Source organism: Pararge aegeria, chromosome 22 (assembly GCF_905163445.1).
Source record: "Pararge aegeria chromosome 22, ilParAegt1.1, whole genome shotgun sequence".
Taxonomy (NCBI): domain Eukaryota; kingdom Metazoa; phylum Arthropoda; class Insecta; order Lepidoptera; family Nymphalidae; genus Pararge; species Pararge aegeria.
The window spans coordinates 4,060,402-4,304,138 of record NC_053201.1 but is presented as its reverse complement, the minus strand read 5'-3'; the positions used below and the strand labels follow the sequence as shown (position 1 = coordinate 4,304,138).

The window sequence follows — 243,737 nt, the reverse complement described above, 5'->3', positions numbered from 1 at the left end:
AGGTAAGAGTAAACGCGAATGCGAAAGCGAAGGCCAAAAGTTTGTTCGTGACCAATCACAGCTCCTGTTTTAAATGGCACGGCTTGTGATTGGCCGCACGCAAACTAACGCGTATAATTTTGACTTTTGTTGACCTAAGTAAATAATAGTGATCATGGTTTTTTATATTTATTTGTTAGTTTATATGCATTTGTTCATATAAAAATGAATATTATTAATTCGTGTCGAAGCCTTTTTAAGGTCCTGCGTAGACGATGTGGTTATATGGGAAGTACCTCGTCTGCACAGGGCTTAACGTTTAATAGCGTTTGGTTTGACATCTAAACCACTCTGGTCATTAGCGCGACAGGAGATAATTGTGTCTACCATTTTCTCTTCTATTTCTATGAGATAAGACATAGACAAGAAAATGGATACCTAACACATAACGAATTATGTAGTTGCGATCTTAGCCCAGGTGTTTGTGTAATCGAAATTATATTATATTTACCAGTGGTAATTGCGAAACGCAATTACAATCAGCATTATTTCAAGAAAATGATCCTACCGATAGAAACTCCAGCTGACAAGATAAACATACCTACTGTATTTGAGTTGCCATGTAGAGATCACATTTTAGGCCGCATTACAAATGGATATTGAAACATATTTTTTATTTATATTATATTTTTTTCCAAGTAAGATTACCTCGCGATTATCTCTAAAGTTTTAAGCTCACTACGGCTTTTAATCCTGCGGCTAAATTAAAAGTAAAAACAATAGTGCTAATGTTGAAAATTACTGAACGCTTTGGTTTTCACGAACTCTCGAACGTATATCTATCAACACTTTTCAAAAGGCGCACTCACACAGATGCACGCACCGACTAGAGCCCAAAACAGTCGGAGTACTAGCTTTGGGATCTCGTCGGTGCGTGCATCGGTGTGAGAGAACTTTGTATTTATCAAAACAAAAACTCATTAATATGCGTCTATAGTTTTATTTAATTTCAATAATTTATTTAAACATTTATGTACAACGAAAATGTAACGAAAAGTACAAATTGTCAATACATTGACATTTCGTTTGTAGCAAAAATTTGGCGCCCTCTAGACGGAACTAACACATTAAGCTGATTGCAATTGCGTTATGCAACTAACCCCGGCTTTAAATAGCTAACAATATTATAAAAATAAAGCGTAAAAAAGGCTTCATAAACAATTTTGTTCCTACGGGTCACAATTTGAAACTTAGACATTCCAGAAAAGGAATCTTAAAAATAAACGTGTAATAAAGTCGGAATAGTTATTTAGTATTTTGTCTGGCTATGTCATTTCAAAGATGCTCTCAGTGAAATGTGACAACATATTGTATAACAACGTTTATTAAGGCCTTTAATGTTTATCGTTTTATAATGAGATTAAATTTTAAGTTTGTTGCATGACAATTAGATATAACAATACTCATGGTCATTCCAGTTTTTTTTTAAACACTTTTATTAAAAAAAATAATGTTATTTGGTAATAATTATCATAAAAACAATTAATTATATTTATGCTATTTTCATTGTGCAATACGAGAGGTAATGTTGTTCATTTTTTTTTTGTTATAAATAGGCTTCGTTATTGTATGGTAATAATATAAGATGGATAAATAAATAAATCATTGTCATTAAAATTGTATTAAAGTTGTAATTAAAAATAATAATCGGGAATAGGCTTGTATGTATGAAAATTATTTGTTACGTTTAAATTCTTATTCTTTTTCGAACTGATTTTTTTATTATTTTATTTTTTAACGATAACGTGAAAGAAATCTCTCCAATAAAATATTAAGAATTTTTAATGTGGTTGGTTTTCATTAACACCCAATGACGTTTTACCTTCACCCATTTTTTTTTATTTAAATACTAGCAGAGCCGTGCAGACAGGGTATGCACAGGGTATGCAGATGATATAAAATGAAGAAAATCACCAGTAGGAGTTATAAAAACCTGAGGGTAGGCTTTTTATAACTCTTACAATGCCTATCCTTAAGTTTTTTATAATTATTACTGGAGATTTTCTTGATTTTATGCGCCACGCCACTGGATACTAGAGAATAGCACCACGGACAATGCGACCTATAGTCAAATATGCTAACTACGAGTATAATGCTAAAAAAATAAGAACGAGTGGGAGTTATCACATTATGTTGTTCTTGAGGGATTCATATTTCTGGCAATAGGCAGGGCACATAGCTCGGAGAATTGATGGGTGTCTTAAGGTGCTGGAATGGCGACCCCGCACCGGTAAACGCAGCGTAAGTCCCCCAACGAGACACCAGGTGAGTCACTGGGAGCCGCTGGAGGCAAGCGTCCCAGGACCGTGGATTGTGGAACTCCCTACAAAATACCTATGTCCAGCAGAGGACGTCAATTTGTTGAAATGATGATGATGATGATGAGATATTAGAAACTATAGCTTTTTTATATATTGGATAGAAGCAGGCGTTACTTTGCGGAAATCCATAATATATTATGAATTAAAGCTTAATTTGCTATACTCCGCGAACAGCAGGAAAATCTGTATGGTGTAAATTATAGTTTCTTCAAACCTAACACTCCACACCAAACAGATCCTCGGCAATGTACCCTCTACGCACGTATCGCTATGAAACCGAAGCATCCTCAGGAGATGTTGTGTTGATAAGATTTTTTTTATAATTATTAATCGATAGAGCAAGCAGACAAGCCTCGGCTTGGATTTCATTTGGTCATTTGTTATAAAATAATATACAATTACCCTTGAATGAATTCGCAATTTTGTGTAGCCTAGTAAACTGTACAACGAGTTTATTTTTGCTTCTCATATTTATATTGTTACAGTCCATTTTCTTTTTAAATTTTGTTATATTTTTATGGACATAAATTAAATTTTCATGAAGAACTCTTACCTCATTTAACTTGGTTAGGTCGATAGTTAAGATGAAAACTGACTTATGAGAGTTCGTAAAAAATAATTGATATATGCAAGTATAAACAAATGAGAGAGTTGAGAATTCAAACGCCTCGTGTTAATTGGCGCAGTGGGCAGCGACTTTGTTTTCTGAGTCCAAGGCCGTGGGTTCGATTCCCACCACTGGCAAATGTTGGTGTGATGAACATGAATGTTTTTCAGTGTCTGGGTTTTTATTTATATATTATAAGTATTTATGTATATTATTCATAAAAATTATTCATCAGTTATCCTAGTACCCATAACACAAGCTACGCTTACTTTGGGGCTAGATGGCGATGTGTGTATTGTCGTAGTATATTACTTTATTTTATTTAACTTGGTTAGCTCGATAGTTAAGATGAAAACTGACTTATGAGAGTTCGTGAAAAATTATTAATATGTGCAAGTATAAACAAATGAGAGAGTTGAGAATTCAAACGCCTCGTGTTAATTGGCGCAGTGGGCAGCGACTTTGTTTTCTGAGTCCAAGGACGTGGGTTCGATTCCCACAACTGGAAAATGTTTGTGTGATGAACATGATTTTTTTTCAGTGTCTTGGTGTTCTGTATATTATAAGTATTAATGTATATTGACAATCAAAATATTCATCAGTCATCTTAGTACCAATAACACAAGTTACGATTACTTTGGGACTACTTAATTTTCTGTCATTATACACAATTTACCATAAGTTATATCACATTCAAATTTAAATTTTCATTAATTTAAAGTAGGCCTAGATTATAAGCGCTTTTGAATCGTCAAGTCAGTCTGTTTGTAGTGACTCTACCACCGGTTCCGAAGGTAGATTTTACCGAGAAGAGCCGGCAAGAAACTCAGCAGATTGCTCTTTTCCAACATCATTTATACATAGTTTAACAATCAGTGGATTATTTTTTCTTGTGAGAGATGAGAGCGGAGTGGCCTCGCAGCAGCCTTGTCGTTAAGGAATTCATTAATCGTGTTAATTAAATGTTTTTTTAATATATTGTTTAAACTTAGGTAACGGTAGATTTAATATTGCCTTCGGTATCGTTTAAAAGCATATAACCCACCAAGGATTTCTGTACTCTTCTCAGATGATATGCTGATATCACTAATTTATGTCCGTTTCTATTAAGTCGATTGTTTATATCGACTTTTTGTTTATATATATATATAAAAGCTACATTTTTTCATTTGTTGGAACTTTGGAAGTGGATAACTCTACAACTGAATATTTTTCTGTCAAAATAAGCAGTTCTCCTAGTTTTTAGACGATTCTGTTTTTCACCCATAAATGTTGGGTGAAAAAGTACAGTTTATTTCACAGTACACCTACTGTGCACCCAAAAAATATTTTTGCTATAGTCTAACCAAATCTGTCTTGACACTGTAATAAATGGAATTAAAACCTATAATGAACAATATTTAGATATTTTTCCTTAGCAATAGCGATGCTTCACTACGCCTCTTTGCACGTGAGTGTAAGAGAGAAAGAGTTTTTGAGAAGAAGAATTGAAACAACTAAGAGAAGAATTCGAAAGCACAGATGTTTTTGATAAAGTGTGAGTTTTAGAGCAATATGAAAATTAAAATCTCATAATAAATACAATAATACAAATGAGAACAAGTAAAACACAATATATGTATAAAAAATGTCATAACTTATATTTCTATGGTTCATAAAAAATAATTAAACATGATTTTATAAAACACAATATGTCATAAATATAAATACATTTTTCGGTGGCATTTTAAATTAAAGTGCTAAATTTCACCGCTCTAACGACTCAGCCAAATTCATAATCTTTAGTCTCACAGTGTTTCCGAACGCACAGGGCAAGTTCCAGAAATCTGATGTTTGTAAATACAGCTGACAGATTATCACTGGTAGAGATACAGTTCTAAGGCATTAAACATCAACTGAAAATAAAACATTCAAATATGATCTTTATATCTTCCATTCATTCTTGCCATTCAGTTAATTTTTCTTGATTTGTCTAAGTATTTTAAGGAACTGACCCGAGTACGCCGTCTTCGGCGTAGTTTTTACTGCCGCATTTATTAATATGCTATAAGTATTTAGTTGGAATGCAACGGACAACAAATTTTAATCTAAATCTAAATATTATTATAAATACAATATGGACGGATTTTCAGACAATGGGGATCCACAAGCAAAGCTAATCTCAGATGGCGCCACAGGGTACTACCCCGTCAAATTGAAAATAACACTGTTTATTTCATCTGAAATTTTTACATTGATACACTTAACGATTGTTTCGTCTAACTCTCAGAATGAGAAAACTGTGACAAGTGCGAATTGGTAGACTTCCCACGCCATTCAGAACGTTATGGAGTACTCTCAGGCATGCAGGTTTCCTCACGAAGGTTCCTTCACCGTCAAAGAAGTGATATTTAATTGCTTCAATTTAAAATGCATATAACTCTAAAAATTAGAGGTGCTTGCTAAGTATCGGACTCGGTCCAACCGAAAGGGAAGCGGAATTCTTAGCTACTAGGCTATCACTGCTTTTATGTTTATAGTCTAAGCCAATATTATTGACTTCAATATACGGTGGTTTCAAGTAATCGCTTATGCCGGCTAATTTTATTGCGGACTTCTTCTAGACCAGGGCGCAATTGAAACCTTCATAGTTTTTACAAATGTTGTAATAGCTATCATCGCACTACTATGTACATATTATGTGTAACTAAACGCATTAAAAGTGCCATCTTTATGCCTTGTTGAATAAAGAAATATTTGACTTTGACTTTCGACTCAAACGCCACCTGTGGGCATAAATTAGACAAAGTGGATCCCCGATCATTTACTTATAAACCTAATTAACTTAAATTACATGTAGATTCATATTCTCAACTGGCTCAGGCACTTTCTTAAATATAGGATACAATTTTGGTGCTCTTTTCAAATTTTAGCACCAATGAATTGGTGTTTTTTGGTTCAATGACCCATACATATAATAAGTTTATGGCAAACACGACAGTTTTTGAGTTTCACAAAATGGCGGCCGACTAGGTAAGCCAAAATATTCAAAGCCCCTTTTACAAAATACTATGTAATATGATAAATACATTTCATTATAACATATCTTTGTAAACAGTTGAACACATAAAATATATTCTACCCTACAAATCAGTGTTCATACGAATTTGTGCTCTATTCGAATAACGAAGTTCGCATTACCACCGTAATATCTACAACTTGGTTTTTATTTATCTAATTTTATTGCCTCGACATATAAAAAAAAAAGTAGAGATGTTCTAATCAAAAACTGCTTGTTTCAATGTTAGTATGTAGTCATTATTGAATCATTACGTATTACCCAATTTTATGAGACGAAAGCATAAAGTTAGCCGTCATTTTTCAAATCCCATTACATATATATTCTGAGCAGATTAAGTTCGCACTGTTTGGTAGGGACATCTTTAAAAAAAAAGGACGTAAAGGACGTTTAAAATAAAAAAATTTAAACTGCAATCTGAAGATTTTTGGGCGTAAATCAATCTTATATTTATACAAAAGATGGCTTTACGCCATTACAGATTTAGTTTAGTAGTACTATCCTTTTCCTACTCTTCCCTATAGATAAGGATAGCACTACTTCAATTAAATCTGCCATCTAAAGATTTTGGATTAACTTAAGGGCGTAAGAGCTGCAACGCTGCTATAACATTGAAAATAAACTGCTCCCTGAGGCACATGGATGGGCGACACCGTTTTCCAAACACGACTCAAAACGGAGACTTTCCAAACCGAAAGTAGAACTCAAGACCTCGTGATCCAAAGTATTCCTAAGTACAACAAGGTTACTAACGTAAAGTATTGCATCATGTATTTCCTGTTGTGGTTTTAGATTAAACTATCTCTACATAATTAAATTAAAAATTACTTATTAAATCTACTTCATATCTCAATATTCGATTAAAATCTCAATATTCGGCGACTGCATTTCGAGTATAATTTGGTATTGGGATAGCACGCAGAGCCAGCAGTAAATCTGAAATTATAAACAAGTATCCATTTAGTAAAGTAGGTAAAGTTCGGCCGATATATACGCGGACAATTCTATACAAAAAAATGAGACGACGTGAACACGTGATTACGTGAGGTAGGTTTACAGAAGACTAAAATTTAAATGTATTCTGTAACGGACTTAGTTCCCACAAGTTAAACTAGATGACGCCACTCGTTCATTGTCTCGCGCTATCGTTATGTTCATCTCAAACAATATAGTGTGGAGTAAATTTATCTACGACCTAACGCGCTCGCCCCACTCACCCGGTGACCTTAGCACGGCTAGCAAATAGCAATGGGCATCCACGGGGAAAGAATATGAATGTATCCCACGGTTATATCAAATCTCAGGGTATTGGCACATAGCTCACAAATGGAACTAATATCCAAATAATATGTGTGATAGTAATACCCCCGTTTACTATTACCCCCGTATACACATATTATTTATTTTTATTAACATTTCTTGTTCCTTTAAAGCCTAGGCATGAGCCGTATTAATAATTATAGTATTGTACATTCTGCGTCAAACTACGATCCTTAGGGCTTAATTAAACAAATATAAATGCGGGAAGGCGATGCGTTGCAGTGGGTTTGGGGTATATGATGTAGAATAGCAGATGAAAGTTTCTATAGGTCTTGACTTTCAGAAATCTTTACCAAGCGAATTTGAATCCTTTGTTGTACCTGATAACCTTAAGAACGAGTCAAGCAGAAAAATAAGTAAGCACGCTAAATAAAATCGATGAAGTATGCAACGCGGTAGGTCAGGTTCCGCAGGCGTTTTATCATTAATGCGATTTCTTTTAATCCAACGGCGGATGAAACTGTGGAACAGACACATGTACAAGATCGACTGCAGTTGTGGAAAGCTCTTACATTGGGCAACCAAGAGATCCATAGCCACACAGGTCACCAAACATATAAAAGCGGTTAGAGACAATTAAACACAGAAGTCCGCGATTGCGGAGCACATTCTACAAAGGGGCACCCAGAATTGGATAGAGCTACATGGCCCTAAAGTTCTATCCACTGACCGTCACTATATTCCAAGACTAGTTAGTGAAGCGACTGAAATTCGGAAGCACAAAAACTTCAATCGTGAGGACGGTTTTTCCACCATCATTCATTCATTCAGGAATCCAGTGGTACAATTATGCAAATCAAGAAAGCATTGTACAGCTTCTCATTTTAAAAGTGACGTTGTCAGTGTAGTGTGTCGAACAGTTCGTGAAATACCGACAAAATGAACACGAAACCGGGTAGTCAGATTCTGCCTGTGACACCCAACTTGACATTTCGTACCTACGCAGTCCCGTCATGACCACGATCCATGCAACTGGGTCGAAATATCGACAAATCCAAATATTATCGTGGTATGTACCCAAATAAAGGTTGATTAACCACAAAAATCTTAGTTTAAAATCTTTAATAATTAATTACTTACGTTATAAGACATCCACAGGAAATCTATGAAGGCAGCCATTGTAGCGTCAAGCTGAAAAGATTTGGTTTGTATTTTTAATGGATAGCAATAAAAACGGCTAAGTAAATATTCCTTGCTTTAAACTGTGAAGGAAAATTTCGTGAGGCAACCTGGTAGCGGAGAGTTCTCCATAGAGTTTTAGTAATCCACACTTGGCCAGCGTGGTAGACTAAACCCTTCTGATTCTGAGAGCAGACAGAATGAGAAGGTGCACAGTGCCCTGTAGTGGTAATGTCTTGATGATGGATATGATACATAGTTTAAAGTTTTATGGCAGTATTTTCATTAAACGACAAAACTAACTAGTGCATTCAGTAGCTCTTAGCTTTCTATAGTCTTAACGTTCAAAAGTATTAGCCCGGGAACCAAATCTGCATTTATAAATCAGCAATACTATATTTTTTTTAAACAAGTTAGCTCTGTGCCAGAATATATAATAAATAAATAAAATAAATGTACTACAATACACACATCGCCATCTAGCCCCAAAGTAAGTTTAGCTTGTGTTATGGGTACTAAGATGACTGATGAATATTTTTATGAATAATACACATAAATACTTAGAATATACATATAAACGCCCAGACACTGAAAAACATTCATGCTCATCACACAAACATTGTCCAGTAGTGGGAATCGAACCCACGGCCTTGGACTCAGAAAACAGGGTAGCTGCGAACTGCGCCAATCGGCCGTCAAATAAAGCATCTGTATTATGATTAAATACCACTTTGATTCAACAGTGAACAAAAACATTGTGAGGAAACCTGCATGCCTGAGAGTTCTCCATAATGTACTCAAAGGTGTGCAAAGTCTACCAATCCCACAAAACAAAGGCTAGACAACTCCCTTTTTCTTCACTTGGAGAGGACACCCTTGGGTTCCCAGTAATGGGTTTTTGATGATGATACTTTAATTACAGAATACTGTTTTAATTACTGTGTGCATAATATACTTACATAGATATAATATCCTCCGAGCAACCATAGACCAAATATAAACTGGAAGAGTATGATAAGTCCCATTGTTATGAGCCATGGCAAGATGAAACCTCTCATCCAAATGTTGATGCCTATTACCTGAAACGTTACGAATACTCTTTAAATATTTTGCAATAATAATCAATATAAGTTATGTTAATCTCATGTGTCTGAATTTATAACGGCACACCCTTCAGGCCAGAATAGAGCATTGCAATAATGTCCTTCCCGGGATGAGCTCTGTCATAAATAGCTCTACTACTACTACAATATTATCAAATTCAAATTCATTTATTTCAAGTAGGCCTACTTTATAAGCACTTTTGAAACGTCAAGTTATGTAGTGACTCTACCACCGGTTCGGAAAGCAGATTCTACCAAGAAGAGCTTGCAAGAAACTCAGTAGTTGCTCTTTTCCAAAATATAATTATAACATTTACAATCATTTTTCTATCGGAGATGAGCGCGAGGCTGGCTGCTTCCAATCTACCTTGTCATTGAGGAATTCATCAAATGTATAGTAACCTCGATTATCTTAATCCACTGTGTGATGTATCCATAGATGTATAGCTTACCACAAATCTTGCTATCTTGTATGTATGTAAATATTGTTCAATAAACGCCTCAGTGGTTAGCATATCTGATTGATCCTGGATACTTACTCTAGTTGGGTAAACTGTCTTGTACCAGCTCAGACTTACGATATTTGGATGGTTCAAACCCTGACTACCTACAGGATTTTAAACTATTGTTTGTTATTATGACTTGCCATTGTTGAGGGCCACAAGCAAACATTGGAGAAGTGTGGTTGGATCAACCCTCTTACCTTCTCACTACATGTATTCTTTCAGATTGTAGAAATGTTCGTTCTTACGTACATTTTGCATTATGTTTGGGGTCAAAGGGTTAATAAAGGTTGATGAAACTTAAGTGATAAACTAAATCTTGGTGTGCTCAAACTGTTTCGAAGAACAACGAAAGGTTCTTTATATAAAAAAAGCATACTAACCATTAACACGGACGAGGCAATAAGAATCACCAGAATGCAAATGAATATGATTCCAAACACTTGCAGAGCTGAAAATAGAGAAAATGAGACAATATGTTATGAGTAATATACAAATTTATATTATGTTGTATGTTGTTATGGTGTGCCAGTGTCTGCAGTGCTGCTCTTCTCCCACCCATGATGATAATAGTGACATCTGTTATCAGTGTATTTTGGGGCAGCTGGAAAGTGATGGGTATACAGGAGTTGGTTAGTCACCAGCATCTCTTATTTTAAGAAAAGGTACTAATAGATGCAAAATGTGGTGTGTGGAAAATGTAATAGGAAATGGACTACACTTTTCAGTCATAGACCTAGTTGTAGTAGAGAAGTGGACAACAAGCCTAAAAGAATGGATCCCACGATGCAAACTTAAAAGAAAAGAGGAAGGCAGCTGAAAAAGCTGCCCGACAACATTAAAAAGGTAGCAGAGGTGCAAAAGATAGGAAAGAATGCCAGGGGTTAGAGAAGGCCTGTGGCAGGCAGTAATAAAGGCTTATTATTATAATAATTATAACTAATAGATGGCCGACCTGATGATGAGTGGAAAGCCATCGCCTAAAGCAAAGTCCATCAATCTTTTTTATTTTTGGCATGGTGGAAAACCTTTCTAGCTACCTCCAACCCTTGGGCAGGATGGAGGTTATGTGGGAGTCCCCCCTTCAAAGGGGGTATACCCAAAATAAAAACCACCACGGCAAGTCCATCAACCTGATGTGTAGGTCTTCAGTAATTAATAACACGTACAACCCTACCCTACCCTACGTACCCTGGGCATAAAAGTCTGCATAGTTTTAAATTAAATTTCTCAAATATTGTTTAATTACTCTCAATGTTTTTTTTTCTTGTTTTTATGGGATAGTTTTACATATTTTATATTGGAAGTGGACAGAGTTGTGGGCAACTGGTACTTATATAATAGAAAAACATTATTGTTACTTGACGGTAGAACCTAAACTAATTAACTTAAAACTATTGTACTTTATGTAATGTAGTGATACTTACAACCCCTTACATCTGCCTCAAACAGGGGGTTCCATAACTGTGTAGAGTCACCGCCATCCATTTGATAGCATATAAATATTATCAGCACCAAGCTCATTGCTGCTGTATATACTGCCACCGCCCGGCTGCCACTCTTCACATTTGACGACCAAATACATGGTGACCAACATGATTCCAACACAGGCATTTTGCTATAGTTTCAGTAGTTACAAGATCTTCTCAAACATATGCCAAATATTACAAATACTTGCTCCTGTAAAACATAAAACACTTTGCATTCATTTAAGACACTTTAAAACTTCTGTAGCCTGGATTTAATTAAGGAGACATTCTGATGCTTCTGCATGGCTCTCATAGGTAGGAGATAAAAATTATATCCGCTGACAAGGGATAAAATTAAAGTGGCCAGTGGCTAATCTGGTGGTTAAACTGCACAGCAACAGGAAGTTTATAAAATTATTTGTCAAAGTATTAGTCAAAGTCAAAGTCAAAAATATATAGATGGCACTTATGATGTTAACAACATGACAATATGATGTGTACATGGTAGTGAGTTGATGGCAATCACCTTATTTTTAAGCTTAAAACTACGAGGGTTCCAAACACCCCTTGGTCTAAGAAAAAGCCCAACAAACTTAGCTAGATGTTTTTTTATCACCATCTCACATTGTCATTTCAAATTATTAGAAGAGCACTCTTAGTTGGAGCAAAAATTCACACAATTTTGTAAAAGAATCCACACCTTCACATTTATAATATTAGTAGGTTTATTTCCACCTGTGCACCAATGCTTTAAGAGTTGATATAGCTGTGGGAGATAAAATTTTGTCCTGTCCCCTAGGAGAAATAAATTTCCTGCCATTCCAAATAGCTGGTTAACCTAAATGGTGCAGGGGTTAAGCTCTAATTTCCAACTAATACACCAACTTAGATTTATATCAAAGTACCTGTAACTAGGCCACCAACAATAACTCACGATTGCGATAAAGCAGACATTGTAGCATCAAGCTTTAGGTTTCCAATGGTGACATAGTAGCCCGGTCTAGTAAAACCATGCTATCTTTAAATATAATAATATAAAACAAACTTTAAATCGTATTTTATCTTTTTCAGTTGTATAAATAAAAAGTATTCCTTTTCCGGCTGTTAGATAAGCTATCTTTGTGCGAACCTCATTTAGATATGTTATTGCACAAACCAATAAAGTTTCGATTATATAAAACAAGAAACATTATGTACATTTGAAATTCCAAATTTCACCCAATAAGTTTATAATTCACTTGTAAACAATAAGACAATAAGCTTTGAGAATTCGTAATGATGCTATAAGCCACACCTTTCTAACGTTCAATTCAAGCCAACTTTTGGCGGTTGTTTCTCACAAAAAACTTAAATTAAACTTTCTTGTTTACCTTTCTGTTGACAATGTCTGATAGCAGTTTTTCTAATTAAATAGGTAAGAATTAACATAAACACTAAACTCACAGGAATAAACAATTTTATCTAAGAGCGATTGTTGAATGTTGACAATCACACAATGCGAAACTTTTGACTATGACAGGAAATTGACATTTGAGATTTAAAATTCCTATAACGAAGTTGACAGCTTTGATGTCGGTTGACAGTTGACACTGACAGCTCAAAAAAAAAGGTACCACAGATTACTCGTAGAATTGAAACGCAAAAATATTAATATGAAGTTATTATAATGCAACATATTGTTATTTGTATCCTCAATGTACAATTTTACATAAGAAAGAGAGATAGACAGTCATCAGCTAAGGTCATCACCACTGATGTATTATTACGTCAGTGGTCTGTGGTCAGTGGTCATGACTCGCTGATATTATAATGTCGGTCCAATCACACAAACCACTACCAATACTGGTATTCAGTTTCCGGCACCCGCAGCCCTTTGTCCTGTATAATCCTGCCTGTGAACTGTAAGAATGATTTTAAAAATTATAAGGGTATTTACATATATAAATAAAGTCATAGCGAGTCGTAGAAGATCGTAATTATTATTATAAGATCGTAATTTTGTTGGTCAATATTTGAAATATGTACCTGATAGGGGTTTTTAAAATCTGTAATAATAATTCTATTAAAATCAATAATCTTCATAGTGCTTTTATAGCTATATTAGCGAACGAACTAATGGAATAAGTTCCATAGACAATCTTATTATCATAGATATTTTGTAGGCGGTAAGTTTAAATAAGGAAAGTTTGTTCAGTTTTAATAATCGTACTTATTTATTTTAAAAGTACAGAAAGATAAGGTATTTACTATTAATATGATTTATTATTTTAAAATGCTAAACTTACAGCATTACTATCTCAAGAATACGCCAGTAAAATTAATTATTCATGTTACATCCTAGCACTGCATCCTATCGATTTGCATTGAATAGGTAGCTTTCTTAGACCACGATTATCTTTTGATATGAAACGAAATTAGTTATGTATAAAATTAAATCAGATAATAGGAAAGGCGGGGTACATCTGCTTTCTTGTTCGAAGTCATTGACCTGCTTTCATAATATTATTATATTATCTACTGATTAGCAAACTACATTTTAGAATAAATTCGATCACTTAATAAATATGTTTGCAATAAATTGTATAGCGCTGTCGGGTAGGTACATACCACGATAATGTTTTGAAATTTGTCGATATTTCGACCCAGTTACATGTGTGACGTCACGGGCAGTCGTACTACCCACTTTCGTGATATTTTTATAGTATTTCAAGAACGGTTCGACATACATACTACACTGACAATGTCACTTATAACTTGAGAATTTAAATAAAAATACCATTGGATTCCACACTTTTAAACCGTCCTCACGATTGAAATTTTTGTGCTTTCATACCTATTTCATTCGCTTCACAAACTAGTCGTAGTAATATAGTCGCGTTAGGTGGAAAGAACTTTAGGATCATGTAGATCTATCCAGTGCTGGGTTCCCCCTTGTATAATATGCTCCGCAATCGCTGACTTTTGTGCTTCATTGTCTCTAACCGCTCTCATCGAAGTTCGATGAACAATTTGGCTGCAAATCTCTTAGTTTTCCCAATGTTCGGAAGGAGCTTCTACAGCTGCAGTCAATCTTGTACACGCCCGCAGAGTGATTGCATACTTTACGAAAGGCTAGCGACATTCGTAAATGTTGCAACCTTTGCTTTCAAACGTCACTTTATTTTTTTAATCCAAAAGTGACGTTTGGCAGTAAGAATCGCAAGATTTACGCCTTTTGTGAGATACGTAATCATCCTGCCGGACACAGGTATGATGAAGGATCCTTCGGAGTCAGTTTTTATGTCATAACGGATGCATCCGTGTCATAAAGTTAGTTGAAAGTCTGGAGAGTAAAATATATTACTATGTAAATACTTTTCATCCCAGGAAATCAAAAGGTTCCCACAGATTTATAAAACCCGTAAATAACCGCAGACGAAGAACATGAGCAACAACTAGTTAATAGTAATAATAAAGGAAAGATTGTTGGCAAAAAAAGGAAATAATAAAGTTTTTAAATAAGAATTAGTTAACGCTGAAAAATCTCCCATTGTAGCGCCTTTATTTCTTTTAATAAGTATCTTGAAAATTCTGAAGAACTTTTCCTTTTAAGTTTTGTATGGGGTAAGAGGGTAAGTAAAAACAAAAAGGGTTAGGACTTCGGAGTTCCTTCCAAGAAGACCACATTCTATCCCCGGCACACAGCTCTAACTTTTCGAGAAATGTGCGTTTTACCCATTAAATATCACTTGATATTGTTAAAGGATTAAAAAGTCTTACAATATGATATCTGGGAATGAAGTAAACAGTAAAATCAAAATTTCATGTCACCATGAAAAAGTGCACCTCAGATCAAATGAAATGAAAAAGTTTTCATTTTACACTTTTATTAAAAAAAAAAAACGTTGCGCTTGTATTCTCTTTGAGTTGAATTGAATTCCCTATTGTTGTGTAGACAAAAGATAGAGTTATATTGTTAGATGACACACAAAGAAAACGACGCCCAGCGTGCGAGCTTTTTCGAGAGCTTTTTGAAACAGAGCTCTTTCGGGAACTAATAAAATACTATACACTATATTATTTTATTACTATAATATGACAAATTTCAAATCCATGATGGCCGCCAACATAAAATGGCGAATAACATTATTTTTTTTTTCACAACGCCCTTTTTATGGGTATCAAATGAAAGGGCTTGACTAGTAGTATAATGTATTACATATTGAAAGCCGGGGGTTATTAAGTAGTTTAATTTATATAATATTACAACATACAGCTGCCTAATTGATTCCGTCTTTCGTGGTAATTGTTTACAACGCAACCTTAAACATACATGGAGTGATTATCAAGTGATGTACGCAATTCTTTTAATAATACTGTGGCAGACCCAATTACTCGTATCTATCAAACACCTTGTCTCTATTTTAAGAATTACCCGATAATGACCACGCTGGGCATGCGGGTTGGTCATCGCAGGGCAAGACTGATCGCACCAGCGTTGGTCTGTGTAATTTGTCCAGTCTAGCCAATTCGGAGAGGTTTTACCACCACTACGGTCGCCAGAGCCTCGTTGGGTTCACCACGGGCAGGGAGGCTGATTGGTACTAGCCTCTCCATTTGGGAGGCTGATTGGTATTAACCTCCCCCTTACACCCCCAATAATGATGGATCTCCCTAGAAAAAGACATATGTCCAGCAGTGGAAGTCAATCGGTTGAAGTGATGATGACGAAAAAACACCACACCAATGGAGGATAGACGCTGCGTGATGCCGACTTATTGGTCCGGAATGTATTTGGGGATACTCTTAACATTCTTCTCCAGCACCATATCTCAAGAACGTTCTATTTGCTATGCTTATCCGATTTTTGTGGCTTTGAGACGCAGTAAGAACTTTCGTCTATATTAAGAAAACAAATATATAACAAATGTTTTCTTTCTAATAAAAAAGGAACACCTGTTTTATTACAAAGCGTAAGGTAACATTTGTTATTTTTGCGAGTGTAGTTTATATATCTATTTAATTTCCTACATATACAACGTGTAACGAAATAACAAAATACTATTGCAGGATGCATAAGCGAATTTATAACCATGCAAAAATATTAAATCCAAAAAAAAGCATATTTATTTACATTCCGTACAAACTAATTCAAAACATTCTAAGTATTCACTTATTGACGATAAAAGTCCGACACGTGCATAGTATCTACGCTACGCAACACGTACCTACCTAAAAAAGTGACAGGATTCACTTAATTTTACTTTTTCATGTAATGTTAGGGCAGTACCTATCTGACATCTTTTAGTAAAAACGATGGCAATGGTTTACTCAATTATTATTAGCGTTTCGGGTTTACAGATAAGTCTCAGAGATATTAAATGATTTACCTCTAAAGCCTTTGTAGTATTCTTTCGGTTTTCATTAACTCGTATAAACCTTCCTACACACACAGAAGTTTTTTAATTTCTCCCTGGACTCAATTTTAAAAACAGTCGTGGGTTATATAGTTTATAATAATAATTGTAGCGCCGAACATTGTAATAGGAACACAGCATTGATCAAAGGTCATAACAAAGCACGTCATAAGCTACATTGTAACATAGGTACATATCTACCTATCAAACAAAATTTTAATAACAATGACCGAGCAACATTTCTTCATAGGTTTATATACGAGTACCTAAACTTTGTGTTCCGAGAACTTTAAGCTTATAAACCGTGTAGATAATGTAGTTCGTTTACACTTAAAAACAGAGGATGTTTGTTGTATGGACTTTTTTGTTCTTACGGTTTTGGTAATTAGTGGCTTATGGTGGCCACACATATAAAATATAAATATAAATAAATAAATAAATAAATATACTACAACAATACACACATCGCCATCTTAGCCCCAAAGTAAGCTTAGCTTGTGTAATGGGTACTGAGATAGCTGATGAATATTTTTTTATGAATATAATACACATAGATACTTATAATATACAGATAAACACCCAGACACTGAAAAACATGTTCATCACACAAACATTTTCCAGTTGTGGGAATCGAACCCACGACAATGGACTCAGAAAACAGGGTCGCTGCCCACTGCGCCACTCGGCCGTCAAAACTTATACTTACTACATCATGGTACTGGAGAGAAGAGGTGATAGTTTAGTGGTTAGAGGTTCGGCCTCCTTTCGGGTGGACCAAGATCGACCCTCGACACGTGCTTCAAACTGTTCGGAGATGTGTTTGAATGTAAGCAATTAAAAAAAAAGTGTGTGTCAGCTCCGACGCACGACTTGAGTTTATTCCTTAAGTACGATTGTCGAAACATACACAAAAAGAGTTTATTTCGCTGAATAAAGATTAATACCATATGAAAGGGTTAAAAATCCTGTGCAATTTATTCACACACCGGGGGAAGTGTAACTTCTTAAGAGTAGCCTACGGGAGATTGAGGTGGATGTAGAGTATCAGAACTATTAGGATGAATGTAATGTTTATTATTTAGTTTCAATGGTAACACGAATAGGAAAAAAAATGTATAATGTTTCCTATCTCACTCTGTCCCATATATTTATGTGTTTGTTTCTTTACCTAGATAATATTCGGTTTCCTTGGTATTTTAAATAGGAAAATTAAGTTATATTGTATACATTTGAGCTTACTTAAACGATAAAAAAGCTTGGGTGTGAACGGTTCTAGCTTCATAGCTAATACATTTAATAATAAATTTACTATAAGATGGTGATAACAAAAAAAAAATACCCGGCTAAGTTTGTTGTGGGCTCTTCCTAGACCAGGGCGCGTTTGGAACCCTCGTAGCTTTAGGTTTAAGTTGGCGAACGAAGTTATCACTATCCCCTTACAATTATGTAAAAATATATGTATGAACGCTTTATAAGTGCCTTTGATAGGCCTACATGAATAAAGAAATTTTCAATTTGAATTTGAATTTGATGATGAGGATAATGAAAAACTTAACTTAAATTCTCGTGCTGTAAAAACAAAGTATATCGACCAAGTACTCATGTTTTATTCGTTTCGATACAAACAAAAAAAAGTTAGAGTTTGTGGATCATACCTATATCTGGTCTAGTCCGGTCAATAGGTTCAAAGTAACTCTATGCAATTGATCATCCAGGGAAAGACACATGACAATGGAATCCCATTATCTTGTGTCTTTACCTGGACTGGTGAAGAACCTCCTGGCTGAAGCATCTGATTCACAGCTTTGTCCGAAGTTCTGGAAGCCGGAGAAAAGCAAAAAGTAAACTAACATATGTACTGGATAAAAGTGTTTACAAAGTTTTTTGAAAGCAAATGACCGATAGTATCGATTGAAATTATTATCTTTTTATTAGTCTGACTGAACGATATGTGACTTCTAAAGGGGCGTATCGCTAAATATTGCAATGTCAATACATGATAAACTATTGATAAGAATTCACTTGCGCTTCGATAATCGACTTATCTGGAGCGAAACTGTTTTTAATTTTTTTTTCGCAACGAAAAGGAACGTTATCGAAATGTAAATATACCTAAAGCTTTAGTGTACAAGGCAAATAAGGTATCAATCGATTTTGGTGGTTAAAAGATGTAGGCTCTTGACTTTAACTCCATTAGTGAATTTCTATGATGGCCTGAATTTTGTTCTTGCCTTGCCTTTATAGAAATTGTTACCGCCAGAGTCAGATTTCATTACAAGTTGAAGCAGCGTAGAAAAAACTAAAATTTGATATACCAATTAGAATGAGGATGATTTTAATGATGGTGATTTCATAGTAATGGAAACCATGTTAGGAAGTAATAGAGATTAAGATCGGTAATATATCAGGTATATTTTATAATATAGTATTTTTTATAAAATGTGACCAAATCTCGAAAAAGCCGATGAAAATAAAACTGCATTATTCTTAATAAAAAATGATGACGATACAGTTGTGTCGTCTAGAATGTATCATACAAATTCTTTTGTCGACATTTTATTATTTGTTTAGTTTAAGGAGTTGAGAATTAATTTGATTTGAACCTGAAAGTGTTCACATCAAATCAATCAATTTCAAGTTTTGATAAAATAGTTATAATGCTACAGTGATCATCATCGTAAGCTTATATCAGCCCTCTGCAGCTAGACCAAGGCTTCCAAATAGGTATTCCATCGGAGTCTGCCAATGTTTCGATTCTGTTGCTTTCAGGGTTTCATGTGTAAATTCGAAATAGGTTTAACTAAATTTCCTGAAGTAATCATCCACTTAATATACCCATTAAATTACATAAAATTTCAATCCAAGAGGCATTTGAAACGTAACTAATACAGTCGATTACTGCATTATCTAGGTTAAAAAGACTGGCGGTGTTTTTAATCCGCAATAAATTATTGACAACCAATTTAATTCGGCTTCCTTCCTCCAAATTTAGATTCAGAATCTGGGTTACGTTAGTTTTAAGGGATTTCGTTGCACATAAATTTCAATTTTATATATCGTAACAAGACGTACTTTATTGGCCCTCGCTATTTTCGTCATGATCACGTCCTTAGAATTATAAGCAGCTTTTGTTCATAAAGAAGGATTAAGATGTTCTTCAATAGAATATTAATTTTCATTCATACAATAATTATTTGTATTAACGTATTAATATTATCGTATTTAATATAGTAGTAAGTCCTTAATTAAAATATTTATAAAGATAAGTAACCGAAAACCTATGTACCAATAATATCATCATCATCAATCCATTACCGGTCCACTACAGGGCACGGTTCTCCGTTCAGAATGAGAAGAGTTTAGGTCGTAGTCCACCACGCTGGCCAAGTGCGGATTGGTAGACTTCAAACACCGTTGAGAGCATTATGGAGAACTCTCAAGCATACAGGTTTCCTCACGATGTTGTCCTCCACCGTTTAAAGCAAGTGATATTAAGATTACTTAAATTAAAAACGCACATAACTCCGAAAAGTCAGTGGCCGGGGCTCCAACTCGGTCTCCACGAAAGGAAAACCGAAGTCTTACCCTAGGCTATCACCGCTTCGACCAATATACAAATTTATATTATCTTCGAAAACACCGCAGCTAGATATAGTGCCTAAGATGCTGGCAGCATTGCCCCTTTGAATGGTCTAAATCTTAGGCCAAGGTAACTGCCAGCTATAGTATCACCGTCAACCATTTTTGAAATTTTCGACCTACTAAAACACATTTATTGCAGTGAGGTTACTATACAATAATAGATAAATTTGTCAATGACCTGCAAGAAACACAGCAGTTGTACTTGAGCAACTGCTGAGTTTCTTGCTGGCTTCTTCTTGATATAATTAGCCTTCTAAACCGGTAGTAGAGTCACCACAAATAGACAGATTTCACGGTGATTGTATTAGGCGTACTTGAAATAAATCCATTTTGATTTCATTCAAATCTCTTTTTTAAGTATTTATTTTCGCTTCGTAATTTCAATTTTATAATCTCTATAAATATTGATTAATGGTGATCATTTTGTTATATGAATCGACTATGTAGGAATCTTATAAGAAACATTTCCTTTTAAAAGTGTGATCAAAATCGTAAATAGAACCATTTCTCATTCTCACAGCTACTTTTTGCATGTAAACTGACATGTGGCGTATGTGGCGTAGTCTTTTTTTTTTGTTTTCGATGCATTTTTTAAGATTGCTCGGTCGCATGCTATATTATGCGATGTGTGGGAGATTCCGACGATGTAATCTACCTCATTTTTCACGAAAAAGTTGTACATGCGCGTGACCAGACTTCCAATGTTGATAGCAATCTGATCGACGCTATTATCAAGATCGACTATAGCTTGGCCCTTCGTTTATTTGTGTCGTCTTTCATTATATAAATATAATATAACGTCGGCGCGTCGTGAAGTGAGGAGCGTGTTTGTCTGATCGAGCTCGGCCACGCTCTCAGTGCGTTCTGTGGCTACTTCAGACCGGTTGGTTCAGTTTTAGTACGTACGGCGTTCGCGCACCCGAGGCGTTGGATTCTGTAGCCGGCGAGATCGAATTCATTCCTTTTTTTGAACAATACACTGTCCGACCACGCAAGTTTTAACTTTAAGTGAACAATCGATTAGAAAATACCCAAACGTGAATTGTGATGACAACGACCGTGTGTTTTTTTGTGATAAAGATTATCGAGTGATGGTTCTTTTTTTTTTGCATCGCAACTTTTGCATCTGAGTCCTGAGTTTGGTACGGGTGAAATTGGTACCGGTATTGGTCTCGTGGTGTCTGTCGTCTGATACCAATTGGTCCAGTCAAGTTCATTGTCGTGGTTATCTTGATTCAAAAACTGGTAAGTGTATTTTATAATTTGAGCACTTTCTTCATTGTTGCAGTTTCGATGTTGAATTTAACATTTATTGGACGGGTTTTTATTTTATTTTATTATTATTGTTTGGTTGGTGAAACTTTTTATTGCCTAATAGGTTTGTTTTACAATAATTTTTGCATTAAAACTGGGCTAACGACGTTATTAATGGGAACCACTTTAATATTATTAGTATGATAGAGAATCAAATCAGAATTTTATTTATAAAATATAAGGATACCTACTGAAGATGTTAACAAAATATATTTATGAATAGGCATATTAAAAAACATATTTTGTTACGATACCTATTTAATCTCTACATAGGTACCTAAGATAAGAATATTTCTACTAATTTACAACAATTTTATTTTGGAAATAAAGAAATACAAGATTTTTTTTTAATTACTTCAACATAGATAACCTAACTAGGAAACTAGGTAGGTATTAATAGTTAGACGGTATAAGTTGTTAATTTTTTTTAGCAAGTAAAATAAGTCTTTGATCTAATTTCATATAATTGAAATTGGATAATATTTTAGGGACATGCAAATATAACTGGCACTTATATGGCTTTTATAATAATTTATTTTAAATACAGGAACATGTTTAATAACACCCGAGTTTTGTTCGGTGTACGCCTGAATGACCATAACAAAGAAATACCTATTCCCGGAATCGTAACAGTGGGGTCAACACCGACGAATAATTCACTTATAATACATATTGAATCTGCATTTCTACCCTAACCATACATAATAGTGTACGTATGTATGGTACGTACATTTGTAGGTAAACATTATAACCATACTGTCGAATCTAAAGTGACGTAACTATAGGAACATCTAAAACAGTTATACAGGCTTTTATATTCTTACCAAGTTTAAAAGGATGAATATGGGTAAGTCACGCTTTGAGATATATGAGAATAACGGAAGTAACACGCAATATTTCTTAACAAGTTGATTTACGAAATCTTAATGTACCTACCTAACTTAATTCCTTGTTGAGGATAATACGTTCGACTTTAACAGATTACGAGATACTAAGAATTGAGATGCGATTCCCGGTTCGGGCAGAAAAGTAACGAGTTTTCTGTCCAGAAATGTAATAAGCACAAGATCAGAGTTAGAAAATCGCTCTCCAGCCAAATGGGCTATGATGATGGGACGATGAAAGCAAATATACAAATGGGTGCCCTCTTTTAAAAGGAATATAGCTTAAGCTCGCCACATTGTTCATATGCGGGTTGGCGGTCTGGAAATAAAAATGAGAACCGGCTAAGTGAGAGTTGCACTATGACACATGAAAAAAAATACACACTACAAAGTTTATTACCACTATAAACAAATAACACGTTCCTTAAATATATTATATAATAATTATATTTTTGTTACTTGTTGTTATAGCTTCTACTTAGGGTGCCGTTTCCTTACGAAGGTTGGCAATCATTTTATCAACTTTGGAGAGCACTGCTCTAAATAATAATATTTTGGCGTTCTTTCCAAACCGTATATTTTTGAGCCCTTATAGTCTTTTATGGCCAGGCTTTCTTCGCCTATTCTACCTTGTATGATAAGTTAAGGAATTATATTAATACTTTTTTCACATGCCAAACATATTCCAATGAGAATTCCTGTAGAGCCTTACCTATTCTCTGTAGCACTGTTCTATACTGTACACGGTTTTATATAGCAGCAATAAATACACTATATACAAATTATAACGATGTTTATAGCGTACCGTTGACACCTCTCGGGCACGGAACCCAGAAATATATCTTTTACTATTACTTTTCCAGTCCATTGAATAAAAAAAGAAAGGTTATCGACAAAGACACAATCGATAGTTAAGTTATCTAATCTACGTCAGGTCAATAAAGATTATCGGAAAATAATAACGTAAGGTCACACTAAAGAGATAATAGAATAAATGTAATATAATCATAGAAAAGACTTGAAGATATGAGATCTTATAAATGAACACCTTTAATCAGTGTTCTGTCTCACTTCTTCTGACTGTACCTTTCAAATGTCAGAGCGTGATAAAACACTACTTCAACCGGTTGACGTCTACTGCTGAACTTCAAACTGGGAGTTCCAAAATCCACGGTCATGGTTTGCTTGTTTCCAGCGGCTTCCAGCGACTCGCTTGATGTCGTCTGTCCACCTCGTTAGGGGCCTACCAACGCAGCGTTAACCCGTGGGGGGTAGCTATTCTAGTACCTTGGGACCACAACGTCCATTAGTTCTCGAATGGTCCTGCGCCCATTGCCGCTTCAGCTTCACGACTCGTTGAGCTATGTCAGTAACTCTCGTTCTTAGTTCTTCAACGAATCTCCTCATTTCTGTTTTGATCACGTAGAAATACTCCCAGCATAGGTATAAGAAAGCGATTAGGGGTTTGGGTTCTTTATAATCGCCATGTCTCCTAACAGGCTAGGCTAGAAAAATAGCAGTCAGTTTCGAAGCTAGTAGACTCCCAACTAGATGGCCAGACGCACCAAACTATTTAGTTGCAGTGACTTGCCGGATGTAAGCGGCACGAATGGCGAGTATGGACTCCAAAAAAAATTTAGCTGTTCTGTCATTATGGTTCTAGCAGTGAAGCCCTTTGGGTGGTAATGAATCAAATCAAACAGAATCCTTTAATTTCCTACAAGAAGAGAGAATCAATCTAAATAACCAGACTAAATTGACTGATTATTTTTTCGCTACAGATTTCAATGGAAAACTTTAATTAAATGCTGTAAATCGATCACATGTTTAAGGACTTAAAAGTTAATCAAAATGAGTAAATGAAAGGAAGAGGCCAATAAATTTTTACATTTGCAATAACTGATAAACAATTTATGTGAGGACAATCGAACGCAAATAAAAATACACTCCATTATAATTGATCTTAATAACTTAGGCTTCTCGTACATTTGTAAAAACGGTAGGTTTGTTTATGATAAAAAAGAGGTGGGGCGATGCGTTTTGAATCAATGAGTATACAAACACTGCGTTATAAATTGAGTTGTTATTTTATTTTTAATTTAAATTTTGAAGGCCTTTCTAAAATATTAAAATTTAAAATAAATCTTTGCAAAAATAAATAATTTTCTTTGAAACAGTAAATATAACAAAAAATAGTTTTAACTAACTAAAATCTTACAATTTTCTGTTATTACCTCGATAAAAAGGTTGCCAATTCGTTGTTTTTTCTAAGCAAGCCTAAGTAACTGATTTGCAGAGTGTTTAGACGTTCTTCATCTTCATTATATTATAGGGTACAATAAACTGGCAATAAGCGAATCGTCTTCAGACGATTTTGAGTACACTGTGGATAACTCTTATACCCCTTCTCTAACAATGGTCAATCCAATGGTTAAGTAAGTAACGCCTAATCAAAGAAGATTCCTAAGTACACATTTACCTTTCACGAATCGATTTTCACGAGGCCACTCAAATAACCTAACTTGTCTATGGTTCTTGCCACAAGATGTGGTATATAGTTTTTGTATTATATATATTATATTATAAATGGATATTTTTTTTTACACCTGTCAAGTATCAGTTTACGAATCCCGTACATTTTACGATCCGCCGAATCAGTGTCGTAACTTAAGACGGCTTCTAATATCGTTAGTAATCACATAAGAGTTCGTGAAACGTTCTTACTTTCTAGGAATTACCTAAATCACTGGGCATCCGATTTCTAGGTTTAGTAAAAACGGTCACTAGACATACATGCAATTTTCCTCACGATATTTTTTAGCTTAAACGCACCGAACTCGGCCCCCAAAAGAGAGGTTGAATTATAACATCTTCGTTGATACTCAGCTATTATAATTAATTTATTTATTTATTTATTAAACTCTTTATTTGTATACCACAACATTTAAAATATAACAAAAACAGAAACATCGAAAGAAGTTCGATTCGAAGATCGATTAATGTTTGTCTTAAAACAAATTGTAATGATGTGCAGGAGCCCTTAAAGTGTTTGTCCGCGGAAAATGATGTCAGAAATATCGTATTTCACTCTCGAAATTCAATACGAAACTTTACGATATTAAATCTTAATGTATGATTGAAACGGTGTTTTGGTTTCAAACATGGTTTTTTTCAAGACGCTCGGGATTTTAAAGCGAGGGCCAAACCACCGCGCCGCGTCTACTTACTAGTAAAGCTTTTTGTGACAGAGCTCAACCGGGCAAGTAATAAAACCATACTTATTTCTGCCGCAATGCAGTTTTTGCGTCCAATCATACGTCTATTTAGGCGCGTTGGTCTCGAACAATGGAGGTTGCATAGATGAAATTAAGCGACGCATGGCGATATCGAGGTAAGCTATGGATAAGTTGCAGAAAATATGGAGGAACCGTAACATAACCAAAGCCACGAAAATCCGGCTTGTTAGAGCGCTTGTGTTCCCCATATTCCTCTATGCTTCGGAGACGTGGACCCTGCGGGAGAGTGAGAAAAAGAAGATAGACGTCCTTGAGATGTGGTGCTGGTGAAGAATGTTAAGAATACCTTGGAATGCATTCCGGACCAATAAGGCTATTCTTGAATAACTCGGCATCACGCAACGTCTATCCTCCATAGTACAGGCTCGTATTCTCACATTCTTTGGTCACGTATCCAGAAGAGACAACGACTCCATTGAACGTCTGGTTGTCCAAGGAAGAATCGAGGGCACCAGATCACGCGGAAGATCGCCCATGAGATGGGCTGATCAAGTAAAGGCTGCAGTGGCTGTCCCCTTACATGAGTGTGCTAGAAAGGCAGCTGCCAGAGAGGAGTGGCGACGAATAGTTAAGCGTGCCACAACCCTTAAATGACGACCACGACCGCTCTGACAAGAGCGAACCGACTGAGAAGAGTATCAATTAAGGCAATATAACATCACGCTACGACCAATGGCTACCATTATTAAAAAGTTAACCAAATAAAAGATATTGGCGTAATTATGGATAGTAAATTAAGTTTAATACCACATATGGATAATACGAGTGTGATTAAAAAAATCTCTCAAATTGTTGGGATTCATAATTAGAAATACAAAGGACTTCAAGAAGTCTTCTACCAAGCTAGCATTATTTAATTCGATTGTACGAAGCAAACTTGAATACTGTTCTATTGCATGGAGCCAATTTTATCAAATACACATGAATAGGATAGAGAGAGTCCAGAAGAAGTTTTTACGGCACCTTGCTTACAAGGACAACATTTTAAAAAAGGTCAGTACGCTGATCTACTGAATGTATACAAAGCGTTGTCACTGTCTGATCGCAGGGACTTTAATGATCTCTCTTTCCTTTAGATAAGTACACAGAAAAATAGACGGAGGAATCGATTGCTCAAATCTGATGAGCAGCGTGCGATTGGTGGTACCAAAGCATAATGCAAGTTTGCATATTATGAATAAGCTAACGCTCAGACCTAGAATCGCTACATCAAATCTGGGCAGATCCGCTCCATTGTGTAGAATAGTTGTTACCTACAACAAATTGGTTGGATATTTTTTGACACTCCGCCACGTGTTTCAAAAATAAAGTCAAAAAACTTTTAAAAGTACTGCAAGATTGTTAGTTATTTTTTTTTCTTGGTTATGTTCTTTTGTTTAGATTTCTTTTGTTTAGCGGTAATCAAAGAGGGTCTTTTGTGTTATGCTTGCTGAGTTAGCCTTTAAGTGGGGTGAACAGTATTATAAAACAATTGTTAAATGTGTCCATATATTAAGATAGGTTGTATACACGTTGGCTTCCTAATAAATAAATAATATTTTTAATGAGAAATGTTGCAAAAACTGCAATAAATATCTTTTTTGAGAGCGTGTGAACATACGACTACTTTTTGAAGTAGACTCATTCGCGTACGAAGTCGCGGGAGTCCGCTAGTATATTTATAAAAATATAAGATATGGCACGGGCATTCGTGATATATATTATACAAATGTGGTCCAAGCCTTAACGGACAAAACTGTTTGCCTTGACCGTGATACGCATATAAGGGCGTAGATAGAATATAGTAAGAAGAATACTCTAACTGATTGGTTAGCGCGTGTGTTTGGTGACTCAGGTTCTATTCCTGGCTGAGGGAATTTGTAATTGTAAACAACCTCGTTGGTCTAACGGTTAACATGTTCGACTGATATGTACTTACGGGAAGACTTCAATACTCCAGATCTTTATTACCAATTGCCTTGTATACGTGCTCCTAAACCAAATAGCCTTTGGCAACGAAAAACAAAAAAATGTTTAAACAAAACACTGCGGTACACGGAATAGGAGAAGTTTACCTCCGTTTATAATAAAGCAAGCTCGTTGCTCGTTTGCCCGCTATTAATATAAAAAAAAATAAAAAAAAAACAAAAATATGTAATAATGTGCTCTAAGAGTTGATAAAGCTGTGGAAGTAAAAAAATGCATGTTGTGATGACCTATATATAATAAGTTAGGAAATTAGAGGAAGTCTTAAGTATCAGCTGTTGGTTGTCCTTAATAAATAAATAAATAAACTGGAAATCGAATCCAGTTCCATTTATTATTTGATGGCCGATTGGCGCAGTTTGCAGCGACTCTGCTTTCTGAGCCCAAGGCCGTGGGTTCGATTACCACTACTGGAAAATGTTTGTGTGATGAGCATGAATGTTTTTCAGTGTCTGTGTGTTTATAAGTATATTCTAAGTATTTATATACCTATATAATTCATGAAAATATTCATCAGTCATCTTAGTACCCATAACACAAGCTTCGCTTACTTTGGGGCTAGATGGCGATGTGTGTATTGCGGTAGTAAATTTAAAAAATATAAATACGTCGAAAATTTAGGGCTATTTAAATATAAGTTTTGACTTTGAAAACCTCCCAATACCGGAAATGTTTTTGACAGGATGTCATTAAACTCAAAAATAAACTCAAAATAATAATCACATTGTATCTAACTATACATAATGCATGGAATAAGTAACTACGCGTACAAAATCGTTAAGAAAAGTATGTAGGTACCAGTTAGTTGAGAATAAATAACCTCACATACCGTTTAGGAACTAAACTAGACTGCTAATCGTAAATCTTGACGGCTACCGGCTAGCTGTACGTAGCGTCACAATGGTTACATCACCATGTTATAGTCTAAGAGCGGGTGACTGATTTAGTTACAGAATCAACACGCTGATTAAAGAGGGTACAATATATGTTGGTAAGCGACCTGTGCACATACATTACATAATTCATACCCAAAACATTGAATATACACGCTGACATTATTTTACGAAAGTCCTTTCTATACAATGAACATTAAGCCTAATTTCCTACTACCGGTGCAAACCAGGCAAATCTGCACGGTGCAATTTAAAATTTAAAATTTTAATATTTATACACCTTACCACATATTTCTAACTGCAATATTCATAACTAAGCTTTTTTATGCCTTATATTATAATGGGAGGAGCAGAGGAGCCTAGTATTGTTACAAAAATCAATAACGAATTTTTAAACATGTCCTGTTATGGTGGTATGTGTAAAAACCGTAGAAATTGCAATAACAAGACATTAGAAATTACTCTTAGTACTTTAAGTATATAAACAATTTGTTCACGGCTCCCAGTGGCCGTACCATTAAAAGCTCTGGGAGTCATACATTTCTGTTCTTTCGAACAGGGCGCGCTTGGAACTTTCGTAGCTTTAGTTTTAAGTTGACGAATTTAGTTATCACTATCAACTCACTTCTATGTCATATTCTACATGTAATTTACGCATCAATTTCAAATGCCATCTATGTGCCTATTTGAATAAAGAAATATTTGACTTTGAATTGGCGTGCTCTTAGTCAGCTCGCGGGGAAAATACGCATACACATATTTCTAGCGCCTGTTTAATATTAAGATTTCTATGCTAAAAACTCGTCAAGTAAATCGATCAACAGCTCTTAAACTAGCAGGAGAGGCTGGCCATGTCAAAATAATTACCGCCAATAATCTTGTATCGGCTACCATATTTAAATACATTGACGCATACTTTCTCGTGTAGAGTTCCGTATAAGTGGACAGGAGTGTCGTTCCAATGTACGCACAATGGTGCTGCTTTATTGCGAGGCGGGTAATACATTCTTAGTTTAATTAAACGATACTTTATAATCTCTAAGGTTGATGGACTTTGAGAGAAAAATAAACTTACAATGTAAAGAATTAAGAAAAATTCAGTGCATTGTGTCCAAAAACAGTAAAAAAGCCCTGCGCACGTCACACTTCGCACTCGCGAAATGTTGCTAGCTCACAAACTTTTTCTCGTTTTCCCATTTTATGGTAAACGTTAAGAACATTAGAGGTAAAATGATTACTGTCAACTGCTAAATGGTATAAAGGAAAAACTACTAAAGTGGACTGGTATTTGATGCTTCAATATTAGTCTTGTACACGGTTTCTGTATGATATTAATTGTGTGTTACAATGGTTAATTTTTTTTTTCATGTTCTATTTTATTTAAGCGAGATGAACAAAAGCTCATTCATTTTAAGTTTAATTAAATTATACGTTAAAATTTTTATGGTGAATGGACTTTTTTGAAGATTATTTTTTTCTTTTTCATGTTTCTATTCTATTTAAACGGAATCAAGCCTTTGTAACTGAACATTGAAATTGTCTTTAAATATATATTTAAAGAAAAGATTTGTTCGTTTGTTTCGTTCAAAGAAAAACTTTAAAAATACAGAATCGATTTTGATAATTCATTAAAAAGAGTTTTTATTATAAAAAAAATTTAGGCTTTTCAGCATTTCAGACCTCCCTGGCGCAGTGTTTAGCGATGTGGTCTTATAAGTGGAGGCTCCGGGTTCGATCCACGGCACTATTTGGAAATTTATGATTTCCGAATTTTCTCTGGTCTTGTCCCGAGGAAGGCTCCAACCGTGGAAACCGGTTGAAACAAGGTTTATGATGAAAATTAAGCTTCATTATATTATACTCCATGAAAAGCGGGAGAATCTGTATGGTGAAATATAAATTACACCATACAGTTTCTCACAGCAAATTAAACTTAATTTTTATATGTCATGGATTTCCGCAAAGTAACGCAAAATAGCGCTTGCTTCTATTCAATATTTGAAACTTTAGTCTGCACTATTACTTACCACCAGGTGAGATAGCTGTCAAAGGTACTTACCACCAGGTGAGAACTGTCAAAGGCTAATTTGTAGTGGTATAAAAAAAATCTAACTGGTACAGTTAAACAAAAACATACACTCATTAGTAAAGTTACCAACACGTTCCATTTAATTTGGTATTTTGGTATTTTTTTTTGTCGACTGCATAAATTATGGACCATTACAATCGTTTAAGATACAGATCTTGCATATTGATGAGTTTGCAAAAAATGGGACACTCAAGTTTGGGTGTTATGCGGTTCACGGCATAAATAATAGGTACCTAACTGTGTTTTACTGTTTTACCGTAATAGGCTTTTATCGCACTTTGGTTTATGGATTTGACTGTTGATGGGAAAGCCAGTTTCATATCGTTAACAAAAAAGGATTATTTATGCGAGCACTCGTTTCTCAAACATGTTTTTGTGTGTGTGCTATATATATTTTAAAACGTGTAATATGTATGTTATTAGTGCTCTTAGAAGAAAAAGAAGAAGAAACACTTTATTGCATGTATAACATACAGGAAAAGAAACAGTAAGGGTTTTACAGTACACAATGTAGACATGCAAAGGCAGCCTTATTGCTGCAAGCCATTTCTTACAGGCAACCTTTGTAGACAGGACTTTCACCAAGATAACGGGATAGTGCCAACAGTGTTGATAGATATAAATACCTAAATGTATAGATACAAATGCATAGATAATTTAATAAAATATACGTATTATATATAAATATTAGCGGACCCCAGCGCCATCTGTCGGGCTGATTTGTGAATCTAAACCATCCATCCAGTGCCACCCAAACGCATACAATAAAATTCATTCAAATCGGTCCAGCCGTTTAGGAGGAGTTCAATGACGTACACACGCACACAAGAAATATATATATAAAGATATAACAAACATAATATATTTAAGTAGATTTTAATATATAATATAAGACAATAATAAAGAATCTACTTCAAATACCATCACTCAAAGAGAAGTAGTACTTCTTCAGACGACTCTGAAATATCGGACTACTTCCACTGTGATATGTATTTAATTTTGCCCAAACTTTGTGTAGATCTGATGAATGTGATTGGAGATAGAGGATAGAACTCCTCAGCGGACAGCAGCAAACCCCTCATTTAAGGCTTAGCGATACTGAATACCTTATTTTTTTTAGAACTATAAGTAAATTAAATGCCTCATCAAAAAACAAAATCAAACGCAGACGAAGTCGCGGGCAACAGCTAGTAATATTATAAATGTCAATGTAAGTTTGTTTGTTACGCTTTCACGCAAAAACTACTTAACTGATCCTCATGAAACTTTGTACACATTTTCTTGGAAATGCTAGAAGTAATATAGGATACTTATTATCCCGACATTGAGCTCGGTTCCTTTGGGAGAGGGGAGGAAAGTGTTTGACGATTTTACACCATAACTCCGACAAATTATAACCGATTTAAATAATTATTTTTGTACTATAGAGGTTATAACATGTATTTAAATTTTCCCAAACTTTGTGTAGATCTGATCAATGTCGTTGGAGATAGAGGACAGAACTCCCTAGCGAACAGCAGCAAACCCCTCATTTAAGGCTTAGCGATACTGAATACTTTAATTTTTTTAGAACTAACACTAAATTGAATGCCACATCAAAAAACAAAATCAAACGCAGACGAAGTCGCGGGCAGAATAAACGAATTCCAGTAGATTCAGTTCACGGCTTCTTAATAAATAAATAAATAAACAGCAGATCCCAGGTTCGAAAAGATCCTCAAGAAAACTATATTTTTAGGGTTCCGTAGTAAAGTTTCGGCTTAAAATAGGCTTTTATCGCACTTTGGTTTATAAATTTGACTGTCAATGGGAAAGCCAGTTTCATAGTTTTGACGGCGGATCGGCAGCGCCCCTGCCTTCTGAGTCCAAGGCCGTGGGTTCGATTCCCACAACTGAAAAAAGTTGGTGTGATGAACATGAATGTTTTTCAGTGTTTGAGTGTTTATTTGTATTTTATAAATTTTTATGTAAAACTAAATTATTCATAAAAATATAATACAAGCTACGCTTACTTTGGGGCTAGATGGCGATGTGTGTATTGGTCTTAGTTTATTTATTTATTATATCTCTAACGAGAATGGTGTTATTTAAAGGTTTATGGGGTTAGGTTAAGGCCGCCAAATTGTATACTTTTTGTTAAATCTTTATTTATATTTTTATTATATATTTATGTGGTGTACAATAAAAGTGTATTCATTCATTCATTATTTATGCGAACCCCTCGTTTCTTAAACAGCAAATCTCGATTTGGATTTACGAAAAGATCATTAATATAATGATATTTTTAGGGTTCCGTAGTACAGCACTTGATAGTTTCATCCAGTAGTACCTACTTTACTGTTTTACCGTAATAGGCTTTTATCGCACTTTCGTTTATGGATTTGACCGTTGATGGGAAAGCCAGTTTGTATATGGTTAACGAAAAAGGATTATTTTTCGACCACTCGTTTCCCAAACAGCAAATCCCGGTTTAAATTTTCGTAAAGATCATTAAGAAAACGTTATTTTTAGGGTTAAGTAGCACTAGAAAGTTTTGACTAGTGTATTTCGGACGTGAATAATAAACAGTTAGACGCTAGCTTTAATTGAGTTGCGTTTGACGTGGATTTAGCTAAGCCTCAGATCACGCTAAATAAAAAGGTAATCAGTGTGGCGCCAATATCGGTCGTCCACCTTGTTTGACCATAAAAAACCAGTGACGTCGCGTCAGATATGTTTATTAAACCGCCATAACAGGCTGTATCTCATGAACCATGATATGATAATAATATATGATGATAGTTAGACAGTAGAAATTATCACAGATGATGTATTTCTGTCGCCGCTTTAACTACAAATACTGGAAAACTGAATGAAATAAATATTGAAGGGCGCTGCCGTACAACAGTAATTTCTTTGCCGGTTTTATAGGCAATGGTACGGAACCATTCGTGCGCGAGTCCGACTTGCACATGGCTGGTTATTAAATGTGTTCTTTACGTTTTTCCTTTGGCGCCTGTTTCAAGTGAGCAGAATTTTTAAAATCCGGGTTTATTTTTTTTTACATAAAAGTGGGCGGTACGTTGCGTAGGTCATAGCTGACCTACGCAACGTACCGCGTTATTTACAATATTATATAATCTTTCCTAAATTACAAAACTAGCACACTTATTATTTCCCTTCTTTTATATTGCATTTACTTATCTGCATTTATAGTGTCTTTTTCTATTATCCCGTACGTTGTAATATTGAGTTCAAATGAAGCTGGCTACTTGGATTCCGTTAACTGGCAATACAGAGAAATACAAAGTAAGTTAATTACTACTAGAGATTACTTAAACAACCTACCTACTGTTTATAAATACAGAGCTTCTATCCTTAAGGAGTTCTTTCTTCTTTTGCTTTATTTTGTACACGAACGAGTTATTCACAAATAATTTTTATTATTGGCGAAGCCTTAAATCTCAAAAAAACGTGACAGGCTGTTTTTTATTCTACAACATGTTGACAGGAATTTCCCGTGATGCAATATTTGATAGTAGAGGGATAAAATTTTAGGGTAAATCAGTTTTATTAAAGACGGCCGATTGGCGAGTTTGTAGCGACCCTGCTTTCTGAGTCCAAGGCCGTGGGTTCGATTCCCACAACTGGAAAATGTTTGTGTGATGAGCATGAATGTTTTTCAGTGTCTCGGTGTTTATATGGATACTAGCTTTCCCCGCGAATTTCATTTCGCCTTAATATTTTTTACATCACAATGTCTTTGTAAAGTACAATACGTACTTACTCCGGATTATTGTAACTCTCCAACGGTCACATCAACCTTTCAACGTTTATAGACAACATGACGTGCGCTGGCAGTTGTGTTTTATAGTAATGAACGGCTAGATGTGTTTAGATTTTAATTTTTTTTTTTTTGATTAATATTATATTTTAATACTTGTTATCCTATTCCAGACTCACAGGAATCAAACTAATTAAAAATAATGAAAATCGGTCCATCCGTTCTCAAGTTATAAATGGTGTAACTAACACGACTTTCTTTTATAAATATAGATTCTAAGTATTTATGTATATTATTCATAAAAATATTCATCAGTCATCTTAGTATCTATAACACAGGCTGCGCTTACTTTGGGGCTGGATGGCGATGTGTGCATTGTCGCAACATATTAAAAAAATAAAATATATAATATAAGTATTATAATCCCCCCTCATCGGTTTCTACTAAAAATATGTGTACCTATATTGTTCGATTAAGTTTTTTCAATCGCACTGTTTGTACCAAATAACATACAAAGCTATGATAGTTATTGAGCACACATATTATTTCAACATACGAGGTGCGAATACTATATCTGTTTTTGCTCTTGGAGCTTCAATCATCCACTATTTGAAACCTAACTCACGTAAACATTGTCAATCGCAAATGACCGTCCCGTGGACCCACTCCCGTTTTGCCTTCTATAATTTTTATTTAATTCACTAAAATAGCAGCACTACTATCAGTCGTAAGCAGCGTTGCCCCAAGTCTTTAAATGGTTGGGTGCCCGTCTTTGGAGGTTTGAAAGATAATTTCTTATCCATCAGTTTTCGCCTATCCAATCCCTAACCAAGAATAGTATTTGTTAAAGGTAGAGTCTAATCGCATTGTTAGTTTCGTATGCTAAATTCTAACTTTTTTTTTCAGTTCTAGCACTAAAGTCCTCATAAATGCGACAGCACTTTATGTATTCAGTATCGTTAAGCATTAAGTAAGGGGTTTACTGCTATCGATTGAAGAGTTCTGTCCTCTATCTCCAATCGAATTCATCAGATTTACACTAAATTTGACCAACACTTTTTATAAATATATATATATAATAAACGTTGATAAATTTTCAAACACTTTTATCCCCCCTCCCTGACGAACTGAGCTGAATTTCGGGATAAAAAGTATCCTATGGTGTACCTCGAGGTTTGAACTCGAATCGTGCAGTTTAATTTGAATTAATTCAGACAGACACGCAAAAATGAAAAAAAATTGCAGTGCAGGCTTCAGTATTACTAATTTCCAATATATCTTCAATGTCCAGAATTGGACCCGTAACAGTTTTATTATAAGTATATATTAGACCACTAGAGGGACCTGTGACGAAAGGTTATTTTTTATCACCACGCTTAGTAGACGGGTTGGTGGTCGCAATACCTAGATGGTAATAGTAGCACGGAGGATGTTGCTTCCCATTCTTCGTTAAGGGGTGGAAATCACCTACCCCCAATGTCGTTACGACATTTTCATCATCATCATCATCAATATTCAATATTCATTTATTTCAAGTAGGTCTAATACAAGCACTTTTGAAACGTCAAGTCTGTCCGTGTGTAGTGACTCTACTACCGGTTCGGAAGGCAGATTCTACCGAGAAGAAGCCGGCAAGAAACTCAGCAGTTGCTCTTTTCCAACATCATAAATTTACTTTTTACATTTTAACATTCATTTTTCTATCTTGTGAGAGATGAAAGCGGAGCCGGATGCTTCCAAGCAACCTTGTCATTAAGAAACTCATCAATTGTATAATAACCTCGCTGTAATAAATGTGTTTTAACACATTCTTTAAACTTATGCATCATCATCATCATATCAACCCATTACCGGTCTACTGCAGGGCACGGGTCTCCCTCCACAATGAGAAGGGGTTAAGGCCATAGTTCACCACACTGGCCCGGTGTAGATTGGCGGAATCCACACGCCTTTTGACAAAATATTTGAGTACTCTCAGGCGTGCAGGTTTCCTCACGATGTTTCCTTCACCGTTGAAGCCAGTGATATTTTAATTACTTAAAACGCACACTTAAAAAGTTAGAGTTGCGCGCTCGGAGTCGAACTTGGCTCCCCGAAAGTGAAATCGAAGACCTACCCACTGGGCTATTACCGCTTTTTTATCTATAGATATTATTCTCAGAAATCACTATAGATTGGAGCGAAAAAATAGCATGTCAATAAACATAGTACCCTCGACGCTGTGCAAATAGCAGAAAAATCCTTATTAGGTACCACCATAAAAATTCCATACAAGTTAAGCCAGGCGTCAAATACGGCGCGCAAATGTTTGCCGTGCAAATAGTATGAACAACGTGGGCGGTGGATATTGGCGCCAGTCTTCGATTGCCGATACGCTAAAAACAAATTAATAATCTTTATTATAACGAGAACTTCAGCAAAGCTAACATCGCTTTCTTAGGAATTTGGCCTACTTAGTTTTTTTTTGTATCTTTACTCTCCTTTATAGAGCTGAGTCACATAAGTGATTACGCAGCTATTGTGGGTCTAAAATTACCACCTACTTTAACTAACTTATACGCCTACCAACGTTTACGTTAAATTTATCATATAAACCTGTCGCGACCTCAGAATTAAGACTTACCTAACTTTTGTGATAAATGAACAAGTACAGTGACTACTACGTAAACTCATTAAAATCACGAAAATGTAAAATTGAATTAACGCTTCTTAACCTAACTTATGATGAGACTGAAAACTTATTCAATAATACATACAATCACACCCTCACCCTCACCCACACTCACACTCACATACACATACACACACGCGCGTGCACACACTCATATTTAATTTTTTAAGTACAATTAATTATATGAAAAAAAAAGAGTTTATCAATGCTTTCAATTGAATTGAATTGAATAGGTTTTTAGGTTTCTATTTTTATTCATCTCACTAGATTTAATTTAAGTGTATGGTTCTCGCTCCAGAGATGGGCGATAATAACTGCGACTCAGTCTTGCACTATAGCAGTATTATCTAATTTGGGTTTCATGATACACATTACCTTATTGTGTACTATTTTTAATTTACTGTGTAACTGTTAACTGAAATAAACTTATTATTATTATTATTATAGTAACTTCAAAAGTTCAGTATATAATTTTAATAACAGCTTCCCTAGCATTTGTAAAACGTAACATTAGGCTTTGTAAACAAAATGTCGACTTATTTGAAACGGTTATAAACTACGATGCCGCGAATAAATCGATTGGGTTTAATTATAACTGCCAGACGCCAGTACCCGGCTAGCCGCTACCTCTTAGAAAGCATCATCATTTACCACCAGATGTGATTGCAGCCCACCAATCCACACTGGGCCAGCGTGGTGGACTCCGGCCTAAACACTTCTCCTTGGAGACCCGTGCCCTGTAGTGGGCCCGTAATGGGTTTATATGATGACGATGATAATGAGATTGCAGCCAAGGACACTCTATAGTGTAAAAGTCCTCCCTGGCGCAATGGTGAGCGCTGTGAATTTTTGTAGTAGGGCCCGGGTTTGATTCCTGGCAGGGGCAATTTCGTAAATTATAATTTCTGAATTTCGTCCGGTCTGGTTTGGTGGGAGGCTTTGGCCGTGGCTAGTTACCACCCGACCGACAAAGGCGTGCCGCTAAGCGTTATAGTGTTCCGGTGCGATGTCGCGTAGAAACCGATTAGGGTTATGACTACCATACTCCCTAACAGGTTAGCCCGCTACCATCTTAGTCTGTATCATCACTTACCACCAGGTAAGATGGGCTAACTTGTAGTGGAATAATAAAAAAAGAATAAAAAAAAGTTGGTTAGAATATCCGGTGTAAATCCGAATGCAAAATTTACGACTTTTTAATTTAATATCCCGTTATCGAGGTGCAATCATTTTGAATTATTATTCAGGAAGTACAGTTAAAGCCAAAATTACTTGGACATTGTTAATAATACACTTCGAGGAAGCCTCTTAGCCCTTTTGGGCGATGCTAAAATTACTGCTTTTAAGCTTTAACACCGAGTTATGATGTGACGAAATCAATTATTATAATTTTTAATTTTGGTTTGTTTTTTAACGAAATCTTGCTTGCGTTTGTGGTTAATATATACAAAAATAAGCTATTTATATATTATCATATCAACATATCACCGGACAACTACAGGGCATGGGTCTTCTCCCACAATGAGCAGGGTTCAGGTCGTAGTCCACCACGCTGGCCCAATGCGGATTGGTGGACTTCACACGCCTTTGAAAACATTATGTAGAACTCTCAGGTATGCAGGTTTCCTCACGATGTTTTCCTTCACCGTTGAAGCAAGTGATATTTTGATTACTTAAAACGCACATAACTTACAAATGTTGGAGGTGCGTGCTGGGATTCAAACTCAGCCCCCCGAAAGTGTAGTCGACCTCTCACAGCTTCAGTTCATAAGTTACTGACATATAATATCTGTAGCCTAAAAGTATAACATTCCATTGCTAGACTAAAAGCTTCGCCCAGCGGGAAGATTGGCATAGTCACCACGCTGGGCAGAAGGGTATGTGATCGCAGTAGATGGTAGTAGTAGCACAAAGAACGCTCACTGTGCGACCTGGGCGGCCTGCTAAGCTTCTGGAGTGAGCTCAGCTGGCTGGAGTGACCCAGCGGGGAACTGTTCGTGTGGCACTACGTACAACGGAAGGTTCCGGCCGACCAAGTACGGAGACAAGTCCAAAGAAAGAAATAAGAAGAAGACAGAGGACGCTGCTTGCTCCGCTATATTTCCTTAGTCAGAAAATGAGGAGAACCGTAGATGAGCTAGAGGTACCGACATAGCTCAACGAGTCGCGAAGCTGAAGTGACAATTGGCGGGGCACATAGTTCGGAGAACCGATGGACATTGGGGTTATAAGGTGTTAGAGTGGCAACGGTAAGCGCAGCGTTGGTCGACCCCCAACCTGGTGGACAGATGGCATCAAGCGAGTCGTAGGGAGCCGCTGGATACAAGCGGCTCAGAATCGTGGTTTGGAACGCTCTACAAAAGACCTATGTCCAGCAGTGGAAGTCAGTCGGTTGATTTGCTGATGATGCTGATGATGATCGAAGGAGAACCGCGGGATGAGAAAGAGTGTTGACAACTGTCTTCTGATCTAACTTCACCTCACAGCACGCCCAATGTTAACTGTTTGAAAGAATTGCATTAATGACAATCATTAGAAGTGGGCTTTAAATGTTGGTAGGTGGGAACGTTTGTAATATCGAAGTATATTATTACGCCATTAAGTAATACAATCTCTACACTAAGTACTTATAGTGGCATTATGTTATTGCAGGCGCCAGTGCCATGGCTGTTTGTCTCAGATCTCATCAACAATCCGCCATATTGTATGTTGCAATAAACCGAAGATAATATGTTAATGGGTTTATCTGTGAAAGGTATTAATGTTGAGCTCATTTAATAAGAATTGAAACCGGGAGGTATCGGTTCCCCGGGCGTCTAACAAAGCCACCGAGAGGGACATGCCGTGGTGGTTTTTAGTTTGGGTATACCCCTTTTAGAGGAGGGAGTCTTACATAACCTCCGTCCTGCCTCCGGACGTAGCAACAACGCTTTTCCACCGCACCAACAACAAAAAAAGGAGAAGCCTTCAGTCAAGCAGTGAAATTTCCCTTGTTTTAAAAATTAAGTGTGTTTTCAAGCAATGCTCAAAGGTGAAGGAAAACATCATTAGGGAATATGCGTTCTTCAGAAATTTCCATTCCAATGTTAAATAAATAAATATACTACGACAATACACACATCGCCATCTAGTCCCAAAGTAAGCGTAGCTTATGTTATGGGTACTAAGATAACTGATGAATAATTTTTATGAATAATATACATAAATACTTATAATGTATAGATAAACACCCAGACACTGAAAAACATTTATGTTCATCACACAAATATTATCCAGTTGTGGGAATCGAACCCACGGCCTTGGACTCAGAAAGCAGCGTCGCTGTTGACTGGGCCAATCGGCCGTAATGTTCTAAAGCCCGTGTGAAGTTTACGAATCTGGACTTGACCAGCGTCGTTGACTACCTTTAAAACCGTTTACAAACTGAAACAATAGATATTTATTTCGTAAAAAACACATAACTCCAAAAATATAGTGGTGTCGGGGCTCGAACTCCGCCCCACAAAATTGGTACTAAAGCCTTAACATCCAGGCTATCGCTGTGTTCTTTAACAGTCACTTTGATTTAGTAATTCAGATAAAAGTTAGGTTCATTCATTATCTTAATATATATAAATCTCGTCTTAATATATATAAATCTCCTGTCACGATGTTTGTCCGCGGTGGACTCCTAAACTACTTAACCGATTTTAAATTAAATTGGCACACCGTGAGCAGTCTGGTCCAACTTAAGAGATAGGATAGCATAGATCTTTAATTATAGTCGCAATTTTATTTTATTGCAAATTATTTGTCTATAATTAATTTACAGTCACATGTTTTATAAATATACTACTATACTCATTTAAGGCTTAGCGATACTGAATACTTTAAAAACAACATCAAACGAATACGAAGTCGCGGGTAAGAGCTAGTCATATATAGATATATTCATCATCATCTTAACAACCCATTGCCGGCCCACTACAGGGCATGGGTCTCCTCTCGCAATGAGAAGGAATTAGGCCGTAGTCAAGGCCTAATCCCTTCTCATGGCGGGATTGCCAAGCTTACCCAGTAATTGGTAGGATTCACACGCCTTTGAGAACATTATGGAGAACTCTCAGGGATTCAGGTATCCTCACGACATTTTCGTTGATCGTTGGAGCAAGTTATATTTAATTTCCTAAAGACGGCAATAACTCCGAACCTGTAAAAGATCTGTGAAACGATAAGGCCGGCGAATTGTATGCACTGAGTCGCGATTGTTTTTTTGTGCTTTTTTTTGGTGTATAATAAAAAAATTAATGAATCAATCATTCGTTTATTCATAACTCAAAAAAGCTAACGGGGCGTAATGGCATACAAACTAGGCTCCCAAATGGAAGCCAAATTCTTAACCACCGAGCTATTACCGTTTTTAACAGCTACGTACGTAGTAATAAAAAAGTTAGGTCATGTTAAATAACAAAAATGTTGTAGCACAATATTCATAGCCCAATTTCTCGGTAATCTAGTAAGTGTGCAATACATCGCGTCACTTCGGAATGCGATTGGTCAAGATGCCAAGAGTGTGTTGCGGCTTGTATAATATCGCTAGGTAATCTAGATATTTTACAACTAGACAAATTATATGTACCAACGAGAAATCATACTTGACAAACTATATTTTACCCGCAATTTTTTCCACGTCTACCCCACAGGAAACGTTGGTATTCTCTGGATAAAAAAATTGGTTGCCTGTAAAGTCGGTATACGGGCGAAAGTTTTACGTGACAACGACTTTGAGTGGTAAAATAATTTTAATGTGAATATTCATTCGTATAGTAGGAAGAAGGATGAAATAATAGTAACAATTTAAAACATTTATTTATACAAAGAATTATATTTAAAACATTAATTTATACAAAGAATCTCGCACTGAATTTCATATTAACAAAATTTTATTTTTACCTTTACACATACATACGTATTTATATACAAATATACATACAATAACTTGCAATACATTTGCGTACAATGAAACAGCGTTTACTACAAAGGGACGCGTGCCTTTCACTTTTTATGTCTGTCTCTCTCGCTCTTAGGCGGGCTAACCATGCCCGAGTGGAAGGGACGCGTGCCTCTCACTCGCTCTCATTGTGAGCGCATAACGTGAGCGGAGCGTAACGCAGTTTCTTGAAGTGTCACCCGGCAAACCAATTTATAAGACGTTGTCACGTCAAAATAAGCGATTTGTTCCGACGCAAGCTGTCTCTTTATTTGACAGCTGATTGGCGCAGTGTGCAGCGATCCATATGATGAACATGCATGTTTTTCAGCGTCTGAGTGTTTATATATATTACAACTATTTATGTATATTATTCATGAAAATATCAATTGGTCATGTTAGTACCCATAACAGGCTACGCTAGATGGCGATATGTGTATTGTTGTAGTATATTTATTTATTAATATTAAGAAGACGAAGAAACACTTTATTGCACGTATAACATACAGGAAAAGAAATAGTACGGAGTATACAGTACACAATATAGACATGCAAAGGCGGCCTTATTGCTGCAAGCAATCTCTTACAGGCAACCTTTGTAGAAAGGACTTACAGCAAGAGAACGGGATATACATAAAATGTTTAGATACAAATACATAGATAATTTAAATAAATATCCCTATCCCTATCCCTACTAATATTATAAATGTCAATGTAAGTTTGTTTGTTAAGCTTTCACGCGAAAACTACTGAACCGATCCTCATGAAACTTTGTACACATATTCTTGGAAGTGTTAGAAGTAATATAGAATACTTTTTATCCCGACATTAAGCTAGGTTCCTTTGGAAGAGGGGATGAAAATATTTGACGATTTTACACCATAACTCCGACAAATTATAATCGATTTAAGTAAAAGTTTTTGTACTATAGAGGTTATAATATGTGTTTAATTTTGCCCAAACTTTGTGTAGATCCGATGAATGTGGTTGGAGATAGAGGACAGAACTCCTCAGCGGACAGCAGCAAACCTCTCATGTAAGGCTTAGCAATACTGAATTCATTAATTTTTTTTAGAACTACAACTAAATTGAAGGCCACATCAAAAAACAAAGTCAAACGCAGACGAAGTCGCGGGCAATAGCTAGTACGATATATATTAATTAAAAAATAAATATAAATTAATTTGTTTATTTTATAAGTATAAAAACAGAGAAGGAATTGTAGTACGTTTGTACAGTTGGCTATGATTTAAAGTCGTAGTTAAGAGTGCTCGACAGGGACAATTTGAGAATTAACAGTCAGATTAACGTTGAACCGAGCCGAGGTCCGAGTCCTCGCAGGAGGCACCCTCGGGTCGACGTCTCCCATACTCCCCCCGATGTCGTCGAGCCCTGGGGCTCTTCTCATGGCGAGCTTTCGCGCTCGCCCCACTCCCCCGGTGACGCCGTAGCAACCCCTTAGGTGGTTATCGGCAAGTGTCCTTCCGAAAAAGCGAATTTGAGAATTGATAATTTGTGTATATTCTCTGGTCTGGTCTGTAGGTATGCTTGACCGTACCTACTTTCAACCGTACTGACAAAGACGTGCCGTTACAATTTAGTGTCTCGGTACGATGTCGCTATTTAGGGAATCGAACCCACATACTTGGACAAAGAAAGCAGGGTCACTGCCCAGTTCCCACTGCGTCACTCGGCCAAATTGAAAGCCATCTTAGATAATCTTTCGCGCCATTTAAGAAAATAATCAGCAAGATATTGTTTATAGGAATGATGCTGCTTAACGTTTTAAATACCTAGTCAAAACACAAGCAGACGTATACGCGCAGTGCGTGTAAGTTGCGTTATGAAAAAAGATAACTGACGATCAACCTATGCAGAAGATAATTAATAGTTTAATCTTAATATATATAAAACTCCTGTCACGATGTTTGTCCTCAATGGACTCCTAAACTACTTAACCGATTTTAAATTAAATTGGCACACCGTGAGCAGTCTGGTCCAACTTAAGAGATAGGATAGCTTAGATCTTTAATTATAGTCGCAATTTTATTTTATTGCAAATTATTTGTCTATAATTAAATGACAGTCACATGTTATATATATGCTACTATACTCATTTAAGGCTTAGCGATACTGAATACTTTAAAAACAATATCAAACGCAGACGAAGTCGCGGGCAACAGCTAGTATTTATATACGAATGTGTGAAGTGAGATTATATTAGTTACTAAATGTTTATTTAGCGTTATAATCATCATCAAACTTGTATTGTATTAAAATAATGGCCTATATGCATCTCTTCTGCAGTCTATATATTTTACGCACGATTACGCCTTTCTTTGGCTTGGTGAAGAAGCTTTATTGCTACCTCCGACCAATATTGGGCAGGAAACGCTCTTTTACGCCTGAAATCTTCTATTGTACTCTGTATTGTAATTGTTTACTGTTTTCCGTACTTTCTAATAATTATTCTATTCATTAATTCAATCTGTATTTATAATCCGTACTCAGTGGGATAACTTCCCTAATGCCGTGGTGACCAAGTTTTTATATATGGCAATGGTCTGGTGATGGGCTTAGGCCGAAACTGTTACCAATAATTATCGAGTTCCGGTACACTGCGCAAAAACTGTTTAGTGTTATTCGTTTAATATAACGGTCATCAGGTAGCGGTCTATCTCAAGTTCTGACCACGGGACACGCGACGCGACCGTCGAATTTACTAGTGATGGAAACATGCAAATATACCAACCATGTCAAAGACGCGGCTAACAATACATTTATTTACATCGCACGAAAATTCGCACGACTTGCTTTGTTCTGCGGCAAGCACGTTAGAGTGCATCATCACTAGAAGAGAAATGTAAAAAAAATGTCAGAGATCTATTTACGTGGCACGACCTATAACATTCATAAGATTTTAACCGTGCTGTTAGTGTTGAATGGACTTTGATGACGCTGACTCTGCATTTATTCTCAGCAATTACACGATGATTCGATATTTAATTATCACATTCAACTTCATTCATTGTTAGATATTGGGAAGTTGTTATTTACGAGTGTATATTTATTAATGAGCCCTTACGACCTATTGCATTGATAGTTTCACTATAACGTAACGTAACACATTTCTGGCTCTTCATGGCCCTTATCCCATCTTTTGCAAGAGTCGGTACAATATGCATATTCTTCAAACATAAACCTTAATAACAGTCTGTTTGTGTGTGTGTGTCTGTCTGTCTGTGGCATCGTGTTTCCTGATCGGATAGACCGATTATGATTTTGTTTTCATTGCTTGAAAGGTGAGTGTTTTTAGCTATGTTTCATGAAAGTCGGTACAAGATGGCCGTCGAAAACTGCGAATTACAGTCCTTCAATATGGGTATCAAATGTAAGGGCTTAGTTAGTACAATACTACACGGTATGACAAATTTCAATTACAAGATGGCCGCTACTACATTATGGCGAATTACTTAATATATTATTGTTCACAACTCCCTCACTATAGAATGGCTTGGCTACTAGAATTTTTAATTTATGTATTCTTACAATAATAGCCTATAAAAGTCTACTGCTGCACTAAAAGCCTATTCCAACGGTAGCGTTTGCCCAAAATCGGCACGCTGTGCAGACAGGTTTGTGATCCCAGGATCCCTGTGACTTTTTTTTACTCGTTGTTAAAGTAGAACAAAGGTATTTTCAGCTCTACTTCTTTTAAAATTGTCTATGCTCTATAACCCTTTCTCCTATGAGAGAGGCATGTGCCCAGCAGTGGGACTATAATAGACTAACGATGATCATCATCATCATCACCTATTACTGGCCCAATACAGGGCACGGGTCTCCTTCAGAATAAGAATGGTTTAGACCGTAGTCTACTACGCCTGGCCAAGTGTGTAGAGGCAAGTGATTGGTAGACTTCACACGCCCTGGAGAACGTTATGGAGAACTCTAAGGTATGCAGATACCCTCTCGATGTTTTCCTTCACAGTTTACAGCGAGTGATATATAAATTGCTTAAATTAAAAACGCACATAACCCCGAAAAGTTAGTCATGCGTGCCGTGGCCGTCTTAATCTCATTGATGATAAACCTCAGTAACTCTCAGGCAGTGTACCAGAACGCTAAATATTGTGCTGATGCTGCATAAAAAACCTATAGTTGAAGCGAAGATTAAATGGAATACTGGTATTTTATGTGCAAATAAACACGAGCTATCTCAGGAATGCGGTCAGACAAAGACGTGACGAGTCGTATGTAGATGCCTGACAATGGAAATATCTCTTTGCTGATAGTGAGAGACAATATTGATCTTGACGGGAGATCAAGGACGCAGCCTTAAGGCCTGCGCACACGGTGACAAGGTAACCGCACGCCGTCAAAGCGGAAATCTGCAACCAACATTAGTTAACATGCCACCCTTGTCCATCAATTTGAGGCTTAGTAGTTAAGCCACATGCGCCTGTAAAACCGGAAATAACCGGAACACAGCATTGCAACAATGCTGCTTGGCGGCGCAAAATAGTTCTTGTCTGAACAGGCACATGTGCTTAACACCGGATTGATGGATAAGGTCCTTATCCTATATTTTGTAAGAGTCAATACAATTTGCATCACAAAAATATTTCCAAATTTAAGTGAAAATGTGACTGCAATTGTTTGAACATTAGAAGCAAAAATAAACTTGCAGTGCAATATACTAGACTACATAAAATAAGTAATTCATTTAAAGAAAATTATATACTATTTTACAATAAATTACCAGTTGATATCTTGGAGATGTCTCTGAAAAAGTTCAAAGTTTGTATTAAACGTAAGCTTATCGAAAAGTCCTATTATAGTGTTAAGGAGTACGTTAACGATACAAATGCTTGGGTGTAAATTATTGCTCTAACCAGGTTGCTTCTTTAATAGTTTTTAAATGACATTGTGAGATGGTGATAACGAAAAAAATTACATTTATTTATCGCTATCAACTCACTCCTATTTCATATTTTACATGTAATGTACGAATCAAAAGTGCCTATCTATGTGCCTATTTGAATAAAGAAATATTTGACTTTGATATTTGATTAGTATCTTGACAGTCTGTAGAGTTAATATACTCGTAGAACTCTTACTACTGAGCCCAGGAACGGAAATTTCTTCTCCCCGTTCTTACCGCACTATCAATCTGTCTACAGTGCTTCGTCAGCACTTTTTCCCGGATCATTTAAGATACTAATTTTTTATTTCCCATTTTTTTCTCTGGATTTTCTTCGGTCTGGTGTGGCGGGAGGCTTCGGCCGTGGCTAGTCACCAGTCACCACCCTACCGACAAACAGTGTAAGATGGTATCGCCATGCCTTAAATGGCGGTAGTACTTCCCCAGACGAGTTTTATACCACTACCTACAAGTAACCATTGACTGCCCAAAGACCCTTGAAGACTTGAAGCCCGCCTGGTAAGTGATATTAAACCCATATCCGTAAATGGTTTCTACGCAACATCGTACCGGGACGCTAAATCTCTTGGCATCGCGTTTTCTTCGGTAGGGTGGTAACTAGCCATGGATCAAGCCTCCAGACCGAACATGTATTACTTCTTTACCACTTTGCAAACTCATGCTGTCAGCAGCATACTCTTTGCGTTTTTTGCGCTTTTTTAACAGTGCGTATACTCTTTACAGCTCACAAATCTCGTTTTGTATCACAATGAAACGCATGTTTCCAGCGTGGAATTTTTTCGCATCGTTTGACTTGATGTGGACACGCCCGATGTAAATTATCGTGTATCTGTATATTTTTTCTTCCTCTTAAAACCATTGTTTTGATTGCCCATTATTCCGTTTATTTACTGATCAAATTTTGCGTTTTGTATCACAATGTAACACATACTTTGAATCAGGAATTTGTCGAACCACTTGACTTAAAATTATGTAAATTATGTTTATTTGTTTTTTGCCATGTCTCGAAAAAAAATTGTTTTGATTGCTAGCTTGCTGTTGTATAAAATATTTTATATATAATTTATAAAATAATGTGGTCGTGTCGTTAACCAATAAATTAGAACCTACTATTGAAAATTAGAATATAAGTGTTTGAGTAAAATAACTTTACCTTTTAGTCGGTACATCAATATTGTAATAGAACTGTAACTGTACACAGACTGTACATTATATACTTTTACTAATTTTATTTTTGATTAGGTTTAATATCAATATAGACAATACAGTTTGGTATATTTATAGCTAATCCTCATCAGCATCATATCAACCGATAGATGTCCACTGTTGGACATCTATCGGTTGATTTTGTAGGGTTGTCTTTTGTAGGGAATTCCAAATTCTACGGTTTTGCGCCGCTTGAATTCAGCGCCTACCTTCGACGCGCTTAATATACTCTGTCCTCCTCTTTGAGGTTCGACCAACGAGATCGTACAGTATGCTTAGGTGACGATTTGGCTGTCCGTCGATAATAATGATGACCGTGTCTTCGTCTGCTTGGAATTAGACCCGTTTATTATAGAAAGAAAGTTAATTTGTTCCATACTTCTGATTGAAGTAAATATTGCAAAAAGTAGTAGCTTATACCAGTGCGTGGCTGCCATTCCAGCACGTAGGGACCCGAACGTCCATCCTTTCTCCGAGCTATGTGTCCGCCCATTGCCACTTCAGCTTCGCGACTCGTTGGGCTATGTCGGTAGCTGTGGTTCTTGTACGGATCTCATCATTTCTGATTTGATTACATGGAGATACTCCGCGTCCATCGCCCGCTGAAGTGACTCTGAGACTTCTTATGAGGCCCATAGTTAGCGACCATGTTTCAGAATCATAGGTCATCACTGGTAGAAGGCTTTGGTCTTCAGGCACTGAGGGATTTTGAACGTACGAACACTGTGAATTTTCACATTTCAAACTGACGTTATACTGCCTAAACTCTATTTTTAGTAATTACACATTTTTTTTTAAATTTAAATCTTTAAATCTTTCATCTTAATATGTTTATATATTTAGAAGCAACGGTGGAATGAAGAATATCAAAAACATACATTGATAGCTTAAAAAACATACATCTCTTTTTTCGGAAGGCGTGTACAAAGGCATGTCCACGAGAATCTAGATTTTTTCTTGTGATCTCATTATGGACGCAATAAAAACTTCACCTCTATATTTTAAGTATCGCGAAAGACATATCAGTGAAACCATAAATTACTGATGGGGAATTCGAATAGCTCGTAAAATATTTAACAAATCCGATAAAAAACTGGATATTTTTACGTCTTCATACGTGTATTTGAATATATTAATTTCACATTAACATCGTTAATACAGTAGTAGAAATATAAAATAAGAAATTTGTTTCTATTTTTTTGTATAACTTGTTAACGTTTTATTTATTTCGCAAAACTATTCGCTTTTAGAAACCGTAAGAGATGTCCTGCTTCTTCGACTTGCGAACGTACATTTTAATTGCAAAACTGCGTGTTTTTTGATTGAAGTTTTCATGTTTCATAATTACTTAGCGGTTGCGATCAGCTTCGGTGTCTCGTCTTATAACGTGAGATTTACTCGTACTTTGTAGAGTTTTGTAGACAAAAACGGGAACCCCATAGTTTTAATTTCATATCTATGAAGCTAAAGGTTTTTTAAATCCATTTATGTACTTAACAAAACACAGGTATACCTACAGGCAGCTAGTTGCCTGTTTATTTGCTTTTTGAATTATCATACGTCGTCTTCTGACTATATCATAGGAGAGAGGTATTTGGGGCTAAAGGACCATTCTCCATCACCTTTATTTTACCCATTACCGGCCCAATCAATATTTTCAGAATGAGAAGGATTTAGGCCGTACTCCACCACGCTGACCCAGTGCGCACTCCACACGCCTTTGAGAAAATTATAGAGAACTCTCAGGCATACAGGTTTCCTCACGATTTTTTCCTTCACCGTCAAAGCAGGTGGCTTAAAAAGTGCTGAGATTCGAACCCCCATTGCAATACAGGTTAACGGGCTTCAAGTATTATTATTGCATGCAAAAATTATGCAAATCCAATACCTATTATATTCAGGATTCGTATGTGTATATGCTCTCTATCTACTTTACTAACGCGACAGATAAGGTTTCCTTCTCAGTTTTTCAGACTACAACTCTAGAGAAGTCTTTAAATTATTAGATCTTTTATTTATTCATATATTAAATGGATAATCTGACTAATTGTCATAATCAATAAACGCTCACACGTTTAAGCCGTTGGTAAGGTGTCAAACAATTAAGTATAAATCAATAATTATCAATAATTATGTAGATAAACGTCTCATCCATCAAATTCTATCGAAAAGCAACCCCGTTAGGGGTATTACGTTACACACAAAGTTCCAACGTTGTTTTCTGTAATTTTACTAGACCACTGGGTCAAATACTTTGCAGGGATTATGCCATTGAATCCTTATAAAAGAATGTCGAATCAAAAACCGGAAATATAAGCGTAACGAAGCGTGGTAGGGAATGGTTATTAAAAGCTGAAATTATGTAAAATATTATGTTCTTATGTGGTATCTCGGGTGATAGAAATCCACTGACTCAGTCACTGGTTTCATATACCATTAGCGTATCAAGGTCTTATGCCACGTGTACCACTCTACTAATCTTTTTATTTCTAATTGGATCACGATGACATACTTCTAGAATTGCTCTCTCCACCTCCCAAGAGTAACTCAGAGATTAACTGAATGTATCTGATAATAGTGACAAACCAATAAACTGGTCCACCTACAATAATTAAAAAATTCAGGTTCATCATGGCGTCGACATCATCTTTAATTTGTAGATACTTGACATGACATTTTTGGTGGATAGTAGTAACATAAGTCTGTTTTGTAACTTGTATCCACCAAAAATTGATTCGTTATCCGATACAGGGCCGACCGTTCTTCGACTCCTTTCACACCCTCAATCAAGTAAAATTCTTAAACTCAAACATTCTATATATCCTCCGGATTTCGGTACGGGTCTAAGACCATTTTTATCGTCTATGCCTTCTCTTAGGCGTGATACTATATGTAAAACAGTTAAAACCCAAAAAAAATATACCGGTTTTTAAGTTAATGTTTCACATTAAAGCCTAATGTGGTATCATTATGAGATTTGCCAAGTTCAATGCCATTTTTCAAATAAAAACCAAGAGTGTAAAGTGAATCACGTTATCGGGTTCTGCATACATTTTTAATATAATTTTACGTCATCATCCATAGTGTATATACCTAACACTCCTGTGTTTGACGGCCGATTGGCGCAGTTAGCATCGACCTTGCTAGCTGAGTCCAACGCCGTGGGTTCGAATCCCACTAAAGGAAAATTTTTGTGTGATAAGCGTAAATATTTTTTTATATCTGGGTGTTTATATGTATATTCTGAATAGGTATTTATGTATATTATTCATAATAATATTCAACAGTCATCTTAGTACCCATAACACAAGCTACGCTTACTTTGAGGCTAGCGATGTGTGTATTGTCCTAGTATATTTATTTATTAATTAATTTATTTATTTACTCACTCATGCAAAAGAGAGGTTAAGAGCTTACCTCTCCAAGCTACACATATGCGGGATGGTGGGCTATACTGATCCTTATCAAGTCAAACTAGTAATTAAAAAAGGCAGCCAGTCGTTCTATATAAAGGAAATTCTTAACTGACTCACTGACGAACTCATTAACAAAAAAAATTATATATTATGTATGTGCGTGAGACCGTATCTGGATTATTGTAAACATATTATGCTATAGCAATCTGTGACACTAATTTCTCACAAAGCTGATCTTAGACTTAATGCAGGTTACGTGAACCTAAAGAAGTTTAGATTTAAACATCGCGGGAGTCGGGAGGCTTCGTGCATGGCGGACGCGGTTTTTTCAGATTTTTCTTTAAATTTATTGTGAACTCGTTTTGGGGAGGAAATATATTACACTATAATATTTTGAAGAAATTGCCTATATAGGCGGCTGGCTGCTGTGGGAATGGCGCTGGTACTGCGGTATGTGCAGTATAGACATCATCAGTCCTTTTTAGGGGCGTGTTTGCGGTAGATTTGGGGAAGTATTTAGGGGGCACGTCGATCATGTACGAAGTTTCCCGCCCGTTTCGTCAGTCAATTTTTTTCATGATAGTTTATATTATACTAGCGGACCTCAGCGCCATCTGTCGGGCTGATTTGTGAATCTAAACCATCCAGGGTGCCACCGGAACGCATACCGAAAAATTCATTCAAATCGGCCCGGCCGTTTAGGAGGAGTTCAGTGACATACACACGCACACAAGAAATATATATATGAAGATTTTAAGTTATCCTAACTTTTATTAAACATATACACCTGACATTGGCTAATCTGTGTAGAGCCAGAAGAAAAAAAATCGATTGTCTGTAAAGTCGGTTTACTGACGATCGTAGAACGTGGCAACGTCATAAGAAAATACTGATGGAATGGATGCATTTCTTAAAAGAAAATTTTAGTTTTATTTCTTTGATAGATATTTTGTATGGATATAGAGAAGGAGGTTAATGGAAATCACACTCGAATTTATCAAGTTACATTTATTTGTACGCATAGATACAATTATGTCATTTTATTTTTACAATGTACATAGTTTTTACAAGTTGAGCAATTGTTTATAAATTCACACCACATTCACTTTTGACTGCACTAAAACAATCATTACACCACAATACATTATTCACCGGATGTGTATGCATGTGTATGCATCCCATCACCTTTAGTTCCTTACTTTCTTTCGTATCTTATTCAATTTTATCCGCCGCGGAAACTTTATACAGGCATTATGCGACTTTAAAAGCACTCAATCATTTTAATGTTCGTATTCATCATCATTGTACAGCGTAATATTCATACTAACAATGCAACAGTCGCAACACGTAAAGGAGTGCGCCCACGTAGTGTTACAGCGGGTTAGAAAGCAGAACGCACTACCTACTTACTATGCTGACCCATTTTTAAGTGGCCCGTTAAACACCAAGCTCACTTGTTTGCATAAGCGATAAGTAAAAAGAAATAGTATAACAACAATAACAACTCTAATAAACGACACACGATATAAGTCCAACTTTCTAAGCACATGTCGATTCCTTATGATATCTTATTCAATTTTATCCGCCTCGGAAACTTTATACAGGCATTATGCGACTATATATAGCGATAAGTAAAATAAATAATGTAACAACAATAATTGTTGTCACATTAATTATTTTATTGATTTAATAAATAAGTCTAACTTTCTAAACGCATGTCGATTCGTAATGATAAGGAATCTTGAATAGTGAGTGGTAACGCGCACGGCATCTAGCTTATGGGTGTTTTGAAGTAACTTTCGAGGCGAGTTAAGGCCTTATTCCACTACGCTAGCCCATGCGGATTGCTGGACTCCACACACCTTGGAGGAAATTATTGAGAACTCTCAGGTATTCCATACGATGTTTTCCTTCACCGTTGAAGCAAGTGGTACGTCGTCATCATCAACAGGTCTCAAGTGTCCACTGCAGAACATAGGCATTTCCAAGAGCGAGTCACCACACGGTCAACCAGCCGCTTCCAGACACCTTTTTAAAATTATCTGTCCAGCGGGCTGGAGGTCTTTTCACACTGCGGTTATCGATTCGCGGTCTCCACTCTTGTAAAAAGCACATAACTTAGAAAAGTTAGACGTGTGTACTTGGTTTCGAGCTCGGCCCCCAAAGTCCTACCCACTGGGCTATAAGTGCTTCTTTGGGTTAGCCGCTTACTTTTCTGCAAATAAAAAAAAAAAAAACCCAATACAATAACGAAATACGCAGCTGGCTGATTGGCTGTCAAAGTTACATTAAAAGGAAACTTCCAACTTTACTTTAACTTTCAACTTACTTCTTGCGTTCAAAATGTTTTATAAATGCCGGATCTTATTTTGACTCATGTCGACATAACATCGAATGATGATACGCAAGCTTCAAAAGTAACACTGCAATAATTAAAATGGTAATTCATTCTAAGAATCACTCCGAAGCATTTTCGCGTGGAGAATCGAATCGAGGGTACAAGCAAAAAGTGATTTCACATGAATTGCTTAAGCCTTCATCAATTTCCAACTCGGAATACAAGCTACCGTTTCAATCAATACTTTTTTTAACAATGTCCTTAGCATGAAACTATTAACTTATGCCCAATATTTATGCAACGTGTAACAGTATTACGAAATAATATTGAAGGATGCATAAGTATTAAGTATATTTCATAAAGTATCACCCTTTAAAAATCCCTAACCCTATCCCTATCCCTACCCTACTAATATTATAAATGTCAATGTAAGTTTGTTTGTTACGCTTTCACGCAAAAACTACTTAACCGATCCTCATGACACTTTGTACACATATTCTTGGAAGTGATACTTTTTATCCCGACATATAATATGTGTTTTATTATGTATTGTAATTTTGCCCAATCTTTGTGTAGATCTGATGAATAAGGTTGGACAGAACTCCTCAGCGGACAGCAGCAAACCCCTCATTTAAGGCTTAGCGGTACTGAATACTTGAAATTATTTTAGAAATACAACTAAATTGAATGCCACATTAAAAAAAAATCAAACGCAGACGAAATCGCGGGCAACAGGTAGTATTAAATAAAAAGGAGCATATTTATTTTTTCATACAAACGAATTGATTATCCCAACCCTATTGAGGTAAAAGACCGTAACGCGCATAATATCTACGCTACGCGACGCTTACCTAATGATCTTTTAGTAAAAACTATGGCAGTTGTATACTCAAAAAATATAAGGGTTTAGGTTTCACAGATAAGTCTTAGAGACAGTACATAATGTACCTCTAAAGCCTGTGAAATATTATTTCGGTTTTCATTTACACGTTGTATACGCACTAATTTAGTAACATCGCGACATAACTGAATTAGATTTTAGTTTGCGACGTCGATACGCGCAATATGTTTATTTTGTAATTTTTAATTAATTCCATGAGATGAGTTGAGTATACATTTCCTTTTTATATTTTTATTTAATTGTTTTGGGGGAAATATAGAGATATTTCCCCCAAATAATTATAAATTAAAAAGTACTAAGAAAAAATTATGAGGATGCTCCGGTGTCAGAGTGAAAAGTGATTAGAGGGCGTATTAGGAATGATATGCGTTTAAATTAGTTACGTCTTAGTCTACGTCTGAGGATACAGATATAGGATACTTTTTAGAAGGATACTTAGGATTAAAAAATTCCGATATTTCGAAAACCGAACTAATGCGAAGTCGCAGATAACTAACTACACTTATACAGTTAGCGGTCTTGGCGGAGCTGTTTTTAAACAAAGAACCACTCTAGAACGAGCTACATGACTTCAATTTTACGACCTCACTTGCGCAACGGTGAGCGCTGTGAATTTAATTTGGAGGTCCCGGGTTCGATTCCCAGCAGGGCTTTTCTGAATTTTCCCCGTGTGGTCTGGTGGGAGGCTTTGGCCGTGGCTGTTTACCACCGTACAGGCAAAGATGTGCCGCTAAGCCAGTTTTCCGGTGCGATGACGCGTAGAATCCGATTTGGGGTATAACTACCACACTCCCTAACAAGTTAGCCCGCTACCATCTTAGACGGCATCATCACTTACCTCGAGCTGAGATTGCAGTCAAGGGCTAACCTGTAAAAAAATAAAAAAATCGTCTTCGCGTAGTCATTCGATATTAGAAATCGATTCCGAGATTACGAAACTAAGACTAAGAAGGAAAACTCATACTAAGACACTGAGTATTGTAGCTTATTAACCTTACGACAAAAAAGGGAATACCTGGTATTGTGAATATAGGATATTAAAACGTTACATTATCTTAATATATATAAATCTCCTGTCTCGATGTTTGTCCGCGATGGACTCCTAAACTACTTAACCGATTTAAAATTAAATTGGTACACCGTGAGCGGTTAAATTAAACTGGTCCAACTTAAGAGATAGGATAGCTTAGATCTTTAATTATAGTCGCAATTTTATTTTATTTCAAATTATTTGTCTATAATTAATTGGCAGTCACATGTTATATATATATACTACTATACTCATTTAAAGCTTAGCGATACTGAATACTTTAAAAACAAAATCAAACGCAGACGAAGTCGCGGGCAACAGCTAGTATTCTTATATATTCTTCAAAAACGATCGACGTTTTCGAGGATCGCAATGTCGTACTAATCATACAGTACAGTGATAAAGTATGTATGAACTTAAAACGTTAGCAAAGGTCAAGTGTGGGTTCGTTTAACTCTGGCCGTCCATATAGTGCGCTGTTTTGACGCTTTAACACAAAATATCATGTAGCTATACAATCAAATGCAAACGAAAACTAACACTTGTGTCTATGTAATAAGGTTGTATGAAAACAAATTGCGGAATTCCGTATGCAAATATAAAGTTGTCTAAAAAGTAACCACATTGCTAAAACCGGTAGTAGCGATAAGCAACTTTATTTATATGCAAGTAAGAGTTACAATAAATGTAGTTGTGCACGTATGTTACAGAGCGGAGATATTAATTACATTAGTTCCAGCGGTGAAAGATAATGGCCATAAATCTTTTAAAAACATTTTAGATGACACTCCGACTACCGGAAACGTTTTGCTATGATAAATATAAGCGTTATCTCGAAACAGTTAAACGTAAATTTAATGTACACCTTGATAACTACGGAGAATGTTTGTGGTAATAAAAAAGCCACTTGTTTTGGTAAAGTACATAATAACACTAGGTTGAATTGATATCAGAAAAGGTAAATTCCTTAGATTTTTTTTAAATTCATAATTTCAGAATTTTCTGTGATCTGGTCTGGTGGAAGGCTTTTGCCGTGGCTAGTTACCACCCTACCGACGAAGACGTGCCCCTAACCGTACGCTCCTAAACCGTATTTAGTGTTCCGGTGTGATATCGCGTAGAAACCAATCAGGGGTAAGACTTCCATCCTCCCTAACAGGTTTGTCCGCCATCTTAGACTGCATCATCACTTACCACCAGGTGAGATCGCATTCAAGGGCTTATTTTTAGTGGAAGCGGCTTGGTAGTACTTTCCCGGACGAGTTCCGTTACAAAAACTCTACTACTAATAGAAGATTCTACTGACCTAAATACGAGTTTAAAGGCCAAAATGTACGTGACACTGCCTATTCCGGGATTGGATGGATTAAGTAAAACATAAACATGTGGTTGAAAATAAAATTCAGTTATAAAATAATAATAAATAAATATACTACGACAATACACACATCGCCATCTAGCTCCAAAGTAAGCGTAGCTTGTGTTATGAGTACTAAGATGACTGATGAATATTTTTATGAATAGGATACATAAATACTTTAAATCTTTATATATATATTTCTTGTGTGCGTGTGTATGTCACTGAACTCCTCCTAAACGGCTGGACCGATTTGAATGATTTTTTTTGTATGCGTTTGGGTGGCACCCTGGATGGTTTAGATTCACAAATCAGATGGCGCTGGGGTCCGCTAGTATACATATAAACACCCAGACACTAAAAGACATTCATGTTCACCACACAAACATTTTCCAGTTGTGGGAATCGAACCCACGGCCTTGGACTCAGAAGGCAGGGTCGCTGCCCACTGCGCCACTCGGCCGTCAAATCAAGTTGATTGTATGCATACGAGTACTTCCTCAAAGCAATGCTTGCTCGTATTCAATGCTGTAAATTTATTTTGAAGCCTGCACTTACCTGTTTATAGAATGGGACCAGGAGGGCATAAAAATACGGGTGCTTCACTGTACAGTTTACGATATAAAATGAGCCCTAAAGCTAACAATCTAAGCACTCAAAGTGTGAGTGTCTAGCCAAGAAACGAGTTGAGAGTTGAGTGTCTGTGGTTATGAATAAATAAACATTCTATACATTGTGGTACAGTGTTCCGCAAACATACATGTCAATTGGTACTTGGCACGTGACCAAAACTCTTTACTACTTCTTTAACTAAGCTTCGTCAATGGAATATGCAAAGTAGATTTTGTATTAATGGTGTTTGGAAAAAAAAATAAGCAATGTTACGTCTCACGTTAAAAGTGTCTCATAGAAATATGGTATACCGCAATGTTTACTACAAGATGGGTTTAAGTTAACAGTCACTTTAGTATAAATAATCTTTCTAAATATATAAAAGAGAAAGTGTGTTTCTATGTTCCGTATAGGCTCCGAAACGGCTGGACCGATTTCAATGAAATATTCAGGGAATCTCCGGATTGACCTGGTGAGTAATCCTGTAAATTTTGTTGACGATCGGGGCACTCCTATTTTTGAACTGTCAAACTGTCAAATACAGCTTCTATTTTCTAAGATGATATTCTATTGTTGGATGCACATGAGTGTAGATAATGATCTTCACCTGCTCGAGAAGAGAATAGAAGAGAATGAATACGGAGATAACTAAATTATTAAATATATTATGAGACTTAAATAAAAAATTTAATGATGTAAGTTTATTCATAAAATAAAGCAAAATCTAGCCCGGCGAAGCGGGCTGGGTAAGCTAGTAATAAATAAATAAATATACTACGACAATACAAACACCGCCATCTAGTCCCAAAGTAAGCGTTGCTTGTGTTATGGGTACTAAGATAACTGATGAATATTATTATGCATAATATACATAAATACTTATAATGTACATATAAACACCCAGACCATGTGTTTAATGCATGTCCTTGCGTGCATTAAACCTTCTCCTTGATAAATTAATTTTAAAAGTAGGCCAAAACCTAAAGTTGAAAAAAAATCGTGAAAAAAAAAAATTAAAATAAAATTAAACAAAACCGCAAAAAGTTCTACGGAACGTGTCCGAGAATTTCGTGCACGTTAAAAAAAGTTATTTGTTTTTATTCCACGCTTCAAATAAAATTATTGCTACCATGTATATCAGAGATTCCTAAATGGTGGTCCTCAGAACCCTTAGGTTCCGTGCACGCACTGCACTACGGAGTTATATTGTATTGCTTTTTTAATATTTAAAAAAGCAATAGTCACAATAAAACGGCTTATCCCGTTTTCCCCATTTTACGGTTAACATTTAGAACATTAGAAGTAATATAATTACTGTCAACTGCTAAATGAAGTGAAGTAACTAAATGCCTGTTCGAGAAACACTACCTCCTAAAGTGGAATGGTTTTTGATGCTTCAATATTAGTTAGTTAGTGACAAGGTTTCTGTATGTTCTTAATTCTATGATTCTTGTGATAAATAAGAAATTTGAACTCATTATAAGAGATCTATAAAGGAATTCCTAATATCGTGGGAATGCCATGAGACGAGTATAATTTTAAAACAATTAAGATTTCCGAGAAATTTAGCATAGATATAAAACACATCTATCTGTATATCTTATTAAAAATAATATACGGAACAAAAATAAATGTGTCATTAAATTAACATTGGAAAGACACGCCGCAAGACAGACCTAACAGTAATAAATTTATATTAGTACAGATTATATCGGTATAATCGATTTTGCATAACTAATGAACCGATCGCTTAACATAATTATAGAATTTGTGTGATAGAGGGTTTATGATGATTAATTAACTAATTTAAATTATTATTATAGAAATTAACACTCGCGCCCGTGCACTAGATAAATATATACTAGCTGATCCGTGCAACTTAGTCTGCACCAAATCGGTTATTACCGAAACACGAATAAAATTACATTTTCTAAAAATGAATCCTAGCTAGATCGATTTATCGCCCCTGAAATCCCCTGTATACTAAATTTCATGAAAATTGTTGGAGCCGATTCCTAGGTTCCATTATATATTACAAGAATTGCTCGTTTAGAGATATAAGATATATAGTGAGCCAAAACAACATTAATATACTTACCTAGAAGTACAGAATAAACTTAAATATAATATCCTATGCCTAAATACCTTAAACGAAAATTACTACATCGCTACAGCAAATATAAAAAAAAATATATAAATATATATAGTATGACAATACACACATCGCCATCTAGGCTCTAGCCCCAAAGTAAGCGTAGCTTGTGTCATGGGCACTAAGATTGAATATTTTTGTGAATATAATACACATAAATACGTATAATATACAAATAAACACACAGACGCTGCAAAACATTCATGTTCATCACACAAGCATCTCCAGTTGCGGGAATCGAACCCATGGCCTTGGACGCAGAAAGCAGGGTCGCTGCCTTCTGCGCCAACTGGCTGTCAAATATATGACATCCATAGCTATCCTGTAGTACGTATCTATAATATATAAACACAAACACACACACACACACGCTTACACACACACACACACACACACACACACACACACAGCCACACACAGCCACACACACAACTATATCGAAACCGGGACCTCCAACTTAAAACGACGGCTCTAACCGTTTCGCTAGGGACGTCGACAAAAATTGTGGAAAGTATTTTAATCAGACATAATGTTAAGTACAGTTTGTTGGCTTTTGACTGAATTTTATATAGACGTAGATGTGTATTATTAATTAAATAACAATCTGAGGTCGCGGAATCAAATTTCTTATGACCTAGATATATACCTTAGGTAGGTTTATTGCTAAATTTAATCAAGTACACTTAAATTATTTTTTTAGACGTTTTACAAGTGCCTATTATACTATAGGCCGACATGAATGAATTAAATTTTTTTAAATTTTTTTTTTTACAGCGTTAGTATTTACGGTCTCTATTTTTCTTCATGCAACTGTGAATGTTTAAAATTTATTTAAAACGGCCGTCTGGCGCAGTGTTCAGCGACCCTGCTTTCGGAGTCTAAGGCTGTGGGTTCGATTCCCATAATGTTGGTGTGATCAGTGTCTGGGTGTTTATCTGTATGTTATAAGTAAGTATTTATGTATACTATTCATACAGATATCCATCAGTTATAAAACAAGCTACGCTTACTTTGCGGCTAGATGAAGTGTGTATTGTCGTAGTATATTGATTTATTATTGATTAAAAGTATAATAAATAAGAAAATAAAATTAAAAAATTGGTGGTTTTATAAAAAGCATCCTTTATCGAGTTTAAGTGGCGCGTTGCAGTGACGATATTACTAAGTACTATGTACTTAATTAAGCTTACTCTCCTTCTTTTCAGTAGTAGTGGAGCTTTTTGTGTCTGAGCTCGCTACCGCCATGAATATTTATGCCGCAAAGCAGCATTAAATATAAAATAAATAAATAAATATACTACGACAATACACACATCGCCATCTAGCCCCAAAGAAAGCGTAGCTTGTGTTATGGGTACTAAGATAACTGATGAATATTTCTATGAATAGAATACACAGAATTACTTATAATATACAGATAAACACCCAGACACTGAAAAACATTCATGTTCATCACACAAACATTTTCCAGTTGTGGGAATCGAACCCACGGCCACGACTCAGAAAGCAGGTTCGCTGCCCCTGCTGGGTGTTTATATGTATTTTATAAGTATTTATGTATATTATTCATAAAAAAATATTTATCAGTCATCTTAGCACCCATTACACATTTCTTTGGGGCTAGATGGCGATGTGTGTATTGTCTTAGTATATTTATTTATTTATTGTATTAAACTATTCATCTCCACATTTCTGAGTCTATTTTCCCCGTATACTGTAATGTAATATCAGTGAAAGTTTCCAAAGATTTCTCTTTCACTGAGTAGTCTTTCGGATATCCCATTACATGTGATTGCGGGTGTTCTTTTCGGCTCAGTAAAAAAATATTACAGCTAGAGCAGTAATAATATACGTATGCACGTTTTCATTAAACAAAGAAATCGCCTTAATCGGATGCCTAGGGATTTAGGTAATTCCTAGAGAAAAAAAATCCTGTGCAATTTGTTTACACACGGCGGAAGTGTAACTTCTGAAAAGTAGCCTACGAGAGATTGAGATGGATGTAGAGTATCAGAACTATTAGGATTAATGTAAGGTTTATTATTTAGTTTCCATTGTAACTAGAATAGGTAAAAAATGTATAATGTTTTCTATCTCACTCTGTCGTATACATTTATGTGTTTGTTTCTTTATCTAGATATTATTCGGTTTCCTTGGTAACTTAAATAGGAAAAAACAGGTAAAATTGTATGTATATTTCTGTCCCATTCTTTGCCGGCTTCATCCTAAACATTTTTGTATTTGTGTCTCTTACCTGTCGTTTTTTCCGTTGCATCCGGTTTGAAATCACAACGATTCTAAAGAAGTTTCACTTCAAAAAAAGAAGCGTTAGAAGTTATACTTATTTGGCGTAACAAGATAAATGTCTTTTTGAAAAATCTTATCTTTTGCCTTATTCTACGTTTTCAGGACAAATTACACTAACAATAGAAAAAAATGTCTTTTTGAAAAATCTTATCTTTCGCCTTATTCTACGTTTTCAGTACAAATTACACTAACAATAGAAAAAAGGTATTGCTTGAACTATTAAAAGTCAACTGACGAAACTTTTTTAGAAAAACTAATTTGTTGACTATAGCTAACTTCATGGTGTCGGTTTTTTGTGACGGTTCGCGCGCGCATCGTAAAAATTTACTCTCGCCATTTTCCCCAACGTGTATAAGTATAACTTCAAAGCTTTAGGAACTGTTATTTGATGTCTAACGACGTCAAGCGCCGTCAAAATTTACGACACCGATTCGGCGGACTGTGGAGTTTCATCATATCAACCCATTAGCGGCCCACTACAGGGTACGGATATCCTCCCACAATGGCAAGGGTTAAGGCCGTAGTCCACCACGCAGGCCCAGTGCGGTTTGGTGGACTCCACACACCTTTGAGAACTCTTAGGCATGCAGGTTTCCTCACGATGTGTTCCTTTACCGTTGAAGCAAGTGATATTTCAATTGTTTAAAACGCACATAACTTAAAAAAGTTAGAGATACGCATCTCTAACTTTTTTAAGTTATGTCGGGATTAACTTAACTAAAAGTGTTCATAAAGTTGACCTTATTGAAATTAATGAAATTTAATTTGAAAAGATATAGAATCTATACGTAATTTATAATAGTTTTAAGTTCAAAGTTTTCCTTTTAAGCCAATCTTTGACACTTTTTTGGGTAATAAATATCTTAAACCACGTTTTATCCATGCTGTATTCGTTTATCCTGTGGCAGCATTGGTATCTACCACACATGGACGCAGTTAAAATGTATAACGGTTCCCCGCAACTTCGTCCGCCTATAAGTCAAACTTAATACATAAACATGTGCTGTCGCGGACTTTTTTTTAGAACTTTAAAAAAAAAACAACTTTGTGATACATGCTTTTATCGAAACTTTAACCGTTTACGCAGCGGAAGCTCTCAAAAGGGAAAAACCCCCGATTTTGAAACATTCTTCGTAGTTGCTGTGCTCCTATTGGTCTTAATTTGATGTTATATAGCCGATAAGTAGGCTATCCAACACTGCAATAATCTTTCAGTAGTAAACAAACAAACAGACTTCAGCTTTATATATTAGTATAAGATTTCAAGGAACAAAAAACCATGGTCAAACAGAGCTTCATACTGATAGCAAAAAAAATCTTCTTTCGAACATTCGACTTAATGTATACCCGAAAATATACCCTTCCTATTTTAACCCCCGTTATTCGAACTTATGACCTTGTGATCTATTTTCGATCATATATCAATTTTCAATCAGCAGAAAGCGATCTTACTATTTTAATTAACTATAGATATATTGTATTGCTAAACTTGGCAATATCTACATGCAATACATAGCTGCATCTAGATATTGCCATAAAGCTAGCTGATAAAAAATCCCATACCCATCTACAGTTAAGTATAGATAAGAATCTAGATTTACTAGAGTCATGCGCCAAATTGGAACTGACCGTCGTCCATTACTCAACACCTCTTTATCATAAACCAACGAACCGTCAATAAACAAATCCAAAAGATTAATGACTTCTTATTAACATACCAACTCTTCAGATATATTTTTGTGTTTAAACACAACAATATACAACGTCACAAAAACCGAAGGCTTTAGAAGTGTGGTATGTACTGTCTCTTAGACTTATCTGCGAAACAGATACCCTAGTATTTTTTGAGTAAACCACTGGCCATAGCTTTTAATGAAAAAAATCAGATACAGTCTTAACATCACATGCAAAAGTAAAATCAAGTGACGTAGCGTAGGTACTATGCGCGTGTCAGTCTTTTGTCTTCAGTAGCACCTAGTAGCACGTAGTAGGTTACGTCTGATGCAAATTTCCATTAAAGGTTTTCTTTGTTTTTTTTATGAAACATTTGGGATAAATGCATTTGTGATACGCTACATTTTGTGTAAGCGGCTAGGAATTGCAAAAAAAAGTGGAAATGTAAATGACAAAAGCATAGTACGCAACGTACCAAATTGCGAATGGTCATATTGACCACCAGCCCCCACATTGTCAGAGTGGTGGGCCTATGCGCCATAATCCTCACTCCATTGATAGAGGTTGCTGTGCCCAGGAGCTACTCTGCAGCATTAATAAGCGAAGGAAAATGATCACACAGTTTAAATTAAATCATGACGCATCGTCAAGTTTTTGAGTAGATTAAAGATCATAAATCACTCCATAAGATTTATTAACATCATCGACTTATAAAAACAAGATGATTTTAGATATCATCAGAGCGGATGGATGGATTGTAATGGGTATTATGTTTTGCTCTAACTGTATAGCTAAATAGGTAAGTGGCAACTGGCACTGTGAGATGGTGCTAAAAAAATTAAAACCCGGCTACACTCGTAGCTTTAGTTTTAAATTAATAAAAAGTTATCACTTCACATTGAATGATTGAATCATATCATATTTAAAACGGTACACATAAGTTAATAGTTTTAAATGCCACTGTGAGATGGTGATTACCAAAATAATACTGGGTTAAATTTGTTTAACTGGCGGCGCGCTTCATTTTAAAGTAATTAAACAGTTATCACCGCACCTCCCACCTCGTCATCAGTTCTAAGCGGTACCATATCGGAACGCTGAATCTAAACTAGACAGAAATACTGAAATTATAAATTACCAAATATCCACTGCCGGATATCGAACCCCGGTTCTCCCACATATAAGACCAGAGCGCAGAGTGAGAAAGTTTGACAAACTAATGTAGTCCATGGCTATGGTAAAATAATAAATGAGTAGAACCTTCGAGTTCCTACCCTACTGTCAATTTGACGGCCGATTGGTGCAGTGGGCAGCGCGCTGCTTTCCGAGTCCAAGGCCGTGGGTTCGATTCCCACAACTGAAAAATCTTTGTGTGATGAACATGAATGCTTTTCAGTGTCTGGGTGTTTATATTTATTTTATAATTATATATTTAGATTATTCACAAAAATATTCTTCAGTCATCTTAGTACCTATAACACAAGCTACATGTGTGTATGGTCGTAGTATATTATTATTTATGGCATGCAACGCTGTTATCAACTGGAACCCTAGTCCAGGTGACGTCACGGAAACTATAATTATAACAGCTGCCTATCTGTCATCAAAATTAAAAACATATAAACAAACGTAACCTATACGTTTAATCATTTAGTATATACTACGTTCCGTTATAATATTAAGTTAAAATGTGTTAATAACAAAAACCGCGGGAGGGAAATACTTATAATATACTAGCTGTTGCCCGCGACTTCGTCTGCGTTTGATTTTGTTTTTTGATGTGGCATTTAATTTAGTTGTAGTTCTAAAAAAATTTAAAGTATTTAGTATCGCTAAGCCTTAAATGAGGGATTTGCTGCTGTGCGCTGAGGAGTTCTGTCCTCTATCTCAAACCACATACATTAGATCTACACAAAGTTTGGGTAAAATTAAACACATTATATAACATCTATACTACAAAAATAATTGTTTCAATCGGTTATAATTTGTCGGAGTTATGGTGTAAATCGTCAAACACTTTCATCCCCTCTCCCTAAGGGACCGAGCTTAATGTCGGGATAAAAAGTATTCTATATTACTTCTAACATATCCAACAATATGTGTACAAAGTTTCATGAGGATCGGTTTTGTAGGTTTTGCGTGAAAGCGTAACAAACAAACTTACATTGACATTTATAATATTAGTAGGGATAGGGATAGGGATAGGTATACACACACACACTGAAAAACATTCATCTCATAAAATATTAGCTTCATTTACCCCAATTTTCCAGGTGTGGTAATCGAAGCTAATATTTAATAAGCTAGCCAGCAACCAATTTTATGCTGAGACAAACTAAATATCTCGTCGTCTATATTTAACAACCATCTTTCTTGCAACCGCCTACGGATTATATCCAACCATTACAATATTGTGTGACAAAAAATCGTTTTAGTGTGTGGCGTAGTGCCAATTTTTATTTGTGTTTTATTTTTTATTAGGTTAGACACCTTTTTAACACATTAGCGTAAGGTCACAAAACTGTACCTTTAGTAGGGCTCTATACACGGTGCGATTAGTCGCATCGCTACGATCAGTCGTAATAAAATCGTAACGATTCTTAAAAGTGACTGGTTTGCGATCTATCGTTTACTAGTTAATTGGGGACGTGGCATCACAGAAAGCAATTTACTATTGTGATAAATATATATGTTTAATAATTAAACTTTAAACTTTTGACGGCCGATTGGCGCTGTGGGCAGCGACCTTGCTTTCTGAGTGCGGCTGTGGGTTCGATTTCCACAACTGGAAAATTGTGTCATGAACATGAATATATTTTTGTGTCTGGGTGTTTATATGTATATAATAAGTATTTATGTATATTACTATTCATAAAAATATTCATCAGTTATCTTAGTACCCATAACACAAGCTGCGCTTACTTTGGGGCTAGATAGTCGTAATATATTTAGCTTATTTAAACTATGTTTTTTATACTATGCCTCGTTGCAATTCAATCTAAGACTATTTATTTTGATTGTATTTTATTGCTATTTAGTAATAAACATATTTTCATCGTCCCAACGTTAATACTTACTGCCTGCCGCTGTGTAACTCGCAGTGAAAAAGATTCTAAACTTATTTTTTTAATGCAATACCGTCTACCTACAGACTTATCGCGGAGCGCAGAAAGCGAAGGCAAAATCGTACATAGGACTTCGTGATCTGTGATTGATCATGCTAGCAACGAGACCAAAGTAAATAAGGCGTATATAGTAGTATAGTTTTACATGCATTCTCAAGATTAATCAAGTAGGTCAGCAGGATGTCTCATGATAAAATCGGATAATGTGAACGCGACTTTATTTTTATTCTATTTTAAAGATCTCTACCGCCATACGGTCTCGAAGATTTTGGCAGCCATTTCTAATAGATTGAATCATACTTTATTGGTCATTACTAACTTTGAAGATATTTAGATAGGGTGATGTAATATGTTATCAATTATCACCAATAGTTCTAGTTCAGAAGTATGGGTGGTACAAAACAAATAAAATAATATTGATATCGATAATTTTTGAGGTTTTGCGATTCACACACAGGAATGGATTGTTATCCTTACTAATATTATGAATGCGAAAGTGGTTTTGTTGGTTTCGCCACTTGCTACAAATAACAAAACAGACCCATTTGATAAATTGAGAGCAATATCGCGGCATCCAACTAGCGTTCATATTGGGAAGCATGCAAAGAGCACGTGAACACTTCACAGGGCATGCAAGGAGCATTGCAACATGCCAACCTGTGCCCACTAATTTCAAGCGCAGGTGTTTAGCCTGATGTGCCTGTAATTTCTCTGGCAACTAAGCCTTTCAGACCAAAACACAACGTTGCCTTAATTTAGCTTAGCGGCAGAAATAAGCATGGCGATGGTACTTCCCTGGATGAGGTTTATTACAAAAAGCTACTCGTTTATGCTTGCGTCCTGCGAGCGACCCTGAGTTCTTTTGTGCGTTTCTTATGATTGGTCGCACGCAGCGATGTGCGTTGTGGTTTCCGAGTCCCGGGACCGATTGCCAGCAGGGGCAATTCGGGAATTAATAATTTCTGCATTTCCTCTGGCCTGCATTGGTGAGAGAATTTGGCAGTAGCTAGGTCCAGCCTGACAAACAAAAACGTGCTGCTAAGCGATTTAGCGTTACGATGTCGCGTATAAAAATTGATTAGGGGTATGTGTTCAAGACAACTGCCACAGTCTCTAACAGTTACGCCCGCTACCATCTTAAACTGCATCATCATTTACCTTACCAGATTGTAGTCAAGGGCAAGATAAAAAAAAACGCAGGATGCAAATTCGAGCGCTGCTAAAGACGCAGGTTTAGACGCCGCGTTGTGGACAACGCTTTATGAGTCAAAAAGTCAATATAAACGTGTAGTATCATAAATAAAGGTTTTCTAATCCTAATCAGTGATGCATAATGCATGACATGTACGAGTACCTGTAGGTATTTATGTTTATCATCTTCATTAAAATACTGGTACTAATTAAATGTATACGAACAGACGTACAAATTAGCACGGGCCCGGGTGTTATCTAAATTGGATGGGAAAGTGTTGATTTAATTTAATTAATTCACTCGTGACACTCGTTAGTGCTACGGGGATAACCAATGATTGTATTACATATACGAAAAAGAGATATAATTAGATACTTATTTTATCATCATCAATGTCATAATTAGTGAGCTCCGCCAACCCATGTCAAAGCAACGTGGAGGGCTGAACCTCTTTCCTTCGAGAAATCGGGCTTACGCCCAGTAATGTGACTGTAAATGAGTATTATAATATTTCCTATAATCATCATTTCAACCGATTGACGTCAACGTCCAATGCTGGACATAGGTCTTTTGTAGGGTGTTCCAAACTCCACGATTCCGGCCGTTTGTTTCCAGAGGCACCCCGCGACTCGTTTGATGTCGTCTGTCCACCTAGATGGGAGTCCAACGCTGCACTTATAGGTGCGGGGTTACCATTTATTTATTTTATTTATTTATTTAAGGGACAATCAACAGGTTACAACTACAACTCTTAAAAACTAAACAAAAAATGAAAAAACATATAAACGTAATATGAATGTATTTGGCGGCCGATTGGCGCAGTGGGCAGCGACCCTGCTTTCTGAGTCAAAGCCCGTGGGTTCGATTCCCACAACTGGAAAATGTTTGTGTGATGAACAGGAATGTTTTTCAGTGTCTGGGTGTTTATATGTATTTTATCAGTATTTATGTATATTAATTCATTGAAAAAATATTCATCAGTCATCTTAGCACCCATAACACAAGCTACGCTTACTTTGGGGCTAGATGGCGGTGTGTGTATTGTCGCAGTATATTTATTTATTTAAAAAAAAAAAATGTAGACCCACTTAAAGACTGCCACAACTTACAAATACAAAACTATATTGTCAGTTAGAAGGAGAAAAAACGATTAAGAGAGACATGAGAGTACTTATAAGCTGTAAGATCCATCAGGCTGTGACATAAACTTGACGAATCTAGCACCGCGAACAAAAACATACATTTAGAATAAATTAAAAAAACAAATACCATTACCATTCCAACAGAATCGGTTCTCCGAGCTAGGTGCCCCGCCCATTACCACTTCAGCTTCGCGACTCGTTGAGCTATGTAGTTGTGTATGTGTCTACTAGTATCTGTGTTATGTTGGTCTTACATTTTTTTTACCATTTACTTTTCCGACAAGCCATCCAGACCGGAGCACAACAATGCCGAAGAAATAAGCATCTCAGTACGGCGGTAGTGCTTCCCAGAACAAGAAACGACACGATAAGTTTTACTATTACTACACGTAGTAACTATCTATAAAATAAAAATAAAAGTCTTAAACCATTCAAAATACTGATTTATTCACTTCCAGCCCAAACACTTTTAAATTAAAGATAATCATTCACAGAAATTAGAATGTCGTCAAATCAGACAATGTCGATTTTTTAATTTTAGAGGAAACTGGCTAAGAACCTTACCCTACATATCTCATATTATTTTTCTTCTTAAAAATTGATTAAACACCATCATTCATCTGGTCAAATAGATAAAAACTCTTTTTTATGTCTATTTTATTTATCTACGGTTATTTTTTGGAGCACTTCAAATGGCGTATCTGAAATCTAATTAATCATTTCACACATTATTTTGATTAGACTGTTTGTGTGATTGGTAGCTACCTACTTATGTATCATCAAGTGCGGTTTAATGAAGAGCATTATTCACGATCACAGAAAAAACTATGAACTTAACGGATCAATGAGAATGTTATCAACATTAAAGGTCACATCGTTAAAGTCTGACGGACCGAGATGGATTTTTTTTGGTAACATCTTTTCATAGTAAATTCTTGGATAGAAGCGGGCGTTACTTTTCTGAATTCCATGATATATGATGATGATTAGCTACACTCCGCGTAAAGCAGGAGAATCTGAATGGTGCATAAAATTGTATATTTTTTTAGTTGTAATTTTTTTCATTATCTAGCCCCAAAGTAAGCTTAGCTTGTGTAATTTTATTCTACCAGACTCCGAAAAACATTCATGTCGCGGGAATCGAACCCACGTCCTTGGACTCAGGAAGCAGCGTCGCTGCCCACTGCGCCTGCTCCGGTTTCGGAGGGAAACGTGCGTAGAGGCCACATTGCCAAAGATCTGTTTGGTTAGGAGTATAAGGACTGAAATTATAAATTACACCATACAGATTTTTCTTCTCGCGGAGTATAGAAAATTAAGCTTGATTTTCAAGATCATATATCAATCATATATCACAATATAGTAAATTCTCAAGCATTGTGTACAAGACTATGTGTATAACGAGTATGGCATGGTTGCGTTTTCACCAGTAACTAACGTAAGTTGCGCATACTCTTTCGAGCTAGCAGCACGAGTTTATGTCCTAGGTTACATGCACGAGCTAATGGTGCTGGCTACACGCTCGTGCTATTTGTATAAGTAGTTAGTTAAAACATTTAGTCTATCACTTACGAAATAACATGTCCAGATAATAATCTGTGGTTTGCGGCAGATACGACCGCATTTCAAGGACGACCTACTTTAAGACCTTTGGCCCTATAATATTACAATGTGCACTCAAAAATGTTTAACTGCAGGTTTTTAAAGCTTTGTAACTCGGTATTAAATACCGAACAAGCATGTTCCTCAAGCATGTATCTGTAATAAGTAAAGGGTCCGTAAAGGGTCAAAGCGATCATTTGCCCGCAAAACGCAGCGATCGAGCGTCTGTAGCGTCTATAGCCTTGCAATCCGTTTTCGCGATAAATTGTTGTTAGGTTGTAATGGTTGGAGGTTGTAATGCTGTGTTCCGTTCCCAAGAGAACACTTACGCCTCAGTTTGATGGACACAGGGCGGCACAAACGGCAGGTTGGGCGAACGGCTAGGTCCGTCGCGGTCGCAGTCGCAGTCTCAGACGCAGTCACAATCGCAGTCGCTGTCGCTATCGCTGTCATATTTTAGATGGCGGGAAGTGGCGAGGATCCGCTGGTAATAGCTAAATTTCGACTGCTTAAAACCTTTATACTGCTCATAATCTTCTACAAAAGATTGCTTTCCCCGAGCAATGGGAGGAGTTCTCTCAAAATTTCATCATCAGCTTTTTGATTGTGACGAGTATAAATTGTTTAGCAGCCATATAACATAATCGAAGCGTAACCCGTGTAATTCTTACTGACAATATAGTTTTTATTTGCAAGTTGTGGCAGTCTTTAAGTGGGTCCACAATATTACATTTATATGTTTTTTCATTTTTTGTTTAGTTTTTAAGAGTTGTTGTTGTAACCTGTTGATTGTCCCTTAAATAAATAAATAAATAAATACTAATTTTATTATATTTCCGGTGAACATTCATGGTCTTTCATCTGCCATATGGTGCTTTTCGAAATAAGAAGCACAAGTACCTTTATAAACTCTCAATATATACTCAAGCTCTCTCATCACTATTTAAAGAAATCTCTCGATTCCTCCAAGATCTCTCCAATAAATCTGTATCAAACAAAAAAAAAGAAAGAAATTGGGTAACAAATATATCTATAAAAAAAAATACAGTTGAATTGAGAACCTCCCTCTTTTTTAAGTCGGGTAAAAAACACATAGGTATCTCTGAGAAGTTAAAGGGGGATCGGACTCAGTTCTGCCGCAAGAGAGGCCGAACCCTTATCACTTGGCTATAGACGCTAAGTTTGGTAATAGTAATTATTTAAAAACCAACTTTCCCTTTTGAGTTGAAACTTATACCATAACCGTAAAAGAAAATACCTTAATTATTACTACACATTAATGCCCATTCATTGTACATATTTTGCCCTTTTGGTTTTGCCCGCAGGTTCACTCACGTTAATTTCGATTTTGACGGCCGATTGGCGCAGTTTGCAGCGACCCTGCTTTCTGAGTCCAAGGCCGTGGGTTCGATTCCCACAACTGGAAAATGTTTGTGTTGATGAGCATGAATGTTTTTCAGTGTCTGGGTGTTTATATGAATATTGATATTTATTTAGTACCCATAACACAAGCTACGCTTACTTTGGGGCTAGGTGTCGATGTGTCTATCGTCATAGAAAAAAAAAAAAAAAATGATTTTGTAAATTTTAACTACAAAGGTTTAAAAAAAGTTTTGCAGCTAATAGAAAAACATAAACTTAAATTACTTAAAAGAAATTCATATAAATTTTCATCACCTATTTGATGCCTAAAGAGTTGGAATTTATAAAAAACCTTTCTTTGCGGATGCCTAGGTTGTAATAACTGTGTGCGAAATTTCAGCCCGAACCGTCAAGTGGTTAGTACTGTGCGTTGATAGATCAGTCAGTCAGTCAATCAGTCACCTTTGCTTTTTATATATAGATGAAAAACAAGTTAGTTAATGAATATGTAATTTCTTAAACTCATTATTTACAAAATACAAATTTCAAAAGTTCTATCACGTAAAGTTATAAAAACAGTGAGAGGACAATAAACGATGGTACTTACCAGGCAATCAGAAATGTAAGGAAGCATTTTAATATCCAAATTTAAACGGAATTAATACCTCCGTCGGCCTTGCTACATCCTTGTTTGAGGCTTAAGGAGAATTATTGTTATACCTACTTCGGATTATTTGCTTATATAGATATGATTTCCGTAATTGAAAATATTAAATTAAATATCATCATCATCTTATGAACCCATTACCGGGCACGGGTCTCCTCCCACAATGAGAAGGGGTTAAGGCCCACCACGCTGGCCCAGTGCGGATTGGTAGACTGGAAATTAAATATAAATAAATATAAATATACTACGACAATACGCCATCTAGCCCCAAAGTAAGTGTAGCTTGTGTTATGGGTACTAAGATAGCTGATGGATATTTTTACTATTATATACATAAATACTTATAATATACAGATAAACACACAGACGCTGAAAAACATATATGTTCATCACACAAACATGTTCCAGTTGTGGAAATCAAACCCACGGCCAGGGACTCAGAAAGCAGGGTCGCTGCCCACTTCGACTAGTCGACTTAGGTATATCTTAAAGTAACAACATTCACTTTCCTATTGTTCACGTCGAAGACTTCTGGCCTCTCACGAAATCGGGAGGGTTAAAAATTTAAAGGGTAAAGAAGAGCCTATATTCGGAGCTACCATAAAACTTATACTATATGTGGTGTTAACTTAAAAAGTATAATTGATTTTTATCTCTGTGTCATTTAAGATAAATTGACCCGATAAGCCGAAGTGTGAAAATGCAAATCTGTTTAATTTATAAAAGTGCTGATATACATGCATTGTTGAATTTAATTGGCGGCAGAACCTTCGACGGGTCACGAGTTCGAATCCTGGGCAGGAAGTTAAAATAAGATTCTTCAAAATGTACATTACCATAAAAAGACGCACGTTACAAATAATTATCTGGGAAGATTTTCGGTTACGTGCATTTGGAAAATTATGTTATCATCCTTGCCTTATGGGCATGAAGATGTCGTGGATGGTTCACAAAAATGCTGGATATTTGGGTACCTCACGAGCTCACTGAAAGAAACCTAATGAACCGTGTACTCATTTGTGATTCTTTATTACGACATAATGAACCGAACCATTTTTGAAGAAGCTGATAACTGGCGATGAGAAGTGGATCATGTACGACAAGAACGTGCGAAAAAGGTCGTGGTCAAATGCCGGTCAGGCTTCACAGACTGTGGCAAACCCCGGGTTAACTCGCAACAAGGTGATACTGTGTCTGTGGTGGGATTGGAAGGGCATTATTCATTACATTTTTCCCTCATATTCGGTAGCTTACTTATTTAAATTATTACAACGCACGTTTTTTTACAAGAACCCACTGTAAAATGCACTGCGACATCTATCGTCACGGTGCGCAAATAATGTGAAAACGCAAGCTTTCCCGCCCGCCCAAAGTTGGCCGCCCTAAATATTGGCTATCGTAAATCTTACCGTACACGCTAGATGGCGCTGAAAAAACATTGCAACTGAATTGAGAGGCAAAATTAAGGGAGAAATAACAAGAATGGGCTAAGTTTACGCTTTTGTATCATCATATCGATGATAATTCTGGACCTACCACTATATAAGTTTAAAATACATTTGGTTAAGTGACATTCATTACAGTGAGGTACTAAACAATTAAGGAATTTCTTAATTACAATGTTTCAACTATGAACTACGCTCTCACTCCGCAACTTCTTTTCAGTATAATCTGTCTTAATAAAATGTGGTAGATTCACTACAATAGGGCAGACTTGACTTTCCTACGTTAGTGATGTAAAAAGGTTAAACGGTGCTAGGAAAATTGGACGTTATTGATTAGGTATACATGTTTGGATAGAATTTTACAAGTGTTTAGTAAATAACACGTCTTAATAGTGATAGGAACGGTGATTCTCACTTTGGCCTTCCTCTCCTTTTATTGACCGATAAGTTTTTTTTTTAATAATGCTGAATGCCGATTGGCGCAGTGGGCAGCGCCCCAGCTTTCTGAGTCCAAGGCCGTGGGTTCGAATCCCAAAACAGGAAAACGTTTTTGTGATGAACATGATTGTTTTTCAGTGCCTGGGTGCTTATCTGTGTATTTATTATTCATGAAATATTCATCAGTCATCTTATTATCCATAAAACAAGCTACACTTACTTTGGGGCTACGTGGCGAGGTGCGTACTGTCTTAGTTTATTTATTTAAATACATATATATTAGTAAAGAAGTAAGGATAAATTCTGATATTACCTTAAGTGTTTCGAATCTGAAAGGTTTTCTATGACGGACCGATTTAAAAAAAAAAAACCTTTTCCAGTGACTCAGTCAACATAATTTTATGATGTTGCGAGTTTAATCTAGAGCACTCCAGACAAACACAATGAGGAAAATTTAAAATACCCGTACCGTAGGTACATTTATTGAGATGTAAGAAGCGTAAAGCTTTCGTTAGGTGATATTTTCCTCCTTTAGTTTGTTATTCAGCTTTTCCCCGTGATTCCGTTCGCAAAAAGCTTTTTAACCGACATTCTGCCGCTAAGCAGCATTTGTAATGCTGTGTTCCGGTTTGAAGGGCGTGGTTGCCGGTGTAATTCCAGGCCCATGAGGCTTAACACCTACGACTCCAATTGAAGGACGCAGGGCCGCATGTTGCAGGATATGCTTTATGCATACCCTGAAATCTTGCTCTGTTTATATGCGATGGTTTTCCTCTTACCATCAAGTATCATCATCATCATATCTGCTATCATCATCTGCTTGGTCCGTCAATTATTCATCATCATCATCATCATATCAACCCATAACAAGCCCACTACTGGGCACGGGTCTCCTCCCACACTGAGAAGAAAATTTATATTTTATCATTAACTAGCCGTTTCCCGCCCGCTTCGCTGGGCGAATTGAAATAGGAAATAAATTACATTTTATGTTTCATTTTTTTTTTTTTTAATATTTTTATTATTCTCCTTTTTTTTATTTTTGTATGAACATAAATAGGCCCCGCGGATAGAACTGTAAGCATCGATATTGTTTAGACTTACTCAAATTCCAAATTTCATCGATTTAGCCTGTATCTTTCATCCAGGTGATTTTTCTCACTAATATTCATTGTAACTTTCAATGTGCAATAATTATAACATTTCCGTGCCTTTCTTCCAAAAATTAATAATAATTGACATGAAGAAAAAAATTTGAAATGAGCATTGAAAGTTTAAGTTAAAGTCATTGCAAGTCTCATATGTGAAGTTGAAATCTGTCTAGGTTCAAGTGCGACGAATTTTCTGTTAACTAAAATTTTCTCCGTGACATCAATTTTTTATAGAAAATTAATTGTGCATGTTTTTTATGAATTCTATTGGAATAAGTAACTAAATTTCTTTTCCACATCTCATGTGCTTGGAAAATGCATTCATTTTATTTAATCTATTACATTTCCGCGATCCCGCAATAAAAGAATTCGTCGGTTATGTAGTCTGCAAAAGTAAAATGAATGTAAAATTCTTAGTCCGTTGATTGGATAGCTACATGTAAAGTTAAGTTTTTGAAACCTCTCAATGACTTTTTCTCCGCTGCCAAAAAGACGATTGTTGTAAGGAAATACACGAATATCCCTACATACACGAAGATCCCCACCAAATTTGGAGTCTGTAGAAGTTACAGGTTAGAAATAAAAATTTTAGATTTTAACACCCACCCCCGCAATTCCAGTCGGAAGTAGACTTTATTGAAATCCATTTTGAGATGTTCTTTATGTGAATAATAAAAGATTCCTACCATATTTAGAATTTTTAGAAGCTATATTTCGAAATTGAAATTTTTTATTGTTAACACCCACCCCCGCGAACCTTATTGGAGGTGATTCATTATAAAATCCGCTCGAAGATCATTTTTATATTACATATAAAACACTCTCACTAAATTTGGAGTCTATAGGAGCTATCGCTTGGAAATTGAAAATTTTCATTGTTAACGCCCCCGCAATCTTCTTTGGGGTGGGATATCGTAAAATTTGTTCATAAATCATTTTTACATCACTTAAAGAAAATTCCTACAAAATTTGGAGCTTGTAGCTGGAAAATTAAAAATATTAATTGTTAATACCCACCCCCGCAACCCCCTGTGGGGTGAGCTATCGTAAAATTCGTTCATAGCCTATTTCTACACCTCTTACAGAAGATTCCTACCAAATTTGAAGTCTATAGGAGCTATAGTTTAAAAACGGGAATTGTTCATTGTTAACGCCCCCGCAATCCCCTTTGGGGAATGAATTTCTTAAAATCTATTCATAGCTGACCTCTACATAGCAAAAGTAATATTCCTACCAAGTTTCACGTTTCTAAGTCTTATGGTTCCCGAGATTTCGTGGTGAGTGACTATATAGATGGGAATTTTTAACTTTTTATCGGGCTTTTTTTAAATTTTCTTACATACAAAACTTTCTCCTGACAATTCTGAAGATAAAAAAAAGCCCAATTGGTCCAGCCGTTCTCCACTACCGTGAGTAGATTCTTAGCTGAATGTAAAAAACCATAATCCGTTTAATACACTCTGTTGAAATCCATGAAAACAAAAGAATCAAGAGAAAATGCTTATCTTTTGTTTTTATTAGCGGGATAAATGTTCATAAAAGTAAAACAGCAATAATAAAATGAAGGAATGTTGGAATTCAAAAAATAGATAGCCATAAACCATCTAGGAAAAAGTTCGCATCGAATGGAGGTAGTTTCATGTCGATACGATCAGTGGTTTAGGCGTGATTGAGCCTCAAACGAAGACCATTTTCATTATATATATATATAGAAGATAGATAGATAGAAGATAGAAGAAGATATATAGATAACTGACAGCATCGTTCTGACGATTCAAGTGATTGGGTGTTTTGAGAACAACCAGTGGTGATTATTAATGTCATGATTTACATTTTTAATGTATCGTATACGCACGTATTCCTGTAATGAAAAAAAAAAAAAAACATATATACCTACTACGACAATACACACATCGCCATCTAGGCCCAAAGTAAGCGTAGCCTGTGTTATGGGTACTAAGATGACTGATAAATATGTTTAAGAATAATATATTCAAAGTATATACTTTGAATATATAAATTGTTTTTGTGTAAGTTATCCTTGTGTACACCCTGTCTTTATTCCTGTTAATTTTAAATTATGCATAATATATACATTGAATCAATAAAAAAAACATGACAAATGCTGCAACGTATTTGACCACACGCATATAAAAACTTTTTTAATCATTTTATCTTGGTGGGTGCTAAATAAATAACATGAACGTAACGTGAGGGAGTTAAGAAGCTTTAAAATGATCCAAGTCCACCAATCCGCACTTGGCCAGCGTGGTGGACTGCGGTTTACACCCATCTCATTTCGAGAAAAGACCCGTGCCCAGTAATGGCTGATGAAGGGTTGATAATGATGTATAGAAAAGAAAGGAAAAAACTTTATTGAAACAGAACCCAAAAGAAGAATCACAAGGAAAACAGTGATAGTACTTTAAGATCCTCCTAATATTATAAATGTGAATGTAAGTTTGTTTGTTGCGTTGTTACGCTTTCGCGCGAAAACTACTTAGCCGATCATCAGGAAACTTTGTACACGTATTCTTAGAGGTATCAGAAGTAATACTAGCTGACCCATGCAACTTCGTTGCACCAATAACCGATTACCGGAAAACACAAATAAAATGACATTGTCTAAAAATGAATCCTAGCTAGATCGATTTCTCGCCCCCGAAACCCCCTGTATACTAAATTTCACGAAAATCGTTGGAGCCAATTCCGAGATTCCAATTATATATATATATACAAGAATTGCTCGTTTAAAGATATAAGATAGGATACTTTTGATTAAATTTTTTTTTTATATTTTTTTAAAAGATAAATTTTTTTTTGTCGAAAATCTCATATATCACTATAGGTGTAGACTATGTACGCTGCGTCCCGAAATTTACGCGGGCGAAGCCGCAGGGAATATCTAGTATAGTATAATTGGACAGTCTTGCGGTTTGATTCCCATCCATCTCTAAGCGGTGATAGCCCAGTGGGTAAGGCTTCGGCTTTTAGTGGAGACCGAGTTCGCGCACTTCTGACTTTTCGGAGTTATGTGCGTTTTTAATTCAAGAAATTTAAATATTAATTGCTGTGAACGGTGAAGGAATACATCGCGAGAAAACCTATTTGCCTAAGAGTTCTTCATAACATTTTCAAGGGAGTGTGAATTCTGCCAATCCGCAATTGGCCAGCCATGGCCAGATAATGATCGTAAAACCTCACTGTATATTTAAAGCAAAAAATGTAACCCTACCTTTGCTTTACCGTAGTTAATTCAAAGAAGCTTTTATTAATTCGAATTGTTTATACACCCTAAATAAACTGTGCCCACGTAAAACGCAAAGGTCAATTTAATATGATCGTCTTTTACATCCCGCGGGCGATTCTTGTTCTAAAGATCAAAGCAGCTTCGAGCTTTTGAAATAAGACACGCAACCTTGTTTGGGAAATTATAATTTAAAATGTCATTGTTATAATCATACATTTAGTCATAATATCATTAAAATTCGCCTTCAAATAAAATATATTAGCAAAAACCGAAACATTTGAAGTAAAACAAGATATGTTTTTTGTAGGCACTTCCAAATTAATATTATAAATGCGATAGTGCATCCGTTTGTTTGCTTATTTGTATGTTCGTTACCTACGGCCGGTTCAATCACTGGAACGATTTTGATGAAAGTACGCACATTTTCATATTGACTTTAATTATAATATACAACGTGTAACGTAATTATGAAATACTGTTGAAGTGTGCATAGGTATATTTCATATGGAATCAACCTGTAAAATATTAAATCGAAAGAAGCATATTTATTTTTCCATACAAACTAATTCAAAACATTCTAAGTGTTTACTTATGACAACCCTATTGAAGATAAAATACCGACACGTGCATAGTACCTACGCTACGCGACGCGTACCTAATTAAGTGGCAGGAGTCTCTCGATTTTACTTTAGCATGTGATGTTAGGGCTGTATCTGATTTATTTCCGTAATAACTATGGCAATGGTATATTATGAAAATTAAGCTTAATTTGCTACACTCCGCAAAAAGCAGGAGAATCTGTGTGGTGTAATTTATAATTTCTTCAATCCTTATACTCCACACTAAACAGATCTTCAGCAATGTACCATCTGTATAATGTTGAGGGTACATTGCCGAAGATCTGTTTGGTATGGAGTATCATGGATTTCCGCAAAGTAACAACTGCTTCTATCCAATATGGCAATGGTATACTCAGACACTATGACCGTTTCACAGATATGTCTCAGAGACAGTAAATAATATACCTAAAGCACCTAAAGAAGTATTATTTTGGTTATTCATTACCACGTTGCATATATAAAAAATAACATAAATTAACATAATGTCTTGTCATAAACGCAAAGCCTACTTATTGCTATATATTATTTCCTATTGCCATAGAAATCTTTGACCTTATTTACGAGTAACTTAAATTCTTAATCCGCCGATAATCACTATAAAAAAAAATTATATTTGTTGTTACAGGCGAGCGGGTAGGCGGGCGAGTATGTGCGGTGTCACGTGATCAATGGCGACCACGCACCCCCGCTCCCCGCAAGATGGCCTCCGAAGACGACGCGATCTCTCCAGGTCCCCTGTATTTACCGATTTTTTATTTTCATACCTAATTCTTTATCTATACTTTAAGCTATTCTTGAATAACGATTGAACAATCTTGAATATCCACAGAATTAAGAACATACAGAAACCGTGTAAACGACTAATATTGAAGTATCGAAAACCACTCCACTTTAGATCGGTTTTCAAACAAACTTTTAGACACTTTATACCATTTAGCAGTTGGCAGTAGTTACCTTTAATGTTCTAAAGCATTCGCCATAAAATGGGAAAATGGGAAAAAAATTGTAGCTTAGCAATATTCCGAGGGTGTAAAGTGAGATGTGCGCGGGGTGTTTTCACTGTTTTTGGACACAATGCACTGCACACAATAATGGCTGAATGAGCATTCTGTATGTTCTTAATTCAATGAACTAATCATAGTCTGTACGTTGAAAAAATGCAATCTTTAAGACTGTCAGTTGGTTATAACCTCTTTTTTATAATATAAAAAATTTCTGTACTGACAGGATTTGAACCTGCGACTCTCTGGCAATCGCGGCCTGAGCGCTACCACCACTAAACTCTCCTACCGCCGATGCCGAAATTTGTATTTGGATTTTATATCAGTCTTATAGCGACTGAGTTTGAAACAATAACAAACGGTTGTCTCGTGTGTCTAGTGGTTAGCAAGTTCCATTGCAGATCACGAGTTACTGGGTTCGATTCGCGGATAGAGCACGTTAAGAGGTTGGTCCTGGACCAGATCTCTATCTGGTAGGGTCGGAGCTGTAGACCCATCGGAGTAAGAGAGTTAGAGAACAGAGAGTGCATCTGTGTATGCGCCACTCTCCTAACCAAACTCCGGCGTAGTTTGAAAATCTCTTTGGAGATTGACCTCTGACCAAAATCTGTCGGGTACATTTTTGTTAAACAATAACCATAACATGGGGCACAGGGTGAAATACAAAAAAATAAAACCTTTTTTCTTTCATTTTTCCCTATTATCACCTTAGATCACCTTAGATTTTCTTTTAAGCTAGATTCGATAACAAAGTATAACTGTAGAAAAAGAGTAAAATAAAAATATTTATATGTAACGATGGATATAAACAACAGAGATCCAACTAATCACTGGCCCGTTTGACTCAGCGCACTAAGTATAAATACTTCAATCAAGATGATATTTCACGTGTAGGCAGCACGGAGGTGTATTCACGTCTCCTCTATTTGCACTCGCATTTAATACGATTTGTCTTTCCTTATCTCGAGATGCAATTCAAGGAATCCAATAAATATAATAAACATAACTTTGTCCCCTGCAACCAGATCCAACATGTAAACATTGTTACGAGGTCACGTATCGCCGATTCGCCAACGCCCGCCTATTTATACCACGGGCGTCTTCCGTCTGTCTGTCTACCACCTGCTGTCCTCACGCAGATCGCTCGCTAATTTTTGTACTCCGACGTTAATGTCTGTCCTCTCAGTGCGAGCCACTTTCGTCATGCGTGACAAAATAATTTCCGCTCGATTCAATCGGAACTGCTCTATGTACCTCGGGCCCATAACGATCGGCTCATCAAAGGGAAGCTCGCATACGAATCATCTGGTCCGATATAAACGTCGGTCGGAGTGGGTCGCGGGGAATCCTCCCGGAATTCAGCGGCGAGTCGCGGGGGAAGCTGGCCCGCTCTAAATCCGTCGCACTCGCCGCCCGACCACTCGGCGGATTACACGTTACGCTAAATATATCGGCGTGTGCGCAGGTCGCCGTACGTGACGCTGGGTGCGGTGCGCTACACGGTTCGCCGCGTCCCGCCGCCGCGCGCCTGTCCCTGCCGCTGCTGCTCCGAGGAGGCGGTGGCGGCGTGCCTCGGCCGCGCCAAGCCCGACCGCCGCACGCTGGAGCGCTTCCAGCGCCGCCTGGGCCGCGGCTCGCGCGACGACGCCCGGGCCTCGCGGCACCAGCTGCTGCGCGACCTCACCGAGCGCCTCAAGCCGCGCACGCACTCCGCCACGCCGCCGCCGCCGCCGCCACCGTTGCCGCCGCCACCGCACTCCGCACCCGTGCTGCCGCCGGTGCCGCCGCCGCGCACGCGGCACCGCCACAGCCCCGCGCGCGGCATCTCCGTCGACCGCTGCGATGAGTTCGACACCGACAACATCACTCTAGTCCGCGTCGAACCGCGGTCCATCGTCGGCTCCTACGCGCAAAAGACAATACCGTACCGGAGCGCGTCGTTCTCGCAGGGCGATTTCGCGCAGGATAAATATTATCGCGGGAAGCAACCTTCCATTTTCGACTTTGGGAAACGAACAAAGAGAAAAGAGGGGGTTGAATCGCCACCCGGTCGCGACTATAGGACGAGTGTTACGGAGGAAAATGTAACAGAGGGTGGATCTGTTGCGTCAGTGGACTCCGCTGTAGGTTCAGATGAAGGACTGATCGTGCACGCATCGCCAGCACCTCGTAGCTCGCCCCCGGATGCGGTGCACAAGCAGCTGAGTGGGCGGTCACTGACACACCCGCTGCCGCGTCGCGTGCCTCCAGTGCGGGAGGAGAGCTCTGTCGATGGCGGTGGTAGCTTGCCGGCGTTAATGCCGCCGCGTGTTTTACACGAACTTCGCGAGGAAAGTGACGGTTCACAGGCAGACAGTGCGCAGGCGCATAGTGAAGGAACTTCACCTTTCGAACCAGCTCAGCCTTTCGCGTTCCCTCCCCTCCCGGACCCACCTTCTAACGCTTGTGTGAATGTAGACTGTGAATGTGTTAAATTTCCGCCCCGTAAGGAATCCCTAAGTGATTTAGAAGAATCGGTCCCTTTACCTGTGCCTGTTTATGAGTGTATAGTGAAACAGTGGTCAAACGATATTCCAGAAGAAGCGCAGCGTTCGGATGTAGCATCGGATGGATCTTTAGATAGAGACAAAGAGGATGAGACGATAACGAGTGAGAAGGTTGCAAATATATTAGCAGCAGTTCAGAATCCTTGCTCACCGGCCCCAATAACTGTGAGAGAGAGACGAAGGCCGCTTGATAAGACGAAAAGGAGGAAAGGTATCTACATAACAACAGCAAGCGATGATGGAGGTGAAGATGACCCTCCCACTTCATCAATAAATGGATCGAAACGCGAAAGCAGTGACGTGTCTCTTTCAGATATGCGTTTATCGGCTGAAGCCAGAACGTCTTCCTTACTCGGAGATAAATCCGACGATTCTTTCACGAACGGACCTCCCAGTCCTTGTGAAGGATCAATGCCTCTGTGGCCGAGGTCGGAAGAATTGAGAAATAGACGGGCGCGATTTTCTCATCAAAGTTCAGATGAAAGAGAAGAAGACACTTGTCGGGTGAGAAGAAAATATGGAGTCACTTCTCGTGGGGACTCTCCGTCTGAAGCGGAGAGCGATTCTTGCTCACGAGATCGCACTGCATCACCTTCACCATATAGCCCTTCAGATACGTCAGATGTTGAACCCAGACGCCAGTTCCATAGAGGTCCATTTGGAAGGACTTTAGAAGCGCCTTCAAGTCGATCTGTTGAAGTGGGCCGGCGGAGTTTTTCTGACGCAACAGTACCTAGTCGAAAGATAAGCGCCGGTGCACTGTCTAATGCTAGTTGTAGATCGAAGGGTCCTACGCACGTTAGAGCTACATCGTCACCTTCTAAACTTGCGGGGGTGAAGTCCGGCACTGATTTGCTAGCAGAACTTCTGCGTGGCAGTTCGGAAGCTCTTTCAAACTCCGCGACCTTCGACAACGTGATACTGACACTTCATCAACACAACGTGAGTATTTAGTTATAACTTTTGTTTTTTAATTTTGAGCTAGAAGTACATACTTTATCTGACACCCTATCCGAAATGTACGCAACGTGTCAACATCCGATATCAACAAGTTATGTTAGTTATTTATTATACAAGTTGATGTATGTATGCGATGTAACTGCGTCAGTTGGTGGCGTAGAATAATCTAAAGAAATAATGATTAACCACGAAAATCTTAGTTTAAAATCTAGAATAATCTACACTATTCCAAGCTAGTAGATATTTAGTGAGGAACTTTATGTTGTCTCAACAATTGCAAAACTAATCTAGTTTTTTAGTGGCGGGTCTGATCTATGATTCTTAATGGAATCTTAAACTGCGTGCATTTTATGACATAAACCTTAACAATACTGTGAACACGAAACGTAAATGTCTGGTTCTCAAATTGGGGCTAAAGAGTGACACTCTTATAACGTGACAGAGAAAAAGGGTCTTTGATCTAACGGATAAAATCGTTAAGGCGTCATATCACAAAGTGGCGGGCGTGCCTGCGGGTGTTGTCAATGTGTTTCCACAATTATCGTCTCTAAATATACCAGTACTATGCCATATTATCATGCATTAGCATGTTTACCGAATCATATTCAGTATTAAAACAAATATTATCGCTGCAAATTTAAAGTCACCTTCACTTTTCATTTACCGAACAAGTGTGTTTGGAAACTGAATTAAGAATCACGTTATTATGTTTATCTTACCGGGAAATAGACTTAATACAGATGCGTTTGTGTTTTTCCAAACTGAAATATGACTGAAATTTATATCTGGACTTTAACAACAGTTTGAATAAGATTTCATCATCATCGTCATCATCATCACCATTGCCAACTTATTACCGGTCCACTCACACGCAGCACAAGTCTCCTCTCAGAATGAAAAGGACGCTGACCCTGGAATTGGAAGACTTCACACGCACTTAACGTGCAGTTCTTGTGCCGAAGACAGGTACAAAATATAGGTGATTCTCATACAAATTATTCGTGTTTTCTGGTTTTTTATTAGCCGCGAATTAAATAATGACAACATCGTGTTTCATATACCATCTTGATACAGAACCCTTCTTGTTCAACTCAGACTTAACCAGTTTTTATTTTAACATAAAACTGTTTTAAGCAGAGTTCTTCATTGTGCAACTGTTATATACAATTCCATAGGCAATAGACAGGATGTAATGTACCACTAAATGTACATTATGTACTGACTCTGAGACTTATGTGTGAAACCGAATCCTAAAAAGTTAACTAAATTTTCTGAGTAAACCATTGCAATAGTTTATAATGAAAGAAATCAGATACAGCCCTAATATCCCATGCAAAAGTAAAATCAAATGACTCCTGTCACTTTATTAGGTACGCGTCGAGTGGCGTAGATACGATGCGTGTGTCGGTCTTTTATCTTCAATAGGGTTGTCATAAGTAAACACTTGGAATTTTTTGAATTTATTTGTATGGAAAAATAAATACGCTTATTTTGTTTTAATATTTTTACAAAGTGTTCCTTATGAAATATACTTATGCATCCTTCAATATTATTTCGTAATTCTGTTACACGTTGTATTATATATGTTTATTCATATTGTATTGTGTTTCTTTGACCACAATAAAGAATACTTTTTTTCTTCGTAGCCCATTGATCGTTTGCTCATTACACTATTTGTCAGTGTAGTCACCATTCCAAAATACCCAAGCGAGAGTTAAGAAGCTTTGCCTCATAACGAATATTAAACATAATATAAATGATTTCGCTTACGGGTCTCACTCAATCCGAGATCAAATTCATGGTCGGATATTTAAATACTCGTACATTATTCGTCTTCCCCAGCATCTCAGTCTGGTCAATGTCGTATGATTCACGCACCCGGCAACAGCTGTTCGCGTAACATTAAAATTTTAAGGGTGATTGAGGTTAATAATAGATACTTAGTCGACACTGAACTTAAAGACTTTTGTGGGGATTATACACGAATCCGAGAAATTATCGAATCAGGTTTATTTTAACCCGCGTATCTTCTGTTTTAGCTAGAAAACCTTTTTAAGTCACCGTTAATACAAGATACTTAGTTGACATTGAACTTAAAGACTTGACGTATCTATATATACATCAACTAGAGAAAGCGCACTCCTTTTCTTTATTATTCAGCACCCCAGCCATGATCGGTCCTAAGATATTAAAAAATTATACAAATCCCGCAATGTGCATTTTGACGAAAACTTTGCTCTACATATTTGTATGTCTATTTGAAAGCCTTGAACAAATATTGTCCTTACTGCTTTATTAACACTCAAAAGAGAAAGTAACAGGAAAAAATATTGCATTCAATTAATCAATATTACGAGTACGATTTGTTAAAGGTGACAATTAAAAGGTAATTTTATTATTAAGAAAGTGCTGCCGGTTTTATAACGACCCGGTTCTTACATTTTTGTAAAGGTTTATGCAATACAGTGGAAACAATTGCCAACCCCTCGGGCGTAGCGGTAAGCTTTGTGACCTAGGTATTTGTGAAAGGTTCTGGGTTTGATCTTTGGGAAACCATTTAGTGTTGTAATTTACTAGATAGGAATATCTGCTTGCCAAGGTCTTGAAGTGCTCGTATCCAGTATCCTGGAACGCAGATGATGTTACCTGACATCCAATCCTGGAACTCAGATGATGTTGGCTGTTAAATAAGCAAGTTATACTTGCCCATGTTACCCTCCTTGAAGGTTCAATTCAATCGCTGTTTCTGGCTGCATTGCCATTATTCTTGCTAAAATTGTGTCAGATGAGTGTCTCTACAAACAAACTACCTGTCCAAGTTTCCGTGAAAACAATAGTACGGGAAGAATGCCCGCATCCAATACTGTTAGTTGCGATCGATGGAAAGCTTATGGATGGTTTGACAACTTTCCTTTGTCTTAACTTTTATGTATTGAGAGATGATGTAACTCTCCAAGAAACTATATTATTACGCGTATCGTAATAATATCGTTCCTTGCTGAGTTGCTGCTAAATTATAAATTTAATATGCATGTAAAAAAACCGATTCTCTGCCAATCTGAGCTCTTTACCAATTAAGCTACGTTTCTCAAACTATCAGTGGCGTGCATACAGGGTATGCACATGGTATGCACATGGTATGCACTAAGCGTTTCTGGCCGCTTAGCGTATAACATGTGGAAAGAAAGTATATTATTACGATAAGCGTAGAAATATAGTTTCTTGGGGAGTTGCTACTACTTTACAAATTTAAAATGCATGTAAAAAAGAAATACGGAACCAGAAACAAAATTCTACCAATCGCGGCCTGAGCTCTTTACCATTAAGCTACGGTTCCTAAACTATCAGTGGCGTGCATAGGTAGTTTGCACATGTTAAGCACTAAGCGGTTCTACCCGCTTAGTGCATGCCATGTGGGAAGAAGTTATATTATTACTAATTTGAAAATGCATGTAAAAAAAAATCGATCCAACTCGCTACCAATCGCGGCCTGAGCTCTACACCAATACACAACGCATCGGTAGCTAATCTGGTGTTGCAGATGTTTATGGGCGGAGGTGATCAATTAACATCAGGTGACCCACTTGCTCGTTTGCACCCTATTAATATAAAAAAGGAAGTCACGGAGGAATGCCAGGGTTAAGATAATGCAATGCTAATTTTGTTCCATCCCTATTTCTCCGTTTCTAGAGAACAATGTTCCAACAATTATTTCGGTCTATGTAAGACACGCTATTCACTGAATATCAGATGAAACAATGCTTCGGGAAGAATGGCCACGTCCATTACTGCAGTTGCGATAGATGGCTGTACTGTCGACACTTCACAATAAGTAATAGTGGTCGCCCACTGATCGAAATTCGACCATAATTAATTTAAATAATAAGTTTTAACAATATTTAATTCGGTTCTATTTTCAAACGATACACGATGTTTTTCCGGGATGAACTCCAAAATTACTAGACCGATTTTTTTTTTAAAATTTGTATTTTGTTCGTATTCTCTCAATTGCAATTTTTTTTTTTTTTTTTAGTTTAGTACCTAATAATTACAAGAAAACCATTGTATCGCGTGGACAGGTCTGCTATAATATACCACTGCCTAAAAATTATGTGGTATTTAATGTTTTTTTTTTCCACTACAAGTTAGCCCTTGATTGCATTCTCACCTGGTCATTGATGATGCAGTCTAAGATGGTAGCGGGCTAACCTGTTAGGGAGAACGTATGGTAATAATACCCCTAATCGGTTTCTACGCGACATCGCACCGGAACAGTAAATAACTGAGCGGCACGTCTCTGTCGGTAGGGTGGTAACTAGAGAAAACCAGACCAGAGAAAATTCAGAAACCACAAATTTCCAAATTTTCCCTGCCGGGATCGAGCCCCGGACCTCCTACTTAAAGTCACAGCGCTCACCGTTGCGCTAGGGAGGTCGTCGAGTACAACCCGGATCTTAGTATAGAAATGAAACACTACTTTAGTGAGATGTTGATATCAAAAAAAAAACACCCGGCTAAGTTTGTTGTGGGCTTCTTCTTAGCCCAGGACGCGTTTGGAACCCTCGTAGCTTTAGTTTTAAGTTTACGAATGTGGTTATCGCCATCATCTCACTACCGTGTAATTCTTATGTACGCATCAAAAGTGCCACCTATGGGCCTACTTGAATAAAGATATTTTTGACTTTGACTTTGACTTTGACTTTAGAACAATGCATATGTTTTTGACTACATCGCTGGAGCAGTGGTGAGCGAGGTCTTATGAGTGGAAGTTCGACACCCGGCAACAATTTGGGAATTTGTTATTTCTGACTTTGCCTTGGTCTGGTCTTGCGGCATTAACTAATCGATTAATGCCGTGTAGTAATCGAAAAAATATAAATTAGTCGTTACTTACAGTATATGTGTATGTTTGTCTGTGAATGTTTGTGTGTGATACGGAGTGAATTGTTGTTTAAGTATCAATTTTCCGACTTCACTGCTCTCCATAAAGTCAGGAGACTTTGAACTGACAACCCGTTTTCTCCCCTTTTTTATTATGATTAACAATATACTTATGGTTTGATCATACGGAAAGGCATACGGTAAAGAGACAGTAACTATATGTAACACTTATAAACCGCCATTACAAAAGATTACCTTTCCACATAAGTATACGTTCCAGCTAATCCGAATTCACTCACTCACGTTTATGTCTATTTCCCGAATATATCTCAAGAACAATGCTGCCAGGATATTGGATACTGCAGTAACGGGTAAGGTGACACGTAATGTGGCAGGTCTGTCGTTACTTTATAGTGCCTTTGTTATTACGCCTTATCTAAATACAACGTACATTAAGGCCGTCGAAAATGAGATTGCATATAAACCTGCCGTCTAAATTGTGATTGCATAAACCTCTTAATTTGTATACTATGAATATTAAGCTGAACTTGCTGTACTCCGCGAAAAGCAGGAGAAACAGTTATGTGTTATGTACAATTTCTTTAATCTGTATTCTTCACACCAAACAGATCTTATTTATTATTTATCCCTATCTAATATTATAAATGTGAATGTAAGTTTGTTTGTTATGCTTTCACGCAAAAACTACTTAACCGATCCTCATGAAACTTTGTAAACATATTCTTGGAAGTAATATAGGATACTTTTTATCCCGACTTTAAGCTCGATTTTACACCATAGCTCCGACAAATTATAACCGATAAAATAATTATTTTTGTACTATAGAGGTTATAATATGTGTTTAATGTTGCCCAAACTGTGGTTGGAGATAGAGGACAGAACTCCTCAGCGGACAGCAGCAAACCCCTCATTTAAGGCTTAGCGATACTGAATACATTATTTTTTTTTAGAACTACAACTAAATTGAATGCCGCATAAAAAAAACAAATTCAAACGCAAACGAAGTCGCGGGCAACAGCTTGTATGGACACTATTCAAAGTCTAGGCATTTTTGTAGTGGAATAATTAAAAAAGTTAAACAACAGGGGCGTAGAAACATAAACAGTAGGTATAAACCCGAACTATATTTACTCTTAACCCTTCGCTGTGAGTCATGCACGAAATAGGTCAGTGGCGTTGCACTGGATGGCGTGGTCTGTATTTATTCCTGTTACATCACACTGTAAATATGAACATCACCTATTTTACATGTAAATTTATTTTACCAGGCTTGTGAGGGACGGTGTAACAAGGGGTTAATAGGGGGTATAAATAAAATGATGTTGGAAAAGAGCAATCTGCTGAGTTTCTTGCCGGCACTTCTTAGTGGAATCTGCCTTCCGAACCGGTGGTAGAGTCGCTACTAATAGACTGACTTGACGTTTCAAGTGACAATTTTGAAACAATTTTGAATTTGGTATTGGTAGCGGTGATAGCTTAGTGGCTAAGACTTCGGCTTCCTTTTCGAGAGGATCAGTTCGATCCAGGGCACGCACTTGTAACTTTCCGGAGCTATGTGCGTTTCTAATTTAATTTATGTTATCAAAATGTCGTGTTGAAGCAAGTGATATTTTAATTGTGTAAAAAGCACATAAATAAGCAAAGTTAAAAGTGCGTACTGGGTTTCGAACTTGGGCACTCGAAAGTGAATCCGAAGTCTTATACAATGGGCAATCACCGCCTCAATCTTTGGTATATTAGTAATTTTAGTTGCTGTCAACTAATTAATCACATGCCGATTTATATTTAGACACGTGCATGTGGCGCTTTGAATGTTGATATACTATACATATATATATATGTTTAAAATACGACTCGTGTTTCAGGTTTTTTTGTTTACATTTCGTCGACATGCTGTTTGACAAATTAATAATAGTAATAATTAGTTAACATTGTTATCCGTGTGGCTCGTGTGAGATTTACTCGCCTATAACGTAGGTGGCACTCTATCGATTGGTAGAAAATATCACAGGCACGTTGTAATGAACTGAAATGTAAATTTGTTTGCTCACATATTCTCTCAAAGGTGCGTGAAGTTCACCAATCTGCAATGGGCCAGCATGGTGGACCACGGTCTTAACCCCTTCTCATTGTGGGAGAAGACCCGTGCCCATAGAACATTATGGAGAACTCTCAACGGTGAAGGAAAACATCGCGAAGATGCAAGTGATATTTCAATTGCTTGAAACGGACATAAATCGGAAAAGTTAAACGTTTCCAATATAAAGATATAGTGAAGGTAAACATTGTGCGTGCTGGGATTCAATCTCGATCCCCGAAAGTGAAGTCGGAGTCACCCACGAGGCACATTATGGTAATATGGTAGGTTAAAAATAATGATGACGATGATATTTCACCACAATATGGCCGATCTTATGTACGTCATACTATATGCCAAAGCATCTTAATATTTTCATAAATTGTATAAATGTTGGTTAGGCAGAGAGTTTTCCAAATATGGCGGCGATATTATAGTGAACAAGTCTGTGCGCAAGCGCAGGTGCACTATCTATTCCCTCACTCCCATAGTCCAAGATTCGACCCGACCGGAAAGAGATCAGGCGAACCGATAGTTTTAGGTACGTGCTCTTCGAGGCATGGAGGTGAATCACCGCTAAATTCACTATTCAACTCTGTTGGCACTAGCAAATTCTTAATAGCATCCAATACTTTTTTTACTTTTTTATTCCACGACCCGACCCGGCAAATGAACCCAGGACCTCGTCCAAACCAGCTGACGATCAGACCAAAGAGGCAGTTGAAACTGGTAGGTACATAATGTAGAGGTGATCATTGTAATCTTTTATGCAAAAGCCATTTGAGTACGTACACTTACAAGGTTTTTGGTATGCAAATATGAACTGCGAATGACTGAAATTAAGAATTTTTGATCAAAACTGCCTCGAGCAAGGTCTTTGAGGTCAGAACGTGTTATGCATTGTTTAAACTAAGTACACTTAGGATTCCAAGTTCCCTTTTTGGGTCACCAAAGTACGCCTCAGTTAAATCGGACCTTGGCATGAAACTAAGATGTTAATAATGTTGGAATACTTAATGATAGAAATTTAACAGAACAATAAAATGTTTACATCACACTTGCTCGTAAAGTGGACCTTATTTCATCCTAATAAGGCTCATTATTCAAGATACACACGTGTTTTATTTAACATTACCGCACTCGTGTTTTATTTATGATCTTCCAATAAAATTAAGTTTGTAGCTTAGTGCAATTAATGTGTATTGTTAAGGGTAATGCAGATTTTACTTTAATTCCAACAAAGAGTGTTAAAGCTGTGCTTATGTTAAGTGAACATAGATATAATTTATTTAAATTATTACCAATTCATGAGATATGTTTTAAGTACGAAAATATTCTTTATTGTATTCTTAATATACGTTACGATTCATTGTTGTAAAGACCGTCTTTAGCCTCCTCGTATGTAGCCGGGACTTTCTGTCCATTGCCCATGTTTTTCCTCCACTTTCAAGTTTCAAGATAGGCTGGCGTGTCCAGCCCCATAAATTCTTAAAATAGTTATGAATACTACTCACAATACTTAAAATTCTAATGATTCAAAGTCGTTACGTATTTTTACGTATACGCAAATAGAATTTGAGATAAATACGATAATTTGTCGCCTATTTTTGTAACTGGCAATGCCAATAGCGTAGAAATGGTTTTTTCATAACGGACGGAAGTCGCTGGCGGTTCGCCAAATATCACACTAATTACTAACTTCGCCGCGTGGCACCGCTTGCTATGCGATGCATTTTTGGAAATAAGCATTCGCGTTGATAACTTATTATTTCCTCATCCCCAGTCCTATGAATGTTCCCATGGGCGTCTTTACCGCAGGGCTGAAAGGGCCATAGCCCGGAGGCAGGCTTCAAGGTACGGACGCAAGCAGAAGTTAGAGTGAAATTCCTTTTTATTTCTGGAAAACCGCATAGTTCCCATGGTATGGTTCCTATGGTTCCTAAAGCATCGTTCTGCTATAACCTCTCCACACATAAACCATTTTGCTATACATTAATGTATTCCACATTTAATATGATGCCTTGTAGGATTGAAAATTTCTAAATATTGGATAGAAGCAGGCGTTACTTTGCGGATTTCTAGGATTTATTGTGAAAATTAAGCTAAATTTGCTACATTCCGCGGAAGCAGGAGAATCTGTATGGTGTAATTTATAATTTCTTCAATCCTTATCCTTATCCTCAGGAGATGTTGACTTTACAATGAATAATATTCATCATATTAATTAATAATAAATCCGGATGCGCCGGTTTCGGAGCGAAACGTCAATTTTAATAATAAAATTAAGGTGCTGGAATGGCGACCCCGCACCGGTAAACGCAGCGTAAGTCGGCCCGCAACGAGGTGGACAGATGACATCAGGCGAGTCGCTGGGAGACGCTGGAGGCAAGCGGCCCAGGAACGTGTATTGTGGAACTCCCCTTTTTTCTAAGATATGTGCGCTTTAAGCAAATAAAATATCACTTATTTTAACGGTACAGTGAAAACATCGTAAGGAGACCTGCATACCTGAGAGGTCTCAGTAAGATTTTCAACGGTTTGGTCCCGATACTGTGTGTAGTCTACCAATCTGAACCTGACCAACGTGTTAGACAAAGACCAAAACCCTTCTTAATGCGAGAGGAGACCCGTGTCCAGTAGGGGCCGGTAATTAATACATGTCCTCTTCTTCCTTAGCCAGCATCATCATACGCAGCTTATTAACGTTCCACTGCGAGGCACAGGCCTCGTTTCTCATAGGAGAAAAGGTTTTAGAGCATAGACCCACCACGCTGCTTCAATGCGGGTTGGTGGGCTTAGCCTTAGCCACCGCTACTAAGTAAGCTCGGAACGCTCGGTAGCGCAAGCTAGCGTCAAACGCTCTGCCGCAGCAATTATAATCCGAAGTCACGTATCATTTCCCTTCTAAACGATCGCTATGCAGGCGCGAAGTATAATTCTCTTAATGCACCCACGTACAGACAGATGTCGCTTTAGGGTTTATTGACGTTTATTAATTTAGTCCAAGATTAGACACCTGTTGATTTATTTATAACAGTGTGGGGCGTTTGGTCGCAGACATGCTACACGACTCTTAAGTATATTGATTAATTGTTTATCTGATGGGGGTCCTTGGGTAGTTAACACCCCGCCGACAAAGACGTGTCCCGCTAAGCGATTAAGCGTTCCGGTACGATGCCGTGAAACCATATGGGTAAGTATAGGTTTGACAGTGCTGTCATACTTCTGAAAGGTTAGCCCGCTGCCTTCAGAGACTGCATCATTACTTCCCATCATGTGAGATTGCCGTCAATAACTGTAGTGGAATGAAAAAGGTAGCACTAATTTTAATGACTGTTTTAATAAACGTCAACACGCGGATTTTTATACAAATTAAAAAATAAAATAAAATAATAGTCTCTAAAATAGTCATAAATGCGCTCGTCGGCCAAATACAATAGCTACAGGAGCTTCATTAAGAAAAGCAAAGAAAAAACCATGTGCGTGTACTTATGCACGTAAGAAATTGTCCTTTTAGGCCTTAATCACAAAGTATACTACAACGTTTTAATGCGTACCCACAATTAGCTATATATCTTTTGTTAAGTATTTATCATCAGTCGATACTTTTGTTTAATTAATAATCACTTAATTTAGTTTAGCAAACAGATTTTAAAGCATGCAGAACCCCAATTTTTGCATGCAGTGCATTGTGTAGAAAAACGCTGAAAACGCCCCGCGCACCTCTCACTTCACAACCGCGTAATCGTGCTAGCTCACAAACTGTTTCCCATATTCCCATTTTATGGTTAACATTTAGAAAATTAGAGGTAAAATAATTACTGTCAACTGCTAAATGGAGTGAAGTAACTAACCGCTTGTTCGAGAAACACTTCTAAAGTGGAGTGGTTTTGATGCTTCAATAATGGTTTCTGTATATTCTTAACTCTGTGGTTTAGCATATATATTATTGTAAGAATAAAGAATTTAGCTATACCCGACCAATGACTGTCGACGGCGTAGGGTGTTAATGTGAAACTCATGTGAGATAATGTCTTAAACTTTATAAATTGAACTTGTAAAACGGTTTGTTTCGATTAAATAAATATAATACTAATAAGGAAGCAAAAAAGCCTTACTTATGTTACTTGGCCTTTCCATAGGCAAGTTGCTAGATTGCATAGATTTGATTGATAGCTACCATTATAGGCTTACAGTTGTCAATTGAGAAATTTATTGCCAGGTGTATTAATGTTTTTTGTAATCCCTATCCCTACTAATATTATAAATGTCAATGTAAGTGTGTTTGTTACGTTTTCACGCAAAAACTACTTAACCAATCCTCATTAAATTTGTACACATATTCTCTTTGGAAGTGTTAGAAGTAATATAGGGTACTTTTTATCCGTACATTAAGCTCGGTTCCTTTGGGAGAGTGGATGAGTGTTTGACGATTTTACACCATAACTCCGACAAATTATAACCGATTTAAATAATTATTTTTGTACTATAGAGGTTACAATATGTGTTTAATTTTGCCCAATTTTTGTGTAGATCTGAATGTGGTAGGAGATAGAGGACAGAACTCCTCAGCGGACAATAGCACACCCCTCATATAAGGCTTAGCGATACTGAATACTTTAATTTTTTTTAGAACTACAACTAAATTGAATGCCCCATTGAAAAACAAAATCAAACGCAGACGAAGTCGCGGGCAACAGCTGATACGGCATAAATCTTCATGACTACGAGAGTCCATACTTCTAAGTATGACCACAAAAACTGTTAGTCGTGTTACATAGAATAAAGAAGTATAAGTATTATTTCAGGACGTTGCTTTGTAGCACTTTATAATTTTTTAACTCCCGATGTAAAAGCATTGTATAAGTTTGTGTTATAAGTTGATGTTATAAGTTTGACATATCTGTATGTGTGTGTGTGGCTGTCTGCAGGGTTGAACCGTTTTTGTTTTTTTTTTGAAAGAACGTCAAAAATAGGTCCAAGAGCCGCCGCGCCTTTCAATGGCAGGTTTCTCACTATTTCATAATTCCCTAATTATGGCCATCAAATGGCTATCAAATGGCCATCAAATGGCCTAGACTAGTAGAAAACTATACACTATGACAAATTCCAAATTCAAGATGGCCGCTACCCTAAAATGTGCGCCATATCAATTTTTTTACAACTCCCTCAATATGGGTATGAAATAAAAGAGCTAGACTAGTAGAATAATATGCATATGGCATATACTACGTTTGACGGTGGGTTTTTAAATTTTTAATTTAATTTTACTAAATTTTTAGTTGCTTGAATAAAATAGTAACCACAATATACAATAATCTTTTCTAAAATAGCAATTTTTATTTTATTCCAAAATTATATATGACGAAGTCCCGTTCTCTGCAGGATTACTCATTCTCGTGGTAGAAAAGCAAGACTTACCAATGTGGCCGAAAAAAAAATCAAGAAAATTATAAACTATGGTGGTAGCGATTCTAACGCTGTGTTAGTATACTCTTTGGACACATGGCTTCGAGATGATATATATTTATCCCGTTGTAGACATTTTTTCTATGACCAAAATTTGACTTAATACTGAACAATGATTTAGTCTGAATTATGATGTTGAAGAAGGTAAAAAAGAAGGGAGAGACTAGCGCTAACACCGGCAATCTAATGTCTACGCTCTTCCTAAATCAACGGAGATGAGAATTTATCACGAATGGTTTTCGTTTGGCGCGAGGTTATTTTTAATGGAACGCATTTGGCGATGCAGTTGAGAGCCGCCTTGCCAAGTTCGACTCCGTTCCCTGGAGGAAAAACGATTTGTTTAGAGGTTAAATATGACTAATGTATTTTACTTTAGCTTATCTGCGAATTCATTCTCACAGAACTTCTGCACCTATTTTCATTTTCCGCGGTGTAGTCACGGCTTATTGGTGCAGTGGGCATGGACCCTTCTTTCTAAATCTAAGGCTATAGGTTCGATTCCCACAACTGGAACTGTGTGATGAACATGCAGTGGCGTACATAGAAGTTATGCACGGGGTATGCAGATGATATAAAATGAAGAAAATCTCCGGTATGAGTTATAAAAAACTTAAGGATAGGCATTGTAAGAGTTATAAAAAGCCTACTCTTAAGTATTTATAACTCGTACTGGAGATTTTCTTCGTTTTATATCATCTGCATACCCTGTGCATAATCCCTATGCACGCCACTGTGAACATGAATGATTTTTAGTGTCTAAATATTATGAGTATAAATAGTAGAAAAGACGCTTGCTTTTTAGCTCAATGGCTCTGTGTGTATTGTGGTAAGGATATTCATTTATTTATTTATTATTTAGTTGAATTTGCAAAAAGCCTTCTATGTTCGCAAAGCCTTCTTCCGTTCATCGTTACAGGTAACGGAAAAAGTTCTCATTAATGCGTTTTTGTTTTTAAAAATTCTATGTTCTTACCTTGAGTTCGAAAGTGTCCAAATTTTCTATTGAGCTTTTCTGAAAAAAATTGCATTATCTTGAAGAGCACGTTAAGCCATCTGTCCTGGTTACTATCACGAGCATTTGCTAGTAATCCTCGGAGCCCGCTAACTCACTTTGGAGCAGCGTAGTGGATATGCTCTGAAACTCTCTCTTCTATGAAAGAGCTGGCTTTGCCCATATCTGGGATGTTAATATTATGTTAATATCGAGGATGTGATAGTAATCGCTGAAACCTGCATTGGTGCAGTGTTGCAGGTCTATAGGAGAGGGCTGATGACGATGTTGATGATCTATACCCGCAATACTGTTATCCGCAAGTTTACGCCCAGTGTGTAAGCGCACGATGGATCCACATATCGCGTAAAAAAAAGGTATTTCTCACAAAAAAATCTTTGTACCTACCGTATTCCGTGCCCTACGGAAAACGTAATATATTTTAATCAAGCCCATCATCATTGGAATAGTAAACTGTAAGTAACTCTTTCCCAAAATGGAGTAGGATTCTAATAAGCAAAAGAATAATTATTTTACTTGCGATCGCAAGCATTAAATCTCGTAAAAAATAATCCGACCCCAATATTCATATTATAATTTCACATCAACACTGCCAACAGCCTAGTTACGCGTTTAGAACGGTTGCCTTATCAACAAAGCGTCTATAAGATACTGTCCAACTAGGTCTAGAACACGAAAGTAGGTCTTTGTGTGTTAACCTCGTATTTAGGCGGTTTTAATCGTTTGTGTACTACAAACGACAGTTGTCTCGGACAACACAAGTCCAGCTGTCGTAAGCTACTTTAAGGACATGGGTCCAACACGAAGAGACTTCGCAACATAATTAATTCAATCTATAAACATAAAAGTATATCAAAATTAACACGACATGCAACATTAATAAAAACTTTTGATGTAAGAAAGAGCCCAAAACAAACCAAGTCAAGTATTGTTGCATGCACAAAGCAGTGGGACGCGTGTAAGCAATTATCTCAACGGAAAAGCTATCGAAGTGTTTTTGTACCCTTAACGTAAATGTGCAGTGAGATTTTCTTATTTGTTTATAAAAATTAATTTGCAATATGGATTCCTGTCTTTTAGTTCGGAGGAGGTAAATAAAAACTGCCGGAAAAGTGTATATAGAAATATGCACATTTTTGGTCGCGGTTATATTCGCAGCGTTCTGCAATCGAATCCGATTATGTCACGCTTTTAATATACCTACGTATGACAATAGTAATAATCGTGATGTCAAAAAATAAACTTTTATGCTCATCCGCGACTTGCACTTAGTATTTTTTGTTAAAGAAAGGCCAAAATGTGTAAACACTGCCAAATGGCTACGTCATTAACGCATATTTACGTTAGCCATTCAGGTTCCAAAAAAAAAACGTACGCAAACATGTCAAACACCTGCTCAATGTTTTCCGATGCTAAGGAGAGTTGGAAATACTTTTGTTACGCTGCAGAATACGTAGAAGTACCTACGTAATTGTGATTAACCAATTCTACAGTGTAGCTTTTTTTGGTGACGGAAGTTTTTTTAAGTCATCCGACCTCTCGAAGATGTTTTTAAATATGAATAAGAAACATTTCTATTTAAAAAGATGTGGTACGGAAGTAGTTAGGGCTCCAGTTTTGCCGTTTTTTTGATTAAAACAATTGGAATATCACTTGCTAGAAAGAAAACTTCGTCAGGGAACCTGCATACCAGATGCAGAACCATGAACTCCACCAATCTGCACTTGGCCAGCGTGGAGATCTACGACCTAAGCACTTCTCATTCTGAGGGGAGACCCGTCCTTGTACTGGGCCGGTAATTGTTGATAATGATAAACATTTCATCGAATCTATCCAGTACTAACTGCATAAAAGCTATTAACGACCAAATATGCTGAAAGTTGAAGATGAAAGTTTTTAACCAGTCACCAGTCGTCGTCTCTCGTGGCGCTGAAACGTGTTTTTTTTTAATATATTATTTATATAAAGGTGTTTTGTCACAACGTGACTAAGTCAACCCTATGGAAGCTAAAAATAACAAAAAAGAAACTATAAATAGAACAAGTTTATAAAGGATTCTTGCCTTCTCGGATGCCGGGAAGGCAAGAATGCTGTTCCACAGTCCTATATTAATTACATTAAAATTATCTCTTAAAACTAAATCGAACCTCTCGGCCTCGCACCGGGTACACTCCGCTATTAAATGATATGAAACGTGGATAAAAACAAACGGACTGACCGACAAATTTTCAGTCGAGCAAGGAGCTATAGAGAGAGTTATTTTATGAGTTTCCCTGAAGTATTTAAGCCGAAACAAAGAGATCCTGAGGAGAGTCGAAGTCACTGATATAGTCCAAACCATCAGCAACTTTAAAAGGAAATTGGCAGACCAGTGATCATGCCATGTTGTGGCCATGTATCGAAGTGGGTTGGATCAGGCGTTACTTTGCTGAAATCCATGATATCATAAGCTAAATCTATAAGAGAATCTGTATGGTGTAATTTATAATTAATTCAATCCTTATACTCCACACCAAACAGATCTTCGGCAATGTACACTCTACGCAGGTTTCACTCCTAAACCGGAGCATCCTCAGGAGATGTTGACTTTACTTACAGGGACTGTTGAAATCGGTCCAGCCGTTTTGGAGCCTATACGGAACATACCCACACACTTTCACTTTTATATATATAGATAGATAGGTGACTCAATTCGAAATGAAACATTATTTCATTGACATTGTCGCTAGCTAACGCACTCAAAATTCGGAATAAAGACGAAAAAAATTACATTTATCAACAGAGCAAAGTATTTCTGGCGTACCGAATGCCAATGCCAAAGAATTCCCGTCGCTATGTTACTCTTACGTGTATGATATGGGTGAGGTACTCAATTATTTTCGACTGTCCACACCGTAAGTGACTCATGTGCTTTCTACGTTTACACGGATAGTAGAAATTTGAATCATCTCCATCATTATCAGAATTACTGGCCCACTATAGGGCGAGGGCATGTAGAAGCGGCGATAGCCCAGTGGGTAGGACTTCGACGTCACTGGCCGAGTTCGAATCCCAGTATGAACCTCTGACTTTTCTACGTTATGTGAGCTTTAGGCAATTAAAATATCACTTGCTTCAAAGGTAAACAAAAACATTTACGTGGAGTCAACCAATGGGCCAGCGTGGTAGACCACCTTAGCCCCTTCTAACTGTGGGAGGAGATCTGTGCCCTTTAGTAAAACGGTAATGAGCTCATATGATGATGATGATGATGTCATAGCTTCGAAAAGCTACATAAAATCGAATCGAACTCTGTCCCTCCGAAAGAGAAGTCGAAGTTCTAACCACTAGGCTATCAAAGCTTAAATTTGAATAAGTAGTAATACGTAATTAAAGTAGGTTCCTACTAATATTATGAGTGGAAAAGTGCGTTTGTTGGTTTCTTCTTTATTCACGAAGCCTTTACGTTCTCATAACAAAAGTTATGTATATTATTCATAAAAATATTCATCAGTCATCTTAGTACCCATAACACAAGCTACGCTTACTTTGGGGCTAGATGGCGATGTGTGTATTGACGTCCTCGAATATATATATAATCCTCGAAGCCCACCAACCTGTATTGAGGCAGCGTAGTGGTTTATTGCTTTAGTTACTCTCTCTCGACGATGATGATGATGAATAGGAGAGTACACGCCAGCAAAGTCGCAGACAGATCTAGTATAATATAAGCTCAAGTAGCTGTCAAAACGGGGGTAATTTATAGTGTACAATGCAAAACTATTTTAAGAGTCCTTTGTAATCCACGTGCGTACCACAGTTAAGCAAGCATACAGTTCAGAAATTACGATTATAATGCAAATCGTGTTATTGATTTTTCTCTGGTCTCTTGCCATTTTATACGCTGTGGTTTATCTGGTTGGTCCAGCCGTTCTTGAGATATAAATGGTGTAACCAACACAACTTTCTTTTATATATATAGATAAATAAATAAGATGCGTGAAATTTCCAAGGATTGTTGGTTAGAATATTTTTTTCTCTATTTATTTAATACCTAGTTAGTGTTCCAAAAACAATTGTTTTGAAAAATAAAATTTATTTTGCTTTTTCGACATGAAATAAATCATTTGTATAATTCCGCAGTATGCGGACAATATTACTAAACTTTTCACTTTCCCTCAGTATAGTGCAGCTATGATATAATGATTTTGTAAGATAACATTACAGCTATATTTCTTTATCTTCCGATAATTTGACTTTTTTGCTAGTAATCGTTTTCGCTATACTTGCTTATCTCCTAATTATTGAAAACGTATGCTTATTGACTGCCATTTAGGTAAAAACCTTTTCTATTTGTCAATAATTAATTTTCGAGTTTAAAACGAGTATAATAATATTACAGTCAGTAATGTTGTACTATGACTTTACGGTATTTTGATGCCCGAAAACGATACGAAACGTGTGTAAGCTTACAAAAATTTATACCAAGCGACCGATTACCCGATATAGTCAAACGCAAAGTATGCTTCTTTCAGAACTGTATGATTCCTAATCTGTGTTAATACAAGATAATCGCAGTTCATTGACTGATGACTGCATGATTTATAATAATGATCTCATGCGGACAGAAAACAACGTCGTAGCTGAATGGACCGAAATAATATTGAATCACTTTGTTCGTTTTGTTTTTAACCCCCGACGCAAAAACGACGGGTGTTATAATTTGACGTGCCTGTGTGTATATGTATGTGTGTGTTAGCTATGTTTGATTGGATGGTCACGATGGGTGCAGAAGTAAAATGGTGATTTATATATTTTTTCACAACTCCCTCAGTATGGTATCAAATGAAAGGGGTTGACTAGTAGAACAATGTACAAAATATCGAGAGTCGCGGATTTTTTCAATTTTGAATTTATATATTATCAAACTGACAGCATTTTTCTTACATGATTCAAGTGATTGGGTGTTTTGAGAACAACCAGTGGTGATTAATGTCATGATTTACATTTTTAATGTACCATATACGCACGTATTCCTCTGATGGAAATGAAAGCAAATCAACAAGGCTGGTTTGAAAGGGGCAAACTCCATTTCGCATCATCACATCGACCCATTACCGGCCCACTACGGAGCACGGGCCCTCTCCACGGTCCACTTCGCTGGCCCAGTGCAGGTTCGTGGACTCCACGCCTTTGAGAACATAATGCAGAACACTCAGGTTAATTACTTAAAACGCACATCTATATATATATAAAAGAATAAATGTGTGGGTATGTTCCGTATAGGCTCCGAAACGGCTGGACCGATTTCAATGAAACTTTCAGGGAATCTCCGAATTGACCTGACGAGTAATCCTGTAAAGTTTGGTGGACGATCGGAGCACTACTATTTTTGAACTGTCAAACTGTCAAATACAGCTTTTATTTACTATGATGGTATTCTATTGTTGGGTGTACATGGGTGTAGATAATGATCTTCTATTCTCTTCTCGAGCACCCGCTCGAGAAGAGAATAGAATAGAAGAAAATGAATACGGAGAGAAATAAATGATTTAATATATTATGAGACTAAAATTAAAAATTTAATGATGTACGTTTATTGTTTAAATAAAATAAAGCAAAATCTATCCCAGCGAAGCGGGGAACCCTAGTAACTTATAAAAGTAAGAGGTGCGAGATGGGATTCGAACTCGGCCCCCCGAAAGTGAAATCGAGCCACCCATTGCGCTATCACCGCTTCTGCACCTGACCCTAAAGCATAATAAGCATTGTTTCTGGTTTAAAAGTAAATAGGTACTATTTAAAAGAATATTTTACCATTACTGCATGTTAGTTTCTGATGACACAAAGTACCCTGGCACAGGTGAGCACTGTGGTTCTATGAGTGGGAGGTCGACAATTTGGGAAGTTTTAACTCGATTTTTAAAGTTCGAATCCCAGGATTCGAACTCGGAAACTAGAAAGTGAAGCCGAAATCCTAACCAGTAGACAATCACCGCTTATACTTCCTTTTAAAATGGCGGTCGATGCGTCGGCTGCCTAACAAAATATTGTCCGTTCTTTAAACTCGTTGGATTTTTCCTAAGGTCAAAAAAGTAGTAAAAACCCTATTTTCCACTCTTAAATCATTCAAACCGTTATGATAACCTATTTTACGCGGTTTTATGAGATTTTCACATAGTTGCTTTTACGATAGTAAAATCTGGTAAATGTAGGTCAAGTTTAAAAAACAGTTAAAATGTCTAGGGCTTTCCTAAATAGTGCGGGCATAGTTTATTTGACACATCTACTCTAGATTTTAAGCTTAGAATTTTACTCACTTTATCCTATATATGTGAAAGTGCGATGCTTGGATATTTGGATGTTCAAGATGTTTTTGTGTTTGTGACATCTCCAAGATGTCAATGGGTATTACTCGATCACGCAAAAACGGCTGAACGGATTTGGGTGACATTTTTCATGCATGTAGCCTTTAACCTTTACCCGTTGAACTATATTTAAGAAATACATCCATCGATCCATCCATCCATCCATACAAACTTACGCATTTGTTATATTAGTAGGACTATAGAAATATATTCAAAACAATAAACTATGCAGTGCATTTGCACCTAACAGTGAAATATCGTGAAAGCGTCCGCTGCAATGTTTATACACAGAGCGTTTTGAGTGACTGCCAACGTTTTTGGGTCATGAACACCCCACCGACGACGGTTAAGTAAGCAAACTTTACGGTATCATCTTTTCCTTTTGTTTTACCTTATTCGGAAATATTAACAGTTCAATCATTATAATTATGTCAGAGTCTAGTGGTCAAGGCTTAGGCCTCCCTTTCGGAAAACCGAGTTCGAGTCCCGGATGGAGACCTCTTAGGCATGCGGGTTTCCTCACGATGTTCTGCTTCACCGTTGAAGCAACTGATATTTTAATTGTTTAAACGCACATAAGTTAGAGTTGCGTGCTGGGATTCGAACTCGGCCCCCCGAAAGTGAAGTCGAGCTCGTACCCAACGCGCTACCACCGCTTCCACATATTATCACTATAACACAATGTTATAGTAATGTTATTATAATATTGTGTTTTGCACTTCGATTAATTTAGTCTGCAGAAATTGGTAGCGCGATCGATTTCCGTCACATGTCCGCCTCTGCGACGTTGCCGGAAACTAGCGAAAGCTTTGTAAAGTCACAGCGATTTTCTCGTTAACCCTTTTCCATATTGCAGCATAGACAAGCATAAACTACGTTAATCTAATTCTACTAGCGGATGCCTTTTATTAGTATTAGAGGTTTTTGTGACATAACTCGTCGTGACATTCCGCCATGCTTATGTGCGCACGGCCGATTGGCGCAGTGGGCAGCGACCCTTTTTTTTTTTGGTTTGGTGGAAAAGCTTTATTGCTACCTCCGACCCTTGGGCAGGATGGAGTTTATGTGGACTCCCCCCTCTCAAGGGGGTATACCCAAACTGAAACCATGGCATGTTCCTCTTTTTGGCTTTGTTAGACGCCCGGGGAACCCATTGTTTACCTCCCGGACTTCTACCAACCACCCCAACCAATTGCTGGGGCTCCCGAGGAGGGGATCAGGACAGCTTGAACCCCCCCCTCAGACCGTACAGAGGCGTGTGTAGTGACGGGTAGCCAGAGTGCGCAGCGACCCTGCTTTCTGAGTCCAAAGACACAATTGGAAAATGTCTATGTGATGAAAATGAGTTTTTTCAGTTTTATATAAAGTGTTTATTCATAAAAATATGCATCAGCTATCTTAGTGCCAGTGGCGTGCATAGATGGTATGCACAAGGTATGCAGGTGATATAAAATGAAGAAAATGTCCACTACGAGTTATAAATATTTAGACTAAGATAGCGGATGAATATTTTTAGGAGTTTCCCATAACAAAAGCTACGCTTACTTTGGCGCTACATGGCAATGTGTGTACTGTCGTAGTATTATCTTTATTTATTTTCGCCGTCAAGCAGAATTGCTACGTTTCGGTCTAAAGGGCGTGATTGTCGGTATAATTACGGGCAAATGAGTCTTAAACCCACATCCTTAGATTGATGGACACAGGGTTGCACTTTGTAGGACCGGTTTTTTTGTTGCTTTGTTTATGGACGATGGATTTCCACTTACCAAAAACTAAATTATATCTTACCACTTAGATATAACATTTGTAAAAATACTGATTAGTTTAATTAGACATGTTACATTAAAGTGGCGAAGAGGATGCGAGGGCATCGAATGAAATTCATAACAGAAAAAAAATAATATGTTTTGGCATCATCCCGTATTAACAGTATCTTACATCATGTTAAAACGCTAACAAGTACAAGACGGATGGTCTATTTACATAATATATTAGCCAATAAAAAATATGCGAAATCAATCAGGGATGTATGTTCTGACGAAAATAGCTACGTAAATCAGCTAAAAATAGTTATAATATACATTTTGTAAACTGGAGATATTAAATAAACTATGCTCCCAATATAACCGATGACGTCAAGTAAACAATCTAAAATCATAGAACAAGTTTGTAATGTACGGATTTATCGCATTCCAAGATGAAATGACTCGGACACAAGATAGCATTAAAGCTAGTGTACACAAAGTGTCTCATCAGCAGCGGATGTTAGGCGGATGTTAGTCGGAAAAACTTATTGAATTGAGATCGCCGTCTTGCTTAGCCGACGTCGACGGATGATCTATTTACATAATAGGATATTAGCCAATAAAATATGTTTAATCAATCACGGATGTACTGACGAACATCGTTACGTAAGCTGATTTAATACATGAGTTATAAATAAAATTAAAATAGATTTTTTAAACATTCTTTATTAAGGAATAAAAAGATTGCTCACATATTATACAAGAAAAGTGGACTTGTTTATGTTTGTCATTACAATTAGTTAATATTTACAGTAGCGAGTTAATCCTTGTTAGTACTCCAAATATGTCAAACTTTCCAAATTTTTGTAGTGGAAAATAATTTATTTATAAAGGTTTTATTTATTTATTTAATGAGCCTTCATCTTTTATGCTACACCTTTTAGGGTAGTTTTCAAAAAAAATTATAAGGTGTTAAGTAATGATGCAGTATCATATAGTAGCGGGCTAACCTGTCCCGGGAATTACAGTTATAGCCTAATCTGCCACTATGCGGTATCGTACCGGAATGCTAGATTTAGAATTTCCAAATCACACCAGACCAGAGAAATTGTCGACCTCCATCTCATAGAATCATAGTGCAAAGTTTTTGACGTCAAAAACTTACATGCATTAATGGTAAAATATTTTTTAACTAGTACCCATTCACTTTAAACCAGAATAAATGTTTATTATGCTATACCTGTAGGGTCACCGGTGGAGAAGCGGTGGTAGGTGGCCAGTGGGTAGGACTTCGACTCCACTTTCGTTCTATATAATGATCTTAAAGGTGTGTGGATTCCGAAAAACCGCACTGGTAACCCCTTTGTAGGAGAAGACCCGTGCTCTGTAGTGGGCCGGTAATTGGTTGATGGGATGATGACCCCTAACAGGTTAGCCCGTTAATATCTAAGACTGCATCATCACTTACCAGATAAGATTGTAGACAAAGGCTAGTTTGTAGCAGAAAATAAAGAATAAATAACTAAGGAGACTTCTACTTGGAAAAATTATTAATCAATGAATCTGACATCTCATTTTGGATACTCGAAAATGATTGGACCGAATACAGATATTTGTTACTTTTTTCTTTCCCAGACTGACAGACTACCAAACTGTCGTGATCTTTTGCATTGAGATAGTAGGTATATAGACAGAGGCATGAGGTGGGGTTGGGGGGGCGGTTTGTTTGTTTAAAAAAGTATATAGACCGAAGAGTGGAGTGGAGTATGTAGGCTTTTTAGCCCCCTACGTAAAACTAATGGGTGTTGTAAGTTTGACGCGTCTGTGTATGTGTATGTGTGTATGTCTTTCTGTTTTTCACAACTTCCTCATGATAGGTATACAATGAAAGGGCTTAACTAGTAGAATAATGTACAGTATTTATTTGAACTTTTTCTAGTACTACCTAATTCTGTTATAACATCATCGAACCAACGGACGTGGTTTCAGAAAGCAGAGTCGCTGCCCACTGCGCCAATCGGCCGTAATGTCATTTTGTATTGCAAAATGGATAAAAAATTACAGAAATGAATTTTATTAGGGACACGTAATGGGTATTTTCCCTCATCTCATCACTTTCTTTTCCCGCGGATGCGTATAGCGAAGGAATTTAATGAATAAATTTCTCTACCCGCCATGTCGAATTTTTATAAATAATGAAATTCGGGTCAATCTGCTTTGGTAAATAGAGATCCGGAAGATTGTAAGATAAGATTAAGTAAGATTTCAAATCCCTTTTGAGCAGAAAAAATCTCTAGCGATATAGGCTTTTTTTTTAAACTATAATATTAGCGCTTGACTACAATCTTTTTTTTTTTTTTTTACTATGACAATACACACATCGCCATCTAGCCCCAAAGTAAGCGTAGCTTGTGTTATGGGTACTAAGAAAGCTGTTGAATATTTTTATGAATATAATACATAAATACTTATAATATACATATAAACACCCAGACACTGAAAAACATTTATGCTCATCACACAAACATTTTCCAGTTGTGGGAATCGAACCCACGGCCTTGGACTCAGAAAGCAGGGTCGCTGCAAACTGCGCCAATCGGCCGTCAATCTGACCTGATGGAAAGTATATATGTGGCCTAGGATGGGACGCGCTTGCCTAGAAGATGCCTAATCACTCTTGTTTTAAAGACACCCAACAGGCAGGAGACAAAAATTATATCCCCCGATTATATCCCGTGACAAGTGACAGGGAATATAAATATCTTATCCACCTATTTTAAAGAGTTAAAGTTTACCCCCGATTATTATTAACATATATTATATGGATATTATTTCCACTTGTGTGCCAGTGCTCTGAGAGTTGATAAAGAAAGCTGTGGGAGAATATAAATTTTTATCCATTCCCCAGGGAGATTATTGTCTTCTGCCCGTGCTAGCCGTGCTGGTGAGATTGCAGTCACAACTTGTAGGAAACAAAAATTCTATATAATTAGGGGTACACAGTGCTACTACAAGTAAACCTTAACCGTATTCGTAAGATAGAGAACAATGGCGGCCCCGTTTCGCCGGGCCATATATAACTTGGAAGAGAAACAGGGACATATTCCACAGGGAATAAGTTTGAAAATTATTTTTTAATAGAAAACTCGCCCGAGGCCTGCTGCTCTCCGGTCTTTACTTAATATGAAGATATTACGGGTCTCGTGAGTCCCGTCGTGACCACGATCCCTGCAACTGTGTCGAAATATCGACATATCCAAAATATTATGTACCAATTGAGCTATATTTAAGAAATGTTGATTGACCACGAAAATCTTTGTTTAAAATCTTTAATGAAGATATTATATATATTTCTTAAGTAAAGTTCAACGGGCACATACCACGACAATATTTTTTGATTTGTCGATATTTCGACCCAGTTGCATGGATCGTGGTCACGACGGGACTGAATGGACTATATTTAAGAAATGTTGATTAACCACGATAATCTTAGTTTAAAATATTATATTTATGTCGTAGGTTAGTAGGAACTAATAAGTTTTTCCAGATAACTGGAAACTTGGCCGTGTTTAGGTATTCATTCACCAAGAAGAAATCGCTATGAAGCGATAATGCCGCCAAATTGTATACGTAGTTTTGTTATACTCTTCTTTTTTTTCTATGTACTTTTTGTGGTGTGCAATAAAAGTATGTATATTAATTAATTCATTCAATTCAAGAAGATCTAAATCTGGACTCCTAATTGTGTGCTTCTCTTTTTTTAATAACCTGTGTTATCGTGGGAGGTGCAGTGGTTGTGTCGGAATCTTACGGTCTAAAAACCCACTCATTGGTCTGGTTGCAAAGTCACGGGAACGCTTTCGCATGCAACCGAAATCCAGTCAGTGGTATCCACAGAGGCAGAGGACGGTCTGCCTCTGTGGATACCACATAGGCAGACCGTCCATATACCATTACCATTCACCGTCTTCTCACTCGGGGACTTCTCTCCGGCAGGCGACGGAGTTCAAGTATCCAACGCCACTTTTACCAAACTCTAGTTTAATATTATGTATATATTTTATTAATTATCCTGTCTTTTACCATCCGTCGTAGTGTTTTCGTGAAAACTCGATTTAAATTATAATTGGAGCAATACATGTAATTTATACGTTAACACTTTGAACAAGATAGTTAAATATTGACTTCACTTCATTGACTTTATTTTTTATTGACTTTATTGACACTTTATTGACTTCAGTTTCAACAGGTAGTTACCTGTTGAAACTGAAGTCAATAACTAAAATTAAAAAATATATATTAAATTCATACTGCCTCGTTGGTTGGCGTACTCCTCAATGGCTTAGAGCACATTTTATATGCATTTTTAATTTATAAAATTGATAGTACTGTATCTACTAGTATAGACGTAGAAGTAAGAACAGCATATGTACCTATCACTGCTCAAATGCTAGTTGGTGGGTTTTAATGACTATTATCACAACTAAGTTAAATAACTACTTACGACGACCGATTGGCGCAGTGGCTAGCGACATGGTTTCTGGGTCAAAGGCCGTGGGTTCGATACCCACAACTGGAAAATGTTTGTGTGATGAACAGGAATGTTTTTCAGTTTCAGGGTGTTTATATGTATTTTATAAGTATTTATCTTTATTGTTCATGAAAAAAAAACATCAGTCATCTTAGCACCCATAACACAAGCTACGCTTACTTTGGGGCTTTATTTATTATAAGTGATAACTACCGGGACCTCTCCGAGGCACGAAAACCCCAATATCTAACAAGTTTTAGCCCATCTCGGGATTCGAACCTAGGACCTCGTGGTCGGCAGTAAAACTACACCAACGAGACGGTTTTGAAGTTCAAGTTTAATAGAAGATTATTATTCTATTGAATGAAACTAAAAAATCGACTGGAACTTCCAGAGATAGCGTTAAAACCAGAAAATAGTAAAGCGCAATATTGTATCGATTATTAGGATTGACGTAGATGTAAGCGAATTGAATACTGTAGGTGTGTTAACGTAACTATGAATAGCTATAACTAGAAATAAAGTCACGTTCTCGGATTACCTTTCTCGCAATGTTGAACTAAGAAAGTCTGAGGATTTCTATTAGATTCTCCAGGCAAATTTCAAAAACAAACTCATTTCCTTGATGGCGCTACAAAGTTTGCCTTTGCCGGGATCACTGTACGTACCTACCCGCAAATACTATCACGTAATAACTTTTCGTATTAATGTGAAACTTTATAATTAACGTAGTTACTTAGTTTACCTAAAAGGTTTAATTTAGGTAGTGTTTAAATATAAAACTCTCTGGTCTAATGGTTAGCAAGTTTGAATGCGGTTCTTAAGGCGTCCTGAATTCGATTTTAGGGGCGGAAAAATACTGGATCAGCCCGGAGCTTAGAAAAAAAAAACATTTATTTATGAATGCTGTGAATTTAAGTGGGAGGTCCCGGATTTGAATCCCGGCAGGGCCAATTTGGGAATTAATAATTTCCGAATCATCTCGAGTGTGTGTGTGTGCGCGCGCGTGTGTGTGTGTGTGTGTGTGTGTCAGTTTGTGTGAGTCAGTGTGTGTGTGTGCGCGTGTGTATGTGCGTGCGTGTGTGTGTGTGTGTGTGCATGTGTTTGTGTATGTGTGTTTGACGTGAGTGTGTTGTGTGATTATGCGAGCGAGTGCATGTGTGTGTGGCGTACCAAATAAATTTAGTAAGTATAGGTATATGATTCTTGAACTATTAAAAACAGTTTTTCAGTCTCTTCGCCAGAGAGTGACTGATGCCTTTTGATGCCATGTGAGTTGTAAGAGGGAATATGTTTAATAATTTATTAGCTCTGTTGTGGAGTAACTTAAGTAAGGGAAACGCCGCTTGGAAATTGCAGTACGAACAGACATATGTAGCCGCCAAATAAATCAGATCTTCGTGTGGTATTCGAAATTGGTTAATTGGGAACTTCGAACAATAGTTAAAGCAGTGGCGTGCATAGAGGGTATGCACAGGGTATGCAGATGATACGAAATAAAGAAAATCTCTATTACGAGTTATAAATACTTAAGGGTATGCTTTTTAAAACTCTTACAATGTGTGTGCAATAGTTAAAGCCCATCAATTCTATTAAGTCTGAGAAGCGTGGTGGGTCAATGCTCTAATTACCTCTTCCCTATGGTAGAGAAGTGCCCAGCAGTGGGACATAAAATGGCTAAGAAATGATTATGAGCATCTCTAAATTTCATTATAATTAAACAAGTTTATTATGTTGATATAAATATTCATCGCTATCAATGAAGCCAACAGAATCTGCGAAAGTGGGTCAGCTTCTATCCAACATCCCTTCTTAATATTTCCAGTGAAAACAATAATAAACAACGTTTCCTAGAATAACAAGCTTGAAGGGTAAAGGTTATTCAGGAGTGTAAAGCTAGGACACACTTATATGGGAATATCAAATATTTCATTATATATATTCGAAAAATTCTAAATTCAAAAATGTTTTATTCATGTAGACCTTATCACAGGCATTTATGAAGCGTTCATACATTTAACATGTAACACTAATGTAAGTGATGGTGATAACTGCATTCGTTAACTTAAAACTAAAGCTAGGAGGGTTCCAAATGCGCCCTGGTCTAAAAAGAGCCGCCAACAAACTTAGCCAGGTTTTTTTTTGTTATCACTCATTGTTACAGTTAATATAAAATATATATATATATATATTTACTACGACAATACACACATCGCCATCTAGCCCCAAAGTAAGCGTCCCTACTTTCTGCGTCCAAGGCTGTGGGTTCGATTCCCACAACTGGAAAATGTTTGTGTGATGAACATTAATGTTTTTCAGTGTCTGGGTGTTAATTTGTATTTTATATGTATTTATGTATATTATTCATAAAAATATTCACCAGTCATCTAAGTAGCCATAATACAAGCTACGCTTACTATGGGGCTAGCTGGCGATGTGTGAATTGTCGAAGTACCTATATTTATTTATTATTTATTATTATGAACTAATAGTATTTAAAAAAAATAATGTTCTTTAGATATCATGTGATGTAAACTACGCCTAAGGATGAAAGCGTCTGAATAATGAGAAATATAAAATGAACCTACATTGTTTTAAGTTATTATTAGTGCTTCACATAAAATGCAGTTTCTTTACCATTGTTAAGTGGAACAAGGCAATAATATGTTAATTTTATTTAAATAAAAACACGCTAGCCAAGTACGGGTTGGTGGACTTACGGGTATACAACGTGGAACACGTTGTATACCTCCCGGACGCTCCGGGGCTCCCGCTCCAGCGAGGAGGGCAGCTTAGCAACGTGCTGCCGTGGGCCCATGGTGATGGATCGTTACTACAGGAACTATTGTATAACAGAAAAGGCAAAAACATCCACCACTTTTTTCACCTTACGCACATGTGAATGTGACTAAGGTGTAGAGTTTGTGAAGATATGCGTATAGACTTAGTAGCTTTGCTCTACATGTGATCTGATATCTTTTTGACAGTGCGAGTCATATGGTCTCGCCTTGGCAACATTTTACATGAACACGTTTTTGGTGGGATAACGTTTGACGTAGTAAAATTAATATGCCAAATATCCGTTCCGAAAAACGAACGACAAATTTTGAACCGGAGTTTTATTGCGGTATTGCCTATTTCTATTCAGACAATATATAAAAGCAGAGATAAATAAAATCATGTTAAACAGTTCCATAATGCTAAACTTGTTGTATACGATGAATATTGACTTCGATATATCGTCAGCAAAGGGTACGGAAACCCTTTGTGGATTGTGTATACACTTTTACAACACGACCCTAAAGGTAATTTTAGTTCTGAAAATACCCTTTGAAATAAAAAGTAATTTTTAACATTTTTAGTCTTTTGGGGTACTAAATACTTTTATGAATACGAATTTCATTTATTTTAAGTAGGTCTGATATAAGTAGGTTCTCACTCAAGCCTGTTTTTTTTGTAACTGAACCAACGTTTCGAAAGAGAGACTCTAACGAGAAGAAGCTGTAAAGAACCGCAGTAGTTGCTCTTAGCAAAAATCAGTATGTTTATATTGAAGCGGGACAGTGTACTTCCAAGTAACCTTGTCATTAACCGATAGTTAATGACAAGGTTACTTGTCCTTACTGTTAGTATCTGATACTGTTAGTATCCTTACGATAAATATCACTGAAGTCACTGGGCATATTTAAAAATGCTGTTAAGACTCATTATCTCGCTCAGTAAAGACGACTATTATTATTTATTTATCTACTCAAACTCATATTTAAGTATTTATGGTATGTTAAAATATGTATTAGTATATTTATTTTACTATTTAGCGATAAGGCCGCCTTTTGTATCCTGCTTCATTCTTTATGTTTGTTTTTTTTTTGTTTCGTTTTTCTAAGCGGTGTACAAATAAAGATGTAAATAAAACAAATTACTCAGTATTGAATAGATCCGTACAAGACCGAAGCTGTGTGTAATGGCTATATAATAATTTCCGAGACGTGTCGCTAAGCGATGTAGCGTTCCGGTGCGCTGGAACCGCAGCGTAGCTGGAACGTAGGAACCGATTATAGGTTTGGGTAGAATATAACTGTCATAATCCCTAACAGGTTAGCCGGCTACCATCTTAGACTACATCATCATTTACCATCAGGTGAGATTGCAGTTAAGGGCTAAATTGTAGTGGAATTAAAACATTAAAAAAAATATATTTTACAAGGACCAGATTTATTGGCATAGCTGAACGAGTTGCAATGCTCAATCGCAATTAGTTTTACCAGTGCTAAATCGCGGGGGGTCTTCTTAAAGTGCTAATACATATACACAATACATGCTGTTTTACACACGCACACATACCCTACATACAAAAGCACGCACAAACATGCACATGCACATGCAGTACACACACACACACACACACACACACACACACTCACACACTCACACACGCACACACGCCACCTACATATTATATAGTAAAATGACACACAAAAATATAATATTTTCATTTAATTTCCATTACACCCCTTTTTATAGAAGTTGTGTAAAAAATGATTGAACTGAGCTTTTTCCCAGCTGAATTTTGAATACACGAGCTTTGATATGACATATCGCGCTGAAAGCAAAGTGAAATGCACCGGCGTGGTATTGACAGTTTAATTTGCAGAATTCGCGAAAATGTAAGCATTTTCAGGTGCTTTTTTATTTCGTTTATAGCTAACTACTTCCTTTTTCAAATTCCAATTGCAACAAAACATAAAGAAACAATACATGGCAAGCCGAAATAGTACTTAGTGCCAAGATGCAAGGGCAGCCTTATCAATAAATGTGATATTTTAATGGCAACCTGAGTTAATATAAATATATATATATTTAAAAAATAATACATATATGTTTAATAGCCTAGTGGTGACGGGGATCCACGTACCTCTTACTTTGCAGTACAAGGAGTGTTTGAGAACGTGGGGATAGGACTTGTTTAACGGTTTTCACTTATTACCTTTGAAATATAATCCAACAGAGTTTATCCCAACAATTTTTTTTTTTAGCATATAGACAAGTGCTTGACTGCAATCACACCTGATGGTAAGTGATGATGCAGCCTAAGATGAAGCGCGCTTGTCTAGAAGATGCCTATTCACTCTTGATTTGAAGGTACCCAAATTATAGGTATCGGGGAAGACGGAAGATGGGTGGGCATTCCAGGCCTTCGTACGTGTTGTTGATATTTCAATAACGTAACGGTGCAGATTCTTTCGATACCTCGCACTTCGATGGTAGAAATGAGATGGTTTAACCAAATCGAATAGCTCCTGAGTACACTCTTTATAAAGAATGAATGTCTGAGAAAGTAATGCTTCTACTTTTATACGGCTCAGGTACCATTTAGGTTTACAATGTTGACAACAAAACTAACCAATAATAATATTAATATTAATTTACAAACTATTATATTAATTAATAATCTATTTGGAAAAACATTAAATATTAAGATTAGGATTATTAAAAATTCTATAAAGCAAACTATAACTATTGAAGCAATTGTTTATTAAAGAATATTCTAGTGACGTCACAGCATGTAATATGGCGTAGCGTATTAACAGTCAGGTGGCAACCGATACCAGGAGTTACGTCCGTTTTGTTTATTTAAGTTATTCAAAATATCACTTGCTTGACCGGTGAGGGTAAACATTGTGAGGAAAACTGCATGCTTTCTCGATAACATTGTCAAAGGTGTCTGAAATCTAGCAACTTAGCCAGCGTGGGTGACTACGGCCTAAACCCTACTCATTCCAAGACCAGATCCCGTGCCCGGTAGTAGGACAGTAATGGATGCTCCGGTTTCGGAGCGAAACGTGCGTAGATCTGCTTGGTGTGGAGGATTGAAGAAATTATAAATGCAGATACACCATGCAGATTCTCCTGCCTTTCGCGGAGTAAAGCAAATTAAACTTTATTTTCATAGTAGCACAGTATGGGTTCACAATGATGAATACAAGATTGTTTATTATCTTTTCACGCTTTACCTACTCCACTGATCAATATGCAATTTAGTATACGTCAGAGGTACAAAAAAGGGTATAGGGTACCTGTTACGACCACCCTGGTGTAGTTCTGAGCACCGTAGTCTTTTAAGTGGATGTAAATTAAAAAAAATAAAGGTTGTTCATGCAGACTTGCGTTCCCTTTTTCACCCACTTGTTTAATTTCAAAAACTGTGAAACAATTGTTTCTTTTCGTTCTCAGTCTATAACAGTCCACTGGTGGACTATGGGGTTCTTTCAAGGGGAGGATTAGCCTGAAGTTTGTCACCCGACTAATGACAGGCCTAAGAAGGTGGCGTGCCGTGTAGCAGGAGGTAGCGTGGAGGATTTGGCAGCGATCAGGCCATTGATAATAGGACCCGCCATGCACTGGCGGGTGAAAACCTTGGCGAGAGTGCGGTGAATACGCAAGTGAACCCCGTGCTCTCACTTTTAGGTCTATCGAGGGACACACAGAGTTTTAAGTGGGTGCAAGTCACACATAAGTACTCCGTTTCCCCCAACGGAGTGGTATGCGTCAGGCATTTTCTCTGTATTAAAAAAAAAAAAAAGGGGAGGATTAGCCTAGTACGTTAGGTAGTAGTAGCACAGAGGAAGTTCCTGCCCCTCGTCAGTCATATTCTCTTAGGCGTCTCGTAAGATTTCTGCGGGAAGAGGAGGGATGGTTACAACGGTATTCGGGATCCCCCGTCACCATATGTCACAATGGATAACTTTTTAAATATCAGACTTTCTTTAACACCCTTTATAAGCATTTCTTTCGTCATATATTACGATCATTATATTAATGAATAGTTGGAATTTGGTACTTATAAAGCAAACCGCAGCATGGTGAATTAAAGCGTTACACCTCCCTCATTCCTAATAAAATACCATACTAAGGTATTGAGATTAAATTTGGTTGAAACAATCGTATTGGCTTCCTTTCACGAGCTTTTGATCCTAATCTAAGCTTATTTATTGAATACAATAAAGAAAATCACTCATTTACTTTATTCATCAACAAGGGAATAGGGGATTAGAAATAAACATCGTTTCCTGCGTGTTAAAACAAAGAAATCCCATAAATTTATTAACCACCTAGCAATGTAATGACAGCCGGTAGGTATAACGATTTTGTAGCTCCCTAATGAAACAGAACCCGCTGGTATGAGCGGAAGAAACGTGTTTCGAACAAAAGGGACAACCCTATAGCCGTAAACATCCTAAAATATTCATGCGAATGTAGACTTTATTACCGTCTGTTAAGGACAGCAATAGGATCGAATTCTGAACTCTCCTGGTTTACAGATAGTTTTCAGTCAGTGCCGTCCGGGGCGCCACTGAAGGTGGACGTCGCGACGTACCGAAAATCAACCCCGCGCATTTTCACTGAAAAATCAAACATCGCTCATAAAAAGACATTTTCGCTTACAAAATCAAATAAAACATCATGTGAGGTTAAAATGTTTCCCAAATTAGTTATTAATGACCAATATCCGTAATCGCGATACGAAAATAGTGATTTTATATGTGTTTTACGATATATCGGCATGGCGTCTTGCGTGTAATTGTAGAATGGGAATGCGTTCAGGATCTGTTTATCAAATTTTCGCGGTGAATTTCCTTTTGCGGCCATTCAGTCGGCAAAAGTCGTGAATTATTCACCCGTATTGACAGCGAAATTATTAATAAAAAATAAACAGATACACTTGAATAAATGATTTATAAAAATATTTATGTTTCAAAAATAATTTATAAATGTTATATATTAGATTATAGATAGTTATAGATTGTTTTAGAGCTGTACGTAGCAATGCGATCGGTTATTGATTTCGAATTACACTGACCTATATCAATAGTTGCGTGAAAGAGGGAGCTCTGGCCTCGTTGCGTCACTGTAAATTAGTCGATTGCGCTGGTTAAGCTACGTTGCACCAAGTCGGTTACATGGATTGACTTTGGAGGTCCAAATTTGGCTTCTAAATTCGATTTAATTTTTGTATTACCTTCGTATATACGTAATACACTTTTAATCTCCACCTAAATTTGTGACGTCAAAATTCACCGGATGTCTAAACGAACATTCCAAACTTTAGGCTTTTAATAATTGAACCTTTACCTTTGTATATACTATTACATTCATAATCTTATTTGTATTTGTGACGTCAAATTTCATTACCGGATGACCAAACTTGGTTTAGAAACTTCAAGCTTTTAATAATGGAACGTTAACTTTCTGTTACCTTTGTTTATAGTACTTACTACATTCATAATCTTAATCTGAATTTGTGACGTAAAAATTCATTACCGTCTTCATCCGATCATGATATTTGAATAGCCCATTGGTGGGCACATAGTTCTTGTTAACAAGAGAGAGGGCTTATGGTCACATCAAGCTGTTTCAACGTGGGTTGGCGGGCTTTAACAAATATCATCATGTTTTCGTGATAACAACGAATCGGAAATGGCACAGGGTGGCCAAAGTTTACTAACTTCGACATTTGGTATTTTTTATTTAAGAAATTCTTTTTTGATCAATATCATTTCACAGAACCGTATATGCATACATAAGACACAAATTCAAAGTCTAAGTCAAAGTCAAAAATATCTTTATTCAAGTAGGCCCATAGGTGGCACTTTTGATGCGTACATAAGACTTACACGGTAGTGAGATGATGGCGATAACCACATTCTTAAACTTAAAACTAAAGCTACGAGGGTTCCAAATGGTAGAACTCAAGATAACATTTACTTAAAGGCTAAAGCACCTATTAAAATATACAGCATAATTACAATAAGCAGCTCATAACATCTTAAAATTATGTTAAATTACACCACTTATGAGTAAATTGCGATATATTTGTGGATATTTCTGCATTAGGTATACAAAAATATTGCAAATCGGCATTTGGTAACTTCTTGACAAACACGTCTATAAGTACAGCATCACGAGGAAACATCGTGAGGAAACCTGTATGCCTGAGAGTTCTATATAATGTTCTCAAAGGTGTGTGGAGTCCACCAATCCGCACTGGGCCAGCGCGGTTGACTACGGCCTTAACCCCTTTTCATTGTGGGAGGAGTTCTGTTCGTGACTCGTGTTCTGTAGTGGGCAGGAAATGGGTTCGTGTGATGATGATCAATGCAAAATTAGTAGTAGTGGTGGTTTTTGTGACAGAGCTCGTCTGGGGAAGTACTACGCCATGGTTATTTCTTCCGCCAATCAACATTTTTTTTTTTTTTTTTTATTAACGATAGGCCAGCGTTTGACGACAATCATGCCCGTTAGAAAGCAATGATGAGGTCTAGGTTGGAGCACGCTTGCCTAGAAAAAGCCTATTCACTCTAGCCTTGAAGGAACTCAAATTATACGTGGCAGGAAACACAGTTGCCGGGAGGGCGTTCCACATCTTAGCAGCACGTATCAGAAACGTTGATAAAAAACATTGCTGTGTTTTGGTGTTTAGGGCATGGTTGCCGGTATAATTACAGGCGTATGAGGCTTAACACCCACTCCTCAGCTTGATGGACACAGGGCAGCCATTTGTTATAGCACGTGCTCCTTCCTGCCCTACGACGTGTTTTTCTATTTTAGGCTATGGTTTTCATTTTCTCTGCATCTCCTTGGTGCGTGAATTATTACAATAAAAAGAAATAAGGACAAACCTTACAATGTTTGACCTTAACCGGGATTTAAATTCAAGACCTCATAATCTGCATGTAGTGATCACTAATCCAGTGAAGCCAGATTGACATTTCAAAATTTAAATTCAAAATTCATTTATTTCAAATAGGCCTAATTTATAAGCACTTTTGAAACAAGTCAGTCTGTTTGTAGTGACTCTACCACCGGTTCGGAAGGCAGATTCCACTTAGAAGAGCCGGCCAGAAACTCAGCAGATTGCTCTTTTCCAGCATAATTTTAAAGTTTAACAATCTTTAGAATTTTTCTGTTTTGTGAGAGATGAGGGCGGCGTGGCTGTTTGCCTGCTTCCAAGCAGCCTTGTCGTTAAGGAATTCACCTATCGTGTAGTTACCACGATTTGTTAAATGTGTTTTAATATTTGGTAAACCTTTATTATGACATTGACTTTCACGCAATGAAGAAAAATTTGTGCTTGTTCAGTAACCAATTTATCTTTTTTGCCTGGTGGAAGGCATCAGCTGAGGCTAGTTACCACCCTACCGACAAAGACCTTATCTATTATCAAAATTAAGCTTAATTTGCTATACTCCGCGAAAAGCAGGAGAATCTGTGTGGTGTAATTTATAATTTCTTCAATCCTTATACCCCACACCAAACAGATCTTCGGCAATATACCGCGTTTTAGATCTGTTTTTTTTCAAAATGTTCAAAATCTTTTTTCTTAGCGACTTGAATGTCCGTTTTCACTAACGATGAACAAGGTAATTTCTTAATAAGTAATGCCTAATCTAAAGAGATTCCTACGCTTACATCAACTTTTCACCAATAGTTATCACCTAAGAGTTAATGAAACGTTTTTTTCCATAAACATCGCCTAAATTCATTAGCCAGTCGATTTAGGTGGTTCTTAAGTTTAGTGAAAACGAGCATAAAACTTACGAGTGCCATCAAACTTTAGAATTCTCGATGGAATCTACCTTCTATACCAGTGGTAGAGTCATTACGAACACACAGACTTGACGTTTCAAAAGTGCTTGGAATTTCGTAATTCTGAATTTGAATTTAAATCTTTTGCTTTCTTAAGAACAGAGGCACAGGTCAAAGTCAAAGTCAAAAATATCTTTATTCAAGTAGGCCCACAGGTGGCACTTTTGATGCGGACATAAGAACCACACGGTAGTGAGATGATGGCGATAACCACATTCGTAAACTTAAAACTAAAGCTACGAGGGTTCCAAACGCGTCCTGGTCTAAGAAGAAGCCCACAACAAACTTAGCCGGGTGTTTTTTTTTTTTTGTTATCACCATCTCACAATGTCATTTTAAATTATTAGAAGAGCAACCTGGTTAGAGCAATAATTTACACCCAAGCTTTTTTATCGTTTACGTAGTCCTTTATACTATAATAGGACTTTTCTATAACCCTCCCGGTGTTAACCCTCATGTGCCTGTACACCGGCAACCACGCTCTTCAGACCTTTTGTAGTTGCCCTGATCTAGCAAAAAACTCTACTACCACTACTCAAAATATCTCTTAACAACATGGTTGTTTGGAAGCAGGCTCCACTCTCATCTCTCACAAGATAGAACATTTAAAGATTGTAAACTGTAAAATGATGTTAAAAGACCAATCTGCTGAGTTTCTTGCCGGCTCTTCTCGGTGGAATCTGCCTTCCGAATCGGTGGTAGAGTCACTACAAACAGACTGACTTGCCGTTTCAAAAGTGCTTACACACTGGGTCTACTTGAAATAAATGAATTTGGATTTTTTGAATTTCGAAAGATACAGAAAATAAAACAAAATGAAAATATACTGGCTTCCTTTTAGAATGACCGTGTTGGATGTTGCGCAACGATTTCCAGTGAAATATGATAGACGGCAAAGTACTCCTGCCCTTTGACCTTTCGCATTCCACTGAAATTATTTTCATTTGCGTAGCCAGGTCAACAAATTATTATTATAATGCTTTTTGTTTGGGTTTCAAGATATTCATTCTCAAAAGAAACATTTTCATTTTATTAGAAATTAAATTATTGACCAACTCCAACTTTGTCGTAACGGTGAGCGCTTTAAATTTAAGAAGGAGTTCCTGGGTTCGATTCCTGGCAGAGGAATTTTGGGAATTTTCTATTTCTGAATTTTCTCTGGTCTGGCTAGTTACCGCCCTACCGACAAAGACGTACCGCTAAGCGATTTAGTGTTCCGTTGCGATGTCGTATTGAAACTTATTAGAGGGTACCATACTCCCTAACAGGTTAGTTCGCAACCATATTTTTTTTTTTTTTTTTTTAATATTCTACGACGATATACACATCGCCACCTAGCCCCAAAGTAAGCGTAGCTTGTGTTATGGGTACCAAGATGACTGATGAATATTTTTATAAATAACATGCATAAATACTTATAATATACATATAAACACATATTATAATACAATACACATATAACAATAATAATAACAATAATAATAATCCTTTATTGCCATATACTAATGTTAATACAAGATCTTTACCTAAATATTTATCAATTTATTATCAACAATACGGCAAATGACCGCAAAACTCGGCCTTATGCTGTGCATTAGCAACAATGCTCAGCGCTGATTTTCAGTCTGCTCCAGTATCGAACTGAGCAAACAACCGCGTCGCCCGTTGCGTTCTTACTAGATATAACTAAGAGTTAAATTTGAATAAATATTTTTAAAAATAACAAATAAAACTCATACAAACATATTTAACAGTATAAAGTAAACAAAGGTGTATTAAGTAAAAAAAAAAACAATATATTGTGATGTATCAACATATTATAATATAATATACATATATTATACTGCGTCATCACTTACCATCAGGTGAGATTGCAGTCAAGGGCTAACCTGTAGTGAAAAAATGATTCCAGTCGGTAAATATTATGAAGCTTATGAGATACATTAGTATCCTGAGAGAAAAAAAGGTGATTTGTAAAAAGCTTACGACCTTGTGTTTTTTCGGGAGTTAGAATGTAGCTCCCAGCCCCCGCGCTACCCCCCGCTTTTTAAATCTCTGATAATCTCTATATTCGTCTTAATGATATGGTGTAAGGGACAATTTTAATACACATGAAATGCACAACGTATCTAATGTATTTAATCGGAATAGTTCTGTATTCTTCAAAATGGTTTTTTCAATATCCCATACCTTGGAGACTTACCATCGTGGACTTTTTTCTAAGGTTTACAATACAGTCTATCTCGTAGGGTTCAGTCAGCGTTTGCAATGTAAATGCAAAAATGTGGCTATTTACATGTCCTAAATAACCACATAAGAATCCTCTAAAATTATCAGTAAATACACCGCGTTTGTGCGATAGTTTGTGCGAAGTGTTTAGGCGATAGTTTTCCAATTACCATCCGGTGGGCCAATTGCTTAGTCCAAAGTCAAAGTCAAAGTCAAAATATCTTTATTCGAGTAGGCCCATAGATGGCACTCATGGTGCTTGAATTACATGAGCAATGTTTACATGGTAGTGGGATGATGCCATTAACCATATTCGTAAATTTAAAACTATAAGGGTTCTAAGAAGTAGCCCACAACAGACTTAGCTGGGTCTCAATAAGTTCAAAGTTTGTATAAAACGTAAGCTTACAGAAAAGTCTAGTAGCTTCATAGCTTAATTTAAATTTACTGGAAGATGGTGATAACAAAAAAATAAATTTACCCGGCTAAGTTTGTTGTGGGCTCTTCTTAGACCAGGGCGCGTTTGGAACCCTCGTAGCTTTAGATTTAAGTTGGCGAACGAAGTTATCACCATCCCGTTACAATTATGTAAACAAATATGTTTGAACGCTTCATAAGTGCCTGTGATAGGCCTACATGAATAAAGAAATTTTGAATTTGAATTTGAATTTGAATTTGTTATTTTATTTTTTATCACCATAGTTTATCACTATCTCACATAGTCATTAGAAAAGCAACCTGGTTAGAACAATAATTTATACCCAATTCCTGTATACTGTAAAAGAACTTTTCTATAAGCTACTACAGTAGCACAACAAAAAAAAAATTATATTCTTTCTTCTGAATTTCTGACTTTCTTTCTGACTTCTGGCGGAATCTGTCTGTCCGTAAAATATAAAGCAGTAGTTCTCCCTTAATCTGTATCATCATCATCATATCAACCGATAGACGTTCACTGCTGTTCAGTTCCAAATTCCTCGATTTTGTGCCGCTTGTGCCCAACAGCTCCCCGCGACGCGCTTAATGTTTGTCCAACTCGTTGGGGGTCACCAACGCTGCGCTTACCAGTGTGGGGCTGCCATTCCAGGACCTTGTCTTGTCTTAATCTGTATAGTTTTAGTAATTATTTCATAACTAACTATTCGTTAAGAAGCTGGAATCGGAGGAAAGTGGAATATAATTAGAACTAAAGAAATCTGAAGAGGGAAAACATTGGCCACCTATTAACACATGCTGAATAGCGAATATAATTGAGGGAAAATAAGATGGAAGAGGCGACGGGGATGTGATTTTGTGGGACATATAAAACGAAAGTGTAAGGTTGGGATTTATAAAGAGGTAAAAGAGAGGGCTAATGGATTCAATCTAACCAGTTTCTTGCCGGGTCTTCTCAGTGGACAGATTGACGGGCTGAGGTGGTACAAACAGACTGACTTGTCGTTTAAAAGTGCTTATAAACTAGGCCTACTTAAAATACATGAATTTTGATTAGAATAGAATGAATTAATCTATAAAATCCCATTGCAAATACCTTATTAATAAAGATTAAATACATTCGAATTTCGAATCAGTTAATTGAAATGTAAACAGTGAGCGATTGATCGCGATATTGTTTACGATCACACTCATGAATATTTTGCTGAAGGTTGGTACGGATGAAAATGGAAATTCTTCAGTGGCAGACATTAAACACACGGCTTGATAAATAATACGTGGGCTCTTTGTTTCCGTACTTCTTTAAGGTGGTTGCACACTATACACGCGCACCAACATTAATCCACACAGACATTAAGGTAACCATCCTAAAAGCTCCAATGTAAGATCATTTATACGTTAAAATACGTGTATGGTCATGATAGATTCATTGATAGCCTATAACAGCCAACAGCTGCAGGGCAAGCCCGGGCAGGAGAGAAAAATTATATCCCCCGATTATATCCCCTGACAGGGGATATACAGGGGATATAATTAATTTGTCCACCTGCTAAAACACGGGTACTTTGAATAGGAGAAGTTTACCCCTGTTTATAATTACACATATATTATGGGGATATTATTTCTACTTTTGCACCAGTGCTCTGAGAGTTAATACAGCTTTGCGAGAAGAGAAGATTTTTACACTTTTCCTGGGGATATAACTTTCTCCTGCCCATGCTAGTCCTGCAAGACTAAAGTTCTCTCGTAATTGGCGATCGCAGTTGCTATTGCTAGTAGCACAGTAGACTCTTCTTTCCATTCTGCGTTATATTCTCCTGTACTCCGTCATAGTCGCCATTTTCGATAACAAAGGAAGGACAACTTGGTGGTGACAACTTAATTCTGACCTGCCATCACCACATGGCACATTAGAATATATAGCAAAGCAATTTGTAAAAAAAGGCTTAAGATATTCTCTCTTTTAATACGAGAGAATACCGAATTTTCGACCGAAACTATCCAGTGGGTGTGGATAAAAAAATCGCTTCATACATCGCGCAAAAGCACTGCCTACCCTAAAATTGATTGAAGTCAACAAAATGACAATTTATTTACTTCTTTGTTCAACAATCTATTTTGTATTTGTAATGAAGGTCATAAAATAATTTTCGAATTATATTACAAGTAAAATGTTTTGTTGATTCATAGGCGATTTAAGGTATCGTTTTAGTCTTAGTGCGCGAACACTCTTAAGCTCGCGATTCCGTAATTTATTTGGATGATCTTATAGATTTTATCAATTAATTGGAGTGAACACAGCTGTTGTTCGCTTCAATCTGAGATCCGGTTTTATGTGCTCTTCAAAACTGTGGAATACCACAGTTTTTATTTCATTTATGATAGAGCAGCGCGTGATCTCTATCACATCTGATGGAAAGTGGCGATACAGTCCGAGATATAATGCTCCAGATAAAGTATCTAGGTAGCTGGAGATTAGCAACGCCAAATAATACTTTTGTCTGTTCCTACTACGAGATTATATATCTTGCAAGTGGTTTGGGTTTGAGTGACAAAACAATCTCATGTCAATAGAGATTGGATTTTATTCTAAAAAAAAAAGCTTAATTTGCTATACTCCGCGAAAAGCAGGTGAATCTGTATCTTGTAATTTATAATTTCTTCATTCCTTATTTCCCACACAAACAGATCTTCGGCAATGTACCCTCTACGCACGTTTCCCTTCAAAACCGGAGCATCCTCAGGAGATGTTGACTACTGTAAATAATTGTTTAATGAACAATTCGCCCACCTTATCTATGTAATAGTATAGTACGAGTAAGTGTAGCAAATTAAGCTCAATTTTCATAATATATCATGGAATTCCGCAAAGTAGCGCCTGCTTCTATCCAGGATTTTATTCTTTAAACTTAACATTATCAATATGACTGCCTGTTGGCGCCGTGGGCATTGATCCTGCTTTCTGAGTCAAAGGGTTCGATTCCCACAACTGGAAAAATGTTTGAGTTATGAACATGTATGTTTTTCAGTGTCTAGGTGTTTATCTGTAAATTATAAGTATTTATGTGTATTATATTAAAAGATCATCATCAGTTGTCTAAGTACCCATAACACAAGCAACGCTTACTTTGGGGATAGATTACGATGTGTGTATTGTCGAAGTATATTTATTATTGATTTATTAATTACCGGTACAGGCCCATGAGTAGAGCTTAGGCCCGTTCCACTTGTGGTCAAGTGGGAAGTCATGTATCAAATATAATATAAGATCTCCCTTTGCCATTGTTTAATAATTTATTTACACACATTTTCTTTGACGTGATTTGTACATAATTGATGAATTTCTTAACGAAGCCTCTTGCTTGGAAGCAGGCCGCTCCGCTTTCATCTCTTACAAGATAGAATAGAAATAGAATAGAAAATATTTATTTATTAGAAAACCCCAGTACAATAAGTCTTTGGAATCCTGACCCCTAAACTGGGAAATCCCGTATCTTAGGGGCCAGTGCCTTCCCAAACATTGATTCAATCATTGAGATAATATATAGTGCACTTTAACAAAGGAAAATTTCAAAGGTGTGTTGAGTTCTCTAACGGTTAACTGGGAATAGCATGCTGACTGAAATGCGTGTGTATGTGTGTGTGTGTTAATGTGATTGTGTGGTTATGTTTGTGTGTGTATGGGTCTGTGCTGTGTGATAGAAAAATACTAAGGATTTTTAAATTATGAAATGAGGTTGGACTTCGTACTGTTATCTGCTGAGTTTTTTTGCCGGTTTCTTAGTTGTAGAATCTGCTTTGCCGAACTCGTTGTACAGTCACTTCAAACAAACCGACTTTACATATTAAAAGAGCTTATAAATTAGGCCTACTTGAAATAAATTCAATTTGAAATTTTATACCGTCCTAGCATGTCAAGACTAGTCCAGTTTTTTTACGTGGTTTATTTTTAACCTTACTCACTATTTCGCATTATTCTGCCATACTACACCACAAAGGTTAGATTACAGTCCTTTCAATAAAATATATAAACAGTCCTACTCACGTTGTTTCTCGTCGGAGAATGCTTTTATATTATAACAATGTTTCTAACTAAACACTTATTCCAACACAAAAAAATCTTCTTATAAAATCATAACACAAAATCCAGGTACATACCGATGATAAGAAGTTTGTGTGTGTGTGTGTGTGAGTGAAAGTGTTTGTGTGTGTGTGTGCTGTGTAACCCTCTAGTTATATGAAAAGAAAGAAAAGAAAAATCGTATTTATTGTCACACATTTGTGTAAAATGTTACATTTGTGAAATAAAATAATTGTTAAAGTATAAAAATTAAAAAAAAAAATGTGTGACAAAGGAGCTGGCTCAGTATAGCTGCAAACTAAAACGCGCAGCACTGGTTTTCAGCCAGCCCCATTATCTTCGTCGTCACTGAATCCTCGTATATCACGATCATGTTTTGCTCCAATCCAATTACTCCTGCAATAGAAACTGTAGAAGAGTATAAATAATTTGAACTGTATATTCTCTACCATTCAATTTCATTTTTGGCATAGAGTTATTAGAAAGGACGGAGAGTAACATAAGCTTCTTTTTATCCCAGGATATCAAATGGACGGGTTTGTTAAATAACAATAATAAAGGCGTACTAAGAACGCGGGCACACCGCCATCTAGCCCCAAAGTAAGCGTAGCTTGTGTTATGGGTGCTAAGATGACTGATGAATATTTATTTTTTAAGAATAATATAGATAAATACTTAAAAAATACATAAAAACACCAAGACAAACAAAAACATTCCTGTTCATCACACAAACATTTTCCAGTTGTGGGAATCGAACCCACGGCCTTTGACCCAAAAAGCAGGGTCGCTGCCCACTGTGCCAATCGGCCGTCTAATAGTCAGTAATAGTATAGATTACGAAATCATAGAACACATGCGACAAGAGGACGTTTTCAATTATAGAAAATAATCTCCATCCCAAGGCCGGAAAGCGGGAACACGGAACCGATGCTGACATAAACAACGAATTCCTAACTGATGAATAAGAAATTTGTGTAGAAACTCGATGTGAAACTGCACAATAAAGTTCGCAAGGACATTCTAAATCTACGGTTATCGTAAACTTGACCTGCTATTCAGTAATTGGTTTAATCATAACATTTTTATTGTGTTTACAATCTGTAGAGATTTTTATATTTATTTTTTTATGGTGGTAACCTACTTTTCGATTTGCAAAGACAATTTTTCTATGGACAATAGAAATTGCATTGAGTTATATATATAAATGAAAAGTGATTCCATGATCAGTTATAAAGGTTGCCTGTAAGAGATTGCTTGCAGCAATAAGGCCGCCTTTTCATGTCTACATTGTGTACTATACTCCTTACTGTTTCTTTTTCTGTATGTTATACGTGCAATAAAGTGTTTCTTCTTCTTATAATTAACTGTTATTTAAGAAATAAAATTATGATTCAATATACGAAATTCAATTTAAATTAATTACATTTGTTTGTTTAATATCAATTGCTCTAACGGTGAAGGAATTTATCTTGAGTAAACTTGCCTGAGTGCTCTCCATGAAGTTCTCAAAGGCGTGTGCCTTTCCACCAATCCACACTAGGCTAGCGTGTTGGACTACGGCTGAAGATCTTCTCATTCTGGGAGAAGACCCTTACCCAGCAGTGGGCCTGTAATGATGATGTTTAGATACTTATTGTGTGAAATTGCTAGTGAAACTATTCCAATATGTCAAAAACACATTACTCACGGGACGTTTATTTCGAAATGTTTCTATAAGCAGCGTGTGACTTTGTAGTAAGAATTTAAAGAAGCTTAAATATTATACGAACATACTTCACAGCTCCGAGTTTTAAAGTGTTCGTTAGGGTGACTTAGGGATAACTTAAATGTATAAATACAAAAAGTATGTATAAAAAGTCTAGTTATAGCATACGAACGGTCGGATTCAAAACAAAAAACACGCTTATTAATTTGTCGTCGTGTAATGACGGTGGATCAGAATACAGTGTAGGTAACTAAAGCCCGTTTTCTATAAACCCAGGCATTCCTTAAATCGAATGTATAATGATTAAGGCGAAGTGCATAGAAAAAAAACGATTTACACCAAGTCTTAGATCTTAGAGTCTCCTTAAATTAGGCGTTACTAATTTTGGCATTGCCTTGTTCGTCGTTAGAGAAAACTGGCATAAAGGTGTAATGGATCGTTACTCTGGTACTGTTGTAACGAATCCACCCTGACATGCTAAATAAACAATAATTTTCACGTTTTTTTATACGTTACATCGAGTTTATTAAAATAAAGTCTAACTTAACAATTATTTATTGTAAAGTCAACATCTTCCGAGGATGCTCCGGTTTCGGAGCAAAACGTGGGTAGGGGGAACATTGCCGAAGATCCGTTTGGTGTGGAGTATAAGGATTGAAGAAATTATAAATTACACCTTACAGATTCTCCTGATTTTCATAATATATCATGGATTTCTGCAAAGTAACGCCTGCTTCTATCCAATACGTAATATCGAGTGAAAATCGGGCCTTATAATTTTATTTCTGAACCAAATCTGATCAATACTCACAATCGAATTTTCTAGCGGTAGGAATCCACCATTGCGCTGCGTGTGTTGGAGCTCGCAACAACCATTATTTCATTTAATGTTGATAGTCTAATGGTTATCTAGATCCTATTTTTATGCCAATTAAGCAACATCTGGTCTTTTGAACTCTTTGCTTCTGACGCTCTAAAAGTCTTGAGTTATTATGGGACGACAAGGTTGGGGTCTTAGCCTCTGTATGATCATGTGCCAATATTATTAAAGAAATTATGAAACCTTACGAGAGATCTTTAATATGGACCTTTGAGTTAGTTACACTGTTCCGGGATAGATATCTTTTAGGTATATCTTTGCAGGTGCATTGCTTGTTTACTTCCTACGAGTATGTATGGTACATAGGTAGTAAAGAAATAAACAACAGACACACTTTCGCATTTATATTACTAAGGATTTCACTTAATATCTCAGTATTCAAATTGTATTCATTCATGACATTGCAAGACTGCAAGTAAGGAAAGTATAAGTCTATTATAACGCAGGCTGATCGTCACGGTCTTGTATAGAGTCATCACAAAGCCTGTTGCGAGCCGACAAAGAGTAAAGACTCGGACAGGCTCGTCCGAATGGTGAGGGTGTAAGGTTACGGCCGTGATTGTAGGGTGACAATTATATTTGGGTAATTGATTTTAGTTGCATGTTTTTTTTTCCTTCATTTTTTTCTTTTGGAGACCGTTCTAGGTCCGTCCTGACTATTTAGCTCCATGTCCTCCTTTTATTTTGTATGATCATTACAATTTTGAAGAAATACTTCGTATATATTTTTTTTTCATTTAGATTAGATACATGAATTAATTTAACTTTAATATCTTGGCTTCTTGGACAGCCTATTAAATGCTGAGATGGACTCTTGAACTAAAAGTTTTACAATTACAACCGATTTTTACAAAAACGGAGAAAATGGGCAAAGATCTAAATTAACAACTAAAATGCAGAGTAGACTTATTTTCGAGATGTCTGTCTGCTCGTCGCGTCTGTCCGTTTGTCTGGTACTATGTCGCGTGGAAACCGATTACAGTTGGTTGGATGGTTTAAATATAACTGGCATATTCCCTAACAGGTTAGCCGCTACCATCTTGGTCTGCATCATCACTTACCCCAAGGTAAGATTGCAGTCGTAGGCTAACTTGTAGTGGAACAAAAAAAGCACACTCGGACCCGAAATTCTTGAGTTCCATTTATCAGTCGAACCAAAAGTTGTTCGTTTAAGTTAGGTGACTTGCTGGAGAAGTAGGGATGGAAGTAAGTCGCTGACTCCCAGTTTGAGATAAAAGGCAATTTCGCAGCTATGAAAATTGATAGGAGATGCTGATGGTGACATGTTTTTTTTTTTCAAATTAACCTTTTCCAATGTTAGCTCCTTTGTGGGTTAAGAGGTTTTCGATTATTATATATGTGAGTCCTAATAACTAGGATGGCTTAAAATGGGACAAAAATGGGACGGTACATACAGACGGACTGAGAATGTTTGAAAAAAAAACAAAAAGTTAAGTAAAAATTGCTACATAACGTAAATATTACATAAAATAATTTTAAACAAATACTTTCTTTTCGTGAAAGTAAAAAAAAATTTATGCCGCAATTTTTCTAACTCATGGAAACCTTATGTCTGGGTGGTTGCGTTCTTGCCAACCGAGGCGAATAATGTACCACATAATGTGTCTATTGCCAACATTCTATAACATAACTTAATGTTCATGACATAAAGGATAAAATCCTTTGAACTTAAAGCCAGTGTAATTAGATATCACATTGCCGATACTTATTGATTGATGTACTAACTTAGCGACCGACTTAGTCGTGCTTAGTAAGCTTATACATAAAGAATTTTTATTGATATTTAAATCGTTGGACGTTTATTAATTATTGTTGATAACTAGCGGTCCCTCGCGACTTCGTTTGCGTATAAGTCAAACTTAAAAGATGGACATATGCTTTCGTGGACTTTTTTGAACCTATACTTCTTTAGCGGCGTTAGGAAATAATCATGGGAGTGAAATTATACGATGCGGACTCGTTCCGGTGATTTAATTGATCCAATTGCACAAAAATCTCAAATTTTAATGTTCTTAATTCGTGGTCCAATAATGAGTGGTGGATAATACGTTATAATATTCATTTTTTGTAAAACCCTTTTTCTATTTTTAGTTTCGTTTTCTCTACTAACTTAGGGTAAGGCGTAAGGTTATAATGTTTGAAAAGAATTCTATCTTGTTACGCCAAAGATGTATAACTTCGAACGTCTTCTTCGTCGTTCTTCTACGTGTACATAAGTACGCGCACGTTTTTTATGAACTTTTAAAGGAGAACAACTTTGCCATACTATGCAAACAAAAAGCACCAATACGTCACAAACAAACTTACAATCAAATTTATAAAAAAAAAAATATATATATTAGTAGGGAGGTAGAGATAGGGATAGAAACTAACTGCTATGAAATTTATAATTTCTAAATCTTTTCTTTGGGAGGCTTCATCTGCTACTAGTTAAGTTGATACCGTACCCAAAAGGTTAGCCGGCTACCATCTAAGACTGCATTATCACTTACCATCAGGTCATCAGTTGAGATTGCAGTCAACGGCTAACTTGTAGTGGAATAAAAAACAAGAAAAACACTTGCTTTAACCGTGAGGTAAAACATCGTGAGGCAACCGTGATGATGAACTACTGGTCCAAATTCTATCAGTGTTGGATTGGCCATTTATCGAGGAAGGCTATAAACGTAGTAAATAAAATAAAAATCGATGCGACGGTGTAACTGCCATTGAAGTAGAAAGGGCAATCACAGATTCTAATTCCGCCAATATATTTCTTGATTAAAGATTTGTGTACGTACCCAAAATATAACAATATTGTGTAAAAAACTATAGTTAGCCGGTTCCATAGTATTTTGTGTTAACAAATTTGAGCAACAGATCCTCAACACGTTAAATTTATCAATAACGATTTTGAAAACTTATCTGCAGTTAAACTTACAAATCTAGTCAAAGATCTCAACAAACCTAACCAAAAACAAAAACCAAAGATAAATAGATAGATAGATAGATACAAGCGTAGTGAGGACAATGTGTGTAGTGGCTGTATACGATGCGTCGCGACTGTCTGAAGTTAAAACTCAGTGACCCCACAACTGTGTCTGCGAATTTGTTCTTCTGCTCCCAATCTGATGATGAGAGTGACAGAAGCCACAGGAGTTTCAGGAGTTCAAGAAGCGGAACTGGAGATGCCAACATGATTCCCGCAATATCAGCTACTCAAGTGAGTAACTTATCATCGTTTTTTTCGATGTCAAATTAGTGCTTGATAACGGTCTGTTGGTCAATTACTTTTTAAAAATAAATAATAATAATAAATATACTACGACATTAAACACATCGCCATCTAGCCCCAAAGTAAGCGTAGCTTGTGCTATGGGTACTGAGATAGCTGATGAATATCTGTATGAATTTAATACACATAAATACTTATATTTTGACAGAAAGCCTGCTTTCTGAGTTCCAGGCCTTGGGTATCGATTCCCGCAACTGGAAAATGTTTGTGTGAACATGAATGGTTTTTCAGTGGGTGGGTGTTTATCTGTATATCGGTCTACTCTCAGAATGACTAGGTCTAAGGTAGTAGACCACCACGCTGGCCAAACTCGGATTAGTAGACTTCACACACCTTTGAGAACTTTATGGGGAACTCTCAAGCATGAAGGTTTGCGATGTCTTCCTTATCCGGTAAAGCAAGTAATATTTTAAATCCTTAAATTAGAGAAAAGTTAGAGGTGTGTGCCGGGAATTGTATTCGGTCACCCCGTAAAGGAAGCTGAAGCTCTAACCACAAGGCTATCACCGCCAATTACTATAGTACGTCTTTATGCATATACTTAGTACGCAAAGGCTTAAATAAATTTGTACAGTAAGCATATTTTATGTACGAGTAAAAGCTTCGCTCGATTGTACTCACGGGTCCTATTAAAATTAAAACGCGTATCATACTCTCGTTAATGACACTGTATTTGATCTTAATCTGTATAAGAGTTTTTACCGTCTTTATTAGTGCTAATAAATTCCTTGGAATACTATCTATGATTTAACCTACAATTATGTGCAACTCGTTAACCCACATTTCAGTAGCGTGGTGGTATTATACTATATCTACATCTATCCACTTCTAATAATATCAATATGTGAAGGTGTGCAGTTTGTTCGTTTGTTTATTACCAATGATGTATCATTTTATCCAATAAAACAGTTTTTTAGATACCAGAAAAATAAGAAACAATAACTAGTTAGTCAAAAAACAAATAACTCAATAGAGTATACTAGTTATTAATGGTTTCTTAATAATGATATTATTATGATCATCCACCGAAATCGATCGTCAATAAACCGTCAGCTATACTGGCGCTGAATAATTACGTTTAGTGTAACTACTACTAAATCTCCAAAGAAAAGTTTTCGCGAACATTAAATTGTGCTAGTTTGTATATAATCAATCCGATGAGAGTAATAAGAGTGAAAATATTAATCGATAACTCACTGTAACGAAAACAAATATGTCGGTGCGAATTTAAGAGGATAAGAGAGAATTTGGAGTAGTTACGCATTTCTAACCTCCGACGTGAAAAGGCTGATAAATAATAATTAATAGATGCTTCCTGCAATCCACTCACAAATAGGAGGGCTGTGAATTATGTATGATATTGATTTATATATTTATTTATATAAACATTATTGAATCGATTACGATTCAGTTTAACACATCACCCAGGTTTGATATTGGATATATACTATTCTGAATTATGTAATACGTAATACAGAATCTGCTTGGTGATCAAAAAAGTGAGACAGGAGAGCAGTGTAGAAGGGAGTTTAAAATTAGCTCGCAAAACGGATGGTTAAATAATAATTGTTTTTGAAATATTAAACTTTAACTAGAATTTAGACTAAAATTATTTAAAAAAATATATTATGGAATAACAATTTTATCTCTCACAAACATTAACGGGAATACTAACCTTTCATAGGAGTTGCGTTCGCAAAGTATGTCATAACAATGAAATTTATGTATAAGAGGCTTTTTATTCAGCCTCTTTGCTTGCGTAATTGCATTTACGTAAATAAAGTTTTGAGTACGATCGAAAAACTTTGCGCACCTTACAATTTGTATAACCTTTTATTCATTGCTTCTCTGCCGCGTGCGGGAACAGCGGCTGGATCTGTTTCTTTTTATGGTTAAATTACATAACCATGCAATGGGCTTCATGCATGCATGGGCTCATTTTGTTTTATTTTTCGGATGGAGACTGGCCGATAACCACCTGCATGACAATTATATCCCCGGGGAAAGAATAAAAGTTTATCTTCTCCAACAGCTTTATCAAATCTTAGAGCACTGGTGGACAAGTCGAAATAATATCCAAATAATATATGTGTAATAATAAACGAAGGGATAGTTCTACTACTCCATGTTCCTGAGCTTTAGGAGGGATACGTTAATTATATCCCTTGTTAGGATATAATCGGGGGATATAATTTTTGTCTCCTAGCCCTGCTGAGGGGTTGCTACGGCGTCACCGGGGTAGTGGGGCGAGCGTGAGAGCCCGCCATGAGAAGAGCCCAAGGGCTCGACGACATCGGGGGGAAGGTGGGAGACGTCGACCCGAGGGTGCCTCCTGCGAGGACTCAGACCTCGGCTCGGTTCGACGTTAATCTGACTGGACTTTTGGACTAATCTTTGTTTAATCCGAACGCCCCGTGACTGTGGTAAGATTCCACTCCAGACCAGTGCTCCAGAAACCAGCAGCAAGTCAAAACCAATCTATCAGTTAGTCAGGAAATATCTCGTTAGTAAAGAAACATAGAGAAAAATTGTAGTACTATGCGATTATTCCGTCGTCCCATTGTTTACTGACGCGAGGCTCTCGTCGAAGTATAATAAAAGGGTGCTTGACAATTGTTGAAGTTACAAAGTAAAGTAGGGACGCCACTTACGAGGGTTCTACAAAATTTTTGAAAGCTTGTAAGTTGAGACCCTATTATACTGTTTTAGGTTAGGTAAAGTCATTTTTGTGCGCTGTTACATAAATAACGAAAGTGGTTACAGCCTAGCGGTTAGGACTTTGGCTTCACTTTCGGGGTGCCGAGTTCGAATCACACCTCTAACTTTTCGAAGTAATGTGCGTTTTAAACAATACAAATATCACTTGCTTTAACGGTGATATAAATAACGACCCTGGTTGATCGATATACAATCTGGTCTAATAGTCTAGTGAGAGGCTTCGACCGTGGCTAGTTACCACCATGTCATTGTGACGGGCCGCGAAGTGATCTAGCGTAGCCGTACTCCGTTACCATTTTAGACTGCATTATCATTTACCAGTAGGTAAGATTGCTGTTAAAGGCTGACTTGTAATGAAATTCAAAACTGGTCAAGTGCCATCAAGGATGCGCATCGAGAGCCCTTGAAGGAAAGGCATGTATATATTTTTTTGGTATAACTATATCTAAGGCAACAAAAGGAATTCCCCTGCCGATTCCAAGACTTTGGAATCTGTATCTTATTGGCACTAGACACTTTCAATTAACATTACGCTGGATATTTTTTGACAACCTCAAAAATAAAAATAAAAGAGATTTGATTAAAGAACAATGGATTTGTTCTAATGTTTAGTCAGTGACTTCTGTTTGTATGAAAATAAGCTCAGTGAGGTGATCATCTCAATTCTTATCAATCTTACTCAATCCTCAAGTACAGCACATACCCTATCATACACGAACACACCCCATACACGCACACATACATAAACGCACACACACACACACACAAACACACACACACACACACAAACACACAAACACACACACACACATAACACTCACACACACATCCACTCAAAATCAAAATTTGTTAATATTATACTGTATTATAGAAGACTAGAGAGTCTGGGACAGATGAGAGAGAAGAGTAGTCTCACTGCACCTTTTTTTAACACTCGTTTTTTGCGCTTTAACTCAAAAGTGTTACGAGAATAGGTATTGTGAGAACATTGACTTAACTAGTAGATAGTAGGAGTACCGCAAGCGTTTTGCACTTGGACAGACGGACGTACAGACGTTCACACAGCAAAGGGATCCTATCAGATTTATGCTTTGTTCTGAACAATAAGAATAACACATTTTGAGAGTTTGACACCAGCGAAGTCTTTCTTTGTAACTCAAAAATGATCACTGGAGATCATAACAAAGGGTTGACACATTTTTAGAATTTTCACAGATTCTCACAGGCTAAATATTTAAAATTTCATACAAACTCACAAAGGCTTCTAGCCAAAAAATGAAAGGGGATTTTTGCACTGCAATGCTTTTAGACAAAGCATTCTTTTTCACTTTGTCCTGTTTGCTTTGGGCCGACTCTATTGATATTAAACATCTCTTGTGCAACCGGGCTCGCTAAACGCGCATATCTTAAATATATAGAACGTGTAACAGCATTACGAAGTAATATTGAAGGATGCATAAGTATATGACGGCCTAGTGGCGCAGTGCGCAGCGACCCTGCTTTCTGAGTCCAAGGTCGTGGGTTCGATTCCCACAACTGGAAAATGTTTGTCAGATGAACATGAATGTTTTTCAGTGTCTGGGTGTTTATCTGTATATTATAAGTATTTATGTGTATTTCATTCATAAAAAAAAAAAAAAAAATATTCTTCAGCTATCTTAGTACCCATAACACAAGCTACGCTTACTTTGGGGCTAGATGGCGTTGTGTGTATTGTCGTAGTATATTTATTTATTTATTTATTTATTTATATATCATAAGGAATCACTGTGTACAAATAATAAATCAAAAGGAGCATATTTATTTTTCCATAACGAATTCAACACATTCTAAGTGTTTACTTATGACAACCCTAGTGATGATAAAAGACCGACACGCGCATAGTATCGTCTCTACGCGACGCGTACCTAATAAAGTGGCAGGTATCACATGATTTTAATTTTGCATGTGATGTTTCGGCTGTATCCGATTTGTTTCAGTAAAAACTATTGGAGTGGTTTACTCAAAAACTATTAGGTTTTCGGTTTCTCAGAGACAGTACATAAAGTACCCCTAAAGCGTGTGAAGTATTATTTCGGTTTTCATTTACATTTTGTATAAGCCAGTTTATTATTAGTTATTTAAATGAATTCAATTTGCGCACTTCAGAATTTACTCTGAATCGCGCAAATTGAATTTCATCATGTTTAGTTATTTTGAATAAGCATATTCGACAGAAAGAATATATAAAAACATTTAGAATGTCACTATACCTATACGCACCAATTCCTACCGTCAAAGTAAGAGCAAAATACGTTTTGCACTATCTGAGAGAATGTTATAGCTACTATGGTTAAATTCATCAAAAAAGAATATTTTGATAATAGTTTCTTTTTTAGAGTCGTAGATTTGTCGCCCGTTTCCGCTGTGCAGAATGGAAATGAACCTAAATAATCTTAACAAATATACATACGGAATAGCTAAGAATCACAGAATTAAGAACATACATACATCAAAAACCACTCGACTTTAGTAGTGTTTCTCGATGGCAGTGCTAATGATCTCCCACCCCCACAAAATCCCTGCTCTTCCCGCCGGTGTCGTGCAAGGCGACTTTAGGGTATACAGAGAAAGGCAGAAGGCAGCAGAGTCCTCTTCCACTGCAAACTATTGCGATCACAAAGTCGTATGCCCAGCGTGGTGATTATGAACAAACCCTTTTTAGGCCCAGCAGTGGACTGTTACAGGCTTTCGTTTAAATTAATCAATTTTCCAGCGTTACGGTAACCAAACCCACGCGGACATAAAAAAATCAGTTTAACTCATGAAAAGTTTCAATTTGAAGCTTTGATAACGCATTCGGTAGGAGCTCGACTTCACTTTCCGGGTGCCGAGTTCAAATCCCAACACGTAACTCTAACTTTTACACTTATTAATCCGTAAAATATAACTTGCTTCAACGGTGAAGGAAAACATGCCTGAGGGTTCTATATAATGTTTTCAAAGGTGTGTGGAGTCCACCAATTCGCACTGGGCCAGCGTGGTTGGTGGCCTTAAACCCTTTTCATTGTGGCTGGAGACTCGTGTTCTGTAGTGGGCAGGCAACGGGTTGGTGAATGAATGAATGAATGAATACACTTTTATTGTACACCACAGAGAAAATTTACAGAGATACAAATACAACAGCACAATAAGGTAGAACGTACAATTTGGCGGCCTTATCGCTAAGTAGCGATCTCTTCCAGGCAACGAAAGGCATACAAGAAAATGCTATACCTAATTAGTTGTTTGGTTGATAATAATAAAATAAAAATAAAATAAATATACTACGACAATACACACATCGCCATCTAGCCCCAAAGTAAGCCTAGCTTGTGTTATGGGTACTGAGATAGCTGATGAATATTTTTTATGAATATAAGACACTGAAAAACATTCATGTTCATCACACAAACACTCTCCAGTTGTGGGAATCGAACCCACGGCCTTGGACTCAGAAAGCAGGGTCGCTGCCCACTGCGCCACTCGGCCGTCAAATGATGTGATGATGATCAATGCAAAATTAGTAGTAGTGGAGAAGTACTATCGCCATGCTTATAACTGTTGCTGAGCAGCATTGTTGCAATGCTGTGTTCTGATCTAAAGGACATGGTTGCCGGTGTAATTACAGGCACGTGAGGTTTAACACCTACGCCTCAAATTGATGGACTCAGGGCGTCATGTTGCAGGACGTGCTCCTTGAATACCCTCTGAAGTGTTGCTCTGTTTAAACACATGGTTTTCCATCAGGTGTACCATCTGGTTCAATTATTACTTTATAAAAAAAATGTTTTTTTATAAAGTAATAATTGACGGATAAAATAGCTGGCTTGGTTATATAGAATATAAGATCATTCTTCGGTGTATATTTTATGAATTACCTACTGTGTACCGAAATCTCGAAACGTGTGGAGTTATCTAATCTCCATCGATCTAACTAGAAGGTGAATCCGATATAAATGAACGATACCGAGCTAGTCAATATTGGAGAAAGGTCATCGGCAAACCTGGACTATTCACGTTCGCTGAATAGGCGCGGTTAACTTAGATACTGGCTTTTTTCGAAATTGTTCGTTTATTTTATTGGCCTGAAAATAATCCTATGTGTATCTCCAGGATGCATATATATATATATATATATATATATATATATATATGTAAAATTTTGTCACAATTTTTTTGCTGTTATTCCGTAATTTAAATCGCATATATTTTTTACCGTTTAAATGTAGTTGGATTTTTTTAATTGCCTATAATGCGCTAGTTAATATAAATAAATAATAATAAATAAATATACTACGACAATACACACATCGCCATCTAGCCCCAAAGTAAGCTCAGCTTGTGTTATGGGTACTAAGATAACTGATGAATATTTTTATGAATAATACACATAAATCTTATAATATACAGATAGACAGCCATACACTGAAAAACATTCATGTTCATCACACAAACATGTTCCAGTTGTGGGAAGTGAATCCACGGCCATGGACTCAGAAATCAGGGTCGCTGCCTGCTGCGCTAGTCGCCCATCGTCTTTCGCTTCGCAATTATTTTTAAAGTAAAAGTTTTCGCAGCCCTAGCTTTAGACTCTTCAATTATATCTAAAGCTCATGTGCAATGCTATAATAAACCTGGAAACGCTACTAAACGACACCATTACAAACGTATCTAAACGCAATACATTATCAACTCTATTGCAAAACGATAAATGTTAAAATACAATGCTACAGTTACTTAACAATGTTGCAATGTTACCTATTTGGGCTTTGTTACTCGTTACCATTTTATTAACTTTCACCGATTTAAAGATTGACGTAACAATGGGAACACGTTTACTTGGTGTTACCTACGTGATACTAAGGCGTTACCGTGTTACCTTGTTAGCATACGTCGCTATCTGTCAATAACGTCTGCAATAACTTAGTTACGAGGACGGACTGGTAATATTCGAAAGGTCATGAGTTCGATCGATACATTAGTACAACTTTAACGGCCGGTTCACATCATTCAAGTCACTTGTTCTAGTAAAAAGGAATTTATTTCGTTCGTGATTTATGATCCTTACAGGTGTATAAAAATTTAGTTTCTAAATAACAATTAATTTGGTTCCGAAAAGCCTATGACTTTTGTGACCATTTCTTGTGATAAAACTATAGTTATAATAATAGATAATAATTAGATCCAAATGTGCCTTAGTCTAAAAAAGGCATTTCTAGCTCGCAGTGGTCTCGCATATATAAGTCTCTTAAAAAGTTCGAAGTTTGTATTAAACGTAAGCTTATAGAACAGTCCTATTATAGTATAAAGGACTACGAAATCGATAAAAAAGCTTGGGTGTGAATTATTGCTCTAACCAGGTTGCTCTTCTAATAATCTTAAATGACACTGTGAGATGGTAATAACAAAAAAAAACACCAGGCTGAGTTTGTTGTGGGCTTCTTCTTAGACCAGGACGCGTTTGGAACCCTCGTAGCTTTAGTTTTAAGTTTACGAATGTGGTTATCGCCATCATCTTACTACCGTGTAATTCTTATGTACGCATCAAAAGTGCCACCTATGGCCTACTTGAATTAAGATATTTTTGATTTTGGCTTTTGACTTTATATATGCGAGACCACTGCGATAGATATAACATATATAACTACTCCAACAATGTGAATCGGCCATTAGGATGTATTAAAGGCAGCCAAGCGAAGAATACTACAGTTCTGGTACTGATGACTTACTTATAGATATCAATAATAAATTAATGTATAATAACTTAGCCTTGTGTAATAACTATTTAACTTAAGTGCCGTTTCTTTACTCGCCGTCTTTTTGCCTTACAAACAAGAATAATGTAAATGGTCAAATGAACATTATTGGTAGAAAAAATAAACAAAAATATTTCAATACGTAATAGTCATTTTTACACTTATTTAGTAGAATCTGCATTCAACATTCCGTGCTTTCGCTCAGTGACCTGCACAGGGTTTTCGGATAGGGTGGGCATAAAGCGGGTAGATAGCATAAAATGGCAAAAATCCTCCTCCCAGACTAGTTATATAAGCATTTCATGGTATGCATTGTTTTTGTGCATGTATGAAGTGCACGCCACTGCTCTCGCTCATAGGTCCATCGAGAAGCAAACAAGCGTTTTTAGTAGGTGTAAGCCCAACATTTTCTCAAATGGACAGGTGTGCGTCAGACATTTTCCCTGTATAAAAAATTTTTCCTCAACAACATATTTTGTATGCTTATAAATTAAATATGATGAGAAAAATGAAAAAGTTTGTAATAAAATAAAAAACCTTTGGAGTCTAAGCGGACAAAAGATGATGCATTATATTAAATTTCCTTTAACCATTTTTGAATACCATTTTCCTCAATAGGTACGTACATATTCTAAAGGTACATACTAACGGTCGATCTTGACGGCCTAAAATAACATGTGAATGAAGAGCTCGTTTAGATAATTTTGTATTTTAGGAACTGTAGTTCAGTTAAATAACATTGAAAATTAACGACGTTTGTCCTGTATTGATATAGATTATAAACTACAATACAGCAGTCAAGAATATAAAAATCTGCTACTTAATGCAGAATAATAAATTATTCTTGAGCTATTGCAAAAAAACCAAAAAACAAAAAAAGTCTTTTAAGAGCCTTCTGAAAATAATACGTTTCTTGATTTTTTTATTTTTACCTAAGTTTTAAAGTCGGCTTAAAACGTACCATCTTTGTGTACTTAATGAAAAAAAAAGGATATCAAAAGCCCAAGAACTGCACCTTAAAGATAAAAAAACGACCAATTCAGCTGTTTTATCAATTTAAAAATATACAACAATATTCTATATGAATACCCAGTTTGGGTGAGGCAATTTTATCATTACACAAAATACTGAAAAATGTACGCACCTGGGAAACCCATTCTATTTGGGATGTTCTATACTCATAATATGGAATATACAGACTAGGAATATACAACATGTAAAGGAATTATGAAATACTGTTGAACGGTGAATAAGTATATTTCATAAGCAAACTCCCTGTACAAAAATTAAATCAAAAGATATTTACTTATATTTACTTTCGATACAAACGAATTCAAAACATCCTAAGTGTTTACTTATGACAACCCTATTGAAGTTAAAAGACCGACACATGCATAGTACCTGCGCTACGCGACGCTTACCTAATAAAATTACATGAGTAATCTGATTTTACTTTTGCATTTGATGTTAGTATCTGATTTGTTTACGTAAAAACTATGGCACTGGTTTAATCAAAAACTATTAGCGTTTCGGTTTCACAGTTAATAATGTCTCTATAGCCTCTGAAGTATGAACAATAATAATACAACTACGTAGAAGAAGAAGAAGAAACACTTTATTGCACGTATAACATACAGGAAAATACACAAATACAAAGACAGCATGGAGTATACAGTAAACAATGAGACATGCAAAGGCGGCCTTATTGCTGCAAGCAAGTACATACAGAACATTGATTGATAATATTTTCTCTTTACAGGATACACGGACGCACGTCGTGGTCGAACTTTATGAGACTGAAAAGTCTTATGTAGAGGCTTTGGAGATTTTAGTTAAGGTAAGAAACCAATTAATTATTTGCGGTTATAGCCTCGTCATTCTTACCTTTTTGAGGGACCGTGTTCGATTCCGGCAAGCACCTCTAACTTTTCGGAGTTATGTGCGTTTTAAACAATAACATATTATGTACCTTATCAGTCTTAAAGCGATTGTAGTCATCTAGGAAACATTGCATTTTCGAAATCCGTTTTTTTGTACTTTTCTATGATTTTTTTTGAACTTTTGTGTTTTAAATTACACTTGGCGGGAATTTAATTTTTGTAAAACTACGACGTAACTATACTGTTAATTTCTTAATGACATAGTCCGCTTTTATCTCACACAAGGTAGAAAAATGTTAAAATGAAAATAGTTGATGTTGGAAAAGAGCAATTGCCAATTTTCTTGCCAGCTTCTTTACGGTTAAATCTGTTGTCTAAACTGGTGATAAAATAACTACGAACAGTCAGACATGAAGTTTTGTAGAGTAAGCCTACTTAAAATAAATGAATTTTGTTTTTTTTGGTTATGAAAAAATTACGTCAATCCCCTGTTCTCTTTCTGCGTGCTTGAAACTCAAACCAAGAAACAAGCTTTCGCATTTATAATATCAGTTTAGATTTTTACGAGCCCTAAGATATATTGCTCGGAGTAAGTAAGTCACAATAATTCAGGCTGTCCTCTCAACCGTCCTAAATTTACTGGCGGATGACAAATTCATTATATTTATGCACCCAATGAAACATCAGGGCTGGGTGCTTTCGAGAACTTTCCTTATTATAATTGACACGTTTATAGCTACGCTACCTTTCACGTTTCACAAAGCAGACATCCTAACTTCCTAACTTTATTATAAATGAGAAAGTGGGTTTGTTTCTTTCTTTGTCCTCACTTTACGCTCTTACCAACAAATCAACTTGAATTCTGGCACAGTTTTATTTGAAAAAAACAGAAAGTACCGACTTTTTGTTCCAGGAAAACAAAAGGACCTACGGGATTTGTAATAAATGAGAATGAAATACGCGGACAACAGTTGCTATAATCCGCAAAAACTAGGCAAATCTGTATAGTGCAGTTTATAATTTCTTCAATTTTTATAGACCATTATTATAAATGTATGCTGGTAGAAAATGCTTAAGACCGCCTTCTGTATTTTTTTTTCTGGTGTAAAATAAAATACATAAAAAAATTCCCTCTGTATTCAGTATTCATTGGAGCATTCTCAGGAGACTGACTGACTTTAGAATGCAGAATTATTGCTGAGTATGCTTCGCTAAACTAAAACTTTTATTGGAATCTGTGAGTTACTAGTTAACTTACCTTTTATATTTTTTTTGTGTAATAGGTAAGTTACTTCGTTTCAATCTGGTGTCCCATAACATCACACGTTTTTAAATTTATTTAATAGGTTTAATTTCAAGTTCTAGTCGCGAGGAAAGATTCGGTTAAACATTTTTTTATACGATTTTTTTTTATAGAAAAATGGAAAATTACCTAAAAATTTTATTTTATAATACCAGACGGTGTAATTATCGAACGATATAGAAATAATTGCAAACTGAAATTATAATAATCAAAGTTATCACGTAGACATTAGACACCGTCCTAGAGCAAATACAAATGAAAATCTTACTCCATGCATTTTGGTTGAGGACGTTTTTTGCCGGCTATATCGTCCTATAAGGTTCTTCGTTCATCATATCAATCCATTACTGACTCATTACAGAGCATGGGTCTCCTCCCACATTGAGAAGGGTTTCGGCCGTAGTCCACCACGCTGGCCCAGTGCAGATTGGTGACTCCACACACCTTTGAGAACATTATAGGCAACACTCAGGCATGCAGGTTTCGTAACGATGTTTTCCTTCACCATTGAAGCAAGTGATATTTTAATTTCTTAAAACGCACATAACAGTAAAGTTAAATAAATAAATAAATATACTACGACAATACACACATCGCCGCCTAGCCCCAAAGTAAGCGTAGCTTGTGTTATGGGTACTAAGATGACTGATGAATATTTTTATGATTTATATATACATAAATACTTAGAAAATACATATAAACACCCAGGCACTGAAAAAAACTTAATGCTCATCACACAAACATTTTCCAGTTGTGGGAATCGAACCCACGGCCTTGGACTCAGAAAGCAGGGTCGCTGCCCACTGCCGGGATTCGAACTCACCTGAAAGTAAACCCGAAGTCAAAACCAGTTGGCTGTGACCGCTTAAATAAGTATATAACTACTCCAAATTTACGATTACTTTAAGAATTAGGGAAATAATCGACCATGAACAGACAAAGTAGCACCTTAGTGGTTCCATTTCCACTACTTTGTACGAGAAGCCAAAAACAAGTGCGATGATATGAATATACACACAATATACTGAGAATGGTGTGTTTTTATTATTTTCATAACAATTTGAAAGTAAACTTTACATTAAAAGTTACAAGAAGATTGTTTACATTATAAGATAAGTAACAAATTTACTGTTGTTGTAATTGACGGTGCAAGAAGATGGCCAAGTAGATGGCCCACTTGCACGGCTAGCATGAGACAATAAATCTCATGGGAGGAAAGGATGAAAAATGTATCTTCTCCCACAGTTATTTAAACTCTCAGAGCACTGGCGCACAAGTGGAAATAGGATCCAAATTATATAAACGAAGTAAACTTCTCCTATTTCATGTTCACGTGCTTTGACAGACGGACACGTTAATTATATCCCTTGTGAGGGGATATAATCGGGGGATATAATTTTTATCTCCTGCCCGTGCTAGCTTTGCTGGTGTATTTTGAAAACCGCTTCCTATAACAGAGCAACCCTTTACAGGGCATGCGAGGTACATCAGGAACACTTCCTGCGACCACGTGCACTACAACACACACACGACACCCTTGAATCATAATTTTATTATAGACGACTTCTATTAAAGATAATATGAAAGAGAAAGTGTGTGGGTATGTTCCGTATGGGCTCCGAAACGGCTGGACCAATTTCAATGAACCTCCGGATTGACCTAGCAACTAATCCTGTAAAGTTTGGTGACGATCGGAGAACTCCTATTTTTGAACTGTCAAACTGTCAAATACAGCTTTTATTTACTATGATGATATTCTATTGTTGGGTGTACATGGGTATAGATAATGATCTTCACCCGCTCGAGAAGAGAATAGAAGAGAATGTATACGGAGAGAAGTAAATGATTTAATATATTATGAGACTTAAATTAAAAAATTAATAATGTAAGTTTATTGTTTCAATAAAATAAAGCAAAATCTAGCTCGGCGAAGCGGGTTGGGTACGCTAGTTAAAGATAATAAGCGCTGGAAATTCCTAAACAGAATATTTTTTCGATTATTTTAATAGTTCCTTTCCCAATTTTATTTTTTTAACACTCTGTTCTTAAATGCTTCTTAATAAAAGTTAGCCATTGACTGAAATATAAGATACTGGCAGGCTAATCTTAAAGATTATTAAATCTCCTCCAATTTGTTTCTCCGCGGCGTTTCTCCTGCAGCCACCAGACAACAAGTTTGGTATTGTAAACGGAATGCATGTGGCATCCCTGACCGCAAACGCGAGCAAATTTTCCGCTCAACTACGGCACTTAGCGGCGCGGGGAGTGTTTATTGCGTTATCCGGATCTCTAATGGCGCTGGTTCCTGCACTAAACCTATTCTCTCTTACATGAAGAAAACGTATTTAGGTTTTTTATTCATTAATTTAACTATATGAATAATACGTTTTTTGATTCCACTACAAATTAGCCCTTCACTGCGATCTTACAGTCATTCTCGCGTATCATTTCTGTATCGCCAAAGTAATATGGACCTAATTCTACTCCTTGTAGAGTCAGAAATCCTGTACTTCTGATTTTTGTTTTATAAACGTAGAATACATTCGAATTAAGTTCCAGACAATAGAATTTCAGAAAGCCCCTGCTGGATAACTAGATTACTTTTATTTCATATTTTTATGTAAACAATTATATTACATATTAAGGATTCAGTTTCCATTGTAGCAAAAACTAAATGTGTATTCTATCTCATTCTCTCCGCCGACTTAATCCTTTACATATAATATGTTATTATCGTGACATATTAAATCGATATTATCACCACATTTATGTGTTCGTTTCTTTATCGTGACGCATTTTCGTTTCACTTTAAAAAACCAAAGTATACATAGATAACAAAAACGCTAAGCTACCTATTTATGTTCGAATTTAGCCGATATCCTTAACCGCTATTGCTCGTTAAATCTCCGCCCCACCGCGGCACTTAGCGGTTTGGGCACCGTTTATTGTATTACCCTAAATTACCCCCAATATTACCTCGCATCGAAGGTCACCCCGAAACGTATCGTCACCTAATGCATTTCTGAAGTGATAAACGTCCATCCATTTTCAGTCACGGTGTTCTTTTGTCATCTTTGTGACATTTATTAGATTCAAAAACCCCTTTGTTAGGTTAGGTTGATGTGTGATGTTTAAAGGCATCCTGCCTTTAGACATCACTCAGCAACTCACAACACAATGTTTTGATTGTTATTTATGCAGATTTCCAAAGCTGCAGTGAGTAGGACTTAACCAATTTTCGGGGGCGAGATCGAATCCCAGCGCGCACCTCTAACTTTTTAAGTTATCTGCCTTTTAAGTAATTAAATATCACTTGCTTCAACTTCGGACGTGCTCGGAACAAAAAGTTCTTCTGCTACTGCCGGCAAACGCTACTTTTATGTACTGTTGTTATTGGTAGAGCTAGGTAGCATAGATGGTCAGGGTTGGAATTTATATTTAGGGATGAAATAAATGTATTTGAAATATCATTGATTTTTATGTGGCTAACAAAATTAACATTCAAATAAATATTATGATTTTTCTTTCCAGAAATACCTTCATCCACTTAAAAGCCCGGAAAATTCTGGACTCCTCGACGCGTTTGTGGTGGACGAGATATTCTACCAGGTGCCGGCCATTTTGAACGTGCACCAAGTTTTCCTGGAGCAGTTGAGGCGGAGACTGGAACAATGGGACCTGCAGCAGAAAATTGGAGATGTTTTCTTAGATGTGGTAAATCAATCATGATTTTATAGTCTAAACAAATTAAGCGTTGATAAAAATATCATAGAATCCAGTTTTCCCTGGCCGATTTCAGCCACAGTGGTCAATCTCTAAGAAGATTATCCAACTATGCGGGAAATATTATTGTTCACAAGTATGTGCACAAACACAGGTGCAATCTCTGCTCCCTTACTCTCATAGTTCGATGGGACGGAAGCTCCGGCACAAAAGGGATCAAATGCAGCACCGACAGCATAACGTGCTCTCCGAGGCACGGGGGTGAATGACCGCCAATTTCCTAACTCCGAGCGGGTTCAAAGAAGATTATTTCTCGATAGAATAATCCAATACTATTTATTGGCCCAACCCGGAGATAAAGCTCAAGACCTCGCAACTAGACCCTAGACCCACAAAGCATTTTAGGGTAGATAGTGAACTGTACGATAATTTAAGATATCAAGATAATAAGTATCATCATAAAAATACCATTCATATTTCTACTGTACTCATGTATTTAGATTACAACTCGAAGTTTTTTTAAATTTTTTTAATTTAAAGATTCTGTCGTCAAGGCTACTAATTTAAATAGGACATCATGTTTGATGCTACCTAAATGGCACTGAAATTAGATCTTTAAAAAAACACAAATAAGATATAACCAAAATTCTGGGTATGGTATGGATGGATAAATATAAATATATATAATATAGATTTCTTTATAATTTTAAATAGCATAACATTTAACTTTTATCCTGTTATATGGGTAGGTATTATGAATATATGTTTTTAATTATAAATTTTTTTTTTATATTTCAGTTTACGAAACCCACCGTAATGGACACCTACATGTCCTTCATAAACAATTTGAAGAAAGCGAAAGAAACAATAAAATCGTCGGCGGCTTCGAGACCAGCATTTGCAAAATTCCTCGACGCCATGGCAAGGGATCACAAGGGAAAACTGTCACTAGACAATCTTCTCATAAAGCCCGTACAGAAATTCCCGAGCTACAAACTGCTTATACAGAGGCTGATCAAACATACAGGTACATAATTATCTTATAAGCATAATCTATATCTTCCCTTCCCAAATATCTGCTCTTCTCAAAAGAAACCATCATAATTTCAAACATTGCACCTTCTCGGTCGGACCTGAGTCTTTTAGAGGTATTTTAACTCATCGAAGTCGTGTAGCTTGTACTTAACAGCTCTCTGGGACTCGTTTGATGACTTCAGTCCACTTAGTAGGTCTACTAACACTGCATCTTAATGTTTGGGGCTAACACGGGCTTTAGTAGTAGTAGAGTTTATCGTGACAGAGCCCGTCCGGAGAAGTACTACTATTTTGCTTATTTCGTCATAGCAGCCGTGCTCCAATTTGAAGCGTGTGGTTGCCGGTGTAATTGTAGGCGCATGAGGCTTAACACCTACGCCACCGATCGATTGACACAAGGTAGCACTTTGTAGTACGTGTCTCTCGCATAGCCTGCGAAGTGTTGCTCTGTTGATAGGCGATAGGTTTCAAAAAAAAATCCTTCCAGCACTACACAAACGTCGACCAGTTGTCTGAGCTATCTGCCTCGCCCATTACCACTTCTGCTAGATAAATTGCTGAGCTATGTCCGAAGTTATAATTTTTTTTAATATTTATTATTTCAGATCCATCACATCCAGACCACAAACTGCTAGTCGAAGCGCAGAAGCAAATACACGATCTATTAGAACTTATTAACTGTACTGAAAGAGAAAGTCTAGAGCTTGAACAACAGCAGCAATCTTTAAGAGAACTGGAGCAAATGATCGAGGGTCTATCGAATTTGGTGACTGCAGATAGAATGTTTATTAGACACGAAATGGTCACTATGCCCTCAGCTCAGGGAACTAATAAAGATAGAGCTCTATTCCTGTTTAATGATACTCTTTTGATAACAAGTGTCAAGAGAAGGACAGGAACTATAAAGAAACCCATTCCGTAAGTTTTACTCTTCCTTTTGACTAAATGTTATCCCATTAAGTGGAGTACGCTTTCCGGCATATTGTAGCCTACTGTGGCCGGTCATGAGCATCCGATTATTTGGCTCTCAAATCTGCGTTCACTATGTCTAGCCAGTGCTTCCTTGGTGGCCGTAAGTTTTAGGAGGACTGCGATGTTGAGGCATCGGTTAAATACGTAAATTTGCGGACTCCGTGCAACATTACCATTCCATCTTTCTGCAACTTATCTCCAATGTAACGGACACTAAGCCTACTGCGGATGTGATCGTTGCGTATACGGTCATTTCGTGTGACGCTACACATCCACCGTAGCGTATTCATCTCCGTGAAGATTTACTTTCATAAGATGTTTACTATGAGTTTTGTTTTGAATCGAGCCCAGTTACTTATGCATTATTTTATTCTGTTCCAGCACTTACCAAAGTAGTATAGCGAGTCAAATGGAAGGAAATAAGTACAAACTTTTGACTAGAATATCATTAGCTGATTTAGAAATTGTTAAAGGTAAAATAACATTGTTCCTAACAGTAATTAAGAGTTCATGAGTTATACGATTCTACTTGCGAAAAGTCTCAATTTCCTTAACTATTTTGTTAAAACATTCTTCTTTCCTAAAAGATATAATTAACAATTAACTCACTTTCGCAGTACGTTATCGGGGTCCTTTAAAATAAAATTTATACTGTGTATAATATTTCAACATATAAATCATAAAAAATTTAGAAATCAGTTCAGCCAATTTTTGATAAATAGGTCACTATGCGCTATTCAAATGAGATTAGCATTCGTATAAAAAGTAGCCCAAGAAAGCCAAGTAAATTTAATCCGTAGTTCTATCTCTGCGTGTTCAAAGGGAAAACCATAAAACATACCATTCCTATTAATATTATAGTAAGGAAATACAGTATAAAATACTGTATTTCCTTTATATCAAAATGTATAAATTTCAGCCAAAGACGAAAATCTAAGACGAATAATGCACGAAGTAGAAACACTAACCGCAGACGTGAATACCCTTACACAAATATCAGAACATGTAGCTGCATTACACACTCAACACTTACATCTGGAGGAAACGGTCAGGGAAATGTTGCACAATGTAAATCGGCAGTTATCAGAGAGGCAAAATAGTGATACGCAATTATGCTATATGGAAATAAGTGTAAATACTTCGTAAGTATATAATCTTTATTCAAAGTGCATATAAGCATTGCTGAAGAACAATGTAAAAATGAGTCTTCTTTTTGTACAGACCTCTGAATTCTTTGCTACGCAGTGTTATTTCCTGATGGTAGGTTACCAATCTTAAAAATATTTTTACAAAAAATAATTATTATTGAATAGAGCATTCTTATTTTAAAATGATTATTTTGCATATTTATATAAATTTTGTTAGTATACAAATTGACGCTGCGAATGTTTATGAAAGATATTGCTGTTTTTATTACCCCAGTATACATCCATTTTGGTTGTTGTTTAAATAAGTGTTAGTTAGATTTGAAATCTTTATGCACACCTTCCTAATTATTGCAGTGGAAGGCATTTATTGCGATACAGTTGTTTATTTTTTATATCAGTTTTATATGGCGAAGTTTTTGGTTAATTTTATTGTTATATATCTTCTTATTAATTTAACCTACTTATTAACTACTCATTTAATTAGTCATTCTAAAGAAAAAAAAATGTATTTTTAGGAGTGGCCCTGAGAGCCTCACCATAATATTCCCTAAAACCGAAAAGAGGAGTAGTTGGGAGGAACTGATAAATGAGACGAAACAAAAACTATGTAAGTATTTCTGAATTAAATGTGTCCTATGAAAATGTACGAGGAAACTACTACTATAGATATACTACGAGAATACACAACTGTTGTATTCTCGTATTCTCGTAGTATACTGTCTGTTGTATATATATATATATATATGTATAATAAATATATATTTATTTACAACTGATGAGCTTGAAAATCTCTGCCTATCGATCTTATAACCAAGTTTTTTTGTGAGACCATTAACACTGCGAATTTTCATTTCAGGTGTCTATGGTCAAGAAAGACCAGCTCCAGAATTCTTGTCACCAGTTCCGATACGGAAGACTCGTGCTGGATTGCAGTTTACCTGCGCTGCTCCAACACTTCCTCCTAAGGGACAGTCTCCTGATGTTTGGGTACAATATCAATTGAATTGTCTTTTAAAATTAGTAGTTCACATACTGACGTAACATTGGGTCAGTGGGTTCACCGCTTATTTTTTGTTGTCTTCCTTGGCCCAACTTCTGTCTATTTGGAGGTTTTGGCCATGGCAAGTCACCACGCTAGTTACAAAGACGTGCAATCAAGATGTCGCGTACACAGCAGATCAGTAGAGTAAGCAGGTAAAATTGCAGTCAACGTTTAACTTGTACTAGAATAAAAGAATAAAAAATATTTAGGTCTAGCAGTGTAAGGAAGACTTAGCATCACCTTTTATTTCAGGTTTGCAACAGTGACGGATACGTCGGTCAAGTTTGCGTTCTCACATTGTCTCCAAAACCTCAAGTCACTTCTTGCAACGGTGTTTGTAACGCTAGGATTCTGTGTGTTGCCTGTGTACCACCCGCTCCAGCGCTCACCAGACAACAAACATTGGATATACCGTAAGATACTATATTCTACAAAAATATATGATAACAAGAAAACTAAACCGATTAAACATATATTACTTATGCATGTATGAAACCAATGACACGTACTGCTGTAATCATGCTTGAAAAGTAAAAACTTACCTAAAATTATCCCCTATAACGAGGTAGATTGGTTTCGCGTTATAGTAAATTGCGTTGTAATATAGGTATGAATAAATATTTCACGTTGTAACTGAAAAAACTATATTATAATAAAATATGGACTTTTTACTAAGATCAAACTAAACTAAAAACATTTAAAATAAAAAACTTATAAACAAATATATTATATATAAATTTAAAAAATAAATAAATTATAAATTTCACAGTGCAGAAATATAATGTGGGAATGCCGGAGTTATACGGGGAATTGAAATTGAGTAATATTTAAATCCGGTATAAGAGCATTGATTAAGAAATTAGACAAATTATCAAATGAAGTTAACACATACGCTTTAGAAAATACTTGGAAATGCTTGGCTGACAAATGAATCTAAGAAGTCTTATAACATACGATTTGCAAACTTAATTTCTGTAGGTAGTAAAAAAGGATTGCAATCCCGACAACTGATTTTTATTTTTATTTTTATATAAACTTCATTTCGGTTACCTTCATTTCAGTTTACTTTAAATATATTATTTCTTATTTACAGAAGTACAAGCTCATTGAACATCACCGGATCATCAAAACCTGGCATTAGTATATCGAATCCTGATGAAAGCTGCAAGAACATCCGACTAGATAGGTTTGTTTATTTGTTTAAATTATTTCTGAAATATGGCTTAAGATTTATAAAATAAAATCAGCCAATATCAAAGCAAGAGTAGCTATCAAGATAGGTGTTTATCAGAAAAATATTTGTAAACATAACATAACATAAATAACATAAATATTTGAACTTATCTGGTGAACTTGACGTTTCAAAGTGCTTTAAACTAGGTCTATTCGAAATCTCTTAGTAAAACATTAACAGCTTTAATAATTATAATTTAACAGTTCATCATCAAGTGATGATGAGGACGATGGATCATCGACATCAGAAAATCAAGACGCCCTTTCCGAACGGAGTCAAGAATCTGCAAGCCTCCGTCTCCACTCCAGTCTAACCTCCAGCCTTGGCAACCACCGAGCTACCCTCACGCCAAACCACAGCAAGAGTCTTAGCACCCCACACACAGGTCAAAATATTCCAGTGCATCCAGTAATGAAATCCAATTCAAATCCGGCTGTGGATAAGCAGGCGATGGGAATCACTTCTGGTGAGATGTTTTTAGGTACACCTAAATTTATTAGATTGTCGTTTCCCATATTATGTACCCATAATTTTGAAATTAATCTTACTACTTAGTAACTGTTACGCACATATTAATAGAGTGTATCTTTCGCATACTTTAATTGTATTGATTTTAATTTCTTTGTGTCTAGTTAAGTTAGTTAATCATATCCTTCATTTCCACCTAATTGACGTAGAAGTTCAATTATCTCTAGTTAAATAATTTTTACATTTGTTGATTTACTTACTAATTCCTCGATGATCCCTGATCGCACACAGCACATTGTTCATTTACTAACACTTATCACCTAAACATTGTGTTCTACTGTTTTAATGCTACTTAGTTCCTGGACGCATAATGGCTGGTATGAGTATTGTTTTTATATAAATTATAACACTGTTTACCTGTTAATCTTTTAACCTTGCTTTATCAAACCTGTTTCAGTAAATTACTATTAGTTGTACAGTATTCCACTACTTTTTTTAATTTATCAACTCAAGAGGTGTAGTTATATGAGAAACAAAATAGTGATATTTTAATTATAAAAATTTAATCAGTCGTATGATTATCTATAGAGTTATAGTTGGTTGGATTATCAATAATAATAATTGGATATAGGCATCTTAAAGATCTTAGCTGCTCTGACGTTACGTACGTCCGAGGTCAATGTAATTTTGAATTAGAATTAGAATTTGAATTTTGAATATTACAAATTGCCAGTTGTTCGTCAATATCAAATATTGCAAAATACTGCTTATTAAGGATGATTTATTTGTGTTGGTCCAATCTATGAGTCTATTTATATTTTTATAATCTAGGCACGCTCTCATCACCTGCTAGTCGACAGTCATCAGAAGACAGTGCGACTTCAGCCAATCAGCCTACGATGTGGCTCGGCACTGAAGACGGTTGCATACACGTATACAATTGCTTAGATAACATACGAATTAAGAAAAACAAAATCAAGTTGCAGCATAATTCTGGAGTGCATTCCATTGTGTAAGTAGATTTCTTAATAAAACCCCAATAAAGTTGGCTTAAATTGTTATTGTAAAATTAAAACCATTGTTTTTACAGTTTCGTGGAGGGAAAAGTGTTTGTTGCACTTGGTAATGGAGATCTTGTGGTGTACTGTCGAGACATCGGTAATTATACACAGTTGTTTTATGAACTCCTGGTTTTATCTTCAGTCAAATTGAAACTCTTAAGATTAATTTAGGAGGCTTACTACCATTGCTTAAAGCAGTATTCTATCAAAATTACAGTTTAATAAGGCAGACCTTAACCTTCTTAAAATAGTGATTAAAATTCTGAAATAAGAGACTCAGCAGTATCACAACTGCTTAGAGTCATACTAGTTAGCCTCCTAATATTGAAGAATATTGTTCCAAAATATGAAAACTATGCCGATGTTAACCTGTGAACATAGATGTTTTGTTTTGGTAGAAGAAGTAGGTAAACACTTAAAAGGTTGATTAATCTGTTATAAGTCTTGAAATGACTTCGAAACGGAGAGTTCTGTCGAATTTGAGAATAAATGTAGCTCAATAAAGAACTATGGGACACGAGGTCCTGGGTACGAATCCTGAGTCGGGCTATATTATGTAAGGTGTTGTGTATTTTGTATTAAAGAATTTTCGGTACCCGGAGTTACGTTATGTTGGTGGTGTCAGCCCTCGTGCCTCGTAGAGAACGTAAAGCCGTCAGCCTCGCCTATTATCAGTTAACTGTCGTAAAAATCGTTATGGCCTACAAACCCGCCTTGGAAAAATGTGGTGGTATGCTCTAAAATCGTCTCTCCTATGAGACTCTAGGCCCATGTCCTGGAGTGTGACGTTAATACGCTGCGGATGGCAGAAAAGGAGTAGTAGTGTAGGAGTTTGAATGTTAGCCCAGACCGGAAAGTGTTGCAAAAGGTTATGATTTGAAGTTCATAAAATATTTGTTTTTCAACATTTTCAGACAGTTCATGGACGGAGCGCTCAACTATTCCCGTGGGGACGGGGTCAAGTCCCGTGAGCAGTATGCTACTGTCAGAGGGCAAGCTATGGTGTGCCACTCATTCCTCCATCAAAATCATAAACCCGCAATCTTTGCAGGTAGGTGATAATGGGGATAGGCGTCTCTTTGTACTTCCGTTTACCCCGGTACTAAAATTATAAATAATTAACGACGATGACGGCCGATAGGCGCATTAAGTTCTGCTTTCTGAGTCCAGCGCCGTCGCGTCGGTCGAATCGGATCGTTATAAATTGGTTTGGATTAGATTTCATTGGATAACCCTAAAAAATTATAAACTATATTTTGAATTACATTTTTTTTCTTAATAGTATAAAAGAAAATATTTGTCTATCGATTTAAATAAAAATAAAAATCTTCACTTAATTGAATGACATATTTTTTAAATAACCGAATAACTGAACTGATTTTGATAACATTTTTTTGGGGACTAGTTCTTTGAAAAGTAATCTTTTAAAATAAATAAATAATTTTCTTAATCATGAAGAAATAAAAGAATTGTAACGTTGAATCATTGTGAAAAAAATTCTGAAGTACAACGTCTCTGCATATGCTACGCTCTACTGTTTATTTCATGATGATACTATTGTCTGACTACTAGAGCTATCAAAACATTTAGTCAATTCTGTTGTACAAACCTCTCAACAAAACGAAGTTGACAGTTTGTTTTACAATGTTCTTTATAGAAAAGAATAGATCTGGTTTTGTTGAGAGATTTATGAACAACATAAATATTACGAAGTACCTATCTATCTCGTCGATTATTATCTATCATGTTAATATCAGGTTTGTTTTCGAATCTAATGCGAAACAACCCCCTCCCCTCCCCAACATAAAACAATCTAATGACTTATTGGTTATTAAACTTATAGAGTACAATTTTTGGTTGCAGGTGGACGAAACATTCCAAATCAGTTCAGAAACGAAACCCATCAGTCACATGGCCGTGGCGGGTGGCTCCATCTGGTTGTCACTGCACAACGCGGCTCAGCTGCGCTGCTACCACGCCACTAGCCGCGAACAGCTCGCTGAGATCAACATCACGCCGCAAGTCACCAAGATGTTACATGGTAAAAAACTTACTTATTAAGGGACAGTGTAATAAATAACACTTCAGCCTCGTATTCGGGATGACCGAGGTTGACGCCAGACTTGTAACTTTTCAAACCTATGTGCATCATCATGATCATCATATCAACCGATAGACGTCCATTGCTGGACATAGGTCTTTTGTGGGGAGTTCCAAATTCCACGGTATTGTGCCGGTTTTATCCGGCTACCTGCGACGCGCTTAATGTCGTCTGTCCACCTCGTTGGAGGTTGGCCAACGCTGCGCTTACTAGTGCGGGGCTGCCATTCCAGCACCTTGGGACCCCAACGTACATCCTTTCCCCGAACTATGTGCCCCGCCCATCGCCACTTCAGCTTCGCGACTCGTTGAGCTATGTCGTAACTCTGGTTCTTCTACGAATATCCTTGGTTTTCCTAATCCTAAGGTTGCCTGGAAGAGATCGCTACCAAGCGATAAGGCCGCCCTTTGTATCCTACTTTTTTAGTTTATTTTTGTCCATGTTTGGTGTACAAATAAAGTGTATAAATAAAATAAATAAATTAATTTCTGATTTGATCCCGTAGAGATACTCCTAGCATAGCTCTCTCCATTGCCCGCTGAGAGACTCTGAGCCTTCCTTTGAGGCCCAAAGTCTATAACCTATGTGCATTTAAACTAATTCATTTATATGTTCCATTCATTCTAAAAAGAGACCCGTGGCTTATATTCTCGGCTTGAAAGAGTTGATAATGATGAAAATGATGTTTTGGATGGATTTGGAAATAGATTTAGTTACTTTATTCTTTAAAATAATTGTTTTATAAATGTAACCTAAAATAAACAATTTAAAACTAAATAAAATCTAAAACGTCCTCGAAACCACCGCAGCGAGGCACAGTTCCTAAGATGCTGGCAGCATTGCCCCTTTTGATGGCCAAACTAATTCGTTGGCCAAGGTAACTGCCCGCTCTAGGATCACCGGTAGACTCGATAACCCTTTTCGATAATTCTTTGATTTGGGCTCTTGGGGCTCTTGCCTCCGGACCCCACGGTCCCAAAGTCTGTACTCCAAAAGGCACAAAAATGAAGCTGCTATCCAGGTTACTTTATGCAATTTGTTTGTTTTATATTTACTTCATCATATTTTTGGAGACTTCTTCGTTGCCATAGAATCTCGTTGTTTTGTGCATGCAATGTGTCTTTGGCAAAATTATTTTTATGGATGAATATCGTTTGATCTGCTTGATTTTTACCAAAACCCAATCTAATGTCTTAGATACTTTTATGCGAACTGTAACTTTAATTTTAAGTGCTTTGGAAATTAGCTTTGTAAAACCTAAAACCAGTTTTCAAGATCTTAAAAAATAATATCTTTTACAAATTATAACGGTGACATCGTAAGATACAAGTTAAATTAAAAAAGTCATTCCTAAACAACTTTTTGTACCAGGTTGCGATGACATAATCCGGCAGCACAAGGCGGCATGTCTCCGCGTGACGGCTTTACTGGCTCATCGTGATACCCTCTGGGTCGGGACTAGCGCCGGAGTGCTCCTGACTGCCCCTCTACACAACTCGCCTAATGCACGCACTGGCACGTTTACTGTTCCACAATTGAGTGGTAAGTTGCAAGAAGTACACACTCCAGTTCCGTAAGGAACGCTGGGTACTATTCCAAGCCACAATATTATATTCTGACACAAATGATGAACTTTTTTACAGGTTACCTACATTATTTAAAAAAAATATCGGTTTGAAATTATAGTTTCGATGGTGACCTGCCATAAAATTTAAACGGATATAGCTGAGTCATAATTTATCCACATTGCACATCAATCTCCACTATTAAATCAATAACACCTTACCTAATAAAATAACTTATGTATTTTCAGGTATCACTTATGGACACACGGGTCATGTGCGATTCCTGACAATAGTAGAAAACCCCGCACCACAAAAACCCACAGCAAAACCCACACAAAGCTTGAAAACCAAAGCTTTGAGTCGACGATCTACAAACGCGGAGAAACTACAGAAGCAGACAGAAAGCACACAGTCCAATAAAGAAACTCTGGTTATCTCTGGTGGCGATGGTTACGAGGACTTCAGAAGTTCATCTATGACAGAAGACGCTGGCAGAGAGGATTCGACTAATCACCTTCTGCTTTGGAGAGTATGAACGAATTTCACGGCCTACAGGGGTTTTAATGCTACACTGAGACAGTTTGTTTCAGTTTTGAACTTCAAATTATTGTCATATAAAGGCTTCATCACACAGATGCGGAGTTCCAGAACTTCGGATGGTATTTGACAGCTGGGTGTAAGAAGTTGTGAATGCATGTGGTACCTAAAGATATGTACCTATTTATTGAGTATGATAAAATGACTGCAGAAGTTTGCAGAGAAACGAAGAGTTAGAAAAGCTGTTCTAAGTGATTAAGAGCAGATCAATGCGATTAATCCGACTGAGGTTTCGCATCTGTTTTGATAGCCTTAAATGTTTTAGAAAATGCATGTGTCTGCTAAAAACTATTTGATGATTATTTGATTGTTAAACTGCCTAACGTTTTATGACAAGTTTCTGTTGACTATACTTAAGTGAACTCGTAAATAATTTATTTCCAGCTTTTTTTTCAAAAAAAAATGTTGATATTCTTAATAATATAATATTTTAAAACTGCTTAAGATGGTTAATAAAATTGTTTGCGCGTTCTAGCATAGATAGCGTTTTTATATTGAGATTATTAATTAAAGTTTAAGTTAGGGCATCAAATGTCCAAATTATTATTATCAGCAATTTATAAAAGAAAATTTATATTGTGTGTCAGTCAATACCTATGCAACTTCTAACATCGTGCAGTATTACTAAACGTATCATTAACTTATTGGATTATTAACGGCCTCATTTCCTTTGTTTCTAAAAGCTTGATCACTGTTAAAGTAAGCGAGCATTAAAATCTTCTATCTTTGCTTCAGCACATTTTATAATGACCAATGCACATTACAGGGCACTCGTGCCATACCGACCGCAATGATTAGAAAACGTAGACATTTGCAATGTTATTTAGTATAATCGATGATTAACGTTTTGCAACTTTAACAGCTAGTTTGTTGATCAACCGTTTAGAAACACGGGCTTTATAAAGTACGTAATTTACGTTTTATATCACAAAGAAGTATGTTTTTAGAGAAATTTATTACGTGTACCTATCTAATCATATCAATATAAAATGTCCGTAAATATTTTGCTATAATATAAAATAGTCGTGGCAATATTGACTCTAGAGTAATGGAAATACAATTGCTAATAAAGTGTTTTGTAAGCGGGCTATAATATTGCGAATTGCTGTAAAACTTGCTGTCCAGTTAGTGTACAAAGGTCACTGTTCAATCGTGAGCTTTGTATAGTGACTATCGGTTGGCAACCTGTTAGAAAATGTACACATTACGGCAGAAATATAAGTAGTCATTGCGTACTAGAGACTGCCAATTAGTGGCCACAGAAATGCAGAAATTGTATTTAATTAGCTAAAAATAGAATATAATGCTAAAATATACTAGCCCGTTTATGAGCGCCTCTTTAATGTAATAGATATACTTTTGAACGATTCTCTTTAGATACTATGTTGCCGTCATGTATTTGTATGATAACGTACAAATCGTGTTTCCATTTTTGGAAAAATATAGATACAGCGGAATAAAAAAATAATGAAACTATGGTATTTTCTCGCTGTTCATATAAACCTATAAATAATTATCTCTAGATTCTAACTTAATTTATTTGTATTACTACTGTACGAATTATCGCTCCATTTTTGGAGAATTTAAAATTGTAGACAAAGTAAACTGAAAAGTAATAGGACTATAGTATTTTCTCTGTGTTCACTATAGATGTGAAATAATAGTTCTCATTAGATCTCTTACTATATATTATGTATGTATGTATGTACCTAATTATGATAAGGTATATAGTCAATGTGAAGCTTTTTATTATACAGAGTCGAGGAAATTTTTGCTCAAAACGAGATAATTTCTTTTTTTATGTTACCTACTGAACAAAAAAAATTTACACTCCGAGCAAAATTTTAAATTGTATTTAAATATATATGTGAACGAAGTAGGTGTCTGTAGGAATGATGCTATACAGATGAATTAAAAGAAATTGCACTAAAGTGTCTTTTTATTTTCTCCTCTACAGAAGGTTGGCGGTATGTACGAAAAAGTAAATGAAGTTCTTGTAGACTCGTATATAAAATTATTCATGAAGTTCGCTTTACAGAATTCTCAAACGAATTTAGGTAGCGCGAGCTAATGTGCAAGTTGCGCCATCTAGTTCTCCGAAGAGAAAAAAGATCGTTGTTACACTAATACTCCGCGAGCAGCGCCAATATCGCTGAGGTCGCGGGGAGGCATTACACGGATACAACACGGCTTTAGTGCCATTATACAATACTAAACTATCAATAATAAACAATATTGCATCCAACAGAATCGCCTCGGATGTGAAATTATAGTCACAAAACTAATTGTATGCCACTATTTTCGTAATGTAAACCCAACTTAAAATGCGATCAGATAAAATTAAACACAGTTTTTTTTCATCAATAATTTACTACAGAAGCTCGTAATGAATAAAAGTCTATAATAAAATGAATCTTTAATTTTCTTAGTATATGATAATTGCAGCCTAGCCTTTTAAAGTATTACACACCTTTATAGGGTTTATAATTTTCTTCATATTACATCGGTATTTCAGGTTGAGTTATACAGGTTATGTCCAGCTTATATAGCAAATTTCAGATAGTCAACAAATACAGCCTTACATTATCTTAATACCTGAGTGAAGAAGTTTGCTTGGCTGGATCATTATTATTTGAGATATTTTTGACCACCTTTAAATTGCTTGTATCTCAATCTAATTGCATAAAACAATCACTTTATTAATAAACTTCTTCAACGTATCCGAGTTGATATTATTTCCACCATCCTTTTTCCCTCTACTAACGAAATATGGATCCATTTGTAACTGTAAGGCCAGTTTTTTCAAAATTGTTCTTCTATCTCTGTCATTATCAATAGCTTCTCTTTTAACTTTATCCCCATTTGAATACTTCATCATTAATAATTCAACAGTAGCACAAATAAGATCTCTTGTTTTAAGAAATTGGCTTTGTGTTACGTTTGACTTTCCAACTTTTATATAGTCTCTTTTACCTCTAGCAATGTAATATGGATCATTGCGTACAGATTTGACTATATCTTCGAGAGCACCTCGTCTACCCCTAACTGCCTTTGCAATATCAGATTCACTAAATTTCTTACCTCTTGAAATAAAAAATGGATCATCTTCAGCCGATGAACGACTGCTACGTTCTACTATAATATAATGAGGCTCTTCAGCATAGATTCTATCATCATGGACAGTATTCTGCTGAAATGTTTTTGAATGCAGTTCGTTAGTTGAATATTTGTTTGAGGTATTAGGATTATATCGAATAGGATTTCTGGTTACGCCATTGAATAAAGATTTAATTTTGCTATCTCTACCTCTATTCATCCAAAATGGTGCATGAACTTCCTCTTTCTTATTTCTTTCGAAATCACCATCGTTAATTTTAAAATCATTAATAGCGTTAATAATTGAATCTTTCGGCCCATTTTTTGTGATATCTTTGTACAAGTTAAGAGATTTAGCTTTATCCTTTCCTTGATCCCCAAAATATTCTAATGGTTCCCTTCTTCCCCTATTACCCCAAAAGGGTTCCTCATCCTGTCGTCTGCCACGGTTGCCCCAGAAAGGTTCATCATCATCAAAACCATCTTTGCTACTCGTTAATGGTAAAACGAGTTTTTCCCGTTTACCTCTATTACCCCAGAAAGGAGATTCATCATCTTGCCTTCTACCTCTTGTACCCCAAAATGGATCATCGTCTTGTCTTCTTCCCCTATTTGCCCAAAATAAATCTTCAGGTGGATCATCATATTCAGACTCACCAGAATCACGCCTTCCTCGATTGCTCCAAAATGGTAATCTTTCTTCTTTTATTTTATCAATGTTTAACACTCTATATAAATTTTTATTATCTTCAAGCCTGGGAATTGGCAATTGCACCGTTTCATAGGAAGTGCTTTCTCGTCGACCTCTGTTTCCCCAAAATGGCGAATCTTTGTCAATAGTTTCTTTCAATTTTAAATTATTTGCTCTTCCATCTAAGTAATCATATTGATTAGTATCATCAATTATATTATCTCTACCAGATATTAATACCCTCCCAGCAACATCATCGAAAGACCTTTTTATGCGTGCAATGTTAACTTTATATTTACTGATACTATTATTTTTGCTACCAGATTTTATCTGTTTTATAGTTTTATTTTCATTTTTTCCAAAAACATCATCTGATATTAGCAGAAGTGTTAATAGTAAAAGGTTATTTCTTCTCATGTTTTTATATCTGCAAAATAATTTATATAATAAGTACAGGAGCTTTTTAAATAGGTTTCACAAAAGTTTGTACCGTAAGTGAGTAATTTCTTCGCTATGGTTGTTATTTAGTATACATACAACGAAAACTGCGGAAATTTGTTCCAATGTATTAAAACTAATTATCATTAGGATTATCAATGATTTTCTGATTATCATTAGGAATTGCTTATAGACCGTTCCGCTTTTATATTTCTCTAGACGGAATAAAGATTATGAAATTTAAAAATGTTGATGTTTGAAAAGAAAGTTCTTGTTCTTGTGAAAAGTTTCTTGCTGGATTCTCGGTAGAATCCACCTTCCAAATCAGTAGTACTGCATCACTATATGCAGACAGACTTAACGTTTAAAAAGTTCTTATACAAACTCTTCTTGAAATAAATGAATTACGCAGATCATATTACCTGTTAAAAGATTTATTTAATTTTATTTATTAAACATTGTCATCAGCAAACTAAACTTTCTTACTTTTAAGAATGGTTCAAATTTTTTTTGTTTTATATTATATTACACTTAAAGTAAACTCTAGAGTTAAGGTTAAGTTGATTCAAATATCCCTTGCTTTAACGGCGAAGGAAAACATCTTGAGGAAACTTGTATGCCTGCTACATAACGTTCTCAAAGGTATGTGAAGTCCACCAATCCGCACTGGGCCGGCGTGGTGGACTCATTAACCCATGGGTCATAAATGGGTTGATATGATGATGGCGAAAAGTTAACTCTTGATTGTATCGTTTGCATTTTTTTTCTTTACATTTGAAGCTATTGTAATTAAAATAATATATTATAAAATTTAGGTATTAATTTCACTTATTTTGGAAAAAAAAACGAACGAATATAAACCAAAAGTATAGGAAGAAGTGATACTTACATTACTTTGTTGGGCACTAAATGACCATCATTGCTAACACCAAGAAATAATAAACAAACTCTTAGACGGTGGTAACTTCACGCTGATTCAGACGTATGTGAAAATCAAAAATAATGCCGCAGCTTTTATAAAGGAAACCATCGTAGGCGGAGTTTCCCCAGGGTTGGAAAACAATTCTTTTATTTATTTTATTTATTTTATTTCTCGTTTACTACTAATTCAGTTGGGAGTTGCGACCGTTATTAAATTAAACAATGCTCACTGGCTATTGCTTTGGACTTCCAGTAAGGGTAAGTTTTGTACCGTATTTTCTTTAATTTAAGATCTGATTACATGTGTGATTTCTAACAAGAGATGTACTAATTTTTTTGAGATCGGTGAGTCTAAGTTCTAGAATGAGACCCTTTCACCTATGAGAGGGGAGAACTATGCCTAGCTGTAGAATATTAATAACTGACGATGATTATAATACATCTGAAACTTTTGCTATTACTTTGTTAATGGGATGCTAAAATACCACCAAAAAAAAAATTCTGAGCCGTCACGGGACGCCTGGCAGATGTGAAACATCGAAATTATTTTGTACAAGTAATAGACAAAATACAAATTATGACAGGAACTAAATATGACGTGATAAAAATACAATATTACGTATTTTCTCCAAAAAATTATTACTGTTTATTTAATATACATTTATTTTCTTCATATACAAAATGTTTTAATTCAAAAATTTCTTTAAAAAGGTGACAACTTTATCATACAGCTATCGCTACGAGAAAAATCAGGTTTACCCTCCACCTATAGATGTTTCACATGAAAAATTAATAAGGGTTAGAATCTAAATACATACATTTAAATACAGAAAGATTTGACTGACGCATTTAACATGCATCCAATCATTGACTTAATATTTACACCATGTTTTCATTTGAAATAGTTATATAACTCTGTATAAGTATAATAAAGAAAGCATTGCTACTACGCGAACATAAGAGAGGTAGAGGACGAGCGATAACCCATGACAGATTGTCTTGGCGCCAGAAAATTAGGAGAGCCGACCCTACCTAAAGTGGGATGGCCTTTGAAGAGTAAGATATAACTGTATTGAATAATATTAACGAAAATAATTAATTAGGTATTAATTTGGTGGATAATAACACTGAATGTAGAGTTGAGATGGTCAGAATTTCCTTGAAACCAATATGTGGTTACGGCAGGTTAGAATATAGTAATCACCACTCCTTTCTTTATCGCGGCTGCCGTACGAGGCGACTAAAATAAAATAGAGGAGAACGGGCAGCAGCGTCTTCTGTGCAACTACTACAGTCTACTGCAATCACCCATTTGCCCAGCAGCGTGTTGATTGTTGCAAACTATCCCGTTTGATCCTGCCTTTAGTCCAGCTGTCCAGTTTAGCCATTCACAATGGCCTTTTTGTGTCGAGTCTGTCAGAAAACTGTTTTCATCACACTCTCCTCTTTCCACGGGTGTCGTCCGATACAACCAAAGGAATATAACGGAGGACGGGCAGCAGCGCACTCTGTGCTACTACTACATATGTCTTGCAGCGTGGTGATTATGATGAAGTCATTTTCACGATTGTGCAGTATACAATATCATGTTTGTGTAACTTATAATTAATTTTATTGAAAAAATGAATAGGTAAGCCACAAACATTGGTAGCCCTTAATATATTTTGTTTTTGAATGGTCAGCGGTCAATTCCGTATCTAGATATACACATTCAATGAATATTTTATATTTGGCATCACAAACATATTTCAAGTTATCTTTATTCAGTATTATTATTATTATTATTATTATTATTTAACTCTTTATTTGTACACCACAATGAAGTTAGGAAAATAAAAAAAAACAAAAGAAATACAAAGACAGAAGTAGAATACAAAAGGCGGCCTTATCGCTAAGTAGCGATCTCTGCCAGGCAACCTTTGGATTAGGACAAGATGAGAGAGAGCGGACAGGTGGTGTAAAATTATTATAAACGTACATTCAAATAGCTAAATACAAATACATAAACAAAATTGCACAAATAAGAAAAATATAATAAATAAATATAAAATAATAAACTAATATATACTCAATCATACACATATATGAACATATAGATAATAAAAATAAACATAATCAAGGTATAATAAATGTCGTCATTATAGTGCAAGATAATATGCTTTCACCGCGTTTTTAAATGTTTCAAGCGATTTTGCCTCACGTATATTTAGTGGGAGCGCATTCCACAACTCAATAGCTTGCACTGTAAACGAGAGTTTATAGAACTTCGTCTTGTGAAAAGGCATGTGAAGTGTCAGCATACGACATGATCTTAAATCAGCAGGCAATCCTACAAAATCAAATTTTTCCTTCAAGTACGAAGGTGTTTTAGGATTAAATAACACACAGTACAGAAGTGAAAGGACATGCATATCTCGGCGACGGCGAATAGGGAGCCACTTGAGCTTTTGTCGAAATTCAGATACGTGGTCATACTTGCGTAGGCCAAATATGAACCGAATAGCAAGATTTTGGAGACGCTCAAGTTTGTTAAGCTGGTCCTCAGTCAAATTAAGATAGCTTGCGTCCGCATAGTCAAGAATAGATAGAAGGAGGGAATGTGCCAACATAACTTTAGTCGGGATTGGGAGAATAGATCTTAGGCGTCGCAGCGAGCCCATGGTGGCAAACATACGTCTACTCATTTCTTTTATATGTGTGGACCAAGACAAATCCTGATCTAAATATAAGCCAAGGTCTTTAACGGTAGCACAAAAAGGTATACCTACACCGTTATATAGAATAGGCCATAAGTTACGTCCATCAACTTTGGAAATCATTCCAGGGCTGCCAATGATGATTGATTTAGACTTCACAGGATTAACTTTTAGACCATATTGCTTGCTCCACTCATAAATAACCCCAAGATCCAAATTTATAGCAGAGACAGCAGAACCAAGATTTTCAATGCTTGAGTGGCGATAAATTTGGATATCATCTGCATACATGTGGTAGAGAGAAGATATATTTTGAGTAATGGAATTGATGAATATAGCAAAGAGTAAGGGAGATAACACGCCACCCTGAGGTACCCCGGCCGTAACATCACACCAAGAAGACATAGACTCATCCAAGCGAATGCGTTGTCGACGACCATAGAGGTAACTCCGAAACCAGTCTATCACAGATGGAGATATGTTAATAGAGCACATCAGACTAAGCAAAATGTCATGTCATTATTATTCAAGCAGAAGGTATAGGGAAAAGCAGTAGTTATATAAAACTGCCTTTTTGGTCAGCGATTAGGCAAGTTGAGCTATGTATCAGTATGCCTTATATGATACGAAGAATTATATTGGCCCAAGCGCCTATATAATTTATGGTATTTTTAAATATAGGCTAGTTTATAAGCTTATTAATATGATCGAACAAAGAGAATAATAATTAGGAATTGAGATTAAGATAATAAGTTCAGAAAATATTGAATTAAAAATAATAGCGTAGTGTAGCGTTACCTTAACTGTGGGTGACGGGTGTGTCCAGTTTTCTTGATTACGGAACGGGAGCAACTGAGCGGGGAGGTTCGGGTGAAATGGTATATTATTTAATACAATTTTTTTAAGTTTATTTATGTAGGTACGTACCAACAATTATGAAGATAAATCATGTAACACCTAAATTTCTCTACAAATTAGAACTGCATTCAAATCACAACAAAAACCTTTGCAACAGAGTCGATACGCCTCGAAATACGTATCTAAGATATATTACATATTTTCGTGTCTGATCAATGATACTAACACTTGACAGTAATTCACACGTAACAGAAAAAAAAATATTTTATTTAACCTCACGAAGCTTTAGATATCACATCAAAGTAATATAATGTAAGTAGTTTAACTACATATTTAGATCAAGTGCATACGAGATTTTGCATTTCGTTATGGTAGAGTTAAACTTAGTTATACTCTACCTAACTACTGGTTTTTAAATATGCCTGGCATACTGACATCAGAATTATTAATATTCTATTCATGTGAATAAGCTATTTACCATAGAAAAGAAATATGATTAGTGTATTATACATCCACCACTCTGTATCGATGTGTGTGATTTGCTGCTAATGTAAAATACTGTAGGGAAACTACATAAAGCAAAGAAGCTGCCCACCGTAACGACACAATAATGACGGCGTAAGTCATGCTTAAGTCACTGTAGTGATAAGCGGCAGGTGGCGTTTGCAAAGATTTTAAATCTTCGCCGACGCGACGTTATGACATTACAAAACTGTATGTTCTAGAGATTAATTAGGTAATGAAAACAAAAAATAAAATTCTCCAATTAAAAGCAAAGAGTTGTAGTTCCTTTTCTCCCCAACCTCCCCTGTATTCCTGCGAGTTTTACAGAATAATAAGATTGCTTGTCTACTTATTACCCGCTCCGGTAAACACATTTCTAAAAAGGGTATAAAAGCAGAGATTTCTATTTGAAACGCCATTTGTTGCCGTGTGCGCGTCCTACAAAGAATTCCTTTACGAGTCGCTGGTATTAATATGATACTTAAAATTCATTAATATTGTTGATATTCAATAAATTTAAGATTTATTAATAGGTACAATCAAAAGATCTACTCACTAAAATTTCTAGCCGATATTTTTACACAATTATTTTCATCCGTAGGTATAAAGAATCTTTAAAAATGTCAAATTTAAGGAACATTGTTGTTAATAAATTTAGAAAGGATTTTCAATTTGATATCCCTCCCTTTCGAGTAGGTAAGAAAGAAGGGAATCTGGTTATTTTTAATTTAAAACCTGGAAATTGGTCTTACATACTAAAATGCTAGAATCACATTTAATATATTTTTTTAATTTTTATTTGAATAGCATATTAAGACGCAAGCATCAGCTAGACCATCATATTATGGTCTACCCAATGTGCCCAATTATATTAAAATCCGTGATTAACAGGAATCGTTCTCATATTAAACATTTGACGGCCGATTGGCGCAGTGGGCAGCAACCCTGTTTTCTACGTCCAAGGCGGTGGGTTCGATTCCCACAACTGGACAATATTTGTGTTATGAACATGAATGTTTTTCATTGTCTGGGTGTTTATCTATATACTATAAGTATTTATGTATATTATTCATATAAATTATTCATCAGTTATCTCAGTACCCATAGCACAAGCTACGCTTACTTTGGGACTAGATGGCGATGTGTGTATTGTCGTAGTATATTTATTTATTTTATTTATTTAATATCTTCACAAATTGTCTTATGTCACAAAGTAATTTATCAATACTTAGTAAGTGGACCATGAAGTTCAGTTTTAATATTTGTAACAACAAGGTGTATTAACTTCGAAACACGCTCTTTCGGAAGGATTTACTCGAACAGGCATCCTTAGCTGTAGGATGTTAACTTCGCAATGAAAAATTACTTAGTACAGACTATTGGAAGATGTACAAAAAACCATCATATATTCGCCGGGCCACATAGGTTTCTTAATTGGGTAAGAAATTACTTATTTGATCACGTGGAAGTAAATTCAAATTCGAAAAGGTTTTATTTATGCACAGGCACATATGCACTTATGTTCATACATATATTATTAACATTATTGGGATGGTGATGGTGATAACAACATTCGTTAACTTAAAAGCAAATATAGAGCGGTTCCAAACTCGCTCTGGTCTAAGAGCCTACTATTTGACAGTAAACTGCGATTTGTGAGGAATGCGCCATCTAGTTACATTTACGGTTTCCCGGTGTTCTTTTGATATCCTTGAAATCGTAAGTTTAGCCGGGTTTTTTTTGTTATCACCATCTGACAGTTAACTTTGATTTGTAAATAATCGGCCATCTAGTTACATTTCTTTGGATTCCTTAGAAATGGAGTTTTGTTAAATTGGACTAAATTTTGTATCATTTTTTGAAATAGTCTAGTATATATAAATAACTAACACGATTTTTATTGTTTGCAGATATATTGATAAAAGAGATATGAATCTCTCGAGGCATTTTATAGAGAATGTTATCACTCTTGTAAAGAATTTCTCATCACAGGAGGAGCGAAGTTGCGAGCAAGAACCAGTATACAATACTAGATAAACATTGGAAATGAAATCATAGACGTATTTACGGTACTATCGGCCGTGAATAGCCCGATTTGAGTGGGGAGCTGGGTATTTTTAGCCCGCCTTTGATATGTCAGTTCAAGTGTTGATAACACGGTGTTATGACGATCGATGTAGACTTCTGGAGGATTTTGGACAGAGGCAGCGTGGACATATGGAGTATTAGACTTTTTTTTGTTAGTCCTGTAAAAGTTAACCCTTCACTGCAATCTCAAATGCTGGTAAGAGTTGTTGCAGTTTAAGATGTTAGCCGGCTAACCTGTTAGGGGTATTGCGCTTTTAAATTCAATTTCAAATTCATTTATTTCAAGTAGGCCTAATTTATAAGCACTTTTGAAACGTCAAGTATGTATGTTTGTAGTGACTCTACCACTGGTTCGGAAAGCAGATTCTACCGAGAAGAGCCGGCAAGAAACTCAGTAGTTGCTCTTTTACAACATCAACATTTACAATCATTTTTCTATCTTGCGGGAGATGAGAGCGAGGCTGGCTGCTTCCAATCTACCTTATCATTGAGGAATTCATCAAATGTATAGTAACCTCGCTGTACTAGATGCGTTTTTACACATTTTTTAAATGTATGCAATGGTTTTATTAAACCCGTACCTTTAATGGGTATCTACGCGACAGCGTACCGGAACGTAAATTTTTTTAGCGATTAGTCTTTGTCCACCAGACCAGACTACAGAAAAGTGATTAAGTGATTAAACAGATGATCTGGTAACATTAATCAATGAAAGGAATTTTGTACACTACTTTCTAAGATATTTTTTTGAGCAAATAAAAATGCCCAGAGTTGTATTGGTGTTTGCGTTCAATATTATACACTCGTTATGAAGCGATATGATAGGAATAAACACATGATCTACGCACTTGAAAAATAGCATGATTTTATTTCTAAACTAATTAAAATTAACACCTAATGTAAGCTTTTTTAGGCTTTATGCATTACAGCTATTAAACTATTAGCATGTTCTTTTTCAGCAAGCAGGAAGATGGCACGAGTGGGGTGCAAACTGTCTGAAATATGAATATTAATAACACATTTCAGATAGTGTAAAATGTACTTTTAAAATTTCAAACAGGCACTCTCTGTTATTCCATTTATCTGTATTTCGAGCATTTCGTCCGGCATTACGAGGAATGCCGATGAAATCGAAATGGAAACTTAAATGTGCTCATTAAAACATAATCGTAATTTAAGGCCTTGTTTATTATGTTACAATACTTTATTGCTTCACGCGTTTGTATTAAAACATATCTTGATAACGTAAACCTGATTGAAGGTTGAAAGGTAACATGGTGGTAGCAGCTAGGGTTTCACTTACTCCAAAGTATCGATATCGATCGGTACTTCTTTTTATATATTAATAGTCGGTTTCAATATCAGGTTTATATTCGATCATCATCACATCAACTCAGAGCACTGAAGAGCATGGGCCTGCTCCCACAATGAGAAGTGGCCAAGGACGTAGTCCACCACGCTGGCTCAGTGCGGATTTGTGGGCTCTACACACATTTGAGAACATTATGTAGAACTCTCAGGCATGCAGATTTCCTCACGATGTTTCCTTCACCGTTGGAGCAAGTGATATTTTAATTACTTAAAATGTACATAACTTAGAAATGTTAGAGGTGCGTGCTGGGATTAAACTCAGAGAAGAGAAGTGATTGATTGATTGACTAAGAAGAAGAGAGAAGAACTAAGAACGCAACCAGTAGTAATTAATGAACTTACAAAAATATATTAATACCCCAGTTCTATCATCCATGGTATCGATATTCGACTTGTGCATCCCTAGTAAAAATAGTTTGGAATTCCATAAATATAACTAAGATTTAAAATATAACTCGCTTGTTTATTTCGTAGAGATCGGCGAAGTGATGCATAACAGTTTTTGATGAAAGTATGAAATTTTAACGTTCTGGTTTTATTTTTAGGTCAGTATCGTTTTCTATCAAAAAATGTACAGTTTTCTACAGTAGCTAGTTTATGAAATTTGTTTTATAATAATAATAGAAACAGCAAGACTGGTTTACTTTGCCTCCTTTCATAGTGTGATGTCTTACGGGATCTTATTATGGGGCAAAGCTGCTGATATTGAAACTATATTCATATTGCAGAAAACAGCTGTACGGTCAATATATAAACTTAAATCACGTGAATCCCACCGTGAAAAAATTAAAGAAATAGGTATCCTTACGGTAGCCTCACAATATATTTATAACTATATAGTATTTGTAAGACAACATATTAGTCTTTATAAAAAAAAAGTGGATATAAACAGTCGACTTACAAGAAATGGTCATAAATTAGTGACATCTGCATATCGTCTTTTATAATATGATTCCTAAGGTAATTTTGGACCTACCAATGCATATGTTTAAAGAATGTGTTAAAACACATTTATTACAGCGAGGTTATTATACAATTGATGAATTTCTTAATGACAAGGTTGCTTGGAAGCATCCGGCTCCGCTTTCATCCCTCACAAGATAGAAAAATGAATTTTAAAATGTAAAATGTAAATTGTTGATATTGGAAAACAGCTTTGGCTCCACAACCAGACGCAAACATCACACTCGGTGCTATGGTCTAAAACAAAAGAGTGCAAACACACGAAGGAGGCCATACCAGTTCTCAACCCACGACTAACAACAAAATTACTGCAACTGAATCGACCTAAAATAAGGACAGTTGTAGGTATGATAACAGTGCACTGCCCACTAAACAAACACCTTTCCATTTTAGGTATAACTGACAGCCCTCTCTGCAGAGCATGCATGGAGACGGAGGAAACACCGATACACGTAATGCTCCAATGCAACGGAGTAGCAGAACAACGCGCAGCACACCTTGGCACACCTGGGCGGCCTGCTAAGCTTTTGGAGCGAGCTCGGCTGGCTGGAGTGATCCAGCGGGGAGCCGCATCAGTGGCCATACGTACAACGGACGGTCCCAGACCAACCAATTGCGGAAAAGGCCCAGGAACAGAAGAAGAAGAAGAAGATTGGAAAACAGCAACTGCTGGGTTTCTTGCCGGCTTCTTCTCAGTAGAATCTGCCTTCCGAACCATTGGTACAGTCACTACACACAGACTGACTTGACGTTTCCAAAGTGCTTATATTAGGCATACTTGAAATTAATGAATTTTGAATTTGCTTTTTTATTGTTTACCCGCGGTGAATAAATCTGTACACACAACTATAAAACACGTAAAACAAGGTATTTCCACTGGATGAGCTGATGATAGCGTTAAAATTATCATATTAGTAACAATCGATTAAATCTCTTGTCTTGTAATTCTTTTAGCATTATAGACAATTATATTAATTAACATAAAACATAAGTAAATTGTCATACTGAGGTTGTTGTATTTAATAAATGTTCTTAATCATAACCGGGACTTATTACGGTTTAATGGCATCGTTGCCAAAATTTCTTAAAAAATTTTAGTAACCAATATAAGATACTTCGGTTCCATCTAATAGCGAACATTGTATTTACGACTTACTTTTGGAGGCTCATAGTTTGAGCATACACTCACAACTCTCCTTCACTGCGGGTTGGTGGGCTTTAAAGACTATCACGGGACATACGGCTTATCGTGCTAATAAGAATAATAAGGAAAACATAGTGCTGGTACTGAAAATTTCTTAACAGTAAACAACACCTTTCAATGTTAGGCCCAAACCGGGAACCGAACTCGGAACCTCGTTATCCTGCGGATTTAACATGAACCAACGAAGCAATCAGTAACTGATTACTTAACGCTCCGCTGCATAGTCGGCAACTGTAGGGCTAATAAGATAGTTTAAGAGTCACTCAGCGAACGATGGAAGAAGCTAGCACCAGAGTGTCTCGACGTCATCAAATTCGAAATGAGAACCATAGATGAAGGAATGGTACAGTTTCTTAACTCAAATATATGAGAGCAGCCGCTCGCTCATGCTGATAGGTGGACGTCGGCTACTTCAAAGACTCAGCACATCTTGCACACCCGTAAGTGTACATTGTTGTGTTGTGATTCGAGGGATTTAGATGAAAAATAGTTAGTATTACTTTATAATAATATACCAACCAGTATTTAGATTTTATATTAATTACATAGAAAACTATTATAAAGTTCACTTTTTTCATTGATTTATTATATTACCATGCATTTTGAATAAATAAGAGGCAGCGAGCGTCGAATAAATACATGAGTAGCTTCCGGGCATGCTTGGGACATGCCTTCGTTTTATGCCCTAAATGCGTTGCCGATCGCGTTCAAATATTTTGCGTTGCGAAAGTCCCATGGCCAGCCCGTGAGACATAAAGCTACCAGTGTTAACCGACCTCTACGGCGTAGCAGTGTTACAAACAAGAGGTCTGACGTGCCAATCATGATTTCTACCCGAAGTTCAAAACCTTTCTATGGCATATTGAATTTTGTAATTGTAGCTATACATATCTACAGAGTATTAGAAGATTGTGCAATTTATTAGATCGGTATCCTTCTGACGGGCCTTCTTCTTCTTCTTTGAGACCTTGAACAACTGGTGTTGCATAGGGCCTTGACTACTTTTTTCCATCCAGAACTATCCCAAGGTTCAGATTTAAGTGTGGTCCAAGATAAGTTCACTTATCGCATTCATTTCCGTTTCCAGAGACCGCTTCCATGTTGCCTTTGGCCTTCCACGTTTTTGTTTATCCCCCGGCATCCAGTAGACAGCACAAAAAGTAAGTATCATAATCGTGTAGCCAGTGGATAGTCTCACACTAGAAATCCCAAATCGGTTTTTGTTAATAATCATATTCGAACTTGACCTAATTTCTGCTTTCGTTTACATCCAAGAGCAATAATTTTATATCTTGGAAATTTTAAGAGCCGGAAACTCTATGATCATATAAATAAATTAGTCAGGCGTGTTCGAAAGTATGTCGGACAGTTTCCTGCATTTTTTCCACGATTATCGACATATTTATGAAGTGAGTGATATGGGAACCTATTATGTAGAGTTAACCGATTTTAAATGTATTTAAAAAACCGAAATCAATTTATACTGAAGTCAGTATACGTTTTATCAATTTTCTGTTACGAATCGCTAAGTCCTGGCAAGGCCTTCCGGCCACATACTTATACCCTTTTTTTGGGACGTACAGCAAGATGAAAAAAAAGCTTCCTTCCTTCAATATCCCACACCCTTAAAGGAGCCTAGCTATAAAGTTTTTATGTCCCTCACTTTGTGTACTATCATACAGTCTGTCAACCTCAATATACCCCATTTTATGTTTTTCTAATCTTCTACCCATTACAGTGGCGTGCATAGAGGGTATGCACAGGGTATGCAGGTGATATTAAATGAAGAAAGCCTTCAGTACGAGTTATTAAAAACTTAAGGATAGGCATTGTAAGAGCTATAAAAAGCCCACCCGTAAGTATTTATAACTCGTATTGGAGATTTTCTTCATTTTATATCATCTGCATACCCTGTGCATACCCTCTATGCACGCCACTGCTACTCAATGGTGAGTATAGTGACATAATTGCATCGCCGATTAATTGGAATGAACTGACATACAGATAAAAATATTATTAACCGTTTTTTTTGTTTTATGTACCTTACTTATATATTTTTTGTAATAATTTGTAATTTTGACATGCAGTTGTCCATTTATTAATCATCATCATCATCCGCAACATATAACGTCCCACTGCTGGTCACAGGCTCCTCTCTCATAAGAGAGACATTTTAAGGGCGTAGACCCACCACGCGGCTCCAATTCGGGTTGGTGGGCATAAATTATAATGTTTATACCCACCAACCCGCAATAAACATAATCAATAGTCTATAACAGTCCACGCTGTACGTGTTAAACGTGCTGGACTAAGGGCCACTCCCAATGGGGGAGTTTGCCCATAATCACCACGCTGGGCTGACGGGTCGGTGATCGCAGTGATGGTAGTAGTAGCACAGAGTTCGCTGCTGCCTGCTCTCCGTTATATTCCCTTAGTCACCTCGTACGACACCCGTTGGTAGAGGAGGGGTTGTGGAATTTTATCCTGAACTGCCGTCACCACACGTCACTATTGTATTATAGTCCATTTATAATACAATTAAATAATATTGATTGTACTGCATCGGTGTGTTCCCTCTGGTATTCAAATATTCATTTATTTCAAGTAGGCCTAATTTATAAGCACTTTTGAAACGTCAAGTCAGTCTGTTTGTAGTGACTCTACCACCGGTTCGGAAGGCAGATTCCACAGAGAAGAGCAGGCAAGAAACTCAGCAGATTGCTCTTTTCCATCATCATTTTATAGTTTAACAATCTTTTGATTTTTTCTGTTTTGTGAGAGATGAGAGCGGAGTGGCCTGCTTCTAAGCAGCCTTGTCGTTAAGGAATTCATCGTTGTGTGGTAACCACGATTTGTTAAATGTGTTTAATATATTAATACTCCAAGTCCAGTTGGGTTAAATAATAATAATAGGAAAGGTGTTTCATGTTGGGAAAGCAAATAATAATATTGCTAGAGTAAATAGGGCACCTCGCTTCAAATATTCATTCCATTATAATTCATAGATTATATTATGATTTGATTACGCGCGAATTTAATTCAGGACGATCAGTTATTGCCCAAGCACTTATATAAATTACGGTATGTGTTCGTAATAATTTTACATTTATAGAAGCAATAATAAACATTTAGGGAAAGATGTTAAGGTCCCCATTCGCAGGCAATCCGTCGAATCAGGTACCCATCGTTTGAAATCCGGCTACATACATGCATTCGGGTGCTTCGGAAGTTCGAACAAACGCTCTGACTTATTTCAAGTCAGTCACTTATGCATATTGACATGTCGCACCTTTTAAAAGTGACACTTTTATTACATCGTCTCAAACTTTTTCGTCTGTGTGTTGCATGTCGCGTGACGGTCGGCGGCGGTGTAGGGATAAAGTCAAATGCGCTCGTCAGAGCAGCTTAAGCCAATATGGCGGCGCCTATAATTTGCATCAAGCATAAAATATTGGTTACATTTATAAACTGTGAAACTCATAATGAAGATTGAATTGATAGAATGATAGAAAATAATAGAAAAACGGATCAAAATGATTCAACGATTATAAAATATTGTTTTCAGTTTTTTAATATGTGTATATCATCTAAAAATTGTTAAGTATTATGTATGTCGTACTCTTACACATGGAGCTCAATAAAAATGTTAGTTGAAGACCTCGTATTTTTTTTAAATAACTTGATTTTTTTATAAGGTATGTAAACCATAAATCATTAGCAATTAATCTATGCATGTAGTATGTAATAACGTTAAACACGCATATATATTGAATTCAATAATTTTTCCACGCTAAGTGTTTTGTATTCTTTTGAAATCATTTGATAGCGGTGAACAAACCACTCTTTTACTGTTTATTTATTGACTGTAACAAAACAATACATAATAAAAAAAAATCCTGTGCAATTTATTCACACACTAAAAACTAACTAACTAACTTCTGAAAAGTAGCCTACAAGATATTGAGATGGATGTAGAGTATCAGAACTATTAGGATAAATGTAAGGTTTATTATTTAGATTCCATGGTAACTAGAATAGGTAAAAAAATGTATAATTTATGTATTTGTTTCTTTATCTAGATATTATTCGGTTTCCTTGGTAACTTAAATAGGAAAAAAAAACAGATAAAATAGTACGTATATTACTGTCTCATTCTTTGCCGGCTTAATCCTACACATTTTTGTATTTGTGTCTCTTACCTGTCGTTTTTTTCCGTTGCATCCGGTGTGAAATCACAACGATCCTTAAGAAGTTTCACTTAAAAAAAAACTAGGTAATTTATTGCTAGCTAGTTAGTACTTGTGCAAGTAAGTTAGTGCTCATTTCACCTACTTCAGGGCACGGGTCTCCTCTTTAAATGAGAAGGGTGTATTCCCTAGTGCATTACGCTGGCCAAGTGCGAATTGGTAGACATCACACACCTTTGAGAACTCTAAGGAATGCAGATTTCCTCACGATGTTTCCCTTTACAGTTAAAGCAATAATTAATCTTCAATTTCTTGAATTTAAAACGCGCATAACTCCGAAAAGTTAGACGTTCGTTTTTAATTTAAGCCTGGGATCAAACTTAGTCCCTCCAAAAGGAAAGCCGAAGCCCACGCTATATAACGTATAATTATCTTACTAAGAGCTAGCAATGAACGTTCGGATTGACAAAGGCTTACATGAATAAAGCCTTTTTGGGTAAAGGATATTTTGGAATATAGGTTTAGCGGTCAGGTAGAGCTCTTAAAGCTCAGCTTTTAATAAATCTTCTACAAAAGCTTGTGTATGAAATTGATACCTACTCGCACACACATTACTGATAAAGTTGTGTGTGTAGCCTGTAGACGCTACCTACTTTGTCATTACTGATAAAGTAGGTAGGGTCTAGTAGTAGAAGTTTTTTGTGACAGAGCTCGTCCGCGGAAGTACGTACTATCACTATGCTTATTTCCGCTGGCTGCTAAGCGGCATTGACGCAATGATGTGTTCCGGTCTGAAGGGCGTGGTTTCCGGTGTAATGACATGCACATGTTAACCTACGCCTCAGGTTTAATCACATAGGAGAGCACGTTGCAGGACGCGTTCCTTGCATGCCCTGCAAAGTGTTGTTTTGTTAATAGGTAATGGTACTCACCAATCATTGCTTTAAAAACGTTTCTTTATACTTACTAATAATAATAATATAATAAAAATCATTTATTCACACGATTTTCAAATAGTGACAGAAATAATAGCTTAGTACTATGTATGGTTCAATCTATGATACCTAAACTGAGTAAAAACTCGTACCATAGATATCAGTGCTCTCACCTATTACTCTCACTATAAATTATTTTTGATACAAAAACATAAGACTACGACAAGTATATTATATTTTGGATATAGATTTAACTAACATGCAACGTGCAAAAATATTAAAGAAAAATAAATAAAATGTTTATTTTTGGAGATTGGGTAATTAAATGGTGATTTAAATGATATAACAGGGTAATGCAGTAAGTGGATGTATCTGTTATGGGTCGTCGAAACATCAATTTTAGAGGGTTTGATGTCGTTAAATATTACTGAACTCCAGGTTTTTCGTGTCTGCCACGGCGCCTGGGCCCAGAGCTAATATTTTTAACAGTTTTCCACTTCAGCTTCACGACTCGTTGAGCTGTTAAGCTAATCCAGTAACTCTTTATCTTCTACGGAGCCCCCCATTTTTTATGTGATCACATAGATATACCCTCTCCATCGCCCGTTTTGTGATTCTGAGCCTTCTTATGAGACCAATAGTCAGCGACCACGTTTCTGAGTCACAAGTCATCATTGGCAACACGCACTGGTCTTCAGGTACTGAAATATTTTGGATTAAAAGATGATACTGACTTTTCCGATCGAAATGGATTGCAATCAATTATATAGTAATAATATTAAAGCGATTTTATTAATTTTCGTGGAAATAAATATAAGTGTGTGCGTGTAACCTTTACGCTCGATTGAAGTAAAACTTTTATAATAATTTATTGATGAAAGAGTAAAATGTTCCTGGGACTCCACCATTTCATTTAATATTCACTATTTCATTTTATATTTTATTCATAAATCATTTATATCACTTTCATATTCAATAAATATTTTCATTCGTTAAATAGAATAATTTAGAGTAGAAAGTAGAAAATTGTAGGTTAGATAAGTACATGTTAATATAATCTTGTCATTGAATATTATAGAATGTCGCAATCGTCAGAAAATTTATTAATAATTTATTTATTACAAAAGTAACAAATAATGAAGTATATTTAGAGATTTTCAAAAAACTTTGCAATTCAAAATATTTTTTTTAAAACGGTTGAATTTTTATTCACTTTGCTATTCACAATTGATCCGTTTTGATCGAAAATATTGGAATTAAATAATCCTAACTGATTATGATATTTGCCACTAGCTGGCGTATAAGTCAAGAAGCGTGGATACATATACTTACGGTCAATCCAAATAATTATTTTTAAATAGCGGAGACTACACATACGTCTGACGTAAGCGTTTCTTCCGTCAGAAAAAAAAACTTAAGTTACTCCCTAGTCGCGCCTAGAGAAGTTTTACTTCAAAAAAAAACAAATACGAATAACCAGTTTTGCTTCAACGATAAGCCCTTTATAGTTTAGGAAATTTTCAAAAGCGAACTTGTATCTTTTGAAATACATTATTGCCTACAGACGATTCAATACCAATAAGCCCTCAGCTCAAGGCGATATCTACAATCATATTCTCATATTTATAGCATTTAATGACGTTATCCCCATGCGCCTTTCCATGAATTATCCCAGAGCTTTTCCGGGCTGAACAACAAAAGTATATCCGTCTCTTTTCAACTTGCAAGATAGGGGTATGTTTTTCTCGCTTCGCCATCAACGCGGGAAAGTTCTATGTCAATGCAGACAGACCTGTAGATTCGCGCGTATAGGCCAGACGTACATTTTCGCGAGCTTTTCATACGTTTGCGAGAACTTTTCCTACTCTATCGCGTTTAGCTTCTCTTCGTAGTGTTTTCCTGTATTGGTGTTGTGTTTTAGGATATTAAATGTTAGTGTTATTATGTGTTAAGTGACTGTGTACATATTGAAAGACGTATTAGTGAGGTGAGTTTCGTGAATTATTTATTAGGGAGGGCTTTATGGCGTGTTAATTAGGCAATTAAGATATTATAAATAGTATAATTTATTCCATAGCTTCAGCAAATTCTCCATTAGAATTGTGTTTTAAAATTTTCTTTACCTACTGTTATTAAATGTTCATTATAACCTGTGTTGTAGTAAATACTAAAATAAATAAAAAAGTATGTTTAATTTTTATTTATATTTATTTATTAAAGGAGCACGAACAGCTTGTTAATAATACATTTTAAAGGAAGATTTTAAATATTTCGTTTATAATCACTGTCACTAGCTTACTACAAAATTACCGATAGTAACAATACAAATTATAATAAAAATACGAAAGAAAAGTTGAACAAAAGTAATATTACAATAAGAAAAACTAAACACAGAAAAAAAGATAACTTAAAATTAAAATCCTAAAGTGCAGTCCGGATCTGTTCAGTCAGACAAAGTAGAAATGAGACAATAAGCACGTTTAAAATCATTCGGCCTTTGACAAAATAGATCAATATTGTTATATGCGCGATTTTTATAATTAAAGAGAATTTCGTAAGCTCATTAGCAGTATAAAACAAACCACTAAAACCACCCCCTCCCTGGGTCAATAATTTATTTTTTGGGTGCGTTTCTTCGTGACAAATAAAATCATTAATAACTTAAAAGTCTGTTGCTTCAAAGGTTTTCAACTGGTCTTATTCGTTTCTATACAAAAATTTCCATTGCTGAATACCTAACAATAATCAAACTAAAAATGATTAGCCGTTAAGATTTTTAATATACATTACTTTAGTGTTTAGTTAAACCCATAACAAAAATAATTTGTAACGCTGTTGGATTACTAATCAATATATAAATAAATAAAACGGGGTTGCGTTTCAATGGGATTTCCCATTCATAACAAGTTCGTAAGTATCGTAATTTAACAGTCAACATTAACGTTACTGTAACTAGTCAGGGCCTATTGTGAATCAATTTATAAATTTAATTAAATATGCAGTATTTAATTCAATTAATAACGTTTTTGATTTTCGTAATTGTTAAGGAAATAAATCAAATACGCACTTACATTTCATTAGATTTAAAATATATATTTTTTTTCTAGTTAAAGAATTCTTAAATATCATCTAGAAGTTATTGCTACTTTTTTGCAAACACGAGGTCGCTAAGACCACATTGTTAAATATTATATAATAATATCGTCTGTGCTAAGGAACTTTTGGAGTTATTATTGCTTAAACATAACGTAGTCATTAATATTTTAAACCCCTTACTGACATCTACAGGGCACCTCTATAGTCTCCTCGAAAAACGAGTAGGGTTTAGGCCGTAGTCCACCACGCTGGCCAAGTGTAGACTTTGGATCGGTAGACGTAACACGCTTTTTATTTGCGAACGTTATAGAGAGACTCTTAGGCATGCAGGTTTCCTTTCGATGTTTTCATTCACCATTAAAGCGAGTGATGCTTTAATGGTGAATTGCTTGAATTGAAAAACACATATCCGATAATTCAGAGGTTAGTCTGAGGTCAGCAGTCTGCTGATTTTCTTGCCGGCTCTTCTAGGTGGAATCTGCCTTCCAAACCGGTGGAAAAGTTACTACAAACAGACTGACTTGACGTTTCAAAACTGAGCCTACTTGAAATAAATGAATTTTGAATTTAGAAGTGCGTGCTGGGGATGCTCCCGAAAGGGAATCTAAAACCGTACCCTAGTGGGTACCACCTTTTTAAATATTCGCGAGTGCGTTAAACATTTTGTTATTCGCTATTATTCCCTTGTTGAAGCACACCCTTCGGGGTTTGTATAATCTAAACTTTTCTTCATCTTCATCTTAATAAGCAAAGGCTCCGAAATGTTTTTGTTATTATGAAATAAGCAACAAAGCTTGTAGCAGCCTCCACACTAAACTTAACTATGTATAAATAAAACAAAGGAAATTAAAGAAGAATTAAACTAGCGAAGAATTCAAAATCTTAACACTTTTCACAATAACGGTAAAACCGCTTTCTTTTTAAATGTTACTGGCATAATTACCTACCTATAGTTTAATTGTCGTGAATTGCAAAAATCCGTGGCCTTTTAAAGTAATTAGGCTTAAAAAGTTGGGACCTTTATAAATATTTAGAGAAACGACCAGGTTTCCGAAGAACTTCCTTGTTCGCGCAAAAATTCTTGTAATTCATTTCTGTTCACTTTTGTAAGGTTTGTACACGACACTGTGGTTGGTATAACAATTTCAATAACTTTATGTCATGTTATCTGCAATATTGCATAAATCGATAAGTACGAGCAAATGATAGTCTTACTTTAAGAAGGGTGCAGAAAAATCATCGTCATCGTCATATAAACCGTTAGACGTCCACTGCTGGACATAGGTCCAAATTCCACGGTTTTTTGCGACGCGCTTAATGTCATCTGTCCACCTCGTTGGGGGTCGACCATCACTGTGCTTACCAGTGCATTCCAGTACCTTGGGACCCCAACGTCCACCCTTTGCGACTCGATAAGCTATGTCGGTAACTCTCCAAGTTCGATTCCCGGTAGGAACAATTTGGGCATTTACAATTTCTAAATTTTTTCTGATCTGGTGGAAGGGTTCGGCCCTAGATACCACCCTACCGACAAAGACGTTAGGCGTTATTAAAAAAAAAGTCCCTAACAGTTGAGCCCGCTACCACCTTAGATTGGATCATCATTACCAGGTGAGATTGCAGTCAAGGGCTACCTTGTACTGGAATAATAATAAATAAAAAAAAATGAAATTGAAAACGCACAAAGCACTGAAAGTTAGAGGCCAGTGCCGGAGGTCGAACACGGTACCATCGTAAGGAAGGCAGAGATTCTCGCCGTTTCCAAAACACACAAAAATACTTATGTACAGACAACCTGATAATTATGATGATTATAATAATAACAAATGAATAAATAAACTACGACAATACACACATCGCAATCTAGCCCCAAAGTAAGCGTAGCTTGTGTTACGGGTACTAAGATAACTAATCAATATTTTTATGAATAAAATACATAAATACTTATAAAATACAGATAAACACCCACACACTGAAAAACATTCATGTTCATCACACAAACATTTTCCAGTTGTGGGAATCGAACCCACGGCCTTGGACTCAGAAGGCAGGGTCGCTGCCCACTGCGCCAATCGGTGTCAATAATGATGACGCGGATACGTGCGGATAAACTGGACACTACAAAGTGGTCGAACTTCAAATTAACGTATTTGAATCTGTAATTTACTTCTAGTCGGTACACTGATGGAAAGCTTAATTGCTTTACGGTACGGTTTGATCGGCATTGCCATTTTAAGCCACGGATTAAACTAGGTACTACCTGAAACAGCCACGACGTTAACTAATGGTTTAAACATTGCAAGCGATTGTGGTTTATAGTACAGTATATATTACAAACCGTATAGTAGCTTAAACATAATAACTAAGAACCTGCTTAGAAGTTATGCATAGATAATATCAAATAAGATAGGAATAGATAATGACTTCGGCTACCTCGAGGAGCCGAGTTCGAACCCCAACACGAACATTTTGCTTTTCTGAGTTATGCGCGTTCTAAGCAATCAAATTACCACTTGCTTCAACGGTGAAGGAAAACATCGTTAGTCGAAAATTCTCCATAATATTCTCAAAAGCATGTGGAGTCCACCAATCCGCACTGGGTCAGCGTGGCGGACTACGACCTAAAATCCATCTCATTATCAGTGGAGACCCAGTGGGCCGGTAATGGGTTGTTATGATGATGATTCTGGTTTAAATTAGTCCGCTTATTTACACTATGATATTTTTTTTTAAACCGAGAAAATGCCCGAAGCATATATCTCCGTTAGGGGACACGAAGTGGTTATGAAATACCCACTAAAAACTCTGTGTGTCCCTCGACATACCTATAAGTGAGAGTACGGGGTTCACTTGCGTATTCACCGCACTCTCCCTAAGGTTTTGACCCCCAATCCATGGCGGGTACCAACGTCGATGGCCTTGTCACTGCCGAATCCTCCAGGTAGGATGGTAAAGACATACAACTAGGGATGTTTATATTATTCTATAATTTAAAGAAATAGGTATACTTACAGTAGCCTCGCAATATATTTATAATAATATAATCTTTATTAAACAAAACATAAGTAATTATAAACAAAAAGTCGATATAAACAGTCGACTTACTAGAAACGGACATAAATTAGTGATATCTGCATATTGTCTGAGAAAAGTACAGAAATCCTGTGTGGGATGGGTATATGCTATTATAACATGATACCGAAGGTAATATTAGATCTACCTCAACCTAAATTTAAACAATATATTAAAACGCATTTAACAAATCATGGTTACTACACGATAGATGAATTCCTTAACGACAAGGCTGCTTGGAAGCAGGCCACTCCGCTCTCATCTCTAACAAAAAAGAAAAACTCTTAACATTGATAAACTTTAAAATGATGTTGGAAAAGAGCAATCTGCTGAGTTTCTTGCCGGCTCTTCTCAGTGGAATCTGCCTTCCGAACCGGTGGTAGAGTCACTACAAACAGACTGACTTGCAGTTTCAAAAGTGCTTATAAATTAGGCCTACTTGAAATAAATGAATTTTTAATTTTTTTTGAATTTTATTCAAATACCAAGTTAATAAAGTTTTATTACAACGGTTCTCACGATACGGGCGCCGGGATAGTTCCCAAATGTAACGAAGAACTTTATAGTAACTGCAAAAACCTCGCTATGCTCTGGAGCATAGCGAGGTTTTTGCATCTAGAATCCTGAGTGTAACTACGAGTTTGAGGGCGCCTTAGACTGAAGACATAAAACTATAGTGTTTTAGAGCATAAATCACTTTACCTTTAGATAACATACTTGTAATAAGCCATTATAGAGCGATTCTTGAATAAAAGAATTACCATCTCCATCCCTTTTAGCATCGCCTATGACATCAACGTTAATGAAAAAAGTCTGGAAGCAGTTAAATTTCATGAAAAATATATTTCGCCGTATCACGAAATGGACCCATTACGGAAATGTGGTCTAAATTAATTACTTAATTCTATTACGGTACCATCTGCTAAGCAGAGCACTTTGTTGAGTCACACGATATAATTTTTCACTTTGAATTTATAACATTAATAAAATGTGCAATCGGCTGCACTTAGGTATAAATTTTCGTCACAAAGCAAACCGTTAGCGTGAGTTTAGTCGTTATTTTATTACAATTTAATCAAAATAGTTAAAGTTGATATAATGATGATGATACTGTGAGAAATATAATTGCACCATGTTTTTGCCTTAGCTGGAATGTGTAAGAAGATAGCATAGTTACTAGTAGGTAAAACTATTGTTAAGTTATTTTAATTATCTTGTTATAATTATGTTTTTTGTTTTATTTTTCTTTTTCTTTTGAAGTAAAACTTCTTTAGGCGCGACTAGGGAGTAACTTTTTGACAGCCAACTGGCGCAGTGGGCAGCGAACCTGCTTTCTGAGTCGTGGCCGTGGGTTCGATTCCCGCAACTGGAAAATGTTTGTGTGATGAACATGAATGTTTTTCAGTGTCTGGGTGTTTATCTGTATATTATAAGTAATTATTCATCAGCTATCTTAGTACCCATAACACAAGCTACGCTTACTTTGGGGCTATAAGGTGATGTGTGTAATGTGGTAGTAACTTAATTTTTTTCTGACGGAAGTAACGCTTACGTCAGACGTCTGTGTAGTTTCCGCTATTTAAAAATAATAATTTAGATTGGTCGTAAGTATATGTAACAGAATAGCAAAGTGAATAAAAATTCAACAGTTTTAAAAAATGTATTTTAAATTGCAGTTTTTTAAAATCTCTTAATATACTTGATTTTTTATTACTTTTATAATAAATAAGTTATTAATAAAATTTTACTGACGATGGCGACATTAAATCTTACCTTAAATTTTCTACTCTCAATTACTCTTTAACAAATGAAAATATTTATAAAATGTGAAAGTAATATTAATGAATTTTAAATAGAATTTAAAATGAAATAGTGAATATTAAATGATTAATATCAATAATTAATAATAAAAGTTTTACTTCAATAGCGCGTAAAGGTTACACGCACACGTATTGACCGTTTAATTAAAATAAAAAAATACCTTAGTTCATTTATTATTTATCATTATCATTATCACTTCAACCGATTGAAGTCCACTGCTGGACATAGGTCTTTTGTAGAGAGTTCCAAAATCCACGGTCCTGGGCCGCTGGTTTCCAGCGGCACCCAGCGACTCGTTTGATGTCGTCTGTCCATCTTGTCGGGGGACGACCAACACTGCGTTTACCTATGCGGAGTCGCGATTCCAACACCTTGGAACCCCAACGTCCATCGGTTATTATTTATAGACTATAGTTATAGCGTAGAAAGTCTCTCGTAGTAAATTAATGTTTGGATTAAAGCAACATTGTATCAACTGTTTTATAATGGTATTAGTGTTGCTAATTTGCATAGCAAGCGAGTAGCTTATCCGTATAGGATTACTAGAACAACGCCTACATAAGCTTTATCTACGAGGGGGGTTTATTGTAGTGGAAATAAAACTTTTTAAGTGGTAATTTAAGTTTTATTTGGATAGGTCATGGATTTCTCGACTTCACCAGGAATTCTAAGACAGAAGTATGCGATTTTAAGATGCTTTCATTGAGGATGTAACCTGAAAGCAAAAAAATAATGAACTTTTTTTTTTTTTCGACTATACTTATAATAATATCCATATTAAAACCCAGATACTGAAAAAGATTGATGTTCATAACACAAAAACTTTTCAGCTGTTGGAATTGAACACACTTCCTTGGTCTCAGAAAGCAGGATCGCTACCCACTGCGCCAATCGGTCATTAAATTATACGTAGGTATTGTTGCCGACTCCCGAGGATTCAAAAAAAGGATTCCTTAGAGACCCTTTAGATTTTTTTTTTTTAAATCAGGGTCTACGAGTAACTTTATTAACTTTTTTGTTTGTTTCAGGTTAAATAAACATCTAGAAAACCGTGTTATAATAGTGTTAATACGTGGTAGATATAATATTTTTCTTGAAAATAGACTTTAAATCAATATTTAAGATTATTGTCAAACACAAAAAAAGTATTTTAAAAATAAGAAACTAGTCATTTTCAGATAAACTATTTATTGTCCTAAGAAGTTATCAGTATTAAAATATAAATAAATACTTACTTGAGTCTGATTTATAAATATTATGTCAATAATTTATAAAATAAAATTATATCAAATGTTATTTATTAAAAACTAAATCCTGTTTAGTAATTATACTATATTATAACCATTAAATTAAAAATAAAAATAAATTTACAATAATAAACTAGAATGGTGTTATTAAAATCGTCGAAAGTCGGGACCAAGCTCAGTAATCCGAATTTAAATACCTTCGATAATCCAAAGGAGGATTCTGAATGACTTTTAATCATCCGTTAAAAAAAAGTGTATATTTTGAAAATCGAACTCTTAAAAATGCGCTGAAATAATACAAAGCAAATATAATTAAATTTAAAAACTACAAACAAAATGGCGTCGCCGTCGTCTACTCCAAAGGCGCCGTCCCCGCCACCGCAAGAACAAATACCAAGCAAAATGGAGCGAAGAATGTCCCATTTTAAGGAGTACAAGTTCTTTCGCAGCTTCAGTGCGAAGATCGAAAATTGGCCTATGAGAAAAGCAGAACAACTATGGAGGAAGATGAGAGAGCGAAAAATTGCAGGTATGTTTTTCTTCGCAGAATTAAGAGAATACACAATCCTTATATTATGAAAATTAAGCTTAATTTGCTATACTCCGCGAAAAGCAGGAGAATCTGTATGGTGTAAATTATAGTTTCTTAAAACCTTATACTCCACACCAAACAGATCTTCGGCAATGTACCCTCTACGGACGTTTCGCTCCGAAACTGAAGCATCCTCAGGAGATATTGACTTTACAATGAATAATCGTTAAGTAGTTAGTCTTATCATTTCCGCAAAGTAACGGCTGCTTCTATCCAATATACAGAATCCTCATTCAGCCATTATTGTATGCAGTGCATTGTGTCCAACAGCAGTGAAAACGCCCCGAACACATCTCACTTTACACCCGCGGAATGTTTATAGCACACAAACTTATTCCCATTTTATGATAAACGTTTAGAACATAAGAGGTAAAATAATTACTTTCAATTACTGCTAAATGGTATGAAGTGACAAACCGTTTGTTCGAGAAACAACTCTAAAGTGGAGTTGTTTTTGATGCTTCAATATCAGTCGTGTACACGGTTTCTGTATGTTCTATATTCTATGTTTTCCTTCTTGAATACAAAATGTTATATTTAAAGGGTTACCAATAGACATGATAACATGAACAAAGAATCGCTAATATATTGTATTTACCTAATGATATATGATTCATGTATTATAAAAAACGTATTTTCATTTATATACTAAGTGAGATCGGTTTCTATTTTTAATTAATATAACTGCAAAATCTAGCAATCCGCCATGACATGTGAAAGACTGAGTTCAAAATTATGACGTCACTTCTATACAAACACAACAAGCGGTAAAATTATTACCGCTTGAATTTCGAAAATGTCTGGGTGTTTCAAGTTTTTCGTGATTTGAAATTATCAGTCGCTAATTGGTTGGTAAGTTTTTTTTTATTAATAACAAAATCAATATTCTTTAGCTACCAAAGCTCTAATTTGCGAGTGCGGCCATGACACCCGGTGAACGTTTCCGCGGGAAATATATAAATAAAATATTAAATAACAAAAAATCTTTAATTGCAAAAAAATATTTTTGGATATAGTATATAACTACGGAGAATCGTAGGGTGGTTTATCAAAATTAATCATCATGCCAGTTCTAGCAGTACCAACTGTAACGCTAAGTCGCTTAGCGGCACGTCTTTGTCGGTAAGGTGGTAACTATCCACGACCGAAGTCTCCCACCTAGCCAGATCAGAGAAAATTAAAAAAATATATAAATTGCCAAATAGCCCATGTCGGGGATCGAACCTGGGGCCCTCCTACATAAATCAACAGCGCTCACCGCTGCGCCGTCGAATTCGTCACAAAGTTTTAGATTTTTTTCTAGTTTTATTTTGGTGCATAAGTTATTTAAGGTTATTTTGCTTTTTATAAATGTTTTAATGATTTTAAATATTTTATAATGATCGTAAATATAAAAAAAAAAGTGATGTCGCCCAACGTGGGGCTCGAACCCACGACCCTGAGATTAAGAGTCTCATGCTCTACCGACTGAGCTAGCCGGGCTGGTGACGGAGATGTTGAATTTAAAATATAGTTAACTTCCATTGCGTTAATGTACCTAGGTATTAAAATGTTTTCATCTTAGAAGTTTTTTATAAACAAATGAATTGAAAATAAATCTTTTAGGTAGTTGTTTCTTGCAACTTCGCCTGTGTTTTTTTCGTTTTTTTTGAATCCCGCGCGAACTGTACCCCGGGCTATAAAGGCTCCAATCGAAAAAAAACGCTGACGAAACCGCGAGAAACAGCTATAATTACTTGACCACTCTGATGGCCCACTTGAAGGTAAGTGGAAAACTATCGCCTATGAACAGAACAATACTTCGCAGGGCATGCTAGGAACACGTCCTGCATGTCCCATACACTCAGACGTTGTGCCTGATATAAGTCAAAGTCAAATATTTCTTTATTCGAATAGGCACATAGATGGCACTTTTGATGCGTTATTATATACAAAATGTGTACATAGCAGTGAGTAGTGATGGCGATAACTACAATCGTGAACTTAAAACTAAAGCTACGAGGGTTCCAATCGCGCCCTGGTCTAAGAAGAAGCCCACACCATACTTAGCCGGGTAAAAATTAGACCGGCAATCGTTCAGACAGGAACGCAGCAGTGTCGTTTGGCGGCAAAAATAACCATGGCAACTTACCCGGACGACTCGTTACAAAACCTCTTCTAAGATTTTTATGGCAGTTTTATATAGTACTAGCGTACCCAGCCCGCTTCGCCGGGCTAGATTTTGCTTTATTTTATTTAAACAATAAAATTACATCACTTAATCTCATAATATATTAAATCATTTATTTATCTCCGTATTCATTCTCTTCTATTCTCTTCTCGAGCGGGTGATGATCATTATCTACACCCATTTACACCCAACAATAGAATATCAGCATAGTAAATAAAAGCTATAAGTAAATTAATAAATAAATATACTACGACAATACACACATCGCCATCTAGCCCCAAAGTAAGCGTAGCTTGTGTTATGGGTACTAAGGTGACTGATGAATATTTTTATGAATAACATACATAAATACTTATAATATACATATAAACACCCAGACACTGAAAAACATTCATGTTCATCACACAAACATTTTCCACTTGTGGGAATCGAACCCACGGCGTTTGACTCAGAAAGCAGGGTCGCTGCCCACTGCGCCAATCCAATATACTATATTTGACAGTTCTCCGATCGTCACCAATCTTTTTAGTATTACTCGCCAGGTCAATCCGGAGATTCCCTGAAAGTTTTATTGAAATCGGTCCAGCCGTTTCGGAGCCTATACGGAACATACCCACACACTTTCTCTTTTATATATATAGATAGAAGATTGAATTATGGTTTTTTTTATTACTCAGGTATAATAATAGGTAAGGTGATTTTGGACCTGCCAATGCACATGTTTAAAGAATTTGTTAAAACACATTTATTACAGCGAGGTTACTATACAATTGATGAATTTTTTAATGACAAGGTTGCTTGGAAGCATCCGGCTCCGCTTTCAGCTCTCACAAGATAGAAAAATGAATGTTAAAATGCAAAATGTAAATTGTTGATGTTGGAAAAGAGCAACTGCTGAGTTTCTTGCCGGCTTCTTCTCGGTAGAATCTGTCTTCCGAACCGGTGGTAGAATCACTACAAACAGACAGACTTGACGTTTCAAAAGTGCTTATATTAGGCCTACTTGAAATAAATGAATTTTGAATTTGAATTGAATTGAATTAATCTAACACGTGCCTCCTTTAGCACGCGCGGTTAATGCAAATGGTTCCCATGTATGAACTTTAGAGCCAAGATAAAAAGCTTTAAGCCGTAGATACATTAAGGTGCAGACACACTAGGAGAGATAATCACGCGCAACGCTCACTCTAGGAGACAACATGTCGCGCGACATTCTACAATTGCATTTTAAGTTCCAAATCATTCTCGTTTTCGATCTTAGATCGCGAGAGAATACGAGAGAGTTGTGAAACATGTCTGTAGTAAAACAAATACGTCATCCTACTCATCAACGCATTACCAGTGTAATACTGGGCACGGGGTCTCCTCTAAGAGTGAGAAGGGTAGGACGTAGTCCACCACGCTAGCCAATCTCACCGGGTGGTTAGTGATGTAGTGATGTGACCCCTTATAAGTTTCTATGCGACATCGTTACGGAGCGCTAAGTCACTTAGCGGCTCGTCTTCTTAGGTAGGGTGATAACTAGCCACGGCCGAAGCCTCCCACCAGAGCAGAAAAAAGTCAGAAATTATATATTACCAAATTCCCATGCCGGGAATCGGATCCGGGACCTCTTTAAACCACAGCGCTCACCGCAGCGCAGGGAGGTCGTGTACGTGGAGTACTAAGGCATGCAGGTTTCCCCACTATGTTTTCCTTCACCGTAAGCAAATAAAATAAAATAAAATAAATAAATATACTACGACAATACACACATCGCCACCTAGCCCCAAAGTAAGCATAGCTTGTGTTATGGGTACTAAGACGACTGATGAATATTTTTATGAATAATATTCATAAATACTTAGAATATACATATAAACACCCAGACACTGAAAAACATTCATCATCACACAAACATTTTCCAGTTGTGGGAATCGAACCCACGGCCTTGGACTCAGAAAGCAGCAAAGCTGTCAGCTGTCAAACTTTATACTCGTTTTTATCTCAGCATTGTTAACAACACAGCGTAGATTAGAAAAGGGATGACAGTAAAGCGGCTATAAACTATACTACAATAGATAAAAGCAAACCATAAAATGGTGGCACTTGACGAGATGAAATAACAATATCTTGATGAATGTCTGTCTGTGTACCTAACTTAGGTATATAGAGTGATTATGTTTGCTGTAAACCTGCCTTGTACTTTAATTAGGAATGTTAACTTTTCGAACTATGCTCTATTAGTGTAAGTACCCTTTTACAATAATTATAAGACTTCATTCGACTCTGAATACTGCTTTAGGGAAAAAGGCCCGGGCAATTTTGCGCTTCAGTTTAATCACTTACTCTCAACATTAAAAGTTAATTTGCTATAATACGCGAAGAATATCAAAGCAGAGGTAATAAAGGATGGATCATATAAATGGATCAAAACGGTTATTGGAGACCCAAAATCACAACCTGCGAGCCTAGTGTGAGACACATTCGATCGACTTTCACTACCTACTTGAGAATAAATAACAGAAAAACCAGGTTAACATTTGTCATGTGTGGCACAACCTCTCAAAAGTAACCCTATCAAGCCTAAAAGCACACAGCTCTAGATTTTAAGCTAGAACCCCAGTCAACGCCATGCCTAATTCTCTAATAAAAAAAAAAAATGGTAGCGGGCAATAGCATCATGGGATTATGCGATTTCAAATTAGGAACACTTTTCAAATACTTCTTACCTACAATCGAATCGTATTCCAAATCAAAATTCTCGCGGAGACAGGAAGCCGTAAAATTTAATGGTTTGTAAACTCGCACTTTGAAAAGCATTTACAATTGTTTATATTTTTTGCATATGCCTGTGATTTAAACTCTGAGATATGCCCTGGCTTTATTTCAAATTGGTGAAATGTCTGCCGTAAAATGCGTGATGACGGCCGTAAAAAATACATATCTTTAATTGCCTTTACGTAGTTTTAACTATCTCATTGATCTATTAGCCAGCATGTTCGACAAATCATCACGAGGGCCTGGGTTCGATTACAGGGTTGGACAAAATTTTGTAAAGGATTTTTTCCTGAAATTTAAAAAAATATTTCTTTTCAGGCTTAACCCATAGTTAAAGAAACAAAATATATAAAATGGCAGATGGTTGATTAAAATTAAAATTAAAATGGATACATTTAAAAGATGAATTAAAACAAAAACAAAAAGGGAGACGAAATTAATATTTAAATTTAAATTTAAAAATGCTTTAAGCTAGTTTCAGTTATGACTACTATAGAATATACTTTAATTATAAATTTACTATATGTGTGTTCAAACGAAATCCAAAGATTCAATCTTTTTAAATTTTATTATTGTAGTAATTAGACAAAACTTGGTCTCTCTGAGGTTAAGTGAAAAACCATCGACTATAATTGGAGCAAAACATCGCAGGGCATGCTACGAACAAGTCCTACAAATTGCCTCCCTATGTCTATCAATCAAAGGAAAAGGTGTGCGGGATAGCCTCATCATCATCACCATGAGCACACAAACACACACACACACAACACGCATACTTATTTTTTATATAATAGGTTGTTTATTATCATCTAAATGTCTGTCCTTTTGTATATCATTGTATCTATTGTTTTGTTTGTCTACCTACCTTAATTTTAATGTAATTTGTAAAGTTCGTTTTAATTGTAATGGAAGAGCGGAGTGTTCTGACACAGGGCTAGCAATACTACTCTTCAGCGACATATTGATACAACTTTGTTTCTTACCGAAATAAAATATTATTATTTTTATTTTTATCATCATCAGCATATGATGACGGCCGATTGACGCAGTGCGTAGCGACCCTGCTTTCTGAGTCCAAGGCCGTAGGTTCGATTCCCACAACTGAACAATGTTTGTGTGATGAACATGAATGTTTTACAGTGTCTGGGTGTGTATCTATATATAATAAGTATTTATGTAAAATAGTTATGTTATCTTAGTAACCATAACACAAGCTACGCTTACTTTGGGACTAGATTGCGGTGTGTGTATTGTCGTAGTATATTTATTTATTTATTTATTTTATTTATATAACAGTCCACTATTGGACTAAAGGCCTCTCCCAACGGGAGGGTAATTCCGTTTTAATTATCACGCTGAACAGACAGATTGGTGATTGCAGTCGATGGCAGAACTAGCACAGAGGACGCTGGTGCCCATTCTCCTTTATATTCCCTTAGTCGCCTCGTACGACACCCGCGGGAAGAGGGGTAGAAACAACTGCTTCTTGATCTGCCGTCACCACATCATAGCCTCATGGGCCCGTAATAACATCGTCAACCACGTTCTTTAGACTGGAAGCACACAATGCTGCTTGTCGGCAGAAATTAACATGGCCTTAGCGCTTCTTTTGACGAGGTGTCACCAAAAGCTTTATTACTACTTTTTTTTTTTATGTATTAATAGCGGGCAAACGAGCAAGTGGGTCACCTGATGGTAAGTGATCACCGCCGCCCATAAACATCTGCAGCACCAGAGGAGTCACCGATGCCGGCTTATAAGGAATTTGTTTATCCGCCCCTTGAATAACCCTAGATTGTATTTTTGAAGGAACACATCAGATGGGAGATTGTTCCATAATTTGCAAGGAGCGGTAGAAATGATCTGGTATTTCGTACAGTAGAAGAATACCAGGCATCCAGATGGTGAGGGTTAAATTTATTTCTACGGCGTGAGGTGCGGTCAGAGAACAGGGAAGGAGGTATCAACGCAAACAACTCTTCAGAACATTCTTTATTATAGAGTCGATAGAACACACAAAGGGAGCTAACATCTCTAAAACTATACTTGATGTATTGTGGCGCAGCGTAATCTTAGCTCTAAAGCTCTGTTTCCTATATCAATTCAACTGATTGTCGTCCACTGCTACACACATAGGTCTTTTGTCGGGAGTTCCACAATCCACGGCTTTTTTCCAGCGGATCCAGCCACTCACCTGATGTTCTGGGCCTACCTTCGCTGTGTTTACATGTGCGGAGTCGCCAACACCTTGGGTTTCCTATATTCTCTTTATTTATTGTGCCTGCACTAAAATTATATAAATATCATAGTCATGCCAAATTGCTATGCGTTAGTTGCAGGAGTTCACAATTGAAATTACTCTATCGACAGAAAATTACATAATTTACCGCTATTTGTTATTTTCAAATAATTTCCAATATAATATGCTACGGATTCCACTTGTTAAGGGTGATCCAATCCAAGAAACTTCTTTCTTTTTATCATTTGTATGTACAAATACAGACGTAAAAGCACTAACCGAGGTTTTGTGACCGACTGAGACTTTTTTACGACCTGGCACAGCGGTGAGCGTTATGGTCTTAAGATAAGACACTGTATTCTTTTCCCGGCGAAAAAAAATTTGGTTATTTATAATTTCTGAACTTCCTTTGGTGGCTTTGACCGTGGCTAGTTACAGACAAAGACGTGCCAAGCGATTTAGCGTTCTGTAACCATGCCGCGTAGACACCATAGAGGTTATGGGTTTAATATGACTGCGATACCATTAACAGGTTAGCCCGCTATCATTTTAGACTACATCATCCCTTACCATCAGGTTAAATCGCTAGGGCTAACGTGGAATGCAATACAAGGAACTCCACATATATACTACTCTACATACATAATACTACATTTGTCAAACTTTAATATAGGTACATACATTTTAATAAATTGTATATTTATGGAGTAGTAGTTATCATCGGCTACGTCCGCCGTAACTTATTTTTTTCGTTTCCCGCAAAGGTTCTTGTAACTTAGATAAGTCTTTTAAAACACCGGCTAAAAGTCTGCTACCAGCACGGTTAGCATGGGCATGGGACAAATATCTAAAGGATGAAAATTTATATTCTCCCACAGCTTTATCAACTCTTATAGAACTGGCGTACAAGTGAAAATAAGAATAAAATATGTGTAATAACAAACGGGGATAAACTTCTCCTATTCCATGTTTCCGTTCTTTAGTAGGTTGACACGTAATTTATATCCTTAGTTAGGGGATATAATCGGGGGATATAATCGGGGGATATAATCGGGTGATATAATCGGGGGATACAATTTTTGTCTCCTGCCTGTGCTGTAGGTCCGAAAAATAACTCATTTGGGTTTTTTATTATCATCCGCCAATATGAATCCACTGCTGGACATAGGCCACTTTCAAGTAGCGCCAACTTTTCGTATTTTCAGCTTTTCCCATCCAGTCGATGCCTACCACTTTTCGGAGGTCGTCTGCACCTAGTTGGGGGGCGCCCGACACTCCGATAAGCGGTCTCCACTCGAGGACCTTTCGCCTGCATCGTCCATCGGTCCTCCGACAAACGTTACCAGCCCACTGCCACTTTGGTGTGCTAGCCCAAGGGCTATGTCAGTTACTTTCGTTATTAGGCGAATCACTTCGTTACGGATCAGATCCCTCAAAGAAATACCAAGCATAGGTAAGGTAGGCATTCGGGTTTTTTGCTTGCCTTAAATCCAGTTCGTTCAGAAAAGAACCATCACATAAATTCAAAATTTATTTCAAGTAGGCCAAGTTTGTAAGCACTTTTGTAACGTCAAGTCAGTCTGTTTTTAGTGACTCTACCACCGGATCGGAAGGCAGATTCCACTAAGAAGAGTCGTCAAAAACCCAAAAGATTGTTCTTTTCCAACATCAATTTGTAGTTCAACAATCTATAGAATTTTTCTGTTTTGTGAGAGATGAGAGCGGAGTGGCCTGCTTCCAAGCAGCCTTTTCGTTAAGGAATTCACCAATCCTGTAGAAACCACAATTGGTTAAATGTGTTTAAATATATTGTTTGAACTTAGGTAAAGACAGATCTTTGGTATCATGTTAAAAAGCATATACCTCGCGATATTAAAGATAAACTATAATACCGCGACTCGCGAGGTTACTTATTTATAAAACCAGTCTTCCTTAACTATAATTAAGTATTTTATAGACCTCTAAGGAATGCTTAGTTTAATTAAAGTGTCACTATACACAAGGAATCTGCTTCGAAGTGCATCAGGGATGGAACAGGAAAATGTAATGAGTGAGGTGAACAGTCAGTTGGATAAACATAGGGCAGGGTTAAGGACCGATGCCATGTGTAGGGTGAACATAAAGGTGGAGAGATAAGGATAGCTTCATAATAACGTAGAATCACAAATATTACTCCTATGCTTTTTCACTAACCCACTGATTCACTCAATAGCTAAGTCGATAACTAGTACATAAACTAAAATAATTGGTTAATTACATTTTTAATAAAGAGTAAGTAGTAAGTTGACGGAGTTACCGAAGTTCCTTTATTTTACCCGACCGCACATCACGATTTAACAACGCAAATTTTAATGTCAACTTTTAAATTTCTAGCTAAAAGTTATGGGGGGGTTGTTAAGGGCCAAATACTGACAGTATTTGGCCTTTAATAACCCCTACACGTAAATATAATTCGATTCTGTTTCTTTATTGTTAGGTAAAAGATGTACAAACTAAAACGAACACTTTTGCATTTATAATATTAGAAGGGAGGGGAGAAAAGGAAAAAAGGAAGCAAAGAAAAGGAAGACTAATAGGGACTATGTGAATTGGTTCCAATTTAGTTTATACTAGACTAGCATGCGATTTTTACGGCCCGCGACTAACTTCTACGTTGGAGTAGGTTATTTTTTGTTTTCCTTGGCAAAAAGTTATATATGTATAGTACACCATCTGCATTAGATTTTCGCTTGCATATCTAGTGTAGTAATGTACTATACATATTGTATAGTGTAGGTCTATACATTTGTCTAAAGTTTTGTGAGGCTACGTAAGCGAGATATTTAAAAAAAGGGTTTGTGAAATATTGCATAGAGATTGATTCTGGGGATAAAAATAGGTTACTTTTAAGACCAGGAAAAAATATACGGATCTTACGAGATTTTTTTCAAAACGAAAACATTCAGATAATGTTATATAAAGTCGCGGGAAACAGTTCATGTAAAATATTTTATGTCCGTAAACATACAGCAATCATAGCCACTTTAACCCCTCAATGATGCGCGCTAGCACGCACTCATTGTATGGTAATTATTGCGCGTGCGTCGTGTAGCTCGACAGGCTTGGATTAGGACAGTTGTAGTCAGGAAGTAATCGCTAGAAATACAAATGCGCTAAAATATTGTATTGTCTGGGCAAACTTTGATGTTAACTGTGATTTGTCGGTAAACAAAACTTGGTCATTTGAGTATTTATTTATTTACATTCATGCCTCAGATGTAGCGTGTAGTGACGGAAAATACATTTCTGTCACCTGCGTGTGTTGTACGAGGCGGTTAAGGAAATATAACGGAAAACGAGCAGCAGCGTCCTCTGTACTACTACTACCATCTACTGTGGGTAACCCTGCGTGCTTTCTGAGTCCAAGGCCGTAGGTTTGATTTCCACAACTGGGATATGTCTGTGTGATGAACATGATCGTTTTTCAGTGTCTGGGCGTTTATCTGTATATTATTAGTATTAATGTGTATTATATTCATAAAAATATTCAACAGCTATCTAGTACCCGTAATACAAGCTACGCTTACTTTGGGGCTAGATGGCGATGTGTGTATTGTAATAGTATATTTATTTTTTATAAAAATAAAAATAAAAACTCGAACAAAATGTATCGCTCGTCAACAGATTATCGTTTGACAGTTAACCATTGATTTAATAAGCCGTTCAGAAAGTGATCCGAGAAAATATTTTGATTGCTGTGAATCAATATCAACTTTCGTTTGTAATAAGCTTAAATTTAATCTAGAAATTTCATTATAAACTTTGAGTAATATATTGTCGATTTCTATGCAATAACCCAAGAATTTATGTTAGTTATTGATTATGTTACCGCGTTTATAAAATGGCCTCGAGCCGTCTTATTAGGGGGCATATAAATTTTATTAGTTAATTGATAGTACCACTTTGCTAAATGTATTGGGAAACCCGACATATAGTTAGAAATCTTTTTCGATATTGATAAATGACGTTATTAAGGCGAGGTGCTAGTAAAAAGACTCAACACTAAATATAAACGAAAGTTCCAAACATTTCGGATTGATAAATTAGAGATACCGTTTGATATTAAAACAGGTAGGTAAGTTTATTGATCCGAATAGCTTCAAAAAATCTATTTAATATAAATACCGAATATACCTACAAATACACACACATGTACCTACTGACAAACACTGTTATATATTTTGAATGGTTACGTATGTAGCGATAGGGGAACCAAATTGTGTTTGCTTTTTCATAACTATTATTATCTGCTGTAAACAATAAAACGGTATTATTAAATTAATTCATTTCTAGTTTTTAAGGTGGAGTTACAGCTTCACCGGAAAATCCATCTTTTATTTATGGAACCGCTAGAGTTTCTTGTTACAAAATGCATACGATTGGCGTTGTTAAATTTCATGAATATTTCACGTTTATGGCACCTACGGATGGATACAAATGTCACGTTACGGTTTGTATTATTTAAAAAAAAACAGACGAGAGACAGATACAGAATACAGATTATTTTTAATAGACCAATTTCTCTGAGGTTACTACGCTCAATTGCAATTTTTTTTTTCTAGTCTCTAACTCTCAACTTTTATAGAGGTTTCATTAAATTGGTATTGGTCTGTAGTGGGTCTAAGATACAATACTTGTTGATATACTCGTACGTACGAAAAAAAATATTTTAGGGTCACTTTAGACTTAAATTTTTGAACTAGTTATCCTGTATGATGGTTCTGGAATAATTCGTTTTGAGTATGAAAGGTGTAGGGGTCAGAGCAAGTGATAACACAGGATTTCTTTACTGACTTGGCTGGCGGAACGTGTGTAGCGGTTGGCAAGATTTAAAAACCATGCGGCTGCGGTCGGTTGCGGTCAACGTCTCAAATTTGAACCGCCGCGGTTGTCCGAATGGCGGTTTGCCAACCCCGCCACCAACGTTCCGTTTTTTGCACATTATTTATTTTATTAAACCATAGACAACATTTATTGGAGCTAAATTATATCATATTAATTATTTATATTTTATTAATTAATAATTAACTAGAGGGCTGTTTGCGTCGCTAACAAAAGGTCTCTAAATTACTAGCACGACACGCCTAGGTTTTTAAAAAATACAATTATTAATTACTTCACAATAGAGTACTTCGCCTTTATAAATACAAAGTTGGGATTACAAAATCAAATTAATTTCACTTTTAATATATTGCGAAGTCCTTTCGTGTTGATAAATGACTTTTTGTTGACTATTATAATATCTTTGCTATCTATCTTTTGTGTAAGGAAATCAACTCTATTAAATTAAACAGAGCTCTGATACTTTTTTGCATTTATATCTTATCGTTAACAAAATCAACTATACATTTTTAAGTTACACCATTTTTTTTAATTGTTTATTGTTTATTAATTGCTACATGCACATGAGAGACATGACGCCCCGCCGGGGCATTGCAATAAAATTTGTCTAAATCATTTTTATTTCTTTACCTAATTTAAATTTTTATATCGAAATTAAAATTTATTATTGCAATTTATTTAAATATTAAAATATGTCAACTTAGAACTAAAGAAAAAAAAATCAAAATATTGGAATTTATCAACTTAAAACATAAGAATAATTTCGATTCACAATAATTAGGATTTAATGTCACACTATTATTAATAATTAAGATATCATGTAATTGTCTTTACCTTATAAATAATATGGATAATTAGTGTACTACGTTAATAATTTAATAATAATTAATTAATAGGGATATTATGTTATTAATATTATAATAATTCTTATTTTAGGGAAAGATATGTCACACTTTTATTATAAAGGCAAAAAATTGTATTTATATAAGTATATTATATGTTTGTTCCTGCTTCTCGGAGCTTTAGTAGTTACTTAAATTTGCAATTGAGATGGGATATAACCTGGATTAAAACAGTTAATAAATAAATAAAAAAAAAATATACGACAATTCACACAACGCCATCTAACCCCAAAGCATAGCTTGTGTTATGCGTACTAAGATGACTGATGAATAATTAAATGAATAATATACATAAATACTTATTATATATAGATAAACACCCATACAATGAAAAACATACTTGTTCATCACACAAACATTGTCCATTTGTGGGAATCGAATCCACGGCCTTGGCTCAGAAAGCAGGGTAGCTGCCCACTGCGCCATTCGGCGGTTAATGTGCGATTAGTGAAAAACTTTTACATATTATAACTACCTCGTTTATTTGTTAGCGTGTTCGGCTGTGGATCACAAGTTCCTGGGTTAGAATTCTAGGTCGAGACAATAATATTATTTATTTAGTATTGTGTATTTTTGTTTTTTTTACGGCCGATTGGTGCTAATTGAGGTTTCGATTCCCACACCTGGAAAATGTTTGTGTGATGAACAAAAATGTATTTCAGATAAACACCCATTACCTATATATTATAACTATTTATGTGCATTATTCATTAAAAAAAAATCATCGGTTCTCTTAATACCCTTATCACAAGTTACGCTTTCTTTGGGGCTAGATGACAATGTCATATCATATTTATTGATTTTCTATTGAAGACATTTTCATAACCCGGCCGGTGGAGAAATTGGTGGTGTCAACCCCCGTACCCCCAACCACTGAATTAAAAAGGCAGTTAGCTAATTATAAACTAAATGTGAGCCTCGCGTCCGTGGTTCAAAACATAAGTGGAGCCAGGTCGACTAACTAGTGTATGTAACGTAAATATCGTATTCCATGGATGAATAATATTGCCAATTTGTCGGAGGGTTGCAGGTTTTGAAGTTCTCTTTCAATGTTTTCTTTGACTTGTAATTAGACACAAAGAAGCCTTGTTCGGTCGTTACATGGAACAGGAGATGTATCGAGTAGACGTTATTATATTTTTTATAATAAAAAAATATATAGAATAGCGGTGAAAGCCTAGTGGAGTGTTTTAAGCAAATAATAATTTTCACTTGCTTGAACGGTGTAGTAAAAAATCGTGAGGAAACCAGCATGCCTTTTCCATAATATTCTCGGATGTTAGTATATTGAAATCTAATGGTTATTTTACATTGAATATCTATATTTCTATTTTTTTTCAACTACAAGTTAGCCCTTGACTGCCATCTCACCTGGCCGTAAGTGATGATGCATTCTAAGAGGGTAGCGGGCTAAACTGTTAGGGAGTATTGTACTTATACCCCTCATTGGTTTCTACGCGACATCGTACCGGAACACTAATTCGCTTAGCGACCCGTCTTGGTCGTTAGGGTGGTAACTAGCCACGGCTAAAGCCTCCCACTAGGACAGAGAAAATTCAGAATTTATATATTCTCAAATTGCCCCTGCCGTCGAACCCGAGACCTACCGAATTAAATTAATAGTGCTCACCGTTGCGCCAGGAAGGTCGTCAAAAAGGTCGTTTCTATGTACAATGGTTGAAAAAAGAGAGTATATCTCTATGGCTTATTGAGCTTGCAAATATATATTACAGCTTGCGAACTATTTTCTATAGGCCTACTTGACATCTTTTAGAATTTTCTTACATTTACAATAATTACTATTAAGTATATTTAAAATTGTATGAGTGGCGTATCCATTCATTTTTTATTCGGCGATCGGATATCTGCGCGTACAATAAGGTGACTTGTTTTATAAATATAATTTTTTGGTGTCTTATTATGAAATTCCCTCTATTCATTGTATCATTTTGCGTCTCTTTCTCTATGTCATGGACTGCAGCGGGCGTGAAAGAGACAAACACAGGGGTGAGTCATAAAATGGCTAGAATAGGGTAGCTGTACGGAAGCTCGGTTTTTAATCGTATGTTGTAACCCTATACGATACGTTTCAAATATTTTACCCCTTGGCATTGCTACGTAGCAAATTCAAAAGCGTTTAGCGTTTTAAAACGCTTTTTATTTACACACCTTGTTTATTATTAAGTTTTTTAACGCGGCTTGCAGTCAACCTGTGTAAATCGTGACGTAAGGAAAAAGCGTTATGCTCCATCCAAGCAAATCTTTCGGTCGTTCTGGTGTATTTCGGATATCGTCTAGAGCTTTACGTTGAGGTTGACGTAAAAATTTACACCTTTTGTTAATATTGACTTTAACTTTCCGAGCTTTCGTTTTGTTTCTGATTGGAGTACCCCTAGCCTCCAACGACCACACACTTTTATTCAATAATTGTGTAATCCTCACAATATCATCACCCTTCACAGAACAGACCAACAACCGGTCTAAACCGTACCATTAACGTTAGTGTTTGTATCCTCTTCTCTGTACTTTTTAATGGCATTTTATAATGAAGTCATTGAATTTCTCATATGAGCAGGTGGTTAAAGTTCACTCTACATTTAACAGGCCGAGTATGTCCTTGAAAGTACTAAGGAAAACAGCAATAAGATTTGAATATCCCTGCAAGCAAACGTAACTTATGATCTGCACGGCGCTACCCTGCGTCTATCAACCTGAGACGTAGTCAAACTGAGTGTTGCCTTATGGCACTAACAACTACGCTCTTCTGACTGGAAAACAGCAAAGCTTCTTTGAGGCAGAAATTAGCATGGCGAAAGTACTTCCCCGGACAAATTCTATCACAAAAAAGCTCAAGTAATACAATAAATAACCTCTTCAGTACGCTACTTGGGACATACAACAAATGTCGTATTAAGTTTACTTTCGCGCACGCGCCACGCAAGTTATTTCCTGTCGAAACACAATAACCTTTTTACGTAACGATCGGCCGTCGTGAAGAGGGGCAATGGAATGACAGAGACCCGTCATGTTTTACCGACACTAGGATACTTGTTTAAAGACTTAAATAATTTATTGCTAAGGCCGCGGAATTATCAGGAGTATTGACAACTGTATTCTGATGTTCCGTAAACTCCCTTTCCCGGCTATCGTACGAGGCGACTAAGATAATAAAATGGAGACCGGTCAGCAGAGTTTCCAGTGCTACTCTACCATCTACTGCTATCACCAACCCATCTCCTTAGCGTGGTGTTTTTTTTTTAATTTATGGTTTAATATGAGACCACTTTACTACACCTAATAAAATCCAAGCACTCGCTATTTCATTGCTGGTGTTAAGGAAGATGCAGCTTAATTAGGCCAGAGGCTGTGCTAGAGCTTTTGTCAACAAAAGATTTTTTTTTTATATATATATTACCGCATACAATACAATTAAATTGAAGCACAATAATAATAGTATTATTGTAATATATATATATATATATATGTTAACAATAACATAAATTAACATATCTAGTCATAAAGGCAATTAAAATTTTCAGAGGGCAGTTCAAGAAGAAATTTTCGTATATTTAGTTTTAATTTTGGCTTCAAGAAAGGAGGAACCTAAGCACAACTAATCAGCTTTATATATTATTGACTATTATGGACAAACCCTCCCGTTTGTAGAGGCCTTTAGTCCAGCAGCAGATTGTTATAGACGTAGACTGTTGTTGAAACCCTGATGCAACCGATACCCCCGTAACAGAAAATTCTGCATTCGTAGATCTGCCCCTAGATTGACTAGTGAGAAGCTGCTGAAGAAATTCAGCATAATACCATTGAGGCAGGTAATCCAAAATGTCTAACATTAGATGTGGATACTAAGTAAGATAAGCAGTTGGCAGTAGGCTCATATTTCAGTTATAAAAATGATTGTTAAACTGTAAAATAATCTTGGAAAAAGCAATCTACTGAGTTTTTGGCTGGCTTCCTCTCCGTAGAATCTTCCTTCCAAACCGGTGGTAGAGTCACAACAACCAGACAAATATGACGCTACAAAAATGCTTATAACATAGTTGAAATAAATTTACCTTGTATTTGAGTACTTTACTTAACCAGCCATATTAATTTAATATTATTTAATACCACCAATTTTAATTTTATAATATTTTTTAGAATTGATTTTATGTCTGTAAATAAAGATTATTATTATAATTGTTGTGACCTTCTTTATAAACAATCAGCAAATCTGCCAGGAGTTCTTCCGGCCAGTGACTTTCTCAGTGACGTCAGGACTTCTTCTTCAGGAAAAAAACAATCGGCATAATGGCATACAATGCAGCCGAGAGCGAATATTCCATTTAGACCCAACTTGAGCCAATTAAGAAGAATTAAGAAGAAGAGATAAAAAGGCTGAGTCAAGGAAACCGGGAGTCAAACCAAAAACCTGCAATTGCCTCTCACAAATCAAGTTTACCTTACTGCTCCATCATAGAGGTCGTCGAAATGACAATGCTAACTTGATAACCAGTCCACCCACGGCCTTCATCTATTCAGTGGTCAGTTTTTCTACGAACTCGTACACAATCTGCGCGAACGCACAAAAAATGGCGATATATTCGTAAGTAGAGAGTGAGTGGGAAAAAAAACAGCGGTGCATCTCCGATGTTCCTATTCGCTTTAACTATATGATGTGTTCTTCCCCCCCTCTTCTTCCCGCGGTCATCGTACGAGGTGACTAAGAGAATGGACAGCAGCGTCCTCTTTGCTACTACTACCATCTACTGTAATCGACAAAACGCTCGTTTCTGGGCAAATGCTCCAGTTGAGAGATGCCTTTAGTCCAGCTGTGGACTGTAATATGCTGGTGATGATAATGATGATTTGAGCTGTTGAAACTCTTGGATTCTTAAATGACTTGTGCCTGATGGTAAGATATACATCAATTGCGCGAGAAATTGCTAGCTTTCATTGACGCGGTAGTTCAACATCTCCCTTGCTGTTGTGTTCACCTTGTCACGCAAAGCGGTAGTTCGCTTGCTCTGTTGTCTGAACCCGGCTGCTGTCGATGAAATCATATTGTCCCCTTAAATAACCACCTCGTCAGCTAATACAAGATTTGCTTACTCTTAATCGAGGAGTCGGTTTCGCATGTAGAACTCTAGACCGACCAAAAAAAAATAATCTTATGTTATTCGGTATTCTATGGGATATATTTCGGAGAGTGTGCTCAAGAACTGTTTGATCTAGTTCCGCCTTCGCCTTTTAACCATCGAACCGCGAGGCTCCGTAAGGATCTGCATTCCTAGGTAGTCGATATACCGTGGACGCGTACGAAGCGCTTCGCATCTTCGTTTCTGATCCGCACCGCTAGGATCTGGAATGCCGTTCCAGCTTTCATTTTCCCCAGTGCCTACAATATGAGAACCTTCAAATCAAGAGTTAATAGGCATTTTCTAGGCAAGCGCCCTCCACCTTAGGCTTCATCATCGCTTACCATCAGGTGTGATAGGTCGTCTATAAACATTAAAAAAAAAAATAGTTTAAGAGTCGTTAATCTCGTACTCCTGGTTTTCATTTTTGTTCTGGCAAAATCTAATGAATTATAAGTAAATTTGAACTTTAATGTAATATAAATAAAATCTATTCTACTCAGTTGCTTAAGTATTTAGATACTCGAAAACGGCAGCTTGATTGCGAGAGAGCAGAGAGAAATCCTATACTAAGCCTACTGATAAGGCACGATGGTATTCTAAAATCTTACAAACTTACAGTTTTATCTGAATTTCTTTCGAAACGTGTTCTTATATGTTTTCTGTATATTTGATAGTGACATTGCGCGACAAATTGCAAGCTTCCGCGAACGCGGTAGCCTAACAACTCGCTATTGCTGTTCTCCTGGTCTCAAGCCAAACTCGTTAGCAGAATTTCGCTTGGTCTGAACTTCGCCGTTGTCGATGAAATCATAGTGTCCACTTAAATTACCACCATCTCCTCAGCTAATAGTGATATGGCGTGAGGGTATTCATAAAAACGCGCAAACATTCCGCGCATGACTGGCCAATTAGAGAAATGACGCAATTGACAGCCATGATTCAAGTCTTCAATGGGTGTTGTAATTAGCACGTTGCTTGGAAGGCTGTAACTGAATACATTTACAAAAATGATACCGAATTAATAAAACGTGTGTTTACTTATGTACACGCGTTAGAAGTTCTTTGGCGAAAATCTTTTCAAAAATGTTATCCATCGCCTTATATATTCTACGTTTGTAGAAAAAACTACATCAATAGCAATCAAATTTATATATTGAATCAATTATTTTGTTTAATTTTAGAGTTCAAAAGGGCAAAACGGAAATCACGTAGCCATCATCAGCTTGTGTAAGACGTTGTTTTGATAATTCTTTTTGGTTTTTAAAACCAATATCCTATTAGATAGAAGCATGCGTTACTTTGCGGAATTCCATGATAAATTATGCAAATTTAGCTTAATTTGCATAATTAATAATTAAAACTACGCCATAAGTACATTATATTTTCGCAGAGTACACTAACTTCCTTCAAAAGGATGAGGTTATCATTTCAATTGCAGATATTTTAATTTCTTAAACCTTTCTAATTTCGGCATCGACGGTAGGAGAGCCGTAGCTTAATTGGAGAAAGTGCTGAGGCCGCGATTGCCAGAGAGTCGCAGGTTCAAATCCTGTCGGTTCCGAAAATTTTTATATGCATTTTAAATTTAAAAAAGAAAGAAGATTTATTAGATCCTAGATTAATTAAGTAATTACTTGCATGATAACGCAGCTTATAATGATAATGGATTATTAGTTATTAGGTCATCATATCGACCCATTACTGGCCCACTACAGGGTACGGGTCTCATCCCATAATGAGAAGGGGTTAAGGTACCTCCCTGGCCCATTGCGGATAGGTGGACTCCACATACCTTTGAGAAAAATATGTAAAGCTCCCAGGAATGCAGGTTTCCTCGCGATGTTTTGATGTTTCCGTCACCGTCGAAGCAAGTGACATTTTTTTATTACTTAAAACGCACATAACATAGAATAATCAGAAGTGAGTGCTGGGATTCAAACTCGGGTCGAGTTAAGTCGAGCTCCTACCCAATACAAATGGGTATCTATTAAAATATTCTCTAGGTACAAGACAATAATTATGGAATACCTATTCGCATCTAGTGCCCGCTACATAGAAAATCTCTTGCAAAAGATGGAAAGCATCAGTCTAGAATTTGGCCTGAAGATCAACCGCGCTAAAACCAAAATGATGATTGTCGACCGTATCAACAACAACACGCCGGAAGTAACACAAATTGCGAACTGTGATGTAGTTCAATCGTACATCTATTAAGGTGCGCAGATCTCCAATAATGGTGGCTGCATTGACGAGATCAAGAGACGAATGGCAATGTCTAGATCGGCTATGGACAATTTGCAAAGGATATGGAGGAATCGTAATATAACGAAAGCCACAAAGATCCGGCTAGTTCAAGCACTGATATTCCCCATATTTTTCTACGCTTCGGAGACGTGGACCCTGAGGGAGACTGAGAAGAAAAGAATAGATGCTCTTGAGATGTGGTGCTGGAGGAGAATGTTGGGAGTGACCTGGAACATGTTCCGTACTAATGAATCAATTCTTGACGAACTCAGCATAAAACAGCGCCTTTCTTCTGCAGTTCAAGTGCGAATTCTTAGTTTCTTCGGTCACATGTCCAGGCGTAATGACGTGTCCATTGAGCGACTTGTGGTTCAAGGTAAAGTAGAAGGTACCAGAGCACGCGGAAGATCACCGATGAGATGGACGGACCAAGTGAAGGCTACAATCGAGGCTCCTCTACATGAATGCGCAAGAAAGGCAACCGTTAGAGAAGAGTGGCGAAGTATTGTCAAGCGAGCCACAACACCGAGATGACGACCACGACCAGTCTGTCAAGACTAAAACGACTAAGAAGAAGAAAGCGTTGGTGGCCAAGTGGGTAAGACTTCGGCTTTCTTTCAGGGGGACCGAGCTCGAATCCCAGCACGCACCTCTAACATTTCTAAGTTATGTGCGTTTTAAGTAATTAAAATATCACTTGCTTCAACGGTAAAACATCGTAAGAAAACCTGCATGCCTGAGAGTTCTACATAATGTTCTCAAAAGGAGTGTAAAGTCCGCCAATCTGCACTAGGTCAGCGTGATGGACTACGGCCTTACACCCCTTCTCATTGTGGGAGGAGACCCGTGCTCTGCAGTGGGTAGTTAATGGTTTGATATGAACATGATGAAGATGATATCTATTAAAAGACTACGCGTCTATATGCGTTATTATGATGTTCACTAGAGTAACTGCTATTTTGGTAAATTGATATTTGCAAAGCTTCCTGAAGCGGTGATAGCCCAGTGGGTAAGGCTTCGACTTTATTTCTGGGGGACCGAGTTCGACCCCCGTACCTCTAGCTTTACGGAGTTACGTGCGTTTTTAATTTAAGTAATTAAATATTGGTTGCTTGCTTCAACGGTGCATGAACGGTGGTGAGGACACCTGCACGAGAGTTCTCCATAGTGTTTTCAAATGCGTGTGAAATCTACCAATCCGCACTCGGCCAGCGTGGTGGACTTCGGCCCAAACCCTTCTCATTCTGAGAGGGAGACCCGAGTCCGATGATGAAAACTACCCGGTACAGTTTTAATTGGTATGAAAAACGCAATCCAGAAAAAAACCTAAGTATTTACTTTATTGACCCCTACAGGTCCCAGATTCGATCCACGCAAATATAAAAGAAGAAAAAACACTTTATAGCACGTATAATATACAGGAAAAGAAACAGTAAGGAATATACAGTACTCAATGCAGACATGCAAAGGTGGCCTCATTGCTGCAAGCAATCTCTTACAGGCAACCTTTGTAGATAGGACTTACAGCAAGAGAACGGATAAGCAATAAATGCAAATTAGCAATTTACAATTTCCGAATTTTCTTCAGTCTGGTATTGTACCGAAGGCTTCGGCGGTGGCTAGTTACCACCGTACCAACAAAAACGCCAAGCATTTTAGCGTTGCGGTCAGATGCCGCGGAGAAACCGATTACGTTACATCAAACTACCGTAACAGATTAGCCCGTTACCATCTAAGACAGCATCATCATTTACCAGCAGGTTAAATTACAGGTAAGGGCTAACTTGTAGCGGAATAAAAAACGGTACCTACAGTACACAAATTATATTTTTTTTTATAGCAATATGTTCGCTCCGCGTATATGTTCAACTTTTAAAATCATTCAAATTAAGTTCACTCTATTTGTATAGTATCGTTTTATTCGCAATCTGGTCTAGCCAATGGCAGAGCTCGCTTCCCGAGCCTACGGTTGTACACGAATGCTCATTGGCCCCAGCCGAATGGAGTTGCAAAGTTACTATCGACGCGAACGTAGAAAAAACCACGCTGCTGGTTCGAAAATGACTAGAATTTGATCTCCTGTTATTCCCGCTATCGTGGTAGACAACATAATTCAAGTTAATTCGCCCCTGTGAAGTTGTTGTGCAGTGTGTGAGTGGAGTGTGGATCCAAATCATCAAATTCTCCAGGCAGCATTGCCACGTGCTGTCTTGTCTCCGATACAATCGAAATACGACCAAACAGATCTCGGTCTGGATCGCCTCGGTACGACCGGTAAGTATCTGCTTGTTGCTTAGACCAGTGCCTAACATTTGAGGAGTAGAACCTACCCGTTTTACATCGGTGGAACATCCAATCCAAATTCGCGTTCTAAACCCAGAGTGACGTCACCGGATCTCCACGGCAAGATTCGTGTCATCACATCTTTTGGTGCCGAAACCAGGGAAAGGTGTCTGGTCACTTCACTTTGAGTCGTATTTTATATATTACGCGTAACGAGTAATATAGCTGGTATTTTTCTAATATAAATCGTAATTTTAGCTATTACAACCAATTTGAGCAGGCACTCAGTACTTAAATTAATTAAATCCTATCGTAATCTATCTTAAATAAACTTTTGCCATATGAATTAGGCTATAAATAAGTCATATTTCATAATTTAGTGTTAAATATGGAACATTAAAACGCATTCGGCCATGTTGCTCTAAACACTCATCGGTTATTGGCTGACTGCATTTATAATAGTTCAATGATTCGTTCCTTTTGCTAGTAATAGCTACAGATAAAAAATAAAACAGGTTCGTATCTACATCATTCATAATCACTCTTTTCCACTCGCTATTCATGCATACTTCAGGCTTGTTTATTAAGTGAAAGATATCTGCCAAGATATTATCAAACTACCGTCGCGTCGCGTCGTTCCGAATTTGTGTTGTTTACAAACTATCCAAATACGATTCCCAGCTGTATCTAAAACATGTTCGATTCGTAGAATATTAAGATTCCTACACATCACGCGTAAACAATCTATCAAAATCGGTGTTTACGTGTATTCTATCGGGTGTGACAATCTTATGTTCTTAAGCCCCTTTGTTACTCCAATACGTGTTGCTATAGATCATGCCTATATAATAGGCAATTTTACAACATATCGGTGCTTATGTATAGGTATAGTTTATCGGCTATAGTGACTTCTATTCGGTTTATCGAGCTAAAGCGGATCTTGTGTGAAACAAACTATCTATTTATCGGTGTTTTATGCAATATAATTTTGTGACGACTGTAATAATCTCGTACTCGAACTTATAAAAATTAATATAAGAATCAAACATTCATATAAATTGATATAGTAGGCCCTTGATTTTTATGCAGCAGTAGCTTGTAGCTATAACAGCATTCATACAGCCACTAAAAGAGTACCTCAGCTACGCAGGAAACTATCGAACCGTCTTCTATTTTGCTGCTTCAAGAGCGGTTGTCCGGTTATGAGTATCCGGTTATTTCTACTATTATAGTTTCTCCCTTGTTGACATTCAACTTATTTATATTTATCGTGATAATGTCATTTAGTACAAGGCGTGTAACACGTAAGCTTAGTTCAACGAAAATAAAGTCTAAACCGGCGGGAACCGATTGTTCTACTGTCCAAAACCTACCGTCTTTACGTCGAAAACGGACAATAGCGTTAAACCGTTTGACTAAAGCGTTAGAGGTTGGTTTATTAGCTAAAACCGATGACAGTCAGATCGACTTATTCCTTACCTACTGTGATCAAGCAAAGAGAATTGCTAACGACTTTGAACAGGCGCATTTTTCTATTCTTGAACTTTTGGACACATGCGATGATGCAAGCGATGGTGATGATGCTGATGATGAAATGCGTATTCGTTTTGATAATACTTATTTCCAAATTATGTCTATGCGTCGTACCTTAACAAAAGCAGAATTAAATTCATCAATTATATCTAGTGATAACCTTCGTAATAAGTCATCATTGTCACACGTTAAGCTGCCTAAAATTCAATTGCCTACCTATTCAGGTGACATTAAAAAATGGCCTGAGTTTTTCGATACATTTAATTCGCTTATTCATGACTGCCCTTCGCTTACCGATGTGGAGAAATTTCACTATTTAACTTCCTCCCTAAGCGGCGATCCGTTAGCTCTTATTCGTGTGTTTCCGGTTACGAGTGAATATTACTCGGATGCGTATGCGGCCTTGGTCACGCGTTATCAGGATAAACGAGAGTTGGCTTTCACTTGTTGGAGGGATATATTAAACGTTAATTTTAAAATTCAAAACGCATTTGAATTTCGTCGAACCTTAGATAGTATCGATGAGAGTTTAAGTATTCTAAAGAAACTAAAACTTCCAGTAGATCAATGGGATTTTATTATTGTTTATCACATTTTATCAAAACTAGATTCGAAATTGCGCCGCGAATTCGAAGAGAAGTGTACTAAGTCGGAATTTCCCAAATACCTGCAATTAAAGGAGTTTTTACATTCGAAGTGTGAAGCACTTATGCGAGATAATCACTTTAATGAGTTTTCTAAAGATCCTAATCTAGCAAAAGAAACTTCTAAGTCTATGCACTCTAATCCTAGGCGATCTAATGTGACTCACACTTTATTAATCGATAATTCGAATGTATCTCAACCGTCAACGAAACTAATGGCTCAAACTAACAAATCAGTTCCAATGAAATGTTCATTTTGCGGTGACTCTCATCCGATCTCACAATGTCAAGCTTTTCTCTCTAAATCCGTAGCTGAGCGCATAACAATCACAACCGAAAAAGGATGGTGCTACAACTGCCTCAAGGAATCTCATCAATTGCGAAACTGTGTCAGCATTTTTCGATGCCTCAAATGTAAAGCTAAACACCACACTTTAATTTGTGACATGAACAAGGAAGATTATTGCGTTACCGACTCTGAATCCGTGTCTCTCGTTGCTGGGAACTCTAGTCATGTAGCGAATACAACCGTTCTTTTGGCTACAACTAGTATTCAAATCAAGGACGTAGACGGTAAGTATCATCAGTTTCGAGCAGTCTTTGACACCGGAAGTCAAAATAGCATTATAACTCAATCGGCAGCTCAACGTTTAAATGTTGAACCAGTTCCAGGCAAATTCAACATCAAGAGCTTGGGTGGTGTCGCAGTTAGTATCACCGGCAAGATTCACTGTAACGTTGCCGCTAATAATCACACGTTATTTGGTGTTGACATGCATGTCATGCCAACAATCTGTGGCGATCATCCAAGCGCGAAACTTCAAATTCAAGGCTGGTCTCATATTCATTCGCTAACTTTAGCTGATCCCGGGTTCGATACTCCTGGACCTATTGACGTGCTTTTAGGCGCTGACGTTTTCGCAAACTCTTTACTCAACGACATCATAAAGGGCGATGAGCATCAGCCCCTCGCCATAAATTCTTTGTTCGGTTGGCTGTTGGTAGGAAGAGCACCACTCGTGAATACTATTTTGCCACCGGAGGTTTTACCTAACTCGACCAAGTTGGTATACGTCCGACCAGATCAGCTCTCAAGCCTTCCTCAGAAGGAATATTTTCCAGAACCTCAATCATTCATTGACAACCCATCTTCAAATATAAACGTGCATAATCTACGTGCGATATCAGCCACCAATACGCTTTTACGCGATCTAAAATCCTCAAATGAATTACCAGATCAGCTATCCGCTAAGATAGGGATCTTGCCAGAACAGCAACTACCCGTACGTCTCACTATCGATACTACTATCGCATATCGTTCTATCTATCAAAAGCAAAGTTTATACCTACAAGTCTTGAGCCATGATGGATCTATTCAAACTCGGCTATTGTGTGCCAAGGCTCGTGTTAGGAACCACTTTTTTACCACGCGCATTAAGGATATTGAAGAAGAGTGTCAATCGCCCCTCATTCAGGAAGGTGATAAAGTAGATTTCTTTATAAATAATATCCACCCTTTAAAACATTTGAAAAATAAATCGAAATCTTATCGTATCTCGGATCTATACCTTCCAATTTGTGATCATAATACCGGTTCACTTTTCACTGAAGTTGAAAACGGTCATTCATTATCACTTATTGTGGTAATCCAAATTTCTATATTCCATTTCGTAAACCGGCACCTGCAATTGAAGCAATCATTCATAGCGAAGTGGTTCCAAAATCGTTACCTGTTTATGAACGTGGAGGCTGCTCTCACGGTGGGCGGTTGTTTTCCTTGCGCTAATTTTAAATTCATACAATGCAGCATCTCTGTCTTACTTAGAGAGGACCCTTTCACGTCCCAGTTTATCAAATTCAGTTTCTTCAACTGGATAAAGGAATACGTTAAGTATTTAACACCAAGAGCAGGACGGGCGAAAGCGTCTAACAGTCAAGAATGTATCAAATATTACAATCGCGTTTGCCTACTGCGATGGTCATTGGCCATTACGCCTAGTGCTTAATTTACTAATCGACTATTTTTTAAGGATATGTACTCTCTTGTTTTATCGGCACACTAATCGTAACATATTTAATTAAGTTTAGCATATAGTTTAGTTTATAATTTAATTAGTATTTCAAAATTCGCTACGATCATCATTCCTGCTTAACTGGAAAATACCAGCTGTATTTTGGTGGGCGGTATGTTCGCTCCGCGTATATGTTCAACTTTTAAAATCATTCAAATTAAGTTCACTCTATTTGTATAGTATCGTTTTATTCGCAATCTGGTCTAGCCAATGGCAGAGCTCGCTTCCCGAGCCTACGGTTGTACACGAATGCTCATTGGCCCCAGCCGAATGGAGTTGCAAAGTTACTATCGACGCGAACGTAGAAAAAACCACGCTGCTGGTTCGAAAATGACTAGAATTTGATCTCCTGTTATTCCCGCTATCGTGGTAGACAACATAATTCAAGTTAATTCGCCCCTGTGAAGTTGTTGTGCAGTGTGTGAGTGGAGTGTGGATCCAAATCATCAAATTCTCCAGGCAGCATTGCCACGTGCTGTCTTGTCTCCGATACAATCGAAATACGACCAAACAGATCTCGGTCTGGATCGCCTCGGTACGACCGGTAAGTATCTGCTTGTTGCTTAGACCAGTGCCTAACATTTGAGGAGTAGAACCTACCCGTTTTACATCGGTGGAACATCCAATCCAAATTCGCGTTCTAAACCCAGAGTGACGTCACCGGATCTCCACGGCAAGATTCGTGTCATCACATCTTTTGGTGCCGAAACCAGGGAAAGGTGTCTGGTCACTTCACTTTGAGTCGTATTTTATATATTACGCGTAACGAGTAATATAGCTGGTATTTTTCTAATATAAATCGTAATTTTAGCTATTACAACCAATTTGAGCAGGCACTCAGTACTTAAATTAATTAAATCCTATCGTAATCTATCTTAAATAAACTTTTGCCATATGAATTAGGCTATAAATAAGTCATATTTCATAATTTAGTGTTAAATATGGAACATTAAAACGCATTCGGCCATGTTGCTCTAAACACTCATCGGTTATTGGCTGACTGCATTTATAATAGTTCAATGATTCGTTCCTTTTGCTAGTAATAGCTACAGATAAAAAATAAAACAGGTTCGTATCTACATCATTCATAATCACTCTTTTCCACTCGCTATTCATGCATACTTCAGGCTTGTTTATTAAGTGAAAGATATCTGCCAAGATATTATCAAACTACCGTCGCGTCGCGTCGTTCCGAATTTGTGTTGTTTACAAACTATCCAAATACGATTCCCAGCTGTATCTAAAACATGTTCGATTCGTAGAATATTAAGATTCCTACACATCACGCGTAAACAATCTATCAAAATCGGTGTTTACGTGTATTCTATCGGGTGTGACAATCTTATGTTCTTAAGCCCCTTTGTTACTCCAATACGTGTTGCTATAGATCATGCCTATATAATAGGCAATTTTACAACATATCGGTGCTTATGTATAGGTATAGTTTATCGGCTATAGTGACTTCTATTCGGTTTATCGAGCTAAAGCGGATCTTGTGTGAAACAAACTATCTATTTATCGGTGTTTTATGCAATATAATTTTGTGACGACTGTAATAATCTCGTACTCGAACTTATAAAAATTAATATAAGAATCAAACATTCATATAAATTGATATAGTAGGCCCTTGATTTTTATGCAGCAGTAGCTTGTAGCTATAACAGCATTCATACAGCCACTAAAAGAGTACCTCAGCTACGCAGGAAACTATCGAACCGTCTTCTATTTTGCTGCTTCAAGAGCGGTTGTCCGGTTATGAGTATCCGGTTATTTCTACTATTATAGTTTCTCCCTTGTTGACATTCAACTTATTTATATTTATCGTGATAATGTCATTTAGTACAAGGCGTGTAACACGTAAGCTTAGTTCAACGAAAATAAAGTCTAAACCGGCGGGAACCGATTGTTCTACTGTCCAAAACCTACCGTCTTTACGTCGAAAACGGACAATAGCGTTAAACCGTTTGACTAAAGCGTTAGAGGTTGGTTTATTAGCTAAAACCGATGACAGTCAGATCGACTTATTCCTTACCTACTGTGATCAAGCAAAGAGAATTGCTAACGACTTTGAACAGGCGCATTTTTCTATTCTTGAACTTTTGGACACATGCGATGATGCAAGCGATGGTGATGATGCTGATGATGAAATGCGCATTCGTTTTGATAATACTTATTTCCAAATTATGTCTATGCGTCGTACCTTAACAAAAGCAGAATTAAATTCATCAATTATATCTAGTGATAACCTTCGTAATAAGTCATCATTGTCACACGTTAAGCTGCCTAAAATTCAATTGCCTACCTATTCAGGTGACATTAAAAAATGGCCTGAGTTTTTCGATACATTTAATTCGCTTATTCATGACTGCCCTTCGCTTACCGATGTGGAGAAATTTCACTATTTAACTTCCTCCCTAAGCGGCGATCCGTTAGCTCTTATTCGTGTGTTTCCGGTTACGAGTGAATATTACTCGGATGCGTATGCGGCCTTGGTCACGCGTTATCAGGATAAACGAGAGTTGGCTTTCACTTGTTGGAGGGATATATTAAACGTTAATTTTAAAATTCAAAACGCATTTGAATTTCGTCGAACCTTAGATAGTATCGATGAGAGTTTAAGTATTCTAAAGAAACTAAAACTTCCAGTAGATCAATGGGATTTTATTATTGTTTATCACATTTTATCAAAACTAGATTCGAAATTGCGCCGCGAATTCGAAGAGAAGTGTACTAAGTCGGAATTTCCCAAATACCTGCAATTAAAGGAGTTTTTACATTCGAAGTGTGAAGCACTTATGCGAGATAATCACTTTAATGAGTTTTCTAAAGATCCTAATCTAGCAAAAGAAACTTCTAAGTCTATGCACTCTAATCCTAGGCGATCTAATGTGACTCACACTTTATTAATCGATAATTCGAATGTATCTCAACCGTCAACGAAACTAATGGCTCAAACTAACAAATCAGTTCCAATGAAATGTTCATTTTGCGGTGACTCTCATCCGATCTCACAATGTCAAGCTTTTCTCTCTAAATCCGTAGCTGAGCGCATAACAATCACAACCGAAAAAGGATGGTGCTACAACTGCCTCAAGGAATCTCATCAATTGCGAAACTGTGTCAGCATTTTTCGATGCCTCAAATGTAAAGCTAAACACCACACTTTAATTTGTGACATGAACAAGGAAGATTATTGCGTTACCGACTCTGAATCCGTGTCTCTCGTTGCTGGGAACTCTAGTCATGTAGCGAATACAACCGTTCTTTTGGCTACAACTAGTATTCAAATCAAGGACGTAGACGGTAAGTATCATCAGTTTCGAGCAGTCTTTGACACCGGAAGTCAAAATAGCATTATAACTCAATCGGCAGCTCAACGTTTAAATGTTGAACCAGTTCCAGGCAAATTCAACATCAAGAGCTTGGGTGGTGTCGCAGTTAGTATCACCGGCAAGATTCACTGTAACGTTGCCGCTAATAATCACACGTTATTTGGTGTTGACATGCATGTCATGCCAACAATCTGTGGCGATCATCCAAGCGCGAAACTTCAAATTCAAGGCTGGTCTCATATTCATTCGCTAACTTTAGCTGATCCCGGGTTCGATACTCCTGGACCTATTGACGTGCTTTTAGGCGCTGACGTTTTCGCAAACTCTTTACTCAACGACATCATAAAGGGCGATGAGCATCAGCCCCTCGCCATAAATTCTTTGTTCGGTTGGCTGTTGGTAGGAAGAGCACCACTCGTGAATACTATTTTGCCACCGGAGGTTTTACCTAACTCGACCAAGTTGGTATACGTCCGACCAGATCAGCTCTCAAGCCTTCCTCAGAAGGAATATTTTCCAGAACCTCAATCATTCATTGACAACCCATCTTCAAATATAAACGTGCATAATCTACGTGCGATATCAGCCACCAATACGCTTTTACGCGATCTAAAATCCTCAAATGAATTACCAGATCAGCTATCCGCTAAGATAGGGATCTTGCCAGAACAGCAACTACCCGTACGTCTCACTATCGATACTACTATCGCATATCGTTCTATCTATCAAAAGCAAAGTTTATACCTACAAGTCTTGAGCCATGATGGATCTATTCAAACTCGGCTATTGTGTGCCAAGGCTCGTGTTAGGAACCACTTTTTTACCACGCGCATTAAGGATATTGAAGAAGAGTGTCAATCGCCCCTCATTCAGGAAGGTGATAAAGTAGATTTCTTTATAAATAATATCCACCCTTTAAAACATTTGAAAAATAAATCGAAATCTTATCGTATCTCGGATCTATACCTTCCAATTTGTGATCATAATACCGGTTCACTTTTCACTGAAGTTGAAAACGGTCATTCATTATCACTTATTGTGGTAATCCAAATTTCTATATTCCATTTCGTAAACCGGCACCTGCAATTGAAGCAATCATTCATAGCGAAGTGGTTCCAAAATCGTTACCTGTTTATGAACGTGGAGGCTGCTCTCACGGTGGGCGGTTGTTTTCCTTGCGCTAATTTTAAATTCATACAATGCAGCATCTCTGTCTTACTTAGAGAGGACCCTTTCACGTCCCAGTTTATCAAATTCAGTTTCTTCAACTGGATAAAGGAATACGTTAAGTATTTAACACCAAGAGCAGGACGGGCGAAAGCGTCTAACAGTCAAGAATGTATCAAATATTACAATCGCGTTTGCCTACTGCGATGGTCATTGGCCATTACGCCTAGTGCTTAATTTACTAATCGACTATTTTTTAAGGATATGTACTCTCTTGTTTTATCGGCACACTAATCGTAACATATTTAATTAAGTTTAGCATATAGTTTAGTTTATAATTTAATTAGTATTTCAAAATTCGCTACGATCATCATTCCTGCTTAACTGGAAAATACCAGCTGTATTTTGGTGGGCGGTATGTTCGCTCCGCGTATATGTTCAACTTTTAAAATCATTCAAATTAAGTTCACTCTATTTGTATAGTATCGTTTTATTCGCAATCTGGTCTAGCCAATGGCAGAGCTCGCTTCCCGAGCCTACGGTTGTACACGAATGCTCATTGGCCCCAGCCGAATGGAGTTGCAAAGTTACTATCGACGCGAACGTAGAAAAAACCACGCTGCTGGTTCGAAAATGACTAGAATTTGATCTCCTGTTATTCCCGCTATCGTGGTAGACAACATAATTCAAGTTAATTCGCCCCTGTGAAGTTGTTGTGCAGTGTGTGAGTGGAGTGTGGATCCAAATCATCAAATTCTCCAGGCAGCATTGCCACGTGCTGTCTTGTCTCCGATACAATCGAAATACGACCAAACAGATCTCGGTCTGGATCGCCTCGGTACGACCGGTAAGTATCTGCTTGTTGCTTAGACCAGTGCCTAACATTTGAGGAGTAGAACCTACCCGTTTTACATCGGTGGAACATCCAATCCAAATTCGCGTTCTAAACCCAGAGTGACGTCACCGGATCTCCACGGCAAGATTCGTGTCATCACATCTTTTGGTGCCGAAACCAGGGAAAGGTGTCTGGTCACTTCACTTTGAGTCGTATTTTATATATTACGCGTAACGAGTAATATAGCTGGTATTTTTCTAATATAAATCGTAATTTTAGCTATTACAACCAATTTGAGCAGGCACTCAGTACTTAAATTAATTAAATCCTATCGTAATCTATCTTAAATAAACTTTTGCCATATGAATTAGGCTATAAATAAGTCATATTTCATAATTTAGTGTTAAATATGGAACATTAAAACGCATTCGGCCATGTTGCTCTAAACACTCATCGGTTATTGGCTGACTGCATTTATAATAGTTCAATGATTCGTTCCTTTTGCTAGTAATAGCTACAGATAAAAAATAAAACAGGTTCGTATCTACATCATTCATAATCACTCTTTTCCACTCGCTATTCATGCATACTTCAGGCTTGTTTATTAAGTGAAAGATATCTGCCAAGATATTATCAAACTACCGTCGCGTCGCGTCGTTCCGAATTTGTGTTGTTTACAAACTATCCAAATACGATTCCCAGCTGTATCTAAAACATGTTCGATTCGTAGAATATTAAGATTCCTACACATCACGCGTAAACAATCTATCAAAATCGGTGTTTACGTGTATTCTATCGGGTGTGACAATCTTATGTTCTTAAGCCCCTTTGTTACTCCAATACGTGTTGCTATAGATCATGCCTATATAATAGGCAATTTTACAACATATCGGTGCTTATGTATAGGTATAGTTTATCGGCTATAGTGACTTCTATTCGGTTTATCGAGCTAAAGCGGATCTTGTGTGAAACAAACTATCTATTTATCGGTGTTTTATGCAATATAATTTTGTGACGACTGTAATAATCTCGTACTCGAACTTATAAAAATTAATATAAGAATCAAACATTCATATAAATTGATATAGTAGGCCCTTGATTTTTATGCAGCAGTAGCTTGTAGCTATAACAGCATTCATACAGCCACTAAAAGAGTACCTCAGCTACGCAGGAAACTATCGAACCGTCTTCTATTTTGCTGCTTCAAGAGCGGTTGTCCGGTTATGAGTATCCGGTTATTTCTACTATTATAGTTTCTCCCTTGTTGACATTCAACTTATTTATATTTATCGTGATAATGTCATTTAGTACAAGGCGTGTAACACGTAAGCTTAGTTCAACGAAAATAAAGTCTAAACCGGCGGGAACCGATTGTTCTACTGTCCAAAACCTACCGTCTTTACGTCGAAAACGGACAATAGCGTTAAACCGTTTGACTAAAGCGTTAGAGGTTGGTTTATTAGCTAAAACCGATGACAGTCAGATCGACTTATTCCTTACCTACTGTGATCAAGCAAAGAGAATTGCTAACGACTTTGAACAGGCGCATTTTTCTATTCTTGAACTTTTGGACACATGCGATGATGCAAGCGATGGTGATGATGCTGATGATGAAATGCGCATTCGTTTTGATAATACTTATTTCCAAATTATGTCTATGCGTCGTACCTTAACAAAAGCAGAATTAAATTCATCAATTATATCTAGTGATAACCTTCGTAATAAGTCATCATTGTCACACGTTAAGCTGCCTAAAATTCAATTGCCTACCTATTCAGGTGACATTAAAAAATGGCCTGAGTTTTTCGATACATTTAATTCGCTTATTCATGACTGCCCTTCGCTTACCGATGTGGAGAAATTTCACTATTTAACTTCCTCCCTAAGCGGCGATCCGTTAGCTCTTATTCGTGTGTTTCCGGTTACGAGTGAATATTACTCGGATGCGTATGCGGCCTTGGTCACGCGTTATCAGGATAAACGAGAGTTGGCTTTCACTTGTTGGAGGGATATATTAAACGTTAATTTTAAAATTCAAAACGCATTTGAATTTCGTCGAACCTTAGATAGTATCGATGAGAGTTTAAGTATTCTAAAGAAACTAAAACTTCCAGTAGATCAATGGGATTTTATTATTGTTTATCACATTTTATCAAAACTAGATTCGAAATTGCGCCGCGAATTCGAAGAGAAGTGTACTAAGTCGGAATTTCCCAAATACCTGCAATTAAAGGAGTTTTTACATTCGAAGTGTGAAGCACTTATGCGAGATAATCACTTTAATGAGTTTTCTAAAGATCCTAATCTAGCAAAAGAAACTTCTAAGTCTATGCACTCTAATCCTAGGCGATCTAATGTGACTCACACTTTATTAATCGATAATTCGAATGTATCTCAACCGTCAACGAAACTAATGGCTCAAACTAACAAATCAGTTCCAATGAAATGTTCATTTTGCGGTGACTCTCATCCGATCTCACAATGTCAAGCTTTTCTCTCTAAATCCGTAGCTGAGCGCATAACAATCACAACCGAAAAAGGATGGTGCTACAACTGCCTCAAGGAATCTCATCAATTGCGAAACTGTGTCAGCATTTTTCGATGCCTCAAATGTAAAGCTAAACACCACACTTTAATTTGTGACATGAACAAGGAAGATTATTGCGTTACCGACTCTGAATCCGTGTCTCTCGTTGCTGGGAACTCTAGTCATGTAGCGAATACAACCGTTCTTTTGGCTACAACTAGTATTCAAATCAAGGACGTAGACGGTAAGTATCATCAGTTTCGAGCAGTCTTTGACACCGGAAGTCAAAATAGCATTATAACTCAATCGGCAGCTCAACGTTTAAATGTTGAACCAGTTCCAGGCAAATTCAACATCAAGAGCTTGGGTGGTGTCGCAGTTAGTATCACCGGCAAGATTCACTGTAACGTTGCCGCTAATAATCACACGTTATTTGGTGTTGACATGCATGTCATGCCAACAATCTGTGGCGATCATCCAAGCGCGAAACTTCAAATTCAAGGCTGGTCTCATATTCATTCGCTAACTTTAGCTGATCCCGGGTTCGATACTCCTGGACCTATTGACGTGCTTTTAGGCGCTGACGTTTTCGCAAACTCTTTACTCAACGACATCATAAAGGGCGATGAGCATCAGCCCCTCGCCATAAATTCTTTGTTCGGTTGGCTGTTGGTAGGAAGAGCACCACTCGTGAATACTATTTTGCCACCGGAGGTTTTACCTAACTCGACCAAGTTGGTATACGTCCGACCAGATCAGCTCTCAAGCCTTCCTCAGAAGGAATATTTTCCAGAACCTCAATCATTCATTGACAACCCATCTTCAAATATAAACGTGCATAATCTACGTGCGATATCAGCCACCAATACGCTTTTACGCGATCTAAAATCCTCAAATGAATTACCAGATCAGCTATCCGCTAAGATAGGGATCTTGCCAGAACAGCAACTACCCGTACGTCTCACTATCGATACTACTATCGCATATCGTTCTATCTATCAAAAGCAAAGTTTATACCTACAAGTCTTGAGCCATGATGGATCTATTCAAACTCGGCTATTGTGTGCCAAGGCTCGTGTTAGGAACCACTTTTTTACCACGCGCATTAAGGATATTGAAGAAGAGTGTCAATCGCCCCTCATTCAGGAAGGTGATAAAGTAGATTTCTTTATAAATAATATCCACCCTTTAAAACATTTGAAAAATAAATCGAAATCTTATCGTATCTCGGATCTATACCTTCCAATTTGTGATCATAATACCGGTTCACTTTTCACTGAAGTTGAAAACGGTCATTCATTATCACTTATTGTGGTAATCCAAATTTCTATATTCCATTTCGTAAACCGGCACCTGCAATTGAAGCAATCATTCATAGCGAAGTGGTTCCAAAATCGTTACCTGTTTATGAACGTGGAGGCTGCTCTCACGGTGGGCGGTTGTTTTCCTTGCGCTAATTTTAAATTCATACAATGCAGCATCTCTGTCTTACTTAGAGAGGACCCTTTCACGTCCCAGTTTATCAAATTCAGTTTCTTCAACTGGATAAAGGAATACGTTAAGTATTTAACACCAAGAGCAGGACGGGCGAAAGCGTCTAACAGTCAAGAATGTATCAAATATTACAATCGCGTTTGCCTACTGCGATGGTCATTGGCCATTACGCCTAGTGCTTAATTTACTAATCGACTATTTTTTAAGGATATGTACTCTCTTGTTTTATCGGCACACTAATCGTAACATATTTAATTAAGTTTAGCATATAGTTTAGTTTATAATTTAATTAGTATTTCAAAATTCGCTACGATCATCATTCCTGCTTAACTGGAAAATACCAGCTGTATTTTGGTGGGCGGTATGTTCGCTCCGCGTATATGTTCAACTTTTAAAATCATTCAAATTAAGTTCACTCTATTTGTATAGTATCGTTTTATTCGCAATCTGGTCTAGCCAATGGCAGAGCTCGCTTCCCGAGCCTACGGTTGTACACGAATGCTCATTGGCCCCAGCCGAATGGAGTTGCAAAGTTACTATCGACGCGAACGTAGAAAAAACCACGCTGCTGGTTCGAAAATGACTAGAATTTGATCTCCTGTTATTCCCGCTATCGTGGTAGACAACATAATTCAAGTTAATTCGCCCCTGTGAAGTTGTTGTGCAGTGTGTGAGTGGAGTGTGGATCCAAATCATCAAATTCTCCAGGCAGCATTGCCACGTGCTGTCTTGTCTCCGATACAATCGAAATACGACCAAACAGATCTCGGTCTGGATCGCCTCGGTACGACCGGTAAGTATCTGCTTGTTGCTTAGACCAGTGCCTAACATTTGAGGAGTAGAACCTACCCGTTTTACATCGGTGGAACATCCAATCCAAATTCGCGTTCTAAACCCAGAGTGACGTCACCGGATCTCCACGGCAAGATTCGTGTCGTCACACAATAACTATCTATAGGTACAGATTTTCTATATTCAGGAGATGTTGTAGAGAAGGTGCAGATTGTTGATCGTCTGAAGAAGGTGCATGAAAAAATAAGCTGCAACGTACAGGCTGTACCGTAAGGCTTAAGAGGAAGAAAAGTGTCCTCAATTTAAACCTTCTGTTATCACGGAGTATTAAATTAAACGGAACTTTTTAGTCAGATAGTAAGAAGACAAGTTTTCTGCGCATATTATGAAGTCAAGAGCAATTACAGTTGATATTTAATATACCACAAGCAATAATAATCTACGCCTTTTCTGGAAGTCGGTTATTGAGCACTCAATATGCTAATAAAATAATACCAGGTAAAATAAACGATAAATATTTTTATAACGATTTCCCACAACAAAGTATTGTAATTCAAAGTTAGTGACCATTGATATTAAACTTGTAATGATACAAAACTAAAAATAATTCAGACTTATGGAAAATATAATATCTTATTTTAAATTTTATTTAACTACTAGCAGTTGCCTGCGTTTATCGTGAGCGTTTATAACGGGTTTTTTACAAATCCCGTGGGAACCGTTTGTTTTCCTGGCTTATGTTGCTCTGCATCCTCCAACTAACTCTATATCAAGTTCTATAGTAGGTATGTCTAAAATCAAGTTCATTGGTTTCTAAGTTAGGGCGTGAAGGAAGGATAAACAAACAAACTAACACACTTTAGCATTAAAAATATTTTTAAGGATTTTTTTATCAGCCTACGATTTCTAGACTCTAATCTTATAGAAGTGAGTGATTTGGAGCTTTTAATGTCCCAGTGATGTCTTCAACCTTCTCCCTCATAAGAGAGAAACACAAAAAATAATTTAAATCACGGAGGCTTAATCTATACGTACTTTTGAAATGTCATGTCTGTCTGATTGTAGTAACTTTACCAACCGTTTCACATTAACTGCGTATCTTCAGGTATATATAATATCAATATTACAGACGCATTTAACAATAACACCCGAGCAAAAGGTGGTACGTCAAACTAAATGCACTATAGACAAAAATAAAATAAACTATTATAGAAAGGAGTTACATTAATTATTTGAACTGACATAACCTTTAATTTTTCGGCATTTGTTTATGAAATTGGATTATTTGAACATTATATACATTAATAAATAGCGTAAAAATTTGTTTATATTGTAAGGGCGGCTTATAATAATTTCAAGGGGTTGTAATATTATCACACACAACTGACATTTAAGAAATACACCGCCATAAACAGCAACTGCTTATCTTTGGTTATTGATATCAGTGCTGGAGACACATTAATCATTAAATAAACCCGAGTAAGAGGTGAGCAAAACTAAATGCACCGCAAAAGAACCATAAAGTTACCATTAAAATAAGTTGCCAAAATGATTTTAACTGACACTTGTCGGTTGTAAGTTGAGGGCGTTAGCCCTTGTACGAGGTTACGAGAGAGGTTTAAGCGCGGTTTATAAAGGAGTGGTGATCAGCTGATATAAACAAATAAACAAAAAAAAGAATAAATTGTATAATTTATATCTATCGCTTCTGCCTCGTAACTGCCTCGTTCACAATTTCAATGAAATGTAAATGCGAAATGTTGAAAACCCCTGACTTTATATCGAGTACATTATTCTACCCGTCAAAACCTTTCATTTGATACCCAAATTGAGGGAATTGTGAAAATGAATAAAATTCGCTATTTTGTGGTGGCAGCTATCTTGGATTTGAAATTTATTATAGTTTATAGTATACTTCTAGTCAAGCCCTTTCATTTTATACCCTTATTGAGGGAGTTATAAAAAAATATGAAAGCCGCCATTTTGTAGCGGCGGCCATCTTGGACAGATTTTCATCAAACATAGCTTGCAACCAATTCATCTTTCAAAAAAAACACAAAATCAAAATCGGTGCGACTCAGCGTTCCGGTACGATGTCGCGTAAAACCAATTAGAGGATAGCCGGTTATCATTAGGCTAAATCATCACTTGCAGCAGGTGAGATTGAAGTAAAAAAAAAAAACAAAATTCTAAATTCTTTTATTTCAAGTAGGCTTATATAAGCACTTTTAAAACGTCAAGTCTGTCTGTTTGTAGTGACTCTACCACCGGTTCGGAAGCCAGATTCTACCGAGAAGAAGCCGACGAGTAACTCAGCAGTTGCTCTTTTCCAACATCAACAATTTACATTTTACATTTTCACATTCATTTTTCTGTCTTGTGAGAGATGAAAGTGGAGCCGGATGCTTCCAAGCAACCCTGTCATTGAGAAATTCATCAATTGTATAGTAACCTCGCTGTAATCAATGTGTTTAAACATATTCTTTAAACTTATGCATTGGTAGGTCCAAAATTACCTTAGGAATCATATTATAAAAGCGTATACTCAATCCCACAAATGACTTCTGTACCTTTCGCAGACGAGGGTCAGAAGTCAAGTCAAGGGTAAACTAAAAAAAAAAATCATTGTTAGTTAGCCCTGTGATACAATAAAATTAATAAATCGTGACCTGTGCAAACCTTTGCAAATCCCATTTTCCGTGTAAAAACACCTTTAGTGAAGTCGCAATATCGATTTTTGAACAGGAGTTATCGATGATGTATCGTTTTAAGGACGTAACGAGTCGGGCCCCCCGCTTAGCGCGCACGGTATTCCGTTTGACGTTTTGCTGTAGAGTGTAGACGCTAGTTAGTCAGTGTGGTACAACCGCGCGCATTGCACGTGTCCAACGTGCCCGCGCTAGTTCGTTTACCCCGAGTTCACGATCGAATCAGCTGTCAAAAATTGACGCCCCGTTCACGCGAACTACGGAAAAGTGCACAACAAATGATGCTTATTAAATGAAAATAGTTATGGCGTGAGATTTCCGTCGTGCGGATCCGCGTTTTTGACGTTTCGTTAGTGTTGTGATGATGTTGTGATACCGGTATCGATAGTGCTGTTCAGTGTTTATTTGAGAGAGTCGTTTCGGTGGATTGTTGTTATGCTGTTATCATGACACATTGATGTCGTACGAAGCTGATATGTCTATAATTAGCGAGCTGCAATGGCTGCAAGACGACGAGCTGTTTGCTTTATCCCTACAAAACGGTAATGTTTCTCTAGAAATTGATGTACCTTACCAATTTTAAGTTGTAATTAGGTACTACTTAAGTACTATTTCGCATTACTTAACTATTTTACTTGTAAGTTGTAGGGACAGCATTTTTTTTGTTTGGGTCGTATAAAAGCTGACAGGTACTGTTTGGCATTTACTATTTTACTTCCAAGTTGTAAATTTACTTAGATTAAACTAATTAATACTTAGTCTTATTGCTTTGTTGAAAACTTTTGTCCAATGTCAGTAATTGATGCCTAATTGTACCAACGTGATTTATACTTAAGTAGGTTCAATCTAAATTTCGGTCTTACTTAGTTTGCCTGCAAGCAGAATTAAGGTAGAAAACATTTTTTTCTTAACCTTAAATGAAAATATTATTATACTTGCAGAAAACTTCATATATTTATTAGCACGGTAGAGCAAACTGTAGAGAAGCGAATTGAGTAATGTAAAGGTAGGTACTTAAATTTGATTGAATAAATAAATAAATTTTACGCCTACCTAAGCAGCCGGTCATCAAGCAGGTAGATAGATATATTTATCTCTACAATTAAAATAATAAAATTGTAATAAGTAGATAGAGTAGGTGCGCGCTGCAAAAAAAGGCATTAAACCGGTTGAGATAAAACTTTTGCAGTAGGTACCAATATAGTCAGACTTAAAGAGTGCTTTATCTTCCACATCGATCAGGAATTCGTTTATTTTCAGTGTTAGATTCGGTTTTCAAGAACCCGAGAAAAATGGATATTAACCAAAGTAGTTTATGCTTGAATCCGAGGTTTTTATTCAGTACATGCCTCAATTTAGTTAAATAGTTACAAACAGCTATAGTTTGATAATTAACTTAGTTTTTTTAAACTAAAATTCAAAAGTTAGAGATTAAACCGTTTTCAAAACACGACCTTTTAAATCTCTAGCTAATACCAACTTATTTACCTAGAGTTATATCTGAATAAGGTATAGTAAGATATCTACATATTTTATTATGATTGATTAGCCATTCTTGATATTAATATTAATGTAGGTCCCCACAAACTAAAAACAAGATCACGATCACAAAATCAATACTGAAATAGGTAGTAGGTAAAAAAGTTAATATGAAATCATTAATCAATTTTGAATTATCGTAGGAATTTTTTGTAAAACATACGCCATTTAGAAATTCTATGTTTCCGACTATTCATGTAAAATGATATGTTGTTTTACGTTATTTTCTGCTATTAATTGGTAGGTCTTCCATACCAGGTAGGTCTTCCGTACTTAAGTTATTTAATATTACAATGGAGTACCTAGAACAATAGTTTTATTTTAGACTTCGATCTAACTTAGGAGCTAATAAGAATTTTTTTAATAAGAATCCAATAACAACAGTGAGTGGAAGCTCTGTAAAATAAAAACCAATTTTGAGGAATCTAGCATTCCTAAACTCTATTTACGAATGCATATGTTAAACTTAAAAGTGGCTCTTGCAAAAATAAAAAATGACATACACTCAGTAGCCAAAGATAAATCGAACACGATTCCATTTTGCATTTCCAGATACAGGAATCAATTATAATATCACGTATGCGTCATTTTTAAGAATGATTACCGGTAAAGCAATAACAATCCGAATGCCGACTATTTCCTTGATTTTATACTTTATCAATTACAAAGTTTATTTAAAAAAAAAATTGCTTTCTCTTCCTGTGATAAAAAAAATATTTCGATATTGACCTACGATGCAGTTACCTTATTTTCGATCTCTCTGTTTTTTCGTAACTTGATATGTAATTTTAAAAAAGGTTTTGATATTTTTTTAACATATTCCTAGTTGAAGCCAGTTTTTTTTAAATTCTGTATTATATTTTTATCTAGATTAGTTCCGTCACTACTCAATCATCAAACTAACTCACAATATTAAAAATCAATTCACTAGATGAATATTTCATTTGGTGATTTTTAAAAGCAATAATTAGATGTAAAGATTTGACAAGGTCAATTAATGAAACAAGGTCTTTAAAGCGCCTTTCAGCGCGAGGCTGCGTTACTCGAGATTTGTTTAAAATCAACTAGTGAAACCTTACGATCTAGATGAAGACGTACTTTAAGAGTTTCTTGGATATTGTTCTTAAAAAGGACCCTAAAGGATCTTCAAACTAGCACCAAAAATCTTAGTTAGTAGTAAAAAGTTAACGTAAAACTTTCAACAATAAAAATAATAAGGTCAGGGTAGAGAAGTTCATAATGTTATTGGAGGACGAGAAAGATCGTAAATCGCACAATGACACAAAAAATCGAATCAGAATCATAACTGAGTTGCGTTCATAAACAGAGTCCCGAATATTACCTAAAAAGGTGGTCTGTTTAAGGAAACCATTGAGGTAAAAAAATCTAGAAGATTTTATAACAATTAAACGAAATAAGATTAGGTCAAGAAAGACAATTGCAACTCTATGAACTGGTTGTCACTGGGCTGTCAAATACTTCTTTAAAAACTGATACAGCTCAAGTAGTAGTAGAGTTTTTGTAAAAGAGCTCGATTGGGAAAGTACTAACTTGCGTCATGCTTAAATCTGACTCCAGAAGAATTCCTAGGTTACATTCTAAAGAACTTAAGTGCTGGAGTAATTAATGGCGTATCAGGCTTAACACCGTCAAGTTTATGGAAACAAGACGGTGTATTGGAGGGCGTGTTCCTTGCATGCCCTGCAAAGTATTGCTTATAAGCGATGTTTCTATTCAACATCAGGTTGGCCATCTGCTTAGTCGGTCAATTATTATTTAAAAAAAATAAGCTTAGCTCCTTCGCCCGTCATCTCCGCACGTGAACGTTGCACATCTCAATGGCTCCGTTACCTTGATGGAAAAGGTCATGGAGTTTCACAGCTTCGCTTCGCATCCTCACACCTCACACAAATACCTCACACTAAAAATATAATAAGGCCTTGACATTCATATGCATTTTGCAATTGTAACATGTGCGGCACCCGAGAATTTGGTAATAGTTGTAGAATTACAGCAATTTGAGTATATACTCCCTCTCCTCTACAAATGAATTTGTTAAGTTTACTAGTAATCGGATGTCAGTGTAAGCTCAACTCTTTAATAATACTAATATGGGTGTAATGTAAAATTTAACTTATAATATAACCTAGCGTCCTAAATTAACAATTTTATATAACACTGGCGTTAAGTTTTTAAATTTATATATTTCTTCCCCCCACAGTTTATTTTTTTTTTGTTCAGCGGTTAAAAAATTTAGTTTCTCAAATTTTAAACAAAGAATGTCTTAGTTTTTATATTTTTTACCAATCTCTTATTTACTTCTTTCCTTTTTTGTTAAAATGGGGTTTAATACATAATCAAATAGAGCGCGCCATCATTAGAAACGAAACAATTTAAGTGTAGTGTATAATAATAAATAAATATACTACAACAATACGCACATCGCCATCTAGCCCCAAAGTAAGCGTAGCTTGTGTTATGGGTACTACGAAAGTTTATGAATATTTTACGAATATAATACACATAAATACTTATACAGATGAGCACTCAGGCACTGAAAAACATTCATGTTCATCACACAAACATTTATCCAGTTGTGGGCATCGAACCCGTTGCCTTGGACCCAGAAAGCAGGGTCGCTGCCCATTGCGCCAAACGGCTGTCAATGTTGTGTATGAAACTCTAGGCTTCGTTGCAACGTAAAATATCTCGGACAAGCGAATTAGGTTTAATTTCAATCCATAAAATAAAGCGTTTATCTTAATTTTCGTTCGGTTCAAATTATTCAACCCGCATAGTTAAATTGGTGTATCGCACAAATAATCTACAAGGCTTTCGAAATGCAAGTAAATGATATTTAAATTGGTAACATTACAACTGTGTGGTTTGTAAAATAAAGAGAATATCTTGAAAAATATAATACTAGGAAGTAATCTATTAGAAATATATACCTATAGACATAATATTATGTCTATAAATGAAATGTTGTTTAAATCATTTTAAAATATTTTTATACATTAACCTAGACTGATTAAATATATATTTTTAAATTTTTTATAATGTTTGGAACTCTCGGAAATTATAATGATGATGATTTTAAATTCCAAAAACAATTACAATTTGCTGATTGATAAATTAAACCATACGTTTTAAGTCAGTAAAATGATATGATTGTCTAACACAGTTTACCTAAGGTAGCTTTAATCTACTTTTTTAAAGCAACCAATTAAAAAAACCAACACGAAGTTTTGTATTTATTTAAAAACCCCTCTCAAAGTTGTACACGTGAGCTTTCTTGGATTAAATTAACAATATCATATAACAGAGTTATATTTATAAAAAAAAAACAAATATGTGAAGCTAAAAATAAACAACACGACCGTAATAATCTTGACGATCAAATGGTATCAGTTAATGGGAGAAATATGAAAATGAAATCGTTCAGATGTCGATGTTACTACACAACAGTGGGTAAATAGGAAATAATGGCCAAGGTGAACTAGATTCTTGCTACCAATCCGCCTCCTATTCAGCTTGGGCACTTCTTTGTAAACACGATACGGTCACGATCCGTTGCCATATTGATAATAGTGCCAATTTTTTTAAGAACATCAGCTAGCTTAACTAAGCTTGGGTATAGCTTGAGCTATAGTATACAAAAAAAATATAACTAACTATAGAAAATGACGCTAAAGAGTTTTATACACCTGTTATCAAAATTAGCATAAGTATTAACTAAGGTTATTAACTTAGATACAATTATTAGGATCCTAAAATACAGTACACTACATTTATTAAACTTTAGACACGCATTTCACACTTCATTAGTAAACCAATAAATTGAAGTAATAAAATAAAATAATAAAGAAAAGGCAGCATACTAACAAATTTAATGGTTATTTATATATTTCCAATAAAAGGAACACTAATTGCCTTGCTGAATGAAAGCTGAACATAATGAAAGCTGTCGGATCTCATAAAATAAAGCGCGTTGATTAAAATGTTATATCGAAATACAAATAATTCAATTCGTGAGGCAAGATCAAATATTGATCAAGTTTCATTAATGTTCCAATGAAATCGTAGATAACAAACGAAATTCAACATTCAAACTTCAGTTCAAGGTCGACAAGTTTTGCAACACAGTCTTGTCTTTAATCTATTCCTTTAATAACATTGTATGAAACAAACTCCTAATAAGATATCGTTTGGAACACCTATTTATCATCTAGCTTGTTGAAATTTACTTTTTATGGATGACTTAACATTTTCGATCTTAAGGCTGACCGAACATTGGCTACTGCTGTTTGAGCGACAGTCGCTCGAGCTGCTGTGACCAATAATGTTGTCCTTATGTTTTCATCAAGTTATCAGTTGCAGAAATAACTGTAAGAAATCAGCTGATTATTAAATGCACTAAAAAAAAGGCTATTTTAAATGTTGCTGAAAAAGTTAATCATTTGATTTGGGGTATTTAGATTTGATGTTAGACTTGCTAAACAGTGAATAATATTACTAATTTCATATATATATCATCCTCGGTTTAGTTTTTTTTAAATTAATAATATTTAATCAAATAAATCAACCATATAATCATACGACAGAATCCTACGTGCGATCCGCCTAAATAAACTTGTTCTTGTTCTCACCCACCTGAATTCTAGACCACAGTATTAAGTTCTTAGAAATTACTTGAGTGCATCTCCTGACCGATGACCGACTGATGTGGCACTTTAGTCGCGGAGCTCTTATCGAAATGAGCTACTTTGCGGATCGTTTGCATTTGCTTGCATTCCGGTTGCGCGCTTGAAAGCCTATTGTCATATATCTAGGCTTTGAAGAGTGTCTACGTCTTTCCGTTCTTAATCCTTCTGCTATTTCTCAATATATTTTGTATTGTTGTGTTTTGCCTTTTATTATTTTAACTTTTTAATAATTGTTTATCGGTTTGTTCTTTTTACTCATCATCAATATCATCATCGTTATTTTTACTATTACTTACGAATTTACTATAAAAAGATTTGATTTTATTAAGGTTGTGATTTACATCGAATTAATTTTTATGGAAACTGGAGACTTTTATTTATCATTTCATTTTCATTTTTTTGTTATCATTTAAACTTTTCAATTTACATTACACAAACAGTATAATAGCTAACTTCAAAAGGCTGTTTAGTTACTATAATAATTGTAATATAACATTTTCTGATTATTCTAACTATTGCCCACGACCTGTAAATGATGAAAAATATAATGGGATGATATATATAATGTTTCCTTCTAGAACCACAATGTATTTTCATGATCGGTGCTAAAGATGATCATCGGATACACTTAGAACTCGATGTAACTATTACAATGGACCATTCCGAACTATTTGGAAACTCATATGGGCTACTAAAGCTTGTTTCGATGTCAATACCAGGTCAACACCATTGTTGTGGTCTCATTCAAATTCCATTGATAATAATATTGTAGCGCTATTCAAACGCCCACATGATATTTTGCCCTCGATTAAGGCTTATGCATACTGAACTAATATAGCCGTACACAATTGTAAACTATTAATGACTGAATCACTACTGACTAAATTAACGAGCAATGACTTATGACTCAGTGAATATAATTCAAAATTTAGATTTGCACATTGATGAGTCTTTCAAGCTATGTTCTCCGCCCATAATTATTAGCTTTACTTTTTGCTTAATCTTCTTCATTATCTGTATTTCAAGATAATGAACATCTTATGTGCCACAATTCTTTAAGAGAAATAACTTTAAAGTTATTATAAAAAATACGTAGTATCAACCTTATCATCAGCTGTGTTTACTATTATCGCTTATTGGAGTAACGGACTATGCCTTTAGAAAAATGAATGACCTTGATGCCATAAAAACAATAATTCACACAGTTGTTTATTTTAGTTCATTCTTAAAAGTTACCGGATTCTCTGCGGGAGAATTTTGGTTATGTGGGATTTCTACCCACTGAAACTTTTGAATTTTGAATGCTTAATAACTATTCAGTCGACGCTTAATTAAGATGGAAACTATAAGACGAAAGGAAAATGCCATAAAGAAAAAACAATCTTATTCTATATTAACTATTTTAAAAAGTCTGTTTAAAATACATCGATTGACTTTTCATTTACTATCAAATATTTGTATTTACCTACTGCTTAATCTGGTAATCAAAGAGTGGCAACCAAGATTAGTTTTACAAAATATAAGCGAATCGTTGGGCCGCTGGAAACAAGCGGCCCTAGACCGTCAATTTTGCAAACCCCTTTAAATGTCTAGGAGTGGACGTCAATCGGTTGAAGTGATGATGAAGATGATGAATGTGGACTGGTTGAATAACTTTTTCAAAAGAAGAAGAAGAAATAAATTAAATATTTAGTTTATACTTTATTATTAAGGACTTCTACTAAACAACTAGTAATATTGATTCTAAGAGCAATGATTTGCATCTCTTAATCTTAATGTTAAACCTTTAACCTTTATTAAATAGTGTGAATTCCTGCTACCAACTAAAATACCTGCCATTCGATACACCTTTCGATTTCGATACACGATAATTACTTGCTACAGATTTAACCAAACATTCTTCGGATTCTGAAAGAACGGCCTCATTATTTTTATAAATTATGGCTTTGTTACACACTGCGAGTTGCTGACCCTACAGTATACGGTTATTACATTTTTTTATGGTTTCAAAACTACTCAATCATACCAACCTAACCTATAGCGCTTGCTTAGAAAATGCTTACGCACTCTTGATTATGGGGAAAACCAAAGCATTACGCATTTGCGTGTAGATAAGTAACGCAGAAGCAAATCGATTGGATATAATAGCAAATACTTAACAGTACAAAATAGTCAGAGACATTTTTAGCGTGGTGGAAAAGTTTTATTGCTACCTCCGACCCTTTGGCAGGACGGAGGTTATGTGGGACTCCCCCCTTCAAAGGGGATATATCAAAACTAAAAACCAACACGGCATGTCCCTCTTGTTGGCTTAGTTAGACGTCCAGGGAACATTACAATACCTTACTTAAACGACCATAATAAGATCGACCAGTACTTTTTTTTTAATAGTAATATTATTGTAATCTGTTTATTATTGTTAAATATAAATAGGTTACAATATACCTACCTATTCACATTTGTTAAATAGTATAATTATTATAACCTGCGAGAATTTTCAGCATCAGTAAATGATCAAGCGAAGTCGTACAGTAGCTCGCACTGTGTAAACGAACCACTAATAGAGTGAACTATTAATTTTTCCGTTGTCAGTCAACGTCAAATTCATAAAGCTTTACAACCTCACAACAAAGAGAAGCGTGGAGTTTTTATCAATTGAATTAAAAGAAATGATTTCGAATCGAATAAAATAAATAGTTTACTAGCGGATGTAACACTTAAACTAAATACAACACTAGATAGATCCCATCTACCAGCTAATGGTAATGATGATGACTTGGCCGCTGCACATTCGCTTACAAATCTTAATTTGCAGCCGATTTATTTAACGGAATCTTTATTGCAAGGCAATATGAAATGTATTTCAATGGGAATTATTTATGTGACTGCAAATAGTTGTGAGCTCTTTAATAGGAAACGGAGTCGTTAAAATCAGTAACAGAGACTCGTCAGATGGAGGCCACGCTTGTTGTTTGTTAACGTAAATGTACAAAAAATAAGAGTAACGATAGACGCAAATAGTGTTGTCCTATCATTATCTGAACCAGACACCTAGTTCATGTCAGTTATTCTTTAATCGCCTGAAGCCTTATTTACTTGTATATCGTGACTTTTATCTGATGATTCTTAAGGTAATTTTGTTGGTACCTCGTAGGAATGCATATTGTATCACTCACACGTATACTTATTATAGTCGTCGACAATATAATGGGCCTTAACTGCTTTTTTAAATACACTTTACTACAGGAATATTACTTAAAAGTTGATGAATTTCATTATGATAACATTATTTGGAAAAAAAAGACTGTCCCCTGCAGGACTAAGTGCCTCTCCCGATCGTTTGTCCATAGATAAAATATAATGAGGTTTAATTCTGGAGTTGGATATGGTAACTGTTAAATTTTTGCCAGCTTCTCGTTGGTAGAATCTGCCTTCTAAACCGGTGGTAGAGTCTGTAAAAACAGACAGGCTAGACATATTAAAAGTGCTCATAAGCACTCCCATAAATGTAATTTATGACCTAATTGAACATTAACCGCAGCCCTCAGCGAGAGCCAGAATTATCTATTCATATAGTAAATTAATTTTGATATAACATCAGATCCATACAAAATTTACGAAGAGCAACCAGTGGAAGTTTTTATTTATACAGGTCGAAGTAAAATTTAAGGTATATATATGTTTCTCTTAAAGCTATGTATAAATTATATATAATTATTTATATATATATCTATTATCTATGTATTTTTTTTTTGCGACACTCGTTTTTTGGCACGTTTAACACACGTTTCGGTTGGCTAGTAGAAAATAAGTCTACCTTTTGCAAGCCGATTTCTGGGTCTGTAAAAGAAAAAAAAAAGGAGATATAAACTAATTTCGTCAAATACTCGACTTCAAAGCCTCTGGAGATATCAAATGGCGTTAAGTGGCTTAGAACAGACGGCCCAAGATTCTTTTAGAATTGGAACAACCATTTAAAATATTTAGATAACAGAAGACTAATAAGTGTTTTTTTTACTGTGGAAGTCAGAATAAATGTCACGAAAATCGATATACCCAAATTTCCCCTTTTCTGTGCATGAACCCGCGACCCACTTATAACATGACAGCGCTGACCACGTCAGCGCCATGATTGTTAGCGAAATCGGGAACGCTTAATTCACCAGCTCAACCCAACCTCTTATATTTCTGTTCCTGCACCTCTTGCGGCTTTTACGCTATGTTGCGGTTTCTCGCGGCAGTCTGTTATCAACACAAGAACTCAAATACGTTTATTTTGGACGTAACTAGCGAGATATTAGACGCCCATGACACACATCCTCATATTTAAACGGAGATAAATTGCTTTGATATGAAATGTTAATGTTAATATCTTCACGAGAGAATTCGCTTTATATTGTGTAACTTTTAGATTATGAGTGGTTAGGCTTCGGCCCCCTTTTGGGGGGATCGAATTCGAACTCCGGCACGCACCTCTAACTTTTCGTAGTTTCGTAGCTCATACACACATCGCCATCTAGCCCCAAAGTAAGCGTATCTTGTGTTAGGGGTACTAAGAGGACTGATGAATATTTTTATGAATAATATACATAAATAATTAGAATATTCATATAAACACCCAGACACTGAAAAACATTCACGCTCATCACACAAACCGCCGCCTTTGCACGCTCTATTTTATTTTTATTTTTTTAAGTTTCTTCTGTATTTGTGTTTAATTTATATAAAATGTGTGTGTGCAATAAAGACTTAAAACAAACAAAGAAACAAACATTTTTCAGTAGTGGGAATCAAAACCACGGCCTTGGGCTCAGAATGCAGGGTCGCAGCAAACTGCGCCAATCGGCCGTCTGAATTTATGAGTTTTATCCAAAATTAAGGGTGCCTACCCTTAATTTTGGTGCTTTTGTGTATGTATGAAGTGCACGCCACTGCAGGCAACCACCTCCTTCCGACCAGAACACAACAAGCTACTTGGCAGAATAACCATGGCGGTAGAACTCCACTGTAAGAGCACTATCGTTATATAATATTTTTCTCAACATTACCTTAATAAACAGTCGACATGACGCAGTTTTCTTTAATTAATAATTATATTTCTTATATCTTTAAACGAGCAATTCTTGTATATACACAATTCGAATCTTGGAATCGACCCCAACGATTTTCATGAAATTTAGTATAAAGGGGGTTTCGGGGGCGATAGATCTAGCTAGGATTCATTTTTAGAAAATGTCATTTTATTCGAGTTTTATCGATAAATATATATACGAGTATATTATTAAAATTTTGGAATCACCTCCAACGATCATGAAATTTAGTATACAGGGGGCGATAAATCGATCTAGCTGAAATTCATTTATATTGGAATCTCAGAATCATTTATATTGGACATACGACTATTTTTTTAAGTCGACTCATTCGTGGACGAAGTCGCGCGGGTCCGCTAGTTTATTTTATACGTGCTAACTAATAACAGTTCTTAACAACAGTTGTGTAATTATAATCATTATTGAAAGAAAAAAGTTTCACAGCGGAAATCATAAAACTGGTTATTACTTACCTTCAGACACCATCATGATATAAAGTAACCTTGTACTTTGAACTCGTCATCTTCAGTATCACGCCAGTAAAGGCAAATAACTATTATAGCACTGCAAGTCAAAGGTCACCCACATTACCAAGTAACGAGTGTTTTAGGACATTGCATTTTTATAAATTTTAAAATGCGTCATCATCGTCACATCATCACCTCGACGAATTGACGTCCACTGCTAAACACAGATGTTTTGTAGGGAGTTCCACAATACACGGTCCTGGGCCGCTTGCCTCCAGCGGTGCCCAGCTACTCGCCTGATGTCATGTGTCCACCTACGCTGCGTTTACCGGTGCAGGGTCGCCATTCCAGCACCTTAAGACCCCAACGTCCATCGGTTCTCCGAGCTATGTGCCCCGCCAATTGCCAGCTTCAGCTTCGCGACTCGCTGAGATATGTCGGTGACTCTAGTTCTTCTACGGATATGAAAAAATGCGTATAACAATTTAAATAAAGATTTGAACCTGAGACTCTCTGGCAATCGTGGCCTGAGCACCGCGGTTCTCATACCGCCGAGGTGTGTGTATATGTGTGCGCGTGTGTATTCTTATTTACATATATCAATAGATGTTATAATTTTTTCGTTAACTTTAATATATAAACATTGAAAAGAAAACACTGACCTAATATGAAAGAAAATAATAAAATCTGATATTAAAAGTTACAAGTATTATTGTAACATTATAAATAACAAATTTTATAATTATTTATATTGTGCCGTTGTCTGGTACGTTATAAGATAGATTTTGTCGAATATTGTGTGTTATAAAACCAACATCGTATTAATTTAAGTTTTTTTTGGAAAATAAACTTATATTTTTCGTTTAACTTAGTAACAAGTTCATCTATAACAAGTTTTATTCTCATCGCACGTCATCGTACAAAAAGCGACCTTGCACTGTGAACTGACCCTAATTAAACTTTACACTCATCGTTTAACAGCACATAAATTGGTACATGCTAACACGTAGGCATAAAATATAACGTGAGTATTGTATTGCGTCGTTTAAACTGCCTAAACATACATTTTCAGTAATGACTAAGACAGATCTAACTCTTGTAAGAGGCCCGCAAAATAAAAGCAGAAAAAACTTGTTACACCAATGTAAAATATAAATACCTAGTATAATAAACGTCTCACTTTCTAGACTTATGCAGATTCAAGCATGAAACCTATTCCCAAACGGTTTTTAATTTTTATCATATATTAAACTCCATATAGTACATACTGGAAAAATAGATCATCATCACGAAAGTTCTACTGACGAGGCGTAAGGGAAGACAGTCATTTTGCATGCTCTTAGAATAGGGTAGATACAACCAAAATAACCAAAAACCTCAGTGAAACCAATTCAAAAAAAAATTCAAATTAATGGAACCTTAAAAAAAACCTTTTTGCGCTTTACAACTCCCGCCCGAAAAAGATTTACCGTACCCTAAGGCTGTCAACTAAATCGCTTTGGTTTGTCTGTCCGTCTATCCAGGTGTTGTACAACCTTGTGATAGACGGAATAGTCTTTTCCCGGATGAAAGCTATCCTATGTCGATGTCCAGGATGC

General features: G+C 36.4%; 3 protein-coding genes and 1 non-coding gene across 6 annotated transcripts; 1 reads left to right on the top strand and 3 right to left on the bottom strand.

Moving 5' to 3' along the window:
* Nucleotides 1–4,582: 4,582 nt before the first annotated feature.
* On the bottom strand, nucleotides 4,583–13,056 carry LOC120633848. 2 transcript variants are annotated; one of them, XM_039904218.1, is made up of 6 exons: nucleotides 12,983–13,056; nucleotides 11,498–11,750; nucleotides 10,454–10,521; nucleotides 9,424–9,543; nucleotides 8,426–8,476; nucleotides 4,583–6,961 (listed from the first exon to the last, which is right to left on the bottom strand). In XM_039904218.1, the coding sequence occupies exons 2-6, from the start codon at nucleotides 11,682–11,684 to the stop codon at nucleotides 6,875–6,877; spliced, it is 513 nt and encodes a 170-aa protein (XP_039760152.1). In that variant the 5' UTR covers nucleotides 11,685–11,750; nucleotides 12,983–13,056; the 3' UTR covers nucleotides 4,583–6,874. The 2 variants fall into 2 exon arrangements, with proteins under 2 accessions (XP_039760152.1, XP_039760151.1); XM_039904217.1 differs by having other exon boundaries at nucleotides 12,910–13,044.
* An 8,434-nt stretch (nucleotides 13,057–21,490) lies between these two features.
* LOC120633618 (rho guanine nucleotide exchange factor 17) lies at nucleotides 21,491–162,764 on the top strand. Of its 2 annotated transcripts, none has more exons than XM_039903868.1 (20): nucleotides 21,491–21,822; nucleotides 80,979–81,083; nucleotides 82,820–84,842; nucleotides 144,470–144,547; nucleotides 149,425–149,607; nucleotides 150,415–150,643; nucleotides 151,257–151,569; nucleotides 152,005–152,096; nucleotides 152,543–152,765; nucleotides 153,287–153,378; nucleotides 153,628–153,758; nucleotides 154,066–154,226; nucleotides 154,907–154,999; nucleotides 155,251–155,513; nucleotides 156,347–156,527; nucleotides 156,606–156,673; nucleotides 157,491–157,627; nucleotides 158,440–158,617; nucleotides 160,049–160,219; nucleotides 160,491–162,764. In XM_039903868.1, exons 2-20 carry the CDS (start codon nucleotides 81,022–81,024, stop codon nucleotides 160,775–160,777), a joined length of 4,965 nt encoding a protein of 1,654 aa, XP_039759802.1. In that variant the 5' UTR covers nucleotides 21,491–21,822; nucleotides 80,979–81,021; the 3' UTR covers nucleotides 160,778–162,764. The 2 variants fall into 2 exon arrangements, with proteins under 2 accessions (XP_039759802.1, XP_039759801.1); XM_039903867.1 differs by having other exon boundaries at nucleotides 155,251–155,528.
* A 749-nt stretch (nucleotides 162,765–163,513) lies between these two features.
* Nucleotides 163,514–165,043, bottom strand: LOC120633868. The gene has a single exon (XM_039904249.1). It carries the CDS (start codon nucleotides 165,041–165,043, stop codon nucleotides 163,514–163,516), a length of 1,530 nt encoding a protein of 509 aa, XP_039760183.1.
* Nucleotides 165,044–192,028: 26,985 nt separating this feature from the next.
* Trnak-cuu lies at nucleotides 192,029–192,101 on the bottom strand. The gene has a single exon. It is a non-coding gene; the product is annotated as a tRNA-Lys (tRNA).
* Nucleotides 192,102–243,737: the final 51,636 nt, after the last annotated feature.

What these genes read in the sequence shown, in the direction of transcription:
- LOC120633848 (XM_039904218.1), bottom strand. Translation starts at nt 11,684, where the DNA reads ATGCCTGTGTTGGAATCATGTTGGTCACCATGTATTTGGTCGTCAAAT. An exon ending in TCGGAGGATATTATATCTAT is followed by an intron (nt 8,477 to 9,423) that starts GTAAGTATATTA and finishes AAATCTTTTCAG; the next exon opens with CTTGACGCTACAATGGCTGC. An exon ending in TCCTGTGGATGTCTTATAAC is followed by an intron (nt 6,962 to 8,425) that starts GTAAGTAATTAA and finishes TTATAATTTCAG; the next exon opens with ATTTACTGCTGGCTCTGCGT.
- LOC120633618 (XM_039903867.1), top strand. Translation starts at nt 81,022, where the DNA reads ATGGCGACCACGCACCCCCGCTCCCCGCAAGATGGCCTCCGAAGACGA. An exon ending in AGTCACCAAGATGTTACATG is followed by an intron (nt 158,618 to 160,048) that starts GTAAAAAACTTA and finishes TTTTTGTACCAG; the next exon opens with GTTGCGATGACATAATCCGG. An exon ending in TACTGTTCCACAATTGAGTG is followed by an intron (nt 160,220 to 160,490) that starts GTAAGTTGCAAG and finishes ATGTATTTTCAG; the next exon opens with GTATCACTTATGGACACACG.
- LOC120633868 (XM_039904249.1), bottom strand. Translation starts at nt 165,043, where the DNA reads ATGAGAAGAAATAACCTTTTACTATTAACACTTCTGCTAATATCAGAT.